The 288,358-nt window shown below is 36.3% G+C and overlaps 1 protein-coding gene across 1 annotated transcript; it reads left to right on the forward strand.

Moving 5' to 3' along the window:
- Positions 1–29,436: 29,436 nt before the first annotated feature.
- CDH8 (cadherin 8) lies at positions 29,437–165,181 on the forward strand (the record flags this gene model as incomplete). The annotated part of the gene is made up of 11 exons (XM_082005744.1): positions 29,437–29,699; positions 70,760–71,054; positions 87,415–87,534; positions 101,121–101,288; positions 104,886–105,073; positions 107,657–107,910; positions 115,015–115,151; positions 131,458–131,579; positions 138,046–138,163; positions 163,305–163,556; positions 164,688–165,181. Exons 1-11 carry the CDS (start codon positions 29,448–29,450, stop codon positions 165,179–165,181), a joined length of 2,400 nt encoding a protein of 799 aa, XP_081861870.1. The 5' UTR covers positions 29,437–29,447.
- Positions 165,182–288,358: the final 123,177 nt, after the last annotated feature.

The following is a 288,358-nucleotide window of genomic DNA, read 5'->3' on the forward strand; positions in this document are numbered from 1 at the left end:
ATATTTGCTTGTCTCTGTTTATTCCTATTTTTATAGTACTTCTCCCTTGGCTGAATCTTTGAGGGCCTCTTAATTTACTTTTTTTTTCAGCAGGTTTTTTATATAATGTACACTGTTACATGGTTTCCTATTTACTTTCCTGTTTTGCTTATTTTTAGACTGATATTCTGCAGGTCTGAAGTTTAAATGTCTGGAATTTTAGATTTTGTTAACCACTGGGAATTGAGGGTGCATCTTTCTGTGTAGTTGCACATTTGCTTGGTGTTTGGGTGTTGCTCTGTTATGATGAAATCATATGCAATGAACTCATTACCATGAGCTATGTTTAAGCATGAACATTTGAAATATTCTGTGCTCTTTGCTTTCCTCAGTTTTAGTGAATCTGAAGTAGAGTTTTAGGCTTTTGAGGAAACAACCTACAGCATGCTTGAGTTCTTTATTCATTTGAACTCAGAATATTGCCTCACCTAAAGCCGAAAAGCACCCCAGAATCAAACTTATTTGTTTTGCAGTGGATCATAAAAGCTTGACCACTTGTTATCCCTCCTGGAGAGTTGGCTGGTGCCATTCCTAACTTGACTATGGCTTGCTTCCTCTGTACAGCTTTGAAGCTGATGGCAACTCCTTCGGTTCCCAAAACAACAAAGAGGGTAGCAAAATGCTATCCTATTGCCATGGAGTAAGAATGTTGTCTTCTGTAACTGCACTGCTTTCAAACATGTCTTTGTGTAATTTCAGTTCCAAAAGGATATTGAAATACCCTCTGAGTATCTGTGTTTAAATGGAGACAGATGCAACTCTGCATTTTGGGGGTAAAAATAAAAAATTATTACACTTTCAGTTTTTGAATAAAAACAATATTACCCTAAATCCTTGCTATATCAAAACCCACTGTTTCTATTTGATACATCAGTAGTGACCTCTGGGGTTGTTGTTCTGCTTCTCAAGGGGATTCTGTCTCTTATTTTGGCTGGACTCCAGGTTTGGATGACAATTTCAAGGTTACAGTTTGTTTATTTTTTTTATCCAGAGACAGGGAAGATCAATCCTAATCTATAGAGAGACTGAATCTCAAATGCCAGAGTGCCAAAGGCTTGACCCTCAGAAGTGCTGAGCACTCTCTGCTTCTAGGCTACCATGTGGCATTCTGCACCTTACAGTGTCAGACTTACCATTACTGTCCTCTATTCTGCCCTGAAAACTGAATTAGCCTCTTTCTTTGCTTTCATACCAGAGGATTTTCTTCCAATTTATATTGATGCTACTGAACATTGTCTTTCTAAATAAAGTGGATAGTGACATTCCACTTCCAATTCCATGAATTTCTCTTAATTCTCAAAGGTAATATTTGAGTTTTACTGGTTGTTTTTCTTTTTTCCTTAGATTGTTTTCCACTAGTCTCTTCTGCTCTTGCAATCTATGGTCCTTTGTTTTCCATGTTAGTTCAGAAACATAAGAAACCAGGCTACCTGAATGACCGATCTAGTCAGCAGCATCCTTTTTTAGATACTAACCTTTGGTCTTTGATAGACTGAGGCAATGCTGAATAACGGAAGGCACTACTTGTTTTTGTGTTATCAACAACAGCAAAGAGAAACATAAAAAATGGTTTTGATTCTTTCTACTTCACATTAATCTTGAAGACACTTTCTTCTGGTCATTTAAGCAGAGGTATCCCTACACCTCCCTGATGCTCTGTGACCTTGAGCAGTACCAAAAGGAAACTCAGTACTGGTGACAGTAGGGAGATGCCAGCAGACTGCGGAACCGGTGTGAAAATATCCAAGCACAGCACTTCTCCAGTATGACTGAAATCGTATTTTTGTAGAGGATAACATAACCTTTTAATTTTCCTTTCTATTTTTTTGTTGGTGACAGATTGAGAAGTCTAGAGAAAGAAGTTGTCTATTCATAGAACAGGTTCAGCATGGGCAGCAGCACCGATTGTTTCCCATGTTGCCCTGCTGGTGTTTCTCAAACCAGGGTCCAGCCTCCAGTCCAGAGTTGTTTTCCTTTGCCAAGATGACTGATGCTCAATGCTAGTGCAAAAGTGGTTCTGCAGAGTCAACAGCTCTTTACTAGTAAATTGCATTGATCACTAACCAGCTGAGGTGTTCATAGCTTTCAGTTCCTCACAACCATCTGATTTCCTACCTCAGCCAAATTTTTTCTTCTGTCTCTAACCTTGTGTTCTCTTAACCATTGCTCAGACATCAGATGGCATAATTAAAATCTTGTAGCAGAACACAAGTATTATCTTGTGCAAAATTATTTTAAGTACTACCACTATGGTAAAAGAAAGGGACAAGAAAATGTGGAAACAGTTTGCAAGTTGTTTATGTTTACTGTAGCCAGCAGGTTATAACACAGGTTATAATCTGTGTTATAGAAGAAAATGTGCCACAATTTAATCTTTGAAGTTTATCTTTTTCCCTTTGATAAAGCCCCTTTCCTAAATCCTCTTTTTCAGTGTTGATGTTGTTATCATCTCCATTTATTGTATGTGAAAAGATGCCACTTTCTGTCTGGTAATGAAGATATTAGTTATACAATTACCAAATTGCTGCTGCTGAGCATTTATAAAAGAATTTGGCAGCCCTTCTAGCAAGTACACAAGAGAACGTGCACAAAGATGATTCTGCTGTCCCTGTTCTTACTTGTGTGGATTCTCATCCACTGACTCTGTGAATGAATAGCAATAAAGAATATCCAGAACTAAGATAGGATAATATCTAATAATTTCCTGCATGGACAAAGAACGTTTAGGGTGACTTTAGAGGGTATTACTATCTCAACTTTAATTGATACCATATTTTATATTAATTTTAAATCCTCAATTTCAAAACATTCTTGTGGCTCTGCTTTCAGCCCACACAAGCCTGTTAAGACAAAGTACCTTTCTAGGCTAGAAAGAGTCATCAGTCAGCAGTGTGCAATACATATCAAAGACATCACAGTTCCAAAGGTATCATTAATACTAATACAGAATAGAGTGCACTGCAGCTTTTAATACCTCATCTGGAAGAAAACCACACAGTAAACTGCACTTTGCCTAGTTGAGAAGGGAGGTATGCATGTGCTCTAAGATTTCTCAAGGATGAGCACAATTTATATCTGTTCAGACAGTGTTACATGAGTTTACATTTGCTTATAGATCACTCCAGTTATTCCTTTAGGAAATAAAGCATTATACTGTCAGTATTCAAAAAACATGTATTGTTAACATTAGCTTTACTTTGCATTAAACATTTAAATTATGTATGAGACAACTCAGGGTAAGGGAGTGTAGTGAACTGTGATGAGGAGACTAAAAGTCTGTCTGAAGGCACTTTAACAGAGAGCTTTGTGTGAAAACCATACACCCATCCAAACATGTCTGGGCTGAACTATAAAGCAAATGATAAATCCTGTCTTACTCTGTGACAGCAGTCACTGACTTTTCAGAAGAGATCTTGCAACATACTGAGCATTTGTAAACCTCTCTGGTATAAGCAGTCTATATAGGCACATGTGCACGTTTACTCCTGTATGTGCACACATGTATATCGGTTATGAGGCTAGCACTTGGGAGGAGAGAACACTTGGTCCATGCTGCTGGGAGTTGTCCACTCACACTGAAGTGAAAGGGAAAGGCAAAATTACCATAGGAAAGCACCTTTGGCTTGGTGGTTCCAAGCATTCCTGTCTCTGCTGGCAGCACCGTCGCATTTTGGCAGTATCTTCACATTTTCTTTGGCAACTTAATGTAGAAGGAAGATGTGGCACTGGACCCTTTTAGACTATACATGCTACAGTATATCACTGAAACATGCACCCAGGTGAAATGTTAGTGGTGACACAGCTGATAAGCAGTCACCAGGGAATTTTCAGCCATGACTTAACTGTGCTGGTTTGTACATGTGCCTAGGAAGACTGCTTTACCTTACGCTTCAATGGTGATCAATTTAACCCATAGCACATATATTACTTCTTATTTGGTTTACAGATTAAGCTTTTTATTTGTAAGTATAGTGTCACTTTTCACTCTTGGGAATGTTGTTAGTTAGAAACAGGTGCTTTGTTTGTGGAAACTTCAAGGCAAAGTAAAACCCAACACTTGTGGATTTTCACTTGTTATTTCTGCTGCCTCTTGAGCTGTAGTTAAATGAAGTGTTAGGATATGACTCTGCTGGGAAACTTACCTTTTTTGGTGACTATTCCAAATAACGTCTTATCTTATTTCCAGGAGCTTGTTTATTAGGCAGGTACTGAAGTGAAAGCTCAGTGCTTGTTTGCTTTGTAGCATTGTTTTACTTGTGTGCTGAAAAGAAAAGAATACTGTAACAATGTGCCTGGTAGCTATACATAATGGAGTATGTGTTTGTCCCTGTTTATGTTTGCAGCATCATGCATGTTAACTAGAAGACTGTATCTCCAGTGCACTTAGTTGCCAAATGTAAATGAATGTTACCTAGTTTTAGATGAGCTGTCCAACATGTAAACAAGCAAACCAGACTTAGTTCCATCTTTTTGATAACTCTCAAGAATACTTTTCACTAAGATTTGATTCATATGATTCTTTAATATTCTGTACAGTATTTGCACTGTGTAATGGTAGTACTCCTGCCAGCAACCCTATGCCTCTGTCTACCAGCAAATAACATTTCTGTAAGTACAGTATGGGTGATGACGGATACATGAGTGGGAAGGGGTGAGAGACAGTGGGAAGACAATCATAGCAAGAAAACACAATCTGGAGAAGACAAGTCAAAAGAATATTACAAAAATAAGCAAGAATTTGTGGGGATGAAATCAGAAAAAGTATTATTGTGGAAAACAAGGAATGGCTTAACTGGAAAAAGCACAATAGCTAAAAACATAGGGCCTCATATTTGTGTGCTTGTAAATGAAGAGAATTTCCACTAAAGCATCATTAAATTGTAGCCTCTGATAAATCTGAAATGCTGATGAGTTAGATTTGATTTGTTAGTGTTTGCCATTTTATTTTAATTAGTGTTTCTGCAAGTGCATGTAATGCATAGTTTTTCAGTGGAAAGCTGAGACATGCAGGTTACTTGTGTGTGGGGTTTATACATACAGCCAAGGCAGAAAGAACAACTGGAGCATACTGAAGAGACATAAATGTTACTTTGATGTGCCATAATTATAGGAAGACATTAAAAGTTTTGGAGGTGTGCTGGAGAAAGAAATTTCTTTCTGATAGGACTATAACCTTGTTGTGGGTTGAACTCTTACCTGGCATTTGGTTTGATTCAGAAACTTTTTGCTGTAACTCTTCTACAAAGAGAAATCCAAGGAATAATAGTAAAAGTCTAGAGAGAATAAGCTGAGATAAATTTAAGGAAAAGAATTTGTGATACTGACACAGGGATGATGGGGTGGGTTGTATTCCTTGCAAAGCTTGTTCTCTCCAATCCTTTGCAAGCAAACTGACCCTTTCTCTTGCTTGTAAGGTGCTGACTTCCCTGAAGATTTCCTCATAGTTTCCAGCTGTTGCTTTTACACCTGTGTTTTGTCAGTGATCGCAAGGGAGGACTCATCAGTGCAGGTTAGAAGCTGATCTTTGGACACACTGTTCCCTATACGCTTTTTAGTATGGTTAGATGTTAAATGGAATGCTAAAAACATAAATGGTGATGAGCTGTATTTGTGCTAGCTTAACTTAGTTCATTAACACAGATAGAGCCAAGCTGGTTCTAAAAAAGAAAATAATTGAAGAAAAATGCTTAGCAAAGATGTAGTCCCCCACCAGCCTGTCCAGGCAGGGAGTTGAGGCTTGTGGAAGTACAGATTGTTCTGTCCTGAAAGCTGACCCTGAGCTGAAGAGGTAACATGTGGCTCCCTCTTTGCTGCTTCTGTAATTGCATGACTATCAAAAAAGAGAGCTCTGCTGTGTTTGTGTTCATATCTTAAAGGCATTTTACTACAGTCATAGATAAAAAAGAAATATGTTAAATAAAAACATTTATTAGAGGACATAATTTTAAATATTTAATGATACAATTAAGTCTTATTAATGTAATGGTCTTTATTCTTCAGCTTAAGAATTCACAAGGTTAATTTCCTTTTCATCTTTATTATGCAATGTTTGCCACAATTATTTGTTATATATTCTTATAAATATTTGATGAATATTGGAGATTTTAATTTAAATAAAAATATGGGTTGTCTTTTACCACAGTATTACTCCAGTGTTAAGCTGGAATTAGTGAAATTAGTACAATATTGAATCAGGCCCTACTATTCCTTCAGTTATGTCACAGTTGGCTTACTTGCCTCGAGTAATTCACGGGCAACATGGCCTTTTACTACTGTCTCTTCACTTCAAAGTGTTTGCAAAGAAGCTGAGGATCAACAAGTAACAGAACTCTTAGCCACATCATTTTCATGTTTCCTGTGGGGGACACTATTCTAGCACTTCAGTCTCAGATACTTATTCATTTGATTTTACTACTATTTAACAATAAACACCACATATCAAAGTTCTTAAATGAATGTAGAATATATATTTCAGGAGGTATTTACTTGATTAACTAAATTACTGGCATTAAAAGTAGTTCTTTTCAGTAAAATTATTCTTCCTCTATGTACTCTGCTTTTTTAGCTACTTACTGAAAAAGTACTTCAGCATTAAGTCCTGGGAATTTAAATGATTTATATTCTCCTTCATTAGCAATATTTGTTACATATGCACCAGAAAATATTTTTTTAGGGGAAACGAGTGTTTTATTTTACCACAGCATTACTTCTTTTTTCTTTTTTTAAATCAGTCTTCCAAACTGCCATGTCAGCAGTTGCTGAAAAAATCACTTCTATGGGCAATATGTTGACTTACCTTCTTAATTAAATAAAGAAACAGACCAGAAATCTCTGGAGAAAAGTACTTTGACATAAACATATACTTCTAATCTGTCACTGTTCAGAATGGAAAAACAAATATGATTTGGACTTGCAGCCAAATTTCAGCTTGTGTTGCTATTAGATTTGGGTTATGGGGTATGCAAAACTACCTTTCTGGGAGTTTCATCAGGTGGTATATGCTGAAACCTAAGGCTTGTGCTACTTTTCCTTTTGCTTCTATTAGTAACCACAGCTGCCTTTAATTCATTTACGTGCTATCATTGTCACATTCACATGGACCTAAGATATGCTATTTCTACTCTAGTTATGGGAGGCACCTTCATGAAGACCTGGTCTAAACTTAAGAGATTTCTTGTTCAGAACAGGGGTAACAGAATGCTATCAATTTAAGTTATGCATTTCATGGCAAGGATATATCTTTGCCACTGAATGGCTTTTTCCTTCCTTTATGTTATACTAGCAGGTATATTTTGCTACTGCTGTAATAGCAGTTCACGCATATTGCTGCGCTGTATTCATGAGAGCTGAACATAGTCTGGATAAGTTTACTCAAATCTGATGGTAATGAATGCAGTGTATTTTTCCAAATCACCGCCAAGACCTATCTAGCCCCTACTGACATGTACATCAGGTCTGTACTTGCTCTAAAGTATGAGAGTGTCTATTCTGGTACTGTTTCTGGAATCAACCTAGTTATTGCATTACTGCCATCATGTTGCCTGGGCACAGTGTGGCTATTAAGACAGAATAAAATGGGCTGTTAATAGCTGTGTGTTGGTGTACTGTGATGTTTAGCTTTCTAGTCTGTTAGCGTCATAGGTATGCCAAAACTGTGTTAGAAAACTATGTTCTCTAGGGAATGCATGAGGAATAGTTTAAGTTACAACAAATGACATTCAAAACAGCCAACATGCTAAGCAAGGAAGAGTCTAAGATAGCAAACAGGAAACAATCCTGTTGGCTTCTCTCAGCACCTCACTTGGAAACCACAGCCCCAGCTCAGATACAGGGATGATAACTCTTTCCACTTAGAGGAAGTCCTACTGATTTTACAACTTACAAAAGATTCAATTACCTCACCTTGTAGCGTATCCCGAGTATATGCAAGTATTTAATCTCTCCTGGGATCTACCCACCCCTCTTATATCAGCTCCCAGTGTTTTATTTAGAGTATGCTTAAGCTTGCTATTACCATGGAATTTTATGGTAAATCCTGCCTGAAAGTGAGTATTTGGCTCTGAAGTCAGACCACAATGAAACGAGGAATGGGAAAAAGTCTTCAAAGGTTCCCCCCCCCCAGTTAACTCATTTGTGCAGTGGAGAAAGTCAGGTGGGTACCTCAAGTGTTAAGTCTGCTTTTTAATTAAAGGGAGCCTCTTAGAACTATGATTAAATAAGTTAAACTACTACCTCTTGCAGGTACCTTTACTGATATTTTCTGTTCGTTGTTCTCAGAGCTGCACCTGATACTTTTACCTCTCCAGACTATTACCTCCCAACATTCTCTCTCTTTCTGTCCTCCCTTTCTTCTTTATCTGTTGTCAGGCAGCCACCTTCTGTCCTGCTGATGTGGCAGTTAAACAGCTAAAACTGCTTGGCTGCATGCATTGCCTCCTGCAGCCAAAAAGCAGCGTTGTACGGAACTTCCTGCCGCTGACAGGCATGACACAACTTGTCCAGCCAAGTAATGTCAGAGTTTTGAGCAAGCACATAAGCACATCAGTTTAATGGAAGGACGGATTAATCCTGCTGCTAAGGACAGATGGGAACACACAGAACTTGTTACATGTGTGCTTCAGTAATTTTTTTATTTGTATTCATGCAGAATTACTTATTTTCTAAACTGGTGACACAAAGTACTTTCATTATGGCCTTATTCAATTACTTGCTGATACAGAATGGGACATATGTGTCTATACAAGAGTACTTATTTTTCACAAATTAGTGTGTATTTTTAAAGGGTATTTGTGTTTGCCTAGAATAGCTAAAAATAACTTTCAAAGCTGGAATTATCAGTGGTGTCCAGCACTTTAAAATGTATTTTTTTAAGAAAAAAACAAAACAAATTGCAACCAAACAACAAAATTCTAGCAGCATAATTGGGGGTATTGTTGTTAAGGCTTTGTCTAGGGTCATGTTTTGCTGATGAATATGTTAATTTCCTTTTGCAGATAAAGACGACTGTTTTGATTCTGATAACAATGAAAAGTGTTTGTACCTCAACAACATTTGCACAATGTCCGGAAGAATTATTAGGCTTTATTTAATTAATATCTCTGAGAATAAAAACTTGACAGCAAAGGGGGTGATTTGATTTTTACATAGAGGAGATAATTCATTTATATCCACACAATTAATGCAGTGAACATTGAATTTCTCTTTCTTCGGAGAAAAGCACTGTTACACATTACTTTGGGATTCAGAAGAGTGGCTGTTAGGAAAAAGAAAAAAAAATATATTATTTTAACCTGCTTAGTTACTGCACACTAGAGGGCACTTGAGGTAGAGCAAAAAATATTTGCACAGCTACTGAAACCCATCCAGTTACCTATATTCACAAGGCACATTGAAAACTAAAAGCAAAAGATTAACTTTCCAAATTGTATCCAGAACATTACTGTACAAAAAAAGGTTGATTGCCTTTCTTGATACAATTTTCTTTTGTCTTTAGCGTTTGTACAAAAGAAATACTTGTTTTTCTAATAGTCAACCTGACAGCAACTAATCAAAATTGCAAACAGTACCCAAGGAATAATAAAACTTGATAATGTGTTTTTATTTTACTGCATTCCATAGTATCATTGGTGCATGTGGTACCCAAATTAGTAGTTGGGTTTTTATATTTTAAAATCTCTAGACAATGAAGGGGGCTCAGAACTTGTTATGTTTTATTTTACTAAATGGAGTAATTCTGGGATGGGAAAAGGATTTGCTAAGGGCCCAGAAGCCCCAGTGCTGCTGTTGAGTTAAATCTTTTGTTTCTGTTTGACAGTCCATGGGCTGGAAATGGAAGTTGTATGGCTGTAAGAATGTGTTTGTCCAATCAAGGCAAAAGTAACTTAGTCAAAATCAATGCATTTATTTCTTCCCATGTATCAAGTAATAAGGGAATGGACTTTGGTTAGATGTGTTTGACAGAAGGACAGACTGGAACACAAGTATTTTTAGGTGACTGAGAATCATTTTTGTCACTTACAGGTGCTGCTGCTTTATGGTCTGTTTTTTCTTCAAGCTTTCTGTTCCAGTGTTTGGTATGGAATTTTAACCATTTTTTATCTGTAAAAAGACCTGGCATTTCTTTGCAAATTCCTCATAGAAGTTTCTTGGTGTTTTTAGCTTTCCCTGTTAAAATGAAACGATGGCATTTCTGTCAGTACAAAACAAAAAAAAGAGAAACCTACTCCAAATCATATACCTTTATCTCATGGGCCATTTGTATAATTTCCTTTGTTTTAATCTATAGTACCAGTTGCAAGCATTATATAATGGAATCTTTCAAGTTACGGATGTCTTCAGTGACTTCTCAAACAGAGGGAATCATCATTTTTCGTGATAACAAACTTGCGATAACTGTGTACAAGCAGGTTTTAAAGGTTGCAAGATGGTGATAAGAACCTATGTTCTAAAGGTAATTATGTCTCTGTACTAGCATTGTGAACTGATAAAAGTGCATATTTTATTCAGAAGTGTTCTGAACTTATCTTGTTTCTTCTTAGTTTATGGAATGTGAATTCTAGCCTTTCAAAGCAATTCAAATTTAGGAATAATCCCTTACACAACTTGAGCAAAAGTACAAACTAGGTAGAGTGTTTGGATATTGCCTAAGAAAACAGCATTGAATTTACTTAAAGCTTTAATAGAATGATGGTAGGATACACCACTTCCATAAACCTGCTTTAATAACTTTCAGATCAGTTATTAATTTTGCTATTAATATTACTTTGAAGTGGCATGCTAGTGGTAATCCCTGTAAGCAAAAGTTGCTTGCTGTAAAGTCATTTATCTTAATAAAGTAACTCACACTGGACTCATTAACCTCAGTTAATTTTGGATCAGGCCCTGTATTACAGCTACTGATAATTTGAAGGAAATACCTCATTACTAGGTGATCTGATGGAATAAATCTGAATATGAGGAATTAACAGTGGTTTCTTTTCCAGACATGCTTTCCTTCACTCTCCTCCCCACTCCTTTCAAGTTCTTGACTTTTGGATTGTTACTTGAATGAGATGATGGTGCACATTTGCATCAGCAGCAGCCGTTTTAAGGCTGTGTTGTGACTGAGTTGCCCCTTAAGAGCTCATTTCAAGTCACTTCTATTGAATATTTTTAAACAGTAAGGTCTAAATTCTATCTTCAGAAAACAGTTTATTGCACTGCTTTGAAATGCTGAGGAACAAAGAATCCTATGGTAAACAACTATTTTCACAAAAATATAAAAGGGTGAAAAGATGCTTGTATTCCATTATGCCACACATTTTTAGATGATAGATATTTCCTGTCTGTATACGACTGAAGTCACATTGGGGTTTTAACATTCATACTCATAAGAGTAATATGGAAGAAAATCTCCAGGTTCTCTTCCAAGTAGAGGTTAATTTTTTTCCCCGTTACCAGTCACAATTCGTAAACCACCACCCCCAAATAAAACCAATAATAACAAAAAAACCCCAACAAACTAAAAAAATTCCGACTAAAATGTAAACAAAACACTACAAGACACCAAAAAAAAAAAGGGGGGTGGCAGGGTTAACAGGGATGGACAACAACAAAGCCACACCACAAACCATAAAACTTGCATTTTATGAAGCTTCTGTATAATATTTTTTTTCCTGATATAAAGATATAATATTAAAAATTGAATTCCAGTTTGATCCAGGATACATTGTCACATACATTTTGCAGATGATTTTTCTTCACTACAGTTATTAAACTAAAAAGCTTGATCCCATTTCAATCTGAGTCAGAGCTGCTTTTTGCTTAAAAATATTAAATGACTGTTTTAGAGATAGAGGAAGTATTTTCCTTGTGAGATCTATTTAAGAGGAAATAATTTTCAGTCAGCATACTCATCAGTGCTATGTGATATTGTGTGTATATATATTACTATGATACATATAATTTAATCATTTACTTTGGGTAGGATGCAAAAAGCTGTAAATATTCCATTGGTATTCCAAGATCATTGTTAAATTACATATGAATCCATACACTTCTTCATGTCAAGACTTACTCCATCGTCTGAAAGGCTTTCCAGCAGGGGAATCCATGGATGACATAATCCATTTTAAAAAGACACTTACCACCCTCTTCTACAACAACTTGAGGATGAAAGAGCACAGCATTTGCCCCAGTAATTTCCAACTGCAAGAAAGGTCACATAGAACAAATGGCGAAAGTCAAAGGTTGAAATCAAAACAAAACCTAAACTTTTAAGTTGTACTTGGAGGTACAACCTCTACCATTAGCTCTCTTCCCACACACAACGGCACTACCTGTTAAAGCACAGGTGCAAGGGATGTAACCCAATCTTATTAGTGAGAATTTTTATTCTTGGTTGCTTCCATGAGATACTTTTAATAGAAATGAAAACAAGGTGTGCAACTACTCTTACTGAAACTTAAAAAAAAAAAAAGTTTGAAAACTGTCATCAATTACCAGGAGTAAATACAGGCTAAACATTCTCATGTTTCCTTGTGACAACATCTATGTTCTTACTGTGTTGTGTTGTTCAGTTGGTGGAAGGATGAGGGGAAAAAATACCCTTTGCCTCAGTGGAACCCCGGGTAAAGCAAAGCCACATTTCTGATGTTATCTATTGCACTGCAAAGTGTTTTGTATTTCCCTCAAGGCTCTCTGCCTGCTTCAAGTAAGTATTGTGTATTTTATATCTATCCTTCTCCAAGGAATCATCCCAGGCTCACAGTTCGGAAAGTAAACATTTGGACTGAGGGAAGCAAAGAAATAGTTAGATGTTTCTTCATTGCCCTTGAAAAAATGTCAAATTTTGGGTATGTTTTGCTACATTCTCATGAGTTTGAGACTTTTCAGAATGAGTCTTTTGTGTAAGAAGAAATGTCTGTTACCTGCAATAATATTATTTTAACTAAATTATGTTATATAAACTAAGTGAAGCACATAAGACCTCTAAATGCAGGTCTCTCTCTTTCCCTTGTTCACTATCTTGCATGCATGCACACATAGTATCAGCCTGAAAAATAAGATTTAACAATCATGAAACTAAATTACATGGTATTCTTACTACATAGAGGAATAATGGGATCCACTTTCTTTAATCCTAGATAGATTTTTCAACAGTGTAGTCATCTTTAATTTTACTTGAGGTTAAAAGGTTTTCAGATTATATAGATGAGTTCAAGATGACCGTCCATTTAGAAATTGAGCAATAAACCACCTTTAATGCAGAATCACACTGAATGCTCACCTTAAACACAGTGTAACACTAGTCAAGGAAAGTTGGAGAAAGAGGATGGAATTTAGTGCACTTTACTAGTACTGCTGTGGAAGCTTAAGTGTTGAATCAATCTTCCATTTTAAGAGTTGTCATCTGTACCTGCCCCTGTCTGTACCTTGTGCTCCCAGCACAATATTGATCCCTTCTCTGTTGGTAAACATTGAACTTGGGGAAAAAATATAGGTGGTGGTAACATTTAGAGCTATGATGTATGTAATTATTAAATGTAATACACTTAATCTGCTAATAGATAATACATGCAGTAGAAAAAAGGAAGAAACTTTTAAACTCAATTGATAAAGAAGGTGGGCAAAGGGCTGGCTTTGACCTCTCGCACAGTGCTGGTGTCCCTCAGGCCTCCCCAGGGCCACTTCACTGCTGGCCTTGCCCAGACCCCTGCTGAGCCCTCAGAAGGGGTGAGCAACCTTCAGCTCTTTACAGTCAAAGGCAGTTGAGGATGCTCAATCCTTAGCGTCCCTTAGCCTCCTTCCAGCACCTCACAAGCTGGGGCCGTGCAGGATACCCGTGCCGTCTGTCACAAAGAGGTTTTGGGAACCGGGTGATGGTCAACAACTTAATGTACCGCGGTTGCCCTTCAGCCCTCTCTTGCTGGGTGGACGTCTTGGCTCTGTTCAGCGTTTAGGCTGGTTCAGGCTCCTGCTTGTAATTTGATTGCTACCCTTGCTTTAAAACAGTGCAGGAGAAAATTTAAATGCCTTGTCGGAAATAGGTTTTTAACGCCTGCCCTCCCTGTCTCCGGAGCGTCCGCCTGTGCCTCCCGCGGCGTCTGTCCGGGACATAAACAACCGCCGCCCGCCCGCTCCTTACCCCCTCCGCAGCCCTCTCCGGGTCCTGCCTCCGTCCGCATCCCCCGATCCCGACCCGCTGTGCCCGCAGCCCGGCCGCTGCCCCTCTCCCGGCGGCCCCGGCCTCCTCTTCGCGGCGGGCGCCGCCTCAGAGGCCGGGGGGCTCCCTCTCGCCTGCCGCCTCCCGCCGCGCACGTCCCAGCCCCGCCGCGCTGCTCCGCCGCTCCGCTCCCGGCGGGCGCCTCCCCGGTGGCCCCGCAGCTCAGCCTCCCCCCTCCCTCGGTGGGTGCCGCGGCGGCGCCCGCGCCCTTCCCGCCCGACCTGCGGGAGATGCCCCGGCGCGGAGTTGGCGGTGCGGGCGCCTGCCGCGGCCCCGGGGAACGAGTGGCTCCGCGGTTTGTGGAAAAGTTGTGTGCTTACCGGGTTAAAGGCGGGGGGGGGGGGGGTGCGAAGGAGAAGGAGGGGGAAAAACCACCACCCAAAACTGCTTACATGAATTTCCAAGCGCTAGACCTGCCTCCGAGATCAGCCCAATAAGAGCTGTCAGGGGAGGCTCCCAGCTCACTTTTCCACACCACTTCACAGTTACATTTGGCAGGCAGGCACGTTAGAGCGCTCAGATCCGGAATTAGTGGATTTATTTGGAATATCCCAGCTTTCCTGGAGACGTGCTGCTGCCTCTGGCTTGTGCAAAGGGAGAAATTAGTAACTGCACTTTAGCATGCAGGCACAGAAACCCGAGACGCTAAGTAACCAGCATCTCCTCCAGCATCAGCAGCCTCAAAAAGCATGAAAAGAAAATCTGGAGAATCCTGCCTGTTCACGGGGACTGGCTAATGTTTTTTACCTCACCCTTTCAATCTGTGCGTGAAGTGTGTGTCGGCAAGCGGTTTCCTTGGTCCTTGAAAGAGTGAGTATTCATTTTATTAATATTATTTATGTCTCGCTGTCAGAGGGCTGTCTCTCCATAGATTTCTTTTTGACTTAGTGTCTGTGTTCTTGCAAGGTGCACTGTGTAAGTGCCTTCCTCGTTAATAGGTACGGTATTAGGCTGAACAGTAGTGGCTCATTAAGTCAGATGTTTTGAAATTCCTGATAATGAAAATGTCATGGGATGCTAGTTAGGATTTTTTTTTTTTTTTATTCCGTTGGGAGGAGGAGTGGTGGTGGTGTGGCTATTTCTTCTCCTGTTTTGTTTTTTGGGGTTTTTTTTCTTCCTTTCTTTCCCTCTTTTAAAGGATCGTGAGGACTTTGGACCATAGAGGGTTGCTTCCAAGGCTAGAGAATGCATTTCTTCTCCTTGTTTTCTTATTCAGTACAATAAATCTCTAGGCTATTTCACTGTGTTGAATAGATGCAGGGCTGCATTCATGCATTGAAATAGATTGCAGTTTTCGTGCTGAGAATAAAAATCACCCACCAGCCAGATATGTAAATGAGGGAGGAGGAGGCTTGAAGAACCATGAGGGGGGGAAACCCCCCTGGTTTATCACCACTTTCCCTCCCCCCAAAGCTTTGCACCCCATAGATAGATAAATTAATAAATAGGAATAGTATGATAGCTTTCTTTCCTACTTTCAGAGAGGAAAGCACCCCATAAATTCTGCTCTTCCTTTTAAAAGATGAGGTGAGAATGAATCTTCAGCCGTAACTACCGAGGAGTCATCCCTTTCCCACAAGTTGTTTTCCTTCCCTGTCTTTGGTTGACTAAACAGATAATGCACCCAGCTGAAACTTTGGAGAGGGAGAAAGCCCATTAGCTCCAGTGGCTCGTTAGTTGCATCACTGCCAAGGCTCCCAGAGAAGAAATGCAGGAGTCTGTTGATCCCTGAAGCTGGCAGTTCCACTAAACGCTTCATCTTCTCTGAGGAAGATAGAGGAGTAACACATCCTTGCATTCTGCTTGGCTACAGTATCTGCCGGGTAGCAGCATCCCAATCGGGAGCCCAGAGCTGTCAGACAACATCCCTGCTAGACAGTATCAGAGCTGGGTATGGTGCTTGGCTGGGGAGCTGGGAGGCACTGCAAAGCTTCAGCACAGAAAGCTTACGGCAGTTTCTATGTGGATATTATAGAAGAGATTAATTCAAATCCTTATTTAGACACTGCCTACCGCCATGAAGGTGACACCACTTAACATAGGCAGGAATTCCTCTGTGGTTCGCTGCTGTTCAGTCATGTCTTGAATCTGTCTCAATTCAAACAGTTTGCATTTAGTACCAGACTAAATAGAGTGGAATCAATCCAACCTGGCACATAGTGGCATTACACAAACCTGCTCGTGTTGCCAACAGGTATCAAACTCTATACCTTCACTTCTCCCTCCCTCTTCCTCTCTTTCAGACAGGCACAAAAACACACATTCTGCACATTCTGTTTCATGCAAACAATTCTATCTTTCTTCCCTTTAAAAGTGGGAATAAAAACTCATACAACTTTCGTAAAAGCTGATACTTCTAAACAGCCAACTTGATCGCATCAACAGCTCGCTATTTGTGTCTCTGGGTATCACAGCCAGATGTTGTTTCGGGGGCTGCTGATTGTAAGAAATCAAATAACATTAACTGTTTATTGTTTCAAATCTACCATGTTAGCGCTTAATGGAAGGGAAGCCAACAGCTGCTCACTTCAGTTTCAATTAAAAAATAGAGCTGATAACTACCAAAGCTATAGGTAAAAAGTCCTCTTCACTCATTCCCTTCTGGAAATTCTTCAACTTCAATTCTTCTTCCTCTGCAAAGGACAAAGAGAAATATGCAATACTTCTGCATGAATTCTATTCCTCCTCTATGTTCAATACTAGACTGTTATGAACAAGAAGAGACTTCACAATAGGCTTCTCAGCAAATATAAGTATAATATATTCAGATGACTGAAAAATTACTGTAGTGTACATTTTACCTGTCTGAAATAAAATGACGAAGTATCTAGAACAAGTTAGTATTTTGCATACCTGTGAAGTAATCAATTTCACACCCATAAAATGTGATAACATCAAAAACCAAAAGCTCTCTGTAGTGTCACCTCCCAGCCTAACTGTATGAATGTTTGTGACAGAAAAACCCTGGGAAGGGAAGTGATTATTATGTGATATTGCAGTCTAAGGTTTTCATCCAGCCAGCCTTACTGTTCCACCTTACTGCATACAGAATGAACATAGCTTTCTGCTAGCTTCCTCCTAGGCTTGCTATTTATTAACTCTCCCTTCTTTTTTGGTTTTTTTTTTTTTTTTTTTAAATACGCATCCTGGCTATAAGGAACTTTGATTTCCGTGCCTAGTTGTAACGGCCTTCAGTGTCCTCAGAGATGGAACTATTTCATGAAAGTTGGTTCTTAAGAGAAACAGGTGAGCAATTTGTTAACTGAGCAGGCTGCTAGCCGAGAAACTAACTTTAGACATTTTCTTCAATATTAAAAAAATCAGTAAGAAGTATGTGTGCCTGCTTAACAAATACAACTGGTTTTAATAAGAAGTATCCCCATATAGGACATCTACTCCTTTGACACCTTTCATTTAAAAAAACAAAAGTTTTCACCTCTGTGAGATGAAGTAGAATTTGTCTTAAACAAAGTCTCTCAGTGCTTTTTCAGCATACTTTAGTCATTCCCATCAGCTCCTGCTACTGAAGTCCAAAACAGAGTTACAAAGGGGGAAGTAGTCCCACAATCAGATTTAAATTCACTTTGTCATTTTTAATCATCAAAATATTTCTGATAATATTGCACCTTTACCAGATGAATTAATTGATCCCTGGACATTTTATTTGTATCACTGTTAACATATGCTGCATTGGTTCCTCTAGAAAAAAATATACTTCTACTCTTTTCTTCAGGATACAGAACTGTTACAAGTAAGAATGCACAATCAGCCATGGACATAGATTTAGGTCTATTACCCCTTGAAGTACTTCCTGAATTTTCTTTCTATTTTTTTCTCACACAGTTGCTGATTTCATTTTCTTAAAATCTTCGTTTCGGAAGACCTAAGTGCCCTGCAGATTTTAGCTGGGACTTTTTCAGACACTTACTGAAATTAGGGGCCTGGAACTCACCCACTTGACCCTTGATACAGACAGATAATTTCATTTCCAAAAATTGAGAGACTTCCAAGGGGGAAAAAAAAGTACTGACCTCTGAATTTATGAACAAGAAGGGGATGTGAATGTGTGCTTTAAGCTCTTGTTGCTGCATAGTTCTAAGTGATGATTATGCATACTCTAACAGAAAGCAACTGCTTATGCTACATAGTATAAATAGGTATTTTTATAGCATATCCAATAACCATAAGATACTGTATATCTTATACTAGAAAAGGTCTACTGCTCTTTTCCATTTTGATACCATTAAAGCCTGACCTTTTGGATATACTCTTAATACTGACAACTGTGTGCTTACAGTATATGCTATAGTTGTATCATAAGAGTCTTTCAACTGTGAGTTTAAGATAATACAAACTAAATTCTTTCAGTGGGAGGGAAATGCTAAGGCATTTTGAGCTTGGAACATTTTAAGCATCATCGCTACCATAAGATCGCATCAATAGAATTAAATTAGATGATGGAAACAACATTTTTCTTACTGTTGTTGCCATAGAAAAGGTGGCTCAATTCATAGCTTTCTGAACATAACTGTTTGAGCAGTAGGTAGAAATAGAACAAAATAAAGTCCAATTCAGTCTGAGATTTCAAATGTGTGTACATGTTTTTTCCCCTCAGATAAACCTCTTTGTTCTAGAATCTGTTCAGCACATTTCTCATTTTGTCAACTAAGTAAATAACATCAACACAGTGACATTTCAGCTACATTAATAGATTTTTGTTCCCATAAAACATTGGGTACTGGTGATACTTGAAGTGGTAAGTGCAAGCTGAAAAGGAAAGACAACTTCTGAACCAGTTCAGTGCCAACAGAGTTTAAAGCATCTGATTAGAGGCAAGAGACCGATTTCTATGAGAGTAGCCTTTATCCGTGAGTTGCAATGATAATACTCATAGAATTGATTTTCCAAGGTCTTGAGTAGGATGTGTCATCTGAAAATCATTTGAAATTGAGAATGATCAGCATGTTGACTTGGTTTTGAAATTAGCAATGTCAACCAGTCCTAGATCTGAATAAGTGAAACCTTTGGTGAGATGTGTCTACTGTATTCTGCGGTGTCTAAGTAATAGACAAACTCAGAAAGGTGTTTCTCAGTGTCTTACTCAGGTCTTTGCAACTGGATGTGGGAGTTCAAAACATTATGAAAGCAGTCTTGGCAGTCATTAGTTCACAGTTTCAACTTTCTAATTTGGTGTACATTCGGTCAAAGTAGTTTAATCCTGGGAGGCAATGCAGAGCCTAATTTGAGGAACTCTGATAACTGTTTAAATCCATTTTTCTTGCAGTCACCGATTACCTTAATCATATACATGTGTGTATTTTACATATAAAAGCCCCATAAAAATATCTATAAATCATTACATGAAAGCCGCTAAATACTAATGCAAATGGACTGTATGCATTCAGAGGTAGTGCAATTCATTAGTTGGGTTTTGCAACAAGTTTTTGAACAACACTTTAGATGTGAACCTCTCTTATAGATTAAATGTAACATCTATGATTGCCTTTTAAGTAACAGGTCATCAAAACTTAATCCAAACTTCAGCAACATTAAGAATTGAGTTCTGTATTCTAGTCTGAGGGCTTTATTTTTTGTGCATTTCCAAAAGTTAAATTAAAACAAACAAATGGCAAAAAAAACCCAAACCCACCAAAACAAAAACCTTGTCTTGGCAACTGCAAAAGAAATAAGTTTCATGTTGGAGGACCCAAATTTTTTCAAAGAACTCATTTAAAGTTGATGGTAGAACTGCCATCAAATTCAACGATGCAAAATTAAAAGACCTTCAATTCTAATTTGATATGTTTTAGTAAAAAAGATTTGAGTAGGTTTACTGCAGCAGTACTGTATATAGTTAGCAAAGTCCATTTATGTTCACATTTTTCCTTTTTAAAGATTTTTTTCTGTACACACACATTTATGTATATGGCTGGAAAGTTTATACAACTTTCACAAAATCATGATGACCAGTCATAATTTTATATTCTTGGTTTAATCAGAATACATGTCAGGAAAACATGTGAGTTTTTCCTTAATTATTATGTCTTGTTCAATTACGTAAAGAATACATAATATCCTTTAAAGAAAACCAATGAAAAGGAAGCTCTGTTTTATATCAAATAAAGACTGGAAAAGAAGCCCATAAAGCAAGATATTCATGTCTTTCACTAATATTTAAACATTTTTCAGCAAGTACAGGTTAAGCACATCCCAACTGCTGAAACTCTCATGATAAATGGTGCCCTAGGCACAGCAGGGTTAACGCCTAATTCTCAGTCGCAGACCAATCTGTTTGCCTTTTTATGAGCTCTTTTCACATTGTGCACAACTTGCCTTTTTTACCTCTCTCTCCTTTAAAAGTAATATAGGTCTTCAAATTATGTAATACACCCTTGTAAAAATGAACATCAGGTTGAGACATGAGGTTGGCGTGAGCTGAAGCTATTAAATCTATATGTAATGCAGTTCTGTTTTGGTGAAAGGAAAATCGCTTTGATCAATGGACTGTAGAAAATAAAAATTATTTCCGTTCATTTGTTCCTTTTACTATAGAATGAAAAAGATGCAGATACAACTATTTTTGTCATGTGTAAGTTTCTGGATCACCTTGGTTGTTCAGATTTTGGCTTTTTTCCCTCTACCTTTTGAGCCTGCATCATGGGCTTCTCAGCACAACAGTGTGAACTGATGTTTTGACACATGTCAGTGGAGTACCTGACTCCTGTAAACCCAAAACCAAATCTTCTTTTCTTTTCTAAGTATAGTAATTGAAAGGGAAGTTTGCAAATACCTTTTGTTCTGCAGGAGATCTAAAATAGCTATATTGTAATTTTAATGCCTATTTTTTTGTATCAGGTGTCAGGAAAAAGAAAAAAAAAAACACCAAAAAAATCCCCAACAAAAAACCTCCTCAACTCTAAAATGTTGTAGATACTCATTTCATTGGGGAGGAAATGCAATTAAACAAGTCATATTACTTCAGCTGCAAACTGTGGAGCACATACTGCCTCCATGTCCTGTATCTGTACAATGTCTAGCACAGCTGGATTCATGGCTGGAATTCCTGAGCACTACACAATGCAAGCAATAATAAAGTAGAAAAAATAGTTTGCAAGTGCTGACAACATGCTTGATGGTTTTTTTAAATGCATTCTAGTTCTGTAAAGTAGTGAACACTTCTGGAAAGACTGACATCTTTATGTACAAATTACCAGAGCCTTGGCAGCTTTGAAGTTGGACCGTGTTGATTTTACTATGGAAGAGTAACAACAATATCCCCAATAAAAAATTCTAACAGAAGTTAAATGATAAGCATGACATCACAGGGCCAGGATGCTCTCTTAAAAAAAAAAAAAAAAAAAAAAAATCCTGAGAGTAAATATTTGCCAAAAACTATATAAAAGATTTAGGTAGTCACTAATATAAAATAGACTTTGTAGATACGATAAAGTATCATGTTAAGCAATCAAAGAATAACAGACAATTTGTTAGAATATATTACTTCAATTAAAGAAGAGATATTTCAATGTGGTGTACATATCATTTTCTCTTTATTCTAAAGCATTAGTCAAGTTGTGTAATGACCTATATCCTGTAGCAGCCTCATCTCCACTTCAGAACATCAGTTATGGTGTTTCCTAGTTAAAGCAAGAGAGTAAGGAAACTGAGGAAGAAGAATTTCTTAGAAAATCTTTTCTAACCCTTCCTTCCCTCTGCCCCTGAAACAGACCCCTAAAACTGAAGTAACCTGATTTTGCTAGTAATAATCTCATAGATAGTTGAATAGATTCCCCAATAAATATTAAAGGTCTAAATACTGAAGAAACTGTTGCATTTCTGTACCTGCATGTGTATTTCTGCATGTCTGTATTTCCCCAGCGCAAGTGTATGAATTCCATCACCTATATATCTGATGTAGAGACTGACGGACACTGCTTAAAACAGTCCCTTAGCATTTGACACATGCTTAAGAACTCACTTAACCTGTTAGATGTCTTTATAAAAAGTAGCAATGCGTGACTAAGCTTAAAAACTGCACATCTGCACACTTAATTTTTGTGCGTGTGTGTAGGACAGAACACCTAAGACCAAAAGAAAGAAAGAAGTAGTGTCTGTTACTGTTGCCGAAATAAGTAATTCTTTAGATAACTGCCTTTGATTCTCTAAGCAGCCATAAGCAAATTGCCACACGTAATATACCAAAATAAACATGGACAATTGATTTGTGCTTGTATTGGCAGGATCCTCTTCTGCACAAAGTATACTTGAAGCGCATGTCACCCTGCTGCTATAGCACAGTTAGCGTAACATTTCCCCCCTCATTTTCCTTCCTTTGAAATTTCGGGTGCTTAGCTAAAGGAAAGGATGTGTGGATAATGCTTTTCTATGTTACAGTTAACTTCAGGTGACATAACAGTCCCTTAAAATTGCTGTTAGTCGGTGAAATTTAGAGCAACTAGAAAGTATAATTATGATTTGGGGCGATGCCTAGAACATGCATGGCCCAGAATCTGGCTGCTGGCTCGCTGCCATTTTCAGCCCCTCTCCACTGTGTGGTGGTGCTCGTGGTCAGGATCCCTGGGAGCTCCTGCCTGATGGAGACTGTTCTCAGAACAGCATGTCAGACTGCTGCCTGGCTGCAGCTGAGATGGTGGGAGAGGTTTCCACCCCTAAAATCTGCCAGCATCAATGAATGGAGCTGCGTCAGATTGCCACGGTTGCATACTAGGACCCCATCAGAGTTTTACTGAAGTAGTTTCACTGTCCCTCATTGCTTGTTCTCTTCTCCAGATGTTATTCTCCACTCAGTTTTGTTGATTCAACTGTTTCACTGCTCTCTAAAGCATATAGTCAGACTTCATATGCTCTTTGGCAGCACAGCTGTTTTCAAAACTTTCTATTGTTGTCCTGGACTTTATGGGCTCTTTAGTTGTGCTGATGCAACTGTTTGTGCAGCCATGCCGTAAACTAGATAAGTGCAATGATCTGGGTCATAAACTTGAAGGAAAAGACTTCTTGAAACAGGGAGTTGTTGCAATTTTTTTAAACTCACATTTCAATGATTTGGCTTACAGTGTTGCCTTGCAAATAACACAACGGCAAGGTTGGTAAAACCTCCCTTCCTAGAATGGGAATGGAGAAGAATTATTGGAAACATGCAGCTGGCATGTTGCAGCAGGGTGGGGGTGAAAGATCCTCTTAAACTGAAATTGCTCTTGGTGGAAGAATAGCATAAACAATGGCCTAACCCAGCTCTGTCAAAATGATTTGGTTTAAAAAACACCTTACTATTAAAAGCGTTTAAGTTAACAAGATCATTTTGACAGAACTGGGTTAGGGAGTGACTAGACATACAGTTACGCTGGCAGATGAGAGAGGTAGTAAAGTCTAGCCAGGGCATGCAAGTGGCACTCTGCAGTGGGCACTGTAAGCGTCATCTTAGCTACTGCCATCGCTTGTCCGATTGCGGCCTCAGTCCCTCTTCATCTCGCAGCAAGGCGGAGAATTGCTTTTTAATTTTTTGGGGTATGTGAGTAATCTTTACACAAATGAGTAATCCACTGAAGAATAATAGTTATTATTTATGTCAAAAAATACTTATTCCTTTGCGGTGGAAACATGAGAATGCTGTCTTATCCAAGGTAATTCAAAATCAAGTTCAGGTACAACATAATGGATACGTACTGGAAACAGGATGAGTATGTAGCAAAGTTATATGGGCAAGGATGACATGATTTTTTTTTGGTTATAGTGTCTTGATAGTTCTATTCTGATGGACTTTGGTTTTCTTCTGTTTTAATGGCAAATTAAAATCGTTACCACAGTTTTCTTATGAGTGAGAATTATTCCTACAAATGAGACAGAAGTTCTAAGGCTTTGTATTTTTATTATTGAAAACTTAAGGTTCTATTGTGCTGCCAAAAGAGGATCAATGAAGGGAAGATGATTGTGCTTCCCATGGTGGTTAGGCTTTGCATCGTATTGCTGCTATTGACAGAAAAGGACCCTGTCTGAATACTTGAGAAATAGGACTAGGAAGCATAAGTGGTAGTGTAGCCAATACCTCCAGTAGTAAAAGTAAACCTAAAGAGCTTAAGGAATAGGAAGAACAGTGTGAAGCCAAAAAAATACTTCAGCTACTGTGGGGACAAAAACCAGGAAGGAGATAAATGGTCAGAGGTGAAAAAAAAAATAATTGTGAACAATAACAAGAAATTTGCTTGGATGTTAACAAAGGAAACACTAAAAGATACACAATATGTGTACAGGCTGTCAAAATGGCTGCCAAGTTTGCAGACCTATTGACAGGGGAAATACAATACCTGATCATAAGCTGTTGGAAACCTGTGGTAGTGTAAAGAGAAGCTTATTGTTGCTTAATGAATTTCAGATAAAGGAAGTCATAAGACGTAAATTTTTGCCAAGGACACCTGATTAACCTTCCTGTTTTATTCTCCTAACTTGTATTAAAACTATTACCTACAGCTCTGTTTTGCGGGAATAGGGATCTTTATTTCTGGCAGAAATTAAATTAATTCTTCTGGATATGAAAGCCCACATGGATCAGACGGAATTTCGAGGCTCCAAAGGAAGCATGCGAAATGCACAGGCTATCTGCTTGCTGTCGCAGAGCACTAGTTGGAAGTTTCTAGGTGACTAAATGAATGCCTCTCATCAATTATTTGAGGTTGCTGATTGTAATGCAGATTTGCTTATATTGAATTAGCATCAAAGGTAGAGATTATGCATAAAGTTATCTAAAATATTTTTACTAGAACTCCATTGCCTTTATGTATCATTTATCTCCTCATGTTGTGGCAGTTCGATATCAGTCTTCTGAATGCATGCTGAAGGGGTCATTTAATGTACAAAATATAAAAGACCCTCAAAATTCTAAAAAAAAAAAAAACCCTGCTTTAGGCAAAGATCACCACCTTTTCTTCTTACATCTCTAATGTATCTTATTTAAATAAACCAGTACATCAAGTTTTTTTACTTCAATAACAGTTGTTTAGGAATTTATAAAATCCACCCTAATGAAATAGGTCAAAGGGCTTAGCTGTTGCCTATCATCACTATGAATGATAAAGTAAATGCAGAATGAAATAAAGAAAAAACTCTGTTGCAATTCTTAAGACAACCCTCCGTGTCACTTAGGTGAAGAAACACTAGAGGGGCTCTAAAATCTTTTAAACTGAGATCATGGTATGAATCAATGCACTAGCATTGTAATAAAGTCGTTTACTTGACCGGATAGATATTCTGTGTTTTGAAACATAAAAATAAATTGATTTTTTTAAAGCTTTTTATGATCTTACTTTGCTTTTTTTTCCAATAAGAAGTTTATATATTAAACTACTTCTGTTAACTTTATTAATCTTTTTAACAAATTTACTGCATTCCAGTGTTCATCTTTTAATGATGATTCTAAAATAATTGTAACAAAATGAGTTACATAAGAGATTCTCTCCTTCATAAAGCTTTCCACTGCTGGTTTACAAAATGAGAACTATCATCAGTTAGTACATCTACTATAATGGCTGTCATACCTGGCTTTAACTTTATGCAGGCAATTAACTCTATACAAGTAACCTACATAGATTCTCAGTTCCAAAAGAGGTTGCAATGTATATTATACTAATTTCTGAAGCTGGTACCCTAGTTATGTTCTAGTGTTAGGTTATAAACTTCTACTTCATTCACTTTTTGTATTGTACTTGTATAAAACGTATGCATTCTATGGCCTAGAGTTGTATGAGTAGTGGTCAGAGATGTGTGTTCCTTTTAATAGAATAATATTTTTCTAAAACTGTATCAGCACGTACAGTAAGTGGAAAACAAACCACACGGCTTTATCTGTATTTCTCTATAGGTTGTGCATGGGAGCCAAATTTATGAACAGAATCTTACGTTTTTGAAACATAAGACAGTTATCTGAATCTCTGCTACCTGACAGTGTGTCATGTTTTCTTTCATCTATTTGCTATGTTAAAGAAATTATTTCTATTTTTAAATATCATTTTCCCTTCTTGGGGATGAATGAAGAACTAAAGCTGTTTTGCAAACAGCTTTGCTGGATTAGGGTTGTATCTATAGTTGTATATATTACACACTACGCAGGGAAACTACTTAAAAGAACAGTGAAGTTTTGTTCAACTGTCGAGAAATTTATCCAGCTCTACTGTTACACACTGATCATGTTCCTCTGCAGTACACTGATACATGCAAAAGCCCATCTGATTTTTTTCTTTACCCTGCACTGCCTAACACTTGCTTAAATTTCCTGTCGGTACTTGAGAATCTCTCGGTTTTGTGTTCTTTGACCTTGCGTAACTGTACCCTTCACAGGGTTATTTCAGTAAGTTAGCTTTGATGACATGGTATGTGCATTACTAGTATTTTTGGTGTGCTTTTGGCTCTTATTTGCCTTAAGGTATTGCTGAATAGGGAGCTATTGTGAGGACTGTCCAGTCACAGTGAATCTTACGCTTTAGTGCTAGTGGATAGGACCTAAATTTGATTGGAGTAAGTGAAGACGAACAGGCGAGAAGGCTGGGGGAGGAACTGAGGAAGGATGCACTGAAATGAACTTAATGCTTGCCAAGGATTCAGAGTGGCAGTCTGAAAAACAAATATCCTGTTCTTTCTTCAAACAAAAATGTTTCTGTGAGCATCATATTGTTTTATCTCATTTATTTAATCTCTTTTAGAAGGTAGCCTGTGTAGATTAATTAGGAATTGTTTTCAAAAAGCTTCTTGAATATGAAAAGAAGTGCTTTATTACTATTCGGTCCTGTGAGTAAAAAGAACTATACCAATTTGTACTGGAAGACTAAGAGCATCAGTCGTGGCCCACTTGTGTTCTTCTCAAGGCTTTCTTGGGCAAAGGTGTAGCATACTATTCTGGTTTTTGTGGGCCTCTATTTCTGGGTCCAAAATCACTGTGTATATAAAAACTGAAAACTTGGCTACAGAAAAGGACTCAAGTTGGGTTTTCAGTTTATGTCCCCAGTCTTGAATTTAATCCTGGATATTCTTTGAAGGTGATGTCTGTTACTCTGTTTTACAGGGGTTCTATTTCTCCTGTGTTTCAATTCTTGCTCCACTGAAGAAATCAGAAAAAATCCCCTGGCAGACACATGCACCCACAAGTCCACTCACACGTGCACAAGGATTCCATATGAACAAACTTTACCATTTCATTGAAAGTTTGTCTGCTTCTCTCTTTTGATACCTTCTACTACCAAACATGCCCCAGGAAATCGGTCTTTTTAACATGTGCCAGAAAGCAGCAACAGTAACTTCCATTTAATTCTCCAGGCTGAAGAGGGTTTTCAGAGGGTGACTTGACAGACCCTTCCCTTGCTCAATGAAGCGATTAGACTGTTTGCTCCTCATCCTTTTTCCTTTTCTGGGATTGAGAGAATGATGAGAGGTTGAAGGCCTCTCTTGTTTCCCTCACATTTTTCCCCCAAAAAAGAGCATACTGTACTCTCTGATTCTTTCTTTCCATCTCAGTCAGCAATGAGGCCTAAATGGTGTATCTAAGCCACGCAGTTACTTCTGTAATGGATACTCACCTCATTCTTGATGCATTGTCAAAGCACTGCACTATTAGCTTACCATTCTTCCGTGCTACTTGAGATATTGAGTTTTAGTATGAGAACAGCTTTTCTCCCCTTTTAACAAGACAAGTTTCTCACAGTTTCAGATTTTCATGCAACAGATTTCACAGTTGCTTTGGCAATTACTGAAGTTTAAAAAAAAATAGTTTTTACATTGTTTGCTTTTAAAATAACAGCTGACTTTTACTGGTGTTCTTCATGTTTTCAGATTTTTTTTTTCCATGTATGAACCTAAAAAACCCCAACAAAAATAAAACAAAAAAACCCCCCAGCATCCCCCTCAACAACATCTGCCACCCTCCCACCCTGCCAAAATCCCCAAGATTTTCAGACGTGCAACTCTAGGACCTCATTTTATAGTGGAAAAATCCCAGCCTAAGACACAGAGTAAACTTTAAAAGTAGACATTTCTACCTATCTTGCGTATAGTGGTTTTTCATGAGATTGTTTGAATATAAATAGGTCAAAACATATCAGGAATCTTTTTGTGTAACTCCAGCCTTATTAGAGTAGCTGTAATGTAGCCCTTCTCCCTGAGCCATGTCCCATCTATCTTTCCAAGTGATCTATGGCTGCATTTCAGGTTTTGCCAGTCCCTGTGGCATTAGCTGTGTTAACTTGCTTGTCCATTTCAAAGAATATTTACACTGGGATGAAGCCTGATGTGGCCTTCAAATACGTGGAAGGGTGGGTAGGGAAAGAAAGACAAAATGCTCCCAACTGTCCATTAAGGAAAATGCCTTTGAAAGAAAATCGGACTGTGTGTTTTCTCTGAGAGACACTGATAGTCCTGTAGTGCAGATGTGCATAAACGAGCTTACTTAAATTCTGGTGGTGGTCTGGTTTGAGGTTCATAGATTTCACAGTTGACTTACCAGTCTTGTTCCTCTGCTGGCCTGTGAAGCTTTTGCTGAGCTGTGTGCTGCTGCAGCTAGATGATCACTAAAATGAGAATGTACTGCTGGAGCCTTGTACACTTATGAGAAGTAATTTTTTTTTTCTTGTGGAGGAAAGGAGAGTAAGTCTGCATGCAACAAGATTATTCTGTTTGACTTTCATTACTTGACATGCTAAGTGTTTATAGTTGACTATATAAAAAGTACAAGCTAGCAAGAAGGCCAGGGACCTTAAGACAAACTGCAAGTAAAATGTTTTCCTGACTCTGTGTAATCATTTATCTGGGTCTTCTCTTACTATTTCAGGTGATGAAGGAATTCACAGAATCATTTTATCTTATTTAACACATTTAATATGCACTAATATCACGTACTACAAGTGTAAAACTTAATATGGCTTGTTTATGATGTAAAAGTAAATAAGATCTTTCAGAATGCTTTCTTAAGCTCTTTAGGCACTGATTTTCCCTCTTTTTTCCCCCCCACCAGGAATCTTTAATGACTGGAAAACTCAATGGATCATGTTTTTATAATCTAAGCTATTTTTATGTTGACTGTGCTGTAAACACATGGAGGAGCTGTAAGTAAACGTTCTGTACTGCATGATGAATTGGATTGCTACAGTCTGGAGGAAAGCAAAATAATAATTTCATTTCTGTGGTGATTTGCATAGCTTGTGGTACAATGCCAGAAAGACTAACAGAAATGCTTATGGATACATGGACTCCACTAATAATATTATGGATTACTGTCCTTCATTCTGTTTATATGGCTCCAATGAATCAATCTCAAGTACTACCAAGTGGATCCAGTACAGGACTAAAAAGGCTAACTGAAGAACAAAGAGTTTTGAACCGTTCCAAGAGAGGCTGGGTTTGGAATCAAATGTTTGTATTGGAAGAATTTTCTGGACCTGAACCAATACTAGTTGGCCGGGTAAGGCAAGATTTGCTTTATTTTCTGAGTATGTAAATGTAGAGCATGTGAAGGTCTTCAGCCATTTGGGCTTTTCTAAGAAATTCAAATTTGAGGTGCACTGTTATTCTGAAATCCTTCTCTAGTATCCATAAATTTATGCTTTAAATGTACGTCATTTTAAAGGACATGATTTCCTGGTTAGCTAATCTACTATTTACAACAAAATTATACATATTCCATTTGACAAAAACACATAAGCATGTATACATCCTTTCTTTAATATCATTAGTCACTACTCTTCACCTCTGTCAGATGAAGATTTTCACCAAAGCAGCTTTTTGTAATATGTTCTTATTCATTCATAATATGTTCTTATTAATTCAAAAAGGTTGTTACACTTAGAGGTAATTTTCTGTCTCCAGCTTGATGACACAGAAGTTATTTATGCTCTGAGAATTTTTAAAAACAAAACCAAAAAGGGAAGTGTGGTATATACAGCAAATTACAAGGTACTATTTTATAGGGATGCCCTGATATGCACACATACAAAATAACATTATTGCCACAGATTTTGTAATTTATTTTCAAATTTGGGAAGATAATACAAGGAAAATTATTATGTTTTTCTATGCATCCTAGCTTGCCTATTGCCTTAAACCTTTGATGGTTGCCATGCATTAGCTTATCCTGTAAGTCAGTGAATCAGCCTTGCACTTTCTCTAAAAAGAAATCATGGGCCATCTGTGTTCACCAGTAATGAATTATCTTTAGAATTATTCTTAGAAAAGAATTATCCATTCCTAAACACATGTTTGGCCTATAGTGAGCAGTTATAAATACTGTGATTGTTTATCACTGAAGATCAGTTCCCTTTGAATAACCAGGTACATTATTGTCGTATTACTTGGCTACTGAAATTGAGTTTAAAAAAACCCTAGAGAACAGAAATTATGGATATCATTTTGGAAATTTTGGAATTTCTCTGGGTAAATTAATTTCATATCATATAACACAGGGACTGTCAATAGCGATATCTATTACTGAAGAGAACACAGATCAAGTGCATTCCTAAATTTTCCCGTGGAGCCACTTTCCAGTCAAAACTTAAGGTCAGAAGGTGTAACGAACTCTATATCCAATGACTTTTGAGCACTGTGTTAATTTACATTTCTATCACGTATTATATATCTGTTGTCCTTTTGTTTTTCTGTGGTTAGTGACATATCTCAATTTCAGAGAGATAGCTATATGCTTATTTCAGATCTTAAAATACTTTACCCAACCCATTAGTTTCGGAATATTTTGGTCAAGCTTTTAAAATTATTTTCAGTTGCTTTTGAGTAGCTGGAAAGACTTTGTACTTTGTTGTACTTTGATTTTCAGGGTATATCCAAGTCTTAATATTTTTTCAATATTAGTGCTTTTTCAGTGGATATAATGTCCTGAATTTTTCAAGTCATTAATGAATGGAAGTGAGTGGGTTCAACTAAGCCAAACCAATGAAGACATTATCCCATCTTCTGCTGGCATTTTGAATAGAATTAGCTACTCTAAGATGCTGTGGCAGTCTATTTGTTAAGACTGCTGCATAATTAAAACACTGCGTGATATAGATGGAAATGAGCAAAAAGTGAAATTTGCTCCCATAGGGAGAAATCCCTGGTTTATTAATGAAAATGGCTTAATATATTCTTGTAATTTGTGTCTGTTTTTTTTCACTCTCTCTAGAAATATCACCCATATTTCTGGCTTGTTTTTCTCTCCTAATGTCCATGAGTACTATGGGCGCTTTCAAACTCTGCTGTAGTCAGTGGGAACAGAGGTACTCCACATCTTTCAGAGCGGCTCTTAACCCTTCCTGACTATAAAGCAGCAGCTCCCTCAATTATAGTTCTTGGCAATTCTTCTTCCCAAAACTTAAAGGTGTACAGAATGTCATGAGCAAAATGCTCTCCTTTTCCATGAAGTTGGGCTATGGTTTGTCCTCTGTCACCCTTAGTGGTTTCTTATCCATTGCAATTTAAAAATAACCTCCTTTTCAGAACTCACAGTAGATTTGCACTCATCTCGTTCTTCCTCGTCACTCTTCTTACTTACACTCTTCCTCCAACCTTTCAATTTTGTCCCCTGCCAAAGGATTTGCACACTTGGGGTATCTCCTTCATCCTGTGACTTTCCTTATCAACTATTTTTTTTCCCCTAGGACTTACCTTTTCTTTTCTTTTTTTTTTTTTTCATTGCTAGACTTTGAATGAAGGACACTCTGTAAAATAGTGCATTAATGCAAAGAGGCTTAATATTGTGGAGAGAATGATACCAAATACGTGTGCCACCTATTTGCTGCATTTTTTGGACATAGGTGTTCTTTAGTGCCATTATAGAGGCAGTGGTGCTTGAATGTGCTTTTTACATGTTCAAAGGACTATTACAATCTCCAAACAAATTTATCATTTGATAGTTAATTGCTTCAAAGAGAATATTCTCAAAGCAAATCTGATTATGTAGGTTTTGGTTGCAGTTTTTGTCCCTTTCTACACTATTATAGAGTGTATATGGTACTTCTCGTAGTCATGTATGATTTGCACAAACATGTAATTAGGTGCTCTAGATAGTAACTAAAAAAGTAAGTTTTTGCACAAGCAGAAATAATATATCCACAAGCAGAATTTGATGTATGTTGTCAAATATACCTTTAAAGCCAACTGAAACGTCAGCTTTTAATTCAGCTCAGCATAATATTGATACTTAAATAATGTTTTCCTGTCAGTGGATGGAAAGGCACTGAGTAGAAGCATTTGATTCTAATGGAATTGAAATGTATATCGGCAAAATGAAACTGAAAATTGATTGATTATAATAAATATAAACAGAATAGAAATAACTTCCTAAATAAAAGCCTGAATATAGAATCTATGTATTCATTCTGTTAGTTAAAAAGATCTCATACCAAAGTTTCTGAAGTACAGAGGAAGTTTAGCAAGACAGGATTTAGAGAGATACGCAATATCTTTTATTAGGCTGCTCAGTTTTCCCAGGAGAAACAACTTCTAGGCATAAAGACCCTTCTTCAGAATTTTAAGTGTTGCAATACAACTGCAAACTCTTCAAGGATGCTTATTCGTTGCTGTTCTGCATGAATATATATTAATAAATGCATTCCCAATGTATTTGCTCTAATAAATGAAAGAATCTGGAGTGAGAATAATAGGAGGATTTAATGTGACTTCTTTTTTAAATGGTGGTGGTTGTTTTCAATGACTTTAGTAAAGGAAAGGAAAATAATTTTTGCTTTCATTCTTGAACTTATTGCAATGAGTTTGAATGCATTTTTAATGTCAGTTTTCATCATTATATTCAGTAGGATCAAGCTCAAACAAAAAAAGTGTCTCTACTTGAGTTCACACATCTGTAAAAAGGCCTATGAATACTTATCAGGGTGATTTCTGAATTTAGGACATTTCTCTATAAATTTCTACAAACATTCTATTTTTTCTTTTTTCTCTGAATTAATATTGCATTTTGATACAATTTATGTAAAAAGTTCTATATAATTTTGATAGGTGCATGTAGAAACGTATATATCCATTTTGAGAAACCTACAAAGTAACCTTTATTCATGTTCATGCGACATACTTCACATGAGTTTGGTTTTGTTCACGGCAACACTATATGGAAAGATAGATTTGTAAATACCCTTTCATAGTTAATTTCTTTTTTTTCTTCATCTGTAGCAACAGGTATGTAGGTACTTTACAAAGCTGCTGCATCTACATTAGAAGACTCCACACATTGCATATTGCAGTCAGCAGTTTGCAGGCCTCCCGGTGGCTGACAACCTCATTCAAGTGTAGAGTGATATGTCTTGTGACACTGCATGCTGTCCCTGGGGTCCTGATTAGCTGGATAGAAGTCTTACTTGATAGACACTGCTGCATTTTCTCCATTGCCTCTGCATGCATTTACAGCACCGTGGCAGATGTGCTGTGAAATCTGTGGTGTAGCAAATGCCACCGTTCTTTCACAGGAGACAGCCACTGAATTCAGAGCAAAATAGGTGATAGAGTTAAAAATCATTAGGAAACTAGGTTTTGGGTATATAATTTTATCTCTTGTTTTATGGAACATGTGTTACTTGTGGTGTTTTAAATGGGGTGGGACCTGGTTTGATAGCAAAAACCTGGAATAGTTTGTGTTAACAGTTGTCATTTGTAAGTATAATGCATGGAGGGAACAAAAGCAGGAATGAAGGTGACAAAACTTTTTTTTTTTAATATTCCCTGACTTATCACTAAACAAATCAGCAGTTAGATCCAGACACAAAACCTCACTAACGGTCAGTCAGATCAGTGCAGTTCCTGTGATACCACTCTTCAGGCAGTACTCCCTGGTTTCTCCCAAAGCCTCCCCCAGACTCTTTGGAATTTACCGATTTCCAGTCCCAAAGTAATATATTGCATATTTGGCACACAGTCTGTGTGATGAGAGATTTGTAAAACCGAGAGGGCCAGGGGAGACCAGCACCTGCGTCACGTGCAGAGCTGCCAAGTCACGTCGTGGCATGTGGCCAGAGGAAGAGGTGCGCTAGCTCTTGAGAAGTTGCTCTGAAAAGCCTGGACAGGGGAGGAAACAAAGCAGACTGAGTTACTGAGACTCCAAAAGCACAGGACTAGGCCAACTCTTCAGTGTAGTGGAGTCTCAGGTAGACATTTTTCATCTGTGACTGTGGAGCTTTTCTTCCTTGCTTCTGACTTACGTGGTATGTGTCTTTTCACTCTGTTAAATGCAGGTTTTTTGGTATGCTTGTAGGATGAGGGAGCTAAGCACCTTTTCCTTTTTAGAGCAGTGGAGGTTTTTCCCTTGATGTATGGGGCTTAGATTCAGGCCTTTAGAGGAGAAATAATTTTCCTGTAGGAGGAGCAGTAGAGAGGCATCGTGTTTTCACAGTTAAGTGCTTCAGGCTGCGCTACTGTAAAAACCGAACCTGGAAATGCAGAGAGCACTTATAAATAGCTTCAAGCTGTATGTTCTACATTATACAATCTTTGGTTTTATTGCCAACATACATTTTATCTCTTAACAAGGAAATGATAAAATCTTACTTGTTTAAAATTATAAATACTTCTGTTGAAGTACAAGTGATACATATATGCAAAGTAAACAAGATTTTAATTAAACAAGTTCTTTCGATATGTTTTCCTTTTTAGTCCTGCATTGAGCTTGTGTTTATAATGCCTGCCTGAAAATACTGTTGTACTCAAGTGACGCAAACCAGGAATGTAAATAATTAAAGCTCTCATTACTTCAGGGATGAATTACATGCTGTTTCACTGAAAGGAAAAAATCATTGTAAAATGTAGGTGTAGTATAGACCTAGGATAGGTCTCATCGGGTATAACATGGTCCTGTGTTAATGGGTTCTTAAAGTTTCCACAGTTAGGACAATGGAAATCAGAACACCGTATTATGTAGATTCTAACATACACTTGTATGTTTTGCTATCTATGATTTAAATGCATGCCATAAAATATTCAGTATCTCAAATGTTGCAAAGTCAACATTGATTTCTGAGCCCTAGATTTTTGTTGTTGTTTTGCAACCGTAATTATACACTTATTTTTCTACTTATGTTTAATAAACTCCCAGAAGCCAAAATGTATCATTTATTTTGCTACTGTATTCTTTATGGAAAATATTAATTCCTTCTGCCATTTGTGTGCTTCTGAAGGAGGAGAGATGACTGTATAATTCGTGGAATGCTCCAGTTTACATGGTCTAAATCAGTGTAGTAATCAGGAGTGTAAGTAGCTCTGAGGAAAAACTCTTCTTAATTAAATGTTGCTGCAGAGACAATAAATATAGTATATACCGCTTTATAGAAGCCTGATGAAAGTAGTGGTTTTTAAAGATTCCTGAGTCTGCACAAATTTCATTTGTTTCTTTTTAACTAAGTACAAGTTCCAAGGAATTTCTTCTTGGAATATAAAAATTCAAACAAGCATAGTTTGAAGCGAGTCAACACTGTCTACATTTTCTAACACAGTGTAAAAATAATTTTACTGATTTCTCTTAGAGTTAACAAACAAGGCGTATCTTTCAGACTCTAAAATCTCACTTCCATATATTTCTGAGAATATCACTGAGTAAGGTCAAACACTTTCATGCTCCCTCATCTCCAGTCTGGGGGTATGATATAAACACAATTTAAACAGAGTCACAACTTAAAACACTCGTATGTCAGCTAATACGACTGGACTGGTTATAAGTTCAAAGAGGCATTGCATCAGATGCCTCCTCTATTTCTGTGATTTCGTATTTGGTTTCTTTTCATTAGTTTTGTTTCAGGTTTTTTTGGTGTGCTTTTTGTTTTTGCTGTTGCTGTTTTGAAAAAAAAGTGCTTAAGCATTTGGATTCCCTGATGTTACTTTAACATTATTTGCTTAAATTTCCTTGTTGTATTTTTCTAAAGCCACAGAGATTTCTAATCTTCTGAAAAAAGTAGCTAGCATTGATATTTTTTTTTTGTTTGTGAAGAATTAGAAGTTTGTGTACCTCTGTTCAATATATTGATCTAAACACTTTCTTTCTCACAATGAATTGAAATGTTTTCCAAGTATGCATGCAAAGTGCTGAAGTGACAGTATGAAAAATTAAGTAGAGCCTTCTACATGATATTCTGCAGATGCCCTATGATCGTTTAGTCTTTCCAACATTGCTTTAGTAAATGGTTTTCAGTTTCTACCTGTAGGACCCACCTCTGGTGCTGTCAGGATGCTTCAGTTCCAGTTGTCAATTTAAGTACCAATTAGTGCCAATTGTGATGGTGTTTTTTTGCTGAAAGTTTGTCCTTTCTGAACTTGACAAACATGTTTCCCACAGGCCACTGCAAAGCTATCAGATAGTAGTGAGTTCCCAATAGTGACAGAACGTGTTGCTTTTCGAGCAGTAAAGTGAAAGGGTGTGTTTATTGTTTTCACGTCCTGATATGATGTTCCTCAATTTGTCAAGGATTCGTGTAATGAAAACTTTAAAAATAATTTTGCATTAAAATGAGAAATGCTTTGGGACTAATTCCTTCAATGTCTGCAGGCTTCCAGTAAGAGCTCTGAAGCTGAAGTGGGTGAACTGAACCTCATGAACTGAATCACATCTGAGAAAGCTTGGCTTTTTAGCTGGTGGACGGCTCTGTATTTTTAGGATGTAATAAATATACATTCACAGTAATCACAAGAAAAATCAGTTTGTATGTGAAAATAATGCGAAAGTGTTTGTGTAAATTTTGTTTCTTGAAAGTTCTGTTTTAAAGGTTGATTCCTTCCCCCCCCCCCCCCGCCCGTACTAGTAAAATGAAAGAAGAAAAAGGAAGGCATAACATTGTGTTGTGCAACACACCAAGGACTTCACAGCTGAGGTCTTTTGTTTTTCGGTGTTTTTTTTGGACAAAGCCAGGGATGTTGATGCTGTTCAATTTGATCTGGATGTGAAGTAGTCAGCTTCATTACAGAAATAATTGGTTGCAATAAGTATTTTAGGTAGTCTTTAAAGGTAGCTATTATTTGAAAGCAACGTGTGGGGCATGTGGCATTGAAAATAAATGTAAATAATTTTCCTAAAGATATTTGAGCAAATATTTCTGTATCTAAGTAACCTCTTGGTGACCCCCAAGGAACACCTGTAGTGATATAGAGTAATATATAACTTTCCTTTCTCCTGAGGACTCTCTATTAGGTAAAGATTCCCGTTCCATAATTTCTTTCAAAGACTTTATTTGACAGTAGTCATGCCAGCAGCTAAGAAAAAGTAAGTGCAGCTCTGCCTAGAGACTATCAATGTCATTCCTGAATTAACCGAAGGAATCGTTAGGAGCAACATAATAAATCCCTTTTTTTGTTTCAGAGTTTGAGCTCAATAACTGTTTTTCACCCAGCCCCTGGTGAATAGAAGCAAAGCTGAGGGCTTGCGGTTCAACTTGATGTGCTACACGTTGCTGTTGGATTGCCTCAATGAGCGGGAATGTAGTGCAATAAAGGACTAACTCAGAGAGGATCACTGGAGGCAAGGAGCCCACTTGTAGGTAGAACCAGCAAAAGATATTTCTTAGCAGTTCGGAGTGCCTTAATCATCTGCTGGTTTAAATCCAGAAACCATATTATGTAATTTTCCCTTGCTGAGAGAACTGCTTACGTACAATAGGGGTATTGTTATCAAGTGAGGAAAGGTGAATTTTATTATACGCAGAACTGGTGGTGGGCATCCAGACGTGAAGTACACAGAGGATAGAGGAATTGAACCAAACCGTAGCTCTTCTATTACATTGTTTTCTAAGGTTATCAAGGTACAAGCATCATTAAGAGCTATGACATGTTATATATCCAACCTAAGAAAGCAGGATATGAAAGTGAATGGAAAAAAACACACCTTTTTTAATTTGGGAAAATCTTGCCAATGATGCAACATGATCCTGTATATTAAAGCATGATGCAAAAGGCTTAAAATCTGATATTGCTGAAGTAGCTTAATGAAAATCCACCATATTTTTACTGAATAAGTTTTCTAAATACAGTTACTGACATACTTGCTATTCCCTTTTCACTGTTTTTTTTTTTAAATTATGTTTTGCAGGCAACCTGTTCTCTAATTATTATGCAGTCTAAAGCATTTAATGTAGACCATTGGCACATTTTACAATTCCTATTGTTGTCTTGTCATACAGACAAGAAAATACAATTTCCAGAGGCAAAATGTTTGCGTTCCTTCATGCAAAATCATCTGAAACAAGACTTAATGCCAACACAATTTCATCTTTTTTAGTTTATTTCTTCTAATTAATGGGTCTTGATTTATTTTGTTGGGTATCCCACATACTTGTTAAAATATCTGATTAAGTAGGAGGAGGTGCTGATCTAAATATACAAGGACTTCTACTTTTTATTGAGTTTTCACATAAATAAACAGAAGATACTGAAATCATTTAACGCATATACCAGGGTTTTACTTGACATGAAAATATTTACAGAATGGAGATTTAAGGCATGGGTTTTGTTAAAGGGAATCTCAGTGTGGACTTGTTTCTTGTGCAAATTTTTAAAACATTGTACATACCTTCAAAGCATACATGGAGGGCACTTTTATAAACTGAACTATAGTAAATTAGGAATGATACACCGAATAACAGTAAATGTGAAAGCTGTCAATGCTACCATTTGTAGTAAGAAGCCTTAGCTAAAATTTTGATCCATTTTGTTGAGTAGGAGACAATTCCTGCCTCAAACCTGTTACTGTCTAAATAGGATATGCACACTGTAACTTAGGAAGAAAATACAAACACAGAAAGATGGTGTGGGCAGAGAAGTAATTTTCAATGCCCACAATTATGTCTCAAGTCCATGGTGTTGTCAGGGGACAAGCTTTCTGATTCTCTGGTAACTCCTGTAGCCAGTGCTGTCTCCCGCTAGCCAGTAATGATATCGCAAGGTGTAAAGATTGAATATTATCAGGAAGCCTAAGAAATCATGTGATTATTTTTCAAGTGCGTGGAACATTCTGCAAGATATGTGTCCTAAGCAATTTATTAATAACTTAAATATGATATAATAACAAATATATGTACACTTAAATATATTGAACATAAGGCTTTATTGACAGTGGAGTTATTGTACCTCAAAAATAAGGAAAGAAAATGACAAACACTCTAAATTATTAGGCATAATTAGGCGGCTTCTTCTATATAGAAGGCAACTGCACTGATCATCCCATTAAGTAATCACTTTGTAATTGATCTAAATTCTGTTGCTCCAGAAGACCGCCTGTTGGTTACTGTAAATTACCGATAAGGAAAGGAATGTTAGGAATTGAGCCGTATATATGTGTAAGTAAGTATTTGGATTTTTAAGAGAACTTTTTGTGAGTACGTGTTTCTGTCTAAATCAAATGCATTCTGCACAAACACTGTAGCAGACAATTCTCTATGGGACAAAGTGGCACAGGAGGATCTAGGCTGGTGTAGGACAAAGTAACTTTGACCTCAGGAGTCTCTTCTTGCTGGAATAGCCATGATACAGTCTTCAGGCACTCATGTTTCATTGTCCTCAGGAGACATTATCAAAAGAAATCTCTCAGGATAGTTTAAGAATTCTCAGGGAGAACAATAATCCAGTAATATTTAACCCTTAATTTATCTTTTCTTAGCCACTTAATTTATAAGTCACTTGTCTTTATTATGCCCCATGATATGTTCTGCTACAGAGCCTGAATTTCTGCTTTGTGAAGCTCTATGCTTTGCAGTACCGCTTTCAGTTAATAAAAATAATTTTGAGGGGTCCAGCCTTCCAGATGCTTTGAATTGCTTCAGATCCAATCAGCCAAATTCATTCCAAATTTGGTTAGTAAAGTCACTAGGCATTAAGTCTGTCTTAATGTACTTAATGTAAAGCCTTGTATACAGTTTACTCAGTGTCTGGTGGAGGTAGGGAGATGAAAGAAAAAGCAATGACTATACTGAGATTAAAACTGGTGTGCCATGCGTTGTGCATACGCACAGGTTCATACGTGTATCTAAGACCATAATAAAAGGATTCCTGTTAAGAAGAGGGGACCGCAATAATCGGCAGGGCATGTGTTTCATAAATGAAACTGTTGCTCTTTCTGGAATTAAGTAAGCATAGGAGCATAAGAAAGCCATGGCACTTGCACAGCTTCCTCTCCATGTAGATTGACCCTTGTAATGCTCATGTCCTTTGTCATTCTTTTAGAAATACTATTAACATTTTCTGTAGTGACTGTATGTTCACACTTGATGCAGCAGTATTGTGAGCCAAAATTGGGGGGGGGAGGGGGGAGCAGGGAGAAATGCACCAAAGGTAATTTTGCATGGTATACCAAGTTCTGCTCTGCAGTAGGAATAATCTTTTCATAATCTTCCCTGTTGATCACGCCTGTATTGAAATACTGTATGTGGAAGCTCAAATATTCTTTGCTAGGACTTCTCAGAAATAATTGTTACCACTTATTTCATTGGAGAATCAAAAAGTGATAGACACATACTTTAATTTCTAAAAATCAGAGTTTTCTGTCACTCTGTACCTTATCCAACCTAACATTAATCTGGATTCTTTTGGAAGTGCACCTTGCTCATTAGGAATGTGTGAAATGAAATAATTTAAAAGAGGAAGCATTTAGCCTATATATTTCTAAATCTATGTTATTTTCAATTGACTCTTAATATGAAAAAATTCATATTAAGCTTGTTTTGAGAGACATAAAGTGTATTGGGTGTTAAATGTTGATACTGTTGCATTTATAGGAATTAATGATGGACCTTGTAATGAGGAAAGGTATTCTTGTATATAATGTATCACAGCAAAACTGTGGAAAGGTTTGTCCTTGGTACTGTTCTGTCCTTTTATTACAAAGAGCTGGAAGAACAGTCAATAACCACTTATTAATGTTTTTCTCTCTCCTTTATTGTAGCTTTAGGTACATTAGACTCTCAGTAATTATCTTATTCATAATCCTCTATCACAAGTAATATTTTTTGCATCTTGTGAAGCATAATTGGAAAATATTTTCTTTGGATGTACACTATTTCTGTTCCCTCTTTGATATAACTTTACCCAAGAGTATCTTGCCTGGGAAAAATGGGCAAGCATAATTTTATACAGGTAATCAAATCTCTCAAATGTTGGCACATTTTCCTTTATCTCCGTGGGACCAAAAGCTAACCTTCAAATAGACCTAGGCATTAAAAGAGAATTTCAGCACACAATTAGAACTCAAATAAGCTTGTACAAGGCAACTTGAACAGAAGTGTTATTTTGTGTTATTGGTGCTGTATTTTTACTACAGGGTGTTTCATTGGATTAATGCAGAACTGCCAGGGAATAAAAATATTAGTCAAAGTGTATGCATATGTGTTTTGATGTGTGTAGCACAGGTAGTGTTTTCATCAATCCCTTCAGTGACAGGGAAGAATGCTGAAAGGAATAGGAAAGCACATCTGATCAACACATGGCTCCGGGGATGGTGCTGTCATCAGAATTTTCGTTTTTTTGACCACAGGGCGGTTTATGCGGCACCAGGCCTCCTCGCAGCAGATGGAGTGCAACTGTCTCCACGGGGTGAAAGGATTCTTGCTTATGAGCTGGCAGGCCTCATCGAGAGGGCTTTAAACTAGATTTGAAGGGTGAAGGGGATAAAACCAGGCTCACCTAGAGGTGGCATGCCAGAGTTGAAATCGATAGCCCAGCTCAGGTGCATCTACACCAATGCATGCAGCATGGGCACCAAACAGGAGGAGCTGGAAGCCATTGTGCAGCAGGACAGCTATGATGTAGTTGCCATCACAGAAACATGGTGGGATGCTTCTCATGACTGGAGTGCTGCAATGGATGGCTATAAGCTTTTCAGAAGGGATAAGCAGGGAAGGAGAGGCAGTGGGGTGGCTCTGTATGTTAGGGAAATCAATGACTGTGAAGACCAAGTAGAGTGCTTATGGGTAAGGATGAGGGGGAAGGCCAATGAGGCAGATATCCTGCTGGGAGTCTGTTACAGACCACCCAATCAGGATGAAGAGACAGATGAGACATTCTATAAGCGACTGGCAGAAGTCTCGCATTCGCTGGCCCTTGTTCTTGTGGGGGACTTCAACCTACCGGACATCTGCTGGAAGTATAACACGGCAGAGAGGAAACAATCTAGGCTGTTCCTGGAGTGTGTGGAGGATAACTTCCTGACACAGCTGGTGAGTGAGCCCACCAGGGGAGGTGCCTTGCTGGACCTGCGGTTTACAAACAGAGAAGGACTGGTGAGAGATGTGGTGGTCGGAGGCCGTCTTGGGCTTAGCGACCATGACATGATAGAATTCTCAATTGTGAGCGAAGTAAGGAGAAGGGTCAGCAAAACTGCTACCATGGACTTCCGGAGGGCAGACTTTGGCCTGTTCAGGTCACTGGTTGAGAGAGTCCCTTGGGAGACAGTCCTGAAGGACAAAGGGGTCCAAGAAGGCTGGACAGTCTTCAAGAAGGAAATCTTAAATGTGCAGGAGCAGGCGGTCCCCATGTGCTGTAAGAAGAGCTGGCGGGGAAGGCGACCGGCCTGGCTGAACAGGGAGATTTTGCTGGGACTCAGGGAAAAGAGGAGAGTTTATCACTTCTGGAAGAAGGGGCAGGCAACTCACGAAGAGTACAAGGATCTCGTTAGGTCAAGCAGGGACAAAATTAGAAAGGTAAATGCCCAGCTAGAGCTCAGTCTGGCCACAGTTGTAAAGGATAATAAAAAATGCTTCTACAAATGTACTAACAACAAAAAGAGAGGCAAGGAGAATCTCCATCCCTTACTGGATATGGTGGGGAACATTGTCTCCAAGGACGAGGACAAGGTTGAGGTACTTAATGCCGCCTTTGCCTCAGTCTTTAATAGCCAGTCCAGGTATCCACAGGGTATCCAGCCCCTTGAGCTGGAAGATGGGGATGGAGAGCACAATAACCTGCCCATAATCCAGGAGGAAGCAGTTAAGGACCTGTTAAGCCACATGGACACCCACAAGCCTATGGGGCCTGATGGGATCCACCTGAGAGTACTGAGAGAGCTGGCAGAGGAGCTTGTCAAGCCACTCTCCATCACTTATCAGCAGTCCTGGATGACAGGGAAGGTCCAAGATGACTGGAGGCTTGCCAACATGACACCCATCTACAAGAAAGGCCAGAAGGAGGATCCTGGGAACTACAGGCCTGTCAGCCTGACCTCCGTACCGAGGAAGATCATGGAGCCATTCGTCATGAGCGTGCTCACAGGGCATGTGCAGGACAACCAAGGGATCGGGCCCAGCCAGCATGGGTTCATGAAAGGCAGGTCCTGCTTGACCAACCTGATCTCCTTCTATGACCAGGTGACCTGCCTAGTGGATGAGGGAAAGACTGTGGACGTTGTCTACCTGAACGTTAGTAAAGCCTTTGACAGCGTCTCCCACAGCATTCTCCTGGAGAAACTGGCGGCTCATGGCTTAGACAAGTGTACTCTTTGCTAGGTAAAGAACTGGCTGGATGGCCAAGCCCAGAGAGTTGTGGTGAACGGCGTTAAATCTGGCTGGTGGCCGGTCACAAGCGGTGTTCCCCAGGGCTCGGTTCTGGGGTCAGTCTTGTTCAATATCTTTATCGATGATCTGGATGAGGGAATCGAGTGCTCCCTCAGTAAGTTTGGAGGTGACACCAAGCTGGGTGGGAGTGTTGATCTGCTGGAGGGTAGGAGGGCTCTGCAGAGGGATCTGGACAGGCTGGATCGATGGGCAGAGGTCAGTTGTATGAGGTTTAATAAGGCCAAGTGCCGGGTCCTGCACTTTGGTCACAACAACCCCATGCAACACTACAGGCTTGGGGAGGAGTGGCTGGAGAGCTGCCTGGCAGAAAGGGACCTGGGGATGCTGGTTGACAGTCAGATGAATATGAGCCGGCAGTGTGCCCAGGTGGCCAAGAAGGCCAACAGCGTCCTGGCCTGTATCAGGACTAGTGTGGCCAGCAGGAGTAGGGAAGTGACTGTGCCCCTGTACTCGGCACTGGTGAGGCCGCACCTTGAATACTGTGTTCAGTTTTGGGCCCTTCACTACAAGAAGGATGCTGAGGTGCTGGACCGTGTCCAAAGAAGGGCAACAAAGCTGGTGAGGGATCTGGAGAGCAAGTCTGATGAGGAGCAGCTGAGAGAACTGGGATTGTTCAGTCTGGAGAAAAGGAGGCTGAGGGGAGACCTTATCGCTCTCTCCAACTACCTGAAAGGGGGTTGTGGTGAGGTGGATGTTGGTCTCTTCTCCCAAGTAACTAGTGATAGGACAAGAGGAAATGGCCTCAAGTTGTACCAGGGGAGGTTTAGATTGGATATTAGGAAAAATTTCTTCACCGAGAGAGTGGTCAGGTATTGGAACAGGCTACCTAGGGAGGTGGTGGAGTCACCATCACTGGAGGTGTTCAAAAAACGTGTGGATGTGGTGCTTCAGGACATGGTTTAGGGGACATGGTGGTGCTGGATTAATGGTTGGACTTGATGATCTTGAAGGTCCTTTTCAACCATTGTTATTCTGTATATATATAGATATGTCTAACATATTATTTAAATACTGGTTTATAGCAGGAGTTTACTGCTTTTCTAAATAGTTCTATATTTTCCCTCTTAGGACTCAAAACCACATCTTGATACAGGTTTTATCTTACTAGGTTGAGCAAAATAAATGTATGGGGAGAAAAAAAAGAAAGAAATCAGCATGTCTTTAGAATCCTCTTGGTTGCAATACACTGTAGAACAGTTAATTTATTCCAAACCTCTGACATAAATCATGGTGAAGTGGGAGAGAACAAAAGCCATAGAGAATCACAGATACAAAGCTAAGGACTGGTTTCGGGCAGAGCAGACATTTGCAAGGATAGTATATGGTAGACCTACAATGAAACCTTTCAGTTGCTATTTTTGTTGTGGAATTGAACATTCTCGTTTCTGTTTTTACTCATTTCGGTATCAAGGGCTCTTGTGAAAACAGAACCCAGAGAAAGACGGTACTGAAAGATGATATGACTCTCCAGCTGTAAGCTATTTACCAGGATTCTGGTAGTGTGTAACCCAGCAAGGTAGCTGCTGTTTTCACAATGCTCATTTTAAAGGAGACACTATATCTCTGAGTAAAGATTTTTTTTTTTATTCCTCTGTTTTAGAAGTTTGGCTTGACATTAGTTGCATGTTCAAATGTAATAGTAGGCTTATGTTGGTAATTAAGAATTTTGTGGAGTGAATATGCTCATTCTCCAAGACCAATTTTTGGATTTTTTTAAATTCCATTTTTGGTTGTCCACATGATTCCATGGCTATCATATGTAAAGCCTGGTAACTGAGGTCTGAATTTGTGTTTATATGTTCTTGGGCCAAGATTTTTCTATTTTGCATTACCATGAAAGTATCCACTGAGTTCTTCTAATTATATAACACTTGAGTTCTAAGCTAATTATAGTGAGTTGTTTGTACAGCATTGTCTTAATTTGCTGTGAAAACATTGTTTAAAATGGGATATTAAGTATTCTGCTTTTTAAATCTGGTGCAAGTATGATAAAGAAAACAAGTAAAGCCCTCAATAGAAAAGTTAAATTTTTAACCTGAGTTAAACAGCAATGGAGATGAGGTAACTTGGCTAATAGTTTTGATAGTCTGTTGTGTTTATTTGCTGATAGAACAAACTGAGGTCACCTGTCCCTGCTTGGAATATCAGCCCAGGCCAGAAGTACCTCTAATGCGGAGTCACTGTGGGTCCTTTCCTGTGTTAGGCTCGTAGCTCAAGCCAGTGTTCCTCCTCCAGAAGAGAGAGGATTTTCAAATACCTGCTTAATTATATGAGTAAAACGTAGGATGAGGAGATTGGCAGCGTGTTTCCTGTGTTCTCTGAAAGTTATCTGCGTGATTCTATAAATCAGGCCCTCTGTGAGAAGGTGTGTCTATTTTTACATCCAAGTGACGTGGAAGGCTGAAATATATGCAAACTGATGGCTGTCAGCTTTCATGCAAACCTGGTAAAAGGCATTTAGTTGTTTCAGGGCTACAGAGAGAGTTTAGATACAGACAGCTAAAGCCGCTGGTGGATTTCTGAGTCTCTTTGTGAATCTAAGAAGCCATCTGCTAATGTCCATGCTAATGCTAGATAATTGACCTGAGAGTTGCTTAGGAAATCAAATTTTGTAATACTCTGATGACAATTCTTCTTTGTAGGTGAGATGACCTCTAACATTTCTTACTTTCCTCTCAATGTTTTTTGAACTATACTTCAATCTATTTTGTATATAGCTGCTTTTAATATTATTCAGTGTTTCAATTGCTCTTATGAAGCTTATGTATACTTTGAGCATGTCTGTAAATCAGGCCCTGAAGGTAAAGGGACGCATATCTGTGCATCTTAGGGCTGGGTCATGTATTCAGTTTTAAAAAGACAATCTAAAAATAATGAAAAATCAGCCTTAGAGTGCAGACACTCTAAAGGCCACAGCAGCAAAGTCAGAGGTGTGAATGCTCACTTACATGTGTCAGGACATACACCGTGCCATCTTTCGAAAGAGCTTCTCCATGAACTTGTACAAGCATATTGTATTATTTGCTGATATCTCTTTTCCAGTTGTATTGTGCTTCACTCCTACTGAAATGAGCTTCCACAGCTTCACTTCAATATATTTGACACTTTTATTGTGTTTGGATCTTTTTGTCCTGTAAAACAGTATCTGTTGTGCATTTTATTCATTATTCACAGGGTCATCTTCAAAAGGTTCAAGAACTTGGTGCCAGTACTTCTACTACAAGAATATGCAACCATTTTTCCTCATACTTCTCTTTCTCCCTCTATATTCCTTTATGGGAAAATGAAGTTTGAGAGATGTAAAAAAAATTTTTAAAAGTATTTACTTCTGGTTTGTCCAAGTATAACATATCTATGCTGACCCCATGTTCAATATTATTATCATTAGGACTGATTAGGGAGTGGGAAGAAAGGATTGTGGGAGTAGCAAAAAGGAAGATTTCAAAGGAATTAGTTTTTGTTTTTATTGAAAAAAATTGTCCAGCTGTTCATTGTTATTTAAGATATTAGTCATCCTCACAAATTTATGAGACTTTGGAAATAGGAATTTCAGAAAATTAATTTCTTTCTAAACTTAAAAGACTAATATTTGAGATGAACAGAGGCTATGTGCTGTTTTATTTATTTTGCTTGAAAAAGTCCATTGTTCTTGAAATGCTGTTTGAGTTCATTGAAGCGTTTGCATTGCAACACATGTTTTATTACAAAGTACTTTTACATAGCCATGCAGGTCTGTAGCAGGGAACTTGCTGCTTCTCTGTTTTTCTTAGAATTCATCTTAATTCATTATATTGAGCTCATGTGGCATAAAAATGTGATGCACTTCACTGAAAAACTGTGAATATATACTCAGAAACACTCAGTTGTATGTACCCTGCGATGAGAGTCACTCTTAGTATCTATATTGGCTTTTCAAGCAGCAGTAAAGGAAACTCTGTGATAATAACTGAACACTTGTGACTGGCAAACATCCTCCTGCAGTTCAGAACTGGAATATGAATGGACTCCATGGGAGGCTGGCCCATTCCTGATGAAAACAGTTTTTAACAGCGTGAATTTATGAATCTACTCAGTGCAAATGAGAGTTTATTATGCTGAGAGTCTAAAAATGATGCTTCATTTATTAAATTAATACAAGAATTGTATTCAGATACTGCTGAAGAGTTGTGTTAGACCTTCCTGAATGTCAGACCTGAGGTTGAAGCCATTGACTTAGGTTATAGGAGGTAATAGTGAAAACAGGACAAGCTGCCAAAAACTTCCCATTCTTTGCTTGATTGAAATGAATGTGTATTTGGAACAGCACCTGTCACAGTTTCCCAATCTGTGTACTAGAGAAAATGATACTTGCCCATTTTGAAAATACTGGGATTGTTTAATAAAAGCTTTTCATAGTTATTTTGCCCTAGAAAAAATCTTTTGCCCTTTTAAAACTATTCCTCCACAACACGGGTCAGCTACATCTAATTGCTGCAAGATTGGAAGCAATGGCATCTACTGTAGTGGAATCTGAAGTAACTTCAAATTTACACTGATATGGCAGAAATCATAACATAAAATTCAGACAAATTTGATACCTAGTCACACATAACTCTAAGACTTACTGCCAGGTTTTGATACCTAGTCTGCCAGCTGTACTGTGCACTGCCCAGGTCATTCTAAACCATATGCCTTGAACAAACAATCAGCAAAGTGTGTTAAAAGCTCTGAAAAGTACCACATTAGCTGTAAGTCAACCAGCTGCATGCACTGCCCTATTAATTTGGATAAAAGCTTACCCTTTCAAAACTGATTTTTTTTTTCTTCTTTGTTCTAAAAATATGGCTTAAATTTAATCTCTGCAGCTGCAATTAGGTTTATAGCAACAATATCATACTATCTGTAAAATATTACTGAAATTCTGTTTAGGCTTTAAAAGTTTCCCTAGAGACAGAACAGTCCCTTTACAATCTTTTCTGTAGCTTGAAAGGAAACAGTCATTCAAGGAGCACCCTAAAGCCTTTGTAGCACATATTCTTCATACTCTAGAAAGAGTCTTCATCAGAGTAGAGTGTTTATTCTTGTGCCATAAAAAAACCGAAAAATGTATGCATTGTTTTTCCTCCTTTGATTGGATTTGGCTGATGCTCATCCTGGTTGAGTCACTATCCTATGGCTATTTGCAAGAGCAAGTCAAGAATTCCCTGGCAGCAATAAACATTTAAACTGTATGTGTATGACTTCCAACCTCTATGAAGTACTGCTTTGTCTCTACACTTACATACTTTTTTTCCCATGTGCCCTGATTAAAATGGGTTCTCTGGTATTTACATTTATGTAGGTAAGGATTGTCATTATCTGCATGTTGAAATGAAGAGTGAATATGAAAACAAGGAGGTAGCATTACCATTGTGACTGGTCAAAAATCATACTTTCTCAGCTATAATCATGTTTCAGAATCCTGAATAATATTATTTTTAGATTCGATTTTGTAAGATTTAAGGAGAAAGAACAATGCATATTAATAAAAATTTTAGTGGTATCTCTGAGCTAGAATGAAATATTTTGCTCTAAGCAGTCCTAGCTAAATAAAAAAGGGTAGCAGGCATATTGTGAATGAAACACTTTCATTGCTGGCTCTTACCTGCATAGTCTTCTGCTTTCATTCTCTGAAACTTATTATGAAAAGAAACCAATGTTGCAACTGATAATGCAGAAACAGCAGAGCAGCCTGCTGAGGTTAGTTGCCTTTTCTTCATAGTGCTTATGGTTAGGCTAAAGTGAGGCATAACTAGGCAAGTAAATTCCATCTACTTCCTATCAGCCAAACTAATATTGTTCCATTATTAATATCACTCTGCAATGTTAGGAAAAAAATCTTTAAATATTAGGGTAGTAGAAAACCTGACAGACTTCTATTGTTTTATTTACCTGTTGACTTGTGCAAGTTCTCACAGCAAATAGAAACAAATTACAAGAACACAGTTCTACTCTGCGGTGCTTAGAGTGTATGCAACAGATGTAACATACTATTTTTTATCCTTTGTTGCGGTTCATCTCACCACATCACAGACCTGTAATGACTTCCTTATATAGTTTATTGATGTAGCTTCTAGTTTCCTTTTACCTTCTATTCCAGGTCATTGCAGATCGAATATATCTTGAATTAGTGCAAGATATCTCACTGTTCTACACAGCTAAAAAAATACTTAAGTTCCTCGTGCAGCAGTTGCTCGCCTCTAAATTCTGGTCCCCTGTACTAACAATGTCAAACCTGTAGTTTAAGACAATGGCATAGTCTTAGAGCTTTACACTTTCCACTTGTGGTAGAAGTGGCTGAAAGTCAAAAGGTGTTTTGCCAGGTCTTGATTGTGGCAATGAAGTCTGAGGACTTTAGGTCTGCAGAGACATAATAACTGATATAAATATGTGTTATGAAGTTCACTTCAAAGTTGGGCATGTGGATCCCTGCGGAAGTATTCCTCCAGTGTTAAACTGATACTACGCTGGATGAGAGCCAACAGGCTCTTAACTTGCTTTTAAAGACCTGAACCTGGAAAGCTTTTCAGAGAATACATCTGTATTTCTAATTTGCACCTTGAAGGATGATATTGACTGGAGAGCTGGTGAGAATGAATAAATTGATTCACAGTGGGTCGACAGCTCCTGTGTCTCACTTTCTGTGAAACATCTGTGGGTGATGCCACCACAAAATTTGACTGCTGGCTTGCAAGCTGGTCTACTAGCAATACATGATTAAAAACCTGTTGCTCAGATATAGGCAACTGAATTCGTGACACTGTTTTCCAAATTACTTTGCGTAGCTCTGGGCGATAAGGGGACTGGAGCAGAGCAAGGAAAGACCTGTTTCTTCAAGAAATGTCACCTCTGCTCTGCTGATTCTCATAGATGTGCAAGTGGAATAATGCAGCAGAAAATCAAGCCCAGAACTGAAAGTAGTTATTTATTAAGAAAATATTTTTCTTCTTAAAAAATAATTTTCTTGTGGTTTTTTTTTTTTATAGCTTTAGAGAGAAAAATAATGAAGATGACTAAGTTTTAACGAATATTACAGGGTGAAATTTCTAGCAGCCAAATTATTGGACGCATTCATTTGTAAATATCAGTGATGCAGATGACAAGTTATATAGATCACAATTCTTCTCTTTTTGTCATGAGGAGTAGTAATTTATTATTTGAGTAATCACGCAGCACAGCAGAGTTTAGATTCCCCAAGAAAAAGATTCACAATGTTTATGAATGTGCTAGCATTTTATCATTATAAAATTATGAACGCAGAAGAAAGCATCGATTTCTAAAATGCAACGCATGTGCACTGAATACAGCTGTGGTATAAAATAGACAGGTAGACCTGTGAATCAAATGCTCTTGCACATCATATATTAGCTAAAGTTTCTCCTAATTTGTTTCTATTGTAGGCAGAGTATACTCGTCTTCATGCCACTTCAGTCTATGATGAAGGTTCAAAATGTACTCAGAAAGCATCTGTATGTTGAGCACACTTAATAAGTAGAACTGTACTGTTTGGCTTTTTTGTCCAATTTCATATGAAGATGACATGAGACAAGAGACTCAGATGTCCTGGCAGTCTATGCTTTGTGCTGAAGAATGAATGAGTTAAATATATGAAATTCTTAGCCGCTATCTTTTACAAAGGGAAACATAACATTATGTAATTATACAATATTGGCATTTAAATTTATTCAGCCCTTGTACAATCTGCCCGTGGCTTTTTTTCCCCAAACGGACATTATTGTAGCTTTTTTATAAGGAACAATTTGCTGTATCACAGCTGGCCATCAGCAAGACATTGTAGACTTAATTCCATAGATGGCCTTCAGTGAGACATCATCTGATTCATTCTGAGCTGAGCAGTGCCAGGACACATACTTGCTTACTGAAACAATGAGAAGCATTTTATGTGTATTTGTGCATGAGCACAGGCTGTAAGTTTATTTTTTCAAGCTAAAGGGAAGGACTATTAACCACAAACTCTAGAGCCTCTGATTTTATAATTAGAAATCAATTGGGCAAAGCTTAGTTTTGCATATGTGACCTCTTCCCATGACTATATCCCAGAATGTTTTTTTTCCTGAAATGATTTGCTTAACAATTTTACATGAACAGCTAATCTATTTGCAAAATCAGTTTGAAATACTAAATTGCCCGTGTGCTTTTGGTGGCCACATAGAAAAAAGTTTAACCAACATGGAATTACCTGAATGTTTGGGTTTTTTTAATTTACAGTTTAATCTCATTGTTTACTTGTTTTAATTAAAAGCTGTCACAAAACTTGTTGGCACTACAGAGTTGCATTGACTTTGGTAAGGGCACGGCAGGGCCAATTACATCTGGAGTTTATAATGTTCATTTGTGTCCACAAGGAGGTAAAATGCATCTGGACTATGTTATGCCAGACAGATTGCTAAAAGACATTTACTCAACTGATTTGGCCATCATGGGCCAGTATGGTGGTGTGGATTCATTTCTGTCCTGATTGCCCTGATATTTGGGAATCCTCAGGTGGCATAGATACAGCATTTCCTACTCCTCTTATTTTCTAGTATTGTGCACAGAGAGCTTTTTAGCTCTCTAAAAAGAAGGTATCTGACCAGTGCATTTAATTCCAATGACCATCAAATTCAGGGGTGAGGGAATGGGACCCAACAATCTGTTGTTTTTTTTTTTCCTGGAAACTAAACCATCATTTGTTGTAGCCCACATTTAATTTGAGTTCCTAGTATAGGAACTGAATGCAGGGTAATGCTACTGTGGCTCTTTTTCCTCTATGTACAGTGCAAGTCAGCCAACTTCTTGATCTTAGCCAAATGTAAATGTACCAACAAGGTAAGATATAAAATAAGCTGCTCTTCTGTTCGTTAATTTTATGCTGGGAATGGAAAGCTCTTTCCATGTTAAATGGGAAATTTCTAATTAATAACCAAATAAAATTGATATTTTAAAATTTACAATGATGAACTTATTGTGGTAGTAACAACTTATATTCTGGGGAAGCACTAACCAAGAAATAATCTTTTGGTTTTTCTCTTTTTGTCCGAGATCGTGTTATGCATGCAAGCTTATTATTTACTACCTCACAGTAATACTGTTTTAAAATGTGCAAGAATATCTGAGATTTGTGGTATGATAGGACTGAATTGAATTGGATCTAAGTAACTGCAGATGTGGCTGGTTTCATTGTTATCAGCTTATCTAAGCTTTTGCACTTAAGGGCTTCTGTCAGTTCAAAGCACAGACACTGCTTGGTTGAACAGAGCTAAACTATGGTTGCATTTCTTAGCCCTTCAAAAATAATGCTAATTTAATTCAAGTTTACATACTACAGAACTTGAAGGAGTTTAGATATACATAAAGTAAAAATTCCTTTCCATTTCTATAATACAAGGAGACACCAAAGAAAAAAAAAAGAAATATATAAAAGCTCTTGAGGTTTAATTTTAGTTTTCTCAAAAACACTTTTTCTTTTATTGCGAACAAATATAATTTTATTTCTGCCCCCATTCCCTTGCTTAAAAGAAAGAAATCACTAAAATATAAATCAAAATTTAGCATCAAAGAGCAACTTTGTCAATACAGGTATTTGGGGAGATTCTTAGAATGTTGGAATAATTATAACATTGGATTTCTGTTCAGCATAGCGATAGACCAAAATTTGCTACTACATAGCATAAAGAGATATCTAAGTACATTTCTGTATTTGAAATGATGGGAGAACATACTAGTAGAGCATAGATAAAAACAGCTCTTTTTTACCTTGGGTTTCGCTTTTTTGTATTTCCATTTTCAATAGTTTGTACTTCAACTAGACATCATGGCACATTTAGAGGAAAGTTGGTTAGTTGATTGCACTTTTTGAAAGGGCAAAAATATGGACCGCATTAAAAACATATTTCAAAAAGAGCCTCAAAAATGAGGATTGGAGATTTCCAAAAACCAGTGCAAACTCAGCCTAATACATTTGCTAGTGAAGTATATTCAAATAAATAACAGAAAGGGCTGTGCACAGGAATGATTGGGTTTGTGTGTCAGAACTTTTATTCCAAAATCCTTTGGCCAAGTTAGGATCCATGAAAGATAAGCAGGAAGAAATAATTAGGAAGAGACTCTTGAAGAACTAAGATACCAGTTCTAGTCATGTCTTTTCCTTTCCCAAAACTCAGTCCATCAGCTTTCAGGCATGCTTTCACCTTTTGCCTTAGGTTAAGTTTATCAGACTCCTATATGATATTTGCTATTTATGAAAACTTGACTTTCCTCATAATGATATCCAATACAAGATGAGAATATGTTTCAAAAAGATAATTTTCTGATCCCTGGAAAAAATAAGCAATTGGATCCACGGTAGTATTTTTGGACTTAGGGCTGATGAGAGCAGAGGAAGGAGACTAAGTCCTGGGGACTGCCTGTAGTGGCTTACGGATCAATCAGCACCAGTGGTGACCCTGTCTAAGAGATTGTTCATCTAGAATGGCCCCTGTCATCTTTTCCTTTGGTGCAGACGGTTTGCACATTGTAGTCAGCAGAATACTAAAAAAAAAAATAAAATTTAGATGGATATTAGATAAAGCAGCAGTATATTCCTTTATGCACAGTGCCCCAAATAATGTAAAGAAAAGGCATGCCAGGAAAAAAAAAAGGAGGAGAAAGGAAAAACTGAGAGATTGGTTTGAACATCTGAGGCTTTGAGGCTGTGGGATGACCCTGGCACTTCTCTGTCTCTGAATACTGTCAGCTGTGGTAGTGGCAGGAGTCGATTGTGCTGGTCCCTCTCACTGGGCTTCTGCAGTGTCTTCTGCCTCCATGTTCCTTTGGACCATGACAGCATGTGTCTGTTATTAATAGAGATTGTTCACTGGGGGGAAACAGTGGCCTTCACAGGCGAGATTTCTCTCTGTTGATTGTGGATTTCTAAGTAACTGGAAGGAAACTCTGTCACTGAGAATGAAAGGAAACTTATTTACAAGTACATAGTATGTGGATGTTTATCATCCTGTGATATCGTTCAATGACTTTCATTGTGAACTACAAAAAAAGTTTAAATAATTTAAAGGTCTTTCTAAATCCTACACAAGTTAAGAAGTGTTCTCAGCAGGTACTATAAACATGGATTTTACTCCAGTCTTAACTCGTCCTGCTGTGATTAGTTATTCAAACTGTGCAGCTGCCAAGTCATAGATGTCATGTCCTTTATCACAGAAGTACAATACTTAATTTTGTTTGTTAAGATATACTAACTGGAGATATCTTAATACATATAATTCTAGAGCACAATCTAAGTTTTTATTTTAGGGATATTAATATGTACTAGATGAATGATTACAATGGTCGCTCAGCTTCTGTTAATTTGAAGTCTTTAAAGCATTCAATAAAATGAGTGTTTGTTGTCCACGTCTGAGTGGAATGCCAATTCTTGTTTATAAAATTATAAAGGTAAAAAGAAAGTCCAATAATTGTCTCCAGCAGGCTCATTTGCATTATTTCTTCATAGTAATTACATGAACAATAGGGATTCTATACCTAATAGCAAAATATATGCTCTTCTGCGTATGCTGAAATATAATCACAGCAAATATGTTTTAATTGTGTCTGTGATGCTGCAGAAGTAAAGGCACAGCAGAAAGCTGTTCTAGTATCTACAGAATGAGTCAGAGCATGAAACACTAAAACATTAAAATAAAGCTGGTTCTAATAAGGGAAATAATTATGATAAACAAAGGGAATGAAGTTGCTTTATTTTTGTTGGAAGTAAAGATTTAGTTGGAGGATTTGTGTAGGCAGCTGGAATGGTTTTGCTTTTAAAGCAAAGAAGAATTTAATGTTCCTAGAACTGAAGTGTTTCTTCCGAGATGAGTAACAGATTTACATTTCATGTGTAGTTTTGAAGAGTTGGGAAGAAAACATATTTTTTTGTTGCTCCAAATACAAATTTTTAGAGTATCAAGAAATGTTTTGGGCTAGGCATAATGTTTTTATTATGTGAAAAAACACAACACTTTAATACAATAACAAATGAAATTATTTAAAAGGAACATTTTGTTTACATTTTGAATGTATTAAGAAGTTAAATACTTTAAAAGCATCAAACTAATGCATATGCAGGCATAAAATATTTTTGAATGTAAAATAACATTGAAGCATTCTGGTCAGGAAATGTTCAGAAAAAATACTTCATTGGTCTTTTCTCAAACCTGTATTTGTTTTCTAAATCAACTGTTCAGTAATGTGCAAGTGAATGGTTGATATATGAGTGTCACTGAACCATTATGCTTGTCCAAGAAAATAGAGGTGAAAAAATATATGCAGAGACAAGGGTAAGACTGGTATTTTGGATGTGGCTTCTTAGAGGTCTTGAGCAGCTGTCCTTAGGACCTTCAGCTTCTCAGTTTGTTCTGAATACTGCGTGTCTCTATTTCTGTGACTCTGTTTCCCCATCAGCAGAATGGGAAGAAAAGATAATTTTTGCTTTGCAGTGGTGTGGTGATGCTCGTTCAATTACTGTGGTGATACTTTCAGATTGTGGAGTAGCGTACAGGATGTCCATGTGTTAATATTTAGGTGACGGTAACATTACTTTGATTGCAGGAAGACAAATAAAAGGTTATCTCTGGTTTGTGCAAAGCTCTGAGTGAATTGCTGGTATTCAGGATGTGTGATCACTCTCAGCATTGCACCCCGGGGCTGAATGACACGGTCAGTTTGATGATGACTCTCTCTGCTCAGGCTATCAATATAAAGTGTCACTTCTAGAAGAGAATCAGGCCAGAAGAGAGCTTTAGCCGCAGGGAGTGAGAAGAAATGAGCTTGGCAGTAAGATTCCAGGCAGAATAAATAAGGTGTGGGAGTATTCTTAGCAAAAAAATACACTCACTATTGCATATAATGAGATCCAAATCAGGTATTACTTCGGGGGGTGGGGAGGAACACACAACAAAAAACTCAGAGGCTTTTTATCGATCTCATATTCTGTATCCATTCATTTAGCTATCATCTGCAGTCAAAGAAACTATTGAAATCTATGTTATCTTTGCAAACAACTTGTGCCCCGCCTTTCAGGAATGCAATTCCTTGTATTCCCCTTGATTTTAACTAGCTGCTATTCTAATTTTTTCTCATGCAGATTTCATGGAAGAGCTTCTCATGAAGCATCTCCCCCATCCCTTTGATGGTGAGGAACTGCTTCTCCAGTCTTTCTCCACACATGCTTAAAAATTCAGTTATTGTCAAATCTCTTGTAGATAAGAGCAGGAAAAGGAAAGAAAAAGTATTTATCAGATGTGAAACTCCCCAGGTAGGGTAACCCTTAAAGTGAATATTATCACAAGTGTCCATAGATTGTTGGGGGCTTTTTCATCTTTGCTTTAGGTATTTGTAAGGCTGTGGTTTGTTTGTCTTTTATAAACAAACAAACAAAAAACCAGCCCAACCATCTTGTAATCAATAAACTGGCATCTGGAAGTTAAATATTCTCAGCTTCATTTTCTGTGGAACGACTTAAATTGCCTAACATTCATGTAACTTTTTTCCTATGTGTTTTTTTAGGAGCCATATGCTTGCTATTTACTTCCTTTTGCTCCTGCTTTCCATTTGTTTACTCTAGATATTTCTATTTCTTGGTGGTTTTCACCTTCCAAACTGGCTGATGTTTGGTTTTTGACTTTCACTACCACCATCCCTTTGGAACTATAGCTCTGCAGATAGAATAAAGCTGAAATATGAGGAGTTGGGGGGGAGTGTTTCTTGTGACAATATAACATTCTTTAGACAGGGGCTTTTTGCAGTCTTTTCACACTTTCTCTATTATCCATTACCTAATCTGCATAATTTCATTCCTTTTTATTGGTAAAAGACAGATGCCAGACTTTTAACTATTTAATTCTTATATTAAAGTTCTTTTTTAAGTTATCAAGAGTAGGTACAGTGTATATAATACAACTTCACTACTAGCTTCCGTTCGGTTTTACAAATATACTTTCTGTTCAGGTCTAGAGAATGGTTGGCATTAATGTGGTATTCATCTAAACTGTTAGAACTGGACTGAGACTGACTGTACTGGCAAACAGCATACAAATGTTTAAAGTTACAGTTCAAGAAATCCACGGTATTCGCAGATCCAGAAGCGGAACTGAATCTTCAAATGGTGATTTCTGTAGTATGCAGAAATATTGCTAATCTGTATGAATGGGACTCGTTTGTAAGGGACTGTTCATCACCTGTTTGTAAAAATCGGCAAATATAAGAATTTTTCAGTCTTTCTGCATTCTTTCACAGACTTGGAAGTTCTTGTTAAACCTGCATATCAATAATATGAAACAAAAGCAGAATATATAGCTCTGCTTTTCTTAAGAACTTCTGTCATGTTATAGGAAATGTACGGGTTGCAGTTCTCCAGAATTGCTGTGTGTTTTCTCTTTTTCAGGTTGAAATTGCTTGGGTTTTGTACTGGTTGGAAGGGCAGGGTTATATTCAGGCTAATTTTTTTTTTTTTTTAAATTGAGAAAAATGTTTAAGCCTGTTCTACCACTATGCCATACTTTCTTGTAGCACATACGGAAAAAGAAAAGGAGACTGGAGAACCTCTGGGGGTTTGCCTGTTTAGCCACCTTGCGAACACTGATGCTGTATAATCAGAAGCAGTTATGCACCAGGCTGGTGAAAATTACGGCTCCAAGCATTCTTGTCCTGGGGGCATCTGTCTTGTTCTGAGAAAAGCTACCTGTTAGTGGGGCTGGCATAGCTGAGACAGGGAACTGTGCTTCAGCTGATAAACATATACAAACTCAGAAACCAGTTGTGGTTGGTAGTGAGATATTTAATATGGCTTTGAATTTTCAGCATGGGAGTGTTGTGGTTTAACCTGGCAGGCAGCTAAATGCCACACAGCTGTTCGTTCACTGCCCCCCAGCCCCAGTGGGTTGGGGAGAGAATCGGCAGGGGGGGAAAGTAAAATTTGTGGGTTGAGGTAAAGACAGTTTAACAGGACAGAAAAGGAAGGGAAAAATAACAACAACAACAATAATGATAAAAGGATGTACAAAATAAGTGTTGCAACAATGCAGTTGCTCACCACCCAGCAACCGATGCCCAGCCAGTTCCTAAGCAGCAGCCCTCCCCAGCCAACTCCCCCAGCTTATATACTGGGAATGACGTATGGTATGGAACATCTCTTTGGTCAGCTGGGGTCAGCTGTCCCGGCCGTGCCCCCTCCCAGCTGCCCACGCACCCTCAGCTCCTCGCTGGTGGGGTGGTGTGAGAAGCTGAACAGTCCTCGCTTAGCAACAACTGAAAGCATCAGCGTGTTACCAACATTATTTTAATCCAAAATCCAAAACACAGCACTAGATCAGCTATTAGGAAGAAAATGAACTCTCTCAGCTGAAACCAGGACAGGGTGGAAAAAAAGTTTGGTTTAATCATGCTGTGACTGTGATTTTTTTTTTTTGACTGGCCATGATCCCAATTTGTGTCAAGAAAGAGTTAACATTTGATAAGCCAAGATATGTTTGTTAACTGTATCAGTCTTTGTATCAGAAGATCCGTAAGAGAACTAAGCGACAGTGCATTTATACTGCTAATATTTCATTGAAGAACATCATACAGCAGATTGTCTTTTCAGCTAAATTTGCCATCGATGTCCATTTACATACCAAATGATCCCACCTCCATAGGCAAACAAAATATTCCATCTCCTATATCCTGAGTAAATGTGAAAAGGCAGCTTTACTGACTTGATAAATAATCTCAAATATTTTGCTTTACTTCAGGGTCTTGCTATTTTCACTTCATTATCTCACAGGCAGATAACTGTTAATCTTATTATTTATCTGGTTTGTATGAAAGTCAGTTATAACTTATTTATTAGTTGTCAGAAAGGTATAAAAAATAAGCTTGTAGGCTAGTGGTAAATTCTGTATTTAACTGGACTATAAATTATGGGGTCATATTACGAACTAATAACTACATGTCAGTTATGATTTTTTTCTTTTTGAGGGGATGTCTTTGGTTCTGTATCTTTCTTTTATAAATCTATATGTGCTTCAAATAAAGAGTTTTGCCTTGTGTCCCTTGAAATTTGAGACAGACTCCTACTGAGTTCCTGAGTCTTATATCAGATCCTAAAACAATTCACATTAAAAAAAAAAACAATTTAGGACTAGGAATATATGCAGTAATTCAGCCCCATTTTTTTTCCATGAGTTCGAGCCATACTGAATCCGTAGGTGGTAATTGTAGAAATTAGGCAATGTCTTAGAAACTAATTCCTAAAATGATGTATTCAGGGCTCATTCTTTCTTGATTCTTTTTCAGAAAAGGGGAAGGGGTAAAAAAGACGTTTGATATTCCACCATAAGCAGAGGACAGTGAAATAAACTCAATGAAGGTTGCAGCACACAGTAGAACAGAGCCCTTGTGTCAACAAGGACCTCTAGGTGTTATAATACAAGTAATTAATAATCATTATTTATAGATGAGTACCGACTCTACAGTTGTCAGCTGCCCAGCTAACCAGCTGTCATTTGGTTCTCTCAGTAGACTTTGTTCATATAAGTAGAAGGAATGTACACGAGATATTTGGCTTTTGTGTCATTTGTGTATCTAGGGTATCGTTTCGATCATTTAAAAACTTCAGTTCTCAAAAAAAGAACAAAGAGCTTTTCTTTCTCACCTTTTTAAAGTTGTGGGGTTTTTCTTATCTTTTTTTTTTTTTCTGAGCCCTTCCAATAGGTACCTGAACTCCTTTTATTAGAGAAACCTTAGCAGAGTCCTTCGAGATCTTCAAGAATCGCCCTTATGCAGCTGTTTCCCTCCTTTGCTGTTCCTTTTATGGCCATTACGTTCTCTAGTGGGCAACCTAATGATCAGTCCTTTGAAGGAGAGGGAACACATGTATAATTTGAAAAGAGGTCCTGAGAAATCATATTATGTTTTCTTGCCCCTTAACTTCAGTCTACTGTGTATTGTGCATCTTCTCTGCTACTCACAACCCCAAAAGATATTAGTGCAGGATAGCTGGTCATCTAAGAAGAATGTCCTGTAGAGAAGTGCAAAGAACAGCTGAATGAGGAGAGGACCATATGGGGTTTTGGCTGTTCTGTGCTCACAGAGTGATATGAGCACTACCAAGCTTGTGTGGGTAGAGAAAACCGACAGTGATTCAGCCATTATTGAATTAGTACAGATGTCTCCCGCAGCGTCCCACAGTAGTCTTCACCATGAGCTCAGATGATTTGGATAAAGGTCTAGACTAAATAGTTGCGAAGTCTGTGTGGATTCTGGCTGTTTGAGATTGACATATGTTACACACTTACAGCTTTTGTGATACTGGTTTGTATACAATTTTTCTGTGTTCGTGCTGAGCCAGAGTTTTTTTTTTTTTGCTGGGACATTGACCCTAAATTTTGGATGTTTTGAATCACAGGTAGGTTAGGTGTTTACAGCAAATGACATAAATACTCCAAACAGTGCCCACGCTTATAATCATAGCACTGCTATTTTTTTCCTCCTTGGAAACAGGTCAGGTTATCTGATGTGCCAAAAAAAGTGGTAATTGTCACTGAGTCTTCAGTCTCCATATGTACTGAGAAGGGGACTGCAGGACTCAAGTTGCTAGAGAATCAGAGGTAATACATTACTCAATATAATACATTACTAAATATCAAACACTGCTGGAGTGGGTGCAGTTGTTTATTTCTGCACATTTAATATTTTCTATGTGTAATGGTTTGTGTTCTCCTTTCCTCTGTCAGTTCTTCCAGAAAAGCATTAACAAAGGCAGAAGCTATGATCGATCTTTATTGGCTTAAAAATATTTCAAATTTAATGGTATTGCAAATTGATTGCATTATGAGACACGTAACCTTTGCAAGTCAGTTTGTAAGAAATTCACAGGAACACATGACTTAGTGGAAAAGCATGGGAAATTATATTAGAAAGCTTTGAAAACCACACAAGTGATGGGGCAAATAATTTCTTGTGAAACTGCATGAAATCATAATAACTAATTTCAACCAGGTTCTTCTGAATAACTTACAATTCTGCATGAGTTATCCCTAATAAATACCTAAGTGCATGAAAATAGGGAAAATAATAAAATTATCCTCACATTATATCTGTTTATTTTGATGTATGACATTCTGATAATAATGTCGTAGTAACTCTGAAGAGTACACAGTAACTCTGAAGAACCCTTGTGTTACGCCTCATAAGGAATTTTTTTTGTAGCATTTCCTAGCTGTGTTTATTTTCACATTCTCAGTAACTTGAAAAATAATTCTAGTAAGAAAAAATATATACTGAGCCCATGTGCGCAGTTTACAGATTAGTGTAAATACACCAAAAGTAAGTTATATTATCGAATGTAAGCAGATAGTTTATAGGATAATCAATATCTAAGTACTCACAATTTAATTTTTTCCGTTCTCTCTTTTTCTCTCACTCAGTTACCTTCTCAGCAGTTTTCAATTTTAGCTCAAAGCTGGCTGCATAGCTGATGTTTATATTTCTGCACTGTAGATATGTTTGACAGCCAATTGCTAGAAAAGAGCTTTGTATTTGCACTGCCAGCTTTATGTGGTTTTAGGCAGTACTCATGTTCCGACACTGAAGTATGCTAAGCAGTTATCTTAAGTTTGAAAAATTACCTTCAAAACAAGGTATTTTAATGCTTTCATGTTTGTCTTATTAAATAACAGAATGCATTAATTAACAGAATGCATTCTGTATGGATTTGGAATTCCTTTGTGAAGAAGGAAGACAGATTAAATATATTATCATTGGGATTCTCCTAATCACTGTGAGCAAAGCATGATCACAAGCCAGGGTGGTGAAAGCAGAGCCTTGAAGGACTGTAAAATCATGACAACTTAAATATGCTTAAATAAATGGAAATATCCTGTCACCTTTGACCACACTGGCCTATTGTACTTTTTTCTGCCTTAGCTGATCTAGGCTACAGCTTGTCTATTTTGGCAGATTTTGTAAGCAGCTTTCAAATTACTGCTGTGGGTATGTAGTGATCAACTTTTTTTATTCCTCTTCTGCAATCCTAAGAGTATGTATTATAAGATATTGCTCTGACATTCACTTGTGAAAATCATTTGAAAAACACAAAGAGGTCTCAACGCTTAAGTGTAATGTACTCTGTGCCTGAGAATGAAGCCTAGCAAGTTATAATAAGCTTTTAGAGAGGAAGGAAAAAATACAGCTCAAACAACATGGAAGAAAAGCTCAGAACAGTGTGAATAAGATGATGGTGATTAAAGGAACAAAAGAGAAGGATTTGGTATACAGGAACTGCCAAACTTCTGGCTAACACGCTGAATCAGAAATTCCCATGGCTTATGGTTTTTTATAGCCTTCCCAATCTTGTCTGTGTTGAGGAAGGAGCAGCAAGACGGACTCTGCTGGCAGTAGAAATTCACAGCCCAACGGGAACAGTCTTCTGAAGTCACATATGGAGACTTCGCACAATCTTACAGGTGGTAGAAACTACAGCATAGTTTGCGTCCAAGACTGACATGATGGAGGACGGAGTAAATGGCTTTACTGCTATGTCAGTGATTTGGGAAAAGAGTGACAAGTGCAGGAGGCACCATTAATTATAATGCCTGAAGCACTGGAATTGTTAATGTAAGTGTTTGACCCCAAACAGTAGGAGATGACAGACAGATACTTTTTTTTCCCCATAAAGACACAGAAGAGGGAATATGTTTTACAAGAATAAAACTGCACGCGATTTCTGAGGCTCTCTATACTCAGCTTTCAGATCTCCTGTGGTGCACCACAGTATGCTATAGATGAAATAATAGAGAATTAAATGAGATGGGAAAGGATTCCTCTTCGGCAGTATGACACGATTTCATTGCATGTTTCCAAGTATCAGAAACAGTCGGGTTTAAAAAATCAAGACCTTTTTACAGGAGCAGTGTCTGTTGGAACACGAGAAAGGAACAGCAGTCTGGGTTCAGAAATAGTTACGTGAACTCCAAGCTAGGCAGAAAGCCAACTACAAAAAGGTGCCAGCCATCTGAGGCCACTTGACACAGGACACTTGGGCGTTAAATAGCTGCAGAAAGCAGTGACTAAAGGCGGCAGTCCAAGCTGTGGTGGGACACAGGTCATACGTGGTGGCGGTGTTCTCAGGACAGAAGGGAAGACAGATGGTATTCCCAAACGGAAAGGGCCAAGGCCAGAACTAGGTAGACAGAAAGCTTTAGCTATCATCTGGCTTAACATAAGGATTCGGAAGAAGCAAGGTATAAAAGAAATACATAGAGAAAAATCAACCTGAGACCATGCTTTGGAATGAAGATAGCGAAGAGTAGAAACAAATTACTTTGTTGCCATCACAACCACCGAAGATGAACAAGTGATTGTGGATTTGGGGAAGACTCTGCACCTCGATGTGTGGTTTCCTCCCTCTCGCGGAGTTCCCCTGGTAGAGGGAACGACTTCTGTGAAACAATCCTGGCAAATACATAACAATTCTAATTAAAAATTAATACTGTGATTAACTGGAGATAAATGGGTAGAGTGGTTTAGGAATGGCTTGGGTAGTCCTACTATCTGGATGTTTTTTTCCTAATATGGATTTTTGTGAGACTGAACATGGGTTTATCTCTTACTCTGTTCCTCTCATCTGTAAAAAAAAAAAAAAAAAAAAAAAAAAAATCCCCCAAAACACCAAACGAAAACACGATCTTTTTTTCTCCCAAGACATTGAGTAAAAAACTAGCTATTAACTTTTTATTAATAATGATTTGTTAATTATTAATTAGTATTAAATATTATTATTATATATTAACAGATATTAAATAATTATGAATTCAGACTGGTGAGGAAGGCGATACATGACATGTACAGAAAAGACCAATAGTGCCCTAACCAGTAAGGACTTAGATCAAGACTCAGTCACATTCCTGAGCTCTTTTCTTGCATCAGTTGGTCATAATCAGTGAATTAGAACAGATTGTTAAATCCCAGTCCTGTCTCCAGTTTTTAAACAACAGTTCACTAGTGTATTATAAGATGATACCAAAAGGTAAGCAATGAAAAGCAGTTTTGTGCAGTATGAATATAAACAGAGACAAAATTAGCAAATCAAATAGAATAAAAAAGAAGTAGCAAAGAATAAACAGAAACATAAAAGAAGCCATCTGGAATCAAAGATACTCAAATGACATGGTAGGAAACTGAGGCAGACAAAAGCAGAGACTACACACTTAAAGTGTTAGGGATATTATTGCCTTAATTTTCTTTGAATATGGTTATGCAACTGCAGCTGAGAAGTGTGAGCAGTAGTGTCTTTTGACAGTTACTCCAAAGGCTTCAAGTTACATGATTCTCATATCTTAAATGAAACCTTTGTCATCCCATGGACATGCCTGTTTCCTTTCTGAAAGTGTTCCACGTACTGATATTATGTCAGGTATATCAAGTCTGTGCCCCAATTTGTCATTAGCCTGAATAATAACGCAGGATATTTGATTCCCCATTGTGCAGCTATAATTCCCATTACTAAAGATGAGGTCAGCCTATCCATGGAGAAAATGAAAGATTCTATTAAATTGAAATTACATTCACTTTATTAATTCTGCGTTGTGTGCAAATGAATTGAATCTATTTGTAATAGTTTAATTATGCGTGATTGTTTTAAACTGTGGGTCATCAATAAACATGCTCATTGTCCATTATGTGTCAGAGCACGTCAACAGTATACACAAAAACCTTCTGTAACACCTAATGATGTTCATATTTTTAGGAAAAAAAAAACCCACCTGCAAAGTCACATGCAGAAAGAAAACACATGATGAGGAAGGTGTGTTAAAGGTTTTGAAAGCATTGATACATAAACGATTGTAAAAGTCACTAAAATCCTTCCATACTTTCACAGAGTGAGCTAGAGCTTCTTAGAACCCAGCAGTTTTGGGAAGAGAGTCACAAAAGCAGAGAATTCTGTCTTTAAGTTTATTAAATGAGGTCTGCCTCATAAATGAGGACTTTTATAGCAAGGCATAGGTAAAAAGTAGAAGAATCTGAAGCATTAGGATAGTGCTGGTGTGTTTTGTGTGTGTATCTGTGTAACATCAGGTGAAAAATCAGTGATGCACTAGTTAATCTCTTAAAAAAAGATTCCAGAGTTAGGAAGAAGAAGAATGATGCAAATTTTAAAGTGAAGTTTTAAGGACTAACTATGCCTTTTCCCTTGAAACAAGTAAGGGGTAATTCCCTTGTAATTATACAAGGATGAATTAATTACTTTCTAACAAACTCAAATAAAAACTTGACTACATGATGCCTTCTTTTCTTTTCTTAATTAGAAATGTCCAGGAGCATATTCATAATATGTAGATTCCTCCCCTTTTTTGAATTATTGATATATTTATGCTTTTTTACTAATATGAGGAAATTGGGTTACAAACGCTCACTTTGATGATGCAGCTCATTACAAGCTAGTCCGTATCAAGTTGTGCATCAACAACACACTTAGGGAGGACTTGAGTGCCCAATCTGACTACGAAGACCAGTCAACAGCTTTTTTCTAATTGTGGGTATGGACCAGACCCAAGTACATTATGTGCTTTCCTGGTGGTGAACACGTGGCTTGAACATGAAATTCATTGTGCTGAGCAAGCTGTTGTTTTGACTACCGTTGATTTGCCAGGTAGCTGCCTGAGAGCAGGTGAGACAGTTTCCACCTGCAGGAGAGACTCATAAATCTCTCTGCATACTCAGAATTGCAAAAGAACTTCACAAACCTAGCTTGGAGCTTCTGCAGCCTTCGCCCGTGCATTATGTCCTTGGCTGCATACATAGTTTTGAACCAAGTATCTGTTAAGAACATGGTTAAAATACGATGAAAACATATCTATGGAATAGGAGAACTTAATATCAGTAACATGCTCATGGGTTTGTTTTTTCTTTTACTGCAGAGTAGTACTTTTACTTCTACGGAACATAGAGGCTTTTTGAATAAGTTTAATCTCACAATTTCCCTTGCCCTGATTGTAATTATGCATGTTTGTAATGTATGTACATGGGATACTGTAAATATGTTAATATATTTGGATAGCATGTTGGCAATACTTTTAGATATGCATTCATTATTAGTGAAATTGTTAGTTTTGTGGATGTACGCTGTGTGTGCTGTTACCATTAATACTGGCTTCACCGATTATCATCTGTATTATAACATAGAATAGCAAAGGAATTAATAATTATTAGAAACTGCGGTGTTCAGAGGGTTCATTTTGAATGAAGTTCATCTTTTAGGATCAGAGCTGTGCTGAGGTTACATGGGAGCAATTAGCAGGGTATTAATACAAGGGCATCTGCATTCACTACGAATCCAGGCATGAAATGGGTGATGAAGTTGCATCTGCTACTTTTAAGGGAGAGATATGTTTGAATTTATAGTCCCACAGGCAGGGCAGTGATGGAGGAAGAAGATTTCATTTCACCTGAAGTCTAATTAATTGAATCGCCCGTAAAGGAAGTGAGTTTGACTCACTCTGAACATGATTAAAGTCTTCCAGTGAACGTGCTTTTCGGTTTGTTTTGGGATGTTATCTAGTAGTGGGACATAGGGGCTAGCTATAGATGTCTCCTTTTTAAAACAGAAGTTCTTGTTACATCTCTTGATACTGCTAAGAGGTCAGCTTTCAAACACAGGCATGACAAATAAAGCCACAGGTGTGGAAAGCAGTTTCACATTTACAACACTTGTAAGTTTTTTTTCAACAGAAACCAATATTCACTTATATTCATTATGCCTCTCTATCATTCACCTAGACCCTATATAATTATGTGTTTAATGATCTTTAACCTTCACATGAACACAGCTTGCTGAAGCTTGACGATTGCTGTAAATTATCGTTCGCATCTGGTAGAAGAGAGGAAATACTACTTGGAAAAAAAACACTATGCTTTCTGGCTTAGAATTTCACTTCAGTTCTGTGATTTAACATTGTAAGTAGATGATGATGTGTTAATCCTAAATCCAAACGATGAAATGGTTTTGGCAAAATGGCTCTTCCATAGGTCATTTATTATAATATTTTGATATTAGAGTGCAAGAACTTTAAAACCTAGAAAAGATATCTTAATCTGTCAGCCTGGATGCTCACCATAAAAAAAATATATATGATTTCAGTAAGTACCATATTTATGAGTTGTTTTTTATTAAGAACTAAAAGAAATTTACTATCATTTTTGCCACTATTAATCTTTAGGTAAAAAAGTGATCTTCCACTAATCGGACTCAATTTCAGCTTTAAGGTTTTAGAATGTTTCTAGCTCTTCTACTTTTTGTTTAATGTTTAGCCCTTCATTTTATGGTGTTTCAAATCGTGATATCTATTTCTTTCTTTTGATACAAAGGACTTCAACTTATTAGTAGAAACAACTAATAGTAATCATAGACTCTTTTCATTTTAACTGTTGGTATCTTACTAGCACTGCAAAGGTTTTATAGCTCTGCATTAATTTATACCGAAACTGATTTATGAACTATAACTTCTGTTGGATAATATGGGTAAAAGTTAAACTGGAGATTATAATAACATCCTCTCCTACTTGTTAACAAATTGGAGAGCCTCTGAGCATTCTCAAGTATCTGTGGGGGATACCTAGTCTATCCAGCCAGGGCCTTTTTAGAAAAACAGATTATAGTTTTTCAGTGTAAGGCTCTATGGAGTTGGGTAAACTGAGAGGTTCCCAGTTGCTTTACTGAGTTGTGTGTGTCCAGACAATGTTTTGATATATCACTGTAACTCAGCTATGAATATTCTGCCAAAACCTTCATATGCAATGTTAATAACGTATAGATTTTATTCAGGGATCAAACAGATGCTAAAAGTGTAAACAATCTGTTTAAAACACAAACAGATTCTGGATTGATCTTGACAGGTTCTGGGACCGTGAAAATAATTTTTTATGTTACTGACACCTAGATTGAGTATAATTCTTCTCATAAGGGCGATAATCTTTAAGACAAAAAAAAGTTGTATTAACATGTTTTACTGAGCAGACAAAACTGTAGTACCAACCATCAGGAGACTGCTGTTCACTGAAATTAAGATAATGTAAATTATGCTGGTTGTTCTCAAGTAAAAGCTGATGGCAACTACAAAAAGAGAAACAGATTGAGTTTTTGGAAAAAGGACTCAGCTGTCACTTGATGTCTATGTGTATTTCATTTGCGTTGGGTAGGAAGAGTGAACTGGATTGAGTCGTTCATATTCACAGACAGTTAAAGTGCTTTTAAAAAGTTGTTAAAACAGTGGTCTGGTAATAGCTAGTGTGGTAATAACATGTTGTCCAGCAAAACACGGAGAATGAAGTAACACCTCTCGTAGTCAGTGCGAGCTCTGCTATTATTGCAGAGCAGAGAATACACTGGTGGCCTAGGATTTTGTATATATAATAAACCAGATCAACTGGAAAATCAGACCTGACTGCAGTTGACTACTGTGCTCATTGCAACAATTTGAGATTCCTTTTTGTTAGGTGCTGTTAACAAGTTTTCTAAGCTTTTACTTCTGAACGGCTAATTTGCAGATATAACTGTATGTGACCAATTATCTGTTGAAGAACCTGTAGAGCCTACTTGTGGCATGACATAAAAATCTACTTGTGGCTTGGCTGTAGCTGGTGTTACAAGGTTTTTTTCCCACACCTATTTTAATATCATAATACAGGTTCTTATATCAAATGATGATGCTGCCTGGCCCTAGCAACCACTGCTATAACTTGAAGAGTAAATGCATAACCAGCAACAATTTCTGCTGAGCTGTCTGCACAAAAATGAGCAAACAGAAACAAGTCTAGTAGTAGTCCTTGTAAGTCGTGTTGCACCTATCCTAAACAGGTTGTACGTATTTCCTTCAGACTATCTTTTGTGAGGCAGAGATAAATAATAATAAATACAAGTTACGTTTTTAATGATGTGTTATTCACTTCTTATTGTTGTTTATATTGTGTGTTAGTTTTAATAGTAAATAGAATTTAAAGCACTATTACTGTATATTTAAGTTATTACCCTGTATTTTTGAATGTGTTGACACTAATACATATGGTCCACCAATTGGTGCGCTCGCCCTCGCAAATTAAAAATTATTAGAGATAATCTGATATTTAGTACTTGGCACGGAGCCTACCAAAAAAATCAATGGAAGTCCTTTGTTTGTCTCCAGTGTTCTTTGGTTCAGGCTTTTAATTAACAAAAAAAAATTCAAAGTGAAGAAGAAAATCTATTTTCCCCATGCTGTTTCAGCTTATTATAACCCTATCTTGTTTTTTGAAAAGCTAACCACGATATAAGTATTATTTTTTCTAATGGGGCACTGAGGAGAATGGCAAGATGTGTGTAAGGGTTGTTCTTGTATTTCTGGAAGCTTGCTTTAATGAAGCTGTTTTTCAAGGGAAATACTTTTAGAATAAAGATCTTGCAACCTTTTAAGTTCTACTAACAGCTGAGTTATAAGGTTCTAAATTTCTGTGAATGCTGTCCATTACAATATTTACATAGATACCAGTGTTCAGCCATTTTCAGTCACCTGAAAAGAAGCTGAAAGTAATAACTAAAAATAAGAAACTAGATTAAAATATGTATTATTGTTAAGCCTTCATTTGCCCTTAGATCTAATAGGTTAAGGACATTTTGTGCTTGTTCATTTTGGCTGATAATAGTTCTGAAGACATTTACATTTTAGAACAGGGATCTAAAATATATATAACAGCTGTTTTTTAAATAGAAAGTCTAATTATGCCTATGATTACATTTGCTTTTGATTAGTATGCATACAAATCTGTACTCTCCTTGTGTATTCAAGCTGAGATATGGATCACTAGTGCTAAGATTAAAGTACAAAAGAATAGCTTGACAAATTGTATGGTTAGACCAATGCAAAAAAAATTTTGGGTGTAATTTTTGTCTCTAAAATGCTTTCTTTTTTTTTTTTTTCCCTTTTAGTTACACACTGACCTGGATCCAGGCAGCAGCAAAATCAAGTATATTCTGTCAGGAGATGGAGCTGGAACAATCTTTGTGATCAATGACAAGACTGGAGACATTCATGCAATGAAAAGGCTTGACCGTGAGGAAAAAGCTGAATACACTCTAACAGCTCAAGCAGTTGACAGGGACACAAACAAACCTCTGGAGCCTCCTTCAGAATTCATTATTAAGGTTCAAGACATCAATGACAATGCCCCAGAGTTTGTCGATGGTCCATATCACGCCACGGTTCCAGAAATGTCTGTTGTAGGTATGTATGTCTAAACATCGATGAACTTTTGATTACTCACAGTTTAAACTATGCCAGCATGCCATTGAGTTGTTGATGAATAATAAGATATTTATTATGTTGTTAGCATTAATTTGCATGTTTTCAAATCTCTTCTTGGCCAAAGCTTTCATCTGCAGCACAATAGCAGAGTCCCTTAGTAGTAAGAAAATGACTAACAGATGTATTAATGTGTTTTTCTTTGTCCAAAAACACTTTAATGGGCTAAATTTATATTCCCCTTACGACGCTGTACAGTATTGTTATTGAGAAAGATTTCTCAAGATTTGTTCCAACATGACACTCTAATCCTATTGATATTTTGTTGATGTTTAATTATCAGTTTGTGTATTTTCATACACAGATGTAGTACTTGCAGTATGTTGATACATACTTATTTGTTTTCCTCTAAGCACAACTGTAATCAGCCAAAAACATTGAAATGAAAGATACTCTGTCTGGGAATTGATGGTTAGACTCTAGAGTGGACTTAATCAATTAGCCATAGGTTTTATGCGGAAGATGGAAGGGGAAGACAGAGAAAGCTGTGGAAAAAGATGGTGAAAGGGAAATTAACTGTGTGAAAGCAGAAAAGAAAGGAGTAGGAAATAATCTTCTTAATACGTTTTACTTATATTTATTCATTTTGTCAGATTAGTGTGAATCTCTTTCCTCAGGGATTAATATATTAGATTATTTTTTTGCATATTTTCTCCCTTGTTCTGTGTTGGCAAATGTATAATTATGTACTTACAGTGGTACATATTTACATACTCAGATCCTCAGTCCCTACTGCTCCATATGTATCCAGTGCAGGTGATCTTTAGCTGTCACTAAAGGAAAAGGGGAGTAAACCCATCAAACCAAAAGAGTCAATTTCAGGGTAATATAAGAATTCAGTATAAGCAAAGACATCAAAATCTGGCCATGAAATGCAGTGTAAATTCTAATGTTTTCTAGTATTAGGTTGAGAACAATGTGCTCTTCGGCAATTTGCCTACATCTGTCAAAGCAAGATAATTAAAGGAGTGCCAAGGCACTTTGTAAAGTAAAGCAGCATCCTAGCAAAAAGTTTCAAAAAGACCATTCTGCCTTATTTAGTTAAAACGAGGTGGAATGTGAAGAGCCAGAACCATCCTCTCGCTCACATTCAGCACGACGAGTTGTACCAGGTCATTTTCAGCTGTAAGCATGGTGTGCTGACTAGATGGTGATACCTAAGGCTTGATTTTTTTATAAACACTTCTCCAACACATTTTCGTATCTGGGTTGCATTGAATTGCTTGTGCCAAAGCTGATGTGAATTTTCAAGCCTGCATGTCGGTTCTTTTACCAAAACATAGGTTTAATTTGTGAAGTTATTTTAATTATACAGCAGCACAAACCTAATATGGACCTGCTTTCAGAGATACTTTTGCAAAGCTCTAGGCAAGTAAATGACTTAATTAAATAAAATAAATAAATAAAAGGAGGGAGTAGGAGAAGGTGGAAGGGAAATTGAAGGCAGTTAATCCTTATGCGAATGGGGCTTGTTTGATTTTCTAGGAAAAAATAAAGATATATGCAGACAAGAAAAGATGGTTTCCGATCACAAAGGCTACTATAGAAATAATTTATATCTGTGCATATGAGCAATATTTATAATCCCTGGTAAAGATATGGTCCCTATCCAAGGAGTATTCACTGTAAGGAAGACAAGGAAAAAAAAAATCAAAAACTTTGACAGGAAACTAGTCAGAAGTTTATATCAATAAAAAACTAGTGAATTGGTTAACATGAGGTTTGAAAGATGGTAAAAGTGCAATGAGAGCAAGAGAATAAAAGGTAAAACATTAATGAAAGTGAAGGAAAGTGAGACAATTGAGAAAAGTGTTATGGTGAAAAAGGAGGGGAAAAATGTAAAGGAAGGTCATGAGAGATGAACTAAAAGATAAAAACTTTATCTGGGAAAACTTTATAGTAAAACATCGTAGAAGAAATGACCAATGCTTGGACATAGATGCCAGTTTAGGGAATAGTGACAAGGACTGGCGTTTGGAGGATATTATTTTGCCTGTTTCCCGAGCACGGTGGGGGAAAGCGAAACAGTTCTTCACTGAACTGCCTCTGAAATCATGTAGTTCCACATTTGTATGTATTAGGCTCCATGGAAGAGTTTGGTCCAAAACAAGTTTATGCTAACAACATAAATAGAGGTAGAAATTTGTTACAGATTATCTCAGAGGTCTACCATTTATTACCTTTATTACTGAAACTATGCAGGTTTTGCACACTTATTCCTCGTGATCCCTGATACTTGCATGTCTTTTACATGACATTCCTAGGAGTGCATGTTTACAAGCTATTTCTCTAAGGAAGCATAGACATACACTCCTCTTTTTTTTGAAAAACAAAACCCAATTCTCAGCTGCCACTTCAAAACCCAGAGTATGCTTGCCATTGCATTACATGGGTCATGAATGACTGTAAAATCTATGCAGCATATGCAGACAATTCTACACCTTAATCTCTGATGGAACCAAATTTCAAGGTTGGAAAGTTGAAGATGAGAATGTTACCCCTTCACCAATGTTGCTGTTACTATTTTCTTCTGCCCACGGGTAGCAACATGAAGAGCTGTACTAAATGATGCTTCGTAAATTATTTTAACTTTCAAGTTTTGTTAGTCCTCTTAAAATTACTTTAATTCCTCAATAATGTTTATACAAAAACTCCGTCACCTTTCAGAGTTCAAGGAATTTTTTTTTCCCCATACTAAAAGTATTTTACTACCATTATCCACTTATTTAATTCCCCTCAAAGAGATCTCCACCCACTGCTAATTTCAGCCTTGACATTTCTACAACAGACTCATTACTAGGGAGTGTTCTCATTCAGGATAAAACAAAGTTCTACTAAACCTCTTCTTTCCTCAAAATGCTTATACCAATTCTGACTGCTCTGAAACAGAAGAGGAACTCATATGCTATATATATATAGTACTTATGTAATGAGGATGCAGTGCGAGGCATTTTATTTTTGGACCTTTGTGGAAAGCAATACAGAAAATACAGATGAACAGATCAACCTTTCATGATTCTGTAATGTAATGTTGAGGTTCTAACACAACACAGTTTTATTATAAGTACATTAGATACTGGTCTTATGTTCCTTGCTAGGAGAGGTGCATTATATGAATGTCAGTGGTATTTTTGCATGACTATCTAGAACATGAATGATATACTATGGGGATGTGAAAACCACAATGTACATGAAGTCTTTCTGTATGTGATATGCATGAATGTGTGTGTATGCCAATATATGAGATTATCACACGTATATGGCCACAATCCAGACGGTTTGATTTTCATGTAATGATGAGTGATATCTGCAAAATCCTGCTTCCCTACCGAAACAAAAGAAAAGGATTTGCATGGCTTTCCTCCCACTACTTGGTTCAAAGACGGTTAGTATTACACTGTGTTATCTCCGGTAGGAATGATGCTCACTTTTCAGCCGTCTTCACAGAACATACACCCACACATGTACTGAGCCGTGTGTATCGTCACTGTGTTCAGAGTTATTTTGATATAGTTTATTTCTTTCTTTGAGGAAAGAGGGGAGCACATTCCAGCAAGAGTTTTGAGAACTAAATTGAGTTTTCCCTTATTTCATCCTAGTGTTCCTTTCTTTTTTTACATAATTCCAATATAATCTACCATAGTAAGCCCTGTTCCCCAACTCCAAAATGATGGATTTGGTTGTGAAAGCCAATAGTGTATATGGAGAATTTGCTCTTTCTGAAACTGAGCACTTTAATCATTTAATTCTGATATTAATTTTCTTAAGGAATTAAAGATCAAAAAGTGAAATTTCTGGGATCACTTCATTGTGACAGTATTGCATTTCACAAATAGGAAATAATTTAATTTGTCTGTAAATCTTGTTTAATCACTTTTAGATGTAAAGGGACACACCGGGAATGAAACCCAGTTAAAACATTCTAAAAAGAGATTCAGCTATAAGCTTCTGTGAGGAAGAACCCCATGACTTTTGTTTTTTCTTCTCATTTGTCTATGAGCTCTGTATATACGCCTGCAATGAAGATAGCATATTATGTAAATGAATGAGCAATGTTAGAAGATCCACAAGGGTAATTGGAACTGGTCTTGTAGCTTATTCAAAGAAAAGAAGAAAAAAAAGGGGGAAAAAAAGGAAAAAAAAACCCCACCCCCGAGTATGTTCTGTTTCTGTGTTGCCTTCTCAGCTACGCACAGACTTATGAATTCCCTGAAAGCATGCCGCAGAGGTGATAATGGCAGCAAAAGTGGATATTGTCTCCCAACAGTATAGTTTCAGGATCTTTTTTTCAGGAGAGGAATGAGGAGTGAAATTTCTTGATTTTGTTCTTAGTGAAGCCAAAAGTGTTTAGACAGTTAGTGTCATGTTGAAAGACAGAAGACGGCAGAAGGAGAGTGACAAACATGTTGGTGAAATAAAAAAGACACAGATGGAAAAAGAACAAAAGCCATAAGGGAAGACAATTCTCTCATAGTCTGCCTGAATTAAGGTAAACAGGCAAACTTTCATAATCTCCAAATATTAAGAATTTCCCTGACAGTCATAAAAAAAACCCATCATAAAATACATACAGTGGAATTCAGTCTGCCATTGCTCTAGAAATGCTTTTGCCTTTAACACTTGAAAATACTAACAATGTGAAAAAGCTTAGAATAATATTTTTGTCCTTAAATGCTTCCATGAAAACTACTTACTGGGGGGAAAAGGTCATTATTGGAAAGGGTTTAGGCTTTCAGTTGAGTCAGAACCTCAATTTCCAATTTTGGAACAAGCATATCTACTTAGCAGTGTTTTCCTTGGGATCAAGGTTTGCCCTTGATTGTACCACTGTAAATAAGAAATCTTTTTTTTTTTTTTTCTTCCTAAAAGCAGAACATATTTAGTGTAGCCATATGTAGAAAAGCACACTGTACACAGTGTAGCTTTTCTTTCCAGTTGTCCCAAAGATATTAGGTCTCTTCCAGTTACAAATTGTTTGCAAAAGGACAAAATCTGCTGAATAAGAAATTAACAGGCAATGTCTGATACGCATAATGATAAAATAACTTGATAGGTTAACAAGTTGTGATGAAAACCTGACCTGAAATGTTATCAAGATCAACCACACTGTCTTAGTAGGTTTTTTCCTATGTATTCATTGATTTTTTTAAGGCACTGAGCATGACTGTTAAATCAATGATAGTTTGTCACAAAATTGTAGAGTAAAAGGACTATATTACTGGGGTCAACTACAAATTAGCCCAAAGGGTAAATGCAAAGGGAGTGCAAAAGCTAAGGAAAAAACCAGCAGATGTTGTAAAATATGGCAACAATCTAACAGCTGTTAGAAAACGTGTATCTTCATGTTGTCTTTTTCCTCTACTTGTTCATCTTGTGCATAATCAAATTCACTAGCTGTGATACTGAAGAGCATTTTATGTATGAGATTTATTTAGTGAGTGTGCATGTGTTTAAAATCTTCTGTACATTCTGCGTGACTGAGACATGGTTCCAAAAGTAAAGTCATAAGTAACCTTAAAGTAATTGGTTAGCATATATTCAAAACCACGACAGTCGTCTTATTTTGACTTGTTATTGAGCCTTGAAAAAACATATTTCTGAATATGTTCTATTATTTTTATACTTTCCATTTCTCATGAGGTTTCATTGAAAATGTTATTACCTTTTTATATTGTTCTTAAATGACCATTATAAGCTCCAAAACCATGGATGAAGTTATGATATTGCTTTTTAGGGGTTTATGATCTGACCCTTTAGTTGCACTGATCTATATTGTCCTGAGTGTACTAGTTCATTGACTTTTTACAAAGTTTCTAAAATCAGTGGGATTGCTCAAAATACTTCATACCAATGGAAGCAAGTACTTGAATGTTCAGGTTCTGAAGACACTGTCTGGTTCTTATAAATAAGCCCTAAATTACCTGTGCAAATAAGGAGGTTTTAATGTGCAGTTGTTTCTTAGATGAAAACTGCCTTTTTTCCTCTCCATTAACTTTCAGTAATTTGTCACAAATCTTTCATTTTTTTGGGCACATATTCGCTTTGCACGGAGGAATGTTGTGTGAATGACACATAGTGAAGATAAACTCCTCAGGAAAAAGCTGTTTGGATCAGAATTGAAGTCATAGTTCCTTATGGAGTTCCATATAGAGGAATACATCTTCCTCTGGTGTTCCAGTTTCACAGGATGAGGACAAACAGACAGACATAGCTGTATGTTGATCATACGAGGGCAGAGCAGAGGAAGATTTTGGCACTTGTGCGTGCTTCTCTAGTCCTGTGTAATCTACAAGAATCTGTCCTCCTGTCATTTTCCCAGACGATTCTTGTCTCATAGTTACAAACATCTTGTTCTTGTTGCAGATATTATGCTTCTGAAATTCTTTGTGATTGCTTTCATTTGTACATATCAAACACATCGTCGTGTTTCTGTTCTGTGACTCTGTGAAAATAAGTCTTTAATTCAGGTTTCTGATACATTCTCTTTTGCTTACAAGTTTAAATATACCCTTCGCAAGGATTTTTCACTATCTTCCTAAATTTCAAATTTTAAAGAAAAAAACTGTTTAAAACAGTGTCAGGGTTTTCTTTTGTTGGCTTTGAAAGCATGCCATTTCATTTTTCCAAACGGCTGTGCTTGTGACATGAGCCCATTTGCTGGCCAGTGGATGATGCCTAAGTGGAAAACAGACAGATGAGAGAAAGTAGACCAGTACGGATTTCTGCCGGACTGAGCCTCTATGAAATGCCACAGAACTGGACTGGAACATAGTCTCTATTTTTAGAATTGTGGGAAATGTAGGCCAGGAGGTAGAAAGTTCTAGGTCAGAAAATTAACTTCAATGTGGTAAATAAAAGTTTGGTGGTTTTTTTTTCACAGAAACTTTCAGTAGCATGACTTGCATCACTCTGCTAATGCAAAACATTTAGCTTTAGAACACTGGGGACCGATAGTCCTCAAACTCCGTTAATTCAGATGACCTGTGTTAGATGTCTCTTTGATGGACACACTCGACATTTGGCAAAATGAGATTCAGATCCAATTCAGAATCCTTTTTTTTTTTTTTTTTTTCCTGGCACTGATCGTTCCCCACCCTGTCCCGAGTTGGTACCTCTGTCTTTGTTTAGTTGCTGAATCTGCAGCACTTAATGTTTCCTCATGAATACAGACAATCGCCTGTGGAGCTGATGTCGATAGGGCTTTCTCATGAATCAGCTGGTAGAGTACTGCTGGGCAGCTGATTCAACTGTGCCCTTTCCCTGGGGCCCGAATGGTCTCTGCTGCCATATGCTTGCTTCGCAGTGCCCTGAGGGGACAATATTTCAGAGTCTGCTTTTGCAACCTGGATTACAGTTGCTGGCATTATAGGCTTCACTCTACCAAACAAAGCAAGCAAGATTATACCAGCCGTTTTCTGTTTTCACAGCAGCAAGTTATAAATGAAAGAATTTCTGCAGTAAACAGCCAGGGCTACTTTATTATTTGTTTATATTTTTATACAATACAGCTGAGCATAACCTGAAACTTCCATCGAAACCAACAAGCCTTGCAGTACTTTTTTTCCTGCTTGGAAATATAGTGTACAGTGATCATCCAATTTTACCGTCTTTGCCTGGGGACCTCGCAGAATGAATGCTGATGAAATAGTCAATTGCTTAGAGACAAGCAGTCTTTCAAACAGTCCTGAGCAAAAGAATAGCTATTTCCCATATCTCTCACAAATATCAATTAATATTCCATAGTGAGGGTGATATTTAAAGGGAGAATAAAAAAATACCGTGAAAAGAAAACACAGTTCTTTAAGCCAAACATAAAATACGTTTTACCCTTCTACTGTTGCCTGTGATGTTACAGACTGTATTCTAATCCTAACAAACAGTCACCCAGGGGAATTTATAAAGGAATGCCTCCAGGCTCTCTAATGGCATCATCTTATAAGTTGTAGCAAGAATGAACTGCCAACCTTAAAACTGAAGAGGCAGTGTCCTTTCTTATTAGATTCACACAAGCTAAATCCAAGTGGTAGGTAACATCAGCAAGGATAATTGCCACAGTGTTATCTATATCACTAGATCTGAATGTGTATTTCTGATGTAAAACATTTTTGTTTCCAAAAGATCATATTAAAAAGGCAGCATCAGAGTTCTAAAACAATTAGTTTCTGCACAAAAAAAACTGTAAAATATGCAGCTTATTAGATTTCACAGCCATGCTTCCTACAGTCCTCATTATACAGCTGTAAGATGCTGAAGGCTGCCAGCTTGCTCCATTGTCTGTGGGCTGTACAGAAGGCATTTTTCTCCTATGCATAGCAAGCACCTTTCATATTTCTGCAGTTACACATTTGCATACAATATATTTTTCCCATTTCCCTCGCATGATAACAAGTTTTTAAAATGACACATGAGCGATCTAACAACATTGTTGTGTTACATGTGGTAGGATATTCAGTTGTTCAGAGATTTTGACTCGTATACATACTGCATGAGACGAACGTTTTTAAAAGATTTTATTAACTTTCTAAACTATCTACTCTAAAAATTGCATTAAGAAATACGTAACATTTGGAAGAAACAACTCTGATTCTTCTTCTGCTTATGGAGCTAAACCTGACTTAGTGTATCAGAGGTACATGAAAAGATTATTTTCCTGGTGGAAACAGGGAACAGCTTCCTCGATTTTCCTGCGTGGTGCTTCATAATTTATTGTAGTGATCGTTTTCTACTGTTGACTAAGATGCTGCTTTGATTCTTTTAGATCCCCTTATTAATCCAGGTCTTTCAGGTGTTAAAACTTTTGGTTTAGACTATTAATACTTTGAGGCCATTTCCTGGAGGTCTGTAGAGTACTGGGTTCTCGAATCGCTTTTTGTGTGCATTTCAGTGATGTTACATACAATTACTTAATATAAAACAAACTAGCAAAACAAACAGGTAATGCTTTGTTAATCTAATCTTTTAGATTAGTTTTTTGAATATGAAATATATCAGTTGCAGTTTATTTCAGAAATGGTCTATGTGAGTATATAACGGGGGCATAGGTATTACATATGTGTATAAAGAAAATAATATAAATGAAAACAGAAGTCTTGCAAGATTGTACTTGTCCTATATGTTGGCATGCCAGCTTACATGCTTGAAGTTCCTGGAGGGTTAGTGTTAGACTGGTATGGCCTATTTTGAGTACATACACATAAGAGAGCAGTCGTATGATTGAAATTTAGGCATTCACATTAGCTGGCTAATTTAATTTTGATTACTCTGTGGTAAACCAAGAAAGAAGAATCCCATGAGAGGACAATTCTGTTGTCTTCCCTTGGATAGAGCAGAAAGCTAGTGCAACAAAGTATGTAATTTATCCAGTTGAGCCTAAAACTGAGTTGTATTAATAACCCTCTTTTCCTTCTTCCTTATCTTAATCATCATAAACAAGATCATGACAGCATCACAGTATTTCACTACTTAGAGTCAAATAAATTACAGCTGGGAAAGACAAATTACCCTATTAGTTAATCTTCCTGTCTTTCTAGGGTTTTCCCTTAGAATACATTATCTAGCATCCCGTGCAATAGAGTGAACTCTTCAGTGAGGAGGATTCTGTTATTTCCCTTGGGGACCTATTCCTCCTTGTACAATTTCTCATTGTAAGGAAGCTTTTGTTGTTGTTTTTCTCTTTGCAGGAGATTAAGTAGAGTCTTGTATCTGTCTATGTATATATATGGTTCTCATCATCCACATATCAGTATTACATCTGTAAAGTACACAAATTTTCTCTCTCATTTCTTCCTCTAGGAGAAGCTGTATGCAGGATTCTACTATAGATATAGTAGAATGCAGTCGAGCCTTTTTGTGTCTCTAGCATGTCAAGTATAAGTTGATCAGTTTTCCTTTTGTGGACCATTCCGGCCTGTATATCTACCCCTTACCACGTCTTAGGATGTCATCTTCTACCTCTATTAATTTCTCATCACTGAAAGGGCCCCATGGGACACTTAAAAAGCAAATACTTTTTTATTTTTTACTTGCTTTTCTTTAAGTGTGGGAAGATCTCCTGAAAAATCCACACAAGACCTCTGTCATCTGTTCTCAAAGCAGCCCTTAAAACCCTTCCATGATGCCTACATACTGTAGGCACTGTGGGGCAGTTGCGCTAACCTGACAGCAGGTACGTCAGGCAGCAGCACTGCTGTGTGCTGACAGCATTGCTTCCCAGGATGATTTACATGCTCTTGTCATCTCCTTGTCTCTCTTCAGTTGTCTGTCTGCATTTGTCTTTCCTGGTACTCAGCTCTTGGAGTCCTTGGGGAGAGGACTTTCCTGCATTGTGAGACCTGATCCACGTATTGGGCTTCTAGAGCTCTGGCAATAAAGTAACTGTTAATAAGAAGAACAATACATTTAAGTCTGATGTAGAAGGTAGGAGTGAATCTGCAAAACTGTACGATCTGTACGATCTGCAAAAGATCACTAAAACACTCAAAACCTACCCACATATGTATGTGTGTACATCTGCATAGACATCAAGCTATGCAATTTAAAATACCAGTGATAATATTTTGTGTGTGTTTTGCATGTGTTAACAAGTTCTGAAGTGCATTACACAGATTTCCATATACATTTTCTTTATTTGGTTAGTGAAATCTCCAATTCATAGATTTTTGTTTTTAGAAATGGTCTCTTATAGAATAATACAGGATGATAAGGCTTAAACCTATGGTTTTGTATTTTAAAAAAAATGGCAACAATGAAAAATAAATAAGAATAAGTTTCTTCAGCTTTGAGGCAGTAATAATTTACATGTCAAGAAGTTATACAGGTTTTTATGAGATTATTGCAGTTTTATTCAATAAAATATAGTTACCATGACAACAACTGTCATGCTACCTGTGAGATTATAGCAAAGAAGGACAGTGAAGAAAAGGCTTCATTTTGGAAAGAATGCTTATCTGACCTGCTGAATACAAACAATGCTTTGCTTTGACCGTTACTGACTGTACAGCTACTATCAGCCAAACCCAAAATCTAGCTACAGATTTTGAAGCACAGCGATCCCCTTAGAAAAAACAAAACACTTGGTAAATAATGGTGGGTCTTTTTCATGCAAATATACTCTAAATGCCCTGTCGGATTGGTAATCAGATCTTCTGAGTGAAATGGAGATTTCAGCCTGAGAAGATTTGGGAAAGTGAGGGAGGCCAAAAAGGGCATCTGAAAAGCTAAAAAACCGGAAGGCCCTGGGAAAATGAGAAAACATGGTCCCACTAGGTTGCATTATGGTCACATTTTTTATTTTTACCAGCCATTACAATCTTTCAACAAAATGGTTGCTTCATTGAATATGGATGCATGTAAATCTCTGGCACTATGCGTTACCTCCTCTAGAACATACAAGTTTGATTTTTTTTTTTTTTTCCTCCCCAGTACACGCATTTCACTGCCACACCAAAAAATTTGCTTTCCTACTCCCTGTGGCAGTATATGCATTTTTCTTTCTGATTAATGTGCAGAATCTGTGCCCTGACTTGTGCAGAAAAACACAGCCAAAACAACAGAAGAGCACTAGCTGAGCTTTTAATCTTAGTTTGCCAGCAAACACGTGCTTTCTCGCCTAGCCATATAAAAATACTTTTATTGTTAGTTGCGTCTGTGATTGCTAGCCTATTGCAAAGAGAATCTGTGCAACCTGACACTAACTAAACCAGCAATGGTTAATAGCTAAATCACATTAGAAGTGTTCATTAATTAAAGTCTGCTGAATCTCTTTGCAGTCCGTATTTAATTGCAAGGTCATTTAGTATTGTAAAAGAGCACCTCAGAAAATAAAAGCACAAAGTTTTTTAACCAAACATCTTAAAATTTGCCTCATCTATAAAAAAAATTGTGGTGTTTTACATGAGGCAATATTAGATACATAAAGAAAAAAGAAACAGTGATTATGTTGTTGGGCCAGAGTATATAAAAGTGCTATATTATTGTAATTAGGACAACAGTGACTTGGACTATAATGGTGGCTTTCTTGCAAAAATGGCACCATTTCAAATGTATAGTCTCTAGCTAAATGAGTTTGTTGTAGCATTGACAAAGAAACAAACACAAGCCAAATGCAGTCAAAATTAAACACAAACAGAAACCTTAGCTGTTTATTTGCTGGGTAGAACCCAGAATGTTGTTTTTCAGATGCATTCTTCCTGCATTCTTACTGCTTTTTCAATGCAAAATTTTTATCTTTAAGACTTTAAGCACATTATGCATGTAAAAAATATTTATTTACATGTAGTTTATAAATGCAGTGTCTGTAGTGGAGTAACATCCTACTTAAATACTGATAATCCAGAGCTTTAGACCAAAGCACGGAAAGTTCCGCAGTGTTCCGGAGATTGCCTCAGTAGCAGCCACGGTGGCTGCGAGTTCCTTTCTTCTGCATTACTTGTCATCCTCGGGAATCTCTCAGTTCTCCAAATCTTTTGTTCATGCTTAGTTGAAAAGCGTTCTGTCACTTGTGTGAATGGATAGGTTGCTACTTTTTCTAGACTTTTAGCATCTTGCAGTGGAGCCGGAGCAGGGCTGATGTAGCAACATCCTCTGCAGCTGCAGAGGGGACAGAGTTTGCTCCTTTATATACTTCTTATGGCCAGTGTGAACATCTTAATGCAGCATGTTTCACACCTGCAGAAGATTTGATTCAAGGCATAAAACAAAAAAAATCCAAATTAAAGGTGATAAAATTCAAACTATGTAAAAGCTTAAGTAATTTCAATAGTGGAAGTAATTTCTTTAATTTCTGTTTCATGATTGCTTACCTCTTTCATAAACAATTTTCATCAATAAGATTGCTGGGAGCAAATTACTGAATTTGACAGATCTTCTCAGAACTGTGTATGACGGTCGGAAATGAAGTGCTGAGTGGCAGAGGCTGGCAGTGTAAGGAATTGATTTCTAGGAACTGGGAGGGTATTTTATTTTTCCATCCCCTTCATTAGTTTTATTAGGCAAGACTGTAGACACACTTCAGGTGACCTGTAAGGGAAGGAAAAAAAGGTTATGCAACTTCCCTCCTGCCCCTTTTTGTGTATACAAAGAGTGATTGGGAATACTGACTGTTATGTATGTATTTTTAATATATGTATAAATTTTCGATAAAGTTGGGGCCTCAATATGTTATTAAATTATTTTATACCACAAGGAAAAAATCTGGAGAGCTGAGCATCAGGATTGGAAGCAATGTTAGACACTGCCTCTTTTTATTAAGGCGTATTCAACTTTAATGTCTAATGAACACTTGGGATAAAGGATGTGTTTATCAGAGAATCAGAATACCAATTTCAGTTTTGAAATCTTGAAATAAATATCTACAAAAGTCTTCAGGAATTCTCCAATGAAATAAGAAAAGAATAGACATTATATATCAAATCTTTCTAAACAAGCAATGCAATTATTTCTGAAGTCCTTTGAAATGAGAGCCACCTAGGCAAATCAAACATGATCTCAAAGAAGTCAACAGTTTCACTTTACTTTCCTTTGTGTATAAAGTATATCATGGAAACAAAATGGAACAACCTAGATAAAATACTCTTACTCTTAATTTTCACTGTTCTGTAATGAGCCTTACCTCATTCCAGCCCTGTTCCATTGTATGATGTTCTGCACAAACCTCTTCTGTCTTAGAAGGTTACAAACCAAAGTTTATGACAGCAGCCACTCCCACAGAAACCTAGCACATCACCTGCTATTTCAGTTTGAATCTGGCTGAAGAAAGCACTGACCTCTACATTCAATATTTGGTATCACACATGGGACAGTAGCTGAGAACTGCGGGGGATGTCCTGCTGGGGTGGTGGGGCCACAGAATGAATTCTGTGAGAGGGACAGTACGGGTTGGCTAAGAGATTGCTTTCTGTAGGAACAACAAAACATAACTGGTGTATGTTACAGAAGGTAAGCCAACAAAAACTAAATATGTGAGACAATTCTAATAGCTACACCTTTTCACGTTTTTTTAACTACTGTGGACAAGTCACAAAGGGTCATAGAATCATAGAATAGTTTGGTTGGAAGGGGCTTTTAAAGATCATCTAGTCCAACCCCCCTTCAATGAGCAGGGACATCTTCAACTAGATCAGATTGCTCTGTTCCTGCAACATCCAGACTCAAACTTCCTGCACACTTCTTGTCACCATTCCCTATTTCGTTTATTTTCTGTAGCATATTCCGTGGCCTCTGAGTGTGCCCCATCATTGCTTCCCTATTACTGTTTTTATCCTCCTGTATGTGAAGGAGGTCATTCAAGATACCGACCATAGGCTAAGGCTGCTGTACTTGCTACAACACTGGGGACCACATTTGCATCATCTATGCCCTTTATCATTTTCACTCAAAGCTATCGGGCATTGTCTGTTATCATTTGGGTATACAGCAAAATTTGTACTTGTTCAGACAACAAATTTCTAATGTTAATTCCTTATAAACCAACCATCAGGTTGAGGATAAAGTCCATTCCCCATGCCCAGTGGTAGGTTAAAGATTATTATATTAAAGGTTAGGTATAAGATCACCTTTCAACATAAAGAACGGGTAAGCTTCAAAACATAAACAGTTTAGATGTTTTATAAGAACAGGTTCAGCAAGCATCAAAGATACATGCAACATAATGTTAATTAGCGTTGCATTCCTCTTCCACGTGGTACGGCATCAGCTGCAGGCCATGTGGATTCTTCTGGACCCTGCTGGGCAGCGGGAGAGTCTGGTGGGGCATTTTCCTGACAGATGGGGCTGTGGTAGATCTTGCACGGCAGCCAGCTGATCTGCTTCCCTTCGTTCAAGTTTTCCACTTGTAAGAATGGATGAATTCATGCCAGTAGCCAAAATAAATGACCCGTGCAAGCCATAGGCATTTTTTTTTCTCTAGCAAGACGTAATTCTGCAACCCGCATTCCCATCCCTGGGAGTTATCCCATTATTCCCATGTAGCAAACTGTCCACAAATTCTAGCACTGCAGAACTTCCACTCCACGAACGAGGTGTTATCCAACCCTCTAGACACTCTCAAATCCTGCCAGCCCAATGTCTTACCCTGATGCTTGAAGTGGCCAGGTGGGAAAGCCTGAAATGGAAGCTATTGGGTGGCATGCAAATTATCTCTAAATATGCAAATATTTATCTAATAATTTGCATGTGTTGTTATGCACAAGACTGCCCAAAGCCATGGCAGCGATGTGTCATATAGAAAAAGAAGAAAAGAGAGCACAGCACAAGGACATGCCAAAGGGATCTCCTCCCCCTTTTGTTTACTGTTCCTGTCCTGAAGCGTTGTGTAACTTGGATTCAGCAGCACAGAAAGTGTGAGAGGGAAGAGGTGGCATATCCAGAAAGGGGGTATTTTGGTGGGTGCTATAATTCTTTTCTTTTCTGAACATAAGAAACATAATTCAGCCCTTAACCTCTTTCCTACTCTTGCTTTCTCTCCTTCTGTAGAGATTGTCTTTATTGTTAGCCTAATTAATGTCATCATTATATTTTTAAGTCATCCAAAACCAACCTCTCTGCAGCAAGCTTAATGTAACTGAATTTCATTTGATTTTGCTTCTCACAGAAATGGAAAGTGCTGTGTTGCCTAAGAAATAAAAAGGGCAATTTCCTTAATTTTTTATCCTTTTTTTGTGCAGAGCATGGAATTTATAACTCTGGCTAGACAATGGCCCCCTCAGTGGCAGAGACTCATTTCGGAGACAGTAGATGTTGTCCTGACTCTGTCACTGTGGCCACATCAAACCATTGTTATGGCTGCAAGCCAAGAGAAGAAATAAGAATCCTTTTTATTATTGCTTTTCTATGCAGTCTCTATAACTTGGCAAGGTTCTTTCAAATGTGATTTTGCAAATCTTAAATGCAGCATATTATATTGTATTATTAACCTTGTATTTCGTATCCCTTTGATATGATTCCTTTGCAAGTGCTTGAAGTCTACACAGATCTATCAGGTAGCTTTAAATGCATTCTACAAAGAACCTTAAATAATACAGCTACTAAAAATGTTTTTCCTTTACCCAGAAATTCAGTCTGCTGGCATATATCATCTTGAAGGAAAATGTTTTGTTTGTGTTCCACAAGTAATATTTTAAGTCGTTACTGATGTTTTTTCTTCTTTTTTTTTTTTTGTTGTGCACCTCACAAATTTCTTCACAGTTTCAAGGAAATTGTTTTTAGTTTTAAATTATTTTTGCACAAGTTATGCAACTTTTTAGTAAGAGTGTAAACGTTAATTGTATATATGCTTTTTATTCAGGCACCTTTGTTACTAAAGTCACAGCTACAGATGCAGATGATCCAGTTTATGGAAATAGTGCCAAGCTGGTTTATAGCATTCTGGAAGGACAGCCTTACTTTTCTATTGAGCCACATACAGGTAGGTGATTCTGTGAATCCCTGGGTTCTATTTACAGAAATGACCGTGCCTCTTACTTTGTATAATATACCTAAACAAGGAGCGTAAGTGGGTGTCTGTCAGTATTGCTGCGTTGTAACACGTGTCTCACTTGTATTCCATCACAGTCTGATCATGTTAAAAACTAAAGAAAAATCTGTATTAATGATAATGCAAGTAATGGTGATGCTAATATCACAGAGGTTACTGAAGCAAAACTGAAGGCAGTGGAAGTGCTGTGTGACTTATAACTGATTAGGGATTGAAAGATTTGCCGTGAGGAGTTTAATGAGCATAATTTAATTTTCAGTATTGGATACTATAGTATATCCAGTTAAAGTACAGTTTCGCTTCGGAATTTTAGTGACTATATTGTGTGTTTTCCTTAAAAATTATTTTTCTTTCCTGATTGGATGGATTGTGAGAAAGAACGAAGGTGATACTGAGTGTTGGTATGTAGTTCTATTAGCATGCATTTAGGATGACTTTATTACTCTGTGGTTTTAAAGTCTTGAAAGTCATCTGAAAGAAGTGCCAATAAATCCATTCCCTCTTGTTTCCTGTACATATGTTGTACTTAGAGCAAATTCATTTAGCTACATCTGAGAAGTGTTTTTTAACGTGATTTGATATTATTTCTTGTATTCTTTCACCTGTGACTAGAAGTTGTTTTTAAGCACTGTGAGTCAAACAGCTGTGACCTCCTAAGGAGAGCAAAACTATAACTAGTTGTAAAACATGCAAAAAAAACCCTGAATTTATATGACCATAAAGGGGTAAAGCGGCAGTAAAAACTCTTGTCCTCATGCAGATTAACAAAATTCTGAAATAAATGCTGGGAGAAATTATTAAAGGATGCTTTTGATGAAGTGTGCTAAGTTTTCTCACCATTACACAGAATACTCTTAGGCTTTTTAAAGTCTGGAAGTTCTTTAATTCTTTCTGGTGAGATTGCATAAATAAATTAAAAATTATTTCCCTTTCCTAGAAATGCCCTAACTTGCAGGGACTTTAGGTAAATAGTGTAGGTTGATAAATATCAACAGATTAATCCATTTCAGTATTTTCTTCTGGTTGAAGAACAGCTATCCTAAGTGTGAAAACAATCTCTGGAATGTGATTCAGTATTTTATTATATGCTGCATGAAAAATATTTTTAAAAGGAATAACTCTAGCACAGCACAATGGAAAAACGGTAGCTTGTTTCAAGAATAAGTATGTCAAGAGGGTGTTATTAGTCAAGCCCCTTAGTTAATACTGGCTGATGTCACGAGTCATGTCAAAATATAACTCTGAACAGACCCCTGACCATCGAGTATCAAAAGGTATGATCTGGTTTTCTTTACTGTTACAAATTATTGTACGCCGTAATGACTTGAGTTAGCTGTCTTAATTAGAGGGAGATTAGCTGTAGGTTCTTTCTCAGTTTCTACTAGGGAAGGTTAGTGCTTTAGCAGGGTACCTGAGAAGTATGTTCTCTGCCTACACAGAAGACTTTTCATTTTTTTCACACAAAAATAGCCTGAAAGACATATTCCAAATGTAAAAAATTGTTTAATTTTACTCAGGTTTATTATTTGTATCGCATTAAAACATTATGCTCAATCCAATGCAGTAACTATTCATCACCTAGGAAAGCGATTTCCATTATCATGAAAGACAGACAAAAGTCCAAAGCTTTTTGGTGAACCTGAAAATCATGATTTTTCTCCTGTTTCACTACCACTAAATTCCCCCTCCTACCTTAATTTCCAGTTACAAATATTCCTTTGAGTAGCAGTTCAGTTCCCATGAAAATGACATGTTAGTTTCGAAAGGGATTTTAATCATAAAGAATTCAGCTGTGGCTTTGCCACAGTCCTCGAGTAAGTGGCTTCATATTATGGAGCTGCTTCTGAATGAATAAGTGGTTTCAGATTCCCCATTTTTGCACATCTATGGAGGACATCAATTATGTTCTTCTCTAGACCATTACAACTGAATGAGTCTATGTACTGAGGCTGTTCTCGGTTTCTTTATCATCTCTATGTAATAGCCTTCGCCTGTAGTCTAACTACCATACTACTCTTACAGCTACCCACCAAATAGTTTGTTAAATTTAGAGGGTATGCAGTTGTTTCTATGATATGAGATGGATCTATCCACTGCTTGTAACGTTTTAAAATTTGAAGAATTTGTTCTTGTGTCTGAGATGTCTTCATTCATGTCGAGAAATCTTAGCCGTACTCAATGTCAAATTTTGTAGAGGCCTCCAGCATACATCTGTTTAGAACATCTAAACAATAAATACACATAAAAGTCTAGTTATTACGCAAACCAGATGCAGGTAGTCATGTAGAAACTGCAGCTGTATATTATAAAGGGTGAAAGAGATTGCTCCGAAACCCAGCAGCTGTATAGTTGTGGTTCTTTTGAAGAGAAGTGTTGATTTTAGAAAACGTGAGGAACTATGCAGTAGATTTTCTTGGTAATACCAGAATTTTGGAGCAAGGGTATGATAATGTTTATTACATACCAGAGAGAGTTTTATGGATTATGTGTAGTCTCCAAATGCCAATAGTATTATGCTGACAGCTACAATTCCGCGTTAGCTTGTGGCGCTGGGTATTTCACCTTTTAGAGGCAGTGGTGCATAAAACATGCACACTAGTTTAGCAGCTTTATCATGTGGACGGTCGTGCTGTTGCCACGGAAAGATCGAGCAGAAGGTGCATTTTAACAAGAAGAAAATGTCCAAAGCAAATATAGTAAGTATGCAGGTGTTTGATTGTTTCTTTATATTTATCCAAATTCAGCAGTGTGAAACATCACAACTAATATTTGTTTCCTCGTAGTAAGTAGGCCAGGAAAACACATTATCTTATGCATTTATATGTAGTACCTGGGAACCTCAGTGAAAGTTTTCATGTGAGAAGATGTTTGTATACTGTTGTGACAGCGTACAAATTAAAGCAGAAGAGCCAGGTCTAGTAGTGTCTTATCCAAAGCAAATCAAACCTGAAGGTCGTCTTCCAAGTGTGGTAGATATTTTAGAATTTGGGTTTGGGGTTTCTTCTGGTGGGGTGGGGTTGTTTGGGGTTTTGCGGGGGGGGGGCGGGGGGGACGGGATGTGTGTATAGCTACATTTTCTCTGTGGTTACATTTCATTAGGGCCCCTGCTAAGTTGAAAGCCTTTCCAAGTCATTTGAAACAGAATTGTTTCTCAACATAGATATTGTGTCTAGAACTGTGTCTTTCCCAAAATGGAATCACTGTTTTAAAAGTGATCCACTTAAGTATTTTCTGTCATTCATGGGAGTGTATCAAATGTTATCAAAAGTATAACTACTTAGAGCTGATCTAATTATTTTTCTAGATGACTGACCTTTCACTAGCTTTGTTTATTAGAATTTAGGACTAGATTTAGATCTGTGCAGCTACCAGCACCAGGGCAGCCCTAGATAGGTTGTACTGCCTATAGTTTTTTTGATTTCCTGGCTCAGACTAAAGATTGTTTGACCTTGCTGCTTTGTTTTAATGGTACGCTGAGAGGTGACCATCAGGAATAATCCCATGCCTCCCGACTCCTCTCCCTTCTCTAGTACGCTGAACAAAAAGAGGGAGCAAAGATGTAGGCTATGGCTTCATGCCTATGGTAGAAAGGGTTGCTACACTTGAGGGTAAACCTGAGGAAAGCAGTTGCTTACCTTTCTGCTTGATGTTAACTAAATGCAGTCCTTATCTGAATCGTACTCTTGGTTGAAACTCTGACATTATCTCAACCTCCTTGCTGAAACAATTCTATAATCGTGGCTGCACAGAAATAAGTACTGGTAAGTGACCCATAAAACAATAATTTTCCATTACCTTACACGAAAAATGCATATACTTCTGCAGTTCTAGTTTGAAAGTTCTTCTCTAGGAGTTACAGACACATGAAAGAAGGTAATTCAGAAGTTATTTTTCATTCAGTCCTCTGAATATGGCTTAGGGTAAATGCTTTTTTGATGGCTTGTTCTGAATATTTTTTGCTTTTCATAGGTGAATTTTAATATGACCACTGGTTTATTGTATAAAGAGTAAACATAAATAATATATTACAAAGATACGGATTCAGATTTTTCTATGTAAGGCTAAACTTGCAATGTCATATGAGATTAGTAAACTCACAGTGGACTAAAATATATTCCATAAATCATTATCGTTATATCTGACTAACTGATGTCAGCTTTCCTGACTAGTACACAAGTTGCACATGTTGTCTCATAACCCAAATAATGACAATTAAAATGCTGGGGAAGGATGTTCCTGAAGACTGCTAAAAGTAGCTAAAGTACACTTCTCTCTTTTAAGATTTTTCAAGGATATTAAATCTGACTGTCAGCTTTAAAATAAGATTATCATAATGGAATGTAATATGAAGTGACACTGTGTTCTACAATATAGGAATGGCAGAGAAAATACATTTTCAGCCATGTCTGACTTATTTACATTTCGTCACTCCTACACATACCTGAAATATAGTTACATGCACAAGGCAAATTACACCAAACGCCCTACTGCACTGGAAAGCACATTGTATCATTTAAGTATAAACCCTTACTATATATGAAAAAGTATAGATTTTAAACACTGCCATCTTGAATATAGTCGTTTGGTACAAAGCCAAAATTCAACTTATTAAAGCTGAGATGAACAGAAGTCAAGAGACCTAGAAAACAAAAGACTCTCCTAATAGAATGTGTATATTTCTTTGGAGAGTGAATAATTGATCTTTTTTCCTATACCTAGCTTTAACTTCCAGGTGACAGTGCACATGCTTTAATCAACAGAGCTTTTAATGATTTAGTATATGGCCCTCTCTGGACCACAGTGCTTGAACCCTGTGGTTCTGAAATCAGAGCATAAGAGCAGAGGAATGAAAACAGCATTCAGCAGAAGCCAGGTTTTAATCTTTTATTTTAATTTGCAGTCTTTAGTATCATCCTCCATCTAGACTTTGAAATACAGTCCAGCAGAATAAAACCAAGTAAGGTAGAGAGAGGATAAATGACAGCAACTTTTGTTACAGACATTTTTGGATGTTACAGACTATTTCTTCTATCTGGTTGTTAATGTCCAGTTTATTAGTAATGGTACATGTCAATGATAGCACAAGCTACCCTCAGAATATTGCATGTAGTACTGCTAAGACCCATCATCATAAAAAAGACCACAGAAATACTGTAGAAAGTTCAAAGCAGGGTAGCTAATGTGAGAAGAATATTACTTATAACGGAAGATTGATTGAACTTAATTTGTATAAACTGGATAAGAGGTGATTAAAGGAGGATATGAAATCACTGCACAAATATTTGAGAGGTGTTAATAAAAGAGAGGCACGGGGGCTGTTTCTGTAATTACTCATGATAAAATGACAAGGTAACATTTTCAAACTAGAGAGAGATGGGAAAACCGTTTTGATACAGGAAGCGATCTGCAACTGTAAGGGGAAAGTAATGAGCAGCTAGGAACAGAACTAAATCGTGTTCAACAGAGCCCTTCTAAATAGTTCAGTTTCTAAATAGTTTAGGTTTAAACCCTTCTGGGATTATTGTAGAAAAGAACTTGGTCGGCATTACTCACAGCGTGGATTGAACTGCAGCTTTTTAGCTCATTTTGTTAACTAAGTGCTGCTGTGGTATCCTTGCCAATTACTGCAGATTTAAAGTTAACTAGTCTTTTCACTGCGATCATTTTAAGAGGCATGACCTGGGATGGGTAGATGTTGTTTTGTCTCAGCAAGTGAGGTGTAGGAACTCACTTCCGAGAGGAGAAGGCAGGTCCGTGCAGCCTGGATAGCAGCGTTCCCAAGGTAGCAGAATTGGCTCCAGCACATGCAAAGATTTCTGGGGTTGACACTCGGTCGCTTCCGTTACACCACTTTCAGCTCTGTCAAGGCAGCATTCGATGCACTTAGGCGCAATGCTGAAAATACATATATTTTTACACTATATTTTCAAACTGTTATAAGCCTTTTCTTGTCATTGTGTACTAAGTATACTGTGCAACCTTAGGAGTTGCGTTAAGGTGACTGTACAGAGATTCTCTGGTGATTCTGAGAGTTGTCTTGGTGACAGCCCATTAGGAGAGAGAGTCGTACTGACAAACTGCTAGTGAGGCAGACCTGAGGGTCAGTCCCATGGTTCTTGCTTTTTACTTAGAAGTTTAAAGTGCAGCTATTATGGATAAGGTATGTAGTATTGGGTCCTTCAGTAGCAGCAAGAGCTGTCTTTTCTGATTAATAAAAGGAGTATAAAATCACTGCAGAGACGTTTGAAAACAGTTATGATGGTCTGTAGTTGGTAAAGACGAGTGGCTTAAGATCAAGACAGATTGACATTTGAAAAAAAGTGATTTCTGCTTCTAGAGTTTATCTAATAATAGTAGTAACAAAAAAGCTGATACTACGCATTTCTTGCATTTCAGAGCAATGCCTCTATCGTTTTAGAACGCTAGTGAATTAGGCCTTAAACATTTTCCTCATGTTAGGTAGGAAAACAGGAGCTACATATCTAAATAATGTTGTGCTTCAAGAGACTGAAGTGGAGAGAGGAATTTGAACTACACAGCTAGATCTGGAAAGCATCTGAAAAAGAATTGAAGGCTACTTTCTGCAAACTGTCTAGTATAATTATAGGTATTAGAGGATCATTACAAATAAAATCCTAAGGAAGAAAGATCATAAATGCAGTGCAGAATGTTTATTTACTGCATTCATTCTCTGTTGGTGAGAGGGCGGTCCTTTCACTATGCCAGTGAAACTTGGTCCCAGGGAAAAGACAATGGCTGGTAAGTAGAGATGAAAGCTTTTTACCCCTACTGTAAATCCCAGTTCATCTGAATTAAAAAGGCAATATTATAATAGGTGTTATCCAGTCATATCCTGTATGATATCCATCAAGCAGAATACATATAGTGAAAGGTAGTGTTAATTTACATACAGTGGCAAACTTGCAATTACTTCAGAATGAAAGCAAGATCAGAAAACACCAAAATGGAAGTAATATTGGATGAAAAATAAAATAGATTGTAGGTTACACAAGAAACAAGAGAATTAATAACACCATATTTGACCTTCATCTCACAGTTTAACAGAAAGACAGGTAATGCAATCTTCCCCATACAATTTTAAAAAATAAACATGGTAATAAAATATGTACACTGTTAGCTTCTCCTTTAAAAATACAAAAATGGCACAGAATTACTCCACATAAAATGGTGTAACAGGTTATTCAGTTCCTCACGTAGTGATTATTTTTATTGTGGCTAATGTCTTTGTTGTGCAATATATCTACATCTGAATGTACTTCAGTCAACGCCTGTAACTGATAATTTTTCTAGAAAGTTAGCCAACTTTGCTAGAGGTTGCAGGTATTTTTCTTGTCTTGCAAAAATAAAAATCCTAAGGCATTAGAACTAAATAAGAAATTAGAATATTTGATCATAATTTTTATTAAAAAGATTATTATTTTTATGAATTGTAAATTGAATTAAAAATAGTGGATCGGTATGCCTGTATCACATCATTAATGTACTAGAATTTTTTTTAATTTTCAAGAAAGATAGTTGTGGTCTATTCATTTTTTAGGAACTATGGTATAGGTTTTTCACAGATCTCCAAGTGAACATTTTTTATGGACTGCTAAAACATCACGGAAGTCAGTGTGCTTCATGGGAATACAAAAACTGCATTTCACGGTGCTCTGAAGAAATTACAAGATTGATTTTTCAGGAGTTTGGGTCCTAAATTACTGTTATATTTAATAAGAATCTCCACAAAGATTTTAGCACGAAGGAAGATCAAAGCAATTACTTAGCTCTTCCAAAATGAAGAACGGAAAGTTCCAAAGTTGCAAGTTGAAATAGCAGGAAGTCTTCATCAAAATGTGTGAAATGAATGAGATGCTTAAGAAAGGCTTTTCAGGGCCAGATTCCAATTTTGTATAGTGCTTGCTTGGTTTTGTTCCATGTTCTCAATTATTGTTACATATAATTTTATAGCGTTACCATATAGACATCCTTAAAAAAATGGAGAGGAAAGTGAAAAACAGATCCTTATTTCTATTGCTTTTTTTGCTTCTCTTCTTTTTCTTCATCAGCTACAGCCTCTGACACATTGCCTCTTTTCCCCTGATCTTTTTCAGTGTGAGACAGTGTATATTCTTCCAAATACGTTTTTGAAAGTAGTCCACAGGGGTGCATTTTAACCTATTCAAGTTGTGAGGCAGATTGTGCAAATCGCTCGGTGTGTACATTTAGGACCACTGTAAAAGTAAATCCAATCCCGCAGCTGTTTTATTTGCTATTGAGCAGTGTGACACCAATAGCTGTTTAGGAAAAGTAACTCAGCCAAAAAAAAAAAAGGTACTTCCAATATTGGGATGTTTTTGTTCTTTGAATAAATTATTTCTTCATTTCTTTACCTTCCAACCCACCTCCTGATGTTTCCAGCTGTAGTCAGAGGAACTGTAGCCAAATTATGACGAATTATGATGCAGGTACCTGTTCAGTTGTTGTACTGCATGTCTGTTGAATGTTTTCACAGGGCTACGGTTTGAGAAATATTTTAGAGTGCATAGAGATAGAGCCTTATCTTAGGCAACATGGAGGGAAGGGACCTCAAGCGACAATGTCATGGGTGCCCCTGCCCCAGAAAAGGACAGGTTTATCCCTTGACAGATGTTTGTCTGATAGGTTCTTAAAAGCTTTTTGGTAATGGAAATACTATGAATTCTCTCTGTACTTACCTTCTCTTTTAGAATGTATTCCCCTAATGTTTAACTGAAGTCTTTCTTGCTGCAATGTAAATCCATTTTGTGGTTTATATTTTAGGCCTATCATTTCTTCTCTTATCCCCAGTGGAAAAGGAGAGTAGCTCCCAGTAATGTTTACATATTTGGCTATAGTCTTTCCTCATACTTCCCTAAGTATATAAACTGATTTTTTTCAAAACTGGACACACCGTTCCGGCTGCATCCTTACTAGTATGAGTGAACTGGAAGGATTATTCCACAGTTCTTGCATGTAACATACTAGCTAATATACCAGGAAATATTTGAGCGTTTTTGTCAGTAAAATGCTGTTGACTCACATTCAGCTCAATTTGACTCCACATTCTTTTCTATCTTGTGAGTCATCTGTGCTATTGTAATTGTGAAGTTAATTGTTTCACCCACACAAGATACTTTTCACTTACCAAACTGAGTTGCATCCTGCTTTTCTAGACTATCCAATTTGTCAAAATCGTTTTGTACTCTAATCCTTTTCTTCCAGTACTTGCAATGGCTCCCAACTGTGTGTCATCTGAGAGGCTTGATAAGTTCTTCCCGTCTTCCATCATTCAGGAAATATTGCATGATGCTATAAGCAGAACAAACCCTATGAACCACTTCATCCATCTTTCCACTTTGACAGTAAGCCATTGATAACTGTTCTGAATACAATCTTTCAACAAGCATCTACCTGCCTTACATTAGTTTACAGTAATTCTCATCCCTGGCTTTTAAACTCTTCTCCTGTTTGGCACATATCATTTTCATCCATCACAGCATGCTGAAAGTGATTATGTTTTTATTCTCGATTTGTTTCTGGGTTGAATTGAAGTAGAGCAGGTTGGCTGCTCAATGAGTTAATGTTCTGTGTGCTGTATGCCTATTTAGTAGTGGGTGAGCCCAAATTGTTTTCTAAAAATAGATTGAAAGTTCCAGTACTTCCTGTGAGCCCAGCCTGAGAACTGGTGAATAAAACAAAAGAACAAATAAATATCCTTGCAATTATCTATGCATAACTCTGTCTTTGTCTTGATCACATTACTTAGGTGAGGATGGAGCCTTTTTGTGTTTATTAATTTGCCTCATAAGAAATACTGACATTCCTCTTTCGTTGACCTCCATTCTGTAGTTTCTGAATATAGAAATACTAGTGGTAACAATCAGCCCGTATAATTTGGATACATTTGATATTTAAAACCCTTCAGCTCCTGTTACATTAATTCAAACAGTAAACTTCTTTTGAGCTTTTTATTGTGTTTGAAATTGAAACTTGACTTTGTCTTTGACTCTTAGGTTCTGGCAAATGGTTTATGGGCTGAGACAGCAGATAGAAATACATATAAAACTATTGAAATAACAGGTTGTGTTAGCATCTTTATATAGGAAAAAAAATCCCACAATTTTTATGTCTTAAAAGCCAGAAATTGTAATTCTGATTTTGGCACTTTTTAAGGTATTTAACCTTCCTGATTTCTTTCAAACCATAGATAAAGTCTAGACTGTTCCATACATTAGGAGACAAATTAAAATACATGTCAAGGAAAATTCATCACTTTATTGAAATAATTAACTTGTCTCAGAGGAAACTGCAGAATACAAAATGTGGCATCTTATACAAGCCATCTGTAGGCAGGACTGAATTTTTTTAAAATTAGGTTTAAAAAAAAAACAAACCCCAAACCAAACAAAGGAAACTCTGCTTAAAAATAATGGAGAAAAGTTTATAGTAGGCTTAATACAAAACCCATTTAAATAAAGTTTTACTGATCTTTGCATCAGCTCTATTAGTGAAAAAAAATTAACGTGGATCAAATTCTGATACCCTAAGTTTGCATTAGCATCGTTTTTATGAGTCATCTCATTTAGAACAATAGAATTATTTGCAGAATGCATCATTATTATTCTTAAATAGTAAACCAATCGGTCCAAACCAGTCACAACCGTCAAACGCTTTTAAAAATAAATATCATTTAACCTCCTTACCCAGGCTGCTATGGAGGAAATGTCCTTACTCTTTTACTGGACGTATTTTGCACCTATCACATCTGATAATAATATCACATTATTATCTTCTGGGTTTTACTGTTTCCCTTCAAAAAATTTAACAGAACCATCTTCAATGTTTTGCAGAAAAATTTATGTCCCCTCATATAGGTGGTATAGACCAGTTAAATCACGTGAATGTTGTACTTCAAGGCTGTTTCATTGGTTTTACAAGCCAGTTTTTACACCGGTTTACATTGTATTTGTCAGGGTCCTCAGCACAACCTCCTTCAGGGAGTTGAGTTGTTTAAGTTTAGAGGTGTAGCTGGCTGAGTCCAAGGTCAGCTCCTTCGCTGATACGAGCTGTTGTGAAGAAAGTTTCACGCTGGGGCTGTCCCTCCTTTCCTGTGGGAGCTGCCTTCAGGCTGAGGTTCTGCTGCTGGCCCCCGGCTGTGCCCAGCCTCCCGCTTCCTTGGTTCTGACCCAGATCCAGACCCTCCTGCAGCTGAGTTTGCTGGCCTGGCCTCAGACCTGCCTTGCTGCTGCGGACTCACTGGGTGACCATCAGACTGTGGCTCAGCTTGGCCACCCTCTCTGGTCTGAGTGGGACTCTGACTTGCCACTCTGCAGCCTGGCTCCTTGTAGGTGAGGTCGCTGCTCCTGCCCGCCTTGTTCCACATCCTGCTCCCGACTGACCTTCAGCTGCAGTGCAGCTGGCCGTGCTGCTCCTGAGCCACCTACCCCAGGTTGGAATGAAAAGTCACTGATTACGCATCAGCTTCCTTGGGGACAAGAGATTACTCTGGCTTGGCAGTTGCAGGCACGACAGAGGTTTCATCTTCATCCAGAATTATAGTTATAAAATATGTAAGACGACAACCCAAAATATTTTGTGGAAAAGTGTAGGTTGCACGACTGCTATTACGTTACGTATGGTGATTTATGTAGTAAGCATATTGCTTTAGTCTAAGTGCCTTACACCCCTCTTTGCTCTTAGCTTGGTCCTGTGCTCAGCCAAGAAAATAAGGTCTGATCAGATTCTTACTATTATAATATTAAAAACAACTGGATTCTAAAATTTACTAAAATGCATATCTATTAATGCTAAGGACCAGGAACATTTCTTTGTTCACCATAAATACATGAATAGATAATCTGGCATTTCAGCCAGACTGTCACTTCTAAGAAGCTTATTTAATAGAAACTATCCCGTGTGAAAGGAGCTATTTGAAGTCTCCACAGCCATGCTAGTCCTAACAGAGAAATCAAAACTAACCGATTCACAATAAGGATTGACATCTAAAACCTCCTGACAATACCTAACAAAGAACAGGTAAATAAAAACAAATGGTGTGAGAGCTAATGAAATGTATGATCAGGGCCAGTAACAGGTTTGTATGATCTGGGGTGTGAACTTGGCCACTCTATTCAACGACAAATCTTAACAAATACACAGTACAATATACAATTACCTTCTTTTTTTTAATGAATTCCAAAGACTTGGTGAGTTACTGTCAATGTTTGCCCATAAACTGTGTCCTTCAGCTCTGTAAGTATAGGCCCATGAAAAGACACTCTTCTTTATGCCTCACAAGAACCATCAAGCACCACGGTTTAAAGGAACCGCTGCAGTGGTGGATTCAGTTTCTCTCGGCACTCTTGCACTTCACTTAACCACCAAGATAATTCAGTAACTTGAACTTTGTGCTCTCTTTTCACAGATAAATGATTTTTTTAAAAAAAAAATCTTCAAAAACAGGTTTAAAGGAAAAAAATGCTGTATTTCAATTTAACATTTAGAGTTGTTTTCCCTATGTTTAGTGGGACTTTAGTTGATTGTTATCTTTTTATTATGGTGGACATTACTAGACTGTGATGAACGCTGTTGAAATTTACCATTAAACATTCAGTATTGCACTTTCCACAGTGAACGTTGTGAATATAATAGCACATTACAGGTGGAGAAGTTTTGGAAAGACAAAAAGATTTTTTAATTTTCTTCTGTTAGATGTCCATGAAGTCTATAGGCGTTTGCAGTGGATCTGGCCCCATATTTAACTGGACATTCCCTTGCAGATATCTTCCTGCTAGCCCACTGATATTTTATATTTTCATATACTACAGATCACTTCTCTATCTTTAAAAACTTCTGACCCAGTGAAGCAAGTGATAGCAGCTTACTGAGATCATTGTCCAACAAGTGGTCCTCCTAGAGTAGGGACAGTAGAGCGACTTTAGGAGTTTGGAGTACTGGTGACTACGCTGAAAGACATGCTGTCACTCTGCAGTAGAAGTTATGCACTTGACTGAGGACTTAAGGGAACAGCTGTAGCCTCTGTTACATATAAAAGCAGATTAAATAATGGGTTTGTTTTCAAATACTTGAACCAATTAATCTGACAGATATGGTTAACAGTGTTTACAGATGAAGTTTACTTTGGGGATGTCTTCTGTTTGTCAATTCTGTGGGGAGATGATGGATTTCTGTGGAAGATAGGACAGAAACCAAAAAGTTTACCAGGGGAAAAAAAGTAAAAAATAATATGTATTACAGGTGTGATTAATTCTTGGGTTTTGGACCACAATTTCATTGCACTTTTAATGAAATCAAGGTAGGTGATGTTTAATACACTTTTTTGAAAATGCCAGTTCTTTATCCTTAGTACCAGGGGGCAACTTAACTGGACCTTTAGCTGTTCAATTTTTACACCAGTATTTCCATATATCCATAAAAATAGCTGCAAAACTGAATCTGGGTCTGTACCTGACTTTTTTTCCCCCCCATTATTGTAGCTATAATTAAAACAGCTCTTCCCAACATGGACAGAGAAGCCAAAGAAGAATACTTTGTGGTCATCCAAGCAAAGGACATGGGAGGACATATGGGTGGACTCTCTGGAACTACAACAGTGACAATTACACTCACTGATGTTAATGACAATCCTCCTAAGTTTGCACAGAGTAAGTGCCGCTATGTGTATGCATTCTCCTATTTAAGAAAGTAATATAGTGCTGCTTTTTTTTCCCTGCAAGCTCTTTTTTTAATCATCGTATTGCCTGGATTTGTAATGTAATTTAAAAATACGTAGCTGCTACTAGTGAAAGATTAATAGTCCTCTACCTGATTAAGAGCTTAGGAAAGAGGGAATTACGTCCACAACAGTGTACACAGCTCTCTGTCTTCCTTGTTACCCCTCTAACATCCACACAAAAGGACTTGGGGACTTTTTTCATATATTTCTTTGCTTTCAGTGCAGTTGTTTCTAAGTGCTAGTTTTAGTTGCTGTTATATGGGCTTCCATCTCATGCAGACAAGTGACATCACCAGTAAAAGACATATATAACTGATAAAAGAAAAAAAGGTTTGACTAATTAGGTTATAGTGAAGAAAATAAGTCTGAGTCTAGGTAATTGTTGATCTTTAACTCAAAATCCATATTTACTACTGTGGTTCCAAAGGATATCTTGCTGAGCTAGGTTAAAAAGATTTGGCATCCTGCTGAGATTCTCTACAAGCTTTGTAGTCTATTTCAAAGATGAAGACAAAAAGTAAAAAGAGGAGGAAAAAGCATATTGACTGGATTGATTTTATTTTGAACAGGTGCAATCTAATGCACTATTAGAATCATCTTTTTTTTATTCAGTTTGTTCTGAAACATTGAAGTTGTAAGGTATTAAGAGGTTTATGGGGTTGGAGGATATTTACAACTAGACTTTGTATCATTTTTACTTTGAGAAGCATATTTTACTAACATGGTACTTATGCACACAATGTAAAATTAATTCTTTTCCACATATGTATGACTTGAAGTCTACTTTTGCCCCGTTGGGAAGACACAGAGCGAAATGGCTTTGTCCTAGGACTCAGCATGTGATAAATACTGTCTTATAGGCTAGAAAATGCACATACAGAGAGAGATAAAAGATACGAAACAAATAAGCAGAGGTAAAAGCTTATTTGCTTATTTTATTATCTCATCTTAGTGGTTTTTAACAGATAAGCACTCTGTGCACAATAAAAGCTTTTCTCTCATAAAATAAGAAATGCATACATTTTTTACTTCAAAATCACATAGCATTGCTTGCCCTTGTGTAGTAGTGTTTTCCAACATATGATGACACTTTCCCTAATATTGTAAACATCTGTAGCTGAGACTGCTGATTGAATCATATCACCAGAACGCAGAGGGCCATTTCTTTTAGACCTGCAATGTATTGTAGCTCTAACTCTGTGACTACAGCTCTACTTTTGCCAGCTTACCTGTCTTCTATATTTGTATCAGCACTTTCTGTCTCAGAAAGCCTTTGTCTGCCAGTGTGAAAAAAGCTGATCAGAAAATCAGCAACACAACTGGTACTAATTGGAACATTTGCTGGAGGTCGCAAGAGTGAATGTATATGGAGATGAAACGGTGCTTTCCCTGTGCAGTTTATTCGTATCTGTTCTCCTGTAGTTTGGATACAGTGATGCGCTGACAGGGTAGCATGAGGAAGACTGCATCACAGACCCCCGAAATGTATTTTCTATATGGAAAATGTAGACTAGTTTTTCTTCCACAAAGAGTGAGTTGCTGTCTTTGAAACTCTTAAAGCAAGTGCATTCTAGTGCAGAATTCAAACTATCATCTAGGAGCAACCACCCTGTTATAACACTGACCATTATGCAACTTCATTGGAAACGAACCTGCATGTACTATAACTTTGTATTATGTATATATTGTATTTAATGAGGATGATCCATAGTAAATATTGTCACTGGATGTTATTACAAATTCTGCCTTTTAAAACTAAGTATTCATAGCATGCTGCCTAGCATTACAAATTAGTCATGACTCTGGCCTTATACAAGAGCTGATCAAGTCTTTAACATTTTGTTACACCGTTGAAGCACGGTTTGCATTTGCCTGGAAAGGAAAATAAGAAAGGATCAAGCTTACAATAGAGCCTAAGCAGAATGAAATAGAAATTCATAAGATGTGATACATGCTGCTTTCACAATAAATTGTAATGAACTCAGAAAGCAGTGTGTTTTATCAGTTTATTGTTTCCAGGCAGGACAGAAATGTATATTTATGGTTTGATTTCAGAGAGTGTTAGCCTCCTGGGTTTTAGAAATGAAAAAGATGAACTTTCGCTACTTCTATGATCTCTTTGAAATAATTTTACAGGCGTTTTATAAGTCACAGAAGCTTTTAACCTAGCAGTTTACCATAGGATTGTACTGAGAAGAACTGTGCGCTGCTGTGAAAACCTAGAGGTTTAGAAGATGGGTAATGTGGATTTTTGGTCAGCTCTGCACTATGGCATCTTGACAGGACAATTCATAATTCTTGACAGCAATTTGTGTAAAAGCTGCATTGTAAATTTTTTTACAATACTTTGTAAACTATCTTAATAAATTTGAGAGAAAAATACCAACTGAAAAATGCAATCAATTGTGTCTGGAGATTCAAAGCACAAAGTGTGGACAGCGGTATAAATTATGAACACATAATTTAGTCTCCTGAGGCACTTGATTACTTTGGCTGCTCATTGTTTGTGAGCCGGTATGAATATTCCTGAGGAATCTTGATTATCTCCAAATTATCTCTAATAATTTAGCCTAGAAACATTAAAGAAAAAAAAATATTTTACTTTGGGACAGACTATATGTATAGCTAATATAGGTATATGTGAATTCCTCACAGTTTCTTTCCTACTTTCAACTGTTGCTACTGCAATCAGCCTACAAACAGTTAAAGCAACAACTCCAGAACATTTTGGTTTTAGGAAACTGCTAGCTGACAGTAAAAATCGCACATTGGCTTAGAACAACTGTGAGGACAGAGAAGAACGAGTCCAGAACTCTGTCAAAAACTATTTAAACTGCTAACCTTGAATTCCTTCTGACTATTTTAATTACTAAGTAGCACTGCAGTTGATTAGATTACGTATTAACTGTAGCTTCAATAAATGTAAGTTACCAAGAGGTAAAAAAATAGGCACGCTATAAAAATTTCTGAGGCAAAGCATGTGTCTTCTGTTTTTCAGAGTACTGTTAAGAACTGGGACATATAATAGTAAAATGGTTATTTTGATTTTTCTGTTAATAAAATGCTTACCTAAAATAATATATTACAAGATCTAAATAGATTTTTGACACTTCTTGGGGCAGAAGGTTTGAAGTTAGTATTACAAAAAAATTAAAATGCTGAATTCAATAAAAAATATAACTACATGTCTGTAAATAAAATGGCAAGTTCAACAGTGTCTGCAGCAGGGAATATTGCATGCTTTCAGTGGTGAAAGTAGCTTAATATTTATGTTTGCTAACACTAAGCATTCCTGCAAGGAAGAAGCAGGATACTACTGTAATGAAAAGAACATTCACATACGGTAAACTGCATATTCTAGTATAAGGAACACGTTTTGCTGCTTTCAGTAAATAACTTGGGTAAATGTAGTTTGTATCAGTTGCACATCTCAAGAGTTTGCACTGGGGAAGTATAAAGAAATGAAGAGCAGACAAGAGAGACTGGAATAAGGTGTAATGTTTAGTCTTTTCCTCTTATTTGTAAGGTCTGTATCACTTCTCGGTAATGGAAGATGTTGCTTTTGGTGAACCAATAGGAAGAGTGAAAGCAAATGACCTGGATATTGGAGACAATGCTAAATCATCCTATGATATTATTGAAGGAGATGGAATGGATATATTTGAAATTACTACAGATGCCCAAACACAGGACGGCATTATTAGAGTGAGAAAGGTAAATGATATCTCTGTTAAAAATAGTATTTATTGTATATGCAATTACACGGCCAGACTGTACTCCGTGGGAAGGTGCTGGATTTCCAAGGATTCTTTTGTCAATTGACGGGGAGTCAAGCCAGTGAAGTGATAAAAAAGGGATGTATTAACAATGTCCCTCAAAATTGCCAATTATGTGACACCTGGGGAGACATCCAATCAAGAAGTATTTTCTGTGCTGGAAATGTGTTAATCATATCTGGGCTTCCACATGGAGAGATCATAGTATTTAAATTACCTGATGTATGAGAGGCTTAATCTTCCACCTTTTCTCATGTTAACTCTCTTTGCTCAATGAATAGTGATTTCAGTGAACCTTATCAAGGACATCAACACTGTTTCACAGGAGAAGTGCCAAATTCGGTCCCTATAGGAGGCTACAACTCTGTTACCTTTTCTATGCTTATACAGTGTTGATGTATGCAAGATGAGCTATGTACATGTACACAACAGAAGGACCAGCCAATTGTATACAGAAATATGGGGAGAGACAGCATATCTAGAACAAAACTTGGCTATTAGAGTCAATGAAATGTTAATTGTAGACTTAAAGTAATTCTCATTATTTTGGGGAGAAGAGGAGAGACAATTCCCATGCTGTGTCCTGAAAAAGGATATCAATATAATTTGTAACATTGGCATAGAGGATTTTAGGTATGTAGCATACAGCAGTCTAAATGAATCTTTTTTAAAAAACAAAAACAAAACCATGACATTCCAGCAAAAAAAGAAGAATCCAATGAGTACAGGTAATTAATATTCAACTTGTACCTGTAATTAAAGAGGTCAGGCAGAGTACCTGTCAAAAGTTTATATTTTCTGTTTTTCAGTGAGTCAGTCAGCACTGTAGATGTGTAATAAAATTATATATATTTATGTAAATATAGGTCTGTTTTCCTAAAGAGAAAATTATTATATACATCCCTGAACTTCCTTACTGTTATTTATCGTGTGCTGTGGCCTATTCTGTAAACTAAGGCAATTAGCCTTTTGCCCTAGTTCCCTTGGCTTTATTTCATAACTGAGGCTCTAACATAATGTTGCTTCATATATTCATTATGACAGGAATAATCATCTTGGTTCTACTACAGTAGATGATGTATGGAGGGTACTTTTAACCAATAGATTTTCTCCAGCATAAAATCTTGAGTTTTAGACAATGCACAGTAAATTTTCAATACGATATTCTGATTAAGCATGACTAAATGTATTGGGGTGCTGTCATTTCTGTAAAGCATATGAAAAGCAATTGAAAAAATTATATAGGAGCTATGATTGGTAAATTGTGAATATGCTGATTTATAAATCACCATTCATAATTATAAAAGGTTACTAATTTAAGAGCTGCTAAAGCAGCGAGGTTTTGTCATGTTTACTAGAATCTGTGAGAAAGAGCAAATCCCATTAGAACTTCATTCATACCTGGAAAATGTCAACAAAATTTGGAAGTATGCTTATTTGAAGGCTTTGACAGACTTCTTGAAGGTCCCTGTTTGTGCTCTTGCTGGTATTTGCATTGCAGATTCAGAGTTTCTATGTCCTTTTCTTTTTATCCCTGGGACATTGTAATGCAAATCTTAATATCTTTCTAATGCTTGGCAATTTGCATCTTTGAAATTTGAATCGTTGTGAGACACAAGAGAATTATATAGTGAATATACTGATGTGCTTCAAGACACAAACTTGAATCTCCTATAATGGAAAATTCTAATATTCAGAAGTGTCACAGATTTTGTTTTTATATGGCACTTCATTCCTTTAAATCCTCTGTGTTTTCATCTTTTATGTTTTAATATGGAGTTGTAAAATGGTAAAAACAATGGTAACATGGCAGGTATATTGCAAGAGTAATCGGTTTTGTGTTTCTCCCTCTGAAAAACAAAAACAAAACAAAAAAACCCCAAACAAACAAACAAAAAAACCCAGAGATAGGAATTGCTAGAGTTTTAAGAAATTCCTGAGAGATGTCTACCTCATTTACCCATATAAACAGAAATGCAGTTACCTGACGTGCAATAATATTAAAGTACTTTCTTTGTGATTAGCTCTACATTTTTCCACATAATGCCTCTCATGTCCAACAAATAATAATTGCTAGTTCTTTGCATTTCTTACATTGTTCTGGAAGTAATAAAATACTTATTCTTTGTGGAGCTAGTATAATCTTTTTTCTTGTCTTCAACTAACAAAGCACTGATTAAGTGCATGATTAGTATGCAAGTCATATCATCACCAACAAATTTGTAGTATTTATCTGATACGTAATTTTAATGGTATAATTCATGACAGAGAATATTTTGGTAAATTTCTTGTGAAAAGCAAGAAAACAAAGAGTGTTGTTTCCTCTGAGGCTGGTTAATAAACAGATATCAATATATGCCTAGAAAATTTGTAGGTTGCATTTCTGGGAGTGGGAAGTGATTGTATTAAATCTCACTGAATGTGCTTAAATGCACATAACTTTCATCCGTTAGCATTATATTCAGTTGTTCTTTCTCTGTGGCCATTAGTAAAAGATATTTATCTTTGTCATTCTTAACAGCCACTGGACTTTGAGACCAAAAAATCCTATACTCTGAAGGTAGAAGCAGCCAATGTTCATATTGATCCTCGCTTCATCAGTGGAGGACCATTCAAGGATACAGCAACAGTAAAAATTGTAGTAGAGGACGCTGATGAGCCACCAGTTTTTTCATCACCTGCTTACCTACTGGAAGTGCATGAAAATGCTGCTATTAACTCTGTGATTGGTCAGGTGACTGCCCACGACCCCGACGTGTCTTCCAGTCCTATAAGGTAGTGCTGCTTGGAAGTTCTCTTCGAAAAAGCTACTGGTAGAATACTAAGTATATTTTCCCATATGTTGTATGACACTGTTCTCATGCCATTTTATTTCTATGAAAATACTTGTATAGTATTTTTGTGGTGTTAGATTTATCAGTTCAGATAATTTTCAAAATCTCAGAAATGCTCCTTGCCACATGAGTAGTCTTATGAAACAGTAGGAATGCAATGAAAATAAGAAATAGGGTGTATGAGGTCAGATGGGGTTGAATCATCGGTGTGTATCTTCTGCCATTATTTTAAATAATCCGTTAGTGTCTGCCCTAACAATAGTGAGTTTGTTCCGTGTAGTTGTAAGGTTGTCAAAACATATTTTGTATTCCTTAAGCTAAGCCCATTCCTGGTTTAAAGATAGAAAGTCAGAGATGATTATGCCCATGTGACTTTTGCTTCAATTTATCATATTTTCCCTTTTTGATCTAACTTGAGCAAAATCTGTTATTCTAGTTTCATCAGATCTGTGTTTTCTATCTCATTTTGATGAGCACACATCTTTCCTTTCCCCTTTGTAATGGTTAGTATAGTATGATGCAAGTATTCCCAAAAGACATTTTGCTATGTATAGTGCTGCCTGATAAAAGCATTATGAAAACAAACACCAAAACGTCAAATTCATAGTAAAGGTATATTTAGAGAGAGTCTATTCAGTAATAATCATTGCTGTATATTCCTGCTTTAGGGAATTTAAGCTACGTGAGCAGGCTTCAGCATTGTGAGGATGATGCTAATTGTTACAATTTATCACTTAAGACCATTTTCTAATCGTCATTTACATCATGTTTGTTGCAGAGCCAAACTTTAAACCTTTATTTAGGGGGCCTACATGTTGCAGATCATATTTTAGTATTTTCAGAATTAGAAATTCAGAATTTCCAACATGTTTGGATGTATTAGAACTTGTTTATGAAGACGTTGAAGAGTACGTTGGAGTCTCATATTTCTAAAACAACCTTTCAAAACTAGCTAAACCTAGCATTAACTATCACAAATTTCTATACAAAATAATCGATTAATATATTTTCTACTGCAGCACACAACCCAGACAGTGTTAATAAGCATTGAATTTAATTTCTTACCAGAGAAGCTCTCTAGGATGATCGAAGATGGTAATCTGATCATGCAAATAGGAAATAAATGAGGGTGGTTACCCAGGCTAGAAAAATGTTACATAAACAGAAAAAAAGTAATATAGAACGCACAGAGTTTGATCTATCACAATTTAAGTGGTGGCTCCAACCCTAATTTTATTATTGCTATCCACTGACATCTGTGAAAAAGGGCTTGCACTGCCACTACAAAGACAGGCTCTTCTGGATGTTGTGTGAAACCAACCTTGGTGGCAGCAAGTTGGCTTTCTTCCCTTTATTCCAGCTGGATAGTAATTTCTCTTTCCATTTAACCTTCGTTCCTTCCCTCTACCCTCTTCTGCTTTGCTCTTGGCTTGGTCCTGTGCTCCTCTGCCTCTTGATTGTGTCCCCTTTGTTCCTCATCTCAGCCTAGCTTCAACTCTGCTTTGGTTTTACCTTGGCTATTTTTCCAGTCTTCTGTTTCCCTGGAATTCTTTTCTAGTCCTACACCAAACAATTTAGACCAGCTAAAAGCCTACCTATGTCCTAATATTTTTATTCTGTCCAAGCATGAGAAATTGAACTGAGTAAAATATTTACTTAATTTCTGGGGTTTTTTCAGCATTTTATAGATCAAGATATTTCAGACTTTTAAAAGCAGAAATATTTTATATGTGCAGGCTAAATTAGAATGTTATTACTTATCAAGTCATATAGAAACAATTGATATACACGAAACAGAATTGGCCAAAATTCATTATACTTAAACAAAAAGATAATTAGTTAGTGTGATTAATATCTTCTTTAAAAACATTACATGCAGTACTTTATCAGATTTAATTTTTCTATGGCATTGGCTTGATAGCGGATTAAGGAATATACAGAGCTCGCTTTTCTGTGCAACTTCTGTTTTCTCTTGTTTGCTCACCTGATTAATTTGGCTTTACCTGGGATAGCTCTGGAAAGTCCAAATTTCTTTTTTGCATTTGTTGCATGGAAAATATTTTAAGTCCATAAAAAAGAGATTCCAAGTTAGTAATTCTACTATTATGGGAGTAAAAATATTCATTAGAGACAAGTAAGGACCAGAAATGCAGTTACTTTCTTTCCAATTCAGAACAAAATTGGAACATGTCAGGTTCTAACAAAAATGTGTGAAAATGTTGTTTTGTTGGATTAGAATGTTCCATTTTGATTGTGCATTTCAAGTGTTTATTCTGTTATTATATCACATATATGATGTAAATTTTATGTATATATTACATGATGCACTTTCAAAAATATTACAAGTCAGTTAAAAAAATTTGAAAAACAGAATTAAAACATCCTGTTCTAAGAATAATGGACTATTCTAATACTGCATAGCCTTTTTTCAAATATATTACTTTCTTTAAAACAGAATTTTAGGAGACAGCAACCAACTGCATTTCAAAGAAATATATTTTTCAATAGATATCTGTTCTATCAGTATTTTGGTTAGACAGCTTTTGTGTACATCCCTAGCAAAACAAATGAAAATATGACTCACCTTATGTGCTACCAATACCACATCTGCTGCACATTAGTCATATACACAAAGACCCAGTAAACTCAGAGTATTGCAGTACCATAAATGAAATAAAATATGCATATCTTTGAACATGGAAATAGTCTGATAATTGAGTAATGAGACAAAACATAAATAATTTAGAAAAATTATTACAGAAAACAGCCCGGAAAGAAACTTCTACTGTGTTTTCTTTTTTTTTTTTTATAAAGTTTAATCTCATTTCTATCCAATGCGATGGTCCTTTTGTTCTTTTATGCTTGCTTAGAAGAGATGAAACATATTCTCTGATTTTTCCATCACTTGATCTAAAAGACAGGAAGCCTATCATAGATTTACAAGCAGGTGTATAGATGGGTTACCAGTCTGGTTCCGAATGTGCCCATCTAATGGAAATACCTGAAGAGGGTTATTTAGCAATGTCTTTTGTCAAATGCAGAGTTCTGGCAGTGGTTACTAGTCTGACGTCTCTGTATCAGCCAAAGAAATTCAGACACCTTTACATGGATGGGACTAAAGGATGCATATGTTGTATGGGATTGTTCTCATTGTTCCTAACTGTGGATAAGCAAAGGTATCTTTGAATGGCTAAGTGATAATGTGATATTCATCTGGATAATGCTTTCGTTATCCATTTCTCCCATAAATATGAACTATCTCTTCATAGCGGTTGTTAGTCTAACTATATCATATCTTTCATAACCCAGTATTTTTAAAATAAGCAGCAAAATTTCTCTTTTATCTTTATTTTCTATTCTGCATGTTTCTTAAGGGCCTGGCTCACTTTTAAGCCTGATGGTGAAAAGGATTTACTAATTTGGCTAATAGTTGTAAAATGGTCAGTAGTCTGTCTTATTCTAGCCTAGTCCTGTCAGAAGCATGCATCAGTGGCTCACATTTTACCGCATGTAGACCACATGCATCTCTCCTGGGAAAGGGACCTAGGCAATTGAGCTAAGCTAGTTGTATAGTTTTACTGTAGTTTATTTAGTAAGGATGGTACATTCTGGCTTATAGTGTAATTAGACTTGAAAGATCATTATTTGTTAGCATACAAATCTATTAATTCCAGTAGTAGTTATTTTGTGTTTCTCTTGTTATTTTATAACCATGGTCTATTTATCTGCAGTGAATTGTCTTGGATAAAGCATGATCCAAGTACACAGAAAAAAGCATGAGTAATAATCTTTCTTCCTATACTGTCTCTGCCCTCCTATAAATCACTGCCCTTCAGTGTCTTTCTCTGTGGAGAGATAAGGTTCACTATGGCAGGTTTTCCCCATTCATATTGACAGAGATTTCATCTTTGGCAGCAGTTGATAATTTTCTTAATTCACAGCAGGCCTTAAAAACCTAGATACGGTATTTTCCGCCTCCCTAATGGTACAGATGTTTATCTGTCACTAAGTAGCATGTCTGATCTGCCTGGCATTAATAAACAACAGTGATTTACCACTGATGAGGTATCTGTACTGCGATTCAAATCTCAGCAGATGCAGAAAAAAAGGATTTCTGCTCTTATTTACATTGGTGCAAATAAAGAACAAATCAAATTAAGTCGTAAAAGCAATATCAATAGTGCAGGTGCAGGACTGAGAATCATGTTAAGTCTTCTGTTAAACCACCATGGGGTTGTTCCTATAATTGCCATAGAAGACCCATAAACTAACCAAAACTTCCCAATAACCTGGGCTGGGTTTATGGCAACTTCAAAAGATATTATTTCCCAAGATATTCTTTTCTCATTTGTAGAGAAATGTATGTTTTATGTATAGCTTATGGATCTGACAATGCATTCCCATTAAAGAGAGTTACAATACCATTATCATGAAAAGGAAACCGCAAATGTACTAGTAGTTTTCACAGGTTTATGACACTGCACATTTTATTTTTTATTTTGTACCAAATATTTATCAAATTAAAACCAGGAGAGGATTTTACCTCTTTGTAGTCTTGTAAAACCATGTAACTTATGTTAAAAATGTTTCATTTTGAATGCTGGTTTTGCATTGTGAATAAATACTGTTGGGATGAGGTGAAATGCAATATAATAAACTCACAAATGTTACACTCCCAGTTTTATAACTTCAAAAATACTGCAGGAAGGCTGAATGGAAGTTTAAAAAAGGTCCTTAGAGAAAAACTGTGGTTTTACTCAACAGAGTTTATGTCAACCCCAGGTCAACTAAGCATTATACAGCATATAAGCATTTCATATTTTATTTTGTTTGTGGACTGTAAAAATTTCATAAATGTTTGATAACAGAAGAGTTCTTTTTGCATCATTACATAAAACTATCTTTTAATTCTTGATGTTTAAGTGATGACATCTTAAAAAAAGTTATTTTGGGTCCTGTATTTCTCATATTTTCTTGACTGAAATCTTAAACCTGTGAAAGTCTCTAAAATAATTTTTACTAACTTCACCAGAACCAGAATTGTACTTCCAATACTTTAATTGAAACTAGGGAGACTTCAAAAAAAAGTTAAGATACATTATCAAGAATCATTGCCTGAAGTTAGGCACCTACAGCTTTACTCTTCCACACGAGTGACCTGATTTTCAGAAATGCTGAGGATAGTACAATTCCCATTAAACCATTGAGAACTGAGTATGTGGAGCTCACTAGAAAATCAGTTTACTTAAATGTCGAAATATAAATGCATGTGCCTAGCTTTTACTTCATATTTTTCTATGGTACCCTTCTTAACCAAACTACTTGTTTTTAAGTAAGTAATACTAGTTCTCCTCACGGTTTAAAAACACAAAACTTGACTGTCTAACAAATCTGATTTCCAAGTTAAACAGGGGGTTTCACTCTTAGGTCCATTGGTTGTTAAGTACCTTACTGTGTGATCCCGCTAGCCTTGATCTTTAGTAATACAGTCTCTAAACATTTAAACTTTAAGTTTTTGATGACTTTTCATAATTTTGAACTAATTTTTGAAAGTGAATTGTATCTTGCTGAATGCATTGCACAAGCCATCTAATTGCAATGTATCCTTCATTCTAAATATGCAAATATCTGACATTGAAATAAAAAAAGATGAACACCATAATCCTAAGCTTTGAAATCAGATCCTGATGCTATGTCTATCAAAATCAGTTGTGTTATGCTGGAATAAGTTTGAGTTCATCAGACTATGTTGTAGCATTTAAAGGAACTTCCGAATCAGAACTTTTTTTGAAATTGCTTATGATAAAGCATGAAACAGAATGGGATAACTGATTTTCAGAGAACTCTGGCATTTTCACTGTAGCAAAATATGCTCTTCTTTTCTCAGTGAATTTAAGAATGTATTTGCAAAAAGTAGAAATGTAATGAGAAACTGTCAGTCTGAGTCACTTTTCTGACCACTCTATAATCCAGTCTGACACTGTATCCTAACTCACCCTATTATGCCTAGATACAATGCAGAACAGATGTAAAACTTGTCAGTGCATGCTGTTAGGTTCTGTAATACATAGACACAAAGGCTTAAAAGGCTTTTATATAAATCCACAATTAAGATTCCATAAAACCTCTTGAAGTCAATTTTTGTTGAACCATATCAATAGTTCATCACTAAATTCACTCATTTTGTACCTTTCCTGTCAAAAAATTGGAAGGCTTAATTTTGTGATTTAGTTTCTTTTTGCAAATAATACATTAAAAAAACCCAAAACCTCTGTGGAAATGGACAAACATAAAAGCTTTCCTGGAGATCCTGTTCTGAGCTTTAAATCATCATCCTGCTTAATGCACCATTGGAGATATATACTGCAGCTCACCCTTGTCATCAAGCTGGCTCTGTTTAGGCTGCATAATTTACCTGGATGTTCACATTTGCAAACTCTGACTACCTGTCAGATGAAACTCGTTTTGTTAAAAATCCGTGACGTCAATCCATAAAACAATTAGTCTTTCAGTGTTTGAAGTGTTTTATAGGAAAATGCATTCTGCTCATGGAGCTGTTTGAACCATAACCAAATAATATGCTTGGTGAATAGTTCATGCTTCATTAATCTGAAATTTATTGGTAAAATAATATTATTCAGCCCCTTTTAAAATAGCCATGAAGCCCACCGTTTTTTTGTGCTTAATACATTACTGTTGAAATTATCAGCAGTTACTGTGAAATACCATAGAAACTGTCTAATAAATGTGATGGATTGTGTAATTAACTCTTGATCAGCACCGTTTTTCAAAGATGTTACCCAGTGAACCTGAGGGCATTTTATGACCTTCACACTGGGTATACAGCTAATTACTCCTTGGGCAATAATTACTAAGTTTTTTTAGTCTCAGTTTGTCATTTTGTCTTATAAATTATTATGGTATTGAGGTTCTCAATCCACTTGGCTATAAAACTGCAGCTCTCAGAGGGCTCCCTAAATTGTCTTGTGATTGTATGGATTACACCAACTTCATTAAGTAGATTACAGGGATGTCTATTTTGTAGGTTTTCCATTGATCGGCATACTGACCTTGAGAGACAGTTCAACATTAATGCAGAAGATGGGAAAATAACTTTGGCAACACCGCTGGACAGGGAAACAAACATGTGGCACAACATAACTATTGTAGCTACTGAAACTAGTAAGTATTTGTGTATATTCACTTTTAGTTCTGTTGGTTTTATTATAAATTTTAACAGTGTGTGTAGAGGAAACTGTATATAATTCAGTAAAAAGTAAAACACATTTGATTTTTAAATTACAGAATTTTTGAAAGAAAACTTATTTTTGAAAGAAAACTTAATTTCTGATGAAGCTCCATTCATTTCTTTTAGCTTTCAAAACTGCATTTTTTTCAATAAATACAGTAGTAGAGATTTTTCAAGAGATACATGAGTATATTTGTTCAGGATATATAGGGTAAATGTTAAAAAATGTTTTAAAGAACCCCAAACAAAGCATTATATTTAGTTAGTTAAGATAAAAAACCCAAAGCTTTGCTATTGTAGAAGTAAATTCTAGACTTAACCCAGAAGTTTTTAATACTGAGTGGTATTATGTTTCAGTACCATACGTTATTAAACACACGGGTAATGTTGCATGAAAGTAGTCCTATTTGATACATATGAATAAATCCACCCATGTACAGCTATAGACACGAACTGTTGTGACTGATCTGTACACCTAAGTCATTGGGAGCCAGGAGTGTCACCCTGTCTGGGAATATGGGTCCTAGATTTTGTTCGGGAAGAATTCTTATTTGGAATTGTAACTGCTGTTGACAGAATCACGTATGACAATATATTTTATTATTAATACTAGCACTGTATTTTAGACTACATTTGACATAAACATGTTGCAGTAAAAGAACAGATTTAGAACGAGAGCGTTATCCCATGTCATCATCTTAACTGAAACACAAACTATGAAAATGTTCCTGCTGACTTCTCTATTTTGCAGTCAATGTATATGCATAATTCCCATACGTGCCTACGCACTTGACACTGTTGCAAGAATATTTGTCTTTAGAGCCTGATGATCAGTGCTGCTAATTCTTGCATGTAGAAAATAAGGTGATGTCAATGCTTGCTTTTCCCCCCAGAGTATCTTTTTTAAAGGATATAGTATTATGATAAAGAAGTTCTAATGCTCAGTTTGATAGTACTCTAGCGATGAACATCTTGTTAGCATCTTTTATCCTCCTATTCATTATTTGACCTGTTTTTCTTGTCCAGTATTTTTCTGTGGTACTTGTTTTCAAAAATGAACATGTCAGGAATCTGTGACAGATAACTGAAATGGCACATATAAATGAGAAAGAGAGGTCTGACTATAAGTAAGCTCTGAACTTACAACCCCTGTAAACTGTATTCCTACGACCTACCTTAGTAATTTGTGTATTTCATTACTAATAGTGCAGTACTATCAACAGTGGCCTGTTAATTACTACTAAATCATGTGGGCAAACACTACTTTCATACATTAGCAAGAATACATTCTGCTTGCAGAAAAACCAGAGCCGACACAGGGATTCAAACTACGTAAGGAGAGAAAGTTAAGCTCTGGTTTCACAGAACTTTTTTTGCCCAGGTTAATATTAAACTGGTTAATAATTTTGATGTTTTTAAAGGAGAAAGATACAAAATTTCCATACCAATTTTCTCAAGACATGAGGAATGTCAAATCGTGAGCTTTACCAATGGCATGGAAAGCAGAATTATTATTTGTGAAACAAAGTTTTCAGATGTTGGAATACTAAGATGTAAGGTGAAGTAATTATACATTTTGTTTCCTCCAGAAAGTTTAAAAAGAACAAATTAAAAAGAAAATAGTTTTTCAAGAAACTTCTCCAATTAATTTTTTGATGTCCCTTATATATGTGTGTCAGACCAAAGTTAACAGAAGTGCACGCTACTAAGCCACATCAGAATCGAGTCTGCCTGTTGCATCTTCAGATTTTTCAAACATAATTATACTCAAGAATTTTGTAAGAAATCAGCCTTGTCATTAGACTTCATGGCGGCCTCAGCATCTATCACTATTGTAAAATTGCCTCTTATACAGGCTGGCTATGAAAATAATAATGCAAATCTTGTTCTAAGCGTTTGTGTTCCTGCTGATGGTTGAGGTTTTTTTGCATTCCTAATATAATTATTTGACATTTACATAAAACAAGAGCTTAATTTCATACGCTACTATCTTTGCTTATTTAAGAGATATTATTTTTAAACTCCTCATGCAGACAAGATTGGTCTGGCTGAATTGAGAATAACTGCTTCTGCATTTTCACTGGCTTGAGGATAAAGATATTTAGATTCAGATTGGCTGATGTCTTTGAAAATGATCAGATTTAGAATGTGTGTGGATAATTTTAAACATGCTGCTACTTTTTAATCTGAGTGCCCCAAAATATGAACTTAACACTTTCATGTCTAGCAAAACTAGGAGTAGAAACACAAAAGCATGAACCAGTGGGGACTGTGATTCTTTTCTGTAAGTACTTAACGGGCAAAAATCAATTTGGGGTGGGTTTTTTTGGTTTGTTTGATTGTTTTTTGGTTTTTTTTAGAAGGACATTTTCTTTTTCTACTCATGGGCAGCCATCTGGCTAGTTCTAATTCAGAACAAATTTGTGCTAGTGGTGACAAATAGTATTACCATCACATTCTGAGACCTCTGCAAAGTGAGAAATTTGGAGGGTGAGACATTTGGGGACAGACTTATGGTAATGGTTTTAAACTAAAAGAGCGTAGATTTAGACTAGATATAAGGAAGAAATTTTTTGCAATGAGGGTGGTGAAACCCTGGCACTGGTTGCCCAGAGAGGTGGTAGATGGCCCATCCCTGGAAACATTCCAGGTCAGGTTGGACGGGGCTCTGAGCAACCTGCTCTAGTTGAAGATGCCCCTGCTCATTGCAGCAGGGTTGGACAAGGTGGCCTTTAAAGGTCCCTTCCAGCCCAAAGATTGTATGATTTCCCTCCTTTCACTCTCCCATCACTAACAGACTCCTTCCAGCCCCTGGGAAGGAATTTCTAGTTGTCTGCAGCCTTTCTTCTCAGGTGGTTAACTAGCCAGACAGACTAAGGAAGAATTGCATTGAGTGGCTGCTCCTCAGACAGTTGCCCAAAACAGTTGCCCAAACTTTCGTGTTGCCTTTATGTTCTGGTTCTCAGAATATGTAGACAAGTTGCATATAGTTTTATGCCTCCCGTTTAAATCACAGTAACTACGTTGCATATTGGTTACATGCCCCCTAGAGATAATTCTTCAAATATTTCATCCATCTGAATCTTCTTTTGGTTACTAAAGATGAAACAATGCAAAGAGTGATCAGTGAAAAAGACTGGACTGAAAGTGATTAGTAAGGTACAGGTGATATTTAGGTGACAGTTTCAGTATTTCAGATTTAGTTATACATTTTCCATTAATTCAGTGAAAAATCAGTAGATAAATTCCTTCTGAAGCTTTAATCCTCTCAACTACTAGCCTTAAATCTGTCTACTCTTAAATGTTCTATTCCTCTTGCATATTTTTTCTATTGTATGATTTCTTATACTTCTTTCTTATGTTGTCAAATGAATTTTTGCTTCTTTGTTGTTCAACTTTTTTCCTCTCTGATCATGTGGTGACTCCTCCGTGTTGGTGAATTCTGTCACATGGATTTTTAAGAGAAGAGAATGTTACAAAGAACTTTGACCTCTTTGAGAGATCACTCTGAAATACAGGCTTAGGATTCAAAGAAGAAATATATGTATTAACACTCGTGACAAGAAGGAAAGTTATTGCACCTATGAATTGATTCTTAAATTTTCTTTATACATTGCCATACATCCAAGTTTACTCCGCTTAATGAGTCAGAAGCAGACTCACTGGCAAAATTACCCTTCCCTGAGAACGTACCTTTTGGTCTGTGGATATAAAAGCTGAAATTTGTTTTCTGTCACTGACTCTGGACTTTAAATACTAAACTAATGAGATTTCTCATCGTTTTGTTGTGTAGCTGAGACTTACGTGAGCTTAAAACTCTATGCTGAGGTTGGGAGATTTATTTTAGCCTAGATGCTTGCAAGAACGGGGGTGGATGTAGGCTTGCTTTGTAAGTCAGAGCTGATTATGCTGTTCCTATGTTTGAGCTCTCTGGAGCTATGCCCTGAACAGGAGAGGAAGATGAGGGCACATGCAAGTATTCTCCGAAAGCCTGAATTGCAGTGCGGTCAGAATGAACGATTAACTTACAAACATTTCTTTTGGTGCATCTTTTTTGTATTTACAAAGGCTCATCACATCTTTGGTTCTTTGGTACTTATTTTTAAGTGGAATTTTCTGCCATTCGGTAAAATCTAGTAAAGTCAGGATCCTAATAGTCATACATGATCCCATTCATCTGAACACACAAATGCATTTTTTTAGGTTGTAGAAGTTACAATTATAGCTATAACAACTGTTCACATTGACATGCTTGTGCTGCTTGCATTAACTGGTTAGCAGTTTCGCTGGGCAGTGAAGCAGAGCAGAGTTCAGGCTGGGCTAACCTCAGTATTCTCTCAGTTTCTTGTACAGGGTTTGCAGTACTTACCAAGTTACGTGTTGTCAGTGCTACTTAGCTACTAAAAGAAAGTCAAATAGCCATGATTTATTTATTAGAACATTTTTGCTACAGTTTGCACAGATTCTGAATGGACTTCAGAATCACTGATCATTCAAGCTATCAGATTGTCATACATGTATAAGGCATATAATAATTAAACTTCTGCCTCTAGCTCCATAGATTTCCATTTCCACCTTTTAATTGCTGTAACAGCCTCATTGCAGATATTTCCCCAGCATCCTCACTGTGTGTCTCATTAATACTAAGAAAATGCCCTTTACTTCAGTCATTGCTGGTTAATTGATATAACAAAAGCAGTAATAAAAGGAGAATTAATGTAGTTTGAAACCAAAGCAGAGACTTATCTTGGAGAAGCTGTTTTAACTTAGGCAAGAAACAAATGTATTAGTAACATAATTTAACTGCACAACATTCCTCTAATTTAAATATGAATATCCTGATATTTGCATACTCATCGCTCCTAAACAGTAGCTAAGATCTGCTTGAGATACAGGGTTCTAGTGAATTCTTTGAAAACAAAAACTATACTATAATGCATTCACTATTAGCGACGCTTATCTGGAATTCTCTTTTTAAAAAGTGAGGTAGTCCTTTTCTCAAGAATATGTGTATTACACAGAAGAAATTCATTGAATGATGCCATAGGTTTCAACAAGAAAAGTCTTCTAAACATATTCCAACTGGCAGCCTCTGAGATGTGTGAAAAACACACCAACAAATAATAGAAACCATAGCTCATATACTTTAAAGCCAACTAAATGATGATCCCTTTGAAGTCCCCAAGCTTTCTTTCACTTGACATAACACTGAGTGGGCTACTCAAGATCTCTGTTTTCTTCCTAGCCTTCGTATGACCACGTGCAGCACTGGGTTCCTCAGACTGCATCCAGGTCCAATCCCAGTTACCGTTTGTGAGGTACTACTGTGAGCACATTCAAGCACAGAGAGGTTCTTTTATAAGGACTATGGGCTCAAGCCTTTTCAGACATACTGTGAAATACAGAGATGAAGTGTGCATCCGTTTGCTCTCCTGCGTCAGGTTACAAGAAGGCTTTTCTAAAACTTCTTCTTCTCACACTGTGTGTATCGCAGGCACGGACATGCAACAAATCAGTCCGATGGGGAATTCCAAAGCCAGTGCAGGACTGCCTGGGAGAGAATATTTCTCTTAGCCTGGAGCAATGCTTTTAGCCAAGTTTTAAATCTCTGAATGATGCGTTTTAATTGAATTTCTGTTTTCCTTATTCTCCAGGCACTGCAGTCATGGAGCTATTATTTTCATTTTGATTTACTGCTTTGTCAAATGTTTCTTGGTATTCAGTTTCACTTGCCAAACAAAAAGCATACCACTGGCTAGCTAAGCCCCCTGCCCAAGTACTTGGCAAAGTACCAGAACTGCCACAACTTGTAGAATTTCTTGTGATTTATTAGTCAAAGCAATAGATGAAAATATAGACAAGATCTTGAAATGGAAATGATGATTTGACCACAAGAAATATTTTCCAGGCATAGAGCACAGGAGTCTCAAGGACAAAGCTGTGAGCTCTATCTGACAAAGGTAATTACCCATACCAACTGCATTCTCTTGAAATGAAGAAGTATGAGGCAATTTTATCACCTAATGGGAAAGGGCATAAAGCCAGAAAGACTCTTTATGGTTTACCAGGAATATAAATACAATAATTGAATCATCACTCGGCACATGCTCTACTAAAGTTATCTACATTGTATATTCCTTTAAAAAATACAAGGACACTAATTAAAAAGGAAGAGACACATAATTACTCTTCAGAATAAGCCTTCAGCCACAATGTGCTTTTTAATGCCATGAATACCTTTGCTTATGCTTTCATCTATTTAACTTTATTTAGTCTTCTATTGTAAAAAATACTATAGATGTTATTAGTAATAATTCTAACATTTTAGGAAGTTACTTTCATGCATCATATAATTACCTCTAATTTAGGGCTGCGTAAATTTCAGTAAGTTTTAGAAAGAGAAGGAAATAAGCCTTTATGGAGTTTTAAATGGGAGAAGGTCAGGAATATTAACCTTTTTTGCTCAACTCTTTTTTCTCTGGCTTAGTGGAACTCTAACTAGATAATCCATCTTTTTTGCACAGAAACACAGAATTTAGTAAGGTAGTTTTTATTCATTTGCACATAATATAGGGTTATGCAGAACTCCATAGATTCTAATGGTCGCAGAGCTTTTGCCATTGGTCAGTGGAGGGCTGGTATATCACGTAAAGCTAGTTTGCAGTTCTCAGCTATGAACGTGCATTCAGACATAATCGCAAACTTTCCCATTGGTGGTTTTCACAGCTCAAGAATAGCAGGAGAGGTGATCCGCATGGGTAATAGCGTGGGAGTGGCCATATTATGCAGAAATATGAATGGGGATGGTGTGTTTTTATGAAACAATCTCTATATAAAATGGTCTCAGTAGTTCAGGAGCAAGTATTAAAATTCAGGTATGGGATGCTGAATAGAAGTTAGCAACCTCCGATTTCCGCAAAAAGCATGTAAGGCAGCTGTGAATAAAGGATCTCAGTAATTCAGTGCAAAAAAAAAAAAAAAAAGTCAGAGGAGGTAATAAGCATAATTATGGCAAGGAAAAGGAGAGAGTTTTGCATGAACAGTCTAACTTTTATTTCTGGTTTCAGGTCATTGTAAAGCCAGGCTAGACATCTTGGTTCTAGATTTGCAAATATTGATTTCACAAATCAATATTGAGATTCAAATACAAATCCAAATACTGGAATTGAGAACACTGTTCAAAGCTTAAAACACAACAGGTTAGGCTACTAGGTGGTGTTTTAGAGGGGAATAAAGCTTTCTGGGACACAAAACAGAAAAGGATTCAAGTAAGGAATACACGGGTCATAAGTGAAAAGGTACTTGACTAATTCATGTGAATTATGTTTGTTAATTACTTCCAGAAAACTGGACGCATGGTTAAACTGACAATATACATATTCCATTAGCAGAATGAGTGCATTGTTAAACTGAACAATTAACAATTGGCCATCTGCACTTCGAACATTTTATTAGTATTTCTGAAGAAAATATGATTAATCTTAAAAATACTGTGTCTAAGTCAATATTTTTGAGCAATTTAATATGCATGATGTATTAGCATATTAACAATATAATTGCTCTAAAGTGTGGGCCAGATTCCTGACTCTCTTATGCTAGCGGAACTCCTTTGATTAAGCTGGCATTGAGCAACACAGCAGCAAATCATGCCCTGGTACATTTGTTGTGTCTTAAAACTTTTCTTCAGTCAACTTTCTTGCTTCCTGTTCACTGGTTTATTTTTTAAGGCAAATCCTTTTCTGTAACTTAATGGCGCCGTATTATTTTCTGGAAATATTTTCTTATTGTTATATTTAGAAATTAAAACCTGTTACTTCCTTACAACGATTAAGGCATTACCCTGCCTCAGAAAATCTGGAATCATAATTAGATTTGTGGAGTTGTAATCCTGTGTGTGTGAAGATCCTGTAGCATTTCATCACACTGTTGTTATTGCTAGTGTCTATAATAAAGGTCACAGAAATCTGTGGTTCCCTATGCTTTTCTGTGGTTCCCTGTTTTCCTAGCTCTTTTTTCTTCCTTATTGGTAGCTGCCACAAGGAAGTGGAAAAAACTTTTTTCAAAAGCTTTTAGCAGACTCTGACTTTTGCTAAAATGATGGGTCTGTAGAATAGTGCTTCCTCATTGCAGATGCTTCCAGAGATACAAATGCTGTTTTGCTATTGCTTATTCTTGAAGTTAGGTGTTTTTTTTTAATTTTGCATTTATTTTTGAAAAAAAAAAAAAACTGTATAACTTCAAACATTTCTAGCTTGCCTTTTTTATAAGTCCGCTGCTAATAGTTGCTAAACCTTAAGCCATATTTTTAATTTTTGCACTGGTAACAATTCACCACTGAAATGTGTAACACAGTTTATTATGAAAGTGACATAACTGCAAACTACATCCTGACTTGCATCCTCATTAGAGACAAATAAAGCTCAATAACACAGTACTGTATCAGAAATACAGGTTGTTTTCCGCCAACATTTGTTTCAGTTTGGTCTCTGGATAGATATGTGGGTGGAAGGATGTTGGCAGTGCACTTTTTTGGTGGGTTTTTTTCCCCCTTAAGGATTTAGTTAGGATCTGTGAATAAAACGCAATTGTTTTCATTGTCATAAACCTGACATGACTATAGCAGCTTCCAATACAACCTGCTCAAGCAGCTATACTAATAATTTATTTTGAATTATGTGTTTGTTTACTCACATTGATGTGTCACATACATCTTGATTATGTGTCACTATGAATATAAAGCTCACTGTGGTCAAAATTAGATACTCAGAAGAACAGTCTCTAAGGACATGCTGTTTGCATCGAGAACTTCTGACAAGAGACAAGTACCCGTAATTACTACTCAAATATTGAAAAGGTGCTACAGTTTCTGATTAGGATGCCCCTTCCAACTCTTTTCAAGCCTCATCCCATTCCTTCGTTCCCCCTACTTTAATATCCTCCCTTCTTTCTCCTAGTGCATAATCCCATGCAGTCTAATCACTCTTTCATGCAATATATAGGTTACATACATACAGACATACATACGCAGTAATGAGCACTCATGTGTTACCTAGTACATGTAGTATCTACTATATCTTCTAGCATTTTCTTTTTGGAGTCCATGATACTGAATAGGAAGTGGTGAAACTAAAGTGGATTTTTCAAAATATATCACGATTAAAGAGAGGCTGCCATTCAAAGTGATTTATAATAACCAGAAAGCCTTGAGTTCCTGGGTTGTCGGGTTTTTGGGAGGGTGGCACGAGCGGTGGGAGTTGCCTGTGCTTCCCATTCCCCTCCAGCTCTAAGGTGGATATGAATTAGTTTCAGCATTCTCTGCTCCCTCAAGGACAAAATTACAGCTCGCTTACCGTGGCCCCTGGTTCTCAGGTAGCAGTTAGTAACTTTTCCTCTCATGGTGAATGGCTAAATTTAAACAGAACAGTGTCTTTTGATTTTCCCTTATAGCCAGGGTTATGGTAGAAGAGACTCTCTTCACAGCTGTAAACTACGTTTGAAGGAATGCTTTGCTTTTCCAATCTAGGTTTGCCTTTCCAAGCCCTTTTGAGCTATCTGTCCATTCAGACAAGTCAATATCATGCATATACACCAAACAAAATTTGATACTTCTGCAAACAATTACAAACATTTCCACTTTTGCAAATAGATTTTTCAATTCACAAAGGATCAGAGGTAATTACAGAATAACTATTCGTTAGGCTGCTGAACAACTGTACAGCTTAATGGTATGAAAAATAGCACAGAGGTTGCATTTGAATATCAAACTATAGCCTGCCCTCAGATAAGCAAAATGGGGCTGATTCCATCAATATGTATTGTATCTGTATGAAAAGAATATATACTAACTTTTAAAAAATATAGTTTGATTATTAAGTTTTATAAATCAATGTTGATACTTTGAAGTTAACAAAGTACCCAGTTTAAGTCCCTGTTTTAATTGAAATTATATCCTTTTTTTTTAACCTTAAATTATTTTAAATGTAGAAAATACATAATGTAATATTAAGGACAAGGACTAGATTAAATTTCCAGAGTAGAAGAGATCTGACTAACTTCAGTAGAAGTTGAATCAGGCCTTGAAGCAAAAGGGAAAAGCGCATACCAGTCTATTTACATTACATTGCTACTCCAATGGTAAGCAAAGGACTCAGTGCAGGGTTAGGTGGAATGTCACAGATTGTCACTGCTTCAGTTGGACTCATTGATCTTAAGGGTCTTTTCCAATCTAAATGATTCTATGGGTTTAGAAAATGATCTGTTTGGTCTTTTTGCAGGCATGTTTCATTTTTCTGCAAATTGTAGGTAATTGATTCCAGATTCATATCTGTTCTGGGCTATATTAAACAATTATGTCTTGCGTAACCCCACAGAAAATGAAAGTCAGTGCAAACTTTGTCTGAACAGGGCCTAAAGAATATGACTTTTATTTAATTAACAATTCCTGGCATGGCTTGTGCCTCTGTCACAGAAATTTTACTCTCTCTTTTTTTCTTTTGGTATTATCAGCAACCTGAAAGTATAATCTGTCCTTAGTCCCAAGCTACACATCTTATATATTGACAAAAGGTAGGTATGTGGCCTATTTTAGTCACCTCTTTACAGATGGAGTTGATGAACTTTGGAAAGCTCCTAACTACAAATTCAGCTTTGAAGTCAAGGACTTGAAAATGTAGTCTGTCCTCAGTTTCCCCTCCCCTTGTCCTCCTTTCCAGGATACGTAGTTGAAATGCACTCCTCGCGCTCCACTTGGGTAGCAGGTCTGTAGGGTTCTTCTGCATCTGTCCATGCCTGTGGAAGCATGCATTTTGCAAGTCTGACATCTTTTTAATGGCAATGAGAGATAGAAAAGTGGACAAAAATGATGGAGGTGGAAGATGTTGAGCAAGTTAAACTTGTGACAGTCTATCAGTGAGGAAATAAAAATAGAGCGTAACATAGTTTTGCTCTTGACTTGTTCACCTTCTGGAGACCATAAGAAAATAAACCAAGTGATCTACTGAAAGGATACAAAACTTTTCAACTCCATTATTATTTTTCTCCCAAAGAACAACTTAAGGAACAAACCCAAGAAATGTGTTTCGCATCTTCTTCTTTCTGCCTCCCTCCCACACACATGTACAGGCAGAGGCTTGCCACAATCTGTACTCCTCTAATACGTTCCAGTATGCTGAAATAAATATAAATGGAACATTAATTTTGAAGCAGTGTTTGTTTCTTGTCTTAGCGACTTGTACAGAAGCTTTTCTGCTATGCACCGATATGTTTATATTATTTTATAGATATTCTACAACTCTTAGTATTTTCCCATCCTTTAAAAATATGAGAATTTTAGGAGGGATCTAAATCTTCATGACAACCAATCCTGTTTGGTTATACAAATTTTATCCTAATTCAGAAAGAGTTTATGTTCTGTTATTTTTGACAGAAATATCACCAATTACTGATGTCTTTTCCTGACAATTTCAGAGTTGGTTTCAGGCACTCAGTCTCTTGCATCAGATCATTACACAACACTTCAGAGAAATGAACGCAGTATGTGATTTCTATAGTTAAACTTCAACATAAATAAAATTTCAGTTTCACAGTAGCACCTTTGTTTCTCAGGATTCTTGAAGTTAGATTTGTCAGTTTTAATGTGGCAAAAAAAAAAATGTTATAAGCTGTGGTGTTATATAGGTAAAGGATTGTCAAAGAAAACAACCACATTAACCCTAACAGGAGAAATAAACTAGTCCTGCATGTAGATTATCTTAGTCAAGTCATCAGATAAAACCTTGATAAAGTCACGGGGAATGAATCTGTTAAAATACAGCTTAATAAGTTTGAAATAAAATGGATGTAAAACAAGTGCTGTTGTTTTAAGTCAGTGATTCAGATTTTGTTTTGATTTCTCTGTTAGAACTAGGACTTCCTCTACTTCTAATTTAAAATATTATTATAGTAGAAATTTCACTGAATCATAGAAGCATGAAATAGCCATTTCCAATCCATGTGGCGATGATAATTATAAAAGATGTGTTATTTTCTAGGAGTCTACTTTCTATTCAGGTACTTAATTTTAGTTAAAATGCAAGACAGCTTATGACTTTTTAAAGAGAACCTTGAAGTGATTTTGGATTATTTAATTAAATAAAGGAAAACTGGATTAAACTGGATTTCTTTGGGTTAGAAAAACGATGAACTTCATTTTGTGCAGCCAGTAATTCTCTTTCTTGGGGACCACTGCTCTTTAAGACTACTTGTTTCTGTATCTGTCAAGGAAGGACAGCAGAGGAGTGTTTTAAGGGTGTTTATGAAGTGTTTAAGTGTTTATGGGAGTCTAATAGCTGCATTATGTTCTGTTAGTTATGGCACAAGACCAAAATTTTGATTCATAAGATCTAGTTACTCCTAGCATTACTTGCTGCATGCAGTAACAATGTTAACAATGCTTAGTGCTTTGCATTACAGATTTCCAATGGTACACACATATCTCAGTTATGTAGGTTTTTTCCAGAAAGAAAGAAATGCATTGTTCACAATAAGAACTTGTGTGGGTCTGTAGCCCAAAGTTCAGGTTTGGAGAGACTAAATGACTTGATAATGGGATTTTTAAAATTTGACTTTATCTCATCTACCTCATCATTTTGTGTCAAACTCTGCAGCCTTTTTTAATCCTGAGTATGTTACTCAAAGATGAGTACCAGCAAGTTGTGTATTTCAAGCAGTTAATGTTCCAATAGAATCTTGAGAACTGGGGAGAAAAGCAGACGAGCTTTTTAGGTGCTTATAATTCTTGTAAGTATTTCAATATGCGTTTGTAAACTCAGCTGGACTTTCCATAATTTTTTTGAAATTTATTATCACTAGTAAAGTCCACTAGTTATTTTTACATTGAGTCATCCTTATATCCGTGTAGATATTCCTTTCTTCATGTGTGTGCTGTGCTCATCTACAGCAGACTACTGGATCCTAGAACTGTGGGCAGTAATTGAGACTTCAGCAGAGACATAGAAGGGCTGTACTTCTAGGAAATTATGTATATAATTTGCATATTCTTATAGCTACATGCTGTGCTGTGGCAGTGGCATCCACAGATGACCAACTGAGTGTATTTGAAATTTGAAAGTCCTGCACAGTTGTCCTGTGCAGCCTTACTCTGAAAAGACTTTTGGTAAACTAGACTAGTGGAAATTTTCTTACACCTCAATGTGCTAAATTTTAAAACCAAGCTATTGCTTCTCAAGTGACAGTCCTAATGATATGCTTGTATTGCAAGATTCAAGATAGGTGTTTCTAAACTGTATGTCACAATAAATACAGGTGAAGAAGCTTTTACAAATTTGGTTAGTTCCTTCAAGAGAGAGTCTCTAACTTTACTCTCTTTTATGATTTTGCATAAAATAATTGATTGGAACTTAAGCAATCAGTCTTACTGTCTAGCTGGTACATTCAAGAAGACTCGGTCTCCCTTAATTCTATTGACTGGCTGGTTCATTGCAGGGGTGGGGGGAACCACAAACCAAACAAAGAAGAACCCCAGTAATTAAAGCTCGGTTTTGTCACTAGTTTAGAAAGAACTGACTCTCCATTCGTAAATATAAGGAAGAGTTCTGAACGTTGAATCAGAAGGCCAACTGTATGAAGGACAGTTGCCCATGCAAACGCAACAGTTTGTGCACTCTGTGGATCAGAGTGGACCCACTTCAATCACTTTCTCACTTTTACTTCAAGGATATTGGGCATTGCTAACAGAGATGGATTTAAACTTGAGAGGGACATTCTCTGCGTTCATGTTTTACCACCAAGTAGTTTCCAGATATTAAAAGTATGAAAATGGACAGATGAAACTATTTTATCTTGACAGTGTTTTCATCCACAACTGAAATCTGGATTTGCTTAGTGATAATTCATTAATTTGTTTGAATAGGTATTCTTAGGTTGATTTTTATTTACAGAGAAAACACTTAGCATAAAGTGAAATTTAATTGAAAAGTTTACAATGACAAAATAATGCAATGTATTCAGTGTAGTGGGCAGTACAAGCAGTAGATAAAATTCCCTCTCCATTTCTCTTTCTTTCTCAACAATAAATTTCATCATAGCCACAAGGACCCTAATAGGCAGTGGATATCCCCTTGTTTGGAGACTGCCAAACAAGTTGGGTCTCTCTTGTGTTTAGTAAATTAATTTTTTAAATGAATTCTCATCAAGTTTCTAATTATAATATCTTTAAATTTAATGTTTGTCTCTCTGATGAAAGACAAACATTTTGGGGGCAGTCACAAGGGACATGAATAATTTCTTTAGAAGCTTATCTAATTAATTACATTTCTCTGTAATGTCTTTAAAATTTGAACTGCCATCATTTCATTAATTTAGATAAAAGTAAATCTTTAGTGTTTAAATATGACACTAGTGCTGAGCATTCTGATAAGCTGAAGATTCATTGTCTGTATTTTTATCACGTTGATAAAAAATGTGTTTAAAATGTTTGGGATTCATGATTTGCATATTAGCTTTTATTTGATTTCAAATACATTTTTATTTCATGGTGTAAGTGCTCAACTCACCTGTTAATAAGTAATATCATATGATGCAACAGGGACATAAGTATTACTCTTACAATATTTTCACGGGGATTTCTTTTTCTTCTGTAACATGTTTCTTTAGGAACTAAAACTTTTGACTCCCTCAAATGGGAAGCATTTGCAGTCTCATGTCTTGTAATCTTCTATATCCTATAAAGGCGGAATTGTAATATTTCAGGGTATCCAGCAAATATAAAGCCTTTGTTTACAGCACTAGTACATTTGGTGATAGCCTGTTTTTGTGTCTTTTGACATAGTTATTTTTATGCTTTTTCAAAGTAATGTTACTAGAGCAATTGAAATTTACACATTTAGATTTATAGGTGGAGCCTCAAAAGTTAGGGTCTGTCTTTAGCATATAAGGAAAATAAAAGGATGCAAGAGGTAAGGTTTGATTAAGTCACAACACAATTAACTTTGATGGAAACTATACAGTGTATATAGTGATTCTTCCTTTAATCATCTCTGCCACTTGGAGGGCTGCCACCAGTTGCTACCAGCCCACTGGTGGAGCCTGACCTACTTCAACTTTGTAGACATTTGTTGTGAGAGGTACATTGAATACCAGGCAATAGGAACTTCTGTCCTACCTTCCCCTAAGCCAGAGAACAGAACCCGCATGGACTGATGACAGCTTTGGACAGCTGCTAAGCTGTCACAACAACCGTGAGTAAGTTGATGCCCTGACTTATGGTAGCAGCTTTCTTGCCTGCAGTAATATTTTAGGCAAAAGCACGTAGTTCAATTACAAGTCAGACCCAGAGTCCAGTTCACATAGTGTGCAGTTCTTCAAATTGTTGATGATACAAACAAGCTAAAATACTATGTGTGTAAAACAATACTCACTGAGAGATGGATTTTGAAACTGGTATTGAGTTACTTGTAGAGGTATGGATGTGCTAAAGAACAGTTTTTTAAACTCTCTGAATCAGCTGATCACCTCAGTTTAAACTGAATTCACGTTTTTGCTCTTTGGGGAAAAATAATCTAAAATATTTATAGATAGTCTCTTAAAATAAATACTCTTTATAGTGATAAACACTTTTATGCAAAATAGCTCTATATTATAAAAAATTAGGCTTTATTTCAGTGAAGAAGGAAGTTCACAGGTCATATTTTTGGTCAGTGACAGATGAATCAAAGTGCTGCAATAGTCCAAAGTACTATCTAGTTTTGCCTATGTCAATCTACTACCATCTATCTTTCTCACAATGTGGGTCTCCACATTAAAAGTACTTGTAATGAAGAAATAATAGATGTGCAGTCAGAACAACTAATAGAGTAAAATGCTCCGTCCTCTGCCAAAGATAAACAAAGAAATAAATCTATGTTGTTTACAGCCTTCCCTTTTTCATGTATAAAGGACTTTATCAATAAAACAATACAAACTTCATCGAAGAAAAATCTTACCAATTTAGTCCAAGAAAGGTCTTCATTGAGCTAATCTCCAACAAATGCTGTTTGCAAAAGAGATCTATTTATTCTTTTCAACCATAAAACACTGGCCATCCTTCTTTATCTCATGCTCCAACTCTACGATCCATTACAGATAAAACAACCCAATTAAGCAAGGACAGAAGACAGGAAGAGTATGGTTACTGTGTAAGTATTTATGTATCAGTCCCAAATGAAACATGCTTATCTTTTATGCTTTGACTTCTTTTCTTAGGGAACCACAGTCAAGTGTCCCGGGTGCCTGTTGCTATCAAAGTTCTTGATGTAAATGACAACGCTCCCGAGTTTGCATCAGAGCATGAAGCATTTTTATGTGAGAATGGGAAGCCTGGACAAGTTAGTATCTCCATGTTTTTATGCTGTGTACTTTGGTTGTGTGACAATGGAGTGCAGATTCTCCCTGTCATCTTATCTCATCTTTATTCCCAAAATACATGCCTTTGTGTTCATGCTAACGACTCTTAGCATTCCCTTAAGATAAACCTGTGATCGTATTCTGTGGTACATCTCTTTATATATGGACATACATATTTTTTGAAGCACAGGTTTTAAATTAAAGGTAGGTATATTGGGACAATATCCAGAAAATATGCTGGATGTCTTAATCACCCATTGTTTCGACTGTGATGGAGCTCACAGCTTCATAGGTTCATGTGTCTTAATAGGTAAAAGTATAATCCAACCTGAATTCCAGTTCAGTTATTGAACTATGTTGTAGCTGGTCCTAGGTATAATTTATAAGAAACACTTAAGACAAAAAAAAACATTTCCCCTTACCCATATCTCAGTTATAATTTCTGTCTATTTTAGTTCTTACTCACTTTTCTGTGAGAATTGGGAAAAAAACAAGAAAGTAAACCAGAACTTGATGTAAAGTCAAGTGAATTGTAATTGTGTTTAAAGTATCCAAAGAGGGATGGGATAGGTTGTTGGAGAAATGGAGTTCAAGTTTTCATTACAGTTCACACACAAAAACAAACAGAAAAGACTTAACAGGTTATTTCCTTCTTGATTTAATGACATAAAAGGGTTGGCAAAGGAATTTCCACAACACCCTGCACAGTGAAATAAACATAGCAAGATACCAGAAGCAAGACTTAATCTGTACAGCCTTTTTCAAAGAAAACGAAACAGGTTTCTTAAAAGGCATCCCTTTTGAAGCACAAATGTACAGAAATAGGGAAGAATATCTTATGTGCTACATAAATGACAAGATAAGGATTCAAGAAAATGTATGCTTTCAGAAAGTAATACGGTGTAAATGAGATTTAACTTTTGTCCAGCTTGAGAAACTCTGTATGGTACAATTCACTGTTTTGAAACTTTCTAATTTATTTCTGTGTTGTGACATTTTATTTAAATAAACAGCAGCTGACAGCATGACACTAGTCTTGTTAATCCAACTATCCCTATGTCTCATGTGGGTGTTAGGCATTAGACTCGCTATTCTGCAAAGAAGGTTACCTGACAATACAGTTAGAAGTTATTTTCTTTTAGTAGTATTAAATGACAGCCTATATATCGCAACTTACCTCTGCCAAGACTGGATTGTTACAGAAGATGATCTGACTTCTAGCACCCCTTTTTCTTCAATAAAAATGTGTCATTTAAGAAATGGGAATTCTCTCTAACCCACTGAATTGCAGATTATTGACGTGTGCCCTTATGGGCAGAGAGTTATGTTACTGTTGGTATTTAAGTTCTTCTAGCTCAGAGTGGATTTTTGTTTAGCTCAGGGTGGATTTCAGATGCTGAGTAGTTATGTTTTCTAGGACGTATTAAGTTCTAATGAGTATACCTTTATCCAGGACTCGGTAAGCGTCCCTAAAATCAGAGCGCTCTATTGCACAATGTTTTCTGAATATGTTTATCTAGGTATTCCTACCAAATTTCAGGTTGTTTAAGAGATGGTGAAAAATGTTCAGATTTCATTTTGGAATAAAACAAGAATGAGATGATGAAGAGTCATCTGGTAAAAGCGGCTTTTGTTTATGCACTTGTGGAAAACTTTCATTAAACCATGATATTCTTCATCTTACCATCACCTCTTACACTCTTGATCTGATGGCAGATGTAGCTCTTAAGCATGAATCCTCGTGTGAACTTTGCAGTTGCTTACTAAATATTTGGCTGCCAGCATGGATGAGGTGGCACTGGTCCTGCAATTTGTTCTGTGTTTTAAATAAATAATATTGTTGGAACAGTAACCAGTCCAGGATAATCACCAAGGTTAGGTTCTAAATTTAAGACTTAGTATGTGCATTACTTGATTTGTTTCTCTTATGTTTATGATCCTATATTCAAATTTTGGAAGAAATTGTATTAATCAGTCAAGATGTAGAGTTCAAAGATTACATAAGTCTCAGCTATGAAATACATAATAAGACAAGACACTACTCTTAGTAGTAGCAAAAGCCTAGTTTGGATAGTTCTTCGAATTTTAAACGTGAATGTTACGTGTGCAGGAAAGGTGCAATTGTGAATATGGTATTCCAATCTATTTACATTTGCAGTTCTACTTCAATCTAAGTTTAAATCAAATTTGAATTACCATAAGGGAGATTACATTTGAACCTTTTATGAAACCTTATTTGCAGCCCCTAAATATATTGAACCATCTATTCCAGTTCACTTTCTAAGTGTTCTATTTTGGGTTCTGGTATAATTGCAAGTGGCAAGTGCAGCTGCTGGTGATGTGACAGAATGTATTAAAAACTGTTGTTGTATAACATTGCCAGATGCATTTTCTTTGCTTTAACCTATGTCTAACAGTAGAGGTACTACAGCTAGTAGGAGAGGAAAGGAAGAAGAGGAGGAAATGTACTTGTCCATGCACATATTTATGTGCTCCTTGCACATTTTTACACAGAATAGAAAGTTCATAGAAATGTTGTTTGTCAGTTTTAGGGAAAAAAAAAAAAGAAAGAAAAAAGATTTGAATGTACTGTTACAGTACCTCTAAGCAAACCATAAACCAGCTCATTGCTTTCCCTATGTCCTTTCCCTATTACTCCTTTTTTGCATAATTCCACTTACTAAAGCCAGAATATTCACGGTTTTGCTGGCTATAGCTGTACAGTTGATTGTTCTCCAGCCTGGGTAAACTATTATTCTATATATTCTATATATTCACAGAATATCTGTGGTGTTGAGTAAGAAAAGTGCCTCACTCACTGTTTCCCAGTCCATACCCAGACTTTTCCATGAAGTGCTGTTTGCTTGAAACAAAGCTACAACATTTTCAAACGCTTAAGTAGTGCAGACAATGATGTATCAGTGCTCAAGCCAGTGTTTAAACTAAAGCAATATAAAACTGAGTACAGTGTTCCTCCAGTTTCTTGCAATTTGTCTCTCTGTTATTCAGTTCTCATAATAGAATTGGCTTTTTCTAATGGAAGAAATCTTCAAATAGAATCTTTGTGTCTCTGAAGAGTCAAAGCTCATTCAAATGGCAAAACGCAGGTTCTAGCAGTAAAGGGCTGGCTCTAGCTGAAAAGGCAAAGTTAAAATTGTACTGTGATGAGTCTACTGCTTTATGGTATTATGAGTCTGCAAAGTAATTCAGAAATAACTATGAACACCAATGTAACATCAAAAGTTTTTTTCAGAGTTGGAAGAACAGTTTTAATAAAAGTAGTGAACGGTTTACTAATGATAAGGAATCATTCGAAGTTACAAGTTGCTGTACAGGGAAAGACTTTTAAACAGCATCATATATTAAAATCGCACATAGATAGTTATGATACATTGATAAGAACTTTGTTTTTCAATTTATCCTTCTACATCATTCATTATCATTATACTGGTAATGTTTTATAAATATTATTTCAGGCATATGTGGCTTTGTAGAACAGCAATACAAACCTGCAGACTATAATGCTGAGTTGTCCTAGGGGATCATTTAACTATTCATTTCAATCCAGAGCTGCCTGTTAAGCAAAATACGCTGATTTACTATGTTTCTACTAAACATATATACAGAATCAAACATATGCATGAATTTTTAATGCAACAAAAAAGTTGAAATTTTACATGGAAGAATTTCAGAAATTTCAAGATTGAACGGCCAAAGTGTTATTAACTTTCACTCTAGTACTTATGGATGCATAGTGAAAAAAATTAGATCCCGTTTTCTTTATTATTAGTATTGACCAATTTTATTGTATGGAATGTCTTTGTTATGCATGTTATTACTAGGAAAGAAAAACCATCTAGCATGATAGGGTAAGGCAGGTCAGCCCTGGAAGATTCTTTACCATGTTATGAACCACAAATTAAGAATTGGAGAATTACTTCAATAGTGTTCCATTACATGATCACACAACACTGAGCAATAAAGTATGCTCATCAGCATAAAAATGGGGTAGTGAGAATTACTGTACTTTCTCACCCCTATGGAGTAAAAGATACGGTGGCTTTGTATCACTGTGTATATATATGTCATGCTTTTTTTTTTTTTTTTCAGGGCTTATTTTAATGCAAAATCACAGAGAAATAAGGTTGCTATGGGAACACTAACTCTTAATTCCTTGATGTGTGCATGCAACATAACAAATGTAGTATTCCACTAAGCCTGTCTTTTGCATATAATTTTCAGTGCATTTTCACAGAAAGAGTGATTTGGTAAACAATGGAATGGATGGAAAGAACTGAAATACATGAAGGAATTCTATAGGACATTAAGAGGTATCTATTGTTCCTAGAGGAAAAAAATGGACAAAGAATATGCCCAGTTCCTATTTCTTGAAAATTTCCAATCCAGATGATATTCTAATCTTATTTCATAAAATTTCTGTGAGCTGAAAACCCATATTACTAATGCTCTTGGTTACTGGCTTTCAGGTATTTTAATTGAAAACCTGGAAACAGTGAATTTCTACAGTCAACTCTCTTATGTAATGCTGGAAAGAATTAACAGTTATCTAGCCAGTAGAGATAAAATTACATAACCATCTGAATAAACTGCACCTGTTATGTGCACTTGACTTTCCAGATTTCACTGTGCCATTGTCCATTTTCCCTATTGCCTTCCCATTCTAGCAGTGTTTGAAAAATAGAACAATCATAAAATATATCTGTCTAAAGATACTTGTTCAGGATTCCATTCTAAATTGCACTTACCTGTGATGCAGAATTACTAGTACCTAGCCTGGCCCTGGGCCCGATGCAGATGGATAGTTTAGTATCTTACACCTCTGCAAAGAGAAAGCCAAAAATGTTCCACATCTGTAAATGTCTGTCCCATCTCTGCAGTGGGACAGACATCTGCTTACATATTTTTCAGCTGTTTATATTTTTTTCACACTGCGTAGCTCTCTAGGGTCCATTATGCAGCTATTAAATTGGAGACCTACTTCTTTAAGCAAAAGCTATGTTAGGCCTTTTTTTGTCTATCTCTTCTGATACATGTGTTTAAAATCGTATCTGTCAAGGTTTCCACCTTGGCAGATGCAGTTATAAAAAAAAAAATAATCTATTTATGTTGTATTGAAAAAAATTAAACTTTTTCCAGTAGCTTTTTTTTTTTATAATAAATCTGACCTACCCAGAATATGATTAGGCAAGGAATTAATTGTCTTAAATTCCTTCCTAGGTCACCTTACAAATTACGTATGCTTATATCAGTACCTGCTCAAACATCTTTTTACATACATAATTTCAAATATTTATGTTTTGATGTTGCTCTTTGTGGTTATCTAGTAGGATTTTATTCTTTCTTTGACTCTTGAAGAACGTAGAAGAAAGAATGGGATATTGACTATCATCATATATGTAATATATACAGATTGATAGTCCTTTCTCTTGCAGTAAAACCAGTATAAAATATTAGTTATTAGCATTTTGTTAGTGAAGCATTGAAAATTTAAAGTGTAAGTCTTATGAATTTGGACAACATCAGACCATGTTTCCAATTTTTACTCTACATTTTAAAAATTAAACTTGTAGTGATTCCTAATTTGAATTTAATTGTCCAAGAAATTATTGGTTAGTTGCTTTAGGCATTACAAAAGTAACTGCGTAAGACAATAATGTTATTGAAATCAACGGACATGGGAAAGGTCAATAATTCTCATTAAATTTCTTATAAACCTCATCTAGCATGAGCCAACTACCACTGAAATTCAGTTCTGAGTGCAGGATCTGGATCCATAGTAGTCTTTGTTTCTACTTCTCTGCAAAAAATTGGAATCAAAAGTAATTGCACCAAATATATTAAAAAAAAAAAAAAATCCAACCTCACTAGTATTTTAAAATAATGTTTCTTCTTTTCATATTCCTATGTGGCTTCATATGATTTGAAGATGATCAACTGCAGTATCTTTCTGAGTAATGTTGGAGGTAAAAGAGGTAAATGGAGGTAAATACACTGCAGATGCTGTAGTTGGTCATATAAATCATAAAGGAGAAAGTATTAAAGATAGATTATACGTTTTGGTCCAGTGAGAAGCATGGCTATATAGAGTACAATAGACATCATGAGTGTTTTCCTCCTCCTTTATTGCTGAATAATAATTTATTACTTGCCTAAATCAGCAGCAGTTTTTATTGGCCTCTCATATGTACCTGCCTCTCCTTATTCTCTGCCTCCTTGTTCTGGAAACAGTTTAAATGGGACAGATACAGTCCCTGTTCCCCAGACTTTCAGTCTAAATTCTGTAAAAGCCTTGCAAGATTATAAATTAGCATTTTTAATCTGGCATGTAGACAAATGAGAATGTGTCTGATAGCATGGAATGTTTTTTTTCAGTACTGTATGTTTATCAGGAGTGTGAATACTTAATGATAGCATTTTCTGTTGTAGGTAATTCAGATTGTCAGTGCGGTTGACAAAGATGATCCTAAAAATGGCCATTATTTCCTCTACAGTCTTCTTCCTGAAATGGTCAACAATCCAAATTTCACCATCAAGAAAAATGAAGGTAAATATAGAACGTATGTGATGTGTATCTGAACAACTTAGGTTTGAATTGCTTTGTTGCCTTCCAGTTACATTACCAGTTTGTCCCTTGAACAATTACAATGTAGATAATTTGTTTAATGGTGCCTTCATTATATCTCTTAAACTACTTATAATATCTTTACAGTAGATAAAAATAAAGTAAAATGAATACTGAATTTAGATCCAGGAGAGAGCTCACTGGCTTAAATAAAATGAAAGGATGGATTTACTGCCTGCTTTATTTCTATTAATTTGAAATTCCAGAGATATGCTGTAAGATGAGAATCTGAAACTATGTTGATAAATAAATGTTGATCCTATGTTGACTGGGTATAAATAGGAGCATAAGATTAAGTATCTACTAAATCCCCCGAAGGAAAAACCTTCTAAGCATGTTTGTTGTCTGTATAAATGTTCCAAAGTGTTTCAGTGGGGCACTTTCACTAGAAAGAGAAATCTGCTAGGTCAGCAAAGCCCAGAAGGGCACTTTGTATCACTGTGCTTTAGAGTGCTTCTGGAAGGGCAAAATGTCATTTTGTAGTACTACAGAAGTGGAATTTCATGTGTGATGGACAAAAAGACACGTTTAATATTGGTAAGCAATAAATATACCCTGATCCTTTTTTTTTGGCACACAGATATATTTGAAGGTCATGTGAGAAAGAGCTAGGTATGATCACAAGGATGCTATAAATAGTACTTTCTGTATTTGTACTTACTTGAATATTCAGCAAAGTTTTTCCATCTTGTTTGTTTTTAATAAAACACTACCCTGTCTGGAATTTTAGTTAAATTCAGTCTCTTATTTCTCTTACTTGAAATGATAATAAAGGAAATCCCTATTTAGTCCATTACTAATAGGAAGATGTATCTGTGAGGTGTATGTGCATGAGTGTAAAAGTAATACATGAAATGTCAAATAAAGAGAAAATGCTGTTTTCATTTTTTATTCTAGCTGTTGCAACCAAGAAGAATGACAGCATGATTTGTTAAATGATAGTGTAAAAACCTAAATTCTTAAATCTGCTTAAATATATCCTGAATTTTTCTTTTCATTAGATATGTTTTTCTCTTATAGCATTCACGAAGTGTGTTTCTATGTATATTTGTACTTTCATGTAGGAAATAAGTGTACATTTTCTGCACTTACAGGAGAAGGTAAAACACACCTCTTCAAAATGCATTTCATAATCATCAGTAGTGTAACACAAATTGGATTAAGCATCCTAAATGTGAGGTGGTTTGCTTTGCACAGCATGACAAAGTAAATAAGGTCTTAGCATTTCTTTTTGTGTTTAAATACTTAGCTCACATCACTAATTAGCCTTGTCCTTCCAATGTTACCTATTTAAGATCCACTCTTACCCCTAGTCACAGCCAATGGCAAAATGGCTCCTGATCTGAGTGGGAGTGAGGAAACTTTCTATACAACATCGTTTAGAAAAATAAGTCCAATTTTGTTACAACAATGCCACTCAGTTTTGCACACTTTTTAATGCATTTGAATCAGTTAGTTGTAAATCCTCTTAAAACAACCAACTGAAATATCTTGAAATTAAAAATCCACTTGAAGAGGCTTTTCTGATTTAATCTTTCAGTATCCAAGAATAAAACTCCAAGTATGCATTCTGTCCTTTTCTATGAAGACTGCTCACCCGGGGTTGCAGTCTGTGGTTGATGCTAGACTATGATCCTATCAAAACCAAAACCAGGGTATAATTTGTTGAGGTGAGGTTTCATGTCATTTAAACATCATAAATCTTTAGTAAGTCTTTATTTAGTTATGCCACTTAAACAGTGAACTTGACCATGACTTTGTCTTGCATATATCTGCTAGATAAGCATGAGTGATTATTCTTGTTGAAAGAACTCCACTATTCCAAAAACAACTGAACTCACGAGTCAAATTTCTCCTTAGTTGTACTAATGAGTGTCTGGGCTGTCCAAAAACCAGTTTGGTATGGTTTATTAGAAGCAATGTCAGAAAATGCCTATAACAAATCCTACTCTCATATCTAGTTAGTGCACAACCCACCTAGGCTTGGAACAAAAAAACATTTCCTCATACTGGTGGGCAAAATTCTTGACGTCTTCCTGACAGTGACCTCAGCCTCAACTTCCTCCTATATTCTTGGTCCTGCCAAATTCTTTCAGGCAGCAGAGACTGACTTGATGGCTGCTGAAGAAATGTTATCCTCTTACAGATATTATAAATTGATTGCATTTTCTCAGGAAACCTAGTATAGAAACACAATCTTTTATTTGCTAGAATTAATATTTTTTTATTTAAATGATTTTTCATATCATGCTTTTCTCCAAAATTCTCTCAAGTGCAGAGCTAAACAAAAGTACTCCTCCTCAAGAGCATTTGTGAAATGATATTAGCCTTTTGGATTTTTCTTTTGTGCTTTAGGTAACACTGTGGTATTTGGCAATTACCTCTCTACTTCAAGAAGTAATGAAGTTATCTGATCTGGTGGCACTAGTATGCAAACAATGCAGTTTGGCATCTACCATGAGAAGAAAGCTGTGATGTTTTGTTTCTATCCCTCATACTAAAGAATATGAGAGATGCATGTATTTTGGAATTTTCTCTTGCTATATGGAGCATAAGCATAACTATTAATTAATTTAGTTTGCCTACAGGCTAATTCTATTGTTTAAACTTTCCAGATTGCCCTGAGGCAAGTTCACATGATACCTCAGTAATTAGCTGTGCTGCCCAAATATACTACAAATATTATGATTGGCTACGTTGTTATTGCCAGATATGTTTAACTGAGTGACACAATGGTGTATCTCCATCAGAAACCACAAAAAGCCTCAGTTGTCCTAAGATGATACTATGTATAATTTAGTGATAGGAGAAGAGGAAATGGCCTCAAGTTGCGCCAGGGGAGGTTTAGATTGGATATTAGGAAAAATCTCTTCACTGAGAGGGTGGTCAGGCATTGGAACAGGCTGCCCAGGGAGGTGGTGGAGTCGCCATCTCTGGAAGTGTTCAAAAAACGTGTGGATGTGGCACTTCAGGACATGGTTTAGGGAACATGGTGGTGTTGGGTTGATGGTTGGACTTGATGGGTGTTTTCCAACCTTTGTGATTCTGTATTCTAGAAATGATCCTGTGATCATAGCAGAATCTGTTCCTTGAAATGTATCCTTTATTTGTTTGGTCTGCTAAATTTGTATATTTATAATCCCTCTGTAGACAAGATGCTCAGAACTGTGGAGGCTGTAGTGCCTTTCTGATGCAAGTAATGTAAAAAATGTAAATTTAAATGTCATCATACATCTCACTGAATGTCTGTAGATCATCTCTTAGCAATCTTTATTTTTCATATCTCCTGACCTGTTCTTTTCCAAGCTCAAATGTCTGTTACTAAGTAATGTTTCTTAGGCTTTGTGCCTTGGCTAAATGGGCAGCTAGTGATAATCTGAAATAAAGCAACCCTACTCTCTCAAACCATAATGCAAGGAATGCTGATCATTTAGATTGCCAGATGCATAAACCTTTATCTCTTCACAAGAGAAATAATAAAATTATGTAATAAAAATATAAGAAGTTAATGCAGCATGAAAATCATGTAATGTTTTCTATGTTAGTCCTGGTGACTAGACCTGTGACTTCAGACATAACAAATCCTTGACTGCATAAACTCAGACAGACTGCCTGGTCACTTTTCACATGTTTTTGTGCTGGGTTTCTGACTAGGTGCAGAAATGGGAAAAATGAAAATAACTGTTTTGTGTAGTGCGTCTGACTGACTTTAAACCAGAAAAAAACCTAAAACTTCGGATGAAAATATCTGATGTTTAGACAGGTGTTGATACACGCTAGCAATGTGTGGTAGGTTCCTCAGCTGAATGGGATTAATCCTTCCAAAAATCTGTAGGATCATAATAAACAACAAAAAATGGACAGGAATTTAGACAACTGGTAAGGATTTTGTACTGTCATGGCATCAGTAAATTGAAACGAGAACTCTGGAAATGGAATTAGCATTTGTTGACAGTCTTTTTTCAGGTGAGTGGTCTTCACAAAGCGTTACCTAAATTCTAATGTCAGTACATGGATCATCTCCTGCATCCCAAACAACACGTTCACAGCAATACATGTTTTCAGCATTGAATTCCTAATATTCTTATGTTTTCCATAGGTTGTTCAAGTGAGAACAGAATTTTGTGATAAAAGTGTTTACACAGATGTAAACATTTTGATATGCTGCCAATGCAATTTTTACTTTCAAAAACTAGCAAATACATCTTTGCCATGTAGTAAAAAGACTTTAAGTTTTTCCCAAACGATGTTTCCATTGCTATTCCATTTTTCTTATGCCAAATTCTGTTTCCTAATGGAATAAACCCCAAATCAAATGTTCTGCCTTTGGATGCAGTAACTCTTCTGACAAAAGAAATGGTGCATCTGTACTGTATAAATCTGATATTACGTACCTCTTACTAGGACTTATGTAGTAGAAGCAATCACAGGTTTGCTTGGAACATGGGCAGGCCTTATCTTTTGGTTAAGAGAACCATCTTAATGGCATGTGTTCATATTCCTGCAGAAGTCCAATAGCTTTATAAGTAATCAGCCTCCCCTCTCCCCAAAATATTCAGCGTCCATCTGGCGATTTGAGCTCTGAATTTTAGCCAAACTTATTTTAGTGAGTGCATGGTAAAGAGGGTTTTTTTTCTTTTTAAATTGAAGCATTATATATACTTCAGTGATGAACTGTTCTGTTGGTTCTCTATAATTAACTTAATATTTATTCTCTGCTATGCTTAGACTATTATACCTATGATACCTATAATAGTTCCAAGAATGTTCATGTTTAAATGTCCACTTTTTTTTTTATTTCAACCTGTCACTCGTGTCCTCATTGTGTTGCCTTGAAAGTATAGGCAGTGTGTCATGTTTTTAAAAGGAAATAGCCTGGTATAATCACTTCAATCACTAACTGGCTTGTGTGCCTTTGTATACTATTGGACATCTTATTTTAAAATATTTTCTATTTCTCATCACCTCTTTATCATTATAAACAAATATTTCTAAACTATTTCAAAATAGCTGGAGAAGACAATTACATGCAACCTCTCTTTTGGATATCCTGAATAAGATAAACAAATAATCAGCGCTACTTCATTTTTGAAAGTACTTTTGTGTCACTGTGTTTTTAATGTAATAAAACCCATTTTTTTCCCCACATCTTTTTCCTGAAAATATTTTTAGCAGCATCTGTCAAATGCATACCTGGAGGGCGAGTCTTTTGTTCCCACAAGAGTAACTCGCATGTGTTAAAATGAGTTTCTTTCCCTGAATCAGTTTCCTTTTGCATTTCTCGATAAGTCTCTCTGCCATTGTCTCAGCTGCCAGCTAAAGCTCCTTCTGTGTTTTTGATCGACTTTTCTTTCCAAATATATACCTCAGGGAACTAAGAGGTGGCACTGCTATTTCATTGCCCTCCTTCCAGTTTGCCCAATTTCAAAGTTAACCCACTGACCTCAGGTACAAATTGCCTTAGCAAGGACATCATTAAACCCATAATTTCTTGATGGATGTACAATGAATGTTTCGCATAACAGCACCCATATGGTCCCTTGAATATAAGCAGTAAGTCCTCACACATTTTTGCAGTTTCATGCCATTTTTCAAGAGCCTTGGGAAACTTTGTGGCCCAGCTGCCATCTATGCCAGAGGGTGTTTCACAACGGCAATTCTCGAGGGAAAGCACATACTTACATAGTTCTAATGTGTTCAATTATCATCCTCATTTCTTCTATATATCAATAATTAGACTTTCAAAGTACATTTTTAAATCATACCTAATTGCATCCTTTTTCGAGGTTTTCTTGAAAAGTAAAATCAAGTGATGTGATCAGAGATGTGTCTTGCATCCTATAAGTACATATTTTTCTACCATGTCTATCAATATTAGTGGTATGGACTGGATCTAAAATTGTAAAAGAATATGCTGCATAATCTAGGAAACAGCATTGATCAGCATCTCTCTTAATAGGCATAGTTTTGTCACCAGAAATCACAGGGAATAGGTGCATAGCAAGGTGCATTCAGTGTGAAAGTAGTAGAGTTAAAACTAATTTATTGCAACGTATTAAAAAAACCCAACAAACACAAATTAATCTATAATCTGGTACTTCTGTGCCCGAATCTGCCATCCACGGGCAGGCATCATGTTTCTCCAGGAGTGTTCATAGTGTGAAGAACCATATTATAAATATCATATTATCAATCTTTTTCTCAGCATGGCATTAAAACTGTTTAAATAGCGAAGCTCAACATTTTTATAAACTGAGGGTAACAGAACAATGTCAGATTATTGATTTTTTTATGAATGATATGGTTAATAATGAAATGGTTAATATAAAATTATTGAAAGATTTTCTTTTCAGTGTAGTTCAATAAGATTTTGTTCAGTAAGTTCTTTTTTGCTTATGTTATAAATTGTAAGTTACAAAAGTTAAAACAGGAAAGTATAAAGAAGAAGTTTTTCAGAGTAGAAAGGTCTAAGTTTTATCAAAACACATCAGGTGATAGTTAAGGTAGCTAAGCTTCATGAAACATTTTTAGTTCTGTGGATTTAGACTACTCTGACAGTAAATCATGTTTCAGAAAATGCTTAATTATATTTTGGATGCATACTTACCTTTCTCAGGTGACAACAAAATGTAATTTACAGGCCTGAACTACCACATTCTACTTATGACATACAAGTTATACTACACTGCTGGGTTGGAGTCCCTTTCTAAGAACATCATCTCAAGTATATCTTGGTCTGTGTGCTGGAGAGCATGTAAGAGTTATGATCCAGCCGTGTGGTGATAAGAGAACACTGTGCTACCTTACATCCCTCACTATTGGAGCAGGCAGGGGTATCATGGTCTGAAAAAGGAAAGGACAGATTCTAGCTTTCACTCTATTTATATGGAAAAAGTGGTATTCAGCCAGTGCAAATACTTTTCTTGGAGTGGTTGTGCATTAGGTGGTAGGTGTCAAATACCTTAAATAATTTGTTCTTATAACAGAGGAAATGCAGAAAAAATGCAGTTCCCTGTTTATTATACTCAGGTTCCTTCATCCTTAGTCCTTAGACAATTGACTTGTTTGAAACTGCTTTGAATCAGAAACTTCTTTGTAGGAAAAGTAATCAATTTTCTTATTTACATATCTGACAGAATTCTAAGATTTAATGTCATCTTATGAAGTAATAGACTGCATCTAAAGACTCAAAAAGATGAGCCCTTTCTGCTAGTGATAAAGTGATACGCATCATGAGCTGGAAATCGGTACTCTAGATCCTTAGACTATTCTCAAAATCTACAAGACTGGTAGAGTTTCAAGTTAATGATAATATTACCAAGGGACCTCGATACACTCCAGTAATGCTCAGAAGTTCTGTCTTGCCAGGCATTGAATGCTTTGCCATTTCCATTGTATGATTTCACATTGCAGTTGAAGTAATATATTCAACCCCTTTCTACTATACCATTTTTCAGTCCGAGCAAGGTTACATTTTTCCATGGTACAGCAGTGTTAGTCCCATCTAGTCTGTGAAAATATTCTCAGTATATATTTTTCATAGCTGATAGCTTTCTGCTTCCTTTCCCCCTTCTTTCTTTACTATCATCACTATTGACTATGTTCTGTTATTCCCTGATGTTCTGTTTTTCCTTGATGTTGAGTATCAATTGAGTATGATTTGAAACAACTTCCCTGGCATAGAAGGATGCGATGTTATTTTCTGAAGTGAAGATTACATGAATGTAGTTGGGAAACCAGCATTTTTCCACTCCAATCCTTTGTATGCCACTTCCTTCACTGACACCTGCTTCTGCTGTCTTTCCCATCTTTCTTCTTGCATGCAGATCACTGCTCTTTCTGGACTCCCTTCCAACTAGAACCACAGAACAGGTGAAGACTAAGTGCAGTTCCTCTGCAAACATACTTTTTAGCCCTATCTGGATGACTTACACCTCCTTAGAATGGTTATGTGCTTTTCACCACTTCTATAGGCTAAAGAGGTGTATCGTTCTTGGTGCACGTAGCTGCTCTAGCTGAAACTGAATGTCAGAAAAATAGAATCAACTCTTCAAAGACTAACTCAGCTACCAAGCTCCTCCACACTTTGACCATTCTGTCTGTTCTGTCCATCTGAAACCTTATTCACTCCTCTCCTGTATTCAGGATGCAGGACTCCAGACAGATTCCCTCTCTCCTCCGCCCTAAGACAGATGTGATCCATCAAGTCTTCATTCGACTGGACAGGCCAGCCTGATGAAAGAACCAGCAAGGAGGGGGCCATCTGGTAAGCCGATTGTCCTCTTATAGGCATCTTTAGGCTCTTCTTCAGCTCTGCTGTGTTCCCCAGCATGTCTGCGCTTTTTATAGTTTTGTAACTGGGAGCACTTCTGTTCCAAAAGCTGTTTAACCTTTCAGTCCTCTTTTAGTTTAGCTTTGTGATGACAACTTCTTTCTAAGCCTCACAAATACAAACTTTCAGACAACTACAGAAGAGTTGTGTATGCACATTGGAAATTAAGACCAATTTCCACGGCATTACATCCTTGCAGAGAGTGCCTTTTTTTTAATCATGTGAATCAATTACAATTACATAGCTATTTCAGGATATTTACGTAAACATGACACAGCCTAAAACAACATAAAATGTGACTGATGCAATACAGCATAATACTGTATAAATGCAGCATGCCGTTATGCATACATGACCAAAGAGACTTTTACTTCATTCATTCTTAATTTATTATTTGTGCTGCTAGCAACATAATGTTGCCAAGGCGTCAATTATGTTTCATTTTGTAAATCAAACTAATTAAGAACCAGATGCAATATGAGTGAAAAAGATCTCAGGTCAGTGTTGTGCACCATATGTACAACAGTGCTTACTCATGATGAGGAGATAGATTGGACAGCTGTGAATTTGCCTGCTGTAGGAGTTTCATCATGCTCAGATAGTATAGCATACTTATCTCTCTTTTTCCACTTTATTTCTTTAATTTCATAATAAAACTAAAGAAAAGTGAGCAACACTGCCATGACTTTAAAACACTACGCAAGGGATAAAAGGTTATGAAAACAAAACAGAACAGGAAAAGAATTTGTTCAGCAAATTAGCATGAAAATAAATCTATTGCAGTAATAATATGGAACATGGATGAAAGAAATGAGAGATAAGAAATTGAATATTCAGTGTGACTTTATTTCAGACACATAATGGGGAAAATGAACAATAAATGGGGATCTCAAAACTTAACTGCTTAGCTGTCAGAAAGGTATTCTTAATGACTACAAAACTTCTCAACTAAGTGCTATCAGTACAACAGTAAGATCTGCAGTACCATCTCTCTGGAATTTGCCTTCCGATGAAACATTGCTCCAATAGCCCTTTAATTTTCAAAGATTCCCTAAGTGCTTTAAAAACATAACTCCTTGAAAGCTAACAGCACCCATGATAATTATGTTGTAGGACTTTAAAAGTATTTCATAGTAGTATTTATAACTAAATTAATATAGAATATTTGGAGGCAAGTTTCCAGATTTTTAATCAACTATCTTATGAAAATGTTAAGAAATTTCTGCCAAAGTACTACTTCTGGTTTCATGGGTGGATCTAATTCCTCCAAGTTTTCTGCAAGAAACAATTCCTGTAGCTGAAGTGTTCATGGACAATGCACCGTGTTTGATTTCTTGTAAATGGATTTAATTTGCTGAGTAGGAGGAATGAAGTTCTAGAGCTGCAGGTTCTGGTAGGGCCTCTAGCCCTTCACCACCTCAATATATTACCTGACAGCAACACATTGCATCTTAAGAAGGCCCCCTGTGTTTTCGCCTCATTGTTAGGTTTTGGTTTGTTTTGAATATTTGGATTTTCTCTCTAAGTACATAATTGGTAATTATGGCACAAGACCATTTTTCTTCCTTTTTTTTCACGGTGTAAATTTATTGGTTGCTCTCATGGAATGTTTCTTTGTTTTATCATGTTCTAAATACAGGCTGTTGAGGGGGAATAACAATTAATTTACTAGTTGCTCTAATTGTACTTTTCTCAATTAATGAGAAACTAGATAGGAATCCCATTTTAAAGTTTCAGTTGTAGTAAAGAGTAAAAGAACCCCAAGACTCTTCTACTGGAGGAAGAATCTAAACAGGCTAAAAATGAAAACAATATAAGCAGGAATCATCACATATTAGCAGTTAAATTTTCTTTTCATTAGTAAAAATCTCCTTTTGTCATCATAACAGATAAAAAGTATACGGACTAATTGCACATGGTTCCTCCATTAAAATAGAAGGTATTAATTTTTCACACTTAGCCGCAAGGCTTGTCCAATAAACTACTGCACAACTAATATTGTAATGTGAATTAAAAAGACAAAGGCCATGTTCCAATTTGCATATTGTTTTGAACCAATTACACAAGTGCTGTTCAGGAAGGAAGTAATTATTATTGGAATTGCAGTCGTTCTTCCTACGAGGTGACCATTACATTGATTATTATGTGAACTCTATGTCTATGTATTCTCCTGACCCTGTCTGGTGTGGTCACATTTATTCTATAACCTTTCAGTTCTCTCTTACTCCTTTTTTAAGGAGGTGACTCTTCAAGAATGGTCTGTAGTTCTCCGGCAAGAGCAAATGTAGCAGTGATAAACTGAAGGAAATCTGAAATTTTTATTCATTTTGAACAAACCTTCTCACGTCAAGCTTTAAAGAATAAGGGAGACAAAGCTTTTATTCTGTTGGTTGGGGTTTTTTGTACCACTTATGGTATTTTCCTATCAAGTTCTGATTTTGTAATTTGTATGGGTGGCCTTGTTGTAAAATGATTCACTTCATTGGTCTTCATTTAATTCTATCTAATTAGCATGCATTCTGTTTGGCAAGCATCCAGTCATTAGTCATACATTTATGTAATTATTAGTATTTAATATTTATAGAATAAATATGCCTAGAAGGTAATCTATTCAGAGACCAAAAAAGAGGTAGAGTATATGATTTTACCAAATGCAAGGATCTTACATACCGAGCCAAATGCAGAAAATAAATGAAATGTGTAAGTTGACCCGTCCAGTCTAGGGAGAGAGATTGCATATCCTAAAATGATAGGATGTGCATACTTGGTAATCAGCACTGATTACAGAGGGAGTGAAAATGGGCCTCTGTTTGAAGTGAGATAATAAGCCAACTTGTTAGGGAGAGATAAATAGAAGAACTTCAAGAAAAGGACCAGATGTCTGCTTGATGGTGTTGAAGAGGGAGAACTAGTGGGGTCTGTCAAAGCTAACATGGATGGATGCATAGTCACATTACAGTGACTCAGCTAAGCAGTGTTAGCTGTCTGCCCATATTAAGACAGCAAACTCAGATCACACCAGCTTGGCCTAAACGAATTGTGGGCTCAAGTAAGTAAAAACTTCACTTTCACTATAGGCTAAGGGCTATGTACATTCTTAAGCAGTAACTGTAACACTGTAGTAATTTTTTCATACAGCTGATTCTATAATAAGATATGTCAGGAATACAGTCTTACCTGTGGAGTTTTGTATGGTGGTAGGCATTGCAGTCATAAACCTTAAAAGGAGCATCAATAATAACAACAACTGAATGTTGATGAAAGTACTCTGCTATATTCTGTAGAATGTTGGACTATCTTGGACACAAACACTGACTTTTTTTCTTCTCTTTAGGTTTTAGAATGTAATAAATGACATAACAGTTTCACATTGCTTTCATAAAAACACATAGAACTTTTTGGTTTTGTTTGTGTTTTGTTAGGAAGCTTTCATTCAATCTAACCTGAAATTAGAGCTAAAGTCTATGTTATAGGAAATAATAAGAAATAAGATAAAAATGTTTTATGTAGCCTTTTTGAACTTGTCACTTCCTAACCTTGCTTAACTCTGTCATGTCACTTTCTGTAACATTTTAATCTATTATATATGACCCTTCTGTAAATTATACCATGTTCACCCCAATAAAGATTAAGCGCTTGTGATCTAAGTGCACTCTACAGGAGTGGTGGTTTTCTGGTTAAGGAACTGTTCCAGAGTTCAGAATAGTTTTATCTAGCTTTGTTACAGATTTCCTGTATGATTTTGGACAAGTTATTTAATCATTGTGCCATGCATACGCTGCAGATGTTCTTTTAAAACATTCCTCTGATGATCACATATGACATTAACGACACAAATTAGCAGCTCCCTCTATGTATTGGTAAAGACTGAGATTTTCAAGAGTGCATTACAGTGTCTCTTTGGGTTCTTGTGAAACTCCCAGTTAGAAACCAGGTAGAAGTTATTCTGCACTCAGGGAAGGAAATGCCCAGTCTAATGACAGCTGTAGCTAAAGCATTGTTGTATCTTTGATATAAGCTGGAATACTGAATATAGAAGAAGGTAGTTTAGATGCGATTAGTTTAGACTACACCATATATCTCCTTCTATATCGTCTTTATCTATCCCACAACATTACAACTTCTGTCTTTGTACTATTTTCTATTTTTAAATGAGAAAAATAATTTTTCTATCAAATCAGCTTTCTCTTATTTTGTGCTTGTCTTCTGCTAACATGCAAGATCAGAAGATGTATTTGCTAAAAACTTTATAGTTTTAATGTATAAAGAACTTAGATTTTTCTAGACGAGAACTGTTTTTCTTAATCCTTTTTCTTTTCTTTGTCCCAGTTATGAAACATGTATCTTTCTCAAAATATCTGTTGTTTTCTTCTGCTTTCCTTTTTGACTATTTAAGTTTTCTTTCATGATCATGAAGGGGGTTTTGGCACATTAAGATGTATTCTCCTTTGCTGGTAGAATTGCCTAGTCTCTTGTAATACTTGATCCTGCTTCATATTTTTATTGCAGTTTCTGCCTATACACTTCATTTGTACTTTGTCAGACTCTTCATAGTGAATTATCTTCATCTGTGATTCTGTAATTAGAAGACAACCGGGAACAATTTCACTGTGATATCCAAGTCGTTCTCTTAGCATAAAGATGCATTATATATTTGTACCTTATAACTTCTCAGCTTGATACAAAGAGAATGAATGAATAAGATGTCTTCTGCTTTTGTTGCACACATATTTCAATTGTGACTAACAAGTATTTTACTGTTTTCAGAATCTCCATCCTTGGAGATAATCAAAAGCTGCCTGGACAGGGTCCTGGGCTCTAGGTAGCTGTGTTTGAGCAGGGGGTACACCAGATGACTTCCAGAGGTCCTTTCCAACCTCAACCATTCTGTGGTTCTGTGAAAATGCTAGAACATCTTGTGAACTCATGCTCTAGTTTGCAGATATTTACCAATATAAGCATTGACTTTGTAATATCTCTACAGCAGTGAGGCAGAATTCAAATGTTGACATCTTTCACTATCTCCTTTTTCTTTCCAAGTTATGTGTTGTGTCATGCAACGTATATAGCAAAATTAGGGTCTTGCAGTATGTCTCAGTCTTGAAATGTAAATGCATATGCACATCTGTTCCTGTAAGACCTGCTTTTGATTCTCAGTAATCTGACTGTAGGCTAGTTTGGAACTTATGGCTATGCCGTGCTTTTACTATTTAATATTTACATGACGTGCAGAAGTGTTCCGAGGAGTATCTGAAATGTTTTGTTTGAAAACTTCATACAATCTATTCCACTCTATAGACAGGTAATTGTTTTTTTAACTTTCTGAAATTCCTTCTCTGGAAGCATTTTGCTATTCCCTGCATTTCAAATGACCATTAGTCTTCACCATAGGAGACACATCCTCATTGAGAGGTGTGCATATAATAAGGCCTCTGGAAGACAGAGGTATAAATTACTGCTATTAATGGCCTGATGATAACAAATTGTTATTGTTATACGTAATCTGCATATGAGAATGTCTTCAAAAAGTCATTATCATGCTGCGTGTGTGCCCAGGGGCAATCTTATACCATAGCATTTCATTTCTTAAAATTACAAAAAGCTAATATAACTCTTGATGACATTTACAAAAATGTATAATGGCACTCCTCTCAGTTCTCTCACGGAAATTATTCTCGGTGAAGTTAAAGGGAGTTCTGCGTATATAAAACTGCAGCATCTGGCACTTCTTAACAATCAAAGCCACGTTTTTTTCTTAAGTGGCACCAGCTCAAGAAAATGTTAAGTCAAAAAATTTTTTTAATTTATTTTCTGATTTAAAATGCTTCAGCCAATATAATTCATATTTAACTTTCAATGCTCTTTGGCAGAGAGTACACATTCTAAATTTCTTCTCATAGTAAGTTGTTATGTCAGAGTTATAAACCCCTGAAAATTGGCATTTTGTAATGGAAGTGCTGACAAGACCTTTATTACACCAGTACAAATAGATGGCATTCCAATAAACGCTGGTTGTTTTATAGCCTGGTGGTTGCTTTCTGCCAGTGTATTTCAAAGTGAACATTATAAAAAAAGTAATAGCATAATAGAAATACACTAGTATGGCTTGACTTTGGCTCTGTAACTGTTGTAACAAAACTTGATTGTTAAAAAAATACGGTTGATATGTCCAATTCCAGACTCAGTTTTAAAGGACTGTTATATGATCTACTGGTAAACTGTTTTAAATTATTACCGTGTGCATGTGTATGTTCCATACAGTATTGGAACAGAAAAGACAATTATCATGGCACGGAGAAGTGGATGTTAAGTTGCTTAGTGTGAAACTCACTTAAAGACCAAGAACACACCACATTTAAAAACCAAAATGTTCCTGCTTAAGTTTTATTTTTCTTACTATGGTGTTCATGCTTTAGATTCTAGAAAGAAAGATTCACTTCAAACATTTGTGATTGTATGGTGGGTTGACCCTGGCTGGACACCCAGGTTGACCCAGATGCCCACCAAAGCCATTCTGTAACTACCCTCCTTAGTTGGGCAGGGGAGAGAAAAAGACAACAAAAGGCTCATGGGTCAAGATAAGGACAGGGAGAGCTCACTCAGCAATGACTGTCATGGGGAAAACAGACTTGACTTGGAGAAATTAGTTTAATTTATTACCAATCAAATCAGAGTAGGGTAATGAGGAAAATAAAAACTAACTCTTAAAATACTTTCCCCCCACCTCTCCAGTCTTCCTGGGCTCAGCTGCATTCCCAACTTTCTCTACCTCCTTCCCCAGAGTAGCGCAGCAGGACGGGGAATGGGGGTTGTGGTCAGTTCATCACATGTTGTCTCTGCTGCTCCTTCCTCCTCAGGGGGAGGACCCCTCACACTCTGCCCCTGCTCCGGCGTGTGGTCCCTCCCACGGGAGACAGTTCTCCACAAACTTCTCCAACCTGAGTTCTTTCCACAGCCTGCAGTTCCTCACAAACTGCTCCAGCCTGGGTCTCTGCCATGGGGAGCAGTCCTTCAGGAACAGGCTGCTCCAGTGTGGGTCCCCATAGGCTCACAAGTCCTGCGAGCAGACCTGCTCCAGTGTGGGCTCCTCTCTCCACAGGGCCACAGGTCCTGCCAGGAGCCTGCCCCAGTGCGGGCTTCCCACAGGGTCACAGCTTCCTTCAGGCATCCACCTGCTCAGGCGTGGGGTCCTCCCCGGGCTGCAGGTGGAGATCTGCTCCAGCGTGGAGCTCCATGAGCTGCAGGGGCACAGCTGGCCTCACCGTGGGCTTCCCAAAGTGCTGCAGGGGAATCTCTGCTCTGGTGCCTGGAGCACCTCCTCCTGCTCCTTCCTCACTGACCTTACTGTCTGCAGAGCTGTTTCTCTCACATATTCTCATTCCTCTCTTCATCTGCAGTTGTTTAGGATTTTTTTTTCCCCTTCTTAATCTGTTATCCCAGAGGTGTTGCTGCTGTCACTGATTGTCTTGGCCTTGGCCAGCAGCAGGTCTGAGTTGGTCTGGCTGGCATTGGCTCTGTCAGACACGGGGTAAGCTTCTAGCAGCTTCTCACGGAAGCCACCCCTGCAGCCCCCCAACTACCAAAAACCTCACCATGCAAACCCAACACAGATTGTCTTTGTGGTAATGAAGACTCTGAACTTTTCCAGACCCTAGAAGTAAGTCACTGAAGTAAGAATTGAAGGATGTGTGTGAAGCGAGGATGGTGAAGAACATAGGATGGAATACTTGGAACTTTTCCATCACCTACCAAAAGTAGTATAGATTTCTTTGAATCTGCTTTACACATAAGAGGACTCTAAATCAATGTAATGTGTAAAACTCTAACTCTCACGCTGACCTAAGGGGCTTAGATACCTATCTTTCATCAGTTTCATCTCCTAGAATACATTTGTAAGGACGCATTCATAGAAAGAATAAGAATCCGTTATCCTTAAAAGAAATACAGATGGCAAAGTCTTGGGATATTTTAGCTTTTTTATTTATCTTTGCAGCATTTTGTTAGAATCTGGTAACACAGTAATGGAAAGTTCTTGGTTCAAATGCAAAATATAGCCATTGTTTTATCAAAGCATTATAAAACACAGTGTTACTTTCTGAAACTTTTTGGTTAAAATAACAAGATAATAGAATTAACTAGAATATGTAGATTTCAAAAATGATCCATCAGTCTATGCAAATTGCTGTGTTAATAATGTATTTTTAATGCTAAGCACATTTGACAGCCATTTCATCTCTCTCTCTAAACTAGAGCTTGGCAACCTGCATTAATTCTTACACTTTACAGGTGTAACATTCAACGCACATGCCATGTAGTGATGTGATCCGAATAAAGTAAAGCATGTCAAAGCAATGTGATTATTAGTAAACAAGTTCATGGCTGGCTTGTTGAATACAGCAGAAAAAATGAGAGGCAAAAATGAGTGCTGTTTTAGCATATCTTATATCTTCACTGGCTTGAAATTTCTTCAGGCTATAGGAGTGTCAATCATAACAGGCACCAGGGGATTCAGAAAAGATAAATGGGCATAACATCAGATTAAAATGAGGTATGTTGGGTACAGTTCAGACAACTGTGGTAACTGTAGCTTAAACAGACCTAGAGCCCAAAGTTTCCTTGTTTGACTTGCCACAAGTATCTGTAAATTCAAAAGAGAGGTACTATGTTCTAACTACTTTTCTACCGCATTAACAAGAAAACTAGTATTGTTTCAGACTCAGTGGGTGCTTCTCCATCATTATTTCTTCAGCAGGTATTTTCTATCCTTCCTTCAATGGGTTAAAAACCCGAGGTACAAAATATAAAAGCTGCTGCAAGTGACCATATAGATGTGTTTGATTATAGCTCTGCTGGACTAAAGGTCAAATGAAAGTTTTAGAATACTTAAGAGACAATTATCTAAAGTTCAGACTTTTCCAAAAGGATAGGACTAGAAATTATACAGACTATTATCTAAAGTTCACATTTTTCAAAGGAAAAAAGTAGGAAGAAATGCTTATTCCATCACTTTGCTGTTAATTTTTCTGTTTTTTTTTTTTATTGTCAAGAATTTATTTACTGCACGTTCTGAATCATAGTAGTATTAACATGATTATTTCCCTTTCCAAGAAATATGAGAATGTTGTATTCTTACAGATGATTATATATTACTTTGCTCATGATTCAGAATTCCCAGCAGCATACTTTATTTTTGAAAAGGAATGCCTGACCTGGAAATGTATTCATTTATTTTTATTCATTAGTTGATTCAGCGGTTCAATTCTGGCATAAGCTATTATTATTTTGGACAATTGGTAAAGAAAAAAAAAAATCAAAGATCCAAAATATGGGACATTTTCAAATTCTTCTCCTCATCAGTACATTTTCTCCCATTAAATTCTTCCCTCCCCCCCCTCCCCCCCCCCCCGTGTTCTTATTGGTGTTTTAAGGGATTCCAGAAAGTTCAGGTCTCTAGAAAAATAAAAATTCATTCAGGTGTTTGCTAATGTGTCATAGGAATGTTTTGTGAATTGCCATTATATATGTCAGTACAGCATGTGACTTACTGCGGTGCAAGAGAGACAGCTGGATCAGTCAGCTGAATTTTTATAGCACAAAATCTTTTTTCTTTTGAACCTGATGTCTGCTATCAAATTTGATAGCAGTCATTAATCTGCTTTTTTGAAGACATCACAAATTTTTGACATTCATGAAAAGCAGGTCAGTTTGAAATACCTGTGAATGTTTCAGTGCCCATATGGTTTGTCTATCATAAATCAGACAACATATACTATAAAAATGGCCTCTTTTTTTTCATATTATTTTATTACTTTTCTACTTGAATAGAACATTTATGACTTTACCATACAGATTAGGCAAAGGGTCATCTTTCTTGCCAACTGTTGTTCAACAGGATTTTATTTGAGAGAGTTATCAAGGAAGATCTAGTACATGTGTAAAACATTACATGACACAGTTGTGTAAATATATTAACATAAAGACATACATGATTTCTCATAAAAATGTGTTTGGTGTGCATAAATACATCCACCTCGAAAACAGTTAAGTTTAATTGTGAAAAAAATTCATCTACTAATGCTAATGAACAAATTGTTTTTTCACCTACTAACAATTGGTGAGTTTATAACATACAAACTCAAAATTGTTCCCTTTCAATCAGGTGTTCCTTTAAAATGTGTTACAGACTAAGGCAGAAAAGAACCCCTGTCTTTACATAAACACAGGTCTATCTCTCAAAGCATTTTAATGGCATCCTTTTGGAAGCAAGAAACTGATGCTTCTCACTTGTACTGAAGCGTAGTCTGAAATGTACAGATCAGTTTTTCAGGTCAGGGCCCATCTGTGAATGGTGTTCTTTTACAAACTGAACATTGATGAGGGTATGCTTTGAGTTGTCGCTTCTGGTTTTTGTGCTACATAAGAAAGCAGGTCATGAATATTCTTTCCCACTGCTTTTGTAATTATGAGAATAAAAAAAGATTTCAAAACAGTTGAGTTGACAGAGATCATGTGTGGGACTACGAAGAGTGAATTGTTGGGGCTGCATTCACTGGTCTTGTTTATGCAGTGCATACTACCAATCTAAGTATGTGTTATTTGTAAATCCTTTCAGAGAAAAGTAGGTAGTATTGAGAAAATATGGAAAAGAATAATGACTATGGTATAGCTTATAGCTCAGGGAGTGTATATAGAAACTTTTTGAGAGACCTCTGTGTCTTTGGACAACTTTATTATTTCCTAGTCTCTAAAATGGGGATTGGAATCTTCCCTATATTCCACTATTTCTCAGTCATTAGGTTTGAATTTTGAAGAAAAACAAAAGTACAGTATTACTACAGATCTTTTGAAAAATCTGTGTTTAATGTTGTAAGGTCTCCAGTACTGAGTAGCAAGTATTACAGGAGGCACGTACATAAATTAATAGTTATGCAAAGAGCTGAAATGTTATCTCAGTACTCTCTTGAATGTTCTCTTCTAGTGTATTTGCAGATAGCTGCTAAATATTATATAGCTAACATTTTCAGAATGTCATATGTTTTGTTTTTTCTGCCTGTACTTTGGTGGTTTCCACTGAAACCTTGATGATAACAACTTAACTACTCAGTTATTTCAAGTTTTTATGTGAGAATAGATGCCTGTGAGCTGAGAAAGGAAATGAATGATCTGTCCTTGTCTTTTCATTATCAAAAAAACAGGGAGCATTGACAGTAAATATATTCTTGCTGCTCTTCTACTTGTGCTAAAGGACTCTCTTGTTTTAGACTAAAAAAGGTACACAATAAGATAGCTCTAATATAAACATGAAGAAACATACATTTCTGTCATTCTAGCGTTTCCAGCTGTAAAGCTTCCAATTAAAATTCTTCCTTCGCATAAGTAACTTATCCAGCATAGATAACAATTTCTACCACAAAGTCCTTAATACCATTAATGATTTGATCTTTCTGAGAACATTATAAAAGGGATAGAAAAAGACAGACAGAAAAAGAGCTATGTAGGTTTAAGGTTACACAGCAGGGAAGTCAACTGATCTCAAAATATTAGAGACCGTGGGGGGATTAAAGAATTGCAATAATGCGTGCAGAGAAAAGGGCACTTGATGTAAACTGACTGCTTCTGTTTTTTACTTTTGTTCTGTCATTTTATTGTCTGACTTAAAATTGAAACATGCATTCTTGTACAAAGTGGAGGATAAAGAAGTTGACTCCTGTCTGCTAATTTCACATCCAGATTGATGTCAATGCCATTAAAGTCACTCATGTCCAGCAAATCCAAAAGTAGCTTTGTATTAAAATTATTACATTCACTTTTTCTCAAAATCTTTCACCTAAGAACCTCAAAATTGATCAGGGAGTCTTGAGAACAGTTGGGAATCTGCAAGAGCACTTGGCCCTGTGGTAAGCATGTCCTTGGTTGTGGTTATTCAACTACTTTTGTGTAGAAACCACACTGGACATCTTGCAAAGACCTTCTGCATTGTCATGCTTTGTTCCAGCTGTGAGGGAGATGTTCCTGTAACAGTCTCTTTCGTGGTTGTTTTGCAAATCTGCTCGTAAACTTCAGAAACTGAGAGTCATCCGGTGACCTAAATGACTGATTTGGTTCTATGTTTAAAAAAAGGTAAAAATGAGCTCCAGATCTAAAATGTAGTTCTGTATTCCTGGAGCTATGTTACTCTGACGTTACACAGATGCAAAAATTTGTGATGAGTTAAGACAATTATTAAGATTACATATCTTACACTATTCCTTAAGCCTGCAGGACAGAATATAGCTCCTAGTTTATCCCGTGTAGTTGGTACATCATCAGCAAAATGGCATTTAATAGGACTCGGGCATTTCAATGAACAACTTCAATCCCTACCCCACATGGAAGGGTACAGAATTCAGGGAGGCTCATTTTGACTGAGAATGTCAAAAGACCTCCTGAACGTACCTCACTGACTGGAGGTAGAGATGTAGTGTCTCTCTTTGCCTGGGGCGGGTTACCTCAGAGCTATATTAACAGAGAGGGTGGGTTTTTTTTCCTGCATGTAATTTTCCTTGTTTTGCTAAAAGTAACATGAATAAATAAATAACCTGAACAGTGCTATAATGAAGGATCAGTGGGTTAATTGGAAAGATGAGTGGAAAGTGATTGTCCCTTCTCCTGCTGAGCACCTGCTGCCAAGTTAATTCATGCAGCAGTGCTGGAGGTCGTTCCTGGAGGAGTTTCCTGCTGCTTTGTCAGCTACGGGTAAGAGGAATGTCCACAGAGAGGAGAAAGCAAATCAGATAAATTGAGTTCATTGCTAATCAGCTGCTAGGATTTATTTTCAAGTTCTAGGAACCAACTAAAATGTCAATTAGTGAGTCATTGTTCTTCACTCAAGAGTCACATCTCCAGCAACACCAAGGTATATTTATTTTAGAACATAGCAAAGAAGGGGAAGGAATTTGTTTCTAAACAAAATTCCCAAGGGCAAAATTGAGTACTTGCCATCCATTGGCAAAACAATTCAGTCATTTCATCTTGCTTTTCCTATTGACTACTTCTGTTTGCCAGTTTCTGAGCACAAAAAATTCAACTTCAGTCTAACACAGCAGTTTTTAACAAACAAAAAAAAGTCTAAAAAAAAATTGTTATTCTCTTCTCTCTTTGTCTTGCATCTCTTCTTACATTGTACTAACTATTTAGCCATTGCAACTTCTTTTACACTTAAATAGTTCAGCTAAACATCCCAGATATCTTGCTTGTCTTTTACTTTATCTCATGTCTTGAACTTGAATTGATAACCATTACTGGTACAGGTAGTTTATTACACTCAGCATAGCTTCACTGATTGACAGGTATGGACATTTAATTTTCTCCGTCCCTCCTCCTTCCTCTCATTTTCTTCTGCCCTGTTTGTTTCTTTATACTACTCTTTCTTTTTTGCTTTGTTTTACTTTCTGATTCCGGCCTATTCGAATTTTCTGAACCAGGCAGAGTTAGCAGTGTGTGCATCAGAAAGATGGAAGGGATCTGAAGCTGTCACCAACAAGAGCAGCTTCTTTTTTTCATTTCATCCTGAAGCAGGTGCCCTGCCTCTTTTGCATATCTGTAAAGGGCAGGGATGCTAGGGCTCAGCATCTCAATCCTCTCCTCCAGCTTGGACAGAGAAGGACTGTACCAGGCTTAGAGGAAGGAACAGGCTGTACCAGTACAGATTTCTAGAGCACAAGAAGTCACTGTGTAGTATAACTGTAAAAGTCTCTGGAGTTTTGAATAAATGACTACAGATGTGACACTTCTGAGTGGGATTTGTCTCAAAGAGAGAAAGAGGTAGAAATTGAGCCTCGCATAGTTTCTTCTCCTTTGAAAGGTTAAAGCAAAAGGATTAAGGATGCAACTTACGCTGAGATACTTGTAATTTTGCAGGAGAAAGGCAAAGGGACAGACAAACTTATTTTTTAGTGCTTGAAAATAGGGAGGTGCAGAGGAGGAAAAGAATGCTATCAGATAAAAAAATGTACCTTTTACACATTACAATGGGTGTGGTAGTTGCTCTTACTTTAGTAAAGCTATTCACACTTCAGGAAATTCAGCTATATACACTATTCAGGAAAACTTAGGTGCAGTATTATTTTACTAACATAACAATTCCCCTTGTTTCTTGCAGTTCAGCTAGAGAGCAAGTATGACACTGGAAGCAGCTTAACTTGCACATGTGTGTGTTTAAATCTCTGACATATTCAAACATGAAGGAGGAGTGTAATTTGCTTAATTCTAAATGTGTGCTAATTGTTGACTTAAAACATACTTGACTTTTCCACTGCATCGTAATGGCACATATGACACTGAGTATCATCAAGGAGTTCGGTCCTATTTGAGTTGTCAGAATTCTTAAGAGCTTATATGTGAAATTTATCTTCAGTAAACACATATGCTTCCTTTAATTTTAAAAAGGGTACAAAGGAGGACTAGACTATATATTTAGCTCCAGAGTGCCATCAGTTTTGATGTGACTGTTTCTAACTTGAATAGATAAAATCTCAGGATTCCTGGAAAGAAAAGTCATTAGGAATACTTTTTGTACTGCAAAGGTATTACAAAGTGACCATATTTATAATGCTTTATAAAGTAGTTGATTTTTAGGTTGGCCTTCATGTGTTATGTACTCTTAAATGCTACGAAAAATGCTGAAATGATTGCATAACCTGCAATATAAATTACAGTAAGAACATCTCTAGGCTGCCTAAGTGTGATTGGTAGGTGATTCCACTATGGAAGGGAAGAGGTAAGACTGCAAAATCAAAGACCCTGAACTTCAGAAGGAGACTACTTTAAGTTAAATTTCTTAGTCACTGCGTGGGAAAACAAGCCTCCTTTGTTCTCTTGTCTGAGACAATTACCCCATGTGCTGCTTAAATAGCAAATAATCTTTCTTCATCTTTTGTTTTATGTCAGTAATGAATTAACTATAGGAGTTATCTACTGACTGATATCTTGACATAGGTTCAGGACGTGATGAAGTTTAGTAATGTTTCATTCTGTAATCATTATATTCTGTAACTACCTTTATTTCTTACTCATATGCCTCCTAAGAAGGACTTCAAGAATAAAATGCTGCATTTTAAATTTATTTTTTGGATGTGAAAAATTTCTTTACAGTATTGGCTTCATTAATGTCTTCCCCTTCTTTCTTCTCTGCATCTTCCTCTGTCTTTAGTACTTCATAGACTGCCAGCTATTTTGAGCATACATGTCTCTCTCACGTTGGGGCAGTGATACATGCTGCACAAATACCATGTGCTGTCAGAAATGTTCCTGGTGATCCCAGTTAGTACAAACTAAACATTTTTAATCTATTTCATGTTTTCAGTTTGAGTACCTGACCAGTACCAAGATCAAAGTGGATACAAAGCTTTTGTGCAGTCACTATATGTTTATGCATACACAGGTTGTCATGCACTTCAGATACCTTTTTTTGGTTTAAACTCAAGAATCGTGTCTCTCTCGGATCTGTCATATGAACACTGCCTGTCTTTCAAGTCTTCTCTTCCTTATGCCTGCCACGTACCTCTCAGTAATTTCTTTCCTTCCACAGAATGGTACTTAGTGATTACATATGCCCATTTTATAGCATAAAATATCAGGAGGCTTACTTTTGTTCATGATACTTCACAAAAATTAACTTTGGTAGCACAGGGGAAGAGAGGTTAATGAAAGGAGCTACAGCCTCTTTCTCTCAAACACGATGTGCGGCTTTATTTTTAAATTGTCATTGGATTCCTCAGTAACACACACGCATTCCTATTGTGTGCCTGTTGGAATCTTTTTCTTAATTTGTGGTGTTATTTTTGATGAAAGAACACAAAACACAAACTAGTAAAAGTCAACATGTGCTCTATTAGTATATAACTCATAATACAGAATTATTTTTTTTATTCCACATAACAAAGAGGTTAAAAGCTAATGTGAATAAGTATGTAAATAAATTGAAGTGTTTTGCATATTTGATGTGTGTGTTATAAGAGCTGATAAGAAGTAACTTTATGTCTGGGTAGGATTGTCATGTAGTCAGATGCTTCTATATGCTTCTAAAACGTATCTGCTTATGCATGCAGAGGTAAGCATGTCCTTTACTCATTTCCTCTGGCTGCCTTCATAGGGGACACACTCTGTTTTGATTTGTTCTATTTTCATTATTGAGGCCCAATAAATGTTTAGTTCACTGAAAACTAGGCCTACAACTTTTAATACATTCAGCTTTTCCTTTGTTTCTCTTTATGTTGCTCATTAATAAAAAAGAAGAATCTTTTATAGCAGGGCAAAATATTTTGCAATATGTGCTTATAGTGCATGGAAAATTTGTTTTAACTGATGAGTGTGCTTTATTAAGTTTGGGTTACTTTAACATTTCATTTCTCTCTTTGTTGTACTGGTTGAATTTTTATGGCTGCGTGACTTGAAAAACAGTGATGAATCATGATGGGAAGACATCTACAGGGATATATGTAAAGAAGAAAGTAAGGGGTTGCCATTATGATCATGCCACGTGACATAAGAAAGTGCATATGTTGCACGCGTTTGGGGCATGGGCAGCCAAACAGAAAAGGGAAGAATTTCTGTGTCACATGCTACCAGTATAATGAGTATAATAAAGCACATGTGTGTTTGTACAAAGGTTTTTTTGCAGACATTAAGAAAAAGCCATGGTTTTAACAGTTATTCCATGTGGTGAAACAATGCAAATTTTCCCTTTTCCAGATAATACTCTCAGCATATTGGCAAAGCATAGTGGATTCAGCCGGCAGAAGCAAGAAGTATATCTACTGCCAATAATAATAAGTGATAGTGGGAATCCTCCCATGAGCAGCACTAGCACTCTCACCATTCGAGTCTGTGGTTGCAGCAGTGATGGTATTGTCCAGTCCTGTAACGTTGAAGCATACGTACTTCCCATTGGACTCAGTATGGGAGCCCTAATTGCAATATTAGCATGCATTATTTTGCTGCTAGGTATGTATTAATTTCACAGCCTGGTGTTCAAAAATTTTTCTGAATTCCTGGGTGTGTCTAAGTAAACAAAGAAGTCACATAGAAGGACATACAAACTAACACAACGTAACGTGCAGCAGTACTGAGACACCTGTCAGGACTGCCTCCCTACTGTACTAGGAACCGAACACAAGCATATAAAGCAAAGTCTCAATCTGAAGTAGTCTTACACACAAGTTACATAATAAACAGGTATGGAATATGAAAGCGAAAATCAAATCATATATGTTAAGCAGCAAGGTGAATACAATATATACTGCACATGATGGAAATCAATTTGTATCTTCTAAGACTTGTATGAGTTTATTCTGGATTGTAAAGGTGTAAGAGACATTACAGTTTTACAAGATAAGAAACACTGTATATTTTAATAAAACATACAAAATTTGTATACAACATCAAACAAGTGAGGGAGAGAACAGTGAAGGAAGAGGCCTATTTCTGCACTTTGCAGCTTCACCTTGTAACTGAGATTTACATCAGTAACTGAGATTTCAGCATTAAACTGCAAAAACAAGTGTAACCAATTCAGAGCAATTTTATGCAACTGTCCATGATTCTGAAACTGATGTATCTAAGCTTGCTCTTTCTCCTTTACTGTCTCATTCTCTTTTCAATTATATAATGCGAGTTTCCTGCAAAAGGAAAAAAAAAAAAGACAATTTCCCTCTGTCATCAGGGCTATGTTTTCAGAAAGACAAAATTTTCTAATTTTGGAAAACTCCTTCCATAATGTAGACCATTATAGACTAATGTTCAGTGAATGGCGATAGCTTGACTTCACCTAGGTTTGTAACTTTTCCAAAGGGAAAAGTCGTTGTCTAAATTTGAAACTCAAAAATGGAAGTGTATGAAATCTTACTGCTTATATAAAATTGAGCTTCAGTTGTAAATATGAGTTGATAAGCTAGAGGACTGATAAAATGTTAATCACTTGAATGGGGTTGAAGTTATAGGTCTTTGAGTTTTTCACTAGCTTTATTACTCTTATTTTCACAAAAAGCAACCTATCACCTTCCACAACTTTGCTTAACATGTAGTGCTTTGATTGGAAATTTTTTACCTAATCAGGCTGTGATGCTTTCTTTGCAGTCATTGTGGTGCTGTTTGTAACACTAAGACGACATAAAAATGAGCCTCTAATCATCAAAGATGATGAAGATGTGAGGGAAAATATTATTCGCTATGATGATGAAGGAGGTGGAGAAGAAGATACAGAAGCTTTTGACATTGCAACTTTGCAAAATCCGGATGGAATTAATGGATTTTTGCCTCGTAAGGATATTAAGCCTGACCTTCAATTTATGCCCAGGCAGGGTCTTGCACCTGTTCCTAATGGTGTTGATGTTGATGAATTTATTAATGTAAGGCTTCATGAAGCTGATAATGATCCCACGGCTCCACCATATGATTCTATCCAGATTTATGGCTATGAAGGAAGAGGGTCAGCGGCCGGTTCCCTTAGCTCATTGGAGTCCTCTACATCAGACTCAGATCAGAATTTTGACTACCTCAGTGAATGGGGTCCTCGCTTTAAAAGACTTGGAGAACTTTACTCAGTTGGAGAAAGTGACAAAGAAACTTGACAGTGGATTACAAACTTTTTCACTGTTGACTTAATGATCATGTATATTCTAGGGCCACTGCTGTTAGTTAAACTGATGTGGCTTTTTGTTTTAGAGGCAAGTTTAGCGCCAGTCATCTATAAAATCAACTACATTGTAATGTTGAACCAAAAAAAAGTATATGTTAGGAGGTTAAGTCTTGTGGAGTGTGAAGTAAAGTATGTGGAGTGTCTAGAAGTCTTTGGATATTTGATATTCACTTGACCACTCTGAAGATGGAGATTTGGATCTTTGATTATCTTCAGTGAATTAAAAAGAACAAAAAGAAATTGGTGCTTTCTTAGAAAATGGACTTGCAGGGATTTTGCTGTTGAACAGTAGCTCCTGCCAGTATGTGTAAAACTAATGGTTTGTTTCTGCATTGCCAACAAAGATATCGCCACAGAAATGTTAAAAGCAATACCTTGGTCTTCTTAGCAATGCTGAATAGAAATAGCATTGTAAATTCCTACTGGCTTCTACTGTGCAGTGACCATACATTGTACATACAGTAATTGTCGGCCACGTAACCACAGACTGAGTATCATCTTTAAATATTGTGTCAAGCCTTAAAATATTCACATGTTCTTAATCCATTCCAGTGATGGGTAATAAATCCTACTAATGTGCAAACATTCAGAGGCAGGTCTACAAAACATTGCTTTACAAAAGGATCTTTTTCTAGAAGAAGGATCAATCCTGTGCTTCGTCTTCTGAAAGGAAAAAAAAACTGTGGAAGGGGATGGACTTACATATATGAAAGAATTGCTGATTTTATTGCTAAAGATCAAATTTATTTGTTTAATCTTTGAAATAAATATTTTATTGATGTCCATTACTGCTTTTATTTATTAAGACTGATAATCTATGGAGTAAGATTATGAAGAAAACTAAATTATATGCTAGATTTTTTTTCTATATATAATGAATGTTTAATACATGTACATTTTGAAAAGAAAAATGACAAATTGTTGCAGGTTAAGGCAGTAACCTATCCATTTGCAGTAGCTGAATTTTAAGAGAATGCTGGCAGGAATAAAACTTTCCCAGAGAAAACTTTTGACAGTTTTATATCTTCTTCATAAATCTAGTACCTGGTGTTTTTAATACAAGCACAAACAGCTGGAAGTAAACTGGTTCATGTGAATATTTAAACTATAGACTTTTAGAAACCCACACGTAACACAGTACAGTAAAAAACATGCTTATAGTTCTCCACTGTATTAGAGCAGGAACCAGTGTGTATATAATTTTACTGCTTATGTTATTAGTATTTCTTTTCTATAATATTCATAGTGATGCACCAGGGCTCTTGCACACAGAGAAAGAACAACATTAGAAGCTGCAAGCATACTCAATTGGTAATGCAAACTTGCCATTTAGAAGTAGCAATTGTATAATAAAACTACGTATTACATGCAAATCATTTTAATTTTCTACTTTGTTTTGAAGCTATATTATTGTTTATTTACTCCATGTATTGTATTCAGAGAAACTCCTGTATTGTTTCCTACTTTGTGAAATATATTTTTATAAATACTTTTCTTGTTATTGCTTTTCTTTCAGTTTTACCTGTACCCTGCAGAAAGGAATCTGCGTGAATAACTCCATGGTTTGTTGAGGAATGTAGTTCCTTCAAAATCGTTTATTTATTAGCTGAATACAGTCAAAATAAAAAAGGATAATGTTTGAAGCACATTTTGACAGTATTTGCAGAATTAGATATGCAGCAGCCTGTGACCACAGGAGTTATGTGTGTCTAATTCACTGCGCCATGCTGAAAAATAACCTCACGCTTTTTTTGTTCAAGTATTGCTAGTGAAAACATTCCCCTCTCTTCAAGCTCCTCAGTAATGTTTGTTCTGCAGACAAAAATGTCTTAATGCATCACCCCCAATTTTGCCTATATTTCAAAACGGAAACATTTACTTTGCTTTAGCTGCGGCATGGCTGGTTTTAATAACTAGTTTGCGGACAACTAATATGCTAACACCTCTTCTATATGTATTATAAAGATTTTATTGAAATTAATGAAGTATCCAATTCATTTAAGTTACACTGCTTTAAAAAAAAAATTGTCTCTGAATAACTTTATCTAGCAATTTTGGTAATACTATAAACTAAACAGTGAAGTCATCTAAAGACAGAAATGAAGGAGTACTCAAGATTTCAGTGAAATCAAACATGTTTATGTGTGACAGACTGTAATAACAGCCAAACACATTCTTACTAATCACTCACACTAAGTGCCAGGGTGTTCTGAATTGCCATGCTAAATATAATAGTCATGTAAATGGAAAAGTGTGATTCGAAACTTTGAGCCAATTTCTAGTCTACATCCCAATCCTGGGAGCATAGGAAGGCGCTGTGAGATATGGATCACATTATTGTTTATAGTCACATAAGCGTTTAGGGCAAGTAGCTCTGACTATGAATTATAGTATATACTGCAGAGTTTTGCAAAGCTCTTTTGTAGGAAAACTCACAAATGGATAACCTTCTGATTGCCTTTTTGATGGAACGTTCCATCTGAGACCACAACAGCGTATTCAGTAATAAGATTTCCAGGAAAAAAAATCCCATCACTGGCACTGTAGGAGAGGCAAAGCATGACAGAAATCTCATCTTTGTCAGTCAAAAAGAGATGGCAGCTACTACTGCTGGGTATAGCTGTGAATGATGCATTTATACAGGTTTTAAACGTGAATATATACAATGCAAAGGGGAGGAAAAAAAATTAATTTGTGTCAATAGCGATGTGCTGTTTCTTGAAGTCACTGCTACCCCACCTAAGGGAAATTACTAATTCTGCAAACTAATTCTAAGTAATTTGAAGATAAAATTTATACCAGTACATGTTAGAGGGTTAAATGTTGATCATTCAGTTTTCCAGTGCTTGCCTCTTTTTTTGACAATGAAATTAATTCAGTATAAAATTGTTTTGGATAACAGCAGTATTTAGGGGGATTAGAATTGTATCATTCTACATTGCCCATCTAGATTTAGACATACTAGTGACGTTCTTTTTAAGCATGTAAATGGTAATTCATCTTTTCAACAACATTTAATTAGCAATTGACTCATTGTAAGTGACAAGGAAAATGCATTAAATTAGAATTATTAATACTGATAAATTTGAGAATTAAATTCTCAAAATCTTTTACAAGTGCCAAGTGCCTTAGAGTCCCATTGATTCTGGCTTGCCTTCACCTAGCTAGTCTCATACTCCTTTGTCAGAACTGCTAAAGTAAATCACCCCACACATAAAAGCTGGAATTTTAAGTTTTTGGCCTGGACATTGTCCAGACACAAAATTGAGCTCAGGCATTTAAATATGCAAGTACTGTGAAGTGAATGTGCGTACATGTTTACTAATTATAACTCAGATGACTAAAGGTCTTCAACATGTTCTGTCCTTTACAGTAGCTAAAAGCATATACTATTTGTGTGCTGTGACCTTGAAATCAAATCATGGAAAGCTCTTTTAGACGAGATAGATTTTTCACCTGTTATCATTTATACCTTTTTGTCTACGATGAATTTGAAAAGACTGTGAAATATACAGGAGGGAAAACAGCTGAAGATTTTCATTTAAATCAGCAGTTGCTGATCACAGGAGAAACATTTAACACTATGGCAACTCCAAATACCATCAACTATGTCACAGCGCAGCAGTAACAATTCTCAATCTGGAGACCAACAGAATGTCTGCAAAATAGTATGTTTGATATAACTTTATTTGTACAGCTCTGCTAGAGATGGATCTGCTGATTTCAATACACAGAGAAAAATAAATGGATAAACGGGCTTAGAAAGCTTCTCCAAGGTCTGCCCAGCTGGAGGGAACCTTGGCAGGTAGTCTGTTTCTCTATCTTGGGATATAATTTCAGTTATTTGACTGTTTCTGTCCTTTTCCCTGCCCCCGTCTCCACCAGGTCACCTATCCTGAGCTATAATACTCTGAACATAATGTTAGGAAGTAAGTTCATTAAGACCACATAGTTTTTTTTCAGCTGGTTTCAGCTGGTGTGTTCAGTGACTGGAAACAAGCAAGTAAGCCAGGATAGTTATGTTCACCAAGCTCTCTTCCTTCTCTCTTATTATCCTATTTGTGTTTAAAAAAAACAAACCAAAACAAAAAAACCAACAAATAACTGTATGCAAGTGGCTTACTTTTCAGATGTAGTCAGAGGACTGTTACTTGAATGAATTCAAGTGCTGCACAAAAAAAATAAAAAGCATGACTAGAAGCAATACAAAAACATTCTAGAAAGACTTACAGTGAACAGCCTACGTTACTTATACCAAACTACTGTTTCTGTATTTTAATCTATGCTGAAAAATCTAAAGCCAATGATGGTGCTTTTTAGTTAATAAAAAGAATGTTCAGTAGCAACACATATTCACAAGTATTTCTCATCAAGAGAAGTGAAAAGAGGTTACTCAAAAAATAATGTTTTTCAGATTTGGAAAGTTTTTAGCAGTGGCAGGATGTCCTAGGAAATTAAACTTAGTACAAAGGAAAAAAAAAGTGGAGTGTTCACCATTATTAGGGTTTGTTTTCAGAATGTAGCAGGCGTCATTAGCAGTACATAGAGTGATCATTGGAAGTTTTCTGTAGTCTATCGTTCAGATAAGTTGGACTTGTAATATTTCTGCATTTGTACACTATTTGTTCAAGATAATATACTGGCTTTGCAAAAGGTGGAAAACAATTTAACTTGCTGTATAATTCACTGTGATGGGTTTTGTAATCACACAGCAAAATGAGTCTAGCTGCTGTATTATACAATACTGATACTGGCTTTTGTGCTGCAAAACTAGTCCCTCTCCAAATAATGTCATAGTATCATAAATGAGAAAATATAAAAGCCCTGACAATGCTTTTTGTGCAACTGCAACTAAGACATCTTCCAAAATGGCTAATAAAAGCAAGCTGAAGCACAGAGTTTCTGGCAGAGCCTTGTAAATGTGCTCATTAGCGTTGCAACACAACTACTCCTCCTTTTTTCTGGTCCTACACCCCCACCCAACACTGCAAAAATTAAACCAATGAAATGACAAAAATTAAAATTTCAGCTTTCTCTTCAGAAAGGATATGTAGTAATTTACAAAATTCCCTTTCTTCTCCTTCCACTATTTCAGATGTTTCCTTGAATGAAGTCTGTGTGATAACAACAGGCAGACAGAAGGGATGAGTAGAGGTTACCCATTTCATTACATGAATGGAGAAAGCATTTATGGTATGAGGGCAGGAGTACCCCTGCCTCAAAGTCTTGTCAAAATAAAAATCTTGCAGGTGGTGTTCTAGGGAGTTCTCATCATGCCACATATATCCAAGGAAAGATCCTTCCCAATGTATACAAAATAGAACTCTTCTGTTTCTGTGCACTCCCAATGAACTACTTAAATTCTGATACTGGCATCTGAGATTCCTACTCATCAAATGAAGACGGGCCAGCTATTCTCTGGTAGATACATATATACATGGTGCTTATGAACACATAGATTTGTTTCTTTACTGATGTGGAAAGGTTCTGATTTGTGAAATTTGAAATAAACAGCCAGTAAGACAGAAGACATGTAGCATTGATAACTGATGGTGAAAGGATGGATGATTCTGGAATGGGTCCTCATTTCATATCTTACTTGGGTCTTTATGTTGTCTAAGTCTAGCATTGATTTTTTACCTTCAAAATATTTTTAACAGCAAAAAAGTCAGTTCTCTGCTTTTCATAACAGCCTGGTTTTTGAATTATAAAACAGGTCTTATGTTTGGGGTGAAGAGTCTTTTTGTAATTTCTTTCTTTGTTAATGGCACTTTCACTGATGGCAACATTGATACAGTTCATTCTGCCAAACTTCCTAAGCTGGCAGTTTTAACACTTAATATGAAAATAAAAGATGTGCATCTTTTTAAACTGAAGTATGATTTATTTAATTGGAAGCAATGTGAAACCAGTTGAATCACCTTAAAATAAACTCCAACAGTCCCACATTTCCAGCCACAGATGATCCCACTTTTGGCCTTCTTTTCAAATACACTGGTATATCTGTATTCACATGCCATTGATATGAGTTTTACACGCAAGGGAATACCTCAGTCTCCTTACACACTGTTGAGGAATACGTTTCCTATATATTATCAAAAAGGTATGTCATGACTTAAAGCTATGGACAAGGAAAGAATAGGTTTTTATACTCAAAAACACATGCACAAGTAGAATCCAGAGACGAATTCTAAGTCCTGGTCCAGCATCTCAGCTGTCAGACACAGGCATGTGGGCACCTGATTAGAGGTAAGTAGCAGGTTATTTTGGCAATATATATATGACCTCCCTCCTTCACACAACCAAGGGGTCTTGCTACAACTATCAAGCACATGGTTATTTTGTAGGTTACCTGAGGCAGGGGGTTATCCCAACCTCCTGCCAGGTAACTTCCATTGCAAAGTGGTGAAGATGGCCAAGAGCCCGTCATCTACAAAGGGGTGGATGTAGTTTTATAGTCTTTATAGTAAGACAGCTTTTACAGTCTGCACTGTCTTCCTTTCAGTTTCTGCAGTTTCAGTCTTAACTGTTTCAAGCTGTAGCAACCCAGTATAACCTGTTACACCAAATAAAGGCAGGGTATTGTTAGGTAAAATGTCATTGCAACACAGAGCAGGAGATACAATTAATCCTTGCAGAAAAAGGTCAAGTATGAATCATAAAATTCTGTAGGTTTTTATTGAATATTTTCCAACCCTCTTATTTCACATGAAACAGCAGCCATTTATTTCTTCCTTAAATAAAAGTAATAGATGGTGCTAAAGGGGCTTTATTTAGGCTGTCATAATGTCTGCTTGTTATAGTTTTTATAATTTACAAAATAAACAGGTAATTTTCAGCCCATGATTGTATAGACCCAGCCTAATACCTGACTAGAGCAGAAGACTACATTACTCTCTTCTTTCTGTCCCATCCTCATGAATGCTTTTGGCTTGTTTAATTAATTAATTAATTAATTTTAGTAATCTTAAATTTAATTTAAATTTAGTAATCTGGTCTTGCCCACATGGCAGTTTGTTTGAGAGCTTTTTGACTCAGACTCTAGCAAGAAGCCTTTCCTTTCAGGCAGTGTGCTAATATCAGATAGGGAAGAAAGGTATTATCTTAGAATATGTGATTGCCTTAATAACTGCTTTTCAAGTTTTTCCACAGTTTCTGTTTCTGAATATATTTTATCAGTTAAAGATGCATGAAAGTGCTAGGTGAGTGGAGCTTTTTGCAAACCTAACGTGACACAAACAGAATCTGTTAATTTTGAGAATTTACTTCCCCTTATATTATCATGATGTTCAAATAAGCATATAATGATGTCAAGAGTTTCGTTATCACAAATCAAATTGTAGTTGAGAATAGAAAGAAAAAAGACAGACATTTAAAATAAAACAAAAAAACCCAAAACAATTTTCAGAACAATACAGTCTAGTTTAAATATTCATTTTCATTTCCCACATATGAATTCTAATACTCCCAAAAGGTACTTGCACTGAAGTCAATGTCTGCTCGCTAGCTTTGCATGACAAAGGGGGCTGGATTTAGCCCCAAGAAATGCTATACCAAATGTTCTTGTCATGAAACAGAGTACACAGATAAAATCCTTATTCTCTACTCAGGAGATGATATAATGAGAGTTCAGGTACGTTTTTTTGATAGAAAGTTACATTCTACCTTGCAAACTGTGTCTCTACTGCTGAACATTCTTGGGTTCCTCCTACATCATTCAAGCCTGATTATAAGTACCAATATACATACAACTCTCTTGCAAACTGAAATCTATTGTTTCTCCTTATGAAAAATTGAGCGGTGGCTACAACATTTTATTTCAGTAATATTTTCAGTGTGCTTTGTGGAATATTTTGTGGAAACAAATACAAATGCTGCCAGTTACAGGAAAATTTTTTTCTATTAAGAGAAGACACATTATTGGTGCAAGTGGTCCTTTCACGTGGATCATGAAGCTTGATGGCCTGATAGCAATTTTGTTTTCAAAAAGGAATTATGGGAATTGTAGTCCTCATGGAGAGCTTGTATACATTCAACTGTTGGAAATCATGACAGGTAAAAAATGTGAGAACTTCAGAGTGAACAGGAGGTTTACAGGGTGTAAGACAAGTTGTTGGGAAAACACAGATTGTGCTCCAGATTTTAGTGTTACGCTGTTAAATGCTTCCTCATCCTAATTTTTTGTTTTCATATGAGATTAGAAAACAGTAGGCTGAATAAGTATTTCAGGGAGTGGACCTAGCCACACAAACTCTGGGTGGGAAGTAAGCAACCCTTTTGTTATATAGTAGCCTAAGGCAGAGGAGGAAGTGTGTAGGGCTCCATGCAGTGTGATATGTTATTGTAGAGATTTCTATGAGTAAGGAATGCACTACTGAGTAAAGGGGTAAAGGAACTGCTTAGTCCTAGCAAATGCCCACTGCACCAGGTGTGAACACTGTAGGCTGAGAAGGGCTAATTTGCCTATCCGTGTTTTGGCATTTGTTTCTGATTGCTTTTAGGTGGAAGGTAAAGCACAAAACAATCAGCAAGAAACATACTAAGACACTGTCAGATGTAATACAACACATCCTGATCTAACCTAATACCTGGTCAGGTAAGTGTGTGTTTTGTATTTGTCCTGGGAACCAAAATATTTTTATTTGAACGCTGAAATTCAAATTATGAATACTTGGAAGTGCTTACAGAATGTTGTTTCTATTCATAGCACTTGATGTTTTACGTAAAACATTCAAACAAGTTTCTAGAAGTTATGAAGCGCTAATGATGAAAAAGGGGTACAGCTGAAAAAAGGAAAAAATATTACTGCTGTGAATAGTTCACCTCGCTCAAAGGGTAAATGCTTCCCCTGTGCAGGGAACCAAAGTGAGACCTATACACCACTTAATTAACACTTAAACCCACAAACTACGGCCCACAGCACTGCAGTGATTTTCTCTGAGGACACAAACATAGAGAATAAGCTTCAAACTTGCAGGCTATTGCCATTATGTTGGCAGTCTCATACATCATTGTAACTTTCATGCCTGTACCCAATGGCTTTACAATTCTGTAGTGCAGTGTAAGCTGAAAATGTTCAAAATTGTACCAGTCAGCTGGTGAGAATTCAAATAATGTACAAGAGTTGAAAGTGAATGAGCAGCTAAAACATAAGGTGTCACTTATAATCAAATCACTGTGTTGCAATTTGAATCTGAGTCTAATTGTTTTTAGTGTGTATGCAGTAAACCCCAAATCATATTGGGAATGTAGTGATTTCTGGGATGAGTAGCAGAGCAGAAAGCAGTATAAATGAGAATAAAAAAACCCCGGAATTTATTTCTCCCAAATACATTATAAATATGAGGCAGAGTATGTGTGTGGAGCATGGGAGAGAATGACAAAGAAATTATCAAAATTTTGAAAAATATTCCACAAACATGGATGTTTAACTCCCTGACATTCAGTCTTTATAAACAGGATTAATGGTAGTTTACACAGTTCTCAAGCCTCTCTATTCTGGTGAGATAACTATTAGAAAACTTATACATCTACTCAGGTTATTTTCTTCACTGCTCTTATCTGCAACACAACCAACTATATTTTTTTCTGGTTATAAAAAGAATCATCATCACAGTCACATGATCTGAGCAATAATATATGTCTGATCATCTCACTATGCCTTAAATAGAATTTCAGATTTCAGATTGCCTTTCACCCAAAGGTGAAAGACAATCAAAGATCTTACAGTATTTCTTTATGATGTTGCAGTATTCCGTCTCTTTGATTTGATTATATTTATACAGCTCCTTTGCCTATTGCAAACTGAAAGAAAGATTTGTGAGGTCATCGTCTTTTTAAAAAGAGGAACCATCCTTACTGGTGAATTTCAGAAAAACAGCATTGGGTTTATTTTTATTTATTTATTATTATTATTTTCTTCAGTAGAATTCTTCAGTAGAATTTCACAGCAACAAAGGAACATAGTAATTTTTCTTTTTCTTTAGAGACCATTTTCCAGAACAGATGGATTTTCCCATCACCACTAATTTGTACATTTATTAGGGAGAGAACTACAATGATCTTGATGATGTTAGTATTAATTCTAAAAAAGAGCTAGATAACTCAAAGTTTTTCTTGAAGTCACAGGTTTAAGCCTGAATTTGCAAATTAATCCCTGGGTGTGATACACACACTGTGGACAATACTGACTTGAGCCAAGAATGAGCATCCCCAGTGGACAGCTGTCTAACAGGCAGTGAATATCACAGAAGCATGATGCCAGACAGCATTCTCATATTTTCCATAGAATCTTAGAAAAAATTAGTTTGAAGAAGACCTCCTGAAGCGTCTAGTCCAACCTCCTTCTCAAAGCCCTAAGTTCAAAAGTAGAAAATGTTGCTCGGGTCTTTGTATAATTAAATTTTGCAAGTATCCAAGGATGGAAATTCTATAGCCCCTCTGTGCATCTAACGATCTACACATCCTTTCTAGTTGCATATCTCTGAAAAATTACTATGTTTGTCTGTGAAAAGCAACAAGCCTAAACCATGCTGGAGAATGAAAAGGATGGTTTGTTTAGCCTGGATAAGAGAAGAGTAATGGGGAACCTAGTGGCAGTCTTCAAATACCTAAAAGGGGATAATAAAAAAGACAGAGTAAGACTCTTCCCAAAAGCACCCAGGGAAAGAGGCAAGAGTCAATGACCACAACTTGCAACAAATGCAATTCTGAGTATGCAGAAGGAAAAAATCTTCGCAACAGACTTGGTTAAGACCCTGGGATGGATGTTGGCATAAACCAATTAGCTAAGTTGAAGTCCATGAGAGCTTCATTGATTTAAGCCACAAGATGACTTCAGCATTTAGCATATGTTTTTCTTTAAGCTGTATGTAAAACAATAAATACCACAAAACCCCCAACACAACAAACCATCAAAAAAACCCCAACATTTCTGAATCAGCTGGCTATATCTGACTGTTATTATCCAGGTATTTAAAAAGCAAAGTAAGAATCAATTCACTAAGAAATCTAAACTGCACCTCAAATAAATGTGGGGAGAGGTACTGAAAGATTCTGAGAAATATCTAGAGATATGCTCTGCTGCTGGTACAAGTTCTAAATACGTCCAAAATTTGTAGTGGCTCCCTTCCCCCTGTGACTCTGGAATGTTTTTCCATGAAAACCAGTGTATGAGGAAGGACTGCATATGGAGGTAGGATACTGAGCCTTGGATGCATTCCTAGGACTATCTATTTAGACGTAGCCTAAATGAGTTCAGGTTTATCAGAAGGTGTTATTCTGTCTCATCAGGAGACCGGAATATGACTTTTCTGCTCTCTCACAGTAATACTGAACATATTATGAAGTGTGGGTAAAGGAAGGCATTAGAATCAAACCCTCAAAAGGTGAAGATTAGAAATAAAATATCTAGTTCCCTACAAGATTAGTTCCTCTTGAGAGTTAAGAAAAAAAGAGTTTCAGATCTTGTTTTGTAAAAAATATGCAATAAGCTTAAAGAAGTTATATGATACTATAAATAACTTGAATTTTTGAGTAGGAATTGTCATTATAATACATGGATCAATAAAGACGATTTATATACTTCCCAAGCAGATACTTCAGAACAATGGTCAATTTCTCATTACCCTTTAGTCTGTGCCTGTCTTATTTTATGTGTTATTCTCTCAGAAAATATTCCTGACTTATGTCTGTGTGCTTTGCTGATGATGTTCCTGTGGAATGTGTTGCATGCCAAACTTTTTATTTAATGTGGGGTGGCCAGAAACAAAAAATCAACCCTCCTGCCTATTCTCCTCTCCCACCTCTACTATTTTCTGAGTAGAAGGTAGATGTGTTTTACTAAGGTGAATACCATCTAGTCAGGGTTTTTTGGTTTTTTTTTAATTATAAGTCCCTTTAGTATGGTATAGATGTATGTCCATCACATGTTTTGAGGTATGTTTGAATTCTGGGTAATAAGTGATTTTTAATCATAACTTCATTCATGTAAATGTGTGTGTTATATGTCAAAATAGTGTCCTTTTCAGGAAAGGGTGTTTATGGATATCTGTGTGAAAAGAATGAAAGATGAACTTGTTTTAAAGGATAGAATATCTGAAAAAAAAATAAAATGTGACATTCAAGCTAGATAATTTCTGAAGTCTATCTCATCAATAAAGAAAGAATATGAACAATTTGCTCTTATAATGCCTGAGGTTAGTGGAAAGGTAGAAAAGAAGGAAAAAAGGAGTTAATTATACTGGACTGGTGAGAGACAAAATTATAATGGAGGTTAAAAATAATTGCTGTTATTCACAGGAGGTTCCTAAAGCATTAGCCTGGTTATTTGCCTCCATAATGGAGCAGAGAAAGAACACATTAATAGTTTAATTAATAGCTGGACTTTAGAGACTCTAGGATTTCAAGACACTGTAAGAATTTTTTCATGAGAGATTGATTCCATCAAGAGGCTAAGAGAATTGAAGAGGAGGTATATGCTTCTCTCTGTTTAATATAAATTATTAGTTTCCAGTACTGTAGTAGCTAAATGCCTTGCTTTTTTTAAGTTACTCGCACAACACCTCTATGTTGTAACTACGTGCTATTAACGAACTTGCACAAATTAAAGAACTGAAACTGAGATGCTAAAGGACCTGTGTAGGTCATATAGAAAATGTAATAAAACAGGAACCTTACCCTAAAACCTATGCATGCCCTTTAAGACCAGGATAGCCGTCTTTCCTGTTTGTACTAAAGCAGACTATACAGTAGCTTGAACAAGTTAACAGGATAGACTATAACTGAAGAAAGCGTTATACAAAATACCAGATTTCATGTTTCTGCCATTTGATTACAATCTCGTCTTTTAACATAGTCTTGACGTTGTTCAGCTTCTGCTGAAGGGAACAAGAACCTTCCATTGAGTCTAATGTCAGTGTGACCAACTGATTAATTAATGATTTCTCAACATGCAGATGAGCGAGCTGCCTCATTCCTTAGTAATATTTTAAATTAATTTCTTACTCAGTTCAAAATCCTGATAATTTTTGGTCTGTAAGTAAGTTAACAATTTGCATGTGTTTGTACTCCTGTGAGGTACCTAGGCGTGGAAGGGAAGTACTAGGTGGGAAAGGCATTTCTGAGTAGTCCAAATGGGGATGGTAGTCTTGAGAGATGAAAAAATTACTCCTGTCTGCTTTTTATACCAAAGAGATGCTTTAGATAATAATTCAAAAGGCTTTTGAAAAGAACCTTCAAAAATTTTAGAATCATCCTTTCCTCATAAAAGGCCTTTTCTGCATCACATCAGTGAGATGAAATGAAGATGAAGGTTCCTCTGTTTAAAATTATTTCTTTCTGACATTAATTTGAATTTGGCTTTTGTTCACTCTACAGCAATCTCAGTGGAGATCATGTGGCACAGGCTGCTGTTCCCATGCTCAAAAATTTTACATTTCAATGATATATTTGTATTTCAAGATCTAAGCAGATAGAGATAAGTAGTGATTTGAGCATGCCCTGAATCCGGAATGTGCTGTCCGCAAGCTAGGGAGTAAGTGTACTTATTACAGGTTAGTTGTTCATGTTCCTGTGGGAGTTTGGACTAGAGGAGAGGATTCTAAACATCAGTGATATTTAGCTTAGCCCTCCACTGTGAGTGTGGTGTATCCTTGGGTAGTTTGGCCCTGCTAAGCATATGCTCTGAAGTTGATTGGCATACACAGCAAGGCACCTACTCGGCTTTGAGTTGTGGAGATCTTGGACAAATGGCCATTATCATTTGTTCTCAGCTGGGTTGCAAGAAGGAAATATAGTGGGCCTTATCTTGGGAAGAACTGGAAAGGTGCGTCTTGTGAAAGGATATAACACGTTCTCTGTAAAACTGGAAGGAAGTTTGCAGATTTCTCATTCGTATCCTTGAAATGCAATATGCTTGGCAACCCTGTTACTCTTCCTTTTTATTACAACATAATGTGTCAAGCTGTCAACTAAATAAACAGGGTGGCTTTCTAGACAGACGAGCTTTTTTTGAAACTGTTATGATCAAGAAGGCTTGAGGTAGTGACTTTCCATAAACTATCCATCCAGATTCCTAACCATTTCTTACACCAGTGAAAAGAACTGACATCACTGGGTTTGCCTAATATCCTGTATCTCCATTTCTACTGGAGTAATCATGCCCACATATGGACACTGATCCCTGGCAACATCTGTGTAACAATCCCTGCTAGCAGTTTTGCTTTCATCTTCTTTGCTATTTTATTCGTCCCATATGATAAGAGGTCCTAGGCATTTTTTCCTTCAGTGTTTTAAGGAAAAACAGTAGGCCTGAAGTGAATGTCTGCAAATGACTTCTGTTTTGCTTTTTATGATGATTATGGATGAAAGGATGAGATAACAGTAGTTCCATAAAAGAGCAACATACTTTAAAAGTATAACATTTCCCCTCACATTTATGCATTATTTGTTATCTAAATATTTCCTTCTCCCTGTTCTCTGTGTTTTGGAAATAACAAAAGTTATCAATCACTTGGAACTCTGCTAATGTTTCCATGGCAGTTTAGTAATTAGGTCTGTTCACCAGGGGCTCCGATGAGTCCAATAAAATCCTTTGTGCAATTCTTTCAGAGAGAGTATTACCCTGTATTGCCAGCCTATGAATAAAGTAAAATTATTCTAGCCATAGACACTTATTTTCTCATTGATACACAATACTTAAGCCTTAAATGCTTTTATTGTGTTCTTTTACGTTTCTCAGCATTCAATTCTGATCTAGAAATCCAAGCTCTGACCTGAGAATGATCATGCATTCCCCCGCAGGGAACAAGCAGTTAACAGTTTGTGCTCTAAAAAGTGCTAACAGCTGGACAGCTTTTGCTCCCAAATGACTACAGCCAGTATGATTTAACTGGTAGACGCTCTTCCTTCAGAAGAAAGCAAAGAACAGCTCTGTGAACAGTTTGCAGTATTTGCACATCAGCGTCTAAAATTGCCCCTTCTACCGAGTTCTTACAAGTCAAAGTAGCGGCTCAAATTGGTGGGAATGGAGTGCCTTGAAATAAGCTCAATCTATTAGATGGGTTCTTCTACTTACTGTCAATGTGCCTACAAAGCTGGCATATGTCCCCCATCTTGATCTGACTTGCACTTACACAAGGAAATCATATTCCTACAGTTGTGATGTGAGTGGAATTTCTATTGTGCTTCTGTTTATATACTCCTATCTACAAGTACTGCTGTAAGAAATTGCTGAGGTGTAATGTTTGCTAGGAAGGGGCTGGTATGATTAAGACATGGGAGTGTCTTCAGATACACATTGGACAGAGAACTTAAAGGTGAGTTAGTTTCCATTTTGGAGGATAAAAGGAAGCTCCGGTGACTTGGAATTTCATGTAAATTTTTGGTGCTGCAAAGAATCATAAGGCCAATATGTCATACTAATCCGTGTTCAATTCTTTCCCATTGCACCTTGCCATCTCTCTTATCTATTAAAAATTAATTCTACACAGTAAGTTGCTAATTCTTCTGGGCTCTCCAGTAACATTAAACAATTAATTCTTGTCATGTAAAGATTTCAGTTGGTCTTTTTGGAAGATATTTAAGTATTGTATGCAGGCAGTTTATTGAATCATAAGTCTCTGCCATAAATATAATGCATAGAAGTTTGTGGTTTCCTAGATAGTGTAAACAAACATACAATATATTGTTTCTTAGCACAAATGCAATCAACCATGTTCATCACTCCAAACACATATATATGCAGATACCTAATTAAGTCGCTGGCGAATGAAAAATGGTAGGTATATGGTATATTCACAATAGTATAGGAATGGAAACTAGTATCAGTGTTCCTTTAAAATTCACAAGTGAAGTTTCAGAAACTTCTTCAAATTTGAATTTTTTTAGCATTTTGGTAGAAAACACAAAACTTCATGGAAGTGAAGTGGCAGTGAGGAAGAAGTGACAGATTTTACCCTTTTGTGAAAACCTGTATGTTTGCCTGCAATACTTTCACCTGCTGCTTTTTACTTCTTTCTGCAAACAAAAGTCTACAAAACTTTGTTTCTGTATTTCTGCAGCAGTGAAAGTGTCAACTGTGACAAATTCTGAGGAAATAAAAAAGATTTCATTCCTTTTTCAGCAGTTTTATGCACAAATACAGGTTTTGTGCCACTTAACCTCCTCAACTCCTTGTCATCTTCTCTTTTTTTTTTAAGGATTAAATAAGAAAGTTTTTAATTTATTAAGGAGAAAGATAAGGAGGATGGAGAAACACTATTTTACCTCTTACATCAGCAAAGTCATTGTATATAAATGCTGGATGTATCAAGCGGCAATGTGAAATGCTGCTTGGATGATGGGGCCTGACATTCAGCTTCAGCTTTCTTGTGTGGACAGCATGCCATCTTTCTTGTACCTTTCTTGGCTGTTGAAAACATCACAGTGAAGCCTTTGTTCATGCAAAGACCAAGATGTAGTTTTTGGATCGTGGCTATTTTTGGTGATTGAGAAGGGGAGTAAAAATTTATCCTTTGTAGTAGAAAACACCAACACACGCTCCAGTGCTATCTAGCTAATCACAAGCAACTGTCTTCAGAGAGGGATCTGTAACACCCTAAACAGAAGGACAACTATGAGTGATCTTGGCTGTGCATGACACCAGGAAGCTAAGAAGCAAACTGATAACAGGGTCTGGGAATTACATTTAATATAATAGTCTTACGACTATTCATGGAATCTTTACAGACTTTCTGAACAGAATGCCAACAGGGAGAACATACCAGTGGAAATCAGCAGCCCTGCTGCTGATCAACAGATAAAAAAATGGAATGATTCTAGATGGCTAATCTCTAAACACTGTATTTGTATACCAGAATCTGGCAAATCCTGAAGCATCTGTAATTGAAATTACCATTGCAATGCTTTATCGCTTTTTGTGGGGCTGGGTGTTTGATGCTTAACATTTAACTTCTTCTTTGGGGATTTTTTTAAAACACAAAACTTAACTCTTCTTTGATTTATTTGAAAAAGTCCCCATTTCATTAAACTGACAAATAGTAGGGTGTATAGTGGAAAAATGATGTTTACCTCATTATTCCTTGACAGCTTCCCTACACTAGAAAATTGTGGTGTTTGAATCTGAGTTAACTAAGATGGTACAAGTCTGTTCTATAAGCTAAAAAGAAAATGGATCTTATGAGAGAGTACAACTAAGTGATGCTATAGTAAATGCCCTGATATACAAACTAAATTCTTGACTATTAGGTTGATGTCTGCAGAGTAGCATAACTGGCTTGTAAAAAAATAAAAAGGAGATAAAAGAACTTAAAAATGGGACATCAAGCAGATGATGATTGATTCTTTCTGATAATGCTTGTCTGTCAGTGCAGGATTCCAAAGTGAAAAGAAACTTAAAGATATTAAAATATTTCATTATTTTTTAATTACAAACTCAAGGGTATAACCAGATCTTCTCTGAAAACTGTTGTAATCCTCACTCTTTCTTCTGTTCAGCAAGCACCCTTTGTTTTTTCTTCCTATCAACTGATATGACCTCTCAACTTCTCCTCTAAGAATAGGGGAAAATATGATGAAATGTGAAGATCTCATAAAGAGCTGAGTTGTGGCTATGCTCAAAGATAACCAATGCCAGGTAGAATAAAAATATGGTCATCACTTTTTATTCAGGGGGAATAGATGCTCAACCCACATCATTGCCATGGAGACCTTGGAATTGCTGAATACCCACTGTTGAACCTTTAGAGATGTAAATGGGACATGCAGAGTATATAGCTCGTATTAAGTTTTGAATATGCATAAATATAAAAATGAGGTATCATCTACCAACATACAGCCTATAATTTTCTTCAGATTGATTTGTGAGTATTAGTGCTAATTTTAGTCTTTTTGTTAGTATATGTTACATTTGCTATGAACTAAATGACAGAGATTGCCCTTTTAAAGCACCTTGCATTTTCAAATGTGTACCCAGAAGCTGGAGTAATGCACAAAGTTATCTTTTGTAAAATCAGTATACTTTTGCCAGGTGGTTGATTATTTTGAGCTTTTTATGTAACTGTTTTCATAAGAACAATATATGAATACTAATAGTATTTCTTGTGGAGATTCTTTCCTTAGTAGATACCAGAGGTTTACAGAGGGACTGAGATATCTGTCAATACCTTTGATGTATCTGTGGTATTATTACAGATCTGTTCATGTGTTCAATAGCCGGTTATGTAATCATCATGATTATCCACAATGAATGTGTTGAAAATTATAATGTATTGCACATTTCATTTACATTATGTAGTCTTACTGGATTAACTCTGATGAGTAATGTATGTTCTCCCCTGTATTTGTTAAATATTTCACTTTTGGGTATCCTGTTAGACATTAACCAAGTAATTCATGATTCAAGATGCACATAGACACAAAAGCCCAAAATATTCCCTATATGTAAATGATAACTAAACTGTATGAGAACTAAAGGTGGGTCTGAGCAAATAAGTTAAATTCCAGACTTCTCAACGTAATTTTGTAGTGACACATTATTGTATGTCTAGAATTTTTGACAGTTCGTGTTGCTAATCTAAGTCAAAGAGGGATTTTGACCTTGCCCCCAGCTAACTTTATTAATAGTCTTATTTGATTCTTCACAACACCATTTCTTGAGTTGTGTGTAGTTGAAAACACACAAGCAATGCTGGAGATGATGTACAGCTGTTAGAAGCTAAACAATGTTAGACTGATTTGGAGCTCTTTTGCATGAGTTTCACTCGGAGTGCAGAAGAAATACTGAAATATGAGTACATCTACTATGATAGATACTGAGAAAGTATAAGGTAATATAACAGCCCCATACGTAATTCTGTGCTTTTTTTGCAAGCTACTGGGTACATAGAATGAGTTAAGCAAGTTTAAAGATTTTCACTGTATTAACTATTTTGAAGTAAGGACTGTTGTCCCTATTATTTGTACTCTAGGTCATTAAGTTTAAATCTTGCCTAAGATTCTTCTATCCGTTCAATATTAAAAATGCAGGCAGTAACAAAAATTGTAATATAAAACATGAAAAACCTTAATAAAACCTCCTTACCCCACTCACCTCACTTTTAGATGAGTTTTGGATTTGAACTTGGTTTTAATGAAAAATAAAATTGAAAGTTCATGTTCAGAACATGCTCACTTTTGATACTGTACTTGTTCACGAGATATTTCTCAGTATATTCATTTCTTCCTACAGTCCATTTGAGAGCCACATATTTGTCAGCTGACTGCCTTGGTATCATTTCAGTCCAAGATAATTTTTTTTCTCAAAGATAAAACAATAGCATAGTTCTTCCAGTAATGCAATATTTTTGTTTAATTTCCCGTTGCATTATGCTTGAATGTCAGTTTTCAGTTGAAGAAAATGAAAATTATATCCTTAAGCAAACAATGGGGGATTCCACCAGTATGACCTTTAGGGTCAATCATCTCATTAGCAGTCAGCTTTTACAACTGCATGTTATTTATAGGAAAGGGATTTACAAGCTGTTAAACTAAACAACAAATTAAATTGTCCATGAGCCATTGTCATCCGATATAGAAATTCCCCGTGGGTAACAAGCTGCTGTTTTTTCAATGGGAAGTTTTGGAAAAATTTAATACACTTTATTTTTTACCAGCATAACTTTTATAGGAAACAGTCCCTTTTTTATTATGATGGAAAACTGTGCCATCAGTGTAAATAGCTCCAGATGCACAGTGAAATTCTGCAGTCACAATCCACAAGCCTCATTTTAATGAATGCTCACAGGCATCTCTCTCATCTGCTAATTGTTTTCAATCAAATTTAAAATACCACAAATAGAGAGTAGCTCAGTAGTGCATTTACTGTCTCCATTAACTAACAGTTTTTATTAAATATATTTAAAAAGCAATAATCTGAGAAGACAGCTTTAGGAAAAGTTTCCATCTCTGCATTTTGAAAATAGTGGTATTGTTTCAAATAACCTGTCAGCCTGAGCATGATGTGATATAATAAAGAAATACACTGTGACATCATATGTCCAATGTTTTTAAAGAATAGGGAACCAGATTTCTAGCATGCCTAATGACGTTGTTTTGCACTGACTAACTTAAGTGTACAAGCACTTTAGTTACTATCACAGGTACTTCATTTTACATGTTTTGTTGTTTCTGCCTAAATCCTTTCAGGTATTTCAGTCTTAAGAATTAAGTCTTCTCATACAAAATCTGTTAATGTTCTGTTTGGAATCAAATTGCTTATTGCTTTCAGAAGTCTAAGTCATTGCTCCATTGTGTGTTTCAGCTTACCTCACTTTTGTGCATTTTTTTTAATACTGTCCTTATGAAAGAAACATAGTCCAGTCCTAATTTGTCATTTTCCTTTGTTTCAATACCTCGTTTTTGCCTGAGAAACATTTGTATCAAGACAACTGCAAATAAAAGCTTCTTCTGTTACTCACTGTGCTTTGTGCTTGTTCTGGTCTCTATATTGCATATAGATAGGCAGAGAAATAGAAAACCTGCTTTCAGGACTTCTGAACTCCTTATAGTCAACTGTTTCTGGAAAAGAAATAGGAAGAAACAGAATCCAGAGTCAGGTGTTTACTTAAAAACAGAACAAAAACCCCCACAAAACCGCACAAACTTTTCCACGCTTTAATATTTAGTCTATATTGTTAGACATTGGTGGGTAGGGTAGGAGAAAGCCAACCCTGATATTGTAAGTTCAAGTGAAACAATGCTCACTTTTCCTAAGAACTAAATGTAATTTCTGAACTCTGCATTAAACTATGTGTGCCATAGTCCAATCAAGTCAGCAAGTCTTTGATAACTCTATGACCTTAATCAATGCCAGACTAACTTCACAAATTTAATCAAAGATTTTTGGGAATTCTGGTGCCTCTGTAACTAACACCACTACCAACATCAGGACTACATGCTGACCTTGTGCTTAAATTCATGGTAGACATACAAAAAAATGCCCTGCAGGACATAGCGTCCAATGAAACTATTCTAATTCATCACACAGCATGAATGTAAGCCCAATTATTTGCATAGATATTTGCTTTTGTAAGGGTAGTGGTTCTACAAAGGTTATGATGTTTTTTCTGGGCTTACATGAAAAGATGAATCTAAGTTTAGACTGGCAAGAAGTCAAGGAGGACATGGAGTTTTTACCACAAGAAGGGTATGGTCTGCACCTACCTTCTGACATACTTAGCATGGACTAGACAATTGCACAAATTATCATGTTTCTCATCATGTGTTCAGAACCATTTGTCATGGAATGAGTAGGAGGTCTAGTTCTTTAATACAGTGATTGCAAGGGAAGATTTGGGAGATAACATAGGGCCCCTAAGACCTACAGAAGAGAAATACCATTTTGCCATGGGTTGAACACTAGCTGTGGATGGCTGCTGGCAACTTTCACCCTGGTAGAAAGCTTACACAAGGACCTGTGTCCTATACTATGGGATTTAATTCTGGATAGCTCTCAAGTAGATTAAATTAAACAAGCTGTTACTCAGTGAAAACTCACGATTAGCTTTTAATTTTGGGTTTTTCCCTCCCATGTCAGAAGAACATTGTCTAAATCCCACAGTGAAAGTTCACGTTAAAGAATGAACGACATTTAATGACAGTCTAGGACTTCTGGAAAACAACTCAACAGAAAATAGCAAAATATGAATCACTACTTTAAACTTCTGAAAATGTTTTAAGATTATGTACTCCACATTCTAGAATGATAATATTTTGTACACAATGCTAAGCTTCAGAAATTACACCTAAATGAAAGACTTCTGCTAGATATTGGGCATAAGCTACTGACATTACCTGCCCCAAGTGATTAATTCAAGTCACAATTGTTTGAGTGGCATCTAGTTTTTTTACTTTGTTATGACTGTCAAGCCAATGGTACTATGAGCTGGTATATATTTTCTTGCATGCGTCATCAGCAGAATTGCAGCTGGGTCTCGCTGTAGAACTTTTATTAGAAAGATGATGTATGAAGCAGAAGGAACACAGCTTGACTTACAGATCCCAGACTGAGTTTGCTGCTCTAGCAGTTGGAGAATTGGGAGAAAGGCTTTTGACATGCAAATTTTGTATCATTTTGGTACAAAGGCAAATGATGGATGATAAATACCATATCCCATTATATACACTTTGCACTTCGCAGACAGAACCACACTTTGATATTCACAACCAGCTGAAAAGAAGTCAAAGGAGGACTATGGTAGGGACATAAATGTCTACAAATAATTGATCAGCAAGAATTCCTGTTGTGTTATTGACAGTTGCTGAAAATGGCATAATAAGGAGCAATAGCATGAAATTACTGCATAAAAGGAAACATTTAAATCAGACATTAGGGGAAAAAAATCCTTAACAATGAGAAAAATTAGGCAATGGAAGTACACATTTGTAGAGATATTTAAAATATCACTAGAAGGTGTTCCAAAGAGTGATCTCACTTGACAAATAGTTATAAAAATTGCAGTTTCTTTACCCATTTTATCTGTTTGTTTAGTCACATTTACTGATTTTTAGTGACAACAACTCATTTTTATACCATGCTGTTTTTGTCATGGGCACCGACAAGCAACAAACTGAGAGAATAAGGTGAAGTTTACTGTGCTTCAGTTATAATCAAGAAAATTGCTGTTCTTTAGAGCAAGTTGACAGTGTCTTTTGGATTCCTGAATAAAGATCTTTATTTTAGGACTAATTATGAAGTAATAGTAGTAAGCACGTCACTTTACTTAAAAGGTAAAATTCAGCCATATGGCTATTCTAAGCAGAAGCATAACTTTTTAAAAGTATGCAGTAGTCATACTGAGAGTTGGTATAAGAATGTAAGAGAATCAAGGTCTGCTGGGATAAAGAATATCTTTACTTAAACTGCTGATAATGTTATTTGGCCTCTTTTAAAATCTAGCATGGGAGTAGCCTCTCAGTCTCATTTTGCAGGTTACAAAGGAAAATGGAATGAATTCCAAAATTTGGAGTAGTAGGAACATGCTGAAACGTACTACTAAAAATGGTGAAAGTTAACACCAGTCCATTTCTGCAAGAAACAATGAAATTTCTGTTCAGTTTCTTTTGTGCGATGAATTGTGATAGTCATCTTTTTTTATGAAAACATCCTGCAGCATGGGGAACAACTCAGTTGTATTGCTAAGTCTTATTGGGTAAGTAGGGGATGTTTGGTTTTGGTTTTGAATGTTTTTTTGGTTTTGTGTTTTAGTCTTTGGTTGCTGTAGAAACAGTTTGTTTCACATTTGGGGAGTGTAAGGGCAAATTAACGATAGATGGCAAGCTCTCTTGATGTTGGCCATAGGACAGAAGTCATCCATAAGGCGTTCTCCTGCTTTGCATCTCAAAATGCAAACATTAGCAAGTCCTTATACTAGGCATATTTTGCGAAGGATTACATGTGACTTTCTGCATTAGTAAGTGTGGCAGCATGAGGAAAAAATAATCTAGGCCACATTCCTGTTTCCTGGGTATTTGCTACAAACAGTATTCTTATACAAAGTGGGAAGATACCTTCCAGAATTGGGTGGGTCAGTCTTCTGTTTATTAATGAGGATGTATCAGTCATTATATCAAAATCCACCAGAAAGCACTGTTTAATTTCTTATCTTTATTTCTTGGTCTTTTTTATTTCATTCTTTTGCAAGGAAGTTTCCTGTGTACTTTTGGGAAATTCAGAGTATTTTAGCATTTGGAGTCTCCTGAAGACTCTTGTCCATCCCTATTTTGTACTAGATTCTATTATGAGCAGTCAATACTTGATGTGTACTCATGAACCACAAGAAATCCATCATATGTGCTATTTTACAGCCTTTAACGTTTTACTATATTGTATGTGTTTAGCTTAGACTGTTTTATTATTTATCTTAGTTTATTTTAAGATAAATCAATATCACCTGCAGAATTTGGTACTGTTTCCAAGACATTCACCAGCACTGTGGCAGAGAAAATGAGCGCCCAATCACAATGTATATTCTGTTTTATCACTTGAGATAATTCCAGTTAAAGCAGCTTATGTACACTTTAAGAAATTGAATGTTAAAAGCATTTTAAGAGGATTCAAGGAGAGAATTAGTGACATTCTGTAATTATACTTAAGGGCCAATTTTATCTACTACATATTAAACTTGTCAAGGTTTTTTAACTTTACTTTTCAGTCATTTTGCATTTGTTCATTAGCACAGGGGATGAACTCACATAGCTTGTCACTTTTAAATCACAAGCAAGCTCGCTATTTCAGTTCACTGTGAAAAGTTTCTTGGTAAATGTAGTATCATGGGAATCCATGGTTGTTCTACCTTGATGAGTCTTTACTGAATGTACTTATCTCTAAAGAAGAGGGATCTGGCTGCCAGTATGGAAAATTCTGGCTGTGTTCAGAGAGTCAGACAGGCGTTGGGGTATTTTTTTCCCCATTTCAAGCATTACTACTGGTAATAAAGAGTACGTTTGCTGACTTAAGCCCCCAGTGGCACCTCTGTAACCCCAGTCTATAACTGACTGGAACCTACCAAACTATTTCAATGACGTACTGGCAGCAATACCCTTCAGTTAACTCTAAACTATTTCGGCTCTGCAGAAGTAATAGGAATAAATTTTTGTCACTAATTAGATATGACTGGATACATATATAGATCAGATTTGTTGAGAAAGAAGGTGCCATTTTATCTTGTCACTTTCCAGAGCACAGCATGGCTTTAAATAAGACCTGACAGAACACTGCTCTTTCTGGCGTCTGAGCGGACAACTTGATACATTACTGTGTAACATCACCATTTGTTTGCAGTTCTTCAGCCAGCTTCCAGTCCAGCTGGCTTGTTTCCAAGTCATTTTGAATTGCTGTTGGAAGACTGTGTAAGACATTCTGTCCAATAGTTTATTACTATAGAGATCTTGAGCCAGATCATCCTTTCAGAAGCTTTTTTTTCCCCTGTATTTTTCCATATTTCTGTAAGGGGGAGCAGCCCTGAAGCCAATTTACAAATCTTTATAGAGTTTTTCCAACAGAGGGAATACTCTTGTGGCACACAGGGGCTGTAAAGGCCCCATCCCCTTTTCATGTTTGTTGTCTTTTCCCTCTCTTACACCTTCTAGAAATACCAGTTTACTTACTTCTTACAGTCTTGTTTTATAATACTCTCAAAAAGGATTAAAAATAATGAGGACAATGCAATGCACCGTGGAGAACCTGCTCTCTTTTTAAACCTGCCCAGGTTCTAGATGGTAGTGAGAGCTGGTGTAGGCTTTTGGGGTTCAGACTTCAATTCTGTTTCTTTGCCTGGAACTCTTTGCAAAGACTTTCCTCCCAGTCTTCTCTTCTCCAAAATAAGGATAACAAAAGTGACCTTTGTAAATTACTTGGAGATCTCTGGTAAAAAGCATATGTTGAAATGATTATTCTTTTTTTGGTAACTTTTTTTTTTTTTTTTAAACCAGAAAGGAGTACTGAAGTATCTGGGGAGGGCTGGAGAGGTGTGACAGTTAAAAGCATTCTTCCTGTGCAAGATGCACTAAAAGGTGCCTGCCAAGGTTGTCCTTTTAGGCCTACTCTTATCGTAGGGGTTCACTAATATTAAAAAAAAAATAAAAAAATAAAGCCTTGTTTCTGTCCTAGCAAAGCTTCATCTTTACTTATGTCCTTTTTCCTGTAACAGTAGTAGAAAAGAACCTATGGATCTGTCTAGCATTGAGCAAGTTCTGGTCTTGGGGTTTTTGTTTTAGTGTTTCAGTGGGTCATTGTTCAGTAAGATGACAATGTTTCTCGCATTGCTGAAAAAAGAATAATAGACTTGATAATTTTTAGCTTTCTGTTTTCTTAAAATGTAATGCCTTCCATTTCCATGTTTTCTACTTCCTGTTATTTCTAAAAGAATGAGTCAGAGAAATGGAAACATAGCTGCTGTGAATAATTTAAAAGTGGTCTGAGAATAGCTAACCATTACTTCTGGTGATGCTGCTTGTGATGGTTACACAATGATAAGATTATCAAAAGAATTGTGGGAGACAGAAAAATGGAAAGGATGCATTAAGTCATGCAGTAATTTTTGCTATTGTACGATTATGCCTTACATTAGTTTTACTAATGGCTTGTCTGGCTACCTTTTAAAAAGTTTGAGAAAATGAATTTCCAGTATTTTTTGAACATTATCCCCATACCTTCTGCTTCCACTAAAAGATTTTTTTTAGTAGTGGTATTATTTCTAGAGACTGTTCTTGCTGCTAAAGAGTCTACAGGTTAAAACAGACAGTGATCACTCCCTTTCCTTCATGTAAGTGATGAAAAAATCATACTGCATACTTGTTGCATAACAAAAATGTGTAACAACACATTTTCATTAAAATGGCAGCATTTTATAAAAATGAATGAACTTACTGAATACTTTTCTTTACTTTTTTTGCTTCCTCTTCTATTCTGCGTTTGCTCCATCTTTCATACCAGTGAGGATAAGTAGGATGCATAGCCCAGAGACTGGAGCTGTTGTCCAGCCAAACCATTTCTATTTTTCTATGAAAGTAGGATGGCACCATGCTTGTCCCAGATATTCTCTAAGTAGCAAAAGGATGGGATAACTTTACTTTTTTTGCATTTTCAGTAATCCTCAACAAGTTGTTTAGCCCTGGTTCAGTAAAGTCTGATACTGAGTCTGAAGATGGGACAGAATCCCATTTACTCCTTTATACTTGTTTCAGAAGGCTAACACCATAAAGAGCAATTAAATATTAATTTATTCTAGTCTGGTCTCCGATTTCACTGTGTGGTGAAACGAAACGTTGGCTTTGCCATAAACAAGCATGTGCTGAAGAACTGTAAAGATCAGATTTGATCAGGATGGCAGGATACCACCTTCCAGACTTAAATTTCAGAATGTAACTACCACCTCAAAACAAAGCTTTCTTGTTTGCTTTTCTCCTGTTAACACTGTTTTCATAAGAGATTTTAATCCTTAACTCAGATAGAGAAAAGGTCTGGAATTAGAGATATAAATGGTTCAGGGATACATACAAGCAGTGGGTAATTTTTTTCTGTGTTGCCTGCCAAAACAAAACAGTGGATATTTCCCATTTGGCATCACTTTAATTAGCTGATTCCATTGTAACTACACAATTACCTATCTATTAGTACTGCTTAAGCCTTGTTAATTTGCAGGAAAAGTCCACCTGTGAAACTGAGCTCCTTCTCATGGCTCTACACTGAGCCCTTTTCTATGGCTCTCAACTATTCAACTACAGGGATATACATATGAAAGGACAGGCCAGAGTGAATCCCCAGCGCTGTATGTTTGCAGAATGATGGAAATCAGATGTCATGTTTGTCTAAAGGCTGACTTAACTCTGAGTTAAGTCTACCTTCTGGTCCTCTGAATACTCAGTAACAGCCAAGAAGTGGCCTGGCCATTTCCTCATTCTTGAGCTGCACTTTGCCTGATCAAGCCCTACCTTATAATATCTTCTGTTCTGGTGTATTTGACAAAAATCATTCACGTCACTTGAGATTTGAAATTCCTCTAGTTTCACACATTCCATATTTCCACCCAAAGCTGTGCTGATCTTTTTTCACCACTGTTGCTGTTCCGATAGAAAAAGCAGTTGGGCAGCCTCTATGCTTCCTTTCTTCACAGTCTGTTGAGTTTACATTGAATGGGCAAATATAAAACTGGGACCAATGCCTTAGAAAACCCTAGAAGTTTCATTTAGAGGCCAAGCAGCTACAATCCACTCGAGTGATCTGTATTTTAACAACCGCTGATTTTTCTTCTAGCTTCTCTATTTATCCTTCTGTCAACTTTTTTCCTCAGAGATTCAAGTAATAGTTTTAAGTCTTTCAGAGACTTGGTCACTTGTCATTGCTGCTAGGTCTTTCAGCAGGATGTAGTCTCCTTCAGGGAGAGACATGGTCACCTATCACTGAAGTTTTCTGACTTAGTTCTCTACAAGAAACTGCTTCTATTTGGTTTTGACTTCAACAAGTTTCAATTACATAAGTTAAAAGGTTTCCAGCTCAGATGTATATATCTGATTTTGGGGATGAGGAAAGAGTGGGAGACAAGACTGGACAAAAGGTTTATCAAGCAGCTCCTGAAGTGGGCTCTTGCTTGCCTGTGTTGAGGAACAGAAGGCGATCTTCTCCTTTGAAAGTACTTTCTTATACATGTTTTGGATACTTTCTCCTTTCATGTCCAGGAGATACCATTGGAATCTTAACATTTGCAGGAATTCTCTTAAATTAAAAATTCTTTGTCCCAAAAACGCCAGAGACAAAAGCCAGAGGAGAAAAGGCAAAAGCAATCCATGGCAGCTGGGCATGTGCACATTCCTCTAGCACCGTGTTCACACACAACGGGCTGACACGAAAGGAAAAGGGCCGAGTACAAAGGCTGTCCCTGCTCCATCCTGTGCTTTTCCTGCAGAACAGCGTGCCCAGAGGGCTCACATCCCTCCAGCCCCTTCCTTCCTCCCTCCATCCCTCCGTCTCACCTTCGGGGACCTGGAGGAGCGGAGAGGGGGCAGCCCGCGCTGCCTCTCCCCTCGCGGTAACGGCACCGGCTGCGGCCGCGAAGGCGGGAACAGCCCCCGCTGCCCCAGCGAGAGCATGAGCGCGCGAGGCCCCGCGAGGGGAGGGAGGGGCAGCGGCCGTGAGATGCCGGAAAAGAGGGCTCCGAATGCACCAGCCGAAAAAGCCGCGCCCCCCCGAGCGGGATTGGCTGAACGCTGCGGACGCCGGGCGCAGGAACATCTCTGAGGCGAAGTCCGCCTAGTACGCAGAACGTTCTGGGAGCTGTGAGGGGCGGAGGGGAGGCAGCTGGTGGTGGTTCGCTGTGAGCGCGCGGCGTGCGCGGCTTTCTCAAGGGCCTTTGGCAGGCTGGTCATCCAGCGCCGGTGTAATCATGCTCAGGTGTTTTGTTTGCCTTTGTTTTCTCTGCCTCATAAATCCTGCCCAGTTTCTCTCCCTCGTTAACTGTGGAATTGACTGTAGTTTACTAGTTTTGGGTAACTAGTGCTGTGGGGAGATAGCTGCTACAAAGCTTACCTGAAAAAAAGGTGAGAATTGCTGTTCCCACAGTTTTAGTTTCTTTGGTGTGACAGTACTCTGCTGTTGTGTCTGTTACCTCCTTTTCTAAAATCAGTCGCGCGGTGGTGGCAATCTCCAGCTCGTGGAGGTTAGTGCTAAGGATAGGTGCTTGTGCTGCAGCTTTACCTGTGCCAGCTTGCTTGCCAATCACCGTGGATGTCACATAATGGTGAAAATGTCGAGAAACCCGTGGGTTTTGGCCTCTTCCTAAGGAGAAAAAATGCAAAGTTTATTAATTCCTTCTTAAGATTACAAAATAAAGTCTCTAACAATGAAGAGTGTTAAGTGTTTAAGTTGCAGACTTCTAAGTGCGTGGTCACCAACCAATTGTAGGTTGTTTTCCTGAAGAAATGAGGTTTAGCTGTTTGTCCTCCTTGGCTCTAATAATGTGTTTGAGTGCATAATACAGTTTTTTCTCGAAGTGACTTTTGCATTTTACCAGACTAAAAGAAATGAGGGATGTTTTCTCAAGGTGATTTTTACATTTTACCAGACTAAAGGAAATTCAACTCAGGTACATAAATGCAGGTGCTATTTGCTTCCATGCATGCGGATTTATTAAATTAAGGTGCAAGGGGCTGCCTTAATATCTGTGTTTTTTCTGATGGGTGTTTGATCTTTTCTTTTTAAGCATATTTAAATGAACTTTTTGTATAAGCTCCAAGATATGCAAAGTGAATGGATTTGTACAAAACTATAAGCCATGTTCAGAGGGTTCAGTGGGTGTAATCCCTGTTGCACAGCATATAGGATAGCATAGGGCTATTTGGCAGCTCTGTACTGGACATCAAGTCTGCTTCTGATGACTTTGGCATTTATTTGTTTGGAATATATTCTACTGAATGGATTTAACGTAGGATGAAGTAGAGCACTCTGTTTGAATGACTTAGAGGCATCTGTGCTCCTTGTTGTGAGCTGTACTGGTCTCTGTATCTTCAGCTACCAGAACATGTGGATCAGCCATGATTCTGATAAATTCCTTAAAGTTTAAACAAACTTTTACACATTAAGGTACTCTGTCCGGACAATAATTTTGTAATTAAAATTCTGCCTGTACCAAAATTTCCGTAGTTGATTCTACCAAGCATCTACCTTGTTGTCCTCATTTGAAATCTATAAAGTCGAATTTTTACCACTTTCAATGACACTTTTTTCAGAGCTGTGTAGCAGGGTAAACTGATAAAACCATAGACTGAGAGGTCACAGCAAAAAATAAATCAATAGCTTCAACATACAAATAGGTTTTCATAACTCCCTGCGGCCTCTGTTTTCTGCTCTGTTCTGTTTCCTCCTTTCCTTGAAAGGATAACAGATTCTGTCTTATTTTAGTTAGTGTTACAGCTGGCAATTTAAGGAATGTAGAGTTTGGCCAAAACTAACCACCCTGGAGTTCAGATCATTCACTAACAGAGAAAAAAGGTTCATGGCTGTTCATAAAAGTAGCCATCCACTTCACGGGGGATGTTAATTTACGTAACCACTGAGTGGTGGGACCAAGGCATTTGGACTTTCACCTCCTGTTAGTGAATGTTTACTGAGTAATTACTTTGTCAATACACAATGTGTCTGTGTTTTATTTTTGAAACACTTTCAAATGTGGTCTAAAATACTTGTGTGTTAGCTGGAGGGTGTAGGGATGAACATATTTTTGTTTCATATCCATAGCAACTCCTTTTTTTTTTTTTAATTACTCATTAAAAAAAGAATTTGCTACTCTTTAAACTCTTTTAAAAAAAAATTATTGAAACATAGGCTCTTTGTTTTCTATTAGAAAATATTTTCTGCTTATTAAAGCATTCAAGTGGCTCTTTCTTTTCAAAAATAGAGTAAAAAGAAAAATTATTATAGAAGATGAAATATCTTTCTTGTTTCAATTCAACAGCATTAAATATTTCAGTGCTATGTAACTCCCAGTTTATTTTTTATGCTGGGGAAGTGAGGCCTATCCCTTTTTTAGAGAATCAGTTGTGAATTTTGGTTCATTTCTAACTACTGATAAAATCTTGCTTTTTTTTTTCTTCCTGAGATACATGTCCCAGATACTAACTGCTCTGTATATACCTTCTTCATGTTTAATAGGTGAAACTGATATAGTGGCTCAGCCCTAGCATATGTTTTATGGAAGGAAAGGAATGCTTCATTACTTTTTTTTTTTTTGAGGGGTGGGGTGGGTGGAAATTATTCTGTATTAGAAAATAAATAAGGAATGTAGAGTTTGGCCAAAACTGACCACCTTGGAGTTCAGATCATTCACTAATGGAGAAAAAGGGCTCATGGCTGTTCATAAAAGTAACCATAGTTCTTCAGAAAATGTCTATAGAGCATAGGCTATGTTCTATACAAGTACCAAAACAAGGTTCTTTTTCATCTAGGCTCAAGAAGACAAAATATTAGATTAATCATAGTAATGCTCTTCAAGTAAGATTAGATTTTCATGACATTTAGAAAGAACACTAGATGGAATGGACAATTTTAGTTGTAGTTTATATTATTACTAAGAATCACTTGCAGTGGTATGTATGTGAATTGGAAATAACCTGGGGCTACATCAAGCTATGCACTTCAGCAGTGTCCTCAGGCTAACAAAATTGCTCTAAGCTTGCAAGTTTTACTGGTAAACAGTCTTCAGGTTGGCTTCAGAGGTTTAATTTTCATTAGCCTTGCCACATTTTCCACAAAGAGTGAATCTAAAGGCATTGTTCATGCTTGCACTGCTCCATCTGTGGAAAAAATGCAAATGATGTCTGCTTAGCACCTGCTGAAGTGAATGACTGTACTCTAAGGAGTGACCTTTTATGTGCTACGCTGTTTTTTTTCTGAAAGGGAGGGATACATGTGGGGTCAAACAAATGATGCAGAATGTGTACACTGAGAAAAGAAAAAAAAAATTTACTTGCTAGCTTCCCCTCTTCTGCCAGACAGGGAGTGGCTGGGGTGAGCTCATAGATGTTAGAGGTTTCACTCTTACATGGGATTCTTTCATATGTTCAGTAATGTTCCTAGTTTCTATGAATCTGAGGAGGGATCCAAGTGTTATGCTACACAGCCTTATCACTTGAGTAATCTGATATTTTTGAGCTTGATGAAAAATTTTATATGATTTGTAGAAATATTATTGGAACTTTTTTTTTTACTTGGGGAGGTGAAGTTCGTTCCTTGCTTTTCCTTTGTGTTTTCCTATTTCTTTTGTGTTCTTCCCAACAAAAATTTTGTAAGATGTTGTAAGCAATGGAACAATTTTGCTTTTTCAAAGCTATAAGAAAAACTACTTAAAAGAAGTGAAAGATTGTGACAGAAATATTTGGGGTTTGTTTCATTTTTCTTTTGTTCTGTTTTAGACTATGTTCTTTTGAAGTGACCGCTGACAGGAACCTCCTGGAGGAAAGGGGAGATTGTCTGCTGTGGGAGCTGCTAAGCAGGCACCCTCAAGGAATGGAAATGTCAAGAGGCTGCAGGTGCCACTGGAGCTTGCCATGCAGAAAGTGAGACCCAGCCAGCCAGGCCAGAGACAGTCCGAGAGGAACTGCCTATGGACCTAGAGGGTAATGGGCAAAGCTTGCTGCAGCTGAGGAAGTTGTTCAATAAACATCACCAGCCCAGGAATTGGGGCCCTGCCTGGAGGGATGCGGTAGGTAAGGAAATAATAAAAATATTCATTTACTAGCTAGAATAGGGTATAGTCACAGCTGCTTTACAATTTTATGAAACTGGTCTTGAACCGTCACTGTCTTTTCTATTGAGTCAGTGGTTCTGGTATCCAAATTACTATTTCTAGTTTCTAGACTCATCTTTGAAAGGCATCTGAGAGAGAGACTCCAGAATCAGGCGTGACTTTTTGTGGTAGGTCCCCTGATGTTTCTATAGTGTGGGCAAAAGTTTGACAAAAAGTTTGCTTTTGATTATGGGTTTAGTAAAATGGAGAGGAGGTGGCATTTGAATTTCAGAGAGTGGTGATGGAAGAAATACTGTACTGAAAAAAACTCTCCTGTGCTGATTGGCTGGCTTTTTAAAAAAATTATGTTCTGATTGTAGAGAAGAATATCCCTGTGGGCAGAAATAATCCTTTTTAGGTTATTGAGGTAAGAGTGATGAACTTTTGTCTGAGTAAGTGCAGTAGAATTTGAGGACTTGATTGTTCATTGGAATTTTTGAGAAGTGTTTTCATCGGTTCTGAATTAGTAAGATAGATGTGCTGATATGTATAATATATAAAGGAGCCTAATACTGCCTAAGAGATACTGCCTAGCTGGACCTGATGGAAGCTTCAAAATGGATTTTAGTACTTAAATTCCATGTTGCATGAACACATTGTAGAGTATCATGCTCCTAGCAATGAAAAAACATATGCAAGCTTGGTTTGTTGAAAGTGTGTACATGTTTGTGTACTTTGTGCCTACCTTTGTTCAGAAAGTAATTTGAAGAGAGTTGATAGCTATCCATTTATAAGCTGATTTATGAGGAAATGTTTGTTACCATTGTGGTGTTTTGGCAATGTCCTAATTTGAGAAATAAAGGTTTGCTGTCTGCAGTATGGCTACTTTTCAGAATTTTTCAGTCAAGCAACCTGATCTTCGTGTATCAGTTGTGAATGAAGTTTACTTTAACTTTGCTTAGTAACTTTGTGACTGACATAGTTTAAGAAAATGGAATGACACTGACACGGTGATATGTTATGGCGAGAGATTTAGTAACTACATAATCTACATATCATTTCAATAATGATTTTTTTTTTTTAATGCTCTCTTGGGACTGCACTTCACTGCACTACTATCCTGTTTAAAGTGCAGGGAAGTGTGTTGCATTGTGTAATGTGCACTGGTTTTTTTGGTCCCTTCTTGTCTAGTTTATGGACCTGTCGTGACTTATTCTGGCCTGTGGGTGCGCAACAAGTTTATAAAACAAATACTCTGGCACATAAAATCAGCCAGCTGTGCATATTCACAGAAGAACTGGAAAGTGCTGTCAGACTTGTGGGATAGAGGTAGCTGAAAGTAGGGTAGGATCTACTGGGTCCATAATTATTTCTTAGACTGAGAAATAATGAGTATGTCAAGTTGTTCAGAAGCGGAAGGGAATTTCTGAATGTTTTGGTAGATTACTTTGGTTTTGGTTTGTTTGGGGTTTTGGTTTTTTTGGTTTCAGTGTTATTAACAGTCTAAAACAGTGTAAAGAGTGTCTTCTCTTTATTGAAATACAAAGATTTTCTGAATTAGCTAAGAAAATTAAAATTTCTACCTAAATTGAGCAAGGTGATGCAATTAAAAAAAGTAGCAGAGCCAGGTGCCTGAACGATGCATCTTGAAATATTTCAGCATCAAATTTAGAATTTGCAGTGTGAACAACATTCTCTTTCCAAATTTATCTTACTATTGTGATGCTTTTAGATTGAGGTCTGGGTTTCTGTTTTGTGAATTACACCCCTTGTTGCAAGAAAATCAGTACGGATAAAAATGATGCTTGTCAGGAAAAAAGCTCTAGAATGCAGAGACTTCAATTATGGATCTGTCTCAATGATGTTATGGGTAGGGAGGGTGCTGACTTTTATTGTTCTGTAAATTTAAACAAAGCACTAATTCTCTGGTGTCTTAAAATTAAAATGGGACTTTTCTATAATAATATATATCTTCACAATACCATTTAAAAACAAGTTTATTTCACAATGTGAAACCAGAGCTGGCTAGAAATATCTACTGGTGACTTTTGATAGTGTGATATCTGATGTATGCCATTGATGAACAGTAGCTGTTTTGAAACCGATGTATTGGGAGAAAGACACTATTAAGAATTCAGAAGGAAAAAACTCACCCAAAACTTAAGGGGAGTGCTTTCCTGCTGTATATTGAAGGCCTCTTCTGATGTGTGGGTTCCCTTCTTTTTGTATTTTTAGTATAAAATCCATTTTGTAGTGCAAGTGCAGAAATTTAGGAGTGGTATAATACATTACAAATTTTTTTAATTTGTTTTTAAATTTTCAGTTCATGAGAGAAAGAAATTTTTTAGGCAGATATACATATTCTCATTTATAAAAGGTTGGGAAAATCACACTTTTAAGAACACATTGCTTTCAAAGAATTCCTGTAAGATCAATATGCAGTATGTTTCTTACAGCAGTAAACAACTTGCTTAAAGAAACTGTTAAATAAAAAAAAACCTTTGAGCAACGCTTACTTTCAGCTCAGGCTTTTTGCTATAGATTTTGTGGACCAGATTCATTAGAAAAGAATTTGGCTGATTTAGAGAACAGTAATCATGATTGTTAAGATTTGAGTAATTTAAAGATAAAAGAAATGCCCACACCATGTGGTACTTTAAAAATTCTTGTCCCCATCCATACTGTGAATGAATTCCACAAGCAGTTGATCTTTTCCTTCCAGATATGTTGTCCAAGGTCTATCTAGAGTTTTCAGATATTTGAAAGTAAGCAATATTTCCAGTTAAACCCATAGGCTCTCAGGAATCCCGTTCACATATTTAGATTGAGCACAAGAACTCTATGATTTCTGAATTTGCAAGATCTATTGTGCGCATGTTGCAAAACAAAATGCACAGGATGAGTTGGACTTAATGCTTATGTACAGATAATTTGTGTAGCAAATCATTTGCCTCAAGCAAAATGCATATGCATGTGTTTCTGTCCAGCAGATATTCTGGTGCAGAAGTATGGGAGTGTGCATCAAGAGAGAAAACTTGTGTTTAATTAAAATGTTTTCCTGGTTTTTACTGGCATTCCAACTAAACCTGGTCAGACTGTGAGGTATCAAGGGTGGTAGCATAAAAGTTTGTACACTTCTTCAATTTTTGACACCTGAGAACTGTAGACTAGAATTTATACACAGTTTAAATTAAATTTTACAGCAGATCTAGCCATACTAAATTCTCTTTACATATTACATAAGGACAGGCTGTGTGATCTATACTTTATAACTGTAATTGGTTTGTAATGCACTTGAATTGTTAGGATTCAGAGAGCTAATCTTAAATATTCCTCATAAATATCTGTATTTGGTGTAGGGGGAAGGGAGGAGAACTCTTTGTTTTGAAAAACCTCTGAAGTTCTTGAAGTACAAAATGTTTTCTTTAGGTCAATTGATTATTGACATCAGATATTCCCATTTCTCAGATGGCAAACTGAAACAAGGCCTGCTTGGTGAGAACAAAGGCTGTTCTATTACAGATGATTAGACTTGCAAACCTAATTATCCCCTTTGGGACTCAGCACAGACCTAATGCAGCTTGGATTATGGAGGCAGGTTCTTACTTTCAACTTCGTTCAATAGATTTCTGACAAGTCTGGTCCTACAGATGATTAAATTTCAGTACATGATTAGAGAGCTTTCTGCAAAGGAATCACTGGATTTTTTGGGGGGATTGGAATGGAGCAACTCTTCTGTTTCGCTCTGTGGTTTGGGTTTTTTCCCCTATTATTTTTATTCAGGGGAAAAAAGTAGGATTTTTCCAAGTAGAGCTATCTTCAGGTCTAATGTTTGAGAAGTGATTGATGCACTGGATGCATCTACCATCTGTATAAGGTTTATGTTTTCAAAATAAAATTGTCATAAATAAGTGGTAGCCATGGTCACTGGGTAATTTTATTGCCATGTCTAGTTTTAGCTTGGTAAGCTGATGAATGGTACAGGAGGTAAGATAATTTGGGTAGTCACCTGCAGTCCCCATGGTGCATAGACAGACTGCCTGACCTTCAGAAAAATTCATGCCTACTTAGTGTCTCTCCAAGGTTGTCAGTGAAGATGAACAGGTTGTAGATAGGCTCTGGAGCTTCAGTGATGAAGTCAGTTGATCCAACTTTAGGTGTTTGCATTAGCGGATTGTTACTGAACCTTCTAAAGCATGAAAGCATATATAATTTCCCAGAGGAGGACAATAAAAAAGAGAATTTTATTGAAATATAAATCCTAAGCCTCCAAAATTTACTCCTGGAGTATTACTAGTGTAAACATCAGTCCTTTTTCCAGGATGTACTTACCACTAAATTTATATTTTTCTACCTTGAAGTCAAACTACATATCAAAACACGTCTATCCATCTTTTTTAATATACTCAGCACTTAAGTTACTACATTCTTGTAGTCAAAGTAAAAATACTTGCAAATAATCCTGCAAACACTAATACTAGAAGAGTCATAAGGGTTTGTCTTGCCGAATTGACAGTTATTTAATTATGATCACCCTTGTACAGAAGCTTTTCTTGTGGGGTCTCTTAGGGACAAAAGGATATAAGAAAATCTACCTAAGGGTTTTAATAATCTGTCAGCCTATTCTATTTTCTGCAAAACTTAAATGTATTTTCTGCAAAACAAAGTGATTGGGAGGAAGAGGGAAGTGAAATGTTTTGGGGTTTTTTAAGCCTTCTTTCTGTATGAGACTAGGCTAAAATATCTTCCTTTAAATATGGGATGTTCTCACTCTAATTAGCTACATATTTTCCACACCATCCAAAAGATGAATGCCCTACAGCCTTACAAACAGCTCTTAGGCAGACAGGCAGACACAAATTTTTGTTGCCTGTAAATAAATTATTCAGGTAATAATTTACTGAACAGTAAGAATGCACTGTACATCAAACTGATTAAAAAATTTAAAAAGTTTAAATGTCATACACTAATAATGCTGCTGCTTAGTTAAGATTGCTTTTACTGTACTTTGGCACAATCAAGCATCTAATGAATACTACAGTAATTCTGTAAGTTTTAAATACATAGTCTGGTCACAAATACTGGCAGTCAATTATATTGTACTCTGTATTGTATATTGAAAAATATGTGCTGGTAGGAAAAGAAGTGCTGTAGCAAAACAACATATAGTTCTTATTATACTGTTTTTGATATCTTATTAGTAGGTACGGATTATTGGCATGATGGGGTTCTCGGAACTGAGTGACTTGGGGTAGGGCTTTATGCACAGAAACATGTAAAAGAAGGGATGTTGGGATCCTTAGGAGTTATCTGGCTTCTGGAAAAAAAACCCCAAACTTACAAACAAGGCAAAAACCCCAACACAACTAACCATTATTTTTCTTCCATGAAAAGTCCTGGAGGACCTCTTGTGTGTATCCTCGATCCCTGTTTGGTGTTCATTCACATCAGAAGATGTTTTGAGAATTCTTACCTTTGCATAGCAGCCTCATGTAACTCAGCTGCAGGACAAAAGTATCTCCCATATTTATGTGTTTTAAATGGTTTGTGTTTAACTATCCCAAATGCTACATACCTCCTCCCAACCAAGTCATGGTCCTTTTTCCAGCTCTAGGGAATGTAAAATGTTACAGAAAAACAGACTTTGCTCAGTTTTAGATATTTTACAATGTTACTGTAGAAGGAAAGGAAAGAGAGTTCTAATGGGTGTGTGGAAGAACCTTTTGTATGGTCCATGCTTCCTTCATTGGCTGCTTTTTTTGGTATGTTTAGTGTTTACTAGTTTGTACTAATTTTTTGTCGGTTTAATGTAAGAATCATAGTTCTAAACCATACCTTAATCTCTCTGAATCCTTCCACAATTTACCTCTCCGCACATGTTCGTGTAGTGGTAAAATGCAGCAGATAAGTTTCTTCTGTAATGTTAAATAATTTATGTTTTATCCGTAGGTATTTCTAAAAGTACTGTGCCATTGTCTCCATTGGGAGGAAAAAGAAAACCGTGACAAAATAAAAAATGAACAAAAATCCACCTGAATTTATAAAATGTGTACATTTTTCTTGGGATCTTCACATCTTTGTTAACATTAGTCCTTTAGAAGAAGGTCTTAGTGTAGGAGGCCGTGGAAAACTGTGGTACTTTTACCACAAATCAAATGTTGTAATGTAAAGGAGTCTACTTCATGGGTTGTTCTGTGATATTTGGATGTGTCTGGATGCATTTCATGTTACTATGTCCATTTTTGCAGGTATGCATAGCAATACTTAAAGCGATATTTAACAAGTATCATGTAGGTGTTTCTGAAGTTTGGATGCCTTTGTAAAATATGGATAAATTGCTTGCAATAGGATTCCTAATTTAACGCTTGTAGTTGAGGTTACAAATGAGGACAGAAGCCTTAAATGTGTGGTGTATTCAGATACACACTTGTAAGCAGGAGAAACTTGTCAGCAGTACTGTCTTAGACTTTCATTAAACTTGGTTTAAGATTAGGGTTCACAGTTCAGGAGTTTCTGCCTAGGAAAGACTCCTTCTGCCATATGCATAACCATTCATCATGCATTTAGTTGTTTTATATTCTGTAGTAATGTAAGTACAGATTAAAAAAGACTTTTTGTTTTAAAATAAATAGTTCATTAAAATGTATTTGTTGGTTAGTTTGTAATTTGCTTGCTCATATTAAGGCAACTGCCTTTTTCCTGAAGGGCAAACACTTGATAGTCAATGCTATCTACGATTTAAAAAAAAAAAAATTCTTTACTATCTTGCTTTGCAGATTGCCTCGATCTACTTTCCTGGGAGTTTTTAAGCACACAATAAAATGAAAATCAGCTAGTTTTTGAAAACAATGTATGAAACAACTTCAGCTATAGCAAGCATCTTGGAAGAGTATAAGATGTACATTGCGTAGCTGATAATAGGAAATCAAAGTAGAAAGTAGTAGTTTCATAATATTATGGTAATAATCAGCTTGGATATAGGGTTCAATTTTTATTCAAAATATGAAGGTTATCATATCTTTGTGTGCCATGTTGCACTGTAGTACACTGACAGACAACATAGTTGGACAACTTGACTTTTTTTATATATTTGAAAGTTTAAATTATAACATCAGTTTCTTTGTGTTTTTTTCCAAACAATCCACATCTCCAGTGCTGGGAGAGTTTGGCTGAGTATTTCGTAGCAACAGTCTTTTAAGAATCTCCGTTGAGTCATCCTCTGTGATTTGGATCAAGCTTGTTACCGAAAGCAGAAAATAAATAAGAGCAACTTAAAGCTTCCACAGTATTTATCACATGTAGCAAAGAAATAATTTGAATTCTTTGAATTCTGAATACATTTGTAGCATTTTTTTCAATACCAGTTCAACTGTTTCCTAGCATACTTTTTAGGTTCCAAGAACACTTTTTTTACATTTAAAAAAAAAAGTTGGGGGTGAGGGAAAATTTGACATCTAAAACATCTGCAGCCCTGTTGTGAATATGGGTATACCTACTCCTACATTTTCAAAGCAACATGCAGAATTTTTCTTGTACTCTTCCACTCTTAGTTGGAAGATAATGGGAGTCCAACAGCTAAGTTACCATGCCAGTCTTTTGAAGTATGTTTGGTTTGCTATGTTTGTTTGGAGTGTTGCTTTCAGTAGCTTCTCTGTGACTTTCTTATCATAGATCTTTGTTTTATGAAAAAGATGAGAACAGATTAAAACCTGCCAAAGTTTTGGCAGATTTAGAGTTGTGTTTCAGGCCTGTCACTTGTTGAGTTACAAGCTTTTGCTATGTTTTCGCAGTCTGAAAAACGTTACAGCAATTAGTTCATCTGAGAATTTGAGCCTTGGTTGCTTAGTATTTAGATACAGTTCTCCTATATGAAAAAAATAAATTGAATAGGGATCTCTCAGGTGTGCATTGTGAGAAACATTTGTTTCATATATTTTCATATATGATCAGAATATTATAAAGTGCTGCCCAAATAGATTCAATCCAGGAATATTTCTATGCAGATGTTTTAGATGTACTAATGCAGATGTTAGTACTCTGTGTAAGAGAATGTATTAATTGCAATAATGTCTGTTTAGTCAGAGCCTAGATATAAAGGTTCGGAACTCTTAACTTTTATTCATTGAAAGAAATGCTGAAAACTGCCAATTTCTGAGAATGCTTTTTTTGGGAATAAAAAGAAACAAGGTATACCTGCTTACATCCATACTACAGATGTTAGATAAAAATAAATAAGGCAGGCATCTTATTTGTATCTCACTCTTTTAAAAAGAACATATACTGTAAATATACATATATATTCAATGATCAGTAAATAAAAGTCCCACCCATTCTGTTGTTATTCAGTTTCTCAAATCTGGTAGCATCAAATACAGAGGTAAATTACCTCAGTTTTTAGCAATTACCAATATTAGGTGTTATCACTGGTCTGAGATGAGAATAGAGCTGATGATTGCAGTATGAATCCCTTTCAATAGAGTTGAGGGAAACAAAGCATAAAAAAAAAAAACAAACCACCAAAACCATGGTAAAATACACATCGAACTATTATTTCTCTGTTATGACCATGGAAAGACCATGCAGCCTGTGCACCTCAGTTATGTTATTTCAGGTGAATATTTCACTTGGGAGCAGGGGAAATGTAGAGAAATTATTACAAATTTCAGTAACATTAGTGAGAAAATTTCCCTGTCTCTGTACCAGATAAAGAAGAGTACAAAGTAAGTTTGCCTTCCACTTGCTGGTAATGGTCTGATGAGTGAAATTTAAAGTCTATTCTTTCAGAGAATGAACATTTTCAAATAAGTTTTGAAGGCCTGTATGGGATTGGAATTTAGCTATTGGCATGATGATCTAAGGAAGTAGAGGAGACCAAGGCTTGTAATAACTTTTATTGGACCAGGTGTTAGAGTTGGAAAAAGCTAGATGAGTTTTAAAGCACATAAGCCCTTCTCTCAGTCTGAAATAGAAATAGCAGGTTTCAAAGCTAAATACAAGTGGAGAGCTGTTGCTGAGTTTGCCTTAGCTTTACAGAAAATTTTTCATATGTAAGATTAAGTTAAATAAGATCCCTGTTGTATGGTAGCCTTGATACTCAAATAGCCAGCAAGAGGCTAGACTGGAGCTTATATGGGCTGCACTTGTTTCATCACGAGAGACAAAAAAGGGTTTAATTTTTGTTTTGATGTGCAGCAAGAAAAAATTGTGCAGGGATGTTTTTTCAGACTATTCTAGTTAATGGCCATGTTATACAAATTCTTAGGTGGAAAAATAGCATAACTGAAACTAAAATAACACGTATTGAATCCACTTCTGTAAAATCATTTAATATTTGGAATTCATCTTACATTTTTGTTATTGGTAAGGTATCGGACTAGTTTTCTTGTTTGAGGTCAGAACAAATACATTTGTACTGTGGGAAGATTTTTTTGAAAATATACATGTATTTGCTGAAGTACTTTTTGAAGCAATTCTTAATTATAATTTCAGGTTTCTTAATCTATCAATTTAGTCCTCCTTAAGAAATCACAGGACTTAAAAATAAATTACTTTTTTCTAAAATCAAGCACTTGGTTATTTAGTCATAGGATGCTTCCTCTGAAACACAAAGGTAGTGGAAATCTGCCATAAAAATAGGGATCCAAGGAAAAATACAAAAACAGTAGTGATTTGCTTTCTGGGTACATAACAAAGAGTATTGTCTTACCCTTCTGTGTTTCAGATTCTTATTGGGTTGAACATAGGGTACAGTGAGGTCAAACTCATACTTGCCAAGTGTTTAAATCATGGTTTAAGAGAACATTGTGAAGACTTTCTTGATTATTTCATTCAAGCAAGGACAGAATTGCAGTATTCATCTTTTCTGCACAGTGGCTCACTTAAAAATTCTTTCCTTTGTCCCTGCATAGAATCATGTTGATGTTAGTGGACTTCCTGTGGTAAGCCATGCAGATTTGAGACTGGATTAAAGAACAGGTATCTGGCTCCGATTCCAACAGCCTAACTTTGACCTAAGTCCTGTGTCTCCTGCTACTGCTGTCTGATGTTCAGCCTCAGAAACATGTAGTCAGTTGTAGTCGTAGCCTAACTTCCATCATAGCTGGTGAGAATCAGTTTTTCTATCAGTAAGGTAAAGATGTGGAGATTCTGGGCAAAACGTTCACCAGTGTGCCTTTTGATGGACCTGCTTTTCTATGCCAGCTGAGGTTTTCTATATTGTCTTCAGTGAAGAGAATTTGATGGATTTTGCAATAATCATTAGTGTGGCATCTGAAGCCTTGATTCTGTGATTTTATTAATTTAGGTTGATATCCATTCCCATATAGGAAGCATGTTCAATTTAGCAAATTTCGATGTAGATGGACTTGACAGAGTCTTGCCAGTTTTTAGCCTTTGTAGTTATTTGGTCATTTTGCCAGCGGTGGTCAAAACCTCAGAATGTTCAGCTTCTGCTGGAGAGACTTTATTCCCAGTTACAGGCTCTTTGTGTCTTTGAAAACTGCTTGGTAGCGTCCTTTCGCAAATACAATGTAATTAAGTACAAATGTCATTTTATAGCATAGAATCTAACACACAGGCAAAGCTCACTTTCTGAGCGGAGCAGAGAGCATGAAATGCGTTGCTATTTAATACAGTAGGAAAGGTTTACAGCCCTCCTATTTTGAAAGAAGGGAAAAAAAACCCTGTATTGTTGGAACGGTAATACACAATGCTTCTTAAAGCCAGAGGTGTCTAACCTTCTTTAAATGTTCTTCAGAAGCAATCACATGGCAAATACACATTTTCACAAAAGCAGTTTCTTCCACAAAGCAAGCAAGCTTTATAAAGCTGCTAAGCCTTATAAAATCTGTTATTACTTGTGTCCTTTATACTCTAGATGTTTTAGCTCCTAAAGTGATATTATCAGTTTAATTAAAAACTTATCTAAGGCTACCTCTCACTCAAAAGCAATTCAGACATTCAAAACACAAACATCTTACTGTGTAAATTAGATGCTAGAAATCATATCAAACTTCAGGTATGTTAATTATTAAAAAGAAAATCCCCCGTGAATTTAATGAACTAGATAATCAGAGTACCTTGTTGTAAAAGCTGAAAATGTCTTTGACCTCTGAGGGAGTGGAAGCAAGTAATCCCTTTGGTGCAAGTGAGCTTTGATTTTTATACTTAAGCATGTCTAATAACCTAAGTCTTTTTCATAGAAGGTGATATTAATGATGGGCTGTCATGATGGAAAAGTCATTGAAGCCTACAGAAGCATTCACCAACAGAAGACTTTGGATCAGGTTCTCTGTAAGGCCTGAGCTCCTGTAACTCCTGATCTTGTGAAAGAACATACTTTTTCTCTGAGGATTATCCTTCTGTTTAGAGTAAGCACAGAAATAACAGGTATTTTTTCCTGTGAAGATAACGGATGATAACAAAGAGCTGCTTCTGTTCCTTCAATAAGGAACTCAATCATGACTGAATTTTAAAAATAACTGTTCTTACTATGTTTTTTAATATCTTTGAAGAGCTTGTATCACTTGTTTGTGTGTTGAGGTATGGGCTGACACATTAGCCTGGGAGATCTTTGCTACTGTTACATGGCGCTGCCAAGCCTCAGTGGATCTTAGGGTGAATAGTGCACCCATACTGTGAATTCTGGCATTCCAAACAAGATAGCAGTCCCTCAGCAAGTATCTGAAAATGTCTTCTAGGGTCATTGTGGCACTAGGTAGAATCTTGGAGCATGCTGAAATCTAATGGGAAAAATAGTTCTGTTTTTAACTTGTGATACATGTAAATACATTTTAAACTTTGCACCTTTTAAAGAGGTTGTTAATAATGGGTTGATGTGGATACATGTTTATTTTTGTAAGTGTATTTTTAAAGGGACTGACATTTTCTAAAGTCTTGCTTCAGCTTACTGTATACAAGAATCTTGATCATTATTACTGTTATTTATCATGACACAGTACCTAGGCAATGTCAACAAGTACATATTAATCTTACATGGCTTCAAAGTTTAGAATAAATAGGGCCAACATGATTTTTAATAATTAAAGTTTACTCCTCAAGCTCTATTTTTTAGATTCAACTGGAGTATTTGTTAAAAACACAGTGTAAATAATGAGTATATTTTAGTGCTTAGAGACCAAACAACTACCTTCATATACATATTATAGGCATGCAGTTGTTCAGAGACAAATCTTACATTGGTGTAAGTTTCCATAGGTTCAGTGACTTAAATGAAAGAACAGATTTGCCTCAGCTGAAGTTGTCTCTGTTTTTTTTCATTTGTATGTGTTTGGTTTTTATAGTTCTTTTTTACTTGGGAAGTTGGTAGGCAAAACTGTGTTCTTGTTTAGTCCAATTTAAGAATGGAGTGCCTAGAATTAGGTACACAGAATGTATAGAATCACTTCTCTATTTTAAAATTTGAATTATTATGAAAGATTATGGATATTGGGTTTTTTTACATTTAGAAATTGTTTATTTTTCAGAACCGTATTATCAAAAATTGTATTTGTAAATGGAAACAGTGTAGTGGGTTCATGTAGAATCAGTGCACTAATGGGTACTGTAGGCTATATACCTGTCTGCTGTCAAGATTTTTCAGTTTTTAGTGGATTAGAGTATATACTATTCCAGAGTAGCTTAGAAGTTTACTGCTGCAATTGTGAAATGTGTTGGTTTTACTATAGTGAGGGAAATTTGTAGCCTCTTTTAAAATTGTTTTTTGCCTTTGAAGAATAATAAATTACTAATTCACTTTCAAAATCCTCTTCTGTATTTGGGCAAATCCTATACAACTTTTTGGTTAAATATTTCTGTTAATACTGACTTTTGATACGGACTTGAACTGAGTGTGTCCAAAATCCACTGGGGTCCATAGTTACTGCTGGAGAGGTTTTGTGAACCTAGAAACATGTTTCACATTTGAATTTTTTGAGTTTCAGCTGTATACCCAGACAAACTGATAGTGGATTGAATTTCTTAAGAGTTTTGAAATCTCTAGGTAACTGTTACAGCTCAGACTTCAGGAGCAAACTGGTAGGGTAGAACAAGACTGTTCTTGAAGAATGGGTAGGCAAGGCACAACAATCTATGGTATAAGAAAGCAATTCTGACTATTCCAGCCTAACAATCTTTTAATTTTGTCTGGGAACTAAGGTAGAACTGCTATCCTTCCGGCATTCTTAGGAAATCACAAGAATTCAAATGATAATCATTGATACCAGAGGTGCAGCAATGCCTCTAAAATGATTCTTTTTTCGTATGTGCATTCTCAATACTTTTATACCCACTAAGCCCCCTTGCTAACCTAATTATAACCTTTCACAAGATACATTATTCTGAACAATTTTGGTATTGCTGATGAAAATCCCAACACTTTGAGATTTGTAACACAGGATTGTTCCTAGCTGGTATCCTGATGTTTACTTCCATTATTGTTTGTTGTTCTGAAAATGTGCTTTCTTTTACTATGTTGTTTTAAAATAAGCACACGGTGTTCTCTTGAGTTGAATGGATGGTGAAGGAAGAAGAAAGGATTTCCCTAATGGTTCAACAAGAGCACTTAGTAAATAATTTATCATCATCAAGTGCCAGCTTTATCTGAAACTTGACAGGTCTTTCTTTTATGATTCAGTAGTGTCTGTGATGACCTGCTGTACACACTGGCCATCAATGTTGTAAATCCATTCTGGTGTTATCCAGCCAGTGTTACTTTAGAAAGTAGTGGATTAGTGTATCTACTGATATTCATGAAGTATATGTTAGTAAATGTGTGAGTAAGTATTTTAAGGCTCATTAATATTTTGAATACAGAAATACAACTTTTGTATTTGAATTTGTAACAGACATCTTGTTTTATAATAACTGTAAGAAAGTGATTTTGCTTATTGATTGACATTATCAAGCAGTCAGGCAGACACTCTGGCAGGTAGAATTACCTTTTTGTGTTGATGTCTGCCAGAAGTTAACAGTGAAAGTGATGTCCTTTCTGCTAGTGAGAGCTAATATGCAGGAGGGTAATGGGTTTTAAAAATGCTGCAAACCTTAATGGTGTGAGATCAATATTACTGCTACTACAGGTAAAATGCTTCTACATATATTATTAAGACCTTCTTCAAAATTGAATTACTTGAAGCACTTTTGGACTGCTAGAGGATTCAGTATTTATCCTCACAACAAAATATTAATGGACCTGTATTTGGGGGAATAATATTTATATTTTTCATCTAGTTTAGGAGTATGAAAACTTATTTTAGGAATGTAGAGATGAAGACAACAATTCCAGACAAATATATTGGTTTCTTTGCTACTAGGTAATATTTGAGATTTAAAGAAAGTTAAATTATCTGAGGTAAGAGCTAGACAATTTTGCAAGGATTATATATCCGCCTGTGTGTATATTTGTCTGATGGAAAGAGAATGAGCAAGATAATCCTGTTTTGTTCTATTAGCGGTATGTTCATAACCTTGATACCGAGAGTATATGTCCCTAGTGAGGCCTCAGAAACGCTGCAGGATGTTTAAGGCCTCAGCTATTTTGCAAGCCCCAATGTTTTAATATTAATGTGCGTGTGATTCTAAGGTTACATGTGTTAAGTGCAAAGTATGCAACAGTTATTCTACTTGCAGTGAATCTTATTCTTATTTCTTATCTCAAGAAGATTCTCGTGTGCTCTGCAAATTATCCTGTCAAGTTTTAACCTAGCTCATAGTATCTCGTGTAATTTAACCATTTGTTTGGAATTGGGCTTCGGGCAGGTCGTGGGAGAACAGTTTTGCCTTCCTGATGGTTTCCCAACACAGCTAGGGGAAGGTCCATAACCTGTTTCAGTTAAAGTAAAAATTGAGTGTTTTGAATTGTTAGATGCTCATTGGTTAAACAGGCTGGGTGAAAAAATATTAGGTCACCTCAAATCTTTTAACTGGAAATAAACAGAATATTCATGAACAGAACTGTCTTCAACTCAGGGTGAGCTGAGTTCCAACTGAAATATATTACAAATTTGTGAATATTAATTGCAATTAAAAAAGCTGCTACTTTTTTTGTTTGTTTTCAGGACAGTAAAACAATTAAATTTACATTGAAATTTAGTATTCAGTATCCTTGTTGAGTCTTTGCACTTAAAGTATACAGCATGCTGAACAACTTTGGCAATAAATTATAACAAGAGTTGTGTGTCATGATTGCATCTATATTGCATGTTTTCCTTATCTGTAACTTTGAAATTCTCTGAACAGTATGCAGGTGTGTTTTTCCTTTTTTCCTCTGTGGCATGTGATAGATATTCAGCTTTAGCATGCTCTGACTAACACATGGAAAATGAAATATTGTGGCATAAGCATACAGTCTAGTTTCTAGTCCTGGACAGATGGGAAAAATCATCATTCCCTAGAGATATAGCTTTGTGACTAGATCACTTGTCACAGTAAATATATTCAGTGTTCCATAACATTGGCACAGTCTAAGACGAGCAAGTATTAATGCAGAACAGTAATCCTACTCAGAATTTTTCAAACACTTTCTTTATTGCAGTGCTATGTTCAAGCACATGAACAAATGTGAATTTTACATGGAGTGGCAGGGGAAAAAATAAGGCTTATGAAAAAATTATATATAAATACTGTCATAAGGTGAGAAGCACATGGAGTTCATCCTGCTCAAACCCATGTTTGGCATAGATCTACCAGATCGTCTGCCAACGGTTTGTTTTGCTCCTCCCTTCCCGCACCGCGCCATGCTTCTCCATTCATTGCCAGTTGGAAAACATAAAAACTCTTTTCTCAACTGAAAAGGAAATAATTTTTCCCACGTTTGTGTATATGCATACACCAAAATACATATGTGTGTATATATATAGAAACCTGTGTGCATATCTCTATGTATATTAAAAATACTTTTTCCATGTATCACATGGCAGAAATATGAAAAAGTTACAGTAAAAATAGGAGACCAAAAAAACCCCAAACAAACCCCAGTAGAAAAAGAAAATACAGACTTGGGAAACGGAGGCAAAATGTGAAAAATATGATGTTTTTATTATTTTTTACTTTCATGGTAATGTTTACATGCATCAAGTAAAGTATCTTGTAAATAATTTGCTAGAGGTGAGTCATATTGGAAAATCTTGTTTAATTTAACCCAGTATCCCGGTTTGTGTTTTCTTTAAATATATGTGCTTGTAAATGCATAAAAATTCAATTAATATTGAACTATAATGTGTACCTATGTTTTATTGCTAATAAGTTGGTCTGCAATAAGAACTCATTCTCTCATTCTCCTTCATTCCCTATTGTTTTGTTGTTTAGTGTTTGGTGGTTGTTTTTTTTTTTTGGAGTAGCTGTGTTGGATGTTTCAGTGGAACTTGCTTTGTTATAATGTTCTTTATTTTGGGATTTTTTTTTTTAACCATTGAGCAGTAAGAATGTTATGAAACCAAAACATTGTCAGCAGTTCTTTAGATGCAGGAGCCTTTGGTCTCTAATGACAAATCAGGAATTGTGAAGAGCACTAGCTTGCATGCGGTCACTCTCTTGCAGAGTCACTGTCTTTTTTTTAAGAGAAGTTGAGGCACTGCAAATAAAGATGAGCTTTCAGAAAGTCGTCTGATGGGCATGTGAATATACTTGCAATTATACTGTGTCTAAATCTATGTCTTAAGCCTGAGAGGCATATGATACAGTTTCTGATAAAGAGGACTTAATGGTGAGTGCAGGATACATGATGCTGTGTTGTAAATGGAAGTCTGTGCTACAGAATACTGGATTTTCTGAATTAAAAAATATTTCAGGGCATCATTACAAGTATAACCAACTAGGTTCCACTGGAGTTGCATGCAAGCAAGCTTAACAGCTGTGTCTGTGTTGGTAACAAGCAAACCTGGATTACAATGTAGAAAAATGTTGAAATTGTATTTTCAATCAACACTTTTTAGGATGGTTTCTTTTCACATTTTGGATATGAAAAGCAAGGTGGTTACGTCAAGGTGATAATTCACTGCACTCAGTGTAGGTTTTCATTGGGTCCTTATAACTGAGTAAGAGCAGTGAATCTATCCACCGAAGGACCAGTTTGACTCTCCTTCAAACTGCGTTTGTCTCAAGCTCTTGAAAATCTGGAAGGTTCTACATGGAGGTTAGGCTAAAAGTCATGAATGATGCAACGTATTCATCAGTCTGCAACTGTTTACAGCAACTATTATTATACATGCATACACACAAACACATAATAGCACTGTGGGGTGTTTTTATGTTCAGTTAGTTGAAATGTTACCCAAAATATTTTTGTGCTATCTGCTATTGGAGTGAGTACTGTACAGAGAGACATACTATTGTTCCTATTTTACAAATAACAGAATTGTGAACAGACATAATAAACATTAGAATCCTAATGAAAATTAAGTATCTAACAAGTTTAGGTAGGCACAATATATGATTTGCTGGTTAGAGATCCCACTGAATCCTGTTAACTTCAGTGGAAGCTCTGTGCTTCAGGTGCAGCTTTGCAATACAGCTGGCTTGATTAGTGCCCTATTTGCTGTCTAGATGATGCTGGCTGCCTATCTCCAGTGTTTCCTTTGTGCCACCCCTCTGAGCTCATCTGACCTTGTGGTGAGCCACATGAAAAAGGCCTAAACTTTGTAGAAATATATTTAGGTGTTTTGCTAAATTACCTTGTGAACTGCTACGCCATGAAGTCAGAGGAGTATTGGTCCTGAGGCACAGGATGTGGTGGTAGGCTGCAGGTAGTGACGAAGAATATGTTTGCATCATTTGGAATCAAGTAATCATTGGCTTGGCTGTTGTCTGAAGCTATACCCTGAGGTATGTTATCCATATGTTAAAGCATAAAAAGCCTTAAAGCAATGGCAACCTAAAAAACATGGTGCCAGGTAAACTATGAAGAAAGTTAGTGCCATGCCAGGAGAAGTGAATGTGACATTCTGAACCCTAGACTAACCTAGCCTGTCTTTCAATATAGCGATTTCATCATAGTTCTTAATAATGCTGTTCTTAAAACATTTGCACTACTTTTTGATATTAAAATCTGCCTGGTTTTGAGTGGGTACTCTGCTTCTTACGACTATAAAGCTACTTATGAATTAAAAAAAAAAAAAGCATTCTGATAAAAGTTTTCAATGAAATGTATGTATGTTTTGTGGGTTTTTTGCAAAGTTAGCACTGTATTTAGCAAGTATTTGACTACTTGTCTATTTTGTTGGAAGTTAGATGCTGCTTTTCTTTTTTTAACATCTACACTTTAAACACATCTCGATATAAATATGTGAACAATATAAACCAGTATTTCACTTATCTGGTGGCACTTTATCTTTTATTTGCAGAGAGGTGTTTAGTTTTCCTTGAATTTCTAACCCTGCAACAAAGGCAAATAGTGTTTGCCTTTGTTACAAGTCTAAGTTGCAAATTCCTGAATTCTGAAAATTGCTGTCATTGCCTTGCTTTTGTATAGCTCCAACTTTCTTTCTGGAAATGTTTTTCTGTGAGTCAGCTGTAAAGGCATATTTGAGAAGTGGTAAGTATGTGGGGAGAATGTCTACTCTTTGGTAGACATATTTCAGTCCTTCAGGGTCACTGGCTGATGATAGCCTTACGCTTATTTTTTCTGAATGCTTATAGATATTTTTGCGTACAGTTAAAACTTTCAGAACCTGGGAAATAGATGTGAACAAAATTTTCTTTTGCTACAAAGGATAAGATTGCCTATAGTTCACCACTGCTGATCTTAATGCAGCTGTGTGTAAGAGAGTCCTGTCTCCTTATGTTGTTTTGGAAGAAAATTTACATTATGTGAGTCAATCATACATAAAGGACACTTTTAAAAAAAAAAAAAAAAAAAGAAAAAAAGGTGGTTACAAAGCCACAGCTACTTTTTCCTGGTGTTTCAGTAGCAAAATGTTTGAGAGAGAGAAAGAAGCGTTTGTGTCAGCCATCTGAGGGTTTTATTTATCCTCCTGAGTGCTGTCTTTGATTGTCCTAGACACAAGTGGCTGGGGTGCAGGGAAGGATCTTGTCTGTAATATCAAGATGATAGTTGCAAAGCATGTGCTATTCCTCTATTCCTCAGAAGTAGATTCAGTGTCATACATCTTAATTGCCTTACAGGAGAGAGGGCAACCATTGATTAAGGTAAATTCTCATCAAGCCTATGGCTCTGATGTTCTCATGTCTGGGAATAATATTGCTTATTTACAATCAGGATCAAGACTATAGACAAACTCCGTCTTATTGCTTTTTAGTGACATTTGGGAAATCTCCAGCACTGAAGTTAGACTTTGCCTGAAGTTAATGTAACTCTGGTGGCTTGCTCAGTCTGAAACTGTATGCAGTGTCCAAAGTTGCATTTAAAGTTAGTTTAAAACCTGTTTGTTAAAAATGCTTATTGGCTTTGTCATAAGTATTTCACTGCTCTAAAACTGAGATGACTGTGCTAACTTAAAGAAATGTATGCATCTTTGTGTAAACAGGAGGTGGAAAACAAGTGATTTCACCTTCACAGGATGAGTTACAAACTTTGTAGTAGTCCACACAGAGCAATTCTGCTGTAGCTTATTACTCTTCAGGCATCGCAGGTGCTCAGGATCTGATTATTCAAAAAATTGCTTGTTGCCAGAATAACATGTCAGTTTTAGTCTTTGAATTCTATGTGTAATGCCCAATAAAATACAACACTGATTTTGAAAATATACTTGATATTCTCCTCAGAAGTTGCATTAGAATTATCTTGATTTCAATCATATATACTAGACATGTATTTTATAGGTGTAATAGCTGATATATGGACTTTCCTAGGGACGTTATGACTTGTTTCATTGTGAGATCCATCTGAAAAATATAACGCTGAAGAAATTGTGGGGTCAGTGAAACCCATGAGGGTAAACACAAAGTATCTAATTGATTGCCATTGCTAAATTCATATAGTGAATTGACTTAGTGAAATACCTTGTGAGATGTTCAGAAATAAGATTCTCCTCTGCAATAGGAGTTTTGAAACTTATATTAAAAAATTACTGATTGAATATTTGGTATTGAAACAGTTTCATGAAGATAAATTTAATGTATAGAATTCATAACAATAAAATTCTGTTCAAGTTTTAATGAAGTTACAAACCTGATCTTTAGAGGTTTTCAAATGCAGATTTCTCTTAAATTTCTTTGCAAGTGTGAAGTCTTTAAATAGATCAGAACGCAGTATATATAAAATGGTAATTAATCATATAGTATTGGGACAGAGGAGTACCTCCAAATGCTGTTACTCAACTGAGTTCACTGGAACGTGTGTATCGGGTACTACTCAATATACACAGTTGAATTTTTGAGGCTCTGATGTCCAGAGATATAAGTTTTATTTATATCTGTACCTGAAGAGTTCTATCAAAGAAAAATAAACAGCCTGAACCTCCAGGCTGCCACATCTCAGTTCCATAATTTCTTCCTTTTTTTAACATTTCAGAAGGGAGGGATAATGGGCAAATGAACACACAGTGCTATAGCCCCAAAGTAAAACTTCGGCAAGTTCTATTTTTAATAACAAAATTGAATTTTTTTTTTCTTTGCACACCTAATGCAGTATGTTCTTATAATTCCACAATGCTATATAGATCCAATTACTGTTAAAAAAATGTATTTGTTTTAATATTTTTACTTTAATTTTTCCCTTCATGAAAGGTGGAACTCTTTTCAGTATTCATCTAAATGCATTTCCAGTCCTTCTAGAATCTTTGGATAAAAAGCAGTCCCAAAGAAGCTATTTCTTGTCAGGACTTAATAAGCAAGTTATAAAATCTGTCAGCTAGCATAACAGAGCAGCTTAAAGCAATCCTTTCCATTATTTAAAACAACAGTTCTTGATATTAAGCAACCAAGTAGGTGAATAGAGTGTTCCTGAAATTAAGTGGCTTACATATACAAAGCCATCACACTTAATATTTCAAATGAGAAAGTGAAAAAAGAGCAAAAGAAAAAAAAAAAACACATGTAAGAATACTGTGGCAGTAGTATCAGTCATCAGATGTGTTCCTGGTTGCTCTTATTACATGATTGTAATGGCTGTCTAGAAATAAAAGAACTTAATATTGGCAAATATATATCAACAATTGTCTTGATTTTTTTTTGTTTTAGCAGATGTTGGAGAGGGATTGATACTGGTTTCTGTGCTTTAATGTTAATAATAAGCATTGTATCCATTGGCCCTTATATAGCAATATTCCCCCATACATCTTGCCTGTATCAGCAATAGTGTGGCCAGCAGGAGTAGGGAAGTGATCGTGCCCCTGTACTTGGCACTGGTGAGGCCGCACCTTGAATACTGTGTTCAGTTTTGGGCCCCACACTACAAGAAGGATGCTGAGGTGCTGGAGGGTGCCCAGAGAAGGGCAACAAAGCTGGTGAGGAGTCTGGAGCACAAGTCTTACAAGGAGCGGCTGAGGGAACTGGGGCTGTTCAGTCTGGAGAAGAGGAGGCTGAGGGGAGACCTTATCGCTCTCTACAACTACCTGAAAGGGGGTTGTGGCGACGAGGGTGTTGGCCTCTTCTCCCAAGTAACCAGCGATAGGATGAGAGGGAATGGCCTCAAGTTGCGCCAGGGGAGGTTTAGATTGGATATTAGGAAAAATTTCTTCACTGAGAGGGCGATCAGGCATTGGAACAGGCTGCCCAGGGAGGTGGTGGAGTCGCCATCTCTGGAAGTGTTCAAAAAACGTGTGGATGTGGCGCTTCAGGACATGGTTTATGGGACACGGTGGCGCTGGATTAATGGTTGGACTTGATGATCTTGAAGGTCCTTTCCAACCTAGTGATTCTGTGATTCTGTGATCTTAAAGTGCTGTGATTATCCTCGTTTCACAAAGAGTAATAAGAAACAGAAGTGGAGTGACTTGTCAAAGTCATTGAGGTGATCTGTAGAGCCTGAAAGTGAACTTTGGACTCCAAATTCCTGTGTCTGTGCCTGTTAGGTTGTTCTGATGTCAGTGGTATTTTAATCTTGGAACAGTAGAAATGTTTATATTTTCAGGTTTTGGTTTCCACTGCAGCAATCAGTCATCTCTCTTCCATGTATGCAAAAATTATTGCAGTAACTGTAGTATGTTACAGTACAATGCGAAAAGGTCCCAAAATATGAGGGAATACAGACTATGGAAAGTTACAAACATTTGTAGTAAATCCAGTGTTAGTACTATTTCACTTAAGGATCATAGAAAATTCAGTGAGCTAAATTGTAGTTTAGCATCCTACAATTTAGTAGGACAATTTAGTTTAGTAGGAACTATTTGGTTTAGTTTGATGGACACAGTCTTGGAATCAGATGTATTACAAGAGAAGAGGATAACATAGGAAGGTGAAAGTAGATCGAGATAATAGACGATTAAGAGGATTAATCATGAAGATCAAGAGTGTCCAGAGTGAAGACAGCTTTTTGTGTACCTGAGAAGCCAGGACCAAACTAAGCATTATCATTGCAACCCTGAGACAGAGTAAGCCAGAGTTTGGTCTGGAAGGAATCTTTCTGTGTTGCTTTTTTGTTGTTGTTTGTGGGGGTTTGTTTGTTTGTTTGTTTTAAACCGGTTCTCAATACAGGATTATGTATTTTGGGGACACTGTGTTTATGATGCGCTTCCAAACAAGGGCAGGCTCTTCTTTGTGGTTAGAGAATGAGTGTACGTAACCTCTGTCTCACAGCTAGCTGGTGAGCGTCTCGGAGAAGGCAAGGCTGGTGGAAGAGATATCTTTGGTAGGTCTAGTTAAGCTGTCTGATATGATTTGGTATTTATTTAAATATTTTATTGTGCATTGCAAAATGACATCTTATAAAGTTTTTTTTTTTTTTCAATTAAAAGACTTTTATCATGTTTTTGTAGCATGCAGTTAGTTTCTGATGGGTTGCCAGGATTAGGATAGAATTATGCAGTATAGTTAAAGGCCAATCTGTAATTACATAACAATCAACAGAACCGCAGTTCTAGCTGCAGTGTGTATGGTAGCTCAAAGGGTATATGTAACAGCTTTTGTTTGTAGCATGCACTGGTGATCTAGGCTCAAATTTTGAAATAAGTCCCTGTGAATAGATTCTAGTGCTGGTGTGAAACTTGATTAAAACCAATGGGGCTGATGCAAGGATCCTTACACATAAATTTCATTGCAGGCTAAATCTGAAACAGTGGTTGTGTCCAGGCTTGTCCTTTTATCATATTTCTTATTCATTTCATCCTTAAACTTTGCTCCTTTTCAAAATATGCAAGCAAGATAAAAATACTCAGCAATTTAAAAAATGTTTTTTATTCTTTTTACAGAAATGGTATTATTAGGAAAAATAGATGTGAGAATTTATGTATGTAAGACTTACTACAGTTTGTTAATATAATTAACACTTATGACTTACTCTGGATTCAATGAACAAATCCTTTGTTCAAAGGAAGAAGCATTATGGGAAACCCTGGTCAATGCATTTTGTTTTGCTGATTGAAAAGGTGACGTTCTGATTTAGGAATTACAAGCCTTCTGATACCTTTTTTGTTTTGTTTTTTAAATGTTCAATACAAGCTTTATAGTCATGCTCTCTAAGTTTTCTGGGACTCATTGGTGACCATTTGCTGATACATAGGAGTTCAACTTCAGTTAAGACTAGGTAATGATAATATGCTGCAGCTGCTTCCAGCTACATGTTGCTTTCACTACAGCTGGGAACAACTGAATTTCTCAGCAAGCAATGATTAGCATTTTGATCTTGACAAGCGCTTTATTTTCTGAATACCAATGTCTGAATGATTGTTTTTGCCAAGCAAGGCATAAACAGCTATTGCATATACAGCTTGTTTCTAGTAAGCAGAAGCTAACTACATTTGATAAAATACTTGCACACTTGATTTTATTTAAACTTTACTAGAAGTAATCTCCTCTCATTTATAGTTGTAGAAAAAGTGTTTTATGTGTCTACCAAGTCAACTAATTCCAGTATGAAATGCTAGATGTCTGAAAGAGCATTTAGTGTCAGGTGTCATGATCTAATATGTTTGTGGTTCATGCCAGTGCTCCCAGCTACATGCAAATTAACAGTATTCAAGTGTAACCAGACAGCATTTATAGTCTACAGATTAGCATAGCCTGAGAAAAATCCAATTATCCTTTCCTTGGTTGTTTGCCTTCATTATATTTTTGTTTCAGGGTACCTCTTTTGTTAAAAGTTTAGAATTACTTATAGAATTAAAATCAGATTTATAAATAGCAAATGATAATATGAATCACCAGGCAGAAGTATGAGAGAATATAATTTGTCAATCTTTTCAATAAAGGAAACATCTCACAAATGAAGCCCAAGTACCAGGGACTAAGGGAATAGACATTAAACTTTGCAATGTGTTTATGCTTTGCTGCAAAACAAGCTTAAATCAAGACCAGCTTACCTTCCTGGCCCTGTTTTAGCTGTTAGAGAAAAGCCTTCTGTCCTCCAGTCAGGGACAGAACTATAGAAAGCTATCTTGTGGAGAACTGAAAATAATAGAAGGATGATAACTACAGGTGCTTCTGCTTATGCCCTACTGTTCCCTCTGTGTGTTCAGGAATGCTGCTGAAATGATTATGCTGCAGCACATGACCATAATGCATTGTCAAAGCATGCGTTATACTTGATTACACGGTTGTCAGGATTGTTCATAAAATATTGTGCAAATGATCATACCTATTTATGGAATATGGAGTATACCTATATTTGTTTAGATAATATTAGAACTGCATTTGATACATTGACTAAACTTAAAGACATGAGCAGATATAACTATGTCATGTCTAGTTAGGGGGTCCAATGTATATAGGTGGCTAACGGCTGCTTCTCAGAAACAGATTTGGTAGAAGGCTGGAGGGAGTTTGAATTGTAGCTCAGATCTAGTGGACTGCAAAAAGAGTTTGGGCTGGTAGGCCTTCAGCTTTTGGGCGGGGGTTGCAGGTTGCCAGATGTTGATGAGCCAAGCTGCCTCTCAAACCAATTTCTGACTGGCCTGAAGGGTTTGGAATTGTCCAAATACAGTAGGAACAGTGTGTTTAAGCACAGGAAATCGTAGTGCTTCATAGAATTCTCTCTCTATATAGCTGTAAGCAAAATCTAGCCTTCTGTTCAGGCACTTCATTGTTTATGTGATTATCATCTGTGTCTGAGTCAATAGGAAAGAAAAATGTTTGAAAATCACTTAACAGGGAAAGATATTAATAGCAGTCATATGAAATTAATTAGTTTCCCAGTTGTTCAAGATATACCCCTAAGCAATGTGATCCAGTTTTACTGGATAATCAAGGAGAGCTGATAGTGACTGAGTCCCCCATCCTGTGAGACTGGGGGTGAGAAGGAGCTGTGTCACAATAAAGAATCAGCTGAAAAAGCTCAGTTACGGATGTCTGTGAGGAATTTAAAGTATAGGTAAGAGCTGTTAAAAAAAGAAGAGGTCTTAGGCTTTAGAAAACTGTGTGTAGGTTACAGAGCATGTTGATACCTGTTGGGAGAACATTCAGAGATATAGCACTGGGAATCACAGAGGGACTATGAGAATATCTTGAAGTATAAAGAACAAAAGATGGTTTGAAGATTGCATGAAGAAATTAAAGACTGATGTGGTGTGCAGATAATGAACATTCAGTTATCCATAGGTTGATTAGTACTGTGAAGATGAAATACAATACAAAAAAATATATTTGTGTGGTTTAATAGAGAAAACGAAGCAGATCAGAAGTACAACTGAAGGGTTTTTTGGGAGACCATCAAGAGCAGGTATATTCCTCTTTACATGTGCACATGCTTGAATTTTTTCCTGAAGCAGGAAGACCTTTACAGTATCTCAGACAGCTTTAATGTTACTCTGTGGATACTTTGTAGAAATGTACTGGAGCATAAATGTTTTAGGAGTCCTTGTGAAATGGTGCATTTTCATGAGACTAGAATCAGGTATTGTGAAGAAATCTTAATCTGAAGTCAGACTATGGTAAATGAGAGAGAAGTACTTAGCAAGAAAATTCAAAATTAACAGGGTGTTAAGTTGCTAACAAAGGCCCTTGTGACATAAGTGGACAGGGAATGCATGATTTCCTTGCAAAAAAGTTCAGATGTCTTTCACTGTCTTGCAACTAGAGTTCTGAAGGTATAAAATGTGTGTAGCCAGGAACTCTTTGTACATCTTAGGTGCTTGGACTGTACAACTTCATTGTAGCTTGTGGGCAATCTGTGTTCTCTACTCTTACATTCTTCTTCTTTGAAAAGATTATGTATCCATAATTTGTTTTTAGAATAAAATTTTACAGATACCTACAGATACCCTACAGATTTTGGACCCACTGGAGAAAAAAAAAAACACCACCACCAACACAAAACCACCACCCCTAAAAAAAAAAAAAACCCAAACAAAAAACCCAAACAAACCAAAAAAACCCACCCCCAACCACTTCTTTTTTCATTCCCTTCCCGCAAAGTGAAGGGATTCCTTAGGTGACAATTCTGTTGTTTTACTAGACTGCTAGTAAATTGCGGACATATGGTGAATGGGGGTCAGATGCATAAAAAGAGAATCTTTCTCAGATGGTAATTTCATGCACAAATCTAAGTCCCTTTACTACATTGAACCTTCTGTTTACTTTCTATGCATTTCTTAATAACTGTATATCATACAAATGTAAATTGTGTTAATAAAGCTTCTCTTACTTTGAGAGGAGTATAAAACACTGGAATGATACTTGATCGTAGGATTGAATCCTTGAGGAACAGGTGAGGCAGAGGTATGAATGTGTGAAAGAGTAAATGAGCTGAGAATCCCAAATAGTTACCAAGAATGTAATTATGGAAAGTTTGAGGTAGTAGTGTAGTGAGAGGTGAAATGAGTAGACAGCTATTTTCTAGACAAGTGAGTTGTTTGTGAAGAACTAGAACATGATGAAATTCAGCAGGCAGTCAAAGCCCTCAGGAATAAAAAAGCACTGGGTGTTGATAATGTTCCAGTTGGGACTCAAAGAATTATCAGTCTGATTTTGTTAGTTTGGGGCAAAAGTCAAGGGCTAGCAAGTAATGGTCATAATGAATAGAAGATATGATTTTCATTGTATAACGAAGAGCTATTTATTAGCTAATATAGAAAGCAAGTGTCTGGAACTAGTATAGGCTAAATATTATGTTCACCATCCTTGATGGAGTCACCCATGACTCACTGCTGGCCAGGAAATCATCAGTCAGATGGAAAGGTGTCAGCCTGTGCTGCTTGTTGGAATGTGGTGATTCTTGATATTCCTGAACTACAGCCTTCCAACTCATTTTGTTTTCCCTCTCAAGATTTTATGCCTCTTCATGTCTGTGTTTTTCTCTTAACGGAGTTATAAACTACTACCAACTCAAAAGTTTTATTAAGTAGAGACAAACAACAACAAAATCTTTAAAATCTTTAGTTTATATGGTTTCTTTATATCAACTCAGCAGTAGTGTTCTGCTTTGAAGCTGAGCCAAGGTCATACAGCTGTGCTTTGCAGAATTTGGCCTTATATTAGAGAAAGTTGATCCTCATTAGACTGGATCCTGGATTATAGTCCATCTACCTTCAAAACAAAGACAATAATACATCTATTATTTTGCCCCTCTCCTCTTTCTCCAAGTTATTTTGAAAATAATAGAGGACCCTTAAGATGTTGTGATGAAACATGATGGTTGAATTAAGAAATATGAAAGTAGGCTAAATACAAGTCATATTAATTGCTCAAATCTATGAGAAATTCTGTACTAGTGCGTCTAAGTAGCACAGAGTTGATTTAATAATTTATAGAAATTATAACAGTTCAGTAAATCATGCATCAAGTTAAGATCCTATTTGCTATTACATTTTCAGATATTATGAGTCAGCAGTTTTATAACTGTAAAGATCTGAGTTTCAAATGTTTAACACTTCTCTAGAATGCATAAGAAATTATAGAAGGTCACCCTTTTGAAAAATGTACCAGTGCATGTGTAATTTGATATACATAACATAATCTATTATGCACATCAGGTTTGTAATGTGCAATTTTATTATGTAAAATATACCTTTTTCCACCTTTCTGCCAAGAAAGTCACTGACTAATAGTTGCATTTCAAAGGCAAAGATATGGCTTTTTGAGAAACTTCAAACATAGAAACACATTTTTTCCTAGATGTGTACAAGGCCAGGCCACACTTTAGGCACAGCTTTGCTTGGAACTGTGCATCACTTTAACTGATAGGCTTATTTGGTATTGGTTAAGGAGTATGATCAAGAGTCTGGCCTCTCAGCCAGAAAGGTTTGTTATTGGAAGGAAGCAGTCTGCCTATAAAATCTGATTTTTTTTTTTTTTTTTCCCCTCATTCAATGACCTGTCGATACTGATAGTCAGAATATATTTGTACATATTAGCATTAAGGTGTTTGCATTTACCTATGCAGTTAGATGTCTATAAAGACTTTTGAATCCTGCTTAAGTAATAGGAAATTTAAACAAATAATCCTTTCTTAATAGAGAGGTCCAGTTTAAGTGTTTACTAAAGATGTTAAATCTGAAGGAAGATCATGTAATAATATCTTCAGATATGATTGTTGCAGTTTTGAAATAAAGAATAATCTGAAATTCTTTCCTATTTTTTCTTTAAGCAACCGTCTAAATTTTGAATTTTGCAATATTTGTGTATGATCGTTTTGGAGTTAAAATCTATTTTGAAACATCACTTCATGAAGTAACATGACCAAAGAAGATGACCCAGAAGATTAATTTAATGACAAGGGGAACCTTGATTTAAGATGCTTGAACAAATAAAGTACTTGGGATTTAACACACACACACACACAAAAAAAAGCTGCTATTACAGTGGCTTTGTTGTGAAGTCTTCCTCTGACAGATCTTTAAGTAAAACATAAGAGGGACCAAGTGCTGCGCATGTAACTTGAATGCACATTATATAAAAAGTTCCATAAGTGCTTCAAAACTGTACACTGATTCAGAGCTGGGAAAGTTAACAAAATTAAGAGGGTATTGAAAAGGATGCTAGGAGGCCCATTTCTTCAGAGAGAAATTATTTGGGAATATTTATAGTGACCAAGTGAGCAGGTGAAAGGTACAGTCATTAAAATGTATTTAGATATTGCACTTTTGAATGCGTGGGTTGACGTAGGGCAACACAATCAATTTTCCCAGAAACAATGCAGAGGGAAGATGTCACATTTACTGTTGAAAAGCAACTGTGCACTAAAAAAACCTATATGTCATTAAAAGCACTGCTAGTACTGAGCTAGGTAAATGTTTCTGCTGGTGATGAAGAACAGTCAGTTATGCTACCTATAATAAAAACCAAGTTTGTCTCCGTAGGCAGAAATTGGCTTTATAAATCCATATGAAGTAGCATAGTGTTTCTCGTGTTGTCAGGCAGTATTGTCATAAGACTGGGCAGGGAAAGGCAAACAGCAAGACTCTAAATAAGGAAGGCTTTGTGACCAACAGTAAATGGTAACACTGGGATACAGCCAGCTGTTGGAAAGACATGCTCTCAAACACTTAACTGCATTATTCATGTTGACATTAACTACCAATGACAACTTCAGAAATTGAAGATACTAAGGTAAAACTACAGAGCTGATTTTCTGTTCAGAGCGTTTCAAGAAACAGTGAAAAGGAGTGATGCAGTGTAGAAGATAATTAGGAGAACTAAATAGTCTTGCTACAGGAAAGAGACAGCTTAGTTTTTTTCAAATGCTGAGATGATTTGGTGAGTACTGCAAGTGAAAAGTTCAGTCGAAAATTGTACTTAAAGCTGGGAAATCTTGATAAAGAAAATAGATAGTAAAAGCTGTGGAATACAAAGATCTTACTATTCAGAGCCTATACTTAGATTGATAGACCAGCTAAGTATCTGTTGGAAGGCCACTTGACCACTTTGTTGATCTGAAAAGGATGAAGGGATAAGAGGGACCAAAACTTAAAGACTTTTAGTAGGAATTGCTAGTAGTGGGGAAAAAATGCCATTATCAGGAAGGAATTGAGGAAATTTGGAGTGGTAGGGTGTGAAAGATTTTTATGAGGATGTTAATAGTATTAGACACAGCATAGACCCATGAAGTATGACTTCAGTAGGTTAATAAATACCTATGTACTTCCCAGTTTCAATTGAATGTTCTGTTGTATGAATTAGAAAACTGGGAGTATCCACATAAATTTTAATTATCATCACAATCTGAACAGTTAGTGATGAAGGGGGGGGAATCCCCCTTCCCCACTACGTAGCATGTCTGACATCTGCAAAGAATCTCAACAAATTTTTCAGTAATTCAGGCATACCCTAGGTACCTGTGAGTACCTCACTGTAACTAAATATTCACTCGAGGATAGTGCTGACCTAAGGTATTTGACTGTCATTTTTCAGTCTGGTGGATGCTTAGGGGTTGATTTATGATTTCATTTGTAATCAAAGCAAATATTAGGTACAAAATAAAAAACAGGAAGGTTTTCCTTAACCCTTGTGTATGCACTGTGGTGATTCTCTTCACAAAGTGTATGCATAAACATTGATTTTTATTGGAAACAGTATGGCATTTACAAACTGACTTGTAATCAATGTTTAGGACTGGGAACGGGCTACTTGAGAACAGAGCTAAGGGCCTCTTTTTATAAGCAGATGAAAGGGATGTGTAGTTTTCCTAACTTCAGAGCATTTCAAAGCTTTGATCATTTTTAGTTTTCTAGTATTACTGTTGCTGTTTTTAGGTGTGGGGTGTTTTTTTGTTTAGCTGATGTAGTTACATAAATTACTAAGCTCAAGGGATGGTGATACTGCTTTTAATAAGTACAAATAGCAGTATTTAGGAAGCAGGTTTATAGCATAACAATCGTTGATGATTCTATCACTATTATTGCTGACTCACTATGGAAAATAAATCACTGTATCAGAACAGGTAAGGAGCATTATTCTCCTCCTAGTTTTACTTTTTTCTTGTCTAAGATGAAACAAGTGTTGAAACTGGAACACCCACTACTATTTCTAAAGGAAAATTGACCCTAGCCACTAATTATGAAAAGTAAAACTAGCGTACAAGTCTTGAAATATTTTGCGTGCAGAAATTCCAACTAGTTCCACTTAAACTGGCAGATTGTGCACTGGTCTTACTTTCTTACATACCTTAAAACCATATACCATTGTTATTTTGCTTTGATAAAAAAAAATCCAAACATCTGGAGTAGAATAGTTACGTAAGGATGAACTAACTGCCTTGGTCTTCAAAATTTTAGTTTAACTGTTCTATTTGATGAGTGGGAAGAATATGGAAAAAATAGGAATGGTCCACTTTTGGACAGAGGTGTCACTCTACTTTTAAAAGTAAGTGATCATTATTCTGTTGAATAGGTTGCCTACTTAAAAATATAATAGCGCTAGTACTTCTCAGCAGTTAGTCCTAGCTTCTTGAAGTTTTTTAATGGGAATTCCCTCAAATACGTCCCAGAATATCTTTGTGAAATTGTTCAGCAACAGTTTTCTCCAAGAAAATGTCATTCAGCTGGGCTGATTCTAAACTAAGAGACCAGGCAACTGTTTCCAAAAGATCTTTGTTCACACTCATGTGAAACAACTCGCTTGTAATGATGAGGAGTTTTCAAGCTCAAAATTGTTTTGTTCATACAGATGGAAACTCATGTTTCTCATAAAATTCACATACTTTTGAAAATTTCCAGTTGCCAATGGTAACAAAGCCATGATGATGGTAATGTGGTTAATAGTAAATATGGTAATATAGTAAGGCGGTAATAAAGCTCCCAAAGTGAGAAGTTGGAACAGCAAAGGAAATACTCATGTGAATATTCACTCTGTGCCTGAGTGCTAGCTATTATTGCAAAGTGCTGAAGTTCTCCTCTTATTGATAACAAATAATTGAAATGAGATATTCATTTAAAATAAATTAAATAAGGTATTAAGATCAGAGAAGAGTAATCTTAAAAAAAAGCCTGGAGATACTTTAGTTGGAGGGTGGAAGAGAGACAGAAAGAAGCCTTCCACTGGGCTTGTAAAAGGTATTTTCTGGACAAGGCAGAGGCTGTCATATGTTGTCTTCATCTTGATGGTGTTTGAGTGAAATTTCTGCTGTTCTATGTTCTGATGAGAATGACCAACTTACATTATCTTACTTTGGTCTAAATGGATCGCTCTACTCATTCACTTTGCAGTCTTGAATCAGGGTGCATGATGAAGCTAGAGGCAAGCTTTACCTGGATCACAACACTGAGAGTGCCTGATGCCAAAGATATTTTTAATATTTTATTGAATAGATGAGATAAGAGCATATGAGGAAATGTCTTCAGTTTAAATATGGCCACAGCTGACAGATGTAGTCAAAACTATGTCATATTTGGAGCTCTCCGTATGCATATAAAAACTTCTGTAAGTGCTACCTATTAACTGCTTCTTTCTCTTGTTTTGTTTTTAGATTGCAGAATAGCCTTCCAAAGGAAATAGTACAAGATTTGTCACTTGAGATGGTTAAAACCATAGCTTTGGGTTTTTATAAAGTCTTGGAAAGTCTTTCGGAAGGATGAAATGCAAAACTGACAGCCTTGAGTCTGCTTCTGTCTGTTACTTCTATAGTGACTGTCTGAGAAAGATGCCCAGAAAGCTGTAGATCTTCTTATGGTTTTGCTCTTATGATTTTTTTTTTTTTCCACCTTTTCACTTGAAAATGTTTTAGCCAAATGGAGGGAGTTCAGACTTGGAATCATTGTGTTAATTTTAGTACTGATTAATTTTATTTGGCATTTAGCTGTATATAAAAGTAGGCTGGACATGGCAATATTTAAGAAGTAATTTTAGATTATTATAGAAGCTTCCATACTTTTTACCTACTTTTACAGGAAAATAACATGTTGATAGTCTGTCTTTTTTTGTTAAGAGTTTTGAGAGAGACTCTAGAGGCACAAAGATTTAAGGCACTTCTTGATCTGATTGTTGTGACCCTTCGGATCACACTACTCCATGAAAATATCTTATGGATATGCAAATACATTCTAATTGGCTTTGTGATGTAGAACCCATATTCACTTTTTTTATGTGCAAGTTGTGGTGCAGAGAAGCAGAAGTTATTTAGAAACACACACACACATGTGTGTGTGTCCCCAACCACCAGCTAGATGCTAACTTACAGAAATACACTTTAAAAATTGACAATTGGTTGCAAGAGAAACAGTCTTATAATACACAGATAAACATATGTTAGTAAAAGTGCATTTAAGTAGACCATATCTTCACTGAGCATGATGCATTGAATCATAGAATAGTTTGGGTTGCAAGTGACCTTTAAAAGTCACCTAGTCCAGCCGACCTGCAATGAGCAGGGACATCTTCAACTAGATCAGGTTGCTCAGAGCCCCATCCAACCTGACCTGGAATGTTTCCAGGGATGAAGCATCTACCACCTCTCTGGGCAACCTGTGCCAGTGTTTCACCACCCTCATTGTGAAAAATTTCTTCCTTAGATCTATTCTAAATCTGCCCTCTTTTAGTTTAAAACCATTACCCCTTGTCCTATCGCAACAGACCTTGCTAAAAAGTCTTTCCCCATCTTTCTTATCAGCCCCCTGGAAGGCTGCAATAAGGTCTCCCCAGAACCTTTTCTTCTCCAGGCTGAACAACCCCAACTCTCTCAGCCTGTCCTCATAGGAGAGGTGTTCCATCCCTCTGATCATTGTTGTGGCCTCCTCTGGACCTTCTCCAACAGGTCTATGTCTTTCCTGTGCTGAGGGCTCCAGAGCTGATCAGTACTCCAGGTTGGGGTCTCAGCAGCGCAGAGTAGAGGGGCAGAATCCCCCCCCTCAACCTACTGGCCTCGCTTCTTTTGATGCAGACCAGGATACAGTTGGCCTTCTGGGCTGCAAGCACACGTTGCCAGCTCGTGTCCAGCTTTTCATCCACCAGTACCCCCAAGCCCTTCTCAGCAGTGCTGCTCTCCATCCCTTCATCCCCCAGCCTGTACTGATACCAGGCGTTGCCCTGACGCAGGTGCAGGACCCTGCACTTGGCGTTGTTGAACTTCATGAGGTTCACATGGGCCCATTCCTTGAGCTTGTCCAGGTCCCTCTGATTGAACCTAATGTCCAGCTTATATTTTGTTGTGTGCCTGTTAAAGCATACACATTACTTACAAGTTGAACAGACTATGTAGAATGCTATTGTTGCTAAAACAATGATGTATTAATCACATAGGAACTCAATTATCTCCTATATTTCATAGATTTCTGCTTTGTATCATCAGTTCATGAATATTTGATATGCTGAGCATGCTTCATTGAAATAACTAATTACAAATGCTCTGATTTATTGAACATACTTTACTGGAGATTTAATAGAAATATCTATTCCAAAGTAATTCAAACACAGATTGTGTGTTTGCTTTTTAAAAATTCCATCCAGTGTAATAAATTTTCTGCTTTAATTGCATGTTAACCTTTGAGAAATTATACCTCTGGGAAAGTCTCCCAGTGGAACATATATCTTCTGAATTCAGTGATGGTACAGTTGCAGGTAACTGTTATGGCAAAAAAAGGATAATCTACATTTATGATCATGCTAGATCCAGAGACCTTTGCATAAGGCCTCAACATGTAATAAAGGTCCTTCTAGACTAAGTTATATGACAGCATGTATCATCCATTTATGAGCAGGGGAGAGAAGGCCTTAACCTATGCCTGGGGTCTGAAGAAGTCTGTAAATTTTCTTTGCTAGGAAGCTCCATTTTCTTCATACTTCTTGGCTAAGATTTTTAGATACAGCCTGTGTTTCAAGTGGGGGGGAAAAAAAGATTACATTCTAAATCAAAAGCACATTAACATTCCTAAGCCTTGCATGTAGCCTAAGAAGGAAAACTCTAAACTTGTGACCAACACATAGGACTCTGCAGCTACCTGGTAGCTGATATTCATAATAGTGTAAAAGATATGAACCAGCTGCAGGAAATCAAAGAGGGTGTGTATTTAGGGACCAGTGGGTCTATCTTTGACTTTGAACTGCAAAAAGAGCTCGTATCTTTTTGGCTATATAAAAAGTAATGTCACTTTAAATTTGATGCTCCTTTTATCCTATATTTGCCCTTGAAGGTATAAAAGGTCTCTGACTTCTGTAATCCTGTTCAATTCAGAATTTAAGTTGCTGGAAGATCATTCCTTTACGTCTGGACTTTGTGTTTGAGGAAAGTTCTCTTTTTTCCAGATGGATAGAGAGATGCTCAAATACTGCTTTTCATTAAATGTAGTGGTGAAATTGCTATTAATTGCAATAATATACAGATTATGCTTATTATGAAACATACCATTGCTGTCAACAGACTTAAGTATTTTAATTCTTCTTCCTCCACATAACTGAATTGTGATACTGCTAGCATGTACCTGCACAGCACTCTGATTCTGGAGGGCAAATAGTGACTCTCGCAGAAACAGACTTTCTCCATTATAGTAAAAAGAGAGAGAAAGTATGTTCAATTCATAGGGTTTTTTTTCCAAAATTTTTACTGTAATTCTTAATAATGTAAAATAATTTTTGCAAGAGTCCTCCAGATAAGCTGGCATACTTGTTTCCGGTTGCAGGTGCACAGCTTAATTTTGTAAGTTTTAAAATACTTGTTTAACTTTGCCACTGAATTTTCTGTGTTTTTTCCTCTGCTATGCTCATCTTCCATTTTTTTGACTGTCATGACAAAACTGACCATGAATTTACCAGTGAACTAATCAGCCAAAGGGACATGGGGAAGTGATGTTGACATTAAGGTATTTTGTCTCGTCAATCTTCCTTTCTGATCAGTGAAAGGCACTTGCTAGGGCCTGCACATAAGACCCCCAAGATCCAACTAGTAACATTGATATTAGAAGGGAGTGTAGGTGTGAACACTTGATTCTTTACATCTCATACCAGTTGTGGATTTACTGTATAACAAACCTTGAAGAGGCCCAGTTGGTCTTTCGCTACCCTTTTCTTTGAATTTTTAAATGATCCACTAAAAAAAGTTTAAAAGCCTACATGGTGAGAGGTGTTGTACTTCTGTTCTTATTGTAGTCTAGAGTAACCTATACCTTGGCAGTTAAAGCATGCTCTTAGGAACTAAGAAACAACAGGATTTTTCCTTCCTCCTTTTGAAGGAGACTTTAATGAACGTCACATATGCAAAGCTATCAAAGACATAAGGGAGTTACCATTTTTGCCACTGATTGAATTAGATCTGTAAGAGCAGAACATTCCAAATATGAAGGTGCTTCTGGGTTGGAGAGTTTGGATTTAGCAAAATGAATCATGATCATGCCCATTTATGCACGGTCATTGCTGACTGCAGGAAACCTCTGATGATGCCAGTTTACCATCTCTAAAATGCAATCTGTTTATGTACCGAAATGGAGAGTTCATCAAGTTTGTCAATAGTCAAGTAATTCCAATATTAATTACAATATTATATTGTAACACAAGCCTGAACCTGATGTGGGCTAAGGGGGGAGGCAAGAGGGTGGAAGAGAAGGTTGAACCATAGTTTTTGCAATAAAAAAGAAGAGGTCTCTTGCCAAATCATTTTATTGTTCCTAGGAGGGACATGAAGTTGTTCACAAAGACTTGCAGATCGAAAACTGAGATTACGTTATTTCTATTAAAGGTAGATTAGCTGTGTGCCCTATCCCTGGGAAAAGGTAATTTCCATTGGCCCGAAATGCTTTGTATCTTCGCCAGAAAATTTCATAAGGAAAAGATGGCTGTTGTAGCCTGGTGAGGTTTCTTAAAAAACCTCGTCACTCAGATGCTGCAACTACGTATTCTGTTCTGTGTTGGTCCTCTGGAGGAGGATGAAAGAAAGCTTTTACATGTCCAGTCACCATGCTTTAGGCTCACATGAGAACTGAAGTGAATGGATCTTAGGCTTTGTTTTTGTGATTATTCCATCAGTTTTGTTCAAAGTGGAATTGTTTGAGCAACAGAGATCAATGCAGCCTAACTTGCTCACTTGCCCAAGACTTGGAAACCAAAATTGAAGACTTATCTCTGAATTAGGCAGAAAGAAGGCATAAAATTGAAATATTTTGGTTCAAAGCTGAACTAAAACCACGCATGCTTCCTCATGACTTGTTGCAAGCGTTATATCCCATGACATTCATTATATCCTATCCAGCAAGATATTAAATTTATAGTTCCTCTATGGATTTCTGCAGAAGTTAAGAAGTTCAATTATTTAGTTAATTGAAACATCTCTGTTTTGCCATTCTGTGATAGTGTCAGAACAATAAAGTTCATTAAAGCGACAAAGCCTTTTGATAACGGAACATAAGAATAAATGAAAATGATCTGTCAGACTGCGCATGATTGGGTTTAAAGGCCAGATTCTTTTGATAATAAGGGATTTTTAAAGCATTGAACTGTGTTTTCCCTCTTTTCCCTTTCCGACTTTTTTTACTTGATAGTTGGCAATAGCACCTTCCTTACATGCTTTTGCAGCTTCATGGGTATTAACTTCCTAGTCCTGTGATCTGCAAATCTTTTTGTTTGCAGTTATCTCAAAAATGGAGTGCATGATTCTGGTTTGAGTTGACTCTGTGAAGGTTTTTAGCTTACTGTCAGCCACTTGAGTAAATTCTATGCTAGTTTAAAGTGAAAACAGTAATGTTATTTTAAGCAAGACAAAATTAATTTTTAATTAGAAAATTGAATTAAAAAAAACCAGTCAAGCAACAGAGTGCAGATGTGGAGTCTCTGTCATTAGTCCTGTGTTAGAGTTGCTGCTTATAGGTTGTGGGTTTTTTTTTTTTCCCAGATACTTCTGTTCTACAGGTCACTAGAGACCTTGGTAAGAACTCTGTCACTGTCTTCTGGAGCAGGATTCTGTTCCAGAACTATTTTCTTCTTTTAATGCCTGGAGATTATCTAGTAGCAGAGATTCAAAGCATAATGTCACAAGAAATTTCTTGTTTTTCTTATATGTGGGACAGCTTTGTGTTTTTACACACATTTTTTTATGAGACTGGTAATGAAACACTCCTAAAATTTGAAAATAAATTTGAAGAGAGAAGGATGTTGGTGTGTGAAACGCTTTTATCACTGGTATTTCTACTTACTGCCTCAGGCAGTAAGTAAAATTGCAGCTATATGTTTATTTCTCTAATGGTTTGCATGCCACATACTGGAAAAGCTCTCTTTAATAGAGATAAGTGAGAAGATTTGGCATCCTAGAGCAGTTTCTTGCCTTTTCCTGGTATTTAAAGAAACTTCTGGTTGCACAGTATTATATGCTGGGCCCCTGTGTCACAATAAAATTTCAACTGTAATATTACTTTTGTCGTGTGCTTTGTTTTTTGCCCTGTTGATAGGGTGGTTGGTTTGTCCTTGGCTGTACCTGATGAGTGGACTCCCCTCTCCTCCTTAAGATATATACTGTTGCAGTGAGAAGCATACAGACAGTTGTGGATTGCCAGTGGCTTATTGCACTGTATGTAATTTTATTTCTGGTGGTAGAAGAAATCAGTGCATCAACATTTTATTATTAAGAGTGTTTTTTTGGTGTATGTACAGTAACTTTGGTTTTGCTGTCCTCATTTTAGAGAAGTATGTCCTGAAAATGAAAAACTTCTTAACTTTAATGAAAAGACCGGGAGTGTGTTATAATCAAATACCAGTGTTTCATTCCTTTATTTGCAAGATCCTGGTTTGTTGCAAAATTACTGTTCTCATTGAGGGGGGGAGAGTGTGTTTTAAAATGGGAACGCTGTGTACTCACTATACAAAGACAATGGTTTTGAGTCAAGTGGTCTGTAGAAATTAGATCATATCACCTGAAATAGTTTAATTTTCAGTTGTTATCTTGGTATTGATTTTCTCTTCTCTTTCCCCTCAACCAAAAAAGGCTGACAGGAGAGCAAGCAAACTTCTAACAAATTATGAATTAATGTATTTTGCTAATACAAACCCATATATGTTTCATTTTTTTTAAAAAGTGAAAAAATTAGAATGAATCAAAAGCATAATTGAAATTCTTTGACAATTGTTTTGAAAGTAACACCATTCTAGAAATATTTTTTTTCCTTCCATTTCTGTTGTGTTTTTGGAGTTGTTAGGTGCAGTAGTGGTAGAAAGGAAGAAATACAATCTTATTTATAATAAAATGAAGACATCCTTAACTACTCAGAGTGCAAGGAAAGAGGAACTTTTTTGTAAGTTAGGAGGACACTGAGGACTTCTACATGGAAGCTAAACTCTCAGTAGCAAGTCACTACTATGTTCTATAGACATCAGTAGAGAGCTAATTTATGTTCTCATCCATATATATTTTAAACTACTGAGAATACAGATTTTCTGTAATACTTTTCTGTTACCTCACTTTTTTCCTTTTTAAAGGGTTGCCATTTTTTTACCATTCCTCTTCCTATTTCTTATGTTGTGCTCTATTTTCAGCCTAGCTTTCCACACCTCATCTCTTCTGTTAGCTGTATTCCTCTGTCTACCTCCCAAACTACTGTAACACTTCTGTATTGTTAATACTATGTCAACTCTTAAATACACTGTTATATAGTGGTGTGAAGCAATATAGAGATCATGATGGAACAAAATACATTTGTAATATTTAGTGTTTCCCAGATAAGGGCCGGTGAAATTGCAACAATGAAAGTTGCAAAAATGGGTAATAGTTCCTGTTTGAATAGGTGTGATGTCACTTATTGTTGATGGTGAAACAAATACTGGTGTCAAGGCTTACTTTCAATAAGAGAAGACTTTTAACTGGTTGTATTACAGCTATGTTGTACTGCTTTTCCTGGCTTCTGCTGGCTCCAGTAGTTTGTATTGTAAACAGTTCTTGTGAAATCTGTAGAGCGGAAGGAGGTGGTACTCACTGTAAATAATAGACCTAGTGCTGTATGTGGTAAAAGTCAGAGTATACCTTTATATATGTATTTGTCAATTCTTACATATAAGGTCATAACCTGATCTCACACTCCAGAAATAGTAAGCTTTTGTCCATATGTAAAAGTACTATACTTTATAATTAGTTCTGCATATTGGGCCGTGATTTTGTGGGAATATTAGCCGGCTCTGAAAGGAGTTTGGCAGTCTACTAGGGATTTTGCCTCTAATGTACACAGGACTCAGGATCACTGGCTAAGTTGAATGCCATGCACATAATATATGCATTCCTACCTTGGATATGTGATCCTAACATCAACTCCAGGCTTTTCCTGAGCATGGCTGATTTTTTTTTTCTTATTTCAGTTTCTATATATCACATTGACAATTAATTTCTTTTTAGTTTATTTTAGCTGGCCTTAAAAATGCAGAGGCTAACATTGTCTAAAAATCTCTTTCTAGATGGAACCGATAAGGATTCTGACTAAAAATCAGTTCTTTTTTTGTTCTTAATTCAGTGGCATGTAAATTGAAGGTAACCAGGGAAACCAAGAGCTTGCTATCCTTATATATTTTGCAGAGTACTTTCTGGAATAGAGTATTCTCCAATCTGTCGTCCTCAGTATTCTTTGAGAACACAATATATTGAAATAATCTTAATACACATAAGAAGCAGGAAAACATGATCGTCTTAATGTGAAAGTAATTGTACAGTCCTCAAAACATCTTTTATGAATTTACTGGGGCACTAGGAAATTACAAGATTTTAAAAAGTATGCTAAATGCATGGAAAACTATTGTGTGTCACAAATTCAGCCTTTTTGAGCAGTATCACAGATGCCTGTGATGGAGACACAACTAAGAATGTTTTTCATTAGGAATCAGTTTTATCTCTCGGTTTAGAGGAATGCACACATGCATTGTGTGTTTCCTCACCTATGTGTAGTCGTACACTTCACACGTGGGATCCAAGGTGTGCGGATACTTTCGTTTTTTTCCTGGTACATGTAGCTGTAGAGCAGAATCTCCTCCCATTTTCTCCTGAATTTAGCCAGTCAGAAACAAGAGACAAGTGTGACCATTTGGGATCTTGATATGGAAGGCACAGTAGATATGCAAAATAATAACCCTTCTAGTTTCCTGTAAAAAGTGGTGTTACTGACTTTACTTCCCTGGGATGTTTTGTGGTTACAGTGAGCATCAGGTCCTCCTGGGGGAAGTATAAGTAAGTTCTTAATGGAGGCAGGTGTTGACAAAGGGTTAATTGTAATGTACCAGTTCTTCAATATAATAAGCTTATATATTTACTATACGGGAATCATAGATACAAAGACAGTGTATTCATACTTAGATATTGGTCTCTGATATTTTAGCTCTAAATTTATATTCCAACAAATCAGTAATGCTAAACTGGTGGTAACTTCGATTTTTTGGGGTTTATTTTTTGTTTTGTTTTGGTTTTGGGTTTTGGTTGGGCTTTTTTTTTTTTTTTTGGGTGGTGGTTTGTGGTTTACAAGTAGAAGACTAAATCTTTAACAATTTTTAGAAATAATCTGTTTCTTTTATATATTATTCCCGAAGGGCCAGAGGGCTTTCTTCATGGTAGACTTCAGAAATGTCCTTCATTGCCACTGTACAGAAACAATACTACCTATACAAGCTAACTTTTAGGATTTGACATTTAGAATAAGTAACAGATATGTGCTGCACAGTGTCTAAAATTAATTATGAAGCCTATGAAGATATTTGGAAAATGTTTCAAAACAAATTAAAAATTTATGACCAAGATTTCTTTTGTGGCTTGTATTCTTTCACCTGCAGATAACTAAAAACAGCCAAAGCAAACGTTAGATTATATTTTAGTGAAGGAAAATAATCACTAAACCTCTAATGATATTTTTTGACACGTCCCTAATTCTTACAAGTTGTTAGTAAAAGCTGCATCAAGCTTGCTGAGAGCCCTGGATCTTACCTGAGTAACTCAAAGAAATGTATGGCCTGTGATCATTTAGACGAAATTCTAACTTTAAGAGCGCATTTAGAGATGTGTTTGGGTTTTTTTTTATGCAGCATGTGATAGAATCACAGCTGCTGGTTCTGCGATTCATATTCTGTTGCATCAGTTCCCCAACAGCCATAAAGAATAAGTGGGCAAAAATAACGAGTCTTACACATACTGTATTTGAAAAAACCAGACCCAATACAACCCAGTGATTCAGTTCATTTTTTTATGCGTCTGTATGTGGTAATCAGTCATAAATATACCAAACATGAGGTTTTTAATCTTTCACTTTAAAATGCCTTTTCTTGTTTTAAAAATAAAAAATAGGAGGTTGAAAAGGGTCTATGAAGTTAATTTCCCATGTGGAATTGCTATAAATTATGACAGCAGTAAGTAGGAAACATTTTTTCATTTATCTCATATTCTTGAAACACCACCTTCTCTCACCTTCCAGAGTCTTTCTAGCTTTGTTCATGTTTAATAGATATGTTTGCACTATTTGAAATCTTCCTTTACATCTGAAGATGCAAAGGGGGAGCACCCTTCCATAGTATGTGGTGATCTTTTTTTTGACCAACAAACCAGGGACCAAAGAAAGAATTTGAGGACCAAAATCACAACTATTTGGTTGGAAAGAGACAAGTTAACTCTCTACTCAAAGGATGCCTGTTCTCTGTGGCTCATGCAGGGATCCAGTCAGAACCAGTCAGTTTCACTCAGCTAAACTGGGTAGGACAGCATAGCCCATAATATATTGCACAACCTCACAGGACTTAAAAGTGGACTTAAGACTGTATGCAGAGTGGAAAGTGTGTGGGATGTGGCTGCACATTTGAATCTATTTGATTACCTACAAGTGAGGTACAGTGTTATATATGGAATAGGCAAAGCAACAGTTTTACTTACTAGATAGTGATAGTGTAGAATAGTCAATTTATTAGCACTCTTCCATAGAAACATCTATTAATTTTTTTTTTCCCCTGTATGTATCTGAAGCAATTGCAAAGCAGGTCTGAGATCTACATTGATCCTTCTAAAGCATAGGAAATGAAAAAAGACAGCTTCCTGAAATCCTTTCCCATCCAGTTTTTGTAATTCTGTTATTGTAGTTGATAATCACACAGTGTTCTGTTGCAGTTAGGATAACTATGGTTTATCAGTGCTGCAGCATTATCAAAAGCCCAATTAATGTCTTGTAGGATATGTAGGGTAGTTTAGATGTCAGTACTTTTTCTTTATGTTCTTCTTAACAATTTGCTTATGCTGTCTTTCTGCACATGTTCTAAATGACCTGTTGGCAAGAAGTGGGTATTGTGGTTTTAGGCTTGTCACATGAGGCAGAGAAATATGATAGAATATATACCATTGGATACTGAAGTTAGAGCAATAGATGACCATTCATTTTGGGAAGGCAGTCCACATTTATTTCAAAGCTACAGGCAGGAATTCTGATTTTTCTTTGAGTAACTCGTCCCGTCATAAGTGGTGTCTTCATTCTTAAGCTGTTGACAGAAAAGAAAATCTTGACCTTCTCAACCAGTCTGCTTAGTAAGCTTAGTAAATTTATTTTCACAGTTTAGTGTATGAGAAATAAGTGTTGGCAATATTCTTTGAAATAACAAACAGAACTAGAACTATGGAACTCTCCCATATTTTTCGAAGGTGTATTGACCTGACACAAACCAGCCCCCACACATATTTGTCACATCAGAAAATGCTACATCATTACTGCATATTTACTCCCCGGGATTTACTTTCCATTTTATTATGTGTACTGTTCCAGTATTTCAATCTGAATTTAAAAAAAAAACCAAAAAAGTATAAATACATATGTCTAAGTAATGAGCATTTCTTCTGTAAGTTTCTGTTAGAATATGAATTATTAGGTAAGTTGGGGACTTTCTGCACCTGTTTGCCATTGGATTTTGTTGATTAAGAGTGCTAATTTTGAGATAACACATGCTGTATTATATAAGAAACGTTATCTAAATTATAACATAGTTCAACAGAAAAGTAATGCTAAACACAAGCCTATTGCTTGATTAATGAGTCACGTTTGTAGCAATATTACTTGAAATCATCATTCATGTAGCGAAATCATCAAATATGTACACTTTAGATGGTATGTTAAAATGTGTCTGTCCTCTTAGCCAAAAAGCCACATTTTTTGCAAACACTTGGATCGCTGTTTGGAGAAAAAAAAAGATAGATTTTCTACCAGGGATGCGGTAAAAACTTCTAAAATTTATATGCGCATACTTTTAGTAAGTAGCACTGCATTTCTCAAATAGTAGCACTACATTCATGGAAGCCAGTTGTGGATTGACTGGCCATTCAGAACAAGAAAATAATGTCTAGGGATCATTAAGTGTATAAGACAAAAACTATGCTAACAGCATAGCCTAATTTCTAATTAAACTTTTCACTAGCTGGGTTTGATACGGAACCAAGTGGAGATAGGAAAACTGTCTAACCTGTACTTAGTTTAGTGATATTTTTTTTTTTTTTTTTAGTCCAAGTTGCACTTTTTAAAAAGAAAAAAAAAATCTTTCAAATTCATATATTGGCACTGATGAATCTGTTTTGCACTTGGTTGAACTAGCTGAATTGTTTTGCATGTGATCTACATACCTCTTGTCTTTCATTCCTCAGATGCTGGTGATTGACTTATTTAAAAAATAATATAAGGAAAAAGAACATTTAAAGTTGTTATCAGCAAATAAATATTGGAGTCTTTTGCATAGAGAAATGTGAATTTTAGGCTACAAACTTTGATTTTATAGTTACACTTATCCATTCATAGAATTAATATGACCTGACAGTACAATTGGCAGTGAACAGAGACTCAGTACTGTGTGTCTTCATTGTAGTTGTTAATGCATTTCAATATAAGCATGCAAGATTTCATGATTTCTTAACAAAGTTTATAAGGTGGACTTCAAAAACAGGAGAGCATGATTATACAAACCTGGGAGGATGCATTAAATTCAGTACAACCTCAGCTAATAATTCTACTTCTAACATTATAAAAAGATGGTGACTTGCTTGTAAGAGGATGTTCATTCAGATGTTCCATGCATTCTCTTTACTAGTGAAACCAGGAATGTTACATTTCTCTGAAATCCTAGAACCATACTGAAGTTCTATGTATGAAGTTATATTTTTACATGAATATGTGCTGGTCTTAAGACTCTAAAGAGGGAATACCTTTTACAGTAAACATGTTCATTAGTTCTCAAACTGGCAAAACTGTAGTTTAACTTCATGCAGATTTCCCTGAATGTTTAACTTCTGTGTATAACATGTTTGGTTGTTGTTTTTTTTTAAAGTTTCCTCATCTTGTTGTAAAAGTCAGATTACAGGATATTCTTAAGTGGCTTGTTTGTTCAGGAAGATGGCTAGGAAACAAACTAGTTTTACCAAGTTCTAAGGACAAAGGGCAGAAAACAGGAATGATAATACCATATTGAACAGAAGCATTTAATGAATTTTATGTATTTATAAATATGGCAGTTGTGGAAATCTGGTATAACTCCATGCACAGTTCCCAAAAGCAAAAAATACTACAATTTATTAACTTTTAAGAGTACTTTGTCTGTTGTTCTGTATAACTGAGGCTTCATATTAAAACTTCCACTGAAAATTTTAATGAGTTTAAAATTTATTGAAATCAAGGTATTTATGGCTTTCTTGTAGTTTTTTTATCTGATTTAAAGCATACAAAACTTTCAAATTTGCTATGCCAATGTGTCAGAAAATTTGACAACTGATTTGCTACAAAAAGCTTGAGGTTAAATTATAGATCACATGTTAGTCTTTATTCAATTCAAAATCAGACACAGAAATAATATTTCCTAGTATATGGCCTGGTAAGCAATTTAAGAATAGACTACATAACATCTCAGATTTTTTAATGTAAATAGTGTATTACGGTAAAATGCAAAGGACATAATTTCATGGTTAATAAGTAGGCATTTTAATTACTAAGTGTATTTAACGTCTGTACAGAAGAAGTGAGAGAGAAAATTTAGGTTGTTGGTGGATATCAGTGTTACAGGGCTTATTCTCACTTTGCCTCTTTCCTTTCTGTAAGAGAAATTTGTACTTACTGGGAATCTTTCTCCCCTTGGTTCACATACATACTTCTTTGTCCTATTCATGGAAATCTTACAAATGCTTTGTTAAAACTGCATATGAATGGCAGACACAGAAACCGATTATTTCAACAATAGCTGAACTTGAGCATCCTAGTTGCTAGTATTTTGAGCATTTTGAGCAAAATTCCAAATATTTGACACCTTAACTACAAAACAATTAACATCTGAATATCAGTCAGATTATTTTTGTTATTTGTCCTTGTCTTATACATACCCTGGACTTGCTTAGATGTATCTGGACAAAATTCTGGAGCATGTTAAGGTTTTGCTTTATTTGGTTTGAAAGATAAACCACAGTTGCATCTTCCTTTGTTTTGAGTTACCTGTCTCTTTCAAGTGGTGAGGAAGATGCCTCACCTCTCAAGTATTTAAGTGCCTCTAGTTTTAAATTCTGAACATATTAGAAAAAAAGCTGCTGAATGTTCGAGGAAAATTTCAGTGACATAGACAGGGATCTATTACCCTCCAGAATGCCACTATGTTAAGTATAGTATTTTATGTGTTAGTCATTCAACCTTTCAAATGACAACAATTTAAAGTTCTCATGTAGGAGAGTTGTACCAAACAAAAACACCACCAGCAGTAAAATTCTTGTCGTCTTTAAATTCTGTTTCTTTTCTCCTACTGGAGAAGCTGCAACACAAAATTGGCACTAGGCATCATTTTTGTCTTGTTAAGGAACTTAATCATGATTATGTGAAGCATCATTCTCTACCTGTAGCAAATCTGAATAGATTCCAGTACCATAAACCACCTGTAAAATCACTCCATCCCCATACCAGCATCTGGAATATTACCAATGAGGATGCCCCTGACATTATTAGTTATGGTCAATGTCATATGAAGAACATGAAAATTCTCTCCATCACTTTGATGGATCTGAGGCTTGCAAGTTAAGAATAGCTGTGTTACAGCTTGCCTATATGCACTGTCTTCACCACATACTGTTTTATTTTGTATTATATTAATTATGCATGATCAGTATTTTTAGTGAGCATGAATTTTTACTGAAGAGTATATATGCCTGAAAGAAAATGTTATTTTACCATCATTAGTATTGCTTGTAAGCAATAAGTTTTACACTACTATTTCTTAAAGGAACTCTGACTCTGATGTAGACTGAAATTTTATGCTTTTTCTCAAGTACTAAATTATTTGTATAGGTAGTTTGTATATCCAGAAGATACTAGTGCTTGAAAAAAAGAATGTGGATCAACCAGAAACCTGAAGGAAAGGATAGCAAGTATTGGTTGTATGTGGGTTCATTTTTATTTATTCTTTTTCATTTATTGTTGGTGAATTCATTGTATTATCAAGAGCATAGCTCAAACTGGAAAATTCAGTTCCTTGCACAGGTTAGGTATCAACAGGTCTGCTTTCATTTAAAATATTTAGATGGGCTTTGCTGATTTTTAAATAAGAATTTGTTTTCTTTTCACACATCTTGAATGGTTATTTCTTTGAGTGGGTGTCTACAAGAACTATCAGCATTCACTGAATGAATTACTGTATACAAGGAGCGCTAAACATACCTTTGATACATAATCACTTACAGTATTCACTATGAGTATAAGAATGCCTCTCCATGGAGTAGTCTTTTGAGTTTGTTAAACATTTTTTGTTAGTGATTCTCAAAGTATATTGCTGTTTTACAGGAGAGAAAATGGGTGATGAAGTTGTTTGCCAAAGATTTCTCAGCATCCAAGTCAGGTTATAGATCTCTTCTGTCTCAGGCCAGTAATTCTGTCATTTAGGTTATCCTTCTATAAATGAAAAAATGTGGAATGTTGTAAATCTGTTTGCATGCTCAGTTGTGGTTTGTTGGGTTTTTTCTTTGGGTTTGTGGTTTGTTTGTTTGGGGTTTTTTTTATTAAGTTTTGAAAAAATCTTTAAATTTTCTGAGCTGTGTGGAATACAGAAATCTGCCCGACCTCCATTGTCCATTGTTATTTCATTTGGACATTTCAAAATATGTCCAGTCTGCCTCCTGAGCACACAGTATTAATATGGTGTTGTCAGTCATCTGTTCTTGTAGAAAAGCATCAGTGGAATAACTTGAGCAAGGTTAAGAAGCATTTCTAACAAAAGAAAAATATTAAACTTTCAGCCAGGACTGGAAATCTGAAATGTAAAAAAAGTGAGGTGTACATAGGCATCAATGTAAAGGTGATGTGATTTACATATAGGAATTCTATGTGTTATATGAAAACATCTACCCCCTGTTACAGAATCTTCTTAAAATACATTGCAAATGTAGATTATTGATAATGAATTTATAACAAACAAAAAGCATATTAGATCCCACCACTCCAGATTCATAATGCTGGGGTGAGCTCAAGTGTAAAGAGCACCATTTTACAGGTTGATGGAGAAAAAGTGATGCAGTGCCATAAAGAAGAGTTTCCTGACAGTTGGCCTAGCTTTTCCTTTCATTGAAAAAGTTTTAACCTTTATGCCTGTATTATCCTGAGCTTTGGTGGCATATAGTGTGGTTAGAAACGGTGTTCCAAATAAACAGCTGTTTTACTTTCAACATAACAGTGGCAGCAGTAATGCTTTGTAGCTGGTAGAGATCTCGGCAAAAGTTTTGTAGGAGCATTGTGTTTGTTCACATCTACAAATATAATGCAGTGGAGAGTTAAGAAAAATATTGTACAAAACAACAACAGCATACATTATTAAAGTAATGCTGGTAAGATTAAATAATTTAGTTACACATCAGAAAAACACAGAACATGGACAACTACCTTGTGAAGGACCTTGTAGCTATTTCCTGTGTAATGTCCTTTGCGTTCAACCTGAATCGCCAGATGCCTGTCTCTGCAAGCATGGGGATAGTCAGTGAAGTCCCCTTCTTGTGCATGACAGATATGATTCTTTTATAGGATTTTTTAACATAAAATTTTATGTTGCTCGCTTCATCATAAAAAGGAGAGTTGAAGCACACAGATACACAATAAATCCTTGTGCTTTCATGTGAGTGGAATCACAGGTCTCAACATCCCAGATACCCTAATGTTTTTTTCTGATGCTCCGCTTTTTCTGCGGTTACCTCCATGAGCTGGCAGTAGCCAAGGAAATTCCCAATGACTACTCCTGCACAGCTGCAATGTATTTACTATTCTAACATTTTGCTGTCAGGCTTGGTGTTTGCATGTGTACTTACTGTGCTTAGGACAGGAAGGTAAAAGGCTGAGAGATTTTTTTACTAGGGGTACTAAAAATTTCAAGTGCAGAGAGACCCACCTATCCCAAAGATGAGAGATGCCTCATATAAGTAAAAAAAGATAAAACGTTCTAAAGCATGTGAAGGAAAAAGAAAAACAACTTTGAGTTGAAAACAGTTTTCAGTAATTAGAAAGGTGGGTTGTGGTTGCTATGTCTTGAGAATTAAAGGCGGTGTAAAGGGAGTTAGAGAGGACGTCCTGCATTGTACATTGGGACTGATATATCAAGATACACTGGCAGCCATAATGAGGTACTGGAGTTCTGATAACAGGTAATAAGCTGCCAAGTAGAATATTAATTTCCAGGGATTTTGGTAGAATCAGACTGAGTGAAAAACGAGGCATTTAAGCAACAAGTGAATGGTTCATGTTCAAGCCAAGTCCTGTGAGTTTATATTCTAGAACATCTAGTTAAATTTGATCTCTCCCTATATAAAAAAGGGAGGGGGGAACAGAAACAAAACCAAAAAAACCCACAAAACACCGGACAAGCAAAACAGCAGAAGTTCCTTCTATAGGTGTCAGGGAAAATAACTGTTTTCATAGGATTCTATAACATCCTACCTAGGAGAGGAAACATAAAATTGCAGCTGGATCTCATGGGTTTTTTATGCAGCAGCTAAACATACTCATACTCATTTTAAGATTTGAAAAAAAAAAAAAAAAAACCACACAACACTTTTTCTAGCTGTTAGATGTGCATTTCATAAAGTTATCCTTGGGTTAATTCTTTTACATGGTTAATTTGCACTGGGTTACACTCTCCTGTGGCTTCTCTTGGTCTGTGGTTTGTCACAGTAGACCACAGGGCTTCCTTTGTAGCCACTTCACCATGTTAATTAAATCTGTGGTTAGGCTTATTTAGCTATTATTCGCTTCATAGAATAAAACATTTGAGAGTTTGGTGTCTGCTCTTGAGGGTACTAAAAGTAACTGCTTTAATTAAAAAAAGAAGCCAGTTCTGTATTTTGAAGTGCTAACATTATTACCAATTTCACCAGTAACTATTTTTTAAATAGAGAGGTAGAACTGCTACAGTAAATGCTTAGTGCTAAATTGTAAAGTTTTGTAAAGGAGAGTTTTTTCCAGTGGCCGTTCTTTATGTTTTAGGGTAAAGGTGGTTAAGTTTTTAAAAAATGTAAGGTCAAGAGAATTTTGTGGGGTTTTTTTTAATTGAAGTTGGTTTTTTGCTTTTAAAGAAAATGGGTCTCATCTGCTTTCTTACATGTTTTTCAATTTTTTTCACCCCTTGGAGTTTCATTTCAGCAAAATAAGTTTTTACTATACTAACATTGTATGCTGTTTTCATCTACATTTAAAAGTTTCTGAAGAAATATTTCAAAAAACCTTCTTGTCTTAAAAATTTTATAAACATTATTTGATGGACATTTCACAGATATGCCTAGAAGCTCAACTATATGCATACGAGGTGATAGTCTGGCTTGCAATTGAAATAATGTTTTTTTATTAAAACAACAAAGAAGTCCATATTCTTAAAGTGGAGAAAAACATACTGATGTTCATTTAGTTTAAGGGATAGAAAGAAACATGCTATGCAATTACTGAAAATAGCTGCTTATTCATAAAGTTACGATCCTAGAAGATCACTGAAAGATTATTTAGTATTTGTGCATCACTAGTGTGTGATTTATCTATTTCTTGTACTTCTCTTAATTTTTTTAGTTGATATTTTAAAGTGAATTTTTAAGTGCTTTTGTGTTTGTGTAGAGAAGTGGAATTTGCAATTATGGTGAACACAGTCCTTAACCAGCACTGTAGAGTGAAGAAAAGCTGTGAAAAAAGAATTACTCTAATGATGATAAATGCAAAAAAGGAGGCTGGATGAATGATTGAAAAAATGTTAGATGGCACACTAAGAGCAAGATGTCCCTAATATATCAAAGACCAATAAGGTCTGCCATTTCAAGAGATAGAGAAGAACATGCAGATTAAGAAATGTTTAAACACAGCATTTAAAGATGCAAATCACATTCTGAACATAAACTACTGTTGCTACCTGTGTGTATGCTTGTTTACCTTAAAAAGAGATGATAGACTATGATTAAGTAGTGCATCCAAGAGTAATACACTGTATTCCTGGAAAACGAGGGTTTACCAGCGTGTTCTTGGATGTGCCTGCCATGGGTCAGGGTCCCTGGCAGCATATTAATAAGGGCCTGTGGTGGATAGGGGAGGCCTTGAAATCATGCCTTGAAAAAGGGTACTCCTGGTTTTCATTTCTCAAATAATTTAACAAAATATGAGATGTTAGAATGCCTGCTCCACTTCCTCAGCCCCGAACTCTCAGTGCTAAACTGGCCTTTAGTTTGTTTTGCAGTCCTTCTTATTGTTGGGCTTTTATCAGGAATTTCATATTCAATAGGAGATTTTTTAGTAATAAAAATTAATCATGGTAACTGTTCTAATTTTCATAAATCGACGTTTTCTGAAGAATAACTCTATTGCCAAAATTCTGCTGGTACCCTAAGTACATCACTTGAATCTCCTTGAAGACTTCCTTGAAGAGAGGACTCTCCCCTTCCCATGAAAACAGCACCTTGGGAGGACTTAATCGGGTGCTTGGTCCTCAAAAAGGGTGTTCTACAGAGGACTCCCTTTCCCTTTACACTGCATTGAGACTTGATTTGCATAAGCAACAAGAGTAAATAAGTTCTAGAAATTGAGGAAATGCTGTGGATAGATATTTTTAGCCAGTAAGAATAAAATATAGAAAAAAAACCCCAAATACTCCTTTGTACACTTGGTACTGTTTATAAATCCAGAGTTTTCCATGAGTTGCCAGCTGTTTAATTTATCATGTTAGCTTTTGACGTTTTTCTGATAAGTACGAAGATAAATCTATCACATTTTTGCTTTCTAACAGCAATTGCATTTTCAGCATAGGATGCACTGAAATAATAGATTGCTTAGGAAAGTAAATATATGAAAATGGTGTTTAGGATTTCAGTGTAAGCAGTAATTAGAGTACCGCTTGTCAGTTTTAGAGCATTGTGAAATATTATGGCATATTGTGACTTTATTTTTACAGAATCTGTTACATACCTGTCACATTAATTCAACTAGAAAGCATTCTTTATGACAATTCATATAATATCATAAAGGCAACCAGTCACGTTTGTTACAGAATCATTGCATGTCTCAATGTTGAAATTAAATTGGAAAAGAAAAAGACAGTGCAGGAAGATTAAACTCACTATAAAATACATTTTAAAGGAAGCAGGAGGATTGCATTCCTCTTGCAATCATAAAATTCTTAAGATGTGAACTTGCTTAAATTAGATATATCTGCAGGAATTAATATTTTGTCTAGTGTTGACAGAAGTGATCACATTAACTGCAACAAAATGCCCAAGGTTGATGAAGAAAATGTAAAACTTTTGTTATTGTTGTTCAGTTTTTACAGAGCAAGATGCATTTTTACTTTTATTCAGTGACTTTGCCATTCTGCTATTTCTTTCTGTATTGGTCCATGTTTGCTATTGACAAAGTGAACTCAGATGTTCTCTTGTAACTAATCCTAAGCTTTTTATGTAACTAGCTTTAACCTTTTTCCTGATCAAATGGATGGACCCCTGCAACTTCTGTGTTATTGAAAATGATCTAACATGGTTTTAAACTTTAAAGTTTCTTGTCATCCTTGTAAACTGCAGGATACATGTATGAGAAGGAATGATCCTTTATTTCTTGGTCAACCTTGGCATCTTGAAAGTGTGGATTTTGGTGGTTAGTTGGTGAAGGTTTTGGTTTTGTTTTGTTTTTTTTTACGATAGCTTTCTTAGGCACTACTTGGAAGGAATCCAATTTGGTGATTGGTGTCTCAAGTCTATCTCTTGATCCTAAATATGATTGAGTCTTTTCTGTACCTCTTATTTCTTTTTTGTTTTCATAATTTACTCTACAGTGTTGTTAGCAGTCTTGTCCATTTCTCAAATAGCAGCAGACATCAGCTCAAGCATTTTTACTTGGGCATATCTATATAGTCTTATCTCCTAGGTCAGATACAGTAAAAGGTTTTACAACGTTTCTGTAAACTGAATATTTTTAAAAGTGTATTTGCAATCCCTTGTGCTGCTTTAAATAAGTTTGAACTATATTTTACTTTGTTGTTTCCTAACAACATACTGAAGTTGAATTACCTGGAGTTACATACAGCTGGTGCTGCTGGGCAATCTTATCACAATTACTTCACTGGTTATTTCACTGTAAATATGTAGTAGATATAATTAATACTGTTTAGTGAAGCATCCCTCTACTGATTTGTTTTTACTAACATAGCCTAGAACAGTGATAGTCAGTATTATTAAATATTTTTATCCTTATTAGATAAAAGTAACAGAGTAGTTATTAACTGAAAAAATAAATAGGCTTTATGAAACATTGGTATATAGATATCTATATATTTGTCTAGCTTTGTTCGTCTCTGAAATGGTAAAGATTTTTTCCAATAATGTTTACCACTAGCTGAAGTATTTTGTATGCCAATTCAAAACAGAAGTTGTTAATAATCGTGATAATATCTACTAAAAGGAGGCATAGCTCACCTAAAAGTAGTCTAGTATTCAAGATTGCATTCTTTGATTTCAATCTCAGAAAGAGTTGAGCATGTTGGTGATTCTTGGTTTTACTTCAAGCTTTTTTACTTCAATCTTGAAAGGTCAGACAATGTTGTCACATATAGCTAATAGAGCTGAACTGAGACTTCTAGTCCTTATTCTGTGCCCATTATAAAGGAACATTAGCTTATTTTAATGATGTATTAAGTAACAAGAGAAGCATTTGGGGAATGTGTTTGGATTTTTAAAATTCCTTTCTAAATTAAAGAAGTTTATGTACTTTTATATTTTATTTGAATGTGCTTGTTATTGTGCTCTGTGACGGTAAGCATATGCACTAGGCTTCAACTGGACAGAATACAATGTTAATTAAAAGGATTTTTAGAAAAGGTACAGGTAGCTGTATTTTTGTGTTCCAGTATTTGTTTTATTCTGAGTTTTCTGTCTGGTTTATATATTTAAGAGGCTTTTTTTTGTTGTTGACCAGTGTGAAATTACATGTGACTATTGACTTTGAATATCTCAATTCTGCAACAATTGATTTTGATGGCTTCTCAATACTAATCACTACTTAAACATTTGCTCTCATTTATTAATGACTAAATAAAATATGATTAAAAGTAGTGTGGCATTAAATGCAAGTATTATGTTTTTCAGTTTTAGCTGAATATGGTCTCACATTTGGCTTAGTTGTATGGAGATTTATTTATTTTTATTCTGGTACTGAGGCAATGAACGTTCAATATGCACTAGTCACACAGAATATGATGCTATCACTACCATTTATTGGCAGCAGTTGTTAATGCTTTTGATATTTTAATCGTTCAGCTATGCAACCACCAGTGAATTGGCATGTTAACTGTGTAAGTGATGTTGTCTTTTCACAAATGCAGATAACATTTTTTCCCTTTTGCTATGTAGTCTTTGCTACTAAACTCTATCTATCTATCTGATAGTTGTGAAAGGACCAGTGCATTTGGTGAGTTTTGGTTAATCTTGACAAAGATGAAATCTAAAGTACACTCCTAGGGCTGAAAAATCAGTTATTCTAATCTATGGTCTTTTAAAAATTTAAATTAAAACATGAATGGGGAAATAAACCAACTAAACACACATCGTACGCCCCCCCAACTGAAAAGTTTAATCATCAAATGCTTAGCAAAAAATATGAACCTTTAAACTTAATCCTTTCTGATTACTGGAAGAGCATTGATATTTTCCATGAACTCCCTCTGCTTTAATGTAAAATGAGAAGATGAAACCAATGAGCTTTTTCCCTGTCAAAATGAAAAAAGTGTCTGTCTTAACCTGTATCAGATCTCTTTCAAAGTTTGGGATGAAGTGCACTGTGGTCACTCTCTAAAGTGCAGGCTAAGCTTTCTTAGAGAAGAAATTCCCGCACTCGGGTGGTGTAGAAATAAATGCAGGTTTTTGTATGGTTGGCTTTTTTTCCCCCTTTTTGGTGCTAGAGTTTCTAGAGTTTGTTTGTTATGACTGCTAACTGCTGCAGGGAAATATAGCTAGTGATGTGACTTGGCATACTATATGACTAGAAATAACAGTATTGTAAGTCATACTTTGGAAGGAATAAAATAATTATTCTGCATTATAAATGATACTTCTTCCCCAGTTCTGAAATACAGGATTTAAGCTTGATGGAAAAAAATTGCATTGCAATACTCACTATTTTCAGAACTTGACAGTTCTCATTGTTACCAGGGGTCCCATTTAATGTATTTTATAAATATTTCAGATCAAGCTTCTTTTAGCTGAAGATATTAAGATGCCATCATTTCACAGCTGAATGTCATTGGTGACAGGTAATTTTCCAATGTTCCAAACAGGTTTTCTCTTTCTTTGTAACTTTTCTCGTTTTTCAGTATTCCTAAATCCTCTCTGATTCCTTTCATATTCTGTCTTCCCAGTCAGGTTTCATAAAGAATGTGGCAATGGAAAGGCGTTATAAAAACGGTCGTGAAGTCTGAGTAGAAAATGAAATAAAGTGCTTGAATACTTTAATGTGAATTTTTTTTTTTGCATGTAATCTACTACTTTTCTGTAGTTTATTATTTTTTTTTCTGTTGAGGATAAATTCTTAGTGTATTAAGTGAAGAGAGAAAATAAATTCCCTGGTCGTAAGAATGTTAAGGCAAAGTATCTTAAATTAAGATAAGGTCTCACTGGGTGGAAATCTTATAGTGAAATGTAAACAGGTTCAAAGTAAGATGTCTTAATTTATCCTTTAATTTTCTAGGAGATTTGAATTGGGATGAATGGAGTAGTCTCATTTTTCATAAGTTAAGTATGTAATTAGAACAATTTCACGCATCTTTATTTTTCGTCTTCAAGAAGCTCAGATTTTATTGTGTAACTAATGTCAGAATATAGAAGGATTATGGTGGATTAATTTGCAACAGCTGTTGTAACAACTTCCTAATGGTTTCCTAAGTATAAAGGTAGGACCTGTTTATCTCTCTTTAATTGTGTAAAGTACATATCAACTGCTAGTAAATCTATGATGCCTAGCTATTCATGCAAGATCATTTAGATATAAATTACCTTTTATAATTGACTAGCTGTGGGCCACAGATAATTTTGACCCACCTTCTATGGGAAATATAATGGTTGTATGTTTGACACTTTGTTCTTCTTTCACATTAGGATACAAATTTTGGTAAAATTTTGACACTGTGATTTTTCAGTGTACTTCCTGAATATATGTTTTTAGTTAAGAGAATGAAGAACAGCGTGTTGAAGTTCTGTATTGATGTAAGCAAGCAAACAGGTATTGGAGTTGAGAGGTGGAATTACACTTCAAGTAATCATCTTACAAGATCATTGGGTCTAGTCCCATCCATCACTTACCACATGAAATATTCCTTTGTTAAATTTGAAAATATGCATTTAAAAAAAAGTTAGATTAGTTTGTCTCTACTATTTCTATCTGAAACTCTGTTCCAAAAGGTGTTGCAGACTTTGATAGCTCTAATGGCAGAAAACTCTTCTAATTTCCAGTTTAAATCTGCGGCTGTGAACCCTAGTTTGCATCAGTCTTTAAGGTAAACAGTTCTTTTAATTTTTCCATTTGCTGCTTCTCTTTCTTTCTCTCTCCCCTACAACATGTAGGGTTATGCTTGTATCCATTCAGTACCAGAGCTTTAAAAGCATCCTCTGCAGATGTACCCACGAAGCCTTGGGGACCAGACACCTTCACCTGGTATTCTAGTCTGGGAGGGTCTCTTTGAGCTAGTTGTCAGGGCTGGCCCAAAGCAAGAGACAAGAACAGGAGATGTGAGGGCTCCAACAGGTAGTAGCTCAAATAGGCTGAGCTCTGCCTGCTAGCCAGTTTTATTAGCTGTCCTGGCAGCCACAATAACAACAACAGGGGCAAAACCAACAATAATATTTTGGAATGTCATCTGCTTTGAATGGCATAACCCTGACACAATGTATATATCCATGTGAGTCATTTCCATTTAACATCCGTGTTGATGCTTGAACAAATCAAGGTCATATATTATTTGCTATATTCTGTTTGAAATTATATTTTGCCAGTGCACTTTTACATAGAATTAATACTAATACATCTAGTGAACATACATTGCTTTTTGCATTATGACATTGTGTCTGACTTCTGTAAATACAGTCTGTAGTAATAAGGGTGTATTGCAGCGGTGGCTTCTAATGCATCCGTATCCCTATTCTCCACAGTCCTTTCTGATTGATGTCATCTTTGGTGTAGTGTTGTGTTTTTCTTCTTGGTTACTAGCGGAATTGTCTTGACTTTCACACTTAAGGTTTTAATTCCCTTTCTGTAACTCCAGTCATTAAGATACTCTGGTTCATTTGGTGTGACATCTGCTTTCTACTCCTATTGACAGTGGTCCTAACTCTGTTTTAGCAGTACTTGTCTGTTTCTTGTGCCAAAGAAAATACTGAAAAGACTGGTTCCACAAATAATCTTTGTCATTTTTAACCTCCTTCCAGCTGATGATTTCCTTTCAGAGAATGGATAAGACTTAATTTGACATTTTTCATCCTAAATAACATCAAAAACTCTGATTTTTCTCATGATATCTGAGTATTTTTAGCTAACTGTAAAATAATGCAACGTGTAAGGCATGCAACTTTCAAGTCCTATATTCAGAAAGTCAGAATAACAGAAACATTATATCATATACTGTGTGAATGTACATGTCCACATTTAGAAAAATTCTTCCTCCTTCCTTTCTGGTTGAAATATCTCTTGAAAAATTAATGGTCCAATTCAAATAAGAATGCAGAAAAACTCAATTAGCTATTTAAACAACATAATACCCTGAAAGCACTAAAAGTAAAGTTCAAAGAACATTGCAACCAGTTCATTCACATGGGTTTTGTGCATCCTGAATATGCATTTTTCTTATTTAATTGTTACGGTGGTGGCGGTGGTGGATAAACTATTCACTATAGTATTAACAGTGTCAAAATTACATATTCAGACAGCGGTGATGAAAAAGAGAAGACCAGGGGGAAATTGAAAATAATGAAAAAAGATTACTGGCTACAGGGCTGTCTTTCATGACAGCTTTATCTATCTTCTCAGCCTTTGCTCTGTTTGAAAGGGTAAAATATAGACTTTTGTTTCTGATAGTAGTCAATGCAATTGTCAGCATGTATGAAACTCTCACAGTGGTAACTATATGATCTCATTTCCTGCATGAGGCAAAGATTTATTGTGTAACTCCTGTGGGTTTGGGTCTTCTAGGAAGGATTTACTATGCAATGTGGCGGTGGTTTTAGGGAGACTTGGGGGTTATTTTTGTTTCTTTTTTTGTTTGTTTTAAAGCTCTGTATCAGGTTTGTCATTATCTCATCTCCCCAAAACAAATTCATTGTGTTTTTCCAAAAACGCAACTTTGGCATTTACACAAACTTAATTCTTTTAATATAATATATATTGTAATGTTTAGCTCTGTAATTGTGGAACAATTTTAAGAATGGCTGTTTAAATGCACAGACTTTGTGCAAACTTCCCATTGCCGGAAACAATTGTCTAGTAACTAGCAAAGCTATGTTTGTCTGCCTTTTCTCTGTAATTGATTGAAGTGTAGGTTATAGAGTAAATGTTAGCAAGTGACCCAGCTGATATCGTGTGATTGCAAATTTGGTAGCAAAGGCAAGTAGCTTTTCATCATCTTGAGTAGTCTATTTGGTAACCTCAACTTGTAGCTTTTGATTTGACTTCTGGGACAACACTCTTAAAACACACTTCATGCAGCAAAGAGGCAAGAGGTTCTGTAAGCAGTTTTCCTTCAGTCATGTTTTGTGAGGGTTATATTTGTAAATGAACTATATAGAATTGACAACTGATCAATCAATTTGTTCATTCACTTCTAAAACCATTTTCTGTAATCCCTTGATAACTTCAGCGGTTTACGATGTAAATATAATTAGCTTTTTACTAAATGAACAAAGCTAGCATTGACCTTTGATACAGTATTGTAATTTCAGATTATATTTTCAAGTTCATGGCAACCTCTATTCATCACCATTGCAACCTACAGCTAAACAATTTCCCCTCTAGTCATATTATTAATGTGGTTTTGTACTTAAATGTCCCACAGTAACCTTCTACTAATTAATAGATGCACATAAAATTTTGTTCTGCGTTTTCAGTACTTGGACCTCTTGCTGTCTCTCAGATATCTTTATGAAAATCCCTTAAAGCTAGAAGAGGACATGTGTGTGGTGGGTGTGTTTGGGGTTTGTTTTGTTTTAATTTTATCCTGACAGTACCTAAACTTCAATATATACTTCTAGCTTTGCAATGCAGATCGTTATGTAAGTATGAAGATATTTAAATGTATATGCTCAATGCTGATCCTCTCCCTGAAATTTTTCAATTGTTTCAGAATTAAAGATTGTAGATCTGCTGACTGTAATCCAGTTGATTTTGTCAATACTGAAGTGGCTAATGTAATTGCTTATTTTCTGTGTGCACTCTCACAAGATGTAAAATGAGAGCTATGCTTAAGCACTAAAATAAGAAAGATATAACAATGAAGAATTACCTTATTTAAAGCTTCAAGAAGTGATGCGGCATCTACATCATGGGGGTTATGAGAGTATGATGAATGGGCTATACAGTGACCAAATTGTTTCCTCTTGTCATCAAGTACAGAACTCACACCAAGCAGTCCTAATGTGAGATAAAAAATCTATAGCCTGACATGTTATTAATTCTGTTCTATAATGAATAACAAACTTGCTTCAAAAGCAAGTTGGATCTTGATGAACAAAATGAAATATGTTTAAATGGAATTTAAATGAGACAAAATGCAGCCAGTTTTCCCTTATCCATACCTGGAAAAAAATCCAGGTGTCTTTCTTGAGGTACTCTATCATTTTGTAGGAGTTCTGATGGTGCGTGTAGATAATGTATCGATAGTTATGCCTGTCTGTTCATAAGGAACGTTGTCACTGGCTTTGGAGAAATTTAGAGAATTAATGGGAGGAAGAAGGAAAATTGTTCAAACCAATGACTAAATGAAGACTCACCTTTAAAAAATGTATGTGCTTTTTGGTCTTGAGGACTGGATCCCCAGGTTTTAATACACTCACAATTTCTAAGAGTTTTTGAGGACCTGTGACTTTCATTGACTTCATATGGTAATGCGGATCTTAAACCATCTCAATTTGGGAGATTTATGTACACAATAAGCTCATAAGGTGTGGTAGAATTTCTTTTCCAGGAAATTTGATTGTGTAGTGATATACAACCAGAGCTAACTTAAATTAAAAAAAAAAAGTGGACACACTCACAGAAAAAAAAAATCACTCCTGGATATAAATCTTTTGAAAGGTTTTAAAATCAGGGAAGTTACTCAGATGCATTCTGTATTGCTAGTTATGGGGAGAGTTTGCTGGCTCAGTGTTTCACACTTCACTGTCGAAATGTACTATTTCTTGATTTGAGGAAATTATGCAGAATCACATTTTTCACATCAGTTGTTATGGAAGTACTGTGTTCATACAGTTTATAAAGCATTTAACATACTTTTTTTTCCAAAAGGAAAGATTTGAAATTTCTGTCTCTTATCAAGGAGAAAGAGTTGCTTTGTTTAGGTAGACTTCTACATCAGTCTAGAGATACAACACAAAACACAACTGTGTCCAGTGTATGTGTTGTTCCTCACCCCTCCACCCCCACCACATCACATATATCGTTTTGGCAACAAACACAGGCTAAGAAAAGGGAAGGTCTAAAAGTGCTGCTGTCTACCAAGTCTTCACAGATGATTCAAAACCTGATCTAGTAGTACTGAAGCAGCTAAATCACCCAGTAATCCTGGGATGGGTGCTACAAAATAATATTAGATTTCTGAGATAATCTTATTAATGTTGAAAGAAAGCTTCTTTTGATAGATTTCAACATTACAGAAGTTTGTCATTCTAAAAGCCCAATATTTTCTTTCTGATTGTCCTTGAGACAAGTCTTATGAGGAGCGGCTGAGGGAACTGAGGTTGTTTAGTCTGGAGAAGAGGAGGCTGAGAGGAGACCTTATTGCTCTCTACAACTACCTGAAAGGGGGTTGTGGAGACGAGGGTGTTGGTCTCTTCTCCCAAGTAACTAGTGATAGGACAAGAGGAAATGGCCTCAAGTTGCGCCAGGGGAGGTTTAAATTGGATATTAGGAAAAATTTCTTCACTGAGAGGGTGGTCAGGCATTGGAACAGGCTGCCCAGGGAGGTGGTGGAGTCGCCATCTCTGGAAGTGTTCAAAAAACGTGTGGATGTGGCACTTCAGGACATGGTTTAGGGGACACGGTGGCGCTGGATTAATGTTTGGACTTGATGATCTTGAAGGTCCTTTCCAACCTAGTGATTCTGTGATTCTGTGATTATTTTTCAGGCAAAAGAACCTTTCCTTGGAAGTCTCCAAAGCAAGTGACTGTTTATCCAAGGTCATTTTATGTGACCAGGCTGGGAGTTTCTTTGGAAACTCTGAGCATCTGGAAGCTTCTGATAGCTTATCTGTTGGGAAAATAGGATTGTGTCCTCATCAGCTATATATGTATACCAACCAAAACCTTTCTTTTGAATCTTTAAAAGTTTTTATCAGCACACATTTGGTAGACATCAGAATGGAGAAGAATGCTGTGGAAAAGGGGGAAGAACAAAAAAAAAGGGAAGATGGAGAAAAAACCAGTTAAGAAAATTATAATAAATTACAGGAATTTCTAGAGCCATGTAGTTTCTTTCAACAAGAACTTTAAGGTCTTTTTTTCTCTTTTTCTTTTTTTTTTAATTTCTGCTTCAATTAATGTAATAAGGCCTTACAGTTTAATTTACAACAGCTAGCTAAACTCCCTGGGAGGTACTTTAGTGGTAATTAGTCATCTGAGAAAATGCAGCAAAGTCCAAATAACTGGCAGATTCATAAACACATCACACATAGTGTTGTTAAATTTTTAGGGTTTTTTCTTAGAGAAATATGTATATCATGCAGTGTGAAATGATGCACATGAACACTTATCTAAGGGGGGGGGTGTGGTTTAGCTCACATGTTTTCTCTTAATAGCCTTCTTTAGTAAGGAACGGTATTTTACCTATGAGTGAAAGTGCTGGATGTTATCTCATTACCCATTTGTAAAACATTATCTGAAACTTTGGTCAGAAAAACTGAGTTTAGCTTCTTCCTCTGTTTTTAAAAGACAATGAACCTGCAACTCTGTGGCTGAGCTGACCTCTAGCCAGGCCAAGCTTGGTTTCTGTTTTGCAAGTGGTATATGTAAATAGATGAATCCATCCAGCATTTGCATTGTCAAACCAGGAATGGGGCCTTACTGCAAGGTGTGAGGAAGAAGCAATATTTAATTAAAAAGCGCCAGGGTTAGGGGAGAGTGGCGAAATTAATCTGTTTTCTAAAATTTAATAAATTATTACAGATTTGTATTTTGAGAAGTATAGCCTTTAGGCCTTAGGTCTTTGAGTGTCAGCCTTTTCATGACATTGTATATTGACGCCTGCTTTTCCTGCCTTACAGTATAGTTCATTGCAATATACTATAACTGTATATTATTCTTATTATACAAAGTCATATTAAACTCAATGGTGCATGTATCTTTCACTTCAATGTGACTTTGTGTAGTAAAATTGTATACAGTGAGAGGAATTCTTAATGAAATAGCTGTCAAGACTTCTTGAAGAGCAACTAAGGAACTGAGAAAATGAACGTGATGTTATCACATAATTTACCATATAGTCACAGCTATATAACCTTTTTATGAAGCATCCGCAATTATACAACATACCTTTTTTTTTTTTTTTAAATAAAGTATCATTATTTTAATAAAGAGTTTAGGCCTGGGCTTGATGTTAGTGGCAAACTCTACAAAGGAGAGAATTGAGACAGGAACAGAGTCTTGTAGGATGAAGTTAAGAAAAGAAGGAACAGGGCTTGTAGGTAAATAAGTCCAAAAAGAAAGCAAGAAAATGCACTTCAATGGTAATATTTAATAAAGGTTATCTTTAAAAACAGGTAAACCTGGATTAAGTTCAGTACTCTAAATTATCTCAGTGAGCTTACATTGGCTGAGTATGAATTCTCAGGTGAAGTTTTAAGGTGTCAATTTTCAAATTTCAAAGCTCTAAACGTAAAAGAACTTAGGATAAAGAAAAAGGATCTCTTTCAGCCTTCTTTTTTTTGTGAAGAGCTGAGACCATGAGGTGTCTTACATATGCAGCAGTAGGTGCTGCTACTTCTGTCTCTCTAGAATGTTTCCAATTTTCATTCACCTTGGTTTGAAAAGGCCTAAATCTGATTATTTGTTTCAGGCCACATTAGATTGCTCTACATTGAGAAATCGTAAATAAACAGTAATTTTGAAGGAAGAGACCAGCTGTTTAAAATGGCTGTAGTTGGACTGTGTTCTTAATATGAACTCTTGAATTTTCTATGAGTTCAAAATAGGTAGGTTAATCCCATGAAAATAATGTGTTATTTTCAATGTCTGTCCTTCAAAATCATATTCTGCACACACCACAACAAGGATTATAGTTTGTATCTCTCACTTGAACTTGAAACTTGAGACCTGAAGCTATAAATACTGTTTTACAGAAGCCAGACCCTCAGTTACATTCATTCCCCCAGTCCCCTTTTCTGTGGAATCTTTTCTATCCTAAGAGCCTGCGTAGTGATTATGAAATAGTAGATTTCCACATATTTCTTCAGCTCTGGTTTTGGATATGAGGAAGAGGAGTACAAAGGTGACAACAGTTTATAAAATTAAGCCTGTAAAGGTGAATTGGAAATACACTGCTCTGGTGAAATCCCCGATACTTTAAATAACTTAAATTTTACATATGAATCTATCTGGGTTCTTAGAGAAAGTGAAGAGAGGAAGAGGACAAGCAGTATAAAGACTTGTTTACATAGTGTTTGTTACATCCTTATGTATCTGCGTGGTGGGCTGAGTGCTGTATCTTTGCAGGAGTTGTTTCTAGGCCAACAGTTTAATGGCTTTCCAAGACCTATGAATTATTCTTTTTCAAAGATGTCCATGTGCTCATTCTAACTTTATGTTTTTAGTCGCATCATGTAAGCCTGGAAGATACTGGAAAGGCAAATGTTTATTCTTTTGAAAAATCAGGAATTAGCATGTGCTGGACTGAGACTTACAGGAATGTGAAGAACGTGCAAGATTATGTTGAGGCTTTAAGGATGTGAGAAGAACTGCAAGGGAAAATCAGTCCAGTACTTTCTTCATTTGATCCCAGTGTTTATAGTTTTAATGGCTTTGAAAGTGAAAACAGGGTTGGAAAAGAGTGGTTTCACGTGGCTGGTGTAAAAGTGAATAGCCCACTACACACAGCCTTTGTCTCCACCAGCATTTCGGTTTTGTTTTGGTTGTTTTTTCGATCAGTAACACCCAAGTAATAAGGAATTCCTGCGTGGTATGCCATCCCTTGCAAGAAGGCATAACATCTCCTCTTCTGATTGTGGCTACTGCGTGAGAGAAGGCATGCTTGGTGGCCTTCTTTTTTGTAAGGCCAAGTGACTGCGTGTCTGACTTTCAGTTTCCTCTCTCCTACACAGTGTGGTAAATGTAAGACGTGCTAAAACATGTGCTGTGTTATTTGTAGTCATGTTAAATTCTGTAAACCCGTAACGAGCCAATAAGAGAGGTTTTCAGGATCAAGGCTTGTAGAAATTATGGGATAGTGGAGTGACCATGCAAATGGTATTACTAAGTAAACAAAAAAACCCCATCAATAAGAAATTAATCTGTACCATGATTGAGTGCATTCTCTTATTTTCCACCGTTAATTTCCAATATCTAATTTGATGTAGTTCTTCCATTGTAAACTTGAAATAACATCATTATTATTATTATTATTATTATTATTATTATTATATTATTATTATTATTATTGTTGGTGGTATTCACATATAACTAGAGAAGAATTTGGATTAGGATTTGGAAGACCAAATCTTAATGGTACCCATATAGTATATTAACTACTAATAAAAGTAGGTCTTACTAAAAGGTCTTTATAAGGAAAATTTCATCCCATCCACTATTTCAATATTAATAAGTAATGAAATTACTTCTATCAGTTCAATGTGCTAAATGGAATTGATTACCACAGTACTCATTATGCTCTGTGTGTGCTAACCTATGGATTGGATTTTGAAAGCTAAGTGAACACAACATTAAAAATGACTTTTCTTTCCAGTGAAATAAGAACAGTTAAGGCTCAGAATACAACCTTAATTTTGGGCATTGTAGTTCAAAGTATTTAACAGAATAGAACTGCACTTTGTAACATCAGTAGTCCAAAGATGTTTCACACCTTAATTGTATTGTTCTCTCTCTCGCAAATCGTGTGTGTGAAGTTTCCTCAGGTATTCTTTGTTCTGAATGCAGTTTGGTAAGATTAATGGAAATAAATATCTAATCTAATACCACCATCCAGTTGTCATAGCATGCAAACCTTTTCAAAATTACACCAGCAGCACTGACATTCAGTTCTAGCATGTAACCAGTTACAATTCGTGCTGTATTAGTCACAGTGTCAGTAAGGTAACAATTACGAAGGTAAGAGAACCTTTGAAATGCAATAAAAGAAAAAACACTCTTGTCCTAACTACAGGAAGAATAATTTTAGTCAACCCTTTCTGGCCATGCTTGACCAGCCATACTTTAGGGAGTCTTACCAGTTTGCAAGGAAGAAGTTTTCAAGAACTCCTTGGAGTGAGAGAAGCTTGCTCATGGGCAGCTGCATCCTGTTCATTTTTCTGCTTTCAGGACAAGTATAACAGTCAGTGTTCTTTATAGCTTGCGCATTTTCTGGATGATTTCATCTCCACTCCTAAATTCTGTCATAGTTTGTTTTGTTGCCATTTTTATTTTATATATGTGTATGTATGCACATAGTTATTCTAATATAGTAGGTTGTACAGTTCAATACATTCCATCTCTTTGAAGAGTGTTTTACCAGTTCTCTTCCCATATGTGTTACTTGTCCAGACCTTTGTTTCCAATTTCAGATCTCATGGTCTTGCTTGTTGACTGAATGTACTCTGTTCAGATGCTACCAGTACTGTCACTACATAACTTGGCGAAACTGTGTTTCAGTGCTCCCGATACCACCAATACATATGTTACCCTCTATCTTTTCTGCATCTCTAATTTGTTGTATTTTTCTTTCCTTCTGCTTATTGAACTCTTGCAGTCCATACTACCAGTTTCAATCTGCTTGTCTTCCTTGGCTCTTTCAGATCTATTTCAACACCTACTGTTTTATGGGAACCGTATGGATATTAAGCTTTCATTTCTGTTTGGAAGTCTTGATTATGTTCACAGTATGCCAAGCTGATAGTTTTCCCCTCCTCTTCACTTTCATTGCTAGTCTCTTAAGATGATAAACAGAGCAGGAATATTCCTTAGTTTTTAAATGCTGTTATAATTTAAATAATATAATAATAATCCAGACCTGTCAGCCTGACCTCAGTACCAGTAAAGATTATGGAGAGGTTCATCTTGAGGGTGCTCACAGGGCATGTGCAGGACAACCAAGGAATCAGGCCCAGCCAGCATGGGTTCATGAAAGGCAGGTCCTGCTTGACCAACCTGATCTCCTTCTATGACCAGGTGACCTGCCTAGTGGATTAGGGAAAGGCTGTGGATGTTGTCTACCTGGACTTTAGTAAAGCCTTTGACAGCATCTCCCACAGCATTCTCCTGGAGAAACTGGCAACTTGTGGCTTAGGTGCATTTTTCGCTGGATAAAGAACTGACTAGACAGCTGAGCTCAGAGAGTTGTGGTGAATGGCGTTAACTCCAGTTGGTGGCCGGTCACAAGCAGTGTTCCCCAGGGCTCGGTTCTGGGGCCGGTCTTGTTCAATATCTTTATCGATGATCTAGATGAGGGGATCAAGTGCTCCTTCAGTAAGTTTGCAGATGATATCCAGTTTGGGTGGGAGTGTTGATCTGCTGGAGGGCAGGAGGGCCCTGCAGAGGGATCTGGACAGGCTGGATCGATGGGTGGAGGTCAACCATATGAGGTTTAATAAGGCCAAGTGCCGGGTCCTGCACTTCAGTCACAACAACCCCATGCAACGCTACAGGCTTGGGGAGGAGTGGCTGGAGAGCTGCCTGGCAGAAAGGGACCTGGGGGTGCTGGTTGACAGCCGGCTGAACATGAGGCAGCAGTGTGCCCAGGTGGCCAAGAAAGCCAACAGCATCCTGGCCTGTATGAGAAATGGTGTGGCTAGCAAGAGTAGGGAAGTAGTTGTGCCCCTGTACTCGGCATTGGTGTGGCAGCACCTCGAATACTGAGTTCAGTTTTCGGCCCCTCTCTACAAGAAGGATGCTGAGGTGCTTGAGCATGTCCAAAGAAGGGCAATGAAGCTGGTGAGGTGTCTGGAGCACAAGTCTTAGGAGGAGCAGCTGAGGGAACTGGTGTTGTTCAGTCTGGAGAAGAGGAGGCTGAGGGGAGACCTTATTGCTCTCTACAACTACCTGAAAGGGGGTTGTGGTGAGGTGGATGTTGGTCTCTTCTCCCAAGTAACTAGTGATAGGACGAGAGGAAATGGCCTCAAGTTGCACCAGGGGTGTTTAGATTGGATATTAGGAAAAATTTCTTCACCAGGATGGTGGTCAAGCATTGGAACAGGCTGCCCAGGGAGGTGATGGAATCACCACCGCTGGAAGTATTCAGAAAAACGTGTAGATGTGGCACTTTAGGACGTGGTTTAGTGGGCATGGTGGTGTTGGGTTGATGGCTGGGCTTGATGATCTTAAAGGTCTTTTCCAACCTTATGGATTCTGTGAATTATATGTAAAACAAAATTGATGCACAATATAGTGATCATAATTTATAAAGCAAGCTATACTACACGTGAATTAAACATGGCATTAGCTTGCCACTGTTTGACATCACTGAGTTGAATTTACCCTTTTTACATAGGTGTCAGTCCACTGTCTTCTGACATAGGACGTTAATTGTAAAATTGTAAATCTACAGTAAGATCTTGGTAGGAAATTCTAAATAACTTACTAAATTTAAACTACAGGAGATATTGAGATGGGTAGGATGTGATTACCTACATTGAATTTTTGCCAGGGTACTTGTTCTAACATTGGAGAGTCACAAAACTTAGGTATGAACTTAGAATCATAGAATCATTTAGGTTGGAAGAGACCTTTAAGACCACTGAGTCCAACTGCTGACTGAACACTGCCGTGCCCACCACTAAACCATGTCCCGAGGCACCACATCTACACATCTAAATACCTCCAGGGATGGTTATTACACTGCTTCCCTGGTCAGCCTGTTACAATGCTTGACAACCCTTTTGGTGAAGAAATTTTTCTTAATAGCCAATTTGTACCTTCCCTGGCACAACTTGAGGCCATTTCCTCTTGTCCTATCACTTGTTCGTTGGGAGAGAGACCAATGCCCACCTCACCACAACCCCGTTTCAGGTAGTTGTAGAGAGCGACAAGGTCTCCCCTCAGCCTCCTTTTCTCCAGGCTAAATAACCCCAGTTGCCTCAGCCTTTCATCGTAAGATTTATGCTCCATACCCTTCACCAGCTTTGTTGCTGTTCTAGGAGTATATACTCATATGATGTATTTATACTAACTATATTAATAAGTATATATAACTTGCTGAGCATTTCAACAGTTTGGGATTTTCTTTGGAAGTTGAGTACTCAAAATTGAGCAAGCCATATGGGACAGACACGTTGTGAGAACCCAGCATGAAGAGTGTCTTTAGTAGAAAGTTCCGACACAAAACATTGCCTATTCTAATGTTTAAAGGATATTGATATACAACATTATTAGACAGAAGCTGGTAAAAGTGGTCAGAACACAGTCAGAAGGAATATGGTAGGAGGTCTGGGTTTGCTGGATGTGTGATGGAAGAATGTAACACAGTTATCTGTCAAGCCTTTACATTCAGTATTTTTTTGTGTGTGTGTCAAACTGGTATATCGTTTGACCCTTGATGTACCTGTGAATTATTAAATACCTTAATATTCAGAATCTGTGTAGAGTCACATACATACTTTAATAATCTATATTTATACGCAACTCTCATTTCCTGAATGTTGAACTGTAGATACATAAGTAACAGCTTTTTAAATTTTAAGTATTTACATAAGCTATATTAAGAAAATTGCTATTTGAAATATCTATATGGAGCACCTGGTATGAGTGCATAAATTACTTAATGTGACTTAACATCTGATTTAAATTGTCTGCTCTCTAGCAATCTGCACATCACAAACTTAATCCACATGGAAAGTGCAAAACTGACAAGATAATGTATTTGCCGTAAGTTTAGTAAAACTATGGGAGGGAAATGCTCTGAAATGTTGATAGGCCTATTTCTTGGAAGGATGATAGATGACCAAATCTCACTGATCTCAAGCAATAGCATTCACTGCAGTATCTTAATTGTATAATGACCAGTGTACTGTGAGATTATTTTTTGACTGTCAGGGAGTTTTCCAGATACTACTACTGCAGTATTACTAATATCAGTAGTAACTAATGTATTGACTAATTGGTTAAGTAACACTGTCTTTGAGAAAATTGAATCTTTACAAAATATTCATGTAAATAATTGATGATATTTAGAGTACCATCTATATTAAGTATAATTTTAAAGATTTAACTCAATTGTATTACAATGTAGGATAATTTCAGGAAAATGTTCTATACAGAAATAAAGTTGTATTTTATGAGTGTTTATTTTTCAGTAGTTTGGAATATAAGAATGAGACCTAGAACAAAAATTGAAGCAAATGCTTTAAGTTTAAAAAATTAAAAATCTTCTCCAAATAGGGGACACTTGTAGTTTATTGTTCTGTTTGAATTTCATATTTGGCCAATATACATGTTCAGATTTTGACTTAGGTATCACTCTTTTTAGTAAGATCAGCAGCTGTAGCACACCACCACTTCCAACACCAAGCCAGGGCTGTCATTTTTACAGACATAAGTCATCATCTCATTTGCAGAATGGGGAGATATTACATAAATTAGTATAATTGCATGCAATATATGCAAATTATATTTAAAATAAAATTATACCTCATATACATATAATTGATACATATATTGATACATTATATAGATAAAATGAAGTGAATCTGTTTTGTTTAGATGATGTCTGATTCACAGTACAGTTAGGCAATTAAAGTTATCCAGTAATTCCTTGGAAACAAAATTTATGCACAGTTTATTATCTGCTGCAACTTGAAATTCACTACAGGAATAAATAATTTAGGCCAGTTCTCCCATGTAGTACATCCATGTTATATCAGAAACAGAAGATTTGTTCTCTTACTTTTCCATGCTCACTGCCCAGGAAGGCCCTTCTGCTTGGTTGCCAAGTCAACACAAATCAAACATAATCATACAAGTTTGTCCTTTATGTTTCATTGCACATGCTTCACCCTATTACACAATGTTCTTTTGTTGGTGCTGGGAGCTCTTTATCTTGGCAACGAAGGTGTTTTTTTTGTTCTGTACTTGATATTAAAGTCCAAACTAATCACAGTGATGCACAGATTTAAGGTCATTCTAGCTTTTAAATGCTAATTGTTCTGCCAGCAGTTCTCATTTACAAGGATTTTTAAAGGCCATACACACATTCTATAGGATTCAATAGTTGGACACTTTCTGAAACCAATTAAGAAATATAAATGGTCTTAAAAAAGAAGCCATATGCCTATTGTCCTAGGCTGCTGCTTTCACTGTAAGCAGATTTATTTAAAAAACATTTTAATGAAGTTGTGAAGGTTTCAAATCTATTTAAGCTTATAGTTTTTTTGCCTAAATGAATAGTTTGATTTAACAGAAGAAACCACAGAAACTGTGATTTCCTTTTTTCTTCCCCTCCTCACCTTTTCCTCTTACTGTGAGAGGTATAGAATAATGAAATCTGCGTTGATTTATTTCTTTTTTATTTTTACTTAATCTGTTTTTTAGACATCTAAAAATTGAGTTTATAAAGTATATTTTTTTCAAAAATATAGATTACAAAGTACTTTGAAGCTTTCATAAACGGAGTATGTCTACGAAGGTTTTTCTGACTGCAAGCATACAGGATATGATTACATGTCATTGGAGGGAAAATGTGGTACCTGTTTGGCTGATGTTCAGTCAAGACTCCTTGGAGCTTTGTGGAAATCCACAACTGGCAGTCAAGACCACAATTTTCAGTTGAGATTTTCTATGTGCTTTTTTTTTTTTTTTTTTTTTGTTCTGAAGGGCATAAACAGAGCTTTAAAATAGCATATTAGGGATATACTCATAAAAAAACTAACATAAAAACTGGGAGTAGAAAAGGACCACCTTAGTGAGGCCATTCCTGCAGTAAAAAGCAATTGTGTTGATTTAGTTATCTGAACTGGATGCAAAAATTATGCTGGTTCTTGCACTAATAATTGTCTCCTGGGTACTTTGCTTTCCCATCTACTTAAGTCACAGACCTTGAGGTCAGATCCATGTCAAAAGTGGATGCATCTTGCAGGTGTAGGGAAGAGAGAGAAACAGAAACTACCTGTACTTGGGTCCTGTAGCAATGGTGGATGTTACAAAACATAAAAGGAAGATCCTGATCCTGTGAGTAAATTGTCCTCTGAGATTTCATGGTTATAGGGAAGCTTATTTCTGTCCCCAGCATGGGAGGAGGGAGTGGGAGCAAACAGCAGTGGTTACAGGAAGCTGTGAGTGCTCTTTTCTCCTAACTGTTCTTACTCATTTGTCTTCTGCTATATATATATGAATGTTGGACCCAGCTGCCATACTTCCTAAGGGCGTATGTGAAATGGGTTAATATTTGTTTAGCAACATAGCCTGAATTGTGAACCTTTTTCATTAAGGTATATTTAGTAGTGAAATCTCTGTCATGCTGCTGTGTGCTGTGTTAAAGATCCTTGCTCTGCATCCGCGTGCACTCAGCTCAGAAAAGAAATACAGCAAGCTGAACATCAAATGTAGTGTGCGAGAAAGATGGGTCCGTTGCCAAAGTCCAGGAACAGTTTAGAGAAAAGTACAAAAATGAGCTGGGCAACCACATGTTGCTTGCCAGGTGGAATGCAACTGAAGAGACTTGTGAAAAAGAGAAACACATCAACACGAACAAGGTGGATTAAATGACCTGTGGAGTAATATGAGGAGCAATTGCTTTTTGCTGTTAAATATGCTAGCTTTTAGTTTGTTTTCAAATTTTCATAAATTAAATGTCAATTATCAATTGTCTAAACTCTGAGTTTACTAAAATATGTTTAACAAATACACAGAAGTCTACTTCAAAGTTTTAGGAAGTTTATTGCAAATGTAGCTCTTCCTTTTCATTCTTCTCTTACAACAGTGCCCGCAGTTCCCTTAGGTGCTTACAAGATGAATGTGAGTACATTCTAATATTCAGTAGTGGTATTTTCTTCTGTTATGTTGTCATGTTGAACATGATTCTGTACTGCACTACGCTATTGCTATATGGACACTACTCTTCTGTGATCAGCCTGTTAAGATAGTCCTTTTTCGTGTAATGTAGTTAGCAGCTCAATCTGTGTAAGTATTAAGTAGAACTGGTGAGAAAATGAAGTTCTTCACTATAACAAAATGTTAAGGTTTAGGTATGTGGTAAAGCAGTGATGCTTACAATGCTGTGGTTTAAAACCAAATGACAGTGTTGAGACTGAATGTATTTGGATACCAAAACTTTAATCAGAGATATGTGCAATTTTACTAATGACATGACTTCACTTTCCTATAGGAGAGAGAGCATAGTCCACCTAGAAGTTAGACAGGTTAGCATAGTGGTTCTTTATGCAATTTCCCTGTTCTGTGGGAGAGATGATATAGTCCAGGAGAAAAGCTGGGTGGGTTAGTGTGGTGGATCCAGCTGTGCAATGTGTAGTCCTGGATCAGTCATAGGCTTCTCTGCATAGTTCTCTACTTCCCAAGTACCCAAAAGGTTGAAGAGGTGGTTCCAAATCCTGGTGCAGGACCGTGGGGTTCCCCCACCAGAGTTGTTCGGGTACCCAGAGTATTGTAGAGATGGTCCCAGCTCCTAGTAGTGATTCCATCCATGTCATGCATAGTCACTGTGCAAGGGTTATGGGTTGTGGACACCTTATCTCTCCTCCCAACAGCCTGCCTCCCACATTATTTTACTATTCTTGCTGCCTTAAATGTCTGCAGTCTATAGAATTGTGTAGGGAATACCGTATTGGTCATTAGTCTGTTCAAACTCTAGTGTCATTTTCTGAATTGCTGTAGCTGGTGCTCTCAATGTTCTTGTTCTGGATACCTCTGCACTCCTTTAAAATCAACAAGTAGCTTGTATAGTTTATCTATTTTCTTGAGCACACCAAAACTATTCTGTAGTTTGGGGCTCAGGTGATGGATCATATTTTGTCCACTTCTGCAGCAAAAACTCATAAAAAGTTCACAGGCTTATGCTAACATTTATACTGCAACCTCAGAATTGGTTGAGTTCTAGATTTGAACATGTTCCTGGGTCTCAAGAGCACACATGGCTGGCTGTTGTCCACATGGGGTCTTTGTTTTTCTTCCCCCCACTCTGTTATCACCCTGTCCTCCCCCATGTTACTGCATTATGCACCCACCGATCCATGAGAGTTAATCACAACTGAATAGAGGCTGGAACAGACACGGGACTTTTACAAATCCTGTCACAATTTCTTTCCATTTTCTGTCTGCAGTGTAATGGCACATGCTTCTGATGTGACCTAGTGCATTCTTGGTCATCCTAAAATCTCTTCATAAAAGCTGGCTAAAGTGTTTGCACTGGCTTTGTTTCATGCTGTTCCAAATCTGATTAGAATGTGTTAAGGCAGACTGCAGCTTACATTGATGTGGGTGCTACGGAAGCTGTATTGGTTCTGCTGTGTCGCAGCTGAAGTCCATGGTACAGATCCAATTGGTGTTAGGGCCTTTTTTTCTTCAAGGTTTTGCTGTACATTATCCTTTCATAGCTGCACAGGTGAATATAGTGCTGACAAGTTATGAATAATAGCGTTACTCTTCCCAGTCGCAAATGACTCCAAAAGGCTGGAAGTCACTGGAGAATAAGACCCTCTATGAATAGCAAAGGAGTTATATTTTATGCTAACTTTGACTCATGACTTTGAAGTTAATGAAACCGTTCAAGTTGAGTACTTTAATCTCACAAATTGGTTATCACAGCCTTGTGGCCACTTCTTGTTTTATAATAAAGCATAACACAAAATATCTGTGAAGACTTACGAAATTAAACTAAGGGAAATACGTGCAATTTTGAGCTCATTAGGAGCAATTCATATTTTCATCTCTCTCATTAGAGATGTTTTCATGAACTAGGAAAGTACTTGTGAATCTGCGATTTTTAATTTCCCTGCCAACTGGCGTGAGCTTTTTGTGATTGTTATTTTCTTTTAATTTATTTCAACATGTTAAAAGGAGGAGAGGAAAAAAAAAAAAAACCACAACACACCACAGGAGAAATGAGAAGAAAAGCAAGGCACTAAGAAACAAGTGAACTGCATGAACGTGATAAGAAATACTATTTTATAGTAGGCTTGTTCAATATATATATCCTTTTTTTTTTTTTTTTGGTACTTTGACAGTGTGTGGAAATAGGGCATACTCATAATGGACTCAGAAGATGCAGTTCAGAATTGAAGATGCACAGGTGAAGCACATCATCTTGAAGAATGACACTTGACTTGATGCTGTTATATATATATTTTGTAAAATGTGACAGATTTCCTTAAGGCACATATAACTTCAGTCTAACTGTACCTTTACTGTACAAAATAGAACTGTTTGACCTTTGGTAGTGTTGACAGTAAACCATTTAGAAGCTTTTTGTTTGAAGAATGTAGGGGAAAAATAAATACTCATTTCGTAGGACTGTAATGACTAACCACAATGTACTTCAGATACTGCTATACACCTAGTACTAGAGATCAACTACTCTTTAGGTGTTAAGGTTTCAATTTTTTTAAATAGTGTAAATATTCAGAAATCTATAGTTACATATAGTTATATATATTACTTTTGAAGTCCAATGTAATGTGTGAGAGAGCCCCGGAGAAGAAAACAGTGGTCTTTGGACAGCAAGTGTCATGCTTATACAGTAAAATTAGTTTCTCTGTTGTGTCATTAATCCTAGCTTTACCGTTTATGTTGAGGTGATTTCCCTGCCAAATCAGTCCTTCATTTTGGTCTTGAATTTGATTATATGATTGCTGATTGCAGACAGTGATGGTGATTTTTGTGATGAGATGGTCTGCAGTTTAAAGAACTACCACACTATGCATTGTAATACAGTTTTGCTTTAAAAAAAAAACAAAAAAACAAAAAAAACCCAAAAAAACCACCTTGGCAATTTAATGAGTCTTAATCTGTGTGATTTTACAATTTTTTTAGTTTAGTGGGGTTTTTTCAATATTGCCCATTAATTTTCCTCATTTGTGGTATTTGGTACTGAGAAAGCGCTCCCTTAATTAAAAGTCTGTTTTAAAAATCTGGACTAGCCCCTTCACCTTTCAAAATGGCTGAACATAAAAATGACTTTTATACAACCTTCTCACTTGGCAAAGAGATTCTAAGGATATTCTTTGCATTGAACGTGCCCCATACCTGCAGTGTAATACCACCTTATGGTTCAGGCCTGCGGAAGCTGAACAGGAAATAACCATCCTGGTAGATGCTGATGATGTGTGTTTACCTGTTTCAAGCATGTAGTGGCTCCTAAATATTTCCTACATGATCAAAGTCATAGTCTGTGAAATAATTGAACCACAGAACCTTTTGTTGGAATAATAATAAAAAAAAAAAGTGATTTAAGGGCATGCTTAAGTCTGGAATTTGCTGTCTCAAATATTTGACTGAACGCCATTTGGATGTGAGAATTGGATTGCTTTTTTAAAATCATAGAATGGTTTAGATTGGAAGGGATCTGTAAAGATTATCTAGTCCAACCCCACTGCCATAGACAGGGACATCTTTCACTAGATAGGTTGTTCAAAGCCCCATCCAACCTGACCTTGAACACTTCCAATGAGTGCAAATGTATTGCTCTTTGTGGTGCCAGTGGAAGCGGCAAAACAGTGGCGCTTCCTCAAACTCTGATCAGGAGAAAAATCTCCTTGAGAGAATGCTTCAAATATCTCTTCTATTCAGCTCTCAGATTTTCTGCTTAGATTGCCAGCAAGGTATTCTTTTAGTGCTAGTCATGATGAGGGTTTCTCTAATGCAGATATCTTCCTGTTTGAGCTGAACAGAAGCTGACGATTTCTGTCATGGAGATCACCAAAGAACCAATATATATGTCAATGATTTTTACGTGTGTAGCAGCATGACCATGCTACACACTACATAGCAATGCACTACCTTTTTTTTTTCTTTTTAATTTCCTTCTTTATAATTTTCTATTTGTCTGTGGTAACCATAGGCTGGAAACACTGAAATATCATGTGGTAATTCTTTTGTAAATGTCAGCTTTTTCATAGTAACAAGCTATCAATTTCTGTTGTCACAAGTGTCTTCACAGTAGATATGTCTCTGAATGTTTTGCTTTAATTTGACTATGAGCTACAGTTAGGTCTCGCATAGGAGGTATTTGCTTTTCAGAAGAAAACGCAGTGGACTGTGCATTGCATTTTAAAACATGATGCTGGAAATATGCATATGGTGGTTAGATGGGGCTTAAAAGAAGTTGAGCCCCCCTCTCCATTGTAACACGCTGAGTTTCTTAAACTGTTTTTGAGGTCTTGCCATACAGCATAGATCAAAATGCCTGCTATTTCCTGTTTTTTCAAAACAGAGACACGTAAATCTGTCATATACTGCAACTCAGTTTGTTATTACATACTGACAAAATGAATTCAATAGCAATATAATCTTATTTTGCAGTATAACTGAACTGCAGAAAACCTTTCTGGAACTACGTAGATTTAAGGATCAAATAAAACTTAAGTGTCCTGGTATGTAGAGTTTATAAAGGCACAACTTCTTTGAGAGGCATTTTTCCTTTTATTAATTCATGTAAAACTTGCCTTTCATTTTAACTGTAGTTCATTTCATCTTTCACTCTCCACAGAATAGGAGTTTGGGGTTTTTTTTCACCTCATTTAATTTGTTGGAATTATTGTTTGATTGAAAACATCACTACAATTAATTTAATAGACATTTAATTTACTTTCTATAAATTTTATTGTAATTTTTTTTTTCTACTGGAGAAATGTATGGTCTGTCTCAAAATGTGACAATCTGTTTAGAACTTGTGATATTTTAAAAACTCAAATTACAGTACTATCTTCCTTGCGTTTATTGGGCAGGGCCTGTGTGTATTCTACTGCCTTAAAGGGCAACTGGGAGACACATATGGGTCAGTGACTTTCTTAGCTTTCTGGAAGATAGCTTTATTTTTATGTAGACATAAGTTTTTAGTATTTTTATTAGCAAAATTGTTGAGTTTGTTTGCAAACTTTTATATGTATATATACAAAGACCTTGTACTTGCAGTGACTAATTATGTACAGAAATAAATCTTAATTTTTGAAACTTGTCCTAGTATACAAAAACAGCATAAAATGCATCATTCAGGTAAGCCTAAGAGTTCTGAAGTTCTTGTCCCCCACCAAAGACTACATAGTACTATAGAAGCTGTAATATTCTTTTTACAATAAAAATGTTAAATAAAAAAATCTTATTTATAAAAATGTTCCTACTTCTAGGCTCTAGTCACACAATTTGGGCTAACCTGAAAAGTCATTATCTTTTTGTGGTGTGATGTGCACTACATACAGTGATTAGGTTGCTGTTCCAGGTCTAGAAAGGGCTGTCGGTATGACCATCTAGTTAAACTTCATAAAACAGTATCAGTCTAACTGCATGCCTTTCTGCTAATGTGTCATCTTTTAGCTGACTTAGAGTGTAATGACAGCTAATCATTTGTGTTGATCCCTCTGTGAATACTTTAGAAAATACAATATTTTAATTCCTTCATTGGGCACAGCTTCAAGGAATGGAGAATACCTAAAGCTGCTTTAAGTAATAGTGCTTTCTTTTCCCCATGAACATGTACTTGTTTTTAAGTGCTTTCATGGCAGTTCAAACTAAATCAACTTAGTTCACAGCATGTACTGATGGTTTGTACACGGTACTCTATGCTTTATATGACCTCAGTTGGTGAGCAATAACTCATTAATTTCAGTAACTTGAACACCTGTGATGCTCTAAACATAATTTTAGATTAGTCGGAGAGTTTATAGTTTAAAAAAAAAAGCTCCACCTGCTGCTCTTTAAATGTTAGGAAACAATCAATGTGTGTCATGTACTTTTAATGAGGAACACAGTGAAGAGGTAAATTCAATTTTTTGAACTGTCTTCAGCGTTCCAGTAGATATCAAGGGATAATGCTATACTGAGTGCTTTGTAGACAACTGAAGGCATTAATAAGGAACACAAAATAGCATGAGTTACATTCATCTTAGTGTAATTAAATATAAAAACAGTTCAGGTTATGAGTGCTCTTTGAATTGCTGAGAGCAACTGAGACCCAAATGCTTGGTAATAAAAGATCTGAAACAATCTTTGCTGTGTTTTCTCTTTTCGTATTGTAACTTAGCATTGTTGTCACCATAGTTTTTCTTGACTAGATACAAACATTGGCATAAAATTCTATATATTTTTGTTAATGGAAGAAATAAAGGCTAATTGGTCCCTAATCAGCTTCTGTGTTCAGCTTAGGATTCTGTATTTATCATACTGTTCTATCATCTTTTTTTCAGGCTGAAGAGAACTAGGCAGTTGAATCATTTCTTGTACAAAACTAGTTTGTCTGCTGATAGTTCTTCATAGTGATTTTTCAATTCCCATGTTATCTTTTTGAGGGTGGGACCAGGGCTATACCTTGAACATGAATGCACCATGGTTTTATGCTGACATAGTGTTATTATGGGTATTCTGTTCTATTTCTTTTCACCAGTAATTTCAAATATTTGGTGTGGTGTTTTGACTGATACTGAACATTAACTGACATTTTCATAAGCTTACTTACCCTACATATTGGTCCATCATGTAAACCCATTCATCAGTTCATGAAGCCATTAGTGCGTATAGGTAAAATATGTAGTTTGATTTGTGCATTGCCTCCTCTGTTCTTTTAGTGTGGTGGGATTTTTTTTATGTTTGGTTGGGGTTTTTTTATTTGACACTGCATTGAATAGATAAGTCAGAATTTATTAAGGCATTCATTAGGCTTATCAAAACTTCTATTGCAACAACTTTATTTTCTGGTAGTATGTATCATCATTAACAGTTTGCATCATTAAGGTTTCTGTGAATGTTTGGAAAACATTTTATTCACACCTCCAGTTGTCCACTCCTTCAAAGTCCTGTTTGCAGTCATTGTATAAGGTGTAACCTTGAATTTTGTGTTATGGAAATACTTATGAACTGTGACTCTGTAGCATGTACATGTGCTTTGCAGAAGTGAAACAACAGAAGGTGCAGGAATGATTTTATGAGAATAATACACATCACAGTAGAAACAATCTGTGTAGAAACTTTAAAGTTGCTTTTATTGTAGCATAGAGGGGTCTCTGACCTTAGTGCACACATTTCTTACTTTCCTGTGTTTTAATGTGTTGTGATTTTGCTTACTCCTTTTTCTTCCCCTTTTTATCATTGTATCCACATAGTTTAATACAGTCAAGAATGGTATAGTTGTACTGAAGAACAGTGAGGGAGGAACCAGATATGATCTCTGGGGAAAAAAAAGTGAACAAAGTAGTTATTGGTAACTTTATCTTGTATATGCTACAGGAAGTCATCATAAAGATGTATTTACATGAGAAGCCCTTGGCACTAGGCTGGGAATACACCCTAGGTAACCTATGAAGTTTATTACCCCATATATCACAAGGCAGAGTTTTCAAAATTCTTCAGAATCTTGTGAAAGGTTTTATAGCATAGCATCTCCTTTTGAATTTTAATCATAGTCTGTCAAGGAAAGGATTTGTTCCTGCAAAGTGGTAATTCGTTGAATTTAGGCTATAAAAGTTGGAATCCTAAACTGTTGTAAAGATACCATCTAATCCTGGAGGCATTGCAATGGTAGTGCTGTGTATGTCTTTTTACATTAACGCCCTTCACGCATATTATATTTTGGGACATCTTAACTTTGACAGACCTGAGCAGATCAGGATTTATCCTCCATATTCCCTGGGATCCAAAAACTGGGTATTACTTTCCATAATGCCTAAGCAAATACCTTTGTCACTTAAGAAATATGAGACTTTGCTAGTAGTTGACTCTAAAGCAGAAAACCATGCTCAGTTACATGTATAGAAGAGCTGGCACTTTGTTATAATTTAGGGCAGCTAGCTCCAAAAGACAAACTATGAGTGGTACAAACAGTTAGTTGGTAAATAAAAAGTAATGGGGGGTGCTTTGGCTCTTAATTTATTCAGCATATTTCTAGCTTCTGTGAAAAGACTGCATTGGAATGCCTCCTGAATTTCTTGTTAGGGCTGAAAGTTGACAATATTAGCCTTTTTTACCTCCTGGTTGCATAACAATTCTTGTAAAGTCCTCTGTTTAAATTTTAAGTAGAAAGGGAGAGGAATTACACTAAAAAATACTGTTTTGAAGCAAAACTTTATGTTTCTTTGCAGACACGCATACACACACAGTATATTTGTATCACAATAGGCAATTATGTAAGTACAGCGATGTATTTTCATCCTTGTTCTTGATCCTTAATCAGAGGTTTTAGAAGTTACTGTGAAAAATTAAGTAATAAGAATAAATAGCTTAAAAACACAATAATTAAAAAAAGAATCATAGCTTTGGCATTTGTCCTCTGGTCAGTGTAGGCCATTAGAGACCATTATCATGATCATTATAATTAGAGATACCAAGTATTTTAAAATACATAATAGTCTTTAGTGTTATTATTACAGTTGCATTGGTTAGAGTAATATGAAATCTATGCAAAGGATGTCTATGTTTTTCACAGACCTTACTTCCCTGAACCGAAGCAGACATTTTGTTTCCATGACACTACAGTCCTAGTTCCCAAATTGTCTTTGTTACTGTTACTATAGTTTATATACAATACACACTTGCAGGGTTTTTTTATTCCTGGAAATTATGTGAAGCTTCTTTGATTTTTAGATATAATTATGGGCAAGATGTTTTTGAGACACATAAGGATATTTCTTAGTGCAAATAAATGGAAGTTATTACATGGGTATCTGAACCTCAGATGCAATATCTAACCGCACTCAAATTACATGTTGAAATCCCTGTTGGTCTGATCTAGTCTGCGAACAACCGTTATGCTCCTTTAAGTACTTAGTGCTATCTCATAAGCATTGTTTGACTGAGATTCTAAGAAGGTTAGACTCTGCTCTTAATGGACACTGCACCAGAGTTTAGTATGGTTTTGCATCCTTAATTAAATTGTAGGCACATATCTTTCCATGTATATGTCTATTTAGCCACTATGGAATTTGCTACTATTCTCATAAAATAATGATAGAAATTTAAAAAAAAGATTTTAGGTGAGATTAAGAATAGGTAAAACAGCTGGGATTCTTTTATTGCTATCAATTATCCAATAATTGATTTTAGTCTAAATGGGACAACTCAAATTCTTTTAAAAGCACTCAGGGACCTAGAAGTTCAGAACTATGACTGAAGTTCAATGTCTAGTAGCATGAAGAGCTGATCACAAGTGGGATCTGCAGATACTGTCATAATGCACATAAGTTATGAAATGTGAAACATGGATAGAAGAAAATTTTTTTAAAAGTATGCAGGTCTTGCAGAGAAAAAGCAGCAGACTTCTGTGGTCTCTGGATCCTTTTATGAAATCTCAAACTCCCTAATACAGTGAAAGACCTTTTGAATATCATTATTTTACTTTGGCATTTGTGTTAGAATTGAACTGGTATTTTGTTTAATTTTCCTGTCTGTCTAGGCAGACTGTGTACACACATGCACAGAGACATAAAGTAGAGGTTTCCTTTAGTTCATCTTTTGGAGACAAAGTATGTTGAAAATTACTGTTGGACCATATGAGTATGTTCAAACAAAACAAGTATTATTTTGCACCCTATTTCTGTTGTGCTCTTGTTAGCCTTTAGTTAGATTAGTTAATGGTTTTCACTGGGGAAGAATATGTTAAACACTAACAATTTACAGGGGAATGGGCATGCTGTGAGAGCAGTGAAAGACGATGCACTGGTAGGCTGCAGATCTAACTCAAAGAGGTGAAGAAGAGAGGGGGAATAGAAATTTTTCTTTAATTGCATGCTGAAATTCTTTCTGAGCTCATTTAGCATATGCTATTCTCTTCTGATACGCTGATGAAAACTGGGTGATAATAAAATCTTGGAAAACTAGATTCCAAGCAGAGTTCTCCTAGGGAGCATTTGGAGTCAGGGGATTTCTTGATAGATGGAATGGCAGCTGGAGGGGCTGTCATGTGGATGGAACATTCTGACAGTGTCTAAGCGAAGACTTTGCTTTTAGAACCAAGTTTAAAAATGATACCTTCCAACAGAGAAGCCAGGTGAAAGTACTTGTGCATGAAAAATATGAGACAACATATGCAGTGTTCACCATTAACAAGGTTGGTTTTATTTATGTAGTATTGATTAATTATCCCTACCAAGAAAGAGAGAAGCAGGGAAAGAGGAAAACCAAGTAAGATTGGGGAAAATGCAAAATTAAGTCTATAAGAATTAAACAAAGGTTAATGATGCTAAACTGAGTGTAAAAATTGTTAAATCAATAGACACACAGGTAATTTAATCTCTGGCTCCACTGGAATTCGAATGGAATTACAGTTAAGAACATTTTTCCCTAGGAATAGCAGTAAAGCAGAAGCTCTCTCAAAGGGAAAGAAAAATATCAAAAGAAAAACAGCATCTGATACTGAGAAGAGAATTAAGTCTTTTAAGACATGGGTGTTTACATTCCTGACAGCCAAATCTGTAAGCGTGATTGTAAATATGACAATCATGACAGTGTTGATTTGCATAGTTAATATTAGTAATTATTTGTATTTAAACATCTTCCACCTACAGATCTTGTGCTACTATTTGCAGTCATAAACTATTAGGGCTCACTTGCTGCACAGTTGCTTAAACTTGAAATCACCAGCCATTCCTGATTTACTTGTACTTCAACATTAATAATTCTTTTTCTTTTAAGAAAATTTCCTGACTTGTTTCAATATAAATCTTTGATGTAAAACACTAAAAATTAAGCAAACAGCAACATAAAAAGATCTAATCTAACTAGGACCTCTGGTGGAAAAAAAAAACCACCCCAGTGTAATCATTTAAATAATATAATTATCATTTTAAATAATATAATTACCATTTTAAATAGTATAATTACCATTTCAGGACTGAGCAACTAAGTGGTTACATTGTACACGTTAGTTACTTTCCTAACTCTTCCGTAGTTACTACTTGGGAGTACATAAGGCCATTAGTAATATATAAAAATCTATCCCTCAAGCAATCCATTAGATACATTTCTAAGTGTTATTCAATGAAAAAACAAACTGACTTGCTACAACCATGTGCCTTTAGCATCTTGCATCTGGATTGTTCAGATCTTCTAAGCCTTTTAAAATTGTGAGGGCTTCTCCAGGCTGGATTTCTATTTTATCATTTGGCATCAACAACAGCCGGTAAGAGAAGGTTTACTTACATATGAAACAGCCTTTTAACTTCCAGATGAGCAGTAGGGAGAATGAGTCAGCCAATGATTCATAGTATTTATACTCCCTGTTTATATGGAGTACTGCATACTGCTTATAAGATGCTGTGGACCTTTTGATAAATCTTTTGACTCTTACTTTTTAATACTTACTTATTAAATGTAGGTAATATAGGAAAAAAAATCTGTCTGTAACTTACTTTCCTGAAACTTTAAGGGCCTGTGGACTTAGCCCAGTAAATTGTCAGAAACAAGGAAATATGTCCTCGTAAGTCTTTTAGGATTAAGTGAATGCAGGGATGTATTCCAAGATGACAGCCATTGTATCCCACAAACAAGGGTACTCGGGGAAGGCCTGTTGCTGTAAAAATGGATCATTGCAGGGAAGGCGAAGTCTGACTATATTGTCTTGGAACCTGAAGCTACAAGCCCCTTTTCAGGGCTGCTTATCCTGTAACAGTAGAAACTGTTGTAACAAAAAGCTGGGGCAAAGGGATCCAGGAGAGCAGGGAGGAGAATCACAGAATCACTGAGGTTGGAAAGGACCTTCAAGATCATCAAGTCCAACCATTAATACAGTGCCACTGTGTCCCCTAAACCATGTCCCGAAGCACCACATCCACACGTTTTTTGAACACTTCCAGAGATGGCGACTCCACCACCTCCCTGGGCAGCCTGTTCCAATGCTTGACCACCATCTCGGTGAAGAAATTTTTCCTAATATCCAATCTAAACCTCCCCTGGCGCAACTTGAGGCCATTTCCTCTCATCCTATCACTATTTAGTTGGGAGAAGAGACCGACACCCTCGTCGCCACAACCCCCTTTCAGGTAGTTGTAGAGAGTGATAAGGTCTCCCCTCAGCCTCCTCTTCTCCAGACTGAACAGCCCCAGTTCCCTCAGCCGCTCCTTGTAAGACTTGTGCTCCAGACCCCTCACCAGCTTCGTTGCCCTTCTTTGGACACGCTCAAGCACCTCAGCATCCTTCTTGTAGTGTGGGGCCCAAAACTGAACACAGTATTCGAGGTGCAGCCTCACCAGTGCCGAGTACAGGGGCACGATCACTTCCCTACTCCTGCTGGCCACACTATTGCTGATACAGGCAATGGATGGATGTCTTTACCAGTGAGATTGGCTTATGCTGGTTTAAATGGGCCTGAAACTTAAACCATCATTTTAGGGATGTAATACAAGTGTCAGTAGTAGATCACTAAATGATTATTTAATTGTTGTTACTTTCAACTTTGCAAAGAAGAACCTACCCTTAGCTACCTTCCTATATAAATGTGGTTTTCTCCGAATTCATGTTACAGACATGAAATACCAACAAGAAAAAAAAAAGTGTGTATTGTTTCCTTACACTACAGAGCATGGAGATTAATAATAGAATTTAAAGGTGCTCACAAAGGTACAAGAATCTTAGAAGTGAGGATAAGAAGCCGTTGCTGGAAATCTGAGACTGTTTCTGTGCTGTGTGGCAAATTAACTCTGCATTCCTGATCTTGTGAGTTTAGATAAATTGAAGCAGTAGCTGTATACAGCTTTCTAGTACTGATTTTTTTCTGCAGTTACTGATACAAAATTTCCCAGGAATTTAAAATAACTATATTATTTATACTCAAATGGATGCAAACTTTAAGCCACTGGGGCAAAATTATAACAGGATTTGGTGTTGACGTTTGATTCAATATTTAAGAAGAAAAATGCATAAGAAATTATTGATGGACTGTTAAAAAGTAATCAAATTTGCATCATTGCCAGCTATGCCTAAGTCTTAATTGATCTATAGGATGAACTTCAAGTTCTGTCAGGAAAAGTTCATTTATAATGTATTAGCTATTACACTTGTTTTATGAGAAAAGCCTGAGAAGCAGCAGCAAAAAACCATCTCTGTCAGTAATATTTACAACTCAAAACACATTTCAAATTGAAAAACAAATTAGGAATGCTTATTGATTTGAAACCTATCTGAAAATAAAGCAGTTTTTCAGTCTGTTGAGGGTAGCCTCTTAAACTCTGTCTAGAAATAGTCCAGAGCATTTTATTTTAAATGACAGATAATTCATTTTTCTTTGTTTTTGCACACAAAATATTTGCACTTTTTCTTCTCGTTTTAAGTGCATAATGAATCAATGTAAGATGTTACTGTCAGTTATGGAGACTCAGTCCTACTTTCTTTCTCATTACAGTTAAAGAGAATTTTGAGTGCTCAGGAATGGCAGGCCTAAGGTATTATTTTCAAAAGCACATAAATGATTAATGTTCCTTGACTCTATTTAAAAAAATAATTCAGGAATTTAGGTGCATTCTCAGGCGTTACAAAAAAATGTTTTGTTCTCTTTGAAATGAACTGGCAGTGTGGACAGTGCTATTGGAGAATTAGAAATTAGACGATATTACCAGGATTATAATGTCAATTGCCTAATTATCAATTAATTTTATTATAGTTTGCCTAAAGCAAAAAATACTGTGTAGAACATCAGAGCAGAGTTTTACCCAGTATTTCTGTGGTATGTTGATAAGTAAAAATTTAATTTTCCAGTGCAAATAAGTGTGAAATTAGCTACGTATGAAACAATTTTTTTATAGCAGAAGTATCTTTATTGGCTACTTTAAAGTTTACTCAGCAATCTGTTTTAGAAGTCACTTTGGTTAGGTGCTTACAGAAAATACAGTGCAGTGGATTAATCCAGTTTGTAGGCTGTTTTCCAAAGAAGTGCTTAATAAAAAGAATTTCATGCAATATGCTATTAGAACTTCATTTACATTAATAAGACTCTGTTCTCAAACTATTAAGCTACCTTCAAGATAAAAAAAAAGGGACTCACTGTATTTTGCATGTACAACCACAGCGATTATTTTCTGCTGCTCGTGTACCCTTCTAAACAATGTATATGAGAGAGAAAACATTGTTTTCCTCACAGCTGAAAAGATATCTTGTCATCTTGCTGCCATGAAGTTCCCCTCAAACAAAATAGTAAAATCCGAAGAGAAGCTGATAATTTGGTTTGCTGTAGTTGCATTGCAGTGGCACTAGGTGCTGTGAAAATTAACACAAGGTTTCAGAGAATGGAACTGAATGAATTCCATGTTGCAGAATGACCACAGTAATACTCAGTATATGTACTAATGTTACACAGATTATTCATACAGTAATCTGAAAATACCAGGGTTGGGACTGGTGCTTGCCATATGAAAAGAAGCACATGTAACTTAAATGACTCGTAAATTACTTCTGCATTTTAAAATCTAGTTATCAGATATCTGCAGTTAGGAATATAGAATGCACCATATGAGATTAGAACATTCTTCATATCTGTGCTACCTGTTATCTCTAGATCTTTAAAATGGTGAAGGAAAAAGAAGACAGAACTCAGATTTTCTAGGAAAGCAGATCAATGTATCAGTTACAACCCTCTGAACTTCAGAGATGATGGCTTGACATAAATCTGTTTTACAATAAAGACTAGTACAATGTGTTTTGTGAGGAATAGTTTGTGACAGAGGGGCAAATAAAGACTTTTTAGAATTATATCATAGTACCAGATTTTTGTAATTGAGGGGTCCTTTTGCGGGAGAGTCCTTTAGAGCAAGACTGATACAGAAAAAGTTGGCTTCATCTCATTAGCATCTGTTAATCTAGATGTAGGATCAGCTCATTATAATTTCCTTTGACTGCGGTGTATTTTTTGATTGTGCGGAGTTGTTGCAATTTATGTTGTCTTCCTCAGACATGTGGAAAAAAACCCAAAACCAAATCAAAAGATGATATCAACTTTAGTAGATGATCTGAGACATTTACCTATCTAGCACAGTAATGTAGGGAGAAACCAGTCTTAAGATCTCATTCAGGAAACCAAAATGTTCAACTAGAAGTGCGTGAACTGTAAAGAGCATTATTTATTACTGCATGGATTACTCTTTTGTGTTCAGCTAAAAGCCACAAAATTATTTTAAAAATTATTATATTTAATCAATTTTGAATATAAAATTTTATGATTCAGAGAGGAGGAGAAATTACTGAGAATAGATTAATCTAGAAGAAAGTCATATAAGGTCCAATGGATATTTGAAGTATATACATATTTTTAATATCTACTTCTTGGGAGAAGTGATAGCTTCCTTCTGAATTTTAAATCAAGAAATATTGGTGTGATGCAAAAATTCTGGGTGAGATTATTTTACTCTTGTTCTGCTGGAAGTCAGACTGGCTGATAATTGTCTCTTACTAGTTTTAAAATCTGTTACTTTTTGAATATGTATTGGCTTGTCATTTTTCCACTGACATAATAGCTGTGACTCTTCAGCATATGTTTATATGCAAATAGTTAATAGATCTGCCAGCAGCAGATGCCAAGAAATGTGCTGACCTTTTTGTAAATTTTGCAAGATCAATAAACTTCTTAATGTGCACTGGAAATAACTCCTTGTCTGGAGCTTTTAACACTTACTTTTGTCTTGAGGGAGTTAAAATTCACTACTCAATGTTTATGCTAGATGGGCAGTTACCTATATAATCTGCTTTAGTTTCTCCCATTTTGTTTACTAACTTCCATCTTGCATTGTACTTTAAAGACAGTCTTCAAGATCTGTAAACAAATATACTCCCAGCAAGTATGGGCATATTTTCAAATTTTTTTCCTCTTTCATTTTTCTAGTGGAAAAAAATCCTCATACTTATTGCTGGGCAACTTTGATAATGACTGGCTGTAATACTTTTCTAGTTCTTTATACAACAGTTAGGCTTGATTTAGTTCTCATCATAGTTGTCAGTTGTTGGGAGTCTGTGACCCATAAGTGAGACTGCAAAAAAATTGATCTTATTCTCAGAAAGTAAGCAAAAGAGATTTTGTGATTTTAGAATTATAAGGAAAAAAAAAAAACCAAACAACTTCTAAAAGAGAGCTAAGCTAATTTTTACTAATGGGGTAAGGTAAGTGAATGTGTGGGTGTGTTAATTATTGCAGCATTCAACTTATGGCCTTGTAACTGGTAGAGCTAGATATTTGATTAATATGTTATTATGTGAATTGCTGTATTTAACAAACAAATACTGAGATGGAATTGCTGTTAACATGGTATTGCTCTTTTACACAACTGAGTTAGTGGAAATGGTTATAATTCTTAATAAAACCCCAACATTACAGGTTTACCAGCAGCCACTGTACATCTTCACTCTACGCAGCCACTAGATTTACATTGGAGTAGGTGACGCAAAGTTTTTCTTCTTTATGATCCCATTTGTGACAGTTGTTCCATGCATATTATACTGTTACGGATTTGTTAACATGCTTTTGGAGAGTGGCAAGCAAGGAAAAACTAATTTTCTCTTAATTTTGTAAGGCTGGAAAAAAACAGCTTTCAGTTAGAAGTGGAATACCTTTCCCAGTTGGTTAAAAAAAAAAAAAAAAAAAAATCCTAAATGAAATAAACAAAACTACTGAAACAGGCCTGGTGGGTCACTTGAAAAATAGCTAAATGAAGTACTTCAAGTGTCTGTTTTGGAAGCTGACTTTCTTCCTTCTGTTGAAGTTTTAAGTATACATTTATTCCCTTTCTGAACTCATAAGTAATTATGATTCAACTTAAAAAAAACTTCATTTGAACAATGTCAGAATGGGGGTTTTAAGTAACTTAAACTTTTTCCTTTCATAATTGTTTCATTTAAGAGACTTATTAAAATCAACTTTGTCCTGGAAAAAGTTGATTTCACAAATTGTGAATGTCCAGTGAAAAAATTTCTTTGTTCATTTGAAAATTTTATGCTGATGTTAGTCTGTTAACACTTACTGAGGCTGTATCAATTTAAAAAGGACTTAATTCATGTTTGAATTTTTATCATGTAGAAGGGATGAATAAGAGAATGTTGATAATACTGTATTCTAGATCTTAAAGTGAGAGGAGTTGAAGGTGTGCACTTTTACTGAATTGTGGAAATTCTTAGTTTGCTATACGGCAAACTTTTCAGCTTATAGGTTGCAAATTTTTAGAAGCAGAGGTTTAAGGGACGTTTTGTTTGTGTTACATTTGTTTATATTTGTTTGAGTGCATCCTTCAAAACCAATCAACCCTCTTACAAGAATTAGCCAAACTGTTCTACAACGACTTTGGGAGGCTTAGCAATTCCTACTGGAGACTTCAAGGAGTGTTGGTCTCATCTAGTAAATAATGGTTTGGTTTGACTTTTGTAGGTTGGTTTTGTGGTGGGGTTTTTGTTTGTTTGTTTGTTTTTTCCCTGAATGTTGACATAGCCGCA

This window comes from Phaethon aethereus (genome assembly GCF_964289735.1).
Source record: "Phaethon aethereus genome assembly, chromosome: 13".
Lineage (NCBI taxonomy): Eukaryota > Metazoa > Chordata > Aves > Phaethontiformes > Phaethontidae > Phaethon > Phaethon aethereus.